This window comes from Aptenodytes patagonicus, chromosome 22 (assembly GCF_965638725.1).
Source record: "Aptenodytes patagonicus chromosome 22, bAptPat1.pri.cur, whole genome shotgun sequence".
In the NCBI taxonomy this organism is placed as follows: Eukaryota; Metazoa; Chordata; class Aves; order Sphenisciformes; family Spheniscidae; genus Aptenodytes; species Aptenodytes patagonicus.
In genome coordinates, this window is record NC_134970.1 from 3,394,626 (window position 1) to 3,629,504 (window position 234,879).

General features: G+C 58.6%; 9 protein-coding genes, 1 long non-coding RNA gene and 2 other non-coding genes across 36 annotated transcripts; 8 read left to right on the forward strand and 4 right to left on the reverse strand.

Moving 5' to 3' along the window:
• Positions 1–2,885: 2,885 nt before the first annotated feature.
• On the forward strand, positions 2,886–36,852 carry LRRN2 (leucine rich repeat neuronal 2). The gene is made up of 2 exons (XM_076358173.1): positions 2,886–3,184; positions 33,436–36,852. Exon 2 carries the CDS (start codon positions 33,680–33,682, stop codon positions 35,822–35,824), a length of 2,145 nt encoding a protein of 714 aa, XP_076214288.1. The 5' UTR covers positions 2,886–3,184; positions 33,436–33,679; the 3' UTR covers positions 35,825–36,852.
• A 6,440-nt stretch (positions 36,853–43,292) lies between these two features.
• On the reverse strand, positions 43,293–44,156 carry LOC143170046 (uncharacterized). The gene is made up of 2 exons (XR_012996998.1): positions 43,863–44,156; positions 43,293–43,574 (listed from the first exon to the last, which is right to left on the reverse strand). It is a non-coding gene; the product is annotated as an uncharacterized LOC143170046 (long non-coding RNA).
• A 6,404-nt stretch (positions 44,157–50,560) lies between these two features.
• Positions 50,561–72,725, reverse strand: MDM4 (MDM4 regulator of p53). 3 transcript variants are annotated; one of them, XR_012997008.1, is made up of 13 exons: positions 72,588–72,725; positions 66,067–66,173; positions 63,294–63,368; positions 61,718–61,851; positions 61,203–61,252; positions 58,280–58,341; positions 57,418–57,514; positions 55,878–56,038; positions 55,726–55,773; positions 55,179–55,313; positions 54,356–54,436; positions 50,726–52,586; positions 50,561–50,643 (listed from the first exon to the last, which is right to left on the reverse strand). XR_012997008.1 is itself a non-coding variant. In XM_076358174.1 (12 exons), exons 2-12 carry the CDS (start codon positions 66,139–66,141, stop codon positions 52,032–52,034), a joined length of 1,473 nt encoding a protein of 490 aa, XP_076214289.1. In that variant the 5' UTR covers positions 66,142–66,173; positions 72,588–72,725; the 3' UTR covers positions 50,570–52,031. The 3 variants fall into 3 exon arrangements, 2 of the variants coding, with proteins under 2 accessions (XP_076214289.1, XP_076214290.1); XM_076358174.1 differs by having other exon boundaries at positions 50,570–52,586; XM_076358175.1 differs by lacking the exon at positions 55,726–55,773 and having other exon boundaries at positions 50,570–52,586.
• Positions 72,726–73,223: 498 nt separating this feature from the next.
• TRNAK-UUU (transfer RNA lysine (anticodon UUU)) lies at positions 73,224–73,296 on the forward strand. The gene has a single exon. It is a non-coding gene; the product is annotated as a tRNA-Lys (tRNA).
• Positions 73,297–73,466: 170 nt separating this feature from the next.
• On the reverse strand, positions 73,467–73,539 carry TRNAK-UUU (transfer RNA lysine (anticodon UUU)). Its single transcript has one exon. It is a non-coding gene; the product is annotated as a tRNA-Lys (tRNA).
• Positions 73,540–75,159: 1,620 nt separating this feature from the next.
• On the forward strand, positions 75,160–99,041 carry PIK3C2B (phosphatidylinositol-4-phosphate 3-kinase catalytic subunit type 2 beta). 2 transcript variants are annotated; one of them, XM_076358013.1, is made up of 33 exons: positions 75,160–75,188; positions 83,738–84,721; positions 86,478–86,578; positions 86,735–86,889; positions 87,057–87,177; positions 89,451–89,562; positions 89,670–89,749; positions 89,830–89,893; positions 90,134–90,280; positions 90,588–90,621; positions 90,942–91,137; positions 92,106–92,228; positions 93,094–93,261; positions 93,444–93,555; positions 93,634–93,776; positions 94,426–94,614; positions 94,745–94,838; positions 94,943–95,037; positions 95,114–95,294; positions 95,391–95,498; positions 95,585–95,677; positions 95,801–95,930; positions 96,202–96,338; positions 96,466–96,635; positions 96,811–96,967; positions 97,063–97,172; positions 97,297–97,498; positions 97,631–97,755; positions 97,833–97,950; positions 98,153–98,234; positions 98,332–98,438; positions 98,523–98,651; positions 98,727–99,041. In XM_076358013.1, the coding sequence occupies exons 2-33, from the start codon at positions 83,810–83,812 to the stop codon at positions 98,913–98,915; spliced, it is 4,884 nt and encodes a 1,627-aa protein (XP_076214128.1). In that variant the 5' UTR covers positions 75,160–75,188; positions 83,738–83,809; the 3' UTR covers positions 98,916–99,041. The 2 variants fall into 2 exon arrangements, with proteins under 2 accessions (XP_076214128.1, XP_076214129.1); XM_076358014.1 differs by lacking the exon at positions 98,727–99,041 and having other exon boundaries at positions 98,332–98,442; positions 98,523–98,625.
• A 1,792-nt stretch (positions 99,042–100,833) lies between these two features.
• Positions 100,834–108,561, forward strand: PPP1R15B (protein phosphatase 1 regulatory subunit 15B). 6 transcript variants are annotated; one of them, XR_012996961.1, is made up of 3 exons: positions 100,961–102,555; positions 105,569–107,369; positions 107,722–108,561. XR_012996961.1 is itself a non-coding variant. In XM_076357700.1 (2 exons), the coding sequence occupies exons 1-2, from the start codon at positions 100,966–100,968 to the stop codon at positions 105,779–105,781; spliced, it is 1,803 nt and encodes a 600-aa protein (XP_076213815.1). In that variant the 5' UTR covers positions 100,834–100,965; the 3' UTR covers positions 105,782–108,561. The 6 variants fall into 6 exon arrangements, 1 of the variants encoding a protein (XP_076213815.1); XR_012996963.1 differs by having other exon boundaries at positions 105,569–107,036; positions 107,167–108,561; XR_012996964.1 differs by having other exon boundaries at positions 105,569–107,036.
• A 12,368-nt stretch (positions 108,562–120,929) lies between these two features.
• On the forward strand, positions 120,930–169,335 carry PLEKHA6 (pleckstrin homology domain containing A6). Of its 13 annotated transcripts, XM_076357919.1 has the most exons (27): positions 132,585–132,740; positions 148,264–148,344; positions 148,517–148,631; positions 148,728–148,832; positions 148,951–149,023; positions 149,549–149,649; positions 151,951–152,126; positions 152,359–152,847; positions 153,289–153,799; positions 154,271–154,357; positions 155,181–155,234; positions 157,455–157,535; positions 159,069–159,137; positions 159,581–159,661; positions 159,928–160,077; positions 160,573–160,668; positions 161,157–161,268; positions 161,427–161,566; positions 162,324–162,473; positions 163,840–163,966; positions 164,098–164,207; positions 164,498–164,680; positions 164,849–165,013; positions 165,264–165,397; positions 165,538–165,680; positions 166,342–166,465; positions 166,981–167,047. In XM_076357919.1, the coding sequence occupies exons 3-26, from the start codon at positions 148,530–148,532 to the stop codon at positions 166,455–166,457; spliced, it is 3,555 nt and encodes a 1,184-aa protein (XP_076214034.1). In that variant the 5' UTR covers positions 132,585–132,740; positions 148,264–148,344; positions 148,517–148,529; the 3' UTR covers positions 166,458–166,465; positions 166,981–167,047. The 13 variants fall into 13 exon arrangements, with proteins under 13 accessions (XP_076214033.1, XP_076214037.1, XP_076214034.1 ...); XM_076357918.1 differs by lacking the exon at positions 132,585–132,740 and adding an exon at positions 120,930–120,992 and having other exon boundaries at positions 148,517–148,832; XM_076357922.1 differs by lacking the exon at positions 132,585–132,740 and adding an exon at positions 125,973–125,997 and having other exon boundaries at positions 148,517–148,832.
• A 944-nt stretch (positions 169,336–170,279) lies between these two features.
• Positions 170,280–172,093, forward strand: GOLT1A (golgi transport 1A). Its single transcript, XM_076357984.1, has 5 exons — positions 170,280–170,332; positions 170,973–171,064; positions 171,174–171,352; positions 171,518–171,581; positions 171,768–172,093. The coding sequence occupies exons 1-5, from the start codon at positions 170,308–170,310 to the stop codon at positions 171,804–171,806; spliced, it is 399 nt and encodes a 132-aa protein (XP_076214099.1). The 5' UTR covers positions 170,280–170,307; the 3' UTR covers positions 171,807–172,093.
• A 5,798-nt stretch (positions 172,094–177,891) lies between these two features.
• REN (renin) lies at positions 177,892–182,667 on the forward strand. Its single transcript, XM_076357982.1, has 10 exons — positions 177,892–177,992; positions 178,625–178,781; positions 178,955–179,078; positions 179,296–179,414; positions 179,585–179,781; positions 180,588–180,596; positions 181,021–181,143; positions 181,741–181,885; positions 181,995–182,093; positions 182,506–182,667. The coding sequence occupies exons 1-10, from the start codon at positions 177,892–177,894 to the stop codon at positions 182,665–182,667; spliced, it is 1,236 nt and encodes a 411-aa protein (XP_076214097.1).
• A 3,311-nt stretch (positions 182,668–185,978) lies between these two features.
• On the forward strand, positions 185,979–196,324 carry ETNK2 (ethanolamine kinase 2). Of its 5 annotated transcripts, none has more exons than XR_012997001.1 (9): positions 185,979–186,251; positions 190,168–190,427; positions 190,892–191,029; positions 192,237–192,379; positions 192,495–192,578; positions 193,030–193,199; positions 193,897–193,970; positions 194,144–194,507; positions 195,672–196,324. XR_012997001.1 is itself a non-coding variant. In XM_076357994.1 (9 exons), exons 2-9 carry the CDS (start codon positions 189,594–189,596, stop codon positions 194,214–194,216), a joined length of 1,203 nt encoding a protein of 400 aa, XP_076214109.1. In that variant the 5' UTR covers positions 186,208–186,251; positions 187,944–189,593; the 3' UTR covers positions 194,217–195,468. The 5 variants fall into 5 exon arrangements, 3 of the variants coding, with proteins under 3 accessions (XP_076214108.1, XP_076214109.1, XP_076214110.1); XR_012997000.1 differs by having other exon boundaries at positions 195,709–196,324; XM_076357994.1 differs by lacking the exon at positions 195,672–196,324 and adding an exon at positions 187,944–189,854 and having other exon boundaries at positions 186,208–186,251; positions 194,144–195,468.
• Positions 196,325–197,906: 1,582 nt separating this feature from the next.
• SOX13 (SRY-box transcription factor 13) lies at positions 197,907–209,107 on the reverse strand. Its single transcript, XM_076357894.1, is given in 15 exon segments — positions 197,907–198,106; positions 198,109–198,179; positions 198,310–198,526; positions 200,172–200,315; positions 200,401–200,497; positions 200,625–200,734; positions 200,976–201,135; positions 201,217–201,299; positions 201,379–201,493; positions 201,662–201,730; positions 202,374–202,546; positions 202,926–203,012; positions 203,199–203,304; positions 203,932–204,133; positions 209,075–209,107. Coding segments are annotated over 14 exon segments (1,833 nt in total). The 5' UTR covers position 204,133; positions 209,075–209,107.
• Between the last annotated feature and the right edge of the window lie 25,772 nt (positions 209,108–234,879).

A 234,879-nucleotide genomic window follows, 5' to 3' on the forward strand; every position in this document is an offset into this window, starting at 1 on the left:
ATTTGCCTGAAGATAGCATCTTGAGAGTGACATGCATTAGTCACCATCTGCAGCAAGCTGGCTTAGTGCACTGGAGGAGCCTGTTTATGAGCAAGGTGTTAGACAGAGAGGGCTCCAGGCCACCCTGGGCCAGCTTCTCCCTCCCCGGCAGCGTGCCGCCTCTGTCTGGAGCAGGGGGAAATGCCTGTCTCCATCTCCTTCCCTCGCTTGCAGTGGAGGCTACTCAGGCTGACTGTAAATGTGTTTACAGAAACACTTCTTCTCGTGCACCTAAAGCATGTGAGGGAATGCTGCCAACATGGGCCAGCATCTCTCCCCCCTGCGAGGCAGTAAATGTCCCATGTCACCAGGAGTGAGGTGACACTAGTGTCCCCATCCTGCAAGTGGGAAGGGCATCATTGAGCAAGGGGCCTGCCTGAGGCCACGCAGGGAGTCTGCAGCAGAGGAGGAGAAACTCAATTAGTCTTAAGACCAAACAAGCACCTTTGAGCCCCCTGGAGTTGGAATGAGAAGTGATTAAATGACCTGGGCTTAACAGTGCTGTACAAGCTTCCACCAAGCCTTGGATGAAAGCCCTGTGCAGTTCATCTGGGTTCAGCTGTTTCTATGGAGTTTGCTTGTCGGTCCAGCCCCGAGCGAGGTCTCTGCAGAGCTGGCTGCTCTGTTCGATGGTGCTCTGGCAGCTGGGGAGGGAGCTGCTGCCACCACCTCACCTCCCCCAGGCCCATGTCTTGGGGCAGTAGGTGCCCTGAAAACAGTCCCCGGGAGCTGCACGGTGTTGCAGAGGGACCCAGTCAAGCGCAGGAGCATCCACCCCCGGCCATGTAGCTAGGGCAGGCAAAGCTTTACCTGTTCCTCCCTGAGCTGAAGCCAGCCTCCCCGGCAGCACTGTGTGGCTAAGCCATGAGATTGAGCCCTGGGGCAGACAGGTCGAGAGCCACCATCAAGTACTGAGTGATCACCTGTGCCCTTGGGAGCCATGGACTGCTCCGTCCAGCAGCCTGGGGTGGGCTTGAGACATCTCCTGCACCACGGAAAGCACAAGGCAGCTCTTCCCCCTTGCCCACAGCTATCTGTGCATGCGATGTTGCAGACACGCAAGGATGCAGCACTGGGGATGGGCACTGCACAGTTTGCAGTGGCTTGGTGTTGCCGGCTGCCTGCTCAGCCCCTGTGCGTTGAGTTCAGTGGGAGGGGAGGGTGCGAGGTGCTTGCCCTGCCAGTCCCACAGCGCGGAGGGGGTGCAAACCAGAAGCAATCCCAGCCCCTGTTCCCTCTAAGTACCCATGGTCCTAGCAGCAGTGGGATGTGGGCACCGACACAAATACCATCTGGAAGGGCTTCTCCGGCTGACTGGGAGCTCCGTAGTCCCACAAGAGAAGTGGCTTTCATCAGATGCTTATGGGGTTTCTGCAAAATGAAGAGGCATGGCCCTGCATGCCCCGGTATTTGGATAAAGCCTCACATTTCACCCCTTGCTGTTTGAAAAGCCATGCGGGGATTTTTCCAGCTGAGACCCCTCTTTGAATCTCAGTTTATGCTGCAAAGCATTTAAGTGAGGCTAACATTAAGCATGTGTTCCCATTAAGTATCTGCATAAATGCTTTGCTGAATGGGGGCCAACATGCCAGAACATCACCCATTTGGTTTGGGCACATGGGCAGGGGTTTTATGTTATTGAAGTCCTGCCAATTAAATCTGGTCACTCCAACCTCTCCTCTTCTGCCTCTCTGGCGCTCTCACATGTGTGCATGTCTGTTCTCCATCCCTGTGGTCCAGCCCACTGCCCCAGGCAAATGCTTTGGGAATGAGCCAGACCCCCAGCTCGGCTCACACTCCCGAGCATGAAATGGGGATTCAATGGCCACTGTCACTCCCCGGGGCATGTGGCATCTGCGGGGCTCTGACAGTTGCTGGATGGGGCTGGGAAAAGCATTTCTGGGGAGCGACTGCTGGAAAGCAAACAAAAGCTGGGGTTGCTCTGCTACACCCACCCTGAATCCTGCCTTTGTCAGAGCCCCACGACTGTGCCTGACTGAGACACTTCTCCCTGCGCTGCATTGGGTGCAAAGGTGGATGGGGTCTCCATCCCTCTTAAGATGGGTGACAGGCAGCTGGGACCCCAGATCTCTCCATTTGAGACATAGCAAAGCAGAAAGCAGCTCTTCCCCAGTGTTTTTCAAGGTTAAGAGTCTCTAAGCGTCCCTTTCCAGGGGATGTGAGCTACTGGCAGCGTGTCCTGCTTGGGGACTCGGCCACAGTCTAGCCAGAGGGGCAGGGGAAGGTGCTGCAAAAGCCCATGGGGCATCTGCAGTGTCACCCTGGGCACACTGGGATGGGGTAGGTGTGTGGGGCTCCCAGGGCCACGTGCAGCCAGATCCTTCCAAAGGCAAATAAAGCCCTTTGGGTGCTGGTGGGCAGGAAGCAATTTGGGCCACAGGTCCACCCCGTCAAGTCTCCTGCTTCCTTCCTAATGTGGGGCCATGCAGTGCCGTGGGAGAAATGTCATGTGTGGTGCCCCCCCCCCCCCGCCCCGGGTTCAGTGACCCCAGCCTGTGGGAGGGGACCCCGATGCTGCAGCGGGCTCAGCTGTGGCGGGAGCAGGATGCATTGCGAATGCCAAGGGGTGCGAGCAGCCGGCTCAGCCTTTGCAGGACCTTTTTGTATCTGGTCCTCGGGAGCATCGCCCCAAGGGGCTGGGGGTGCCAGGGCTGCCCCTCGGGTGCTCGCCAGAGCCGCAGGAGTTAAGTGTGCAGCCGGCAGGAGCTGATTCAGGTGGGTGGCACGTCGTGGCGACAAGACTCAAGTGAGGAGGAGGATGGGGAAAGGGAGGGGAGAAGAGAGGAGGAGGAGGAGAAGGGGGGAGCGTTTGCAGGCAGCAGGGAGCGGCGGGTGTGCGGCTGCAAAGGAGCCGTGCGAGGGAAGGATGAAGGTCTCTCCCCTTTGCCTCCAGATTGGGCGCTGAGGGCCAGCGTGGGGGCAGCCTGGCAGGGGGTGGCCTGCTGTCCCCGTCCCCCCACCCCCGAAGGGACAAGGACGGACCCCGCAGCTTTGGCAGGTCCAACGCAACCTGGCCCTTTGTCTGCCGACGGGGGCTCTGCCCGAGCCAGATGTGCGGGCAGCTGTGGCAGGGAGCAGGCAGGCGGATGACAGCGACACTGGGAGACGGGAGGAGAGTCCAAGGGTAAGTTGGGCTCCAGCCCCGTTAACCGTATTGTCGGTCGGTTGTGACTTTGGGGGGGCTCCTGTGCCTGGGGGCTCTGCAACACAGAGCTGGCTGCTTGGCAGTTTGTTTGGGTTTTTTTTTTTCCTTTCCTGCCAGAGCTTTGCTTTTGCTGATCTCTGGCATGGGGGATAAATGGTGTATTTGAAAATGAAAGAAAGAAAAGCAGGTGAAAATAGGAAATGCACACAGCATCGGTGCCTCGCCGGTGCGTGGTCCAGGAGGGGGCAAGGGGTGCCTGAGGCAGCCGAGGGAAAGGAGGCTTCTCCCGGCACTGATGGCAGGAGCTGGATTCCTGGTCCTGGAAACTCCTCTGGGATCGAGTCGATCCACACCTTGGCACTGATGGGAACGTGGGGTAACTGTGGCGAAACCCTGTGGCGATGCACTGGGGTTGGTGTTGCTGAGACTGAAATCCAGCCTTGCACAGGGATGCTGGCAGGATGCGATCCAGCCCGGAGCAGCGCTTTCAATGCATTAACCCCTCTGTGCCTGAGCTCCGTGGAAAATGTTAAAGGAGTGAAGCTAAGTGTAGAAAAGAGGCTGTGTTAAATAAACCGGCCTGGTCCTTTGGTCTCCCTCCCTCCTTTGCAACTCACCTTTGTCTGCCGGCGCCAGGCTCAGCCCACCCAAGGGAGAGGACAGACTGCCCAGGGGGTGGCAGGCAAAAGGTGATGGCAAAGCAAACCCCGGGAGCAGCCGCCCTGGGCCCGTGGTGTCATTTTAATGATTTCTGTGCTGGTTCTGTTTTTACTTCAACCCTTCCTAACCCTGCTCCTCTATGCACGCGCCTCCCCAACGCAGCCACACAGGAGACACGCACCCACCCACAATCTCCATGCTCGTACCTCTGTGCAAAGCAGCCGTCCCCTCCCGCAGCTGTGGTGTGCGTGGCTGTGCCCTGCCAGCCTGGGGAGCGATGGGGACCAGGGCTCCCGGGGGTCTGTGTGCAGGGAGGGACCCGCTGTAGGGACCCTTGCACCCACTTGTGCTGACCCAGTCTGGGAAGGGTGCTCGGGACCGGGAGGGACCCCGTGGTTCCGTGTGTGGTTGAGGTATTGGCTGTCCTTGCCTCTCCCCAGTGCTCAGGCAGGCGCTGGGCCCTCCTCATCTCCTCTTCCTCTTTTTTCCTGCCAGAGCCTGAAAAAAGGGATTTGAGAGATCTCAGCAATGCCCCTCTCTCCCATGAGTGAGGAGGGGGTGAAGCCCTTTGCTCCCCAGGGCTTGTCTCAGCCCAGCAGTGGGACCCCAGAGGGTAGGAGAGGGTGCTCAGGGCTGGGCACTGTGGGGTGGGAGAAGGACCCTTGGAGCAGTGTTCCCAGGGAGGCTTTTGCTGGAGGCTGCAGGTAGGTGCTGCCATCACCTCTGGGCAGGAGGATCTGGTTCCTCAAGCCGTGATCTAACAAGGCTGGGAGGTCAGAAGCTACGCACGGATGCTGCCTGCCTCACCCTCCTCAGGTTGCTGTGCCAGCGCTGAGCCAGGACCCAGCCCCTGCCGTTGCTTTGAGGATGAGCAGCCCTGATCCTGCAGCCTGGGTGCAGGCAGAACTCGTAGCAAGGCTGGGAAGCAAATGTCTCATTTCTGTCTCTAAAAGCCCGAGCGCGGTGCAGCCGTGGGGTGATGGGATGTGGCTCGGTGCAAGTTTCCTAGAGCGTTGACGGCTCCCTGCCATGGGGCTTCTCTTGTGGGTGTCCATCGTTCCCTGGTGCTCACACCTGGGACATGGGAGCCGGCTGACGGTGCCCTATCCTGGCTCCCTGTGGCAGAGGACCCTGGTCCTGCTGGCCCAGCCTCTTTGCTAGGGACACGGCTCTTCCTGGTGCTCCTGGCTGTCCTTTCCCCTGTGCAGAGCCACTGCTGAGTGCTGCTACCCCAGCACCCTGGGTCCTCTCTGTGGGCAGTGGGGGCTGGTTTGGCACCCAGTTGGTGCTGGCACAAGTGGCTGTGCAGAGCAGGGCTGAGGGCCAAGTCTGGGGGCGAGTCTCTGCTCCTCAGCCATTTTAAACCCCTTCCTTTGGGTGGGACCTTTTTTATCTTCTGCAATGTAAAACAAGGAGCTCAGCATCAGCTGCTGGGGCTGAGCTGCGCCAACACCCATCGCAGAGCCTGCAAAATCCCTCTGGTACAGGGGAAGGGGGTGGATAGTTAGGCAGAACCCCAACCGAAACCCATCTCAACTCGCTAGGGGTGTCGGAGCATCAGGAAATCACTTTCCCCACAGAACTGTATATTAAGCTGCAAAATTGTCTCCCCAGGGAGCCGGGGCAGCCCCTCTGCTCAGTGCTTCAAAGGCAGTGCCGTGGAGGCTCCGATTCCCAATGCGGAGCAGAGCTTCGGCTGCTCTAACCAGACACGGCTCCCTCTGCTTCAAAGAGCCGTGCTGGCTCACGACAGTGGAGGGTTCGTCCCCGCTCCTTGCTGTAGCTGATCACTGACGTTTAGGGATGTGATCCTAAATTTCCTGGCTAGGACAGGGATGGAGGATGTTGGGAAGGTTCAGACCTCGGTCCAGGTGGGCACCTGAAAGGCTGGGAACTTCTCCATGCTACTGGCACCTCTCCAAATGCAGGGAAGTCCAAACACAGGGCCCTCTACCTTTCTTTATTCCCAGCAGTGTATCTCCTAAATCACCTTCAGGCTAGGCCCTGGTCACTAATGCCTCTTCCCTTCTGTCCTAAAAGCTACCCGTGGGATAGTGTTCCTGTTGGCACATGGCTGATTTCCTAAAGAGCAGAGGTGCCAGCCCAGGGTCTGTGTGATCCCCTCCTTGCACACAGAAACTCGCCACCACCCTCCCTTCTTGCTCTCACACCCTTTTTGCCCGGAAACATGCCGAGGGGCTTGTTTCGCTGTCCTCTGCCGAAGACGAGGTGCGAGGACTCCGGCACTGACTGATGGTTGCTCTTCCTCCACTCAACATGCGTGGGAGGTACCTGTGACTTTGGTTCTCCTCCTGGAAATGAAATTGTTGTTCTTGGGGAGAAATGCCCTTTCCTGTGCTCTGCATCGAAAGCTGCAGCTCTGCCCAGCCCCGGCCGGGGAAAGCCAAGAGAAGGAGAATTTACAGCTGCTGCTGAGCGCAGAGTGCTGTCTGCTGCTTGCTGGGGGTGCATCAGGAAAAACATTAAAATTAGATGAGTTTAAAACTTCTCCTTAAGAGGGGAGATGGTCTCTGTCAATAAGGCTTTGCACTGGGACTTTGGGTTTGAGTTTAGGGTTTGGTCGTTGATGCTCTTGAGTCGTGAGCTCCTCGTGGAGCCCAGGGCATCTCCCCTTGCCCTCCTGCTGTGCCAGCCCACGGCCGTGCCCTGGCCACCCTGGACTTTTGCACACCGGTCCCCACGCGTGTCCTTTCCAGCATCCCTTCCGTGCTGGACCGGAGCAGCTGCTGAAATGCCTGACACCGTTCCAGGACATCAGCCAGCTTATAGGTGGTGAAACATATGTGCAGGTTAAGCGGTTGTTGACGGCAGAGAGTATTTTGTGATAAATATATTTATAGCGGGTTTTGTAAAAGGCTGTTCTAGTGGGTGGGGTTTAGGAGGGCAATAAATGGCTGAGAAAATTGGTCTGGTTGCGCCTCGGGGCAGGGGGATGGCAGCCCCAGCACCCCTTGCCTTCCCCCGCTCCATACCCCCCGGTAGTGGTGAGCGCCTGGGGCTCCTTGATGTGGGAAATGGGGTCCCACAAATTACACCATCCCAGGGAGGGATGGGGGCCTGAGTAACCCCTGTGCCCCCTCGAAACGGCTGGAGTCCTCTCAGCGTGTGCTGCCTGGGAACTGTTTGCAAACACGCCGCAGAGCAGGAATTATCTGTCGGCTCTGTTTGGCGTGTAATTCTGAATAACAAATAAATATGGAAAAATTGGGATCCGTTCCCAGACAATTCACAAAGGGCTTAATTGGGACTTAAGTGGTGCCTAAGTCTTGCGCTGGCTCTCTGCACTGGGGTGCTTTTCACCCAGACACGGAAAAGAGACCAACTTCGTCAATAAATTACTTGTGATAAATTATTCACCAACTCTACTCGGAATTAATGCCAGCTTCCCCCTCCAGCAGCTTATAAATGCTCTGATATCTCCTGACCCTATCCAGGCTCCAGAGCTACCCATCGGCTTTAAAAACCTATCCCAGGTGCTATTATAAAACCATATTTTGTGGCATTTATAACCAGTCATAAAAAAATCACTCCGAGATTAAATTCAGCGTGTGAGGTCGGAGCGTGACCGTCTTTGTCCTTCCTGTTGACCAAAGCTGAGTTGAGTCTGTTTTCAGGTTCAAGCTGAGAAAATTGTTTTGCATGAAGACAGGCTACTGTGCTTCTGTGAGACTTAATAATGCTTGCTTTGAATTTAAAAGCCTTCATCAGTGAGGAATTTGTAATCGGCATAAAAGGGGGTTTTGCATTTTAACCAGCCTTTCCCAAAGGCAGGGATAACTAACTCCAGCTCTCTCATTTGGGAGAAGAAAGCATGTTTGCCCCAAAGCCCAGGGACGCGCCTCTCTCTGCTCTGTCCTGTGTCCCATCAGGACCATAGGGATAGAGATCAACAGCCTGGAAAAACAGAGGGAAAAAAAAAAATAATACTAGCGTCTGGTCACCTGAAAAGGAAAAAATGGGTTTTTTCCTATTTGTGAAACATTAAAAGATGAACCAATTCAGTTTGTGCTGGAATAAGCATTTCAATTGGGTGTCTGTCACTCGTTCATAGTATGATTATTAAATTTAATTCAGTGGTTTCATTGTTCAAACCACTGTTTGGCAACGCATGATCAAAGCCTCTCGCTTGACTTGAAAAGCCCATTTGGACTTTAGACATGTTGGCCCAAAAAGGGTCCGCAGCGTTTGATCCGAATTTGCAAATTGCTGCGGTTGATCAGAAGCCGCGTTTTTCAGCGAAGGCTTTTATTCCCATGGAAAATTCTGTCGAGTCCTGTTTCTGAGTCACTTTTCCTAACTCCTACGTGCTGCCGCTGCTGCTCGAAGCCAGCGATGGAGCCGGGCGGGCTGTCCCAAAGCCTGGGCTGGCGGAGGGCTGGCTGGCTGCAGTGCTGTGCAGCTCCAACCCTCCAGCAGCAAGATGCAGCTCGTGCAGCCGATGAGTCCTCTAGTTCCCGATGTGCAATCAGGATTCGTCCCTGCGTCGAGCCTTTGAAAGGATGGAGGAGCAGGGCCAGGGTCGGCTCCGTCGTGGTGCTGCTGGGTTCGAGGGCTGCCCCGACACCCGTCCATCGCCTGCGCCCGAGTCCTGTACTGTGCTTGAAATCGCCCGCTGTTCTTTCCTTTTCATGAAGTTATTGTTAAATAAGATAAAAGGGATTTCAGTGACACTCTCCAGCTAGCTTTATGGTTTTTTAATATTTTGTTGACTCCCTCTTTGCTGGTTAAACCCTCCTGGGAAGCCGCAGACATACCCCCTTGTCCCCGCTTCCTTGGCTACGGTTGTCCTCCCTGGCTTGGCGCACACATGCATTTTCCCGGTTTTGCTCAGGTTTTAAGGCCAGTTAAACGAACAGGGCTGTTTACATCTGAAAGCCATCCCTTATCATGCCGAAATCTCTGCTCGCAGGCTGGCAGCGGCAGGACTGCTGCAGCTCTGCAGCGCGGGGGCCGCAGGGAGCCGGGGGCTTCACCAAGAAGCTGAGCAGCCTGATGTTGCATTTTGCTTTGGTTTATATTTTTAAGGGTCGGGGGAAAGAGAGCAGCATGCTGCCAAAGTCGTTTCCTCCTGGGAAATTGCGGGTATGCTCGGAAGGGGAAGGGGCGATGCGCTACGGCCTTGTGGAGCAGCCGCTCCCGGCGGCACGGCATCCCTCTCCTGCTCAGCCGGTGCGGCCGGACCCCAGCCCCACTCCGGCAGGGGCTGCTGCTGGGCAGAGCTGGGTGCAGCTCCATCTGCCCTGTGTAGGGCTTGGTGCCATCTTATTTTTCCTGGTGTCCTTGGTGCAGATGGTCTCCTTGGGCAGCGCTTGTAAATAATAGAGTTGCAGAGCTGAGTGGGTTTAAAAACCACCGCATGGGTGGGGGGGACGTTTGCAGCCAGAGGCAATGGAGAGGGTTGATGTGGCTCCTGCCTCCCCGGGGCTGAATCCTCCCTTTGCACCGGCTGTAGAGGGGGTGAAGGCAGGGGGTCACCCCCCTGCGCTGGGGGCCAGGCAGCCCCTCGCCCCCCCCCCCCCCGCCCTCGGGGTTGCCTGCAGCCAGGCATCACCCTCCCCGTGCTGCTGCAGGATTGCCTCGCGGTGCAGCTCCCCGATCTCCGCAGCAGCCCGGGATGACTAAGAGGTGATGAGCCACTCCTGGAAACTCAGAAGAGATCTAATTCTGTGAATAAACCAAAAAAAAAAAAAAAAAAAAGGAAAAAGAAAAAAGATCCCCGGGGGGAGACGATGTTTGTGAATTAAAGACAAAGTGGGTGACATTTCCGCCAGCCATGTGCAGCTGCAGCACGGGGAGGGGGGACGCACGTGGGGCCACCGAGGGCTGTAATTCCTGGAGACGATGGGAGAGCGGCAACTTCTCACGCTCTGCCCACGCTCGGCGGACTGGCACCAGGTGATGCAGTGGCTCAGCGACTGCAGGGAGCCTTGTTCCATCGGGTGACAGCCAGCTCTCGGTGTGATGAGGACAGGAACGAGGTTTTCCTGTTGCGGATGCTGGGGAAGGCAGGTCTCCAGGGAAGGGTGGAACCGGTGGGGGCAGAAACCCCGGCACCCGGCAGGATGCTGTGGGTGGAGGGAGGGAGCAGGAAAGGAAGGGGGGGAGAAGGGGAATGGGGGGAGGTTGCATCTTTCTAAAGCATCTGTCAAAATGAGCTGTGGAAAACAAGCCGCACGGAAGGCCGGGCACTGCCAGGCACTGGGTTCCTCCGGGCTGGGCGGAGAAATGGTCCATCAGCTCCATGTGGGTGGGAGAGCATCACCACCCCAGCGTGGCTTTTCCCTGGGGTCTCCCCAGCTCCAGCCCGAGTGCTCCGGGGCTAGGGGGGGCACAGCAGCCCTGGAAACCAGGGGCTTTGCAATTAGCACGAGGGGGACGAGTGAAGGAGCAGCTGGGATGCACCTTGGATCCTTAATGCTCTTCCTTCCTGCAGCCCCTCCAGGACACACGGGACTTCAGGGTCACTTCTTGGCTCAAAGCCTCCGGCTCCAGCCCAGCATCCTCCAAACTCAGTAATGCCAGCAGCTGGGTCACCCCGGCTCATCACAGTCTTGCTCCTACGGGCTAATTCCCTCTCCGCTAGCAATTCCCTTCTCCCTTCCTTTGCCCTCAGGCTCCCAGCGGTCAGTTAGATGATTGTATTTAAAATAAACTGGAAGTGGATTTTGCCAAGAATAAGCACAATTCCTCAGCCGTGAAAGATTATTCCATCCCCTTCAGTTTGGGGAGGGACCTTTATCAGTCACCGAGTGCCCCGAGGTTCGGCCACGGGCAGGGCAGTGCCTGCCGGCGTGAGGGGCACGGACCCCGGTGCAGAAAACGTGGAGATTTGAGGGCTGGGTGTTGGTTCCTCCCCAGCGGGTGGGTGCAGGTGGGTATGTGCAACCCCCCTGGCTCGTGATGGCAGTCAGCCCAAGGGTTCGTGGAGGACCAAGCGGTCCCCATCCCATTGGAAAGCATCTCTGGGGTCTCTGCTGATGGCAAAGCCCCGCTGCTCCCCGGAGAGGGGCTCAGCACCCCCAAACCCCATAAGGGTGATGCTGGTACAGCCACCCCCAACTCGCTGAGCCCCTCCTGGCTGCGGTGGCTTTTCGGGGCATGGCACAGGGCTTTGCCTCCATCCCCACCGAGCCGCTCCGCATCTGAGGAAGGGGGTGAAGCAGCCCCAAAGCCGTGCCTGGCAGTTGCTATGGCAACCGTACATTTTTCTTATGATTCCTAATGACTTATTGGCATTTGCACTAATCTACGGCTTTTTTGGCTGCCGGAGGTTGACTCGTCTCCCCTCAGGCCCTAAGAGCAGGCGCATGCTGTGCGGTGCCGGAGCCCAGGTCGGGCTGGGGGGGCTGCCCTGGTGCTGCCCCCTGCTCTGGGCACAGCATCCCCGGTGCTTCCCGGGGAGCAGCAGAGACAGGAGCCACCGGCCGGCCCTTTGCAGGAGGCAGGTGCTAAATCACGGCTTGTTTTTTCCCCGGCGAGGCTGAGAGGAGGCTAAGAAGGCCACGGGGTTTGGAGAGGAATGGCTCCTACTGGGCGGGAGCCAGCCGGAGTGGAGCAGAACAGCCCCGCAAGAAGCAAGAGGGGTGCTGGGCTGTGCAAACCCCCAAATTGGTGCAGGGTTTGATGGGGTCCGAGATGCGACTTCAGTGTCATATTTCCAGCCATGCTGGTAGGACATCCGAGCTTTTCCTCGGTGAAATTCAGCACAGAGAGAAAATCAATGCACTCTTTTTAAAATCCATGTTTAATAGCAAAAGTAATACCTCGCCCAGATTTATTCGGGTGGATTAGATACTTCTCAGCTGCTCATGAACATCACTGAGCAGTTTGCAAGGCTGGAGCGACACCCTGGGCAGGGCTGCCCAGCTCCCTGTGGCTGAAAGCAGGGCTTGGACCCGGGCATGGCCAGGGCCAGCTTTGCAAATGTTTGGAGGCTTTTTCATAGATTCGGAGAGTCTTTTCGCCCTCACCCGGGGGCCAGTTTCTGGCTGCTGAACCTGTGCTTGGGCCCTGAGAGCAGTGCAGGCTTCTCAGCAGGTGAGCGTGTGGCTCTGAGCTCTTCTCCCTAATTCCTTCAGAGGCACAAGCCATGCAAGCCACCCACCTTTGTTCTTTTCCTGCAGAGAGGCTGCCGTGTGTGTTGCACATGGGAAACAGCATGGAGGGCAAGCAGAGACCAGGGGGACAAAGTTACCGGCATGGCCAGGAACAGCTTCACGTCCAACCCTTTAACGTCACCGATGTGCTCTTTCTGGCTGTCATGTCCTAATAAGCTGCTGAAACATTGGGTTTGCAATTACCGGCTGAAATGTTTAACCCTGAGCAGTGCACTGAAGCTCAGATAAAATCATGGGAAGACTTGGGGGCTTTTAGGGTCAGTAACAAGCTGCTGCAGTGCAGGGGCAGGGGGTTGCTTCCCTTGTTTGATGGGTCATCACCAGCCTGGATCTGCTCTTGTCCTTGCATTTTTATTGCTGGAGCTTCCCTCCTCCTCGCCCTGTCCCGCGGCCACCGAGCCCGGCTGTTGAACGCAGCGAGGCTACTGCCGGCTGGCAGCACGGGGAAGGGAGAACCGAGCTACCTCTTGCTGTCCCTGGGCATCTGCCAGCCCAGAGGGGTTTGGTAGGACCTCATGTCCTTATGGCATCTCCAGGGGCATCGTGGCAATAGACCAGCAGCTCATCAGGATGTGGTCTATGGTAGGAAGCAGCAGGGGAGTCCCGGCCCCCGCAGGGCAGGCTCAGCCCCCCCCAGGAGCATCTCGCGTCTCTGCAGACACTGCTGAGATGCTCTTTTGTGTCACCCCGTGGGGTCATCAAGCCCTCAGGAGGTGTTTTGTAACTCCATCCTTTATCGCAGCCACATGGCACAAGGAGGCCAGAATGTGCCAGCAAGATAGCAGGGACAGACTTCCCCGTAATTAGAAATTACCCTGATTTCACAGCACTTACAAGCAGCCGCATTGCCATCCTGACCTGTCTTCTGCTGAAGATCAAAGGGAGCAGGGCTGGGCTCCAGCTGCGGCTGCTCTCGCCCCGCTTTGCATGCGTGATGCGACCCCGTTCCTCTGCCCGTCCACTGATGCTGGAGTCACCTGCCCATCGGTTTGCTGGCACCCTGCCTGTGCCCCTGCCCAGCCCCTGCCCGGGTCAGCCACCACGGCATGGGTGGCCAGCTGTTCCTAGCGAGCTCCTGGCTCCCTTCGCTCCTGGAAGAGCAGTTCAATCCGTGAATGAAGAGAGAAGTAAGATGGAGACGGCAAGGGACCAGCTGAGCCCCCAGTACAACAATGGCTGAGCGAGGTCCCCAGTCCCCTGGCCCTCGCCTCTTCTCTTGGCACCGTCTGTGCAACATTCCCTGCCTGCAGCAATACTGCTTATCTGAAGAAATGCTGTTTCCAACAACAGACGCCTCTAGAGAAATAACAGGAGACATCCCATCATGGTTTAGATTTTAATTACACTCAGGAATTCTTTCCTTTTTTTAAGGTTTGTTTAATAACCTGTTCCTCCCCACCCACCTCTCCCCTTACGTAGAAAGTTTAAAGAGCCTCAATTTATCCCTCTGAAGGGACTGACATCAAAACACTGCAGCAGCAGAACTTTTCTTCCTAAAACATCCCAGGGGGACATGTTGGAGCAGCTCCTGGCCGTTCCCAGGCTCTGGGTGGGGACGGGACCACCGTGGCTGGGGGCTGCACGAGCGCTGGGCAACCCCTCGGTCTGCACCCGACCCAGCACCCCGCGCTGCCGTGAGCCACCTTCACTGGTGTTTTCACTGTCTCACTGGGAGTTGATACCTTATTCCAGGGACCTGGGTTTTTTTGGTCCAACAGACGGACATGGACGTGCTCTCCCCGAGTGACACCCCTGGTCTCTGTCCCCTTTGGAGCCCGTAGCTCAGATTGGTTTCACGGCCGGTTTGTGGAGCGTCACGTGGATAGCAGAGCTCAAAAGCCTTTGACATTGCCCAGAGCATCCCCTCTCCAAAGGATGCTGCACTTGGCCTTGGTGTGGGTAGAGGAAAGTAGTGGGGGGGGGAGGTTTGAGGGGGCTTCTCTGCAAATGAGCCAGCCTTAATGGCCACCCCGCCCTCCAGCCCCCAGGCTGTGCCGAGGGGTATCGATCATTCCTCTTTGCAAGTCGATCTGCTAGGGAAGGTCACTCGGGCTGATGCAGCACAGGCAGCATCTGCGGTCGTGCCGCCAGGACAGCGGTTACCCTGGCCATCGGTCTGCCGGTTTTAGGGCCCGAGATGCCCGCGGGCTGGGACGGGGACCAAGCCTGTGTGTTAGGTGGGATGGGGACCCTGGGGTGTCCGAGCAGCCAGGAGCAACGCAGAGAGGTGGACACTTTCCTCTGGGCTTTAACATCTCTGGAGAGGAAGGTTCAGCCAGCTTCTGCCTGCCCGCTGCAGCTCTAGGCATGCTGCTTGTTTGTTTGATTAGAGAGATGAAGAAATAAATGGGAGAGATATGAGCATCCCTCTTCACTCCCAGCTCCTATGCAGTGCTGGCTTGATTTTTCAAAAGGACTCAGTGTCCAGAGCCTCAGAGCTGTCTGCATCATTTAGATGGGCGCATGGGAGACGATGAGCCCTTTGAAAATCTTGTTGCAAATGGTTAACGAGGAGCCGTTCTTCCCCGCAGGCTGGCGGCGTTTCCTCCCACCGTAACGATCTGTGGGGTCTTTTCCCTGTATCTGCAATGTACAACAGAGGGAAATGGTATGTCACGGAAATATATATCATAATTTCCTGGAGTGCACCTGTCTCTCCAGCACACACACTGCTGCAAGGCACAAACACACACTTGTGCGGATTATGAGCTACTATTGCTGTCATGTTGTCGCAGCTCAACAGGCATGTACAGCCACAGGAGTTATCACATCCCAGTGCCCGGCTGCTGTCAGCCCCTGGCAGCCGCCACGCTCCTCGCTTCGTGCCGACAGCCTCCCCCAGGCTGCGGGAGCTGCAGGAGCCGTTTCTGTCTCAAAGCTGCGTGGGGGAAAGGACGCCCCACGGCTCGCAGGGACCCAGCGCAGAGCCTCTTTGCAGGGAGAGGAGCTGCAGTCTGTGGGAGATGCTTTAGACTTGCATTGCCGGTCGTGATGGGGTGGCACCGGGCTTGCAGAGACGCCAGGCTGCCTGCTGCTCTCCCTGCCTGGCCCTTCAGCCTGCCTGCTGCTGAGAGAGTGCAGGCAGCAGCAGGGCTGTGACGGTGGTAACACGGGAGGGAAATCAGGCTGAGCTGTCCCCTTCTACCAGAGAGACACGGGTGAACCTCGCAGCTAATTAGCAGCCGGGGGAGATGGAGAGGGAAAAGGTCCCTCTGCCGGGGCACTGCCTGATGGAGAGGGGATTGCAAAGGGCCCAGCTGCACATTGCAACGGATGTCTCCCGTGGGAGAGGCCACGCCGCGCTCCAGCCTGCAGCCCCCAGGACACGGGGCTGATGTGAGTCCAGGCTCTGCACCCACCAGAGAGCTGGCTCCCATGCAGCAAGCGTCGTGGCCAGGGAGCCTGCCAGAAACCAAGGAGGTGGGAGAGCTGGAGTGAAGGCAGAAGCTGGAGGTCTCCATTTCCGCTGAAATCTGGCACCTTCCCCCTCTCTGGCAGCCCCATTAGACGCTACAATTATATCTGAGTGTTCACAACACCCTTTCCCGAGCGCTGGGGGGATAAAAATCAAGAAGGATGCTCTGAAGGGGTAGGCTTGATTGGTGGGAGCTGGGCTTGACACACCACGCTCAGCGCCAGATGGATGATGGAGCAGCGGTGGCTGCAGCGCTCACAAGCCCCAGCGGGAAGGGAGCTCTCTCCCTGGCTGGGTGGGCAGGGAGGGAGGTTGGCAGGCAGGTCCGCTGTGCCGCCGTGCAGGGCGAGGACGGTGGGTGCTCCCGTTGCGGAGGCAGCAGTTCCCAGCGCTGCCATCCCATATGGCGCTCGGGTCCTTAACGCAGGGGTGCTCCGCTCCAGGCTCTAAAGTAGTGAGGGGCTTTGGGGGTCTGCCAGCCCCCTGGGGCTCCGCAGCCTGGCTGGAGACCCGGCAATGCAGCCTGCAGGACGTCATCCTCAGGGCTGGCTGGAGAGCAGGCAGCATCACCCGCAGGAGCTCCACTTCTTTGGCAGGGTTCAAAGCCAACCCACCTGGGACTGCGAACAATTAATTTTCCCAATCTGCACAATGATCAGCTTCTGAGGCGAACAATTAACCAGTCACAAATTGTAATTGTCATCTCACTTCTGATTTTAATTTGGCCTAATGAAGGCTAAGTGATTCCGTCTCGCTCCTCCTCCCCCAGCCCCACGGCCCTCTGGCATCCCCGGCTACAGCGTGGCCACCCGGGGAGGCAGCACCTGGCCCCTGCAGCCGTGGCCCTCCCTGGGATGGAGAGTGCTGGGGCAGGCCAGGGAAAACCATTAATCCCTGTTGCGGGCTGCTTGTTTTCAGATATCATGGCCAATAAAAGTTTTATTTAAGGGAATTGGCTGCCTGTGTCCATGCGTTCTGGTTTGTCACAGCCTGTTAGCCTCTCGCGCTTGCCCTTTGAAGCAGGGGCTGTCATTTAATCTTCATCTAAAATAATGCACTGATTTTTTTCCCATTTCTGATTTTAATTCACTGCTGCTTGTACGTCTCTGTCTGCACCCTGCTCCCCCCACCCCATCCCCACCTCCCCGATGCGTTATCATCTGCAGCACCTTTTGGATCTAGCTATGTTTTCTAATGAATTCATGGTCTCACTGAATTGCCTTTCACTTTAATACTTAATTTAGATTGAAGAAGGTGGTTGCTGGGTCTCGAATACCAAGTGAGTCTTTGGTGTAGCTTTGGCTGGAAGTTGCGTGATGCCCAGTGGGGTCGGGATGAGCAAAGCCGTCCGAGTTTGCCGAACTTTGCATAACCACCCTGCTACTTTCTGAACCTTGCAGCCTCCCTTCTCCTCCGTCCTCAGCACGAAGCAGACGAGTTGTCATCGGGATACGGCAGCCCTAGGCGCTGGATCTGTTCGCACATCACACCATCCATTACCAAGAAGCCCGGCCCCGGCCCCCTCCCGCTCTGCAGCTTCTGTGCATCATTTAATTGCAGGGCAAAGTGACAGCAAAACCCTCCCGAGCCAGGGAGCAGGCGCTTTGCCACACGCCGAGTCTGCACAGCTTTCCCTCCTCCCCAGCCCCAAGTGTCTGATAATTTTAACACAAGCACTAAGGAGAGGGCTCCTTCATCCTGATAGAGAGACTGAGCCTCTTCTGGGGTGAAGCATTGCAGCTCTTTAATAGCACCAATTAAAACTGCAGAGGGAATGAGGCATTGGCAGGCAGTAATCACCCAGACTGGAATAGGGCCTGAGCATGAGTTTTAATAGCTTTGCTTTAAAGGGAAAACGTATTTTCTGTGACCCTTGGATGAACAGAAACCCGGTTTCAGAGCTTATCCAAAACCTGCGAGGTTCAGTATCAGCATGCCCTCGAGCCCCATGCTGGGACACTGCTGCTCTGCTGCGTCCAACAGTTCTGCTGCCTTGTCCTATTAAAAGCAGCAGGCAGCAAGCTGTGAGAAGGAGCAGGGCGAAGGGAAGAGGAGAAATAAGTACGTTAGCGAGACGAAGATTAAATGACAGCTACATAAGCCGACCTCTCAGGGAAAAGTGTCATCTCCAGTTTTGGGCAGGGGGGGTTCGCAACGAACTTGCGATGAAGGTGAAATGTCTTTCAGGGCCAGTTAAAGTAAGTGAAATCGTTCCCTGCTCATCCCCTTTCTGCAGCCCAGCATGCCGCCAGCAGCAGCATCCTGCGACCTAACCCGCACGCACCCTGGCCAACTTGCGAGCTCGCACGGCAGCCTGGCCAGCCCTGCCTGGCACTGCCACCAGCTCAGTTTGCTTCCCCATTTTTTCGTGCTGTCTGGGGGAGGATCCAGAGGCGATCCTGCCCCAGCCGTGCCCCCGACTCGCTCTGCAGCCCTTACCCGGAGTTATGATTGATGTGCCCTGCAGACATCTTGGGCCCAGTTAGGGCTGATTCAGTTACCTGTTTGCACAACTGAGGTCAAAGCCCATCTTGTCTGAAGCTAACAATTAAAATCACTCCCGCAAGGCCCTAAGCACGGACCCGGCTGCCTGCAAGGCAGCATCCCTTCGGCTACAGCCGGCAGCTCCCTCCTCCTTCCTTGCCCTGCACAACGCATCCCGCTGCACCTTGTCAGGGTTGCAATTTGCAGGATGCCCACTCGCCTGCTCAGCCCCGAGCATCTGACCCCCTTGCTCCAGCGAGCTCCACTACAGCTGCCCACGCCGGCAGCGTGCGCAGGATTCGGCCCTCCTTGCATGCCCAGCCGGACCAGCCCGACTTCAGGGATCACAAAGTTTCCCCTGAGCTAACCAAACCAGCGTTACAGCGATGCCCACCCAGCTCCGGTGCAGCCGTCTCACTGTCACCTTTGCCAGCCCCCCGCTGTCACCGGGATGGTGACTGACAGCTCGCGGAGCCATCACTCACCGCCGCTCCAGGCGCGGGAGCCTCCAGCTGGGATTGGCAGCTATCACGTAATGATGGGGCCTCGTCAGGGCCAGGAGGACCCCGTGAGAGCCATCCTGGAGCTGCCTATTTAATTGGGCAGGTGCTGGGTGGTGTGGGTGCAGGGGGGTGCTCAGTGGTGCTGCTTTGCTGGGGAGGTTGGAGATGCAGAAGTTGGACTCCGTGCTCATTAACTCCCGGTCTTAAGGGGCTCATCACAGATATTTCACAGCCAGCGGGAGGATCTCGGTGGCTGTGGATGAGCGGTGTGTCTTTTCTGTGTGGTTTCTAGAGCGCTTCCCTGCGGTGGTTTGATTTCTGAGCACCTCAGGGCTATAAATCTGCACCCTGTGCACCTTTGGAGAAGCCTGGTCCAAAATTTGGCCCCTCTATGGTGTGTTTGAGCTTTTCCCTCCTCTCCCTGCTGTGTTTGGTGTAAATACCCTGGAGGTGGCTGCAGAGGAGGCACTGGAAAGGTAAAGTGCTTTATTTTGTTCTGCATTTCGAGGAAGAACAAATTAGCATGTTGCTTTTGTGCACGTTGCAAACACTGTAGGTTTTTGCTTCAAGATGGCTCTTGAATTTCTCTTTGCTTTTGCTACACACACATAAGCACACACATGCCTACATCCCACGTCAGGTTTATCTTTTTTTAAAGTCCTTTTAAACCCACAATGACACATCTGAAAGTTCCTCCAAAAACAGCCCCTCTCCCTCCTTCTGCGACGTGAATGAATAAAGATCTCCTCAGAGCTCAGTCATGCGGAGAGTAGCTTTGGTGGTTTTTTGAAAACAGTATTTTGTCGGTTCCTCCTAAGACGAGTCGGTGGTGGGCTGTCTCTCCCCCCACGCAGCTCCCGGGTGTTCTGGCTGCAGCAGCACCCACCCTGGGGATGCACCTGCCGGCTGAAGATGTGCTGCCGGGGACCCTGTGGCCCTGCTCCTGCAGGCTGCAAGGGGAAGGGGCTGGCTGGGAGTGGGCTCACAACCCTGCCGCACCCTCAGCTAGCTCTGGCATGGGGGATGCTGCATATCCAGGCCCTCCGTGCCGGGGCTGCGAGCTGCCCCGTTGCCTGTGGGAAGGCTCTCCCCATGGCAAGGCAGCGCATCCAGCCCTTGGCAGCTCTTACCTTCACCCCCGCAGAGCTCCGAGGAACCGTGGGTGCAGGATTGCCCCCACAGGCTCCCAGGTGTGCAGAGCCCGTCCTGCGGGCAGGGCTCCATCGGCTCCCAGCCACGAGGGCCAGGGCGATATTGCTGCCTGCAGTTTTGACACAGCCCCAGGTTTTCAAGAGGGACTCTGTATCCCTTGCAAATTTTCCTCTCCAGAAGAGCAATAATACACTGCAATATTATTTTATTTAAGTAATTCAAGTGTATGCACAGTGCCTAGAGGAAAAGGCAAGGAGACACAGCAGCACACTCCCCAAAGACAACTCCACGAAGTGCCAACGGCTCTGCCTGTTCAGTGCCCCTGTGCTGCAGGCTCTGCCCCGGGAGCTGCTCGAGCGTGCACAGACTGCAGTGGTCTGATGTGCAGCATCTGCATGGAGATCTCCAGTGTTCAGGTGGACAACGCTGTGCCGTGAGCATCGCAGAAGTTGTAGCTGGGCGTCCCACCAACAGGCGTTTGGATGCTGAGGAGCTCTGGCACCCCGAAGGTGCCAGCTGCGGTCAGGCAGGGCTGCTCTCCTCGATGCCTCCAGTGCCTGGTGGGGTTAAACACCCGCCGAAGCCTTCCACAGCTGCCTATTTTCACAAAACTTGTAGCTGCCTCATTACGTTTGAAATCGGAGAGTTTAAAAGCCATTTGAGGGAAAGGACACGGGTGCACGTGCCCCCATGCGCTGGCTGCATGACCCCCCTCCATTAGCAAGGCGGCCGGCAGCCGGGGTGGCCGCACCCTGCCCTGCTGCGTGGACGAGGGTGCCGGGGCTGCCTGTCCCTGGCTATGGGTTGGATCTGGAAGGGAAATTTGGGCTGTAGCTGTGCCTTAGCAAAGTCTTTGTGCACGCCCCTCCTGACCCACCGATGCAGTACGCCAAATTGTCCTTCTGCCAAGCTGGGAACGCTTAAATGGGTGGGACAGAGGTGGCAAATGTTTTCCATTTCTCTTCCTGTTCCTATCTGGGTTTTTTACTTTTTTTATTAGTATTATTATTATTGTTGTTGTTGTTATTATTACTATTATTTTATTTTAGATCCCCTTTGAATGACAACTCTATCAAAACAGCTCGTTTGGAAATGTCAGGTCCATTCTTGATAAGTCATCAGTCATCGTGATTGGTGCTGACAGACGCCCTGCAACAGTGCTGTGGTATCTAATAAACTGTGCTGCAGTCTTTTGTAATATCACATTATTTTATTTATTCAGCATGGCATGAAATGTCTCCTTCAGGAAAGGGGAAGGGGGGGGGGATTAACCCTTCTAGCAATGCTTCCCTTTCTGGGTAGTCCACACGGGAAGTAGCAGAAATCAGGCTTTAACGTGGCGTTCGCCTAGTTTAAAGCTCCTAATGTCCCTGGAGTTGAAGCAACTGTAGGATCCTGAATCGTAGTCTACTTCTGGTAGTACTGGCTCGATGAGAGCCGACACTGGATTTCACAGTGCTGAGACACGTGCCCTGAGCGGGTGCAGCCCCTCAGGGCGCACAGCACCCTTCTCCCCACCTCGCCCACGGGGAGGGCCGGGACACATCAGTTCGAGTGCCGCCGTTTGCTCCGTCAAGGCGATGACGGGAGCTGCTGCATCCCACCTGGCTTGTGGCCGTACCTGCCGCCTGCGAGTGGGACAGCCATGTGCTTTATCCCCTTGGCCGGCAGCGAGCATCCTGGGCGGCTCTGCTGCCCGCCGGCCCTCCCTCCACACTTGAAATATATGGCAGGAGCAGGGGCGGTGATTTAGGCTCCCCCTTCACCCCTTCGCCTTCCCTTGTATTTATGTGGTGCTCGGCTGCATGAAAAATACAGCTCCTTGGCGTCCTGCCTCTTGCTCTCGGGGGAGCAGCCGCAGCACCACGCTGATCCCTTCCCCAGCCCCTGGGATGATTTTGGGAGCTCCAGCCTGCCTGACTCCCTCCCCAGCACCCAGTCAGAGCTGCCGGTGGGGATCGGGGAGGGCTGAGCCCCATGGTGCTACCCTCCAAAGCAGCGTTTCAGCCTCGTGGAGCTGCCGGAGGGCAGAGTCCGGCCGTGGTCCCCGGGATGCTCCCGGGGGTGTCCCCCAGGAGCAGGATGGCAAAGCCCACCAGGTGGGCTGGCTGCAACCAGCAGTTCCCGACCTGGGAGCTGCTTTCCTGCATCCCCTAATCTGCATCGTGGAGCCTTTGTTTGCTCTCATTAACGTGTCTGCGAAGTGCCTGATGTATGAAATATCCTTTTTATTAGCTGGAATTGGTGGGGCCGTCTGGGACTCGTGTCTGCTCTGCTTTCGAGGCCAGGAGTCTCCAGACGAGCCCGTGTTGGTCTTGCTCAGTTTCTGGCTTGCAGTGGGCGAAGGGTTCAGGCTCAGCTTGCAGGCATGCTCCTCCACCCAGAAACCGCGACTGGGACAAGCCGTAGTGTCACCCGTGGGTGCACCCACCCCTGAGGTCCTGCTGAAAACAGGACAAGAGCAAAGCAGGCAGAATGGTCTGCTAGAGCAGAGCTGGGGCTGGTGCCTCCAGAGTTGGGGATCCCCTGGATTTTCCCGCCTTCAGGGATTAATCCGGTTTTCCTAGAGCCCCTTTGGACTATTGGGGCTTTCCCCAGAGTGCAGAGGAGCTCAGCAGCTGTGGAAATTCCCCCTGAGATGAAAGCTGGGTGGGAATTTGGGCAGTGAGAGCAGCCCAGCCCAGTGCCGTAGCCCACGGGGGATCTCTCCGTCTCCCTCTTTTTCCCACCACTTCCTTCCCACGTGCATTTTCACCCTCTGTCCCTCCCGTAGCCCCAAAGCAGCAGCACAAAATGCCCTTGACAGGCAGCAGGCTTTGTTATCGCAGGCTTAACCCCCTTGCAGGAGGTTGCCAAGCAAACATTAAACCTTGGATTTGTAGCCAGCCTAGGTGAGACTAAATCCTCCCTCCTGGACGTGCTCCCTCTCAGAAAGACGCATGTGTTGGCACGTGTCCCCACCATCCACCCTGCTCCCCCTTCCTCCTCCTCCTGTCCCCGGTGCTCCCAAGACCCCCAGGGAGTCGCGTCGCAGCAGCCGTGTCTGTCATCAAAGCCTGCCACCGAGAACCAGAAAATGACAGGCAATAGGAGGACAAGGGCCCTGCTAATGCCGTGAGTGACATTACTGCGCGATCCCTCAGCGAGCGATGGGGCTGCGTCCGCAGTGCCCCGCTCCTGCCCCCCCCCGCCGGGCTGGGGGACGCGGCTGGACTCTGCCCAGGGCACCGCGGGGCTTGGGACAAGGGAAAGGGGACACTGGAGGGGGAAAACAAGGGGACGCACTGAAATGCCAGCGGTGCAGGGCTTGATCTGAGGCTTTCTGGCACTGCTCTGGAGCAGCTCTCCGGAGCCGTTGCTGCTTGCGGAGTCCGGTGTGGTTCCCCCCGGCCACCCGTGCCGCCGTGCTATGGAGCGAGGCTTTGAGAGTGGAAGGGATGCTAGAGGGAGGCTGTGCCCTGCTCCACCCGCGAGCTCCACGCAGTGGCCCAGCACCCAGCCCAGTACCCCGGCTTGGGCCATGCTGAAAGGATTTGGCTTTGAAAGCACCATCAAGCAGAGTCCATCTCCCTGTGGGGGAGTTTGCTCCAGGTTTTGTTCTCTGTTGCATTGACGATTTCTGCCTCATTTGAATCTGCCTGGCTTTGGCACTGCCGCTTGTGCTTCGTGGCCTTGCTTGCCTGCACCAATGCAGCTCCTGGTCTGCTTTGCACCAGCCGGGACGTGGCCCAGCCACCTCCCTCCTGCTGCGAGGTGCTTGTGGTGCTGCGTGCATGGCCCAGGAATTTGGGGACCCGTCAGCCAGCCATGCCACCACGTTCGGGGGCACAGTGGTGGCCCGTGCTTGCTTGGTGTCGGCATGTTGGTGGAGGGACTGGCTCTCCCCGGTCCTCTAGCCTTGGATGGTGGGTCCGTAGCGAGCTCATTAGGAAAGACCTGGAGGTGTTTTCCAGCCAGTTCAGGAGCTCGCCTGAATTATTTCACACACTGCTTCACAGCACGTCGGGGAGGAAGAACTGGGGGAGCTCATTACCGGGCTGGGGCTGTTTGTCTCTCGGCCACGGCACAGCGGTGCCAGGGACAGGCTGCGCCTGCGGCACGGCTCCCTGCTGCCGGGCAGTGCTCACCGCTGCCACGCACACCAGTTCTGGGAAGGGAGCCTCCGACCCGGGCAGGCTGAAGCTGTGCCTTGCCAGGAAGGTCCTGGAGCAAGGACGTGGTGCCTGCGAGCTGGGGATCACTGCGGAGCTGGAAGGTGGTAATCGAGCACAGCAGAAGGGAAGGGTGAGGGTTTCGAATGAGCTCGGGATGCTCGGGGCATCCTGGCACGCTGGGTGCTGTCTGTGGGTGCTGGGGTTGGGGCACGCAGCTCCCCTCATGCCGGGAACTCAAAGCTTTGCTGATCACAGATAGCATTTTCTAAAGCCTCTGGGTGATTAAGGAGGCAAATGCCATTGAAACCCTGTGCTAGGCTCTCAGAGGCTCAGCGATGGCTTTTACAGGCTGGAGGGCTCTAAATTAGCTATTGCCACTCAGGAAGAAGGTCCTAGAGATAGCTCTGGAAACAGTGACACAGTGCAGCAACAGTCAGAAAGGGCAAATGGCAGGCAGGGGATTATTAGGGAATAAATAAAGCAGCAGACCAAAGCCAGTGATACGCCTGCGATCTGAGCAGCGCCTGCAGGCTCTCCTGTCCAGACGGGAAGGGTCTGGGCAGGGAAACGGCGATGGCTGGAGCTGTGAAACAGGCCCCATATGAAAAGCAAAATGAGCCAGGGCTCTTCAGACTGCAAAAGAGACGGTGGCAGGGGGACGAGATAGGTGCCTACCAAACCAAGCATGGCAGCCCTCCTGCTTCCACCAAGCTCACCGGCACCAGCCCTGCCTGACCCCTGTCCCCCGCTTCTCCATCCCCTTTCTGCCCGGGATGTTCTTGACTTTGACATTTGAAAGGGGACTGCAAGGGTGCTGGGGAGGGGGATCTGCAGGCACAGAGTCCGGCCGCACACAGCTGAAGTTCAGCTCCTGCTGCAGCCCGAAGACGGTGCCAGTCATTAGAGATGCTTCCAGAAATGCAGCGAGCTGCAGTCCAATGCAGCACGGGTTTTGTTGAACCACGCAAATTTTACAGAGTAAAGGACAATTCAGCTATGAGCCAAGACCAAGACTCCATCTTCCCAGCCTCTTATTTCTTCAGGCAATCCGGCGCGGAGATCAGCCAGCTTTTCCAGTTGGCTTTTGCAAGACATTTACAAATGCACCAGTTAACCCCACAGCCCGGAGACCAGCCCTGCGAGTCTCAGTTCTCGGGGATAAAATGAGATGGCCCCAGCGCTGTCCAGCCAAAAACTAATGGATTTGAGGCTTCCCACAGACATGAGCATGCCACATGCAGGACACGGGAGAAAACCTGCTGCCTTTAGAGCTCATGCCACCAGCTCGGCTCCTCCAAAGCCGCCTTCCCAAGCAGGCAGGGTAGCACAGATGGATTTAACTCCTGGTCCCACTAAGGAGCCCGGCCGTGGCTCTGGGTGTCGCAGGGAGGGCCAGGTGCCATCTCAGCATCCGTCCCCGCTGCTGTGTGCGGCCACCCGGCCCCAGCGCTGCTCCCCAACAAGGTCTCCTGGTCTCAACTTTTGCAATCAAAGAGGACAAGGGAGATGAGGGGTGGGGAAGGGCCCTGGTGATTATCCCCAAGAGGAATAAACCTTCAGAAAGCCTGAATGCCGATGAGCCATGTTTTGGAGAAGCTGCTCTGCAGGGACCCCCAGCCCAGGGATCCCGGCTCCTCCCTGAGCATCTTCCCGGCCACCGAGGCCCCCAGTCTCTCGGCATCCCGGCGGGATGGGACCGTGCTTATCCCCAGGTAATGAGTGTGGGACCAAAAGCAGCTCTGGGATGTGCTCAGCGCTGCGTGGGCAGTTTGTGGCTGAGCAGGGCCAAATCCTGCATGCTCCAGGCTGGAGGCTGTGCCTGAAGCTGCCAGCAGCATCTCCGGGAAACCACAGGGACCTGTGGGAGAATTTTGGAGGCAGGCAGAGCCACTGCAACCCTTCCAGAGCCCAAAAGCAAAAGATGAACAACAACAGGCTTATTTCCCAGCCCTCATTAAAAAACATCCGAAGTGGAGGGAGAGAGAAGCATCCAGATAAGAAGCAGGCACCACTCCTGCCCGCCGGCTCCTGGCAGATCGGCGCGATAGTGAGGTGCAGGCAGCCGAGTGGTTTGCTTTGCTTGCTCCTGGCAGTTTTTTATCTCCTGACTTCCTCCTAGACAAGCAGAAATAACACTATCACCCTCCCTGCCAGGAGAGATGCAGGAGAAGGCCCGCAAACAACATCCCTGGGTCTTTCTGCACAAAACAAGGCTTAACCGAGGAAAGAAACCACCAGAAAAGCCAACAGAGCAGCAGCCTGGTGCTGCTGGTTTTGGAGGGGTCTGTTCCCTGTCTCACGTAAATGCTTTTCAGGGGATAACGACCCAAAATTGCAGCTCAGGTCCGGAGCATGGCTTTGCTGCCGTGGCCCTGTGCGTGGGTGCAGAGAACACACGAGGTGGGATACAGGGACCCGTGCGGGGGTTCTCCGTTGCTCCACGCCATGCCACCCCGCACGCCTTGGGTTTGCTTCTTTGCTTTAGCCAGGGGTGAAGCTGCAGAAAGGCTGGGGCGGGAGCATCCTCCCATCCCTCAAACCAGGCAGCAAAGACGCAGAGCTGCATAATATGCCGGAATTTAATAAAACGCCTCAAACAGACAAAGTTTTTCCTTTTGCCAGCTGCTTAATTAAATTGCCTAATGCTGTTTGCGATCGCAGCACAAACTCCTGTGTTTAAAGACCACGGTGTTGCCATGGTGCTCACCCGGCGGATGGTGCGGGGCTGTGACGGAGCATACAGATGAGGGAGGCTGCTGTGGATGCGGGGGGAGCGGTTGCCACGCTACGGGGGGAGATTCGGTGTCTTTTCTTTATTTATTTATTTGTTTGTTTTCTGACGTGGCGGTAAACTCCCTGCCAAGGTTTGTGTCAGGATCTTTGCTCTGAACAGAGCAGCTGCTTTTCCACCCCAGGGCTTTGGAGCCGCTTGCTCGGAGATATGAGCTCCCCGGCAGCGTTGCTGAAACATCCCAGCCCCCTTTTACCAGTGGGAGGGAGGGGATGTATTTGGCTTCCAAAGATACGAGCATTCGCTTTGCCATTGCCTTGCACGCCGGGCAGAGCAAGCCTGAACTGTTTTGCCACAGTCCCAGCGCGGGTCTGAGATGGGGACTGAGCCCAGAAATCCTGACCCATGGCGCCGGGGGGGTCACCCTGTACATGTCTTTGCATGAAGGAATTTCCCATCAGCAACAGGAGCAAATTAAAGCCCAGGACATGAGAGACCCGAGCTCAGCCGAGGTTCCACCAAGGTCTCCAGCTGCATTGAACCCCCTGGTGCTTCGTTCCCTGTGTGTGAAGTTTTCCTTCTCACGTTGTGCATCTCGCCAGTGCCGGCTGGTGCAACCGCCATGACATGTTGGAGGTCCAAGGAAAGAAAGTCAAACCTGGCCGGGGGCTTTGGGCTTTGTGGCCATGGGTGAGGCGAGGAGACCTGCCAGCCAAGGACGGCTGACTTGGAGAAACTGTTGCTTCCCACGACAAAGTGAAGCTTTGGGTGGACGCTGGGCCATGGTGCTTGAACAGGTTTCCTCGCTCAAGCATCAGGTATCTCACACAGCGATTTCTGCCATTTTCTATCCCTGTATCAGCTGCAGCGAACTCAGGATGCCTGCAGAGGCATCCCTCCGGCGGCCCGGCTAGTTCTCACCTACCGTTTCCTCCCCTTGATGGTGCAAGCGGAGAAAATCCCTAGAAACCCATGAGCCACAGGGCTGAGACTCCGCGGGGATAGGGAGTGCGCCCAGGCACGTGGGGATGCTCAGCCCACATCCTGGAGCCGCCTCATCGCTGCTCCATCCACCGTAGTGCCCAGGGGCACCGGCTGGTCCCTACACCAGAAAATCCTTTTGAGAGCCTATATAAGACTTGAAGGATATATTTCCTTTTCCTGATAGGCAGAGTTACGGCTCTGCATCATCCCTGCCGCCATTAGCCCCAGATAATGACTTGACCTCTGCAGCTTAACTGAAATTTAATACGTCAGTTATTGTATGTTAAACAGTGGATCATTAAAAACATTTATTCAAGATTAACAGCTATCTAATAGATACCATTAGTATCACAGTTGTATAAGTGGCTAATCCAGAATGCATGCAATTTAATGGTCCCTTGGGATGTATTTGCCATACTGTAACTGTACTTTTAGATCTAGATCAGGCTGGCCTCATCCTGCGCTCCACGGTGAGGGCAGGCAGCGATGGGGACCCAGGGCAGCGTACAAGTTCCACGGGCAGAGCTGCCCCGACGCGAGCGGCTGGCCCAGGGTGGACGCATCCGCAAAGTGCCTGCGCTGGCATCGTTTGTGCTCACTTCCCAGAAGGCACGAGTTACCCAGGGGGAGGAAAGGGCTTGTTCTGCATTTGCTCTAAGGCTTTTACCACTATAAAAATGTCATAAGTCACGCTCCAGCTGGCATCGCAATGGCAGCAGGGGTAGGGCTGGTCTGTCGGGATCCCGGAGTCCATGCGGTCCCTCTCCTCTCTCCCCCCAGCCTGGATTTCGACATGTGAACCACAGCTGCCTCCAGCTGCCAGGCACACTGTGGGTGCTCAGCACCGCCGAAAATAGGAGGTCGCTGAAAATAGGACGTCCTGAGGAGTTTTTATCCAGCGAGGGCGGTGGTTCGGAGGAGATGTGCCGGCTGCTCCGGGGCAGGGAATGGTGACAGCCCTGGAGACAGCAAGACCCCAGAGCCAACCTCATAAAACTGGCCATTACAGCAAAGCCCTGCAGGATTTAGTACAGCACCTCCTTCCAGATAAAAAAAGTGAGATAGGAGTGTTTCAGATAACAGCAGAGTACCCTATTTCTAAGTTTTACAAGTAATTGATACAGAATCCTATTTAATTCTTGTTGGCTTTATCACAAATAAAAGCAAAGCTTTTATGCAGAGGTTTAAACGGGGGAGATGTGACCTCAGCCTGAGGGGACAAACTTTGCTGGGTGCCACCACGGAAAGTCCTGAGCCCAGAGCAGCCGGGGCTGGGAGCTGGGCAAGGTGATGTGCCAAACAAATCCCTTTCCTGGGGATACGGTGGGGCTTTGCAGCTTGATCTAGTGTTGTCTCAGTGTGCAGAGAGGCTGGAGCAGGCTGGACCGGCAGCATGTGCATGTCTCTGGCTGCAAACCCAGCAAAGCCGGAGGGCGCACTGCCCGGGTCATTCCCACCCTCCCTGCCGCTGCGTCTTCTCCCGAGGGCTGGCTGCAGATTTGAATCACGCCATCGAAAAGAGCAAAAGGCGGCGGGGACGGGGGGGTGGGGGGAGGATTTTCCCACAGCATCTGACTGCCACTTCTCATCTGCCTCCGCTTGGAGCTGGCAGGGCCGGTGACAGGGACATGAAGGCTTAGCGACCGCCAAAGTGCGGCAGCGCTTGGAAAGCTTCGAGAGCGGTGGCCATGTCGCAGGCTGCTGTGTGCACTGCTTGCTTAAAGCCGTCATCCAGAAAAGACAGGGGCTTGGCAGGAGCTCAAGGCCCCCGGGGAGATGCGGAGCGGGCTGGGGTGTCTGCTACCCCTTGGGGACATCGCTGCGGGAGAGCTGCTGCCTGCAGAGAGGAGCAGCGGGCTGAGCACGGCCCCACTCCCAGTTTTCCCCAGCCAAGGGACCCCGGGAGCGGTCGGGGTCCTCCCCGTCCCCTGCGGGGTGTAGGGGCTGTCTATCGCCTCCCACCCGGCAGCACGCTGGGGGACGGCAGACGCTTCTCCCCATCTTCTGGCTGTGGTAAGGGAGAGGGAAGGGCAGGAGAGCCCGGGGCTCAGCTGCAGCCATTTATCTCCCGAAGCCGGGCTATTAGACAGATGACAGAGGGAGAGAGGCAGCCGGTGCAAGCACTGAGACCAAGGCTCCTTCCATGGGGTGATTTATCTCCTGGCTTCATCCAGCAAGCTTGCTGATGAAAAGACTCTTCCCTTCTCTGTGCCTCATCAATTCTCATTCTCATTGCTTTTCTATTTTTTTGTTTTTCCTCCCTGGGTTTCTGCCGCCTGTTCATGCAGCCGCGCTCCCCTCTCCCCGGCACTGCGCACCCCGTCTCTCCTGCGCTCCCCGTCTCGTCTCCCTCTCCCGACCTCATTCTCTGATGGTCTATTTGTCCCTTTCTTTCTCCTTTTCACCTCTGGTCCTCCTTCTTTCTCTCCTTGTGGCGCTTTCATTCCCCCTTATTCCTTTTCCTTCCGTATTTCTCTGCTGTATCCCCCTCTCCATCCCTGAGCACGTCTGGCTGAGATGGAAAGAGATTCCTTGAGCCCCCCATCAGCACGTGGCACCGCAGATGATGTCGTGGGCTTGTGGCAAATTCAGGACGGTACCATTTGGGGCAGTGTCACGGACCCCCTGCCTGGCCCTGGCACTTTGTGTCTCGTGTCCTTGGGGACCACCTCTGGATAAAATCCTTACCAAAGGCATACCCAGGCTCCAGCTTCTTTGCAATAGCACTTTGCAGTGAGCTGTGTGGAAGGGGAGGTGGACATTTGTACCTGGGAGAAATCCAGCCTTGAAGGCAGAAGTCACAGAAATGCCTTAGGGAGACCAAGGAATTGGGTAAATGCTGGGAAACTATGGAAGAGGCAAGCAGCATCCCCAGCGCGGGGACTGGGCTTGGGTCCTGCTGGGGCAAAAAGGGAAACTGGGGGTATTTTCCATTTCCTGGTGTTCAGGGCACTGCAGCAAATCTTTCAGCCCCCTGGATCTACATTTCTGGAAAAAAATTAACTCCGAGCAGAAATGTCACCCAGCTCCCTGCTGTCACTCTTGCCGTGCCACAGCCCACGCCGAGGAAGAGCCCGAAATAGCAGCCGGGGGCTGCCGGCGCTGGAGGGGAATGTGGGACCCGTGGCCCCACCAGAGCCCAGCCTGGCCGCAGAGGGGGTCCCGGTCTCCAGCAGACCCTCCAGCAACCCAGGTCCCAGCTCCTCCTTGCTGTCCCCCTTCCTCTCTCTGGTTTTACCAAGGCTCCCATTAGCTGGGGCAGCATCTTCCCACCACCTGCAAAGGCAGCAAATCAGTCTGTCTTGGAGAGGAGATGAAATCCAGGCTCCCTGGGAGACACACCACTTAGCCTCCCAACCTCAGCCACGTCTCGAGCCTGATCTTGCTATTTGTTAGCCTCAAATCCCAGGTCCCTCTGCTTTTCTGTCTTGTTCTGCACCCTGAGTCTGTTTGGGGGGAAAACAAGGGCTTTCGGGGCACGGTCAGTGCTTTGGTGCTGCTGGGGAATTGCGGATGGATGGGGCGGCTGGGAGTTCAGGGTACGTGTGTGCGTGTGCGCACATGAATCACTGCAAAGTTGCACACGGGGAATTGACCCCGCCGTTCCCCGGTGTGAGCCCCTTGAGGTCTGGGTCTCCCCTGGGCCAGCTTTATCCTGGGACCCCCGTCCCTCACCCTCGCCAGCCCCAGCTCCCGCACCGACTCCCCAGGCTGGCGGGGATGCAGCTCCGCGGGGGGAAGCTTTTGAACCCAAATGGTAAACCGATAGAAGTAAAACCGTGGCCGTGGGAGCTGCGGGACTGCCCGGTCCCTCCCACCATCCATCTTTGGTGCAGCACAATAAAAGGCTAAATCAGTTTGCATGCAACCTGCAGGCTTCTTCGGTGCCTAATTAAGAAATAATGAGCCTGACTTCACTGGGTAATGGATAAAAGACAACCAGCGGGCTCCTGCCCCCTCCTTCCCCATCTCCCCACCAGCCCATGGCTGAACTGCAGGAATTCATGGTGCAGGTCCCCAGGGTGTCACTCCTGTCACCAGGGAGCAGGGCTGTCACGGCAGAGGGGAGTCAGCTCCATCTCTCGCAAGGACTGTCCTCCCTGGCGTTTGTACCCCGCAGCGGGACCACACGCTGCCGATGCCCTCCCTGTTCGGTTTGCTCCATGCCATTTGAAACCATGAAGTCCGAAGTTTAGTACCCAGAGTTTCCAAAAAATGACATTTTTCTGCAAACTCTGATCCTGTTACTTATACAAACACCTGCATCATCTTGTACGCAAGGCTTTCCACAGCCATCAGTCCTGCAACCCCAACCCGTGCTGGGCAAAAGTGGTAAAACCCGGTTACAGACACAAACCCTGTAGAGGTATCGCCCAGCAGCAGAGCTGGGGACTCTTCCCTGTAAAACGGAGTTTGAAACAAAGTGCTTTGTCTGGGCTCTTCTTCACAGCCTTAAGGAAATAAAAAACCCATTCCTCCATATTATTTTTTTAAGGAGAAAAGATTCTATAATATTTTAATGGCCGGAGAGATTTATAGTCACAGAAATGCCTGTGCACTTAAAAAGAAAGACGAGGGTCCATCAGAAGGATGCAGAAATCAATACAGCCTTCCTCTTCTTTAATGCTGTTTCTCCGGGAGATGGTTTAAAAGCCAATGCCCTCGCAGCAGGCAAGAAGGGGAGTGCACGGGATCAATTCTGGAGCAAGGCTTGGATCAGTCAGTGCTGAATAAACTTTGGTTGGAAGCCCTTTACAGGGAGAACAAGAGGGTGATAAAATAGAGCTGCTTGGAGAGAAACTTTCTTTTCCCACTCCAGCTGCTTTTTAATGCTTTTCCTGCTGCGTGAGAGTCTTTTAAGACAGGGAGAAGCTTTGGGGCTTGGTTTGATTTCTGTCAGTGCGGGTCAGGAGAGCTGTAGCAAATCAAAAAATGAAAGGTGGGGTGGCGGCCGGCTCCGGCTCCTCCGAACCCCATGGCCAGATGGGGAGAGGGGCAGGGAGGTGCTGGGGGGCTCACGCCCACCCCAGCCCCTTGCCGAATGCCCCACCGAGGAACCCCCAACCCCTCTTCCCCAGAAAGGGTGCGAGGCAAGGGGCTGAGGCCAGGGTCACACCCAGCATGGAGAGGGTTAAGGGGCTTCTGAATTCCCCAGGAGCTTCTAATGAGCCCAATCAGGGTTTCCTGCTCCCAGAAAATTGCCCCCACCCCGGGCCAGTGCTTTAAAAGGAGCTGGGGGGGGCTTTGCTCTGGAGGGGAGGTTTGTGTGGGGGAAATATGTCTATGTAGCTGCTCTGGATACTGCAGCCCCATCACGCAGGGGGCTGTGCTTGCTCGTGTCCTGCTCTTTCCCTAAAAGCTTGGCTTTCTGCTCAGCATCAGCCCTCTGGGACACCAGCCCCATCCAGTACTGGCTACTTCAAGCCTTGAGGTCTGAGTTTGTGTGGAGGTAGGTGCGCTTACTGCTTTGCTAGCGTAGAAATAAAAGGGGTGAGATGGGTCTGGGATAACCTGTTCCAGTGCAAATCAAACTGAGCTCTGAGCCTGTGGTCCCTGTGTTGCTGCAGGTCTTCTGCAAGAGATGTCAAGAAATGGGTCTGTGCTCAAGGGCATGTTTCTTCCGTAAGCCCAACTGAGGACAAACATGTTAGGGGTCTGCAAATAGGGCTGGGAGCTCCTGGGTGGGGGCACTCGGTGCTGGGGAGGATAATGGGCGGAAAGCAGAATCTTGAGAGCCTGCAGGAAAGTTACCCCCATGGAGACTTTCTCTTCCCAGCATCTGCAGCTCCAGCTCTGCTCGTGGGAAAGCCTTTGAGCCAGGCTGGCCCAAGGTCCATGGGCTGCTGGTGGCCCTGGGCAGAGCATGTGTGGGCTGATTGCACTCAAAACTTCTTGGGCTGGGAGGGAACTGTTAATGCTATAGATATAAAACAGATTAAACTCTGACACACTTGTTTGCCATGTGTGTGAGGTCTGCTCTAATGCAACTTGTTGTCTGGCCTCTTTCAGGAATGAACTTGAGGAGGAACCCGAAAGGTGCAGCCAAGTGCAAAAATGAATCATTTGGGGAGGAAGAAAAGGCAAAGCTCTGACTGAAGGCACCAGCCGTGGTTGTGGGTGTTATGTGCTCTTGGCGGGGGGGGCCACGCAGGGCAGCCGGCAGCAGAGGCTGATCGGTGCCAGGGGCTCGCATGGAGCATCTTCTCCCGTGGATGCTGTCCCCACCTGGCTTTCGCCCCATGCCCTGCTCCAGATGCGTCCCGTGAGCCTTTCCCGCCTGGGAGGAAGCCGGTCCCACCAGCCGAAAATGAGACGCTTCCAAACCAGCTTGCTTCTGCTCTGCGTGGTGGCCGCCACCGCCATCCCCATCGTGCCCTGGAAGGTCAAATGCCCGCTGCAGTGTGTCTGCCAGATCAGGCCATGGTACACCCCCCGCTCGGTGTACCGGGAGGCTGCCACGGTGGACTGCAATGACTTGTTCATCTCTGCCGTGCCAGAAGACCTGCCGGAGGGGACCCAGACCCTGCTCTTGCAAAGCAACAATATCGCCAGGCTTGAGCAGAGTGAGCTGGACTATCTCAGAAACCTCTCGGAGCTGGACCTGTCGCAGAACAGCTTCTCCGATGTCTGGGACTTTGGCCTGAAGAGCATGCCTCAGCTGCTCAGCCTGCACCTGGAGGAGAACCAGCTGGCCGAGCTGCCCGATGGCAGCTTTCCCGGGCTGGGCAACCTGCAGGAGCTCTACCTGAACCACAACCAGCTCCGCAGGATCGCTCCCCGCGCCTTCTCCGGCCTCGGCAGCCTGCTGCGCCTCCATCTCAACTCCAACCTGCTGAGGACGGTCGACAGCCGCTGGTTCCAGATGCTCCCCAGCCTGGAGATCCTCATGATTGGAGGCAACAGGGTGGATGCAATCTTGGATATGAATTTCAGGCCCCTGTCGAACCTGCGAAGTTTGGTTTTGGCTGGGATGAATTTGAGGGAGATCTCGGACTATGCGCTGGAAGGGCTGCGGAGCCTGGAGAGCCTCTCTTTCTATGACAACAAGCTCATGAACGTCCCCAAGCGGGCGCTGCAGCAAGTTCCTGGCCTCAAGTTCCTGGATCTGAACAAAAACCCATTGCAGAGGGTCAAGCAAAGCGACTTCACGAACATGCTGCACCTCAAAGAGCTGGGGCTCAACAACATGGAGGAGCTGGTGTCCATAGACCAGTTTGCCTTGATCAACCTCCCCGAGCTGACCAAGCTAGACGTGACCAACAACCCCAAGCTGTCCTTTATCCACCCCAACGCGTTCCACCACCTTCCCCAACTGGAAACCCTCATGCTCAACAACAACGCCCTAAGTGCCTTGCATAAGCAGACGGTTGAGTCCCTGCCCAACCTGCAGGAGATCAGCATCCACAGCAACCCCATCCGCTGTGACTGCGTCATCCGCTGGGTCAACAGCACGGAAAACCGCATCCGCTTCATTGAACCCCAGTCCACGCTGTGTGCCGAGCCCCCCGACCTCAAGAGGAGGCACATTCGGGACGTCCCCTTCCGGGAGATGACGGACCGGTGCCTGCCTCTCATCTCCACCAAGAGCTTCCCCTCCCACTTAGAGCTGTCAGATGGTGACAGTGTCTCCTTGCATTGCCGAGCTCTGGCAGAGCCAGACCCGGAGATCTACTGGGTCACCCCTTCGGGGAGGAAGCTGATCCCCTATGTGGAAGACGGGCGGTACAAGGTGCACCCTGAAGGGACGCTGGAGATTCATGGGATCTCAGCTCGGGAGGCCGGGCTGTACACCTGCGTGGCTCACAACCTCCTCGGGGCAGACACCAAGAGCGTCAGCATGATGGTCAACCACTCCTTCCCGCTTAGCGAGGACAGCCTGGAGCTGGTGGTGGCGGAGGTCCAGGCCTACCACATCCTGGTTGCCTGGAAGCCGCATCTCAACACCATCTCCTCCAACCTCACCTGGTCCAGCTTCTTGCTTAGCTCCAACTTGGACATGACTAACGTGGCCCGGATCCCCATGGGGACCCACACATACAACATCACCCGGCTCCACCAGGACACGGAGTACTGGGCTTGCCTCCACGTGGCCTTTGTAGACTTGCAGGCCAAGGTGGCTTGCGTGAACGCCAGGACTAAAGAGGCTGCCCACCGCTACTGGTTCCTGGAGGGCAGGCAGAGCCTCCTGACAGTGCTGGTCCTCTGTCTCCTGCTCCTTGCTGCAAGCCTTGTAGCTCGCTACGGTGTCAGGGCAGAGCCCAGGAGGGCTGGGGAGTTGCTCCAAGGTGCCACGGCCGTGCGTGTGGTCTATCCCCCCCTCGCCCAGCCCTGGGCTCGGGGGCAGCGTGGGGGGCAGCTCCTGGCTGTGGAGGTGCAAGCAGCCCCCCTGGACTGCTGAAGGCTGACGCACTGGTGGGGCTGACGGTGGGGTGGGGAGGGAGAAACTATTTTTTACCAAAAAAATAACTAAACTACAAAACTGAACAAAAACAACAACAAAAAAGGAATTTCGTGGACTTGACCAAGAGTCAAAGCGGCGTGGCAGATGGAGAGGAGCAGAGCTGGCCATGGGGCTTGCAGAGCCTCTTCGTGGTCCTGGCAGGGTCTGGATCCATGCGTAGGGTCTGGATCTGTGCATGGCTCCCGAAAGCACCCGCTGGGCAGCCGGGAGGGCTCAGAGGGGCCCGAGCCCGAGAGGGACGATGCCCTGAGCGGATGAAGAGCCATACAGATGATCAGCAGATCACCCCTTCCCCATGTCCCCCTGGCACCATGGGATGCCCCAGCAGTGTCAGCCCCTTCGCTGGACAGTCCCTGTTTTAGAAATACAAAAAAAGGCCTTTCCCTTTGGGATACATGTTCTTCTTTTGTTTCTTTTTTTTGGTTTTTTGGGTTTTTTTTTTTTGAGCACTCAGATAATCAGCCACAAACCCACCCCTGGCGCCTTCCCCCTGCCCTGTCATTTGCTTGCTGCTGTCAGCCGGAGGGAAGAAGAGGGGAAAGGAGGGGACTTTTGGCAAAAGAAACAGAAATGACGATGGTGACACATCTCTTAATTGGCATCCCTGCGGGGCTGGCCAGCTTCTGCTGGAGTTGATTGGATCCTGTATCCCGCAAGCCTAATCTCAAGGCTATTTTGTAAACTTTTGTGGATAATGTTAAAAAAAGAAGAAAAATGGGAAGAAAAGGGGGGGGAGGAAGTTCTTGCTCTTCTGTTTTTGTATAAAAAAAAAAGAAAAAAAAAAGAAATCCTTTGTATGCTGGTGTGCAGCTGGAGGGCTTGATGGTAGGAACCCCTTGCTCCAGATGCAGGAGGGGCTGGGGGGGCTCTGCAGGACAGTCCCTGTGTGACAGCAGCCCCTGCACGTACGCTGTGCATGTGGCGGGAGGTGAAGGGGGGGATGCAAAACCTGCTCTCCTGGGCTGTTGCTGCTTCTTTCTCTGATAAGCAACTAAAACTGCAAATGAAAGGGAGTGGTGCCCCCCCGCCCCCCCCCCCCCCGGGTTGTGCCAAACGAAGGGACGTGGCAAACCCAAATCAGCGAGGCTTGAAGGAGCCCTTCCCCTCTCGCGCGACGGGCACTGATGCTGCCGGTGATGTTCCCCTCTCTGGTTAACGTGAACAAGCCATCCCTTTGCTTGGGCCTAAACCTAATCCCTGCTTGTTAGAGGTGAGGACTTTGGGGTCGCTTTAACTGCAACCCTAAACAAAACGTGCCTTTACCAACACACACGCGGCCCCAAGAGACCCTGGTGCAGCCCGTGGTGCGGGCACGGGTGCATCCAGAGCCTGGCCGGCACCTCGCTTGGGGGTCTTTCCATGGGAAAGACCAAGAAAAAACATCCCAGCCAGACCTGGGGGGGTGATGGGGTGCAGGTACCCCAGGAGACAGTGTCTCCATGCAGATGTGGTGCCCCCTTGGGCAAAGCCGGTTGTGCCAGCGCAATTGCTACGTGCACGGGGCTTTGAAGGGACCAGAATACCCTGACACAGTAAAAAGCTGTTTGAACTTCTCATTCATCTTCCAGCCAAGGCGAGATGGTTCCCCGCTGGATAAGCTCCACGCTCAGCCAGGCACACAAAACGGCTTCTGTGCCTTCGCTGGGTAATTATTTCGGAGGGTAATGGCTCTCCCCGGTCCCTGTTCAGCACACCATCGCCGCTCGCCAAAGCACTTCAGCATGTGTTCAGGACCCAGCGAGATCTCCAGGGGCCCTAAGCACAAGCTGAAAGTTAAGTGCAGGCTTAAATACTTTGCTGAATTAGAGTCATGATCCGCTTTGAATATTCAGCTGCAGAGCCCCAGCCCCCGTCGGCTCCACTCAGGTGTGCAACCGTCGGTATTTGCAGACTCAGGGCCTGAAACAGCCTTTCTCCTCTGCCTTTTGCACAGCAGGGAAACTTAAATGCAAAATATATTCCCTGTGGTTCAGCTAAATTGGTGCTGGAACATGTGGAAATAGTTGCTCAGAAATTTCCCTGGTGTAAACGCATCCCTGATCTAAACCTGCTCGTCCCTGCGACGCATGGGCTGAGCCCCAGGCAGCCGGGCAGCGCCTGCATCTCCCGTCCCCTCCGCCATCCCACTCCCTGCAAAAAACATCATCAGTTCCCAGACAAAGCAAGGACCGAGCCCCTTAAAGGCTGTAATTTTGTGGGTGTAGAGAAAAAGCCTCTTTGATCACAGTTATCGTGGCTGCTGCCGCCACGCTGGGATGGGAGGTGAAGGTTCAGTCGCTGCCTGAATTGTCTGCTCTCATCTAAAAGCGACGCCTGCAAATCAGAGATTAAAATGCAAGATACACACAATTAATTTGATTTCCTTTGAAACCGGAGCGACCCGAGGAGCTCTATGCAGTGCATTCAGAGAGGGGCACCCACCACCGCAGGACACATTTCCCAGTGGGTCCCCTGCACCAAGTGTCCCCGGGTGGGTGCTCCAGCCCAGGCTCCCCACGGGAGGGGGGTGGCCAAATCATCCCCCCCAATGCCCCAAAACAGGAGCTTTGCTGTGAACCACTCCTATCCCCTCCCTTCCTCCGAGGACATAAGCTGAGAGCACCGTGGGTGCCTCATACACTATTTATTGTTGTTGTTATTTATTATTAAAGCACCAACCAGCTTTTCCTGGGCACTGTGCTGGAGGAAATGTTCCATAAACTGTTCCCTGTCCCCCTGGATGGGGCACGTGGAGCTGGAGCAGCTGCAGGCAGAGTCTCACCAGCACCGTCCCCTGTCATCCAGGGGGACAAGGTCCCGTCTGCTCGGAGACCCTGCTTCCTACAGAGGCCACAACCGACTGCATCCAAGGCAGGCGGCTGAATTAAAGCCAGCCCTCGCTGGAGGAAGCAAGGGAGAGCCAAGCATCTCGCACCAGCCCCGCAGCATGTTTCACCCTCCGCATCTTGCAGCTTCCAGCGCGGTTTGCTGGGGGAGCAGCTCCAGCTGCCGCCCTCCCCGCAGCACCGAGCCCTCCGCACCGGGGAGCAGACGCTCAGGCTCCTCACCAGGAGGTATCGGCCAAAAATGAACCTCGCCGGGTGAATTATACAAAGTTTTCCAGGGCTCGTGATCGGGACTTGCAGCTTGTCCTCCACCTGGAGGCCGGATTCTGCACCTGGGGAGGCTTTGCTAGTGCACACGAGGGTTATTTTGGGGTGCCAGGCAGGGATAATGGGGGGTTTTAGGCACAGCAAAATCTAATTGCGTCTTAAGTTCCCTTTGAGGGGGAGCAGCCCCCCAGGCGCCGAGGAGGGCTCACTCTGCGGGGTCTCATCTCCCAGCCCAGAGAGCAAAGATGTGGCAGGAACCAGAGATGCTTCGGAAAGGGGGGAAAGCAGTGTCTGACCCAGGATGCTCTCGACCAGAGGGCTCTTTAATCTGCCCCCCAAAGGCATGGCAAGAGCCAGGGCAACTCAAATTAGAAACAAGAGGTTGGGGTTTTTTTAAGCAGCAGAATTAATTAACCACTGAAGCAGCTTTACTGGTAGCGGGGGACAGCACTCTCCATTTCCAAGCACCACGCAGGGATGCAGCTCTCAAAGAGATGCTCTAGTGAAGAGGCTCCCAAATTTCTCAAGCCCAAGAGACTGTCACCAACCCCTGACATCCCTCCTGGCTACTGCCAGCCGAGCCCAGGGGTGCTGGGGGGCCCAACGGGGAGGGGGAGGAGAGCAGGGGTGGTGTCCATCACCTCCCGGTCCTCCCCATCCATCCGCCTGGAATGTCAAAGGCTTGTTTGGGAAATGCTTCTCCTCCAGCCTGTCCCATCAGGTCTCACCCCCTGCCACTGGTTTCTCTCCCATAAACCATTCTTAGCTGTTCGTCAGGTTTAATTTCTCCCCCCCCTTTTTTTTTTAATTACCTTCACTTTGAGGATAGCAGTAAAAGTCCTCATTTCTGCTTCTTCTGCGCTCTACCCCTCCTCCTCCTCCTCTTTTTCAGTGCAAACAGCATCGTGGATCTCATATGCAACTGAGCTTCTCTCGACAAAGCCAACCGAGAACATTGCGTGCCAGGCTCTATTTTAAGCACCTAATAAAACTGGGTTTTGGAGTGGCTCCATCATTGTGTCCTTCTTTCACAGAGCCCTTGCACCTGCCGAGGGCCCCGTGGTGGAGATGTCCCGTTCTCAGCGCCCATCACTGGGCGGCAGGGCTACCTGTCTCCCTGCCTGTCTCCCTGCCTGCACCAAAGGCTTTCCGGCTCTGGGAGGAGCGCGACAGGCACGTATTTATTAGATCGTTAGAGAATCAAAGCAGGCCTCTCCTCCTCTCTCCAGCACTTCCTCAAAAACTATTTAAATTAAAACACCCGACCTCCCTGGGAAATGTCAGTGGTGTTATCCATATGCATGATGCCATTATGATGAAGCAGGTGCAGCTTTCAAAACCTTTAGGAAAATCTACCTGTCAATCTCCACGGCAAGCAGCTCTCCTTCCAAATGCTTCATCGCTTCTCCCCCTCCCTCCTTTACCACTGATCTACAGGTGGGGAAACTGAGGCAGGGATCTGCTTAGTGACTTATGGTTCTTGGTCCCTTTTCCCCTTCCAAGCACAGCCTGGGGTCAGGAGACAAGCGCTTCTTTGGCCTTTCCATCCCAAAGCCACCAAAGAAAGGAAGAAGAAGCGAAGGCAGGAGTCACGGAGGAGAAATGATTGCAGCTCATTTATTTCCCGTTGCCTTTTCCAGCCTTTCAGAGCTGAAGCAGCTCCTGCCCCCTCCTAGAGCAGCCCAGCCAGCCCGAGTAAATGGATTCAGCTGCGTTCAAGTGGGCAATTGAGGCTAAAATCAGGCTGATGGAAAGCAGCGGGGCAGGAGAGGTGGCACGAGGTCAGTTTGGAGCTGTTAGAGGCTAGAAAAGCGCTGACCGCTCCAGGGGTTGGTTTGCAATTAGCTGCTCTGCCTGCTTTCACAGCCCCGGCTGGCTGCTCGCAGCTCTCGCCTTCCCTCTCCACCAGGCAGTATTTTGGGAAGCCCGGTTCCCTTCCCAGCATCGGCTCCTCTCCTGATGGCCGAGCCATCTGCAGGGGATGCTGTCATGGATGAGCCTGCGGCTTGAATTTGTCCCACGGCGCAGGGGGGCTCTAGAGGAGCGAGGACTTGGGGACGCGCAGCAGAAGCATCGCAGGAGGCATCAGTGGTGCCGACGGACCACGGATGCTGCGGGTCCTGGTGAGAGATGGGTGCTCGCTGCTGGCCACCGGGTCTGCTCGTGCTGCCTGTGCCAGACAGGCTTAAGAAACCGGTGTGCACCTGGGTGGCGCTTTGGGGTGTTTGGGGTCCGACTCCACAGCGAGCGAGGGTGTGGGACCCCAGGGCAAGCGGCAGCAAGGGGCAGAGCACCCTGCTCCCATCCCGGGGTCTGCTCCCAGCGGGATGCGTGGGGCACCCTCGGTACCCTCGCTGCTACCGAGTCATCCTGGAACCGTAATAAATCTTAATTAGGTGGGGGAAGGGGAAGAATTGATTTTGGATTTGCATGTGGCTAAATGGGAAGAGAGCCGGGAGGGGGGAAAGGCAGGCAGGGCTCGTGCTGATGGGGAATGAATGTTAATAGGGAATAACAAGCCAGAGCCCAGCTCGGTGGCAGCAGGAGCAGGCAGCAAGTGCAGGAACCGGTGGGGCCGTTGCGGGGCAAGCAGGGCCCTTCTCAAAGCGGCTCGTGGCAGGGGGCTCTGCCCGGGGCTGGATGAGGCCCTGAGGAATATAAGGCTTTGAGAGGGACTCAGCTGTGTCAGCAAGATATGGGGAGACATGGAGGGGGGCAAAAGCTCCCCCTTCTGCGAAGTGTGGCTTTGCGATGAGAGCCAGCAAAAACGGTTAAAAGCAACAGCAAAAATAACCAAAGATAAAGGGGGAGTCGGCACTGTCACCCGTGTACAGGGGTCCTGCAGAAAACCTTCGGGGAGCTGGTGATTTCTAGTGTGAATACCAAACAGCTTTGATCTTTGTCAATCCTTTCTAAATCTTGAGCGGTGTCTTGTAAATCTTTAATTACAAGAAAATTGCAACCTTAACAGTGAATACACAAACTGCGTTGATAAATATTTAAAATTGCCACAGCGACAGATCTGAGGGGATTAAGAAAAGATATATTGGAGTGACAGTTATTAAACACTAGATCCCAGTAAATGTTACCAAGCAGATAAATAATGCAGGTCCCTGACAGCCGCTCGGCTGCTGACAAGGGGAGGGGGGGGGAAGGCTGGGTGATGCTGAGCCCTGGGGTCTTCCCAAAAAGCCCAGGGTGGTGGTGGCGGAAAAAGTAGGGGGTAAAAGAGCTTTCTCTCCTGCTTGGATATAAAATGCAGCGTGCATTGCAGTGGTGCCCAGCAGCTGAGGAAGGGCCAGGAGCTGATGGTGTCTCTCGACCCCCTCGGCTCAACAGCTCGCCTGGAAATCCTGCTGTTTTCTCGCTCTCCGCCAAACAGTTGCGTGACCGTGGCGGTGCTGAGCACGGTGCGTGCGTGGGGTTGCAGATCCTCCAGCTCCTTCCCCTGCCTCGCCGCATCCCTCCGGCATCCCTGCTGCCAAAGGCGCCTGGCTTGGGCTTTGTTGGCCTGCTGTGCCACCGAGCTCCTGCCTGCCGCTTTGTTCCTACTGCTTGGCCCCGTCCGCTTCCCTCACCTTTTTCTGTAAGTTTTGAGGTCACCGACTAAATTTCCATTATTAAATTTCCAGCCAGCATTAAAAATTTATTAGTTCACTAAAGGTAACTAGCAAAAAGCTCATTATTCCTAATAGCCCAGGCTTCACTCACACAGAGGGAAGATGCTCAAAGCGTGAATTACCCTAGCAATCTTCCCAATAAAATATTGATCTAAAAAGTCAGTTAATTATAAATAATACAGCAGAGTGATGAGAAAGCCCCCCGTTTCTGCCTCTTGAAGCTGCCCTCTCTTAACGTGGCCTGAGGATGAGCAGACCGCTGTCCTCCGTCTCTCAAACAGACCAGAGCTGCGGTGGGAGCGGTGCCCGACCCAGCCCTGCCCGGCGCAGCCCAGCGTCACCGTGTCCCTGCCGCAGGGCTCTCCCCAGTGTCGTCGTGTGTCCTTCCCCCCATGCCATCCAGCATCCTGGGGGAAGCCAGAGACCCCTCCGGAGACACGCGTTCGCCCGTCCTGCTCCTCACACCCTGCTGCTTTCGGGCTCAGCCTTGCACGGATGAAGCCGGGTGCTGCGGGGCGAGTGCGTGCGTGCTGGCGTGTTTTAGATCTCATTTATGGTGTGCTCTGCTGAACTATGATAACGAAGCACTTAAAAATCTAACGAGGGGGGCTGGTTTGTTGGCCTTGCAGAAGTGCTGATGCCCACCTAGTAAATCTTTAATTGAAAGTGGAAGGGAACTGGGAGGCTCATCAGTACAGAGAAAACAGTAAATATTTAATTCGGGCACAGTGATTACACAAACAAGGTTAAGGGAAAGCAGGGAGAAGACAGATAAAAGTGGCACCTATAGAACATTAAATCCAGATAAAGTCACCAAGGAGATAAATAAAATATCCCCTTCCAGCAAAGGCAGGAATAAACTGCTTCCTCCAGGCAGCTGAGCACAGCTTGCGGGGAGCGCTGGGAGAGCAGCTGGGGCAGGCGCCAGCTTTCTGCCCTGGAACCCACGGATCGCCCAGGGCTGCACTTGGACTCCTGCAAAGTGGGACGGTGAGCAAAAAAAAAAAATGGGAAACCCAAAAATGAGAGTTTGCAGCCAGGGGTTCAGCTCAGCACCATGGGGGGGGGGGGGGGAAGCCCCTCACAGAGCCTGGTGAAGCTCAGTGGGGCTGGAGGCAGGAGAAGGGTGAGCAAGGCTGCGCCCACCCCTCCACCAAGGACAGTGGGCACCCAGCGGGAGCCCCCCACGCTTCCCAGCAGCCCCCCACCCTTCCCAGCTTGCCAGAAAAAGCCCCTCTTTGGGATAAAACCCGAAGCACCTACCCAAGCACTTGGGGAGCAAGCGTGACTTGAAAGCACGTGCAGAATCGGGGCCGGGGAGGATCTCCGAACGTTTCCACCATTAAACCCACTTCGGGTCGCCAAGTGTCAGCAAACCCCGGCTCCTTCCGCAGAGCGCAGCAGCACAGGGTTAACGGCGAGGGACCGAGAGCCTGCTCTGCCCACACAACGAGCAGCCCACGCTGGCTGTCCTCGCTGGCTGTCCTCTTCCGCAGCATGGCTGATTGATTGCAAAGTGTTTCTGGACTTGTGTTTTCAACCAGAGCGATGTACTCTCTGAGCATTCAGCTGGTTTGGGGTTGTTGTTTGTTTTTTTTTTTTTTACAGTTTAAAGGCCTGACTGCAACACGGTGAATTTCTAGGTATTGAGCAGAAAACAGTTTTGCAAGCAAGGGTCAGAGGTAGGGGTGCGCTCTCACGATGAAGTAAGCGACGCTTTATACCAAATGAGAGTAACGCCCAGCGCCCGAAGGGCTGTGTCAGCATGGGTTACGATCCTCTCTGCTAACGGCAATAGTAAGAGTATTGTAGCAAGCTAACTAGCTTGCTCACACATTCTTCTTAGTGATATTGATTTTAAGGAGAACATGGTTTCCAAAGCAAAATAACAATAGCTAGCACTTGTAAAGCTGTTCTCATGCTCAGAGCAATATGCAAACATTTACATGCCATTTAAAGCACCTCACTAAATCACTCCGGCAAATAATCCTTCACGATTTACCGCTGGCTAAACTAGAGGATGCTGCGGTATGGGGATGTCTCTGGTGCTGTGCAGGGGAACTGCGAGTCCTCGGCGGGCATCAGGGCTCTGCTCTCCTCTGAGGTAGAGCACCGCCGTCTCATTCAACAGAGCCGCAAAGGCAAAGCGCAGAGAGGCTGGTCTGGCTTTCCAGAAACGAAAGGTATGTGCGGACCTAAGAGCCCCCCCATCCTTTGTGCAGGAGACGGCTCGGCCCCCGCAGCGCTTCCCTCTGCTTCCCCAGACCCCATCGCCTCGGGGTCTCACGCCGGTTCCTTTTAACCCCCGTTCAGACCCGTCGCTGGGACTGTGGTGCCCGTTTCCCATTGTGTGGCCATTTCAATCTTCAAATTAATGAGGCTTCAGCTGCTAAAAGAAAAAGCTGCACTTTTTTCTTAAAACCACCGTTTTTTGCGCGCTGGCAGCTCACACCCGCGGTGCCCAGCCTGCTTTGCTGGTGAGGTTTCGTACCGCCTGCCTCCTCGCCCCAGTAAGCTCCAGCTGGAGACCCCAAACAGACCTTCAGGGGGTCTCCCAGCCTGTGCTGGTGGCTGCGACAGCAGCGGTGTGGCTCACCTCAGAAAGCCTGGGTTTCAGAGAGCTTTTATTTTTCCCGTGACGTTTGGGTCACTGATAATTCTGGGGAAGGTGTTTGGATGAAGCGAGACTGTTTATTTTCAGTGGGCTGGATTCTGCTGTCTGTTACCCCAAGGCAGAGGAGGAAGAAGTGCTGCTGGCTCCCAGCAACAGCCTGAGCACGGGTTTTAGAGGGTGATCCTGCACAGACCTGCAACTGCTTTAGGGAGTTTGGGAGCGCCGCAAACGCTGCCCCAAAATAATCACTTTCTTACAAAAGATGAGAGAAAAAAGAAGCACGGTGAGGTGGAGGGACTTCTGAGGGCAGAAGCCGAGGAGGGTTGGAATACCAAGCTCTGGCTACTTGACAAGGTTACAGCAAAAAAAGGATCCTTTATTTTCCAAGATACAGAATAGGATTTCTTCCCCACAGAAACACATCGTGGTTGCACCTGCGAGGAAGATGAAATACTGTTGTTTCCCGCATGAGATGAACAGCCATTTCCTTTCAGCGTGCATCTGGCCAGCCTCCCCTGTTAAGAAGTCAAATTTAAGAGGTGAGCAACTCCACCTTGCTCCGATACCTTTTCCGTTAAAGCCGGGAGGATTTGTTTTGCCTGCCACTGGCAGAGCTGCTGTTCGCCCAGCGCGGGCAGAGCGAGGGTGGGGGATCTCGCCAGCACAACACGGCGCCTGGCGAACAGGACAGACGCAGATGCTCTACTTCATGCAGCTCCTGTGCTTTGGAGCACGTTGGGACAGGTTGGTTTTGTTGGCAGGGTGCAAGGAAAGGTTACACAGACAGAGGACTGTGGGGGCAGAGCCAGAAACTTCCCTGCGGGCTTAAGACTGGCAGAGGTTACCAGCAAGTCTAATTGCTGCTCTTAGAGCTGCTGCAGGACAGAATGGAAACGGCTGCTGGGTGCAACCCAACTGTCTGCCGACAGGTGATCCTGGACACCAGCCCTACCTAAAGCTGCTCGCAGGAACACAGGCAGGGAACAAGCAGGGGCAGCTGGGCAGGACCATAAATACAACCAACTCGGCCCTCTGCCAGCCGGTATCCTCACGTCAGGGATGGGGGAACCAGCTCTAGTTCTCCTGTTCTGACACCACAGGTGGAGTTTTATTGTTTCCCTACAAAGCAATCGAGATGCTCTTCACTATGGAGCAGCATCTCCTCCTTGGCAAGCAGCTAGTGATAAATCGCTGCTGGGCGTGTGTGGGGCTAGTTTACAATGCAAGAGAGCAGAGCATGCTCATCTGTCTTCCTCCCGATTACCTGCAGCCTTGCTGGTCTCCAACCAGCACCGTAAACCAAGAGGCAAATAAGGAAAGCCAAGCCCCCAACCATGGATCTCGCGTCCCTCAGGGCAACCTATTTATGCCAGCCTTAAAGGTTCAGTATGTACAGGCTGGAGGCAAGGACACGAGAGCTGCGGGGGAACTGCCAGCATCCCGCTCCACGCCATGCACGGCCGGCGGGTGCCCTCTAGTGAGCCGCCTGCCCGGGGAGCCCTGCACGCCAGGGTGCAGCGGGTGCAAGCTGCCTTCACCAGGGCTGCTTCCAGCCCACGCGCAAAGCAAACAGCGTCAAAAACAGCTGGAGAAGGGCTAAGTAACCTCCTGGCGCTACCACCAGCCAAATGATGCCCTGGTTGCCCCTCCTGGGAACCTGGAGTGGCTACAGCCGTCGGCGGCAGTGGGACTGGGGAACCAGCTTAAGAACAACACAGCAAGTACTTTTTCAAGCTGGCTCAGGAGATGAAGCCTAAGCCGTTCCCCTGCTGCCATTCCTGCTGGCTTTTGCAAACACATACATTCGTGCTACAGCCTCCCCTCCCAGCTGCAAGGCAGACGCATCGTGGGAGGGATGGGAGCTCGCTCCCTCCCTGGAAAGAGACACGGGAAGATCACAGGCTGCTTAACTGGTAACAGGCCTTTACTTAAAGGTTTTCACCAAAACACGGTACAAGTGAAAAAATAAACCTACGTTATCTTAGAATGCTCTCAATTTAATTAAATTCATTACACGCAGGACACAAATGGGACATCAATTTTGTGATACAGGTCTCTTTTTAAGAAGTAGTGCAAACACACAGATGTTGTTTAGCAAGCGCTGCTGCTTGTTACCGCAGTGTCTGTGTGGGCGTATGTTGAGATGTGGAGTTTTTCTAGACAAGAAAAATATATCTGGGAACAACGGGCTGTAGGGAAAGGTGCTGGGGAGATCCAAGCAGGAAATCACTCTTTCCACAACAGCAAGTCTTTATCTTTGCCAGAGGTACAACACGTTCCTGCCACCTTCATGTATCTTCTCAGACTGATCCTCAGATGTGGTTATGTCTTCTAGAAGACGTCGGAGACTCTGAAGATAACTGCCGAGTTCAGTGGGCTGTAGCTTCTTGAAGCACCTGCTCAGCGTGGCAGGCGTGGGGTGTCCCCACAGATGTGTGGGCAGCAAGTGCACATTACCAGGGTAAAACAGCACAGAAAAGCAGGACTGCAATCACAACAGCTGCCTTAATTAATCATGATAAGGTGCAGAGAGCAAGTTGATGGGATGCGTAACCCAGCTTGTGGCAGCCGACCCTTCTGCTGGCCAGATACTACCATGTAGTCACAAGCAGGGTCTCGCTCATTTTCAAAGGAGCAAGGAAAATTCCAGCCATTGTGGACAGATAACCGAAGAAGGATTTCCAGAGCAGCAAAGCTGCTGTCCGAAGGTCATCTGTGCTTCCGGAGCTGTTCCAAACACACAGTTTATCACCCTCATAATTTGTGGGTCTCATTCTTGCTCTTGATAGAACAGCCTCACAGTACCTCCTTTTCAAGGATCCTGATGCTGCTTGCCGACGTCCAGATGGCCAAAGAGCATGCACAGGACTCGAGGAGTTCCTTGCTCAGCTTATGGACGAAGACAGAATGGAGAGCGGTGCCCTGGCTCTTTCTTCAATTGCTTAATCGTGGCATCTTCCAAAATCGTCAGCCTTCACTGAAGGCCTCTAGTGAGAGCATTTTGCTTTTTCTTCCAGGACTGGAAGATGAGGCTCAGAACAGGCAGCATGTGAGCAGGCAAAAGCAAGCTACCCCAAGGGGTTTTGAGACACTCGGTTTCCACTCCATTTCCACTTCCATTTGTCCAACAGCCACTTTTTCTCTGCAAGGACAGCTTCTCAGTAGCAGATACAATCCATGTTGGACACAGAAGGATGGAGCAGACACTGGCAAGCTACATTATGGTTTCCATCAGTCGTGCACCGTAATAAATATGTAACACAGGCAGAAAGTTCATAGCTGTCTTTGTGGAAACACCCACCGTTCAGAAGAAACAAGCACTCTGGGGGGCTGCTCCAAATGATCTCCGTAATTCGTGTAGCGGCTTTGTTTAGGCTAACTCGGCTCGATAATACCTCTCAGCAGAGAAGGGACGCTGAGATTTTTGGAGAGAGAGACGAAGAAAAGGCTGATGTGCCGTGCGTGTCAGTAAACAAGAGTTACTGAGAGTAAATGAGAAGAGGCACTTAAACTGGAAAGACTTTCAGGAGTAAATACAGAGGGTGTACCCCTGGCTGCCAATACAATATGTATGGTTTCACACTGCAGAGCACTACACTGTGCTGAACAGCACTATACAGTTGCGAGCCTCATGGTTCCCGTGCTGTATTTAAATACCCACCAAAGTAAGAAATCTGCTCGTTCTAGGGATAACTCGTGCCAAAACTTCTGGCTGAAAAGCTGAGGGATCTACTAGATGAAACCTGACCTACAGGTACACTTGTGCTAGTGAGACGTCAGCAGGTTCCTGAGGAACAGCAACCAATGTCACCGAAGAAAAAAGCAGTGAAACAGGGAAACCTTTCTAGTCCGGGCATCGAAAGACAGCTGCGCTCAACACTCTCCTATCAGGTGTGCAGCAATGACTGCTAAAGATTACCAAGGACCTCTTCTCTCATATTGCACTTCATAGTAAAACCACTGTAAGAGAGGAGAATTGTCATCTGCTGCAGGACACCAATGACATTCAGAGAACCCAAGTTCACACCCATGGCAGGTAAATGCTCAGCTCCTCCAAAAAACGGGTTTCTGAATTAGGACTCCACATTAACTGCCGCATCTGTAGAAAAGGAAAGTAATGGCACCGCCTGGCCGGTATCTCATCTGCGCTGCAATGTAAGTACTGTAGCTGAGTGCTTTGAGCTAGTTCTTCAACCCATACCTCAAATCTGCACTTCCTAAAAAGTGTCAGAAGAGCAGTTCTTGGTAAATTGCTATTTAGACTTAGACTTAAGTTAAAGCAATAAAACATTCTTCTCCCCTTCTCCTGCACCAAAACTCCCCCCACACTCAAAGCCCCAGCCACAACCTGTGCAGTTACAGCTACACACAGTGTGCTTGCACTGCAATAGCTTATTCTTCTATAGGAAGGAAAATAAATTGTAATATTGTCGTATCTTATGTCCACTAACTATTTCAGTTAAAAAGAATTAAAAACTTGACGTGACACCATGGCTATACTGAGCAAGAAGTCACAGATACAAAGATCATTACACTGAAAGTTATCTTACAGATTTGCTTTTTATCACAAACTGCCACACTGACAACAATTTTCATTTAATAATGGAAGCTGCATACAGATCTCAGTAGGATTTTGGTAGGGATATTCAACCCCATTACCGGAACTTAAACTCTCCTGACTCTTTTTTTTGTTGTCAACGCAAATTACATGCTTTTCAGTGCGGCCAGATCTGAACAATTCAGTAAAACTGCTTTTAGCAAAACATTTAGTTCTTAGAAGCAATTGAGCGAGGGGGAATTCACAGTATTCAGAAACGCCACAAAGTGCCACACCGCACCCTGCTGAGCCCAAGACCCTTAAAAGGAATGAAACTACCTGAAAAGGAAAGAAACTACCCGACAGGAACTCCCTTCTGTGATTCCAGGCGGTAACGGTAACGCTGCTCATTTTAGCATGAGTAAAGTGCATCACCAGCAATTTAACAGCCCTCTAGTTAAGGGAGCAATAAGTCAGCTTTTCCGCGTGGATTGATTCCCGTGGACTTACAGACAGTGCGCCAAAACACCAGACGGTTACCCTCTGATTTTTAAAACACAACTGTAAATAACAGCCAATAATAACAGTCTAAATTATAGCCAACATAGAAATAATCACAATACTATGCAAAATATATAGTTCTGACTTTTGGCAGTGATAGGCAGCAATTGCATATAGCACCTACGCTGGTACCTTTGCAGAGAAACAACAACTTTGACATCGCAGTTTGCTGGGACCTTCTGCTGGGGAGGTTCTGGGCCCTTCCACTGCGTGCCTGACCTGCTAGGGCTGGACCAGCACAAGGAGTGTGGAAAACAAAGGGGAAACAGCCTAGAGAAGCACCGAGGTATGAGCACTATCTTCTCTTCTTTTTCTGTCTTCAGGTGTACTTCCTAGATCAGAGAGGGAATTATAGCGAGGATGCCAAAACAGGGTTTATTCTACACACCGTACTAAATTCAAATGCCTGTATACCTGAAAGGTGAAGGCACTACTGCTGCACGATGCAGGCACTCCAAAGCCCTGGAGAACAGGAAGGCTGAGGAAGACCTGAGCACACTTTAGGATATGATCTCAGAAAAGGGTTAGACGTTTTGAAACTGCAAGTTCTAACTGAATTTTAACAGCCAGCAGAGCAACGTGCATAGCTCTGAAGGACAACGTAAATGCTGCAAACAGACTGCAGTGTTAAATCACAGGGAAAGAAAATCAGCGGAGAAAATTAAAAAAACTAACATCAAGCACAGCCCACAGACTAACCAGCTGCAGTCGGTGCTTTACAGGAATTATTTTTTTTTCCCTCAAAGGCCCATATCCTGTCTTGAAGGCCACATCACACTCTAAAATGAGCATCTTCTATCTAGACTGGCCTGATGAGATGAGGCAGGTAGAAGCTGCAATGGTGCTGTAAGCACAGAGCTATGAGAACATCCCAAAACATGCACAGAGCTGTTACAATTTAATCCAGCTGGCAGACCAGATTCTGAGCTAACGTTGGACAGGCTTCATCAAAGCTATGCAGGATGACATAGAACTGTATTTAAATGAAAAAAAGAATCAATAGAAATTAAAAGATCCAATAACAAAGCAAAGTGTAACACCCTATCCTTTTGCCATCTGATATGTGACCTGAGATAGCGATGGATTAAAAGTTTGGGAGGACGTATTTCAAGTCTGGGAGCAAGAGGATCTTCACCTTATCTAACAAACATACATTAAACAAAGAAAAATAATTCTGCAACCAGGTTATTTACTTCTCACTGCCCTCAGGAGAACTGATACTTGGAGAAATGGCTTCTCTAAATTGCAAACACCTTGGTCTACCCTTCCCTCCCACCCTCTTTCCCACCCCTGCATATATATATAGTTCAGATATAGACTTGTCCCTTAGAAGGCATTGCACAGGGTCTGACTTACTGGAGAACACTCCAACAGCCAAAGTTAATACTCTTTCCAAAATTTGTTTTCCGTGGACCGGTTGTCAGAATAGAGAATCCTAGTGACACCACTGAGCTGCAATTAGAAGATTTAGACAATTACAAAGCTAGGGCATAGATACCAACGTGTCGGTCACACCCTGCTCCATACAGGCGTTAATTTAAATGGACATCGAAAAGCGGATGCTGCTTCATTTAATGCAGAGGATTCCTCAGTGTTCTTGGTCAGATTTGAATCTTAATTCTCTTTGGTATTCACCGGCTGAGCTGTGAAGTTAGGGTTTGTGTGAGTGCAAGAAAACCTGTGTGCTATCTTTTGGTGGAGAAGGCCTGAACTGGCACAACTACCCCATAAAGATCCTTATCACCATCTCAATCTCTTTCCTGCACACTGGGCAAGGTGATCTCTTTCTCTTCAGCATCTTTGCACACTTGAAACAGGCCACAAGGTGAGCAGTCCTTCCATGGACAATATTCCCATCCCGTGGTCTGTGATGGCATAAGAAGCAAGGATTCAGCAACTTTTTTATACTCTCTAATGACTGTATTTCTTCCTCCTTTTTATGCTCAGTGAAATGCAACAGAGACTCCTTGCTTTCACATTCTCGTGCCAAATCCAAAGACTCAATAGAGCTGCAGGGATCTACACGTGATTTGTTTTCTACCATGTACAGGTCTTTGGGTTGGCCAACTGGAGCAGAAATAGTCCTTCGGCAGTCCGGGACATCTATCCCTTCATCATCATTTTTGTTTTGCATAGCGTCAATGTCGGACAGAGAAAGAGAATGAGCCAGTTTGGGACAATCTGAGTACCAGTCTTTCCGTAAGGCCCAGCAGCGGTAACAGTACCGTTTGCCTGGAGAGTTAAATTTCTTGCATTTGGTACATTGCCAGCAGTCCTGAGGAATGATTGAGGCAGACAAAAACAGCAGCAAGTTAGTGTATTCTTGCGTACGACTTGTTTCCTCTACATAGGAAAAGCAGCAAAGAAGCTTCATCAAAAAAGGACATTTATTACCGAGTATAAGCTTGCGAATGCATGATTGCTAGTTTGATTATCAGCACCTCAGAAAGCCTAAGGAGAATTTGACTACCCCTGTGCATTCTACAGATGCAGATCTCTTCTTAAGCATTAAAATCTGTCCTTCCTTCCTCCCAGCCTCTGGAAGAATACAATGTTCTCAAGCTGTGCAGTTTATTGAATTTTCAGTATCTCACTCTAAATTCAAGGGTAGAGCTCCTGGAATGAGTCAGGAATATATTTCCCAGACTCACTAATCATTTAGCATCTGTTGAATATGCACAACTAATACCAGCTTACTTGATTACCCCACATAGCAAGAGCAAGAGCTGCCCAAGTTCAGAGCTATGATTCAGCTGTCCAAGGCCAGGGACATCCTAATTTGTCAAGCATGCACAGTCTGGAAAATTATGCTAAAAAAAATTGGTGCCATCAGCTGCAAAGAGTATCATGATACACTTTTGCTGACTTACAACAAAACCTCAAAAGGCAGCCTGAAGGACTGGGAGAAAAAAAGGACAGATGAAAGAACACAAATTTGATGTCCCTCAGTATCTGTCATGAGGGAATTCAGAAGAGGAAAGGGGTAGTGAGGAGGGGTGACAACCCAGTAATTACTGCTTATTCTCTCTTTCCACCTTGTTTTTTCATTTAAACAGGGAAAAGAGCTGTAGTCTGTCCTTAGAGAGGCACTGCAAGGGCAAAGACATTACACCAGCAGGTACGCAGGCTCTCCTCCTGACAAAGGCCATGTAAGTATCTCAGAAAAATGGGGTGACATGGGAAGTGGATTGTCTTCTTATCCCAGAGACTACCACAAAACAACTGACAGCTTCAGAGCTGGCCTGGACACCCAGGGCTCAGTGGAACCCTGATCCTGACACAGAAATTTCCACTAACAAGTTTTTTTTTGAGTATGAGCACTTCACTGATTACAAAGTGCCAACTTTAGATTTCCGAATCTCTGCCAAGGACTATACTCCAGATTTCCTTTCAGAGGACAATACAGAATTAACCTTATTAAAACATGCATGGATATTGTTAATGCTAACTTCATACAGCATTAGACCGACCATGCTGGAAACCAAGGGCCTAATCTTCATTCACTTCCTGGGTGTGTGAAGGGACAAGTTAAATCATGAGTAAAAAGCCAGTGGCTGCCCATGCTGACGCTACATTACCCTGCACAAAAGGGAAGAACAACGTAGAAACAAGGACCCTAATCTCCTAGTCAAAATACCCTCCCAGCTAGAGCACGTGTAAGTTCTCTCACGTTGCCACAGAAAGTGGCCGAAATCACGTAAGTTCCAGGACTGCTCTGTGGCCAGGAGAGACACTGGGTGTCTTTGGACTGGGTGGGTCAGAGCATTCATGGGCTGCCAGTGCTCAGTGCCCATCCAGTTAGAATTTAACAGAGCCCTATCCAAAACAAACCAGAGCTGGTCAAGCCAACTTCTTTACGTACCTTCATGTAGGTTACAAAAAAGCTTTTTTGGCTCGATTTTTTGCTTTATTTGGCCTTTGAAACCCATACAAGAATCTGCTTCTCCTACCACAACCAGTAGTAGCTGTAGGATGAGTTTTTCCAACTACAGCTAGGACTGCAGCACACTCCAAGCAAGGAACACTGACCTAAAGGATGCCTACCTCAGAAGTGGCTTCTGTATCTGTGTCATCACTTAAGCACTGAGAATCCTCAAAGTCATGCAAACATGCATCCTCGGTCACCTGGAAAGAGTGGATGTGTTGTTATAAGGGCACAATAATCTGTATTTATGATGTGCCTGGCACTGTACACCAAAACTAAAATGACTACATCATCGCCATGAGAATGAAGCCATTTCTAGAAGTGAATGAAAAGCCATTTTATGTACTGTATCTACTCCAGAATGTTGATAACTGTTGCTGGGCTGGTTTACAGTCGTATTTGCCTGTGGTCAACTCATCTCTCTCTCTGACGCACACAAGAATCATACAAATACAAACACATACACACCTGAGCGGTCCTACTCATTTCCATGGAAGAAATCATGAACTCAATCCTTTTAACACACATTTGATTAATTACTCTTGTGACCAATCTTACTAACACCTCAGCTAGCAGACTCAGGCCAGCCTATCTTACACTGCATGCTAACACAACATAAACTGAGATTTTCCTCTTCAAGTCTTTTCATTTGTTAGTCTTGCAGATATTGGCTAGAAATATAGTAAAGTTGCTGCTAGAGTTTTAATTAATTTTAAATTAATTTTGTGCCTTGAAAATACACGCATTTAAACAAAAACCCAAGCAGATTGACTACACAGGAAAGCTATCACCCCATGTATGGAATGGTGACAGCCTTTTCTAGACAGTTTAAACTCTGGATGGTTATAGATCCAGCTCCTCCAAAATCAGCACAGCACCATGAGATCAATTAAACAAGGCCAACCTGTGGAACACATGCATTGTGGCTGTTTGAAGAGGTACCTTTTTGTCACCTTCTTTCACTTCCTCGCAGTCAACCGTTTCCACCTTGACTGCAGCACTGCTATGATCTGACGGGCATTCGTTGAGGAACCACAAGTCATCAGTAGTATCCGAAACAACGGCAGTGTCTATGTCCTGTTGGAAAAGAAACAGGAGAGACCACTTAGAGCTCAGGTTATCAGCAGCAGGAGTACCAGCACCGCAGCCATCGCCACAGCGAATGCCTCTCCCCTTTTCCTCCCTAACAGCCTTCTCAGCCCTGGGCAGCTTCTCCAGTCACCCCTGGGAGAGAAAGGGGCAGCTCACTACTCTCACAAAGACACCCCTTTTTGCAAGCAGCACCATGCTCACTCCCCTTGCTAGCTGGCCGTACAGCAGCTGGCCACCACGCTACAGCCATCTGCACCGCGTAACAACTTTCAGCCCAGAAGAGGGGCAACTCCTGAAATACAACCAATGCTCTGGAGTGCAGAAGGACCTCCAACGGCTGAACACAGCCTTCAGAGAGCGCCTAGTTTATTTAAAAACACTAAAGGTAACCAACCACCTGATGTGAAAGGCTGGGACAGGAACACACAGGGAGAGGCTGAAAATCCTGGAGTGGGAAGGGGAAAGAAAGAACAAGAATATTTTATTTACTTGGAACCCAAAAGAGGAGAGGAAGAGAATACAGCACACCTATTTAAAATGTCTACACACCTGGTTAGTCTGAATATCTGTTGATCCATTACTTCTGGACTTGTAATTGCTTCTGAGGTTGCCTAAAAACCACCATGGAAGACCAGCTACATCCCATTCCTCAAACACTAGGTCCAGTTTAGGCTTCTTGCTTTTAGAGAGGTTTTCTATTAAGTCTTTGTCTGTAAGAGCCAAGTAGAATCTAAGTCACACCACACCTACATTATTTAAGAGACTAGCAGAGAGAAATTTGGCCCCATCCGATTTTAGAAATCTTTCTTGCTCCTTCTTACAGCCAGTTACTGCTAAGAGCTTTGGGGTTTGTATGAGTGTACTGGGATGTTAGATCTGCCACACATCTGTACTCGTGTATCTACCCACGTGAACCTGGCAAAATAGTTGCTGCACAACCGAGGTCAGAGAAGCATCCCAGTGTTCCCAATGTCTCTATAATGGTACAGCTTCTCTTTAGCTTTACCTTACTTTTAAGACTCAATACAGAAACACGAACACTTCTTTCAGAGCTCTAACCAAGTCAACACTGAGTAAATTTCTTGAGTGACTTAAGATGCAGAAAGAACTGGTTTGGATTTAGTTCAAATTTCCAGTGATGGGAGCTCCTAAATCCCAAACCAGGCTCAAAATAGGAAGCAGGAAGGTAAGAATCCATCCTACGTAATCCCATGCTTCAGCCCCCTTTTAGCCCGTGCAGTTTAGTCTATGATCCTAAACTCAGCGGTCTGAATTTCAAGATGACCTTGAATCTCTCTCTCTTCCATGCCAAGAGTTTCAAAGGCACAGACAAGGACTGTTTACACCTCTTTTGTACATGCAGCCAGGAAAATATCTACCACTCTCATTTGATCTGGAAATACCCACACTTGCAAAGAAGATTTGGTTTTACAAATTAGGTTCCTTGATATGAGAACAACGTGAGAATAGAAAGTAGAAAAACAGGAAAATTGCCTCTGTAACATCAGAAATCCATATGAGTGAACCAGCAAGAAATCCCCAGACATTAAAACAAAGGCAATGTCTAAATATGAAGGAGCTGTATTACACTTAAGCTGGATAGAAAAAAAATTCCATTGTTATTCAGTTCCCTGATTGGTTTGCAGGTAATGACTGCAGACAGCTCAGGCTGTGTTCTATGTAATCAGAGGAGAGAGTCCCTTGGGAAGATAAATAGATACAAGTATAATTTCAGCATTTAAAATACCCTTTAGCAAGGTCTGTAAGATTTTTCATGGCATTGTTTAGTGATAGATGTGCTTTTGGGGCTTAACCTCCCATTTTATTCAAAGTGTTTGTTTATTTATGAGACCAAATATCCAAGCTAGAAAACACGTCTATCATAAAATACCTTTGGCGAACATTTGCAGTTCTCTCAATCTTTAGCATAAAACAATGATTTTTAAAGATTGTATTCCACAACAGGTTTTTATTAGTCTCCCAACACCCTCCTCCAGCATTTTGCTGATGCAGAGCTCAACGTGTCACACTGGAGAAGGAGCAGAAGAGCTTGTACACATTGTGCTACTGCAGAAAAGCTGGCACTCACCTTCAGAATTCTCACATTTTTGCTCTGAGGTAGACAAAGCAGAAGCATTGCTTTCACCCTCCATGATGCCAGTGTCAGAACCTTCTTGCCGGCTAAACTGCATGAAGGAAGGAAAAAACAGATGTTAGTCCATCAGAGCTTATAGAGACCAGGGGATGTAGCACTTCCATCCAAGTCACCAGCTGCAGTACAAGACCAAGAAGTTATGAAGAGAAATAAAAGTTTCTGAACAAAAACTACACACTATTAACCCTTTAAGAAGGCTAATGCATCTGTAATCAGCACAAACAATATACTTCCAACCTAGGAAAAATCTTAAGATTGGCAAAAGTCCAAAAGTTGCCATCTTTAATGCAGTAATACTGTGATCTTTGTAACTCTCTGGCCCCCAATGTGAACAGACACCTCCCGGATCAGACTACCTTAATCCCAAAATATACCTGGAAACAAGTTTGAACGTGCAAAGATTTTTCCTAGGTTTCAGATTCTGCCTGAAAGCTTCTGAAAACAATCCTACTAAACACAAAACTTGTTCACACATTTTAGAAAGCTTAATTATTTGGCAATTCCTACTCAGAGAGGGGATGGGAGAGAGGGGGGAAAGACATGAAAATACAAAGCACGCTGGAGGAACTGAGGACTAGAAGTGCTACACCCCAGAGAAACGCGCTCAGAGACTGGTACTCTGTTATGAAGAGAACAGAGAAGGGTCACTCTGTCCCTGCTCTGTGGACTCCAAGAACTTTTCAGGAAGGTGAGGACCTGGCAGCCAAGCAGCACAAAGTTCTGGCAGTCCACCATGCACAGGTACAGAGAAGGGGCACTCTGTACAACAAAAGAAACCACCAGGCAGTGGGTTTACCTTCAGCTGGTCTTGGCTTGGCTTATCGACGCTCTGTTCCTTTGCGAGATTCTGTGCAGCATCTAGATGGCAGGTAAAACAAAAGAAAAAACCTTCCCTGGTAATAACCATTCTCACAACACAGAGAGTCTTCAGCAAGCAACCAACGAGCCAGGCTTGGCAGACCTCTAAGTAACCCTTTAAGAGAAACAGAGCCCTTTCTTCCTTATAAAGCTGGCCATTTCCTAGAGGCATTACTCCAGTATTCCCTAGGCTTCCCAAGGTACATATGGAGGCATTAGCCTATGGAATACAGAGTCTGTGCCTCCTCGGAGATGAAGCTTGATGAAACCTCACAGCAGGTAAGAACCTTCTTCCCAATGTGAAAAACTATTCTTTTTCCTACAGGCTGTCCTGCCATCGCAAGTTTTAGGTCCTTTACACAAGAGGTCTGCATGGAGGCAGAAACCCAGAGCAATAGCAGAGGGTGGGGACTCTCACTTGAAGGCTGGATCAGATCCATGCTGAAGAAGGTGAACAGAGAAGAGTAAGATTTTTATAAATACCTGAGGACACCATCTCTTTCAGCTTAGGCTGAGACAGGAAAAACACCTTTCTTAAAGGGTGTGGGCATGAAGAACAATGACTAGACTAAAGAAGAGAAAATTCCATGCACAGCAAGCTTTTTCCTGGGTAACTGGGTGCACATCCGTAACACAATTTAATCCAGACGATTATGCTGGCCCCAAGAGTTAATTAAAAGGCCAACCTAAATAGCAAGAACAACCAAATTAACAGAAATCTTTCTACATAATAGGAGAGTTGCACTTAGGAAGTCTACCCTTTAAACAGAATGACTTGCTAGAGAACAAAAGATGCAAGGATGGCTCCTGCTTGCTCCCCTTTCAATTTAGCAGAGAACAGTCCGATTCACATCATGAATCACAGCACTGATACGAAGATACTGAAAACTGCTGCAGTAGGCAGAAAAGTGGACCACAAAGCAGTCCATAAAATGGACCAAAACACAGGACCACAAAATGACATGCCTCTATCCCATATTCTTTGCCCTCCATGCACTAGTTCAGCTTTCTTTTCTTCCCTTTTATCACCCTACAACTTCTGCAGTCACTGACTATTTAATACCTGAAGGAAAACAGAAGCCAATTGGCTCATCCATAATTATTTTGGCTCTGCAGGGGCATTAGAAGAGGTAAAGACTTACCCTTCTAACACTTCATAAATAATGCAAACTAGCCTTACTGTGTGAAAAGACGCTCCACTTATTGGAAGGCTTCCTTTTTCCAAGCCAACATATACTAGGAACTGAACACAAAATGTCCTTAAAGTGAGGTATTCCTAAATACACCTCATGTGAGTCACACTTAAGAGTAAAAGCTAGCCAAGTAAGGACACCATCTGATAAAGAGCATTATGTAAGAGCTTAGTCTTTATTACCAAGATGTACTGCAGTCACTTTTTACTTTAAAGTGGCTGAGATAATCTGCAAAATGATGTGCTGATAAGCACTGATTTGGCTAATGAATACAAGCGGCTATTACAAAACACGAAACACGAAGACCTCTTCAAGCCCTATGGCACTTCTAGTTATTCCTATGGTGCGATGAAGGAAAAACAGAGTCATCCTAGACTATGTATTCGTCAAAGGTCTGGTCTGCCAAGCTTGTTTCGTTTTATAGTCACGCACACACATGCAGACACGGTGGTATAACTCAGTGATCATCTCCCTAAAGGAGCAGTATTTCCTTTGGCAGGTTTAAAAATAGTTACACCATGACTGGACCATACATGCACACGCAGGCACACACACACACAGCCACATGCACACACAAAGTAGAAGGGGCGACAGGGCAGCAGAGGAGAGAGTTTCTCTGGGATCCTTTGCTCTCCACATACACTGCCTATAGGGAAGAGGCCAGGCCATCACCAGCGAGGGAAACAGCACTCACACCGTTATTCTGTAGGTAATGTGTTTAGACGAGAGTCCGCTTAGGAAGATTCTTCTATATAAATAGAGAAATGAGGGGGACCTCACAGGCACCAATATATGGCTCAAAGCAGAGGACTAAGCAGTTTGGGGCCATGTTTTCTGAAACAGTTTCTAAATTTGCACAAGCTTTTATGTACATGTGCAAAAATAGACTAAGCCCTTATGAAGAGCAAAGTCCATATTATCTGCTTAGAGACACCAGAAGTACGGCACAAGACTCCACAACTCTCCTGGTGCAGCACCCTCATGATTTGCACACTTGCAGTTTTATCAGAAGTTTTTTTTCAAATGAAGATTACCAGCCATACAATGGAAACTGGCTGCAAAGAAGCCATCAGCTGAGGTTAATTTAAGAATAAATTTTAATTTATGATTGGAGGACTTTTGATGTAGATAGATTTGATTTCTCTTACAAGCCGGGAAAGTAACAATGACCTTTAAAGGTTCAAATGTTTGATTAAAGTCCAGACCTCTTTGGCTTGCAGAACTAGGCTGGCTTTCCAGCACTCTTACATTCAGTCTCAAGACTATGAAAGCTTAAAGCAAGGTGAGAGCGAGAAGTCGCAGCATGCTATGAAACCGAGAAAAGACTGAGAAATCAATAATGATTTGGATGGGATACTTCAGCCACATTGATTTGTACATCCACAGTATTTAGCTCTGTCAGTGTGCTTCCAGAGTGTGTCTGCTGCCCCGAGGTTTGGCCGTCCATTATAGGCAGCCATGTTACTCAAACAGCTAACTGATTTCATATCACAGTTACTGATGGTGGACACACAGAAAAGACACATACTCAAAGAGATTGTCTTGTCAAAGCCTTCATTAGCAGTTTGTTCCAACTTCAGAAACATTTCTCTTTTCTGAGTATCATTACTTACCCAAGTTACATCAACACTACATTGAATATACTTGCCCATACTGTGACAAACCTACCTGCCATTGCAGCAGAAGTCAGGTTCCGTTTCAACATGTCATAGACTGGGCTGTGGGAAAGAAGGCGACAGTTGAGTATACTCACAAAACCAAACAGCATTACCCTTTTATACCAGGGACAGAAATTCTCTTTTACTATCCAGAGAGACACTGGAAACTGCAGGGGGGGGGGGGTTGCCACTCCTAAATGCTTGCTACGGAGAAGTCTAGCTCAGAATTTAACTGAAGGATGCAGATTTTCACTTAAGTGTGACATCAAGGGCCTGAGAAGATGCAGAAATGAAAGGGGGAAAAGATGTCACCTCAAGCAGCTCACTGCCTGGACTATTCAGAACTGGCTCTTCAGAACAAAGGCGCAAAACTCAAACTTGTCAAATGCATTACCAATAAGCCACTGAGCAGGGCACTTGGTATTCACGGAGGTTTATGCGACAGTGGACAGAAACAGTGACAGCAAGTCTCCCGTCTCGGCAACCTCTATAATACAACGATCGTTAAAGGTCACTTTTTCCTACCTTGGGTCTTTTACAGAGAAGCTCTCCAGTCCCAGCAGTTCTCCTAGCTGATCTCCTCCACAATAGACAATGTGCTGCTGTCTTTTGTCATATAGCTGCCTCACCATTATATACTGTCCTAGGTAATGCATAACCTGTGGATACATAACATACCATTAGCCATATCTGCAGTTGAAACCAAACCACCGAAGACCGTGAAAATTTGCTTTAGTTTATGATACTTGCCTCCAGCTACCCTATACAGTGCGAGTCACATAGTACCTGCTTATTATGCACATCTGCAATTTGTCAGTGCCTCCCAACCAAGGGAGAGTTATGCTTTACCATATTGCTGTAAGGTTTGTAACTATTAACCTTTGACAAGAAGGAAAACTGAGTCAAAGACGGATAAACAGAAGTCACTCTGCTACCTCACATTAAAACGAAACACGACGTGGGCGATAACACTTTTATCTGGGCAGTCTCCCTCGGTGAGAGATGGGAGACTGCTGCTGTTCAACTCAGAGTAGAGAAGAGAAGGAAATGGGTGGGGAGGAGGCAGAAGGTATCCCCAGTTAAAAGAATAAGCTATTACTAAAGAATGACCACAAGTTACAGCGCTGTCCCTCAGGAGACAGTTTGCAAGACGCAAAAATAAGTGCATTAGTATCACAAAGAAGGATGGAGAGGAAACATCCTCTGAGAGCTAGCGGACACTGCCAGCTACAGTGAGGAATCCAGAGTACAAGAGGAGAAAGCCAAGTGCGTTAAGCATAATATAGGCAGGTTCCATCCCCCATTACCCACCAAAGTGACCCCCCTGAATGAAAGTGTCACCAAAAAGTTGCTAACAGTAGTCCATTCACTGCAGAAAAAAATTACTTAACTGAGTTAAAATGTTAATCTATACAAGTAACCTGCATTTAATACTCAACTCCCCCCATTTAAACCATTTAATTTGTTTTTGCAAAAATTTTTAGAAGCTAAATAAGTTATTTAAATGCATAAGCATTTAAAATAAGTCACAGGGCTCTGCAGGAATATTTGACACATTCATAATGAAAAACCACTGCATTTAATTCTTTGCAGACAGGATACTCTTGTAAATCACAGTCAGTGTCATTTTTTTTAATCTTGTACACATATTGCATTTTAATCTTATCAATGAATTCACAGGGTCTCTTAGGTTTAGCTGACAAGCCATTTCAAAGGAAAGTTAAAGAAAAATATCAACTAGGATTCAATTTTTAAGGCTTTCAAGCACTGAGCAGAGAGCGAGACAATTGAACAGAATCTCCTACAAGCTCTGAGGAATGTGGCTATCCCATCCCTCCTTTCTCTAAAGAGGTTTCTGCTTTTCCAGGATAAATAATTTTCTTTAATATTTCACACTCCTATTCCAATTCCTCCGGGGGCTCTCAAGGCAATTCATGATCAACCAAATCACAACAGCCCTGCGGGTAAGGTATCCCTATTCTGCAGACAGGGCTTCAAAGTACAAGAAAATTAATAGCCAGTCCCATCCCTTCCCCACAAAGAGCCATCTCCCAAACAACCAGGGACAGGCACAGTTTCAGTGCCTAGAACCTGAGCCCACCTCCTTCAGTGTGAAGGTTTCACCTTGGGCACCTGCAGCCTGCAGAATCTTCAGAAGCGGCAGTTTGGGTCGCACCTAAAACACAAAGCACAGAGTTTTGTTTGAATGACACGAAGCGGTGCCCTGCTGAGAGAAAGCACCTCACCCTGGCACGCGTGCCTGCATATCACAGCTAACAAACCCAAGTTGCCCAAGTCAACCCGTGTAAGACTGTCACACCAAGCACAGAGCTGACAACCGTGGCATGACCTGGAGGTGGAGGGGAAACACCGCTTGCCTCGGGTTAACCTGCTGAAGGCTGGTATTCTTTTTTACAAGTAATCTGCATGGACAAACGCTTAAAAAGAAGTTAGAAGGACTGGAAATCAGCACAATCATTCTGACTCAAGTGCAAGACAAAAAAAGCCAAGGAATTTGGGCAGCCAGCTCTAAAGGCTTTAATCACTCACATTGTCCCATTAACTTTGATGTCATTCATCCTGTGAGGGAAGATTGGAAACTCAGACCCTTGGTATGGAGTCCTAGGCAGTGACTAACCAAATGTACTGAGTCATATATTTAGGAGCAATGATGGTGCACTCAGATTGCCACTTCAAGAGCAGCATGCCTGAATTTTCTCAATTAGTGCAGTGAACAAATCAGGTCTGCTCTGTACAGACCTTAGGGAGTATGTATTTATTAGGATCCATGAATAGGCACATGATAACAAGACTGCATTAAACACAAGGTGTGGTTAATTAACACCAAGGATCAGAACCTGTATTTTCTGTGGATCTCACTCATCAACCAAAATCTTTATTATATAAAATATAAAGCTCTCTGGGAATGATGCAACTGCTCCACAACCCCTTGGGGTTTCACCCACACACCCAAGCAGCTTTGAGTAGCACATGAAACAGATGATGCTATATAAAACAGCAGCAAGTTTTAAATAGCTATTTCCCCCCTACGTTGCTACTTCATCTACTCCACAAGAATTTTAACAATTCCTAGGAGAGTGCCACCACATGATCTGATGCCTTGTGTTCCCTAAAAATGTCAGAAAGCCCTCACTGTTCTCTGAATGCTACACAATTGTGTACAATAATACTAATTCCCACACTGAATCTCTTCCTCTGTTCTCCTTGTCTATCAGATGCTAATACAGCAAGATATTTCAATCCATCACAGGACAGAAACCTCAGCGCATGATGTTCATTGCTGTTTCCCCTTTGACAAGGCTAATGCTTTCTCAAGGCATGTAATCCATGCTGGGTAGTAAAGGCCCTCACCTATCAACGTTAGGTGGGTTCACCTGTGTCTCACACCCACCCCTCCTTTCTGCCTATATAAATGCAGTTGCAACCCCTACTTCCCCTTCCAAGGAGTAGAGCCTGTTTGCAGCCCTGCAACATCTCCTCAAGAGACAGCTTGAGCTGCAGCACCGTTTTCCTGCACAAGGTAAGAGCAGGTTTTGGTTGCTTGTCACGAACGTAATTTGTCACTCAGCTATCTGATGGTTTCTTGGCAAGGTATTTGTTCCACTGTTTTCTAATATTGTAAAAAAGTCATCCCTTCTGTGAATGTGTCTGGTCTGCCTGTTTTCTCATTATTGCGTTTGCTAAATGCATTTTCAAGCTCAAACAGAACAGCTCGCGTCCAGCCCCAAGTCTCTTTCTCAAGAACAGCTTTTTCACTAGGAAAAAGCTCAGCACAACTAAAATGAGTGCTTGTATCAGCACATCGTTTTTAATAAGATGAAATTATGTGTTTGCATTCATTCATTTCTCTAATGACCACTCTCAAATGGATTTTGAAGTAACTTCTTACGCATTTCTTTCTGATTAAAGAAGTAACCTAGTTAGCTTGATCGTTTTAAAATGGGCCCTTTGCTACCACTGTACAGCCAAAATGGAAGTGTTTATTCTGCACTGCCTGGGACACTGAGTGTTGACAATCAATATTTTGCTACTAATATCAGAGCCTATTTACTTATTTTTTCATGCAGAGTGAGTTGAATAAACAAGCATATACATCAATTCTACATAGGACTTGGCTACGTTTCAAAGCTTCTAAAGTAAGCCTCAAATGGGAGGATCTCTCAACTTCCCATCAGCTTATTTCCACTCCTACCACATCCCCTCATATTGTGGAGACACTTTTTCCAATTAATAGACTCAGGAAGGTTGGATGCCTGTCTTGGAGAAACCTTCCTGATTTTTAGACCAGATTTCTACTGTTATCGTTTGCAAATTTCTCTTCTCTGACTGGCTGTCAATGTGGTGTTGAGCCACACTCAAACCACACACCTGCCACGCTGGCCTTGGCTTGCAGCTACAACTACCTTTTGTTCCAGGAACACTCGAGGAATAGTCAATAATGAGAGCACTACATGTTCAATACTTACCTACGCTGACTCCAAAAAAGGCACGGGGATGCATTACTGGCTAGACAAAGTTCAGCTTACAAGGTTACAAAGCTCCAATACAATTGTCACAAATAGTCCAGCATTAGGAGGAATGCTGTACTTCAAGTACAGGTCCAGCACAAAAATATGCATCATACAATTTCTTGTATGGCCAGTTTTAACTGCTTTTTCCCCTCCTCCCCCCTTTAAAATGTTCATAAATCATCAATCTGATAGCGAAAGCTAATATAACTCCTCAGGATAAAAGCCCTACTCTGTTAGGCTCAATTCTTCTTACTTAGGTGTACTCGAGTGCTTTGATTTGATGGAAGAAATCACTGCTTTACTGAGGAGAAAGCAGTGAAGATCAGTGGGAGAAATAATTACCTGGTTAACTTGTCCGAGTGTGATTCTGTGGGCATTCTCAGCTGCTGGATGTTGGGCAGAGCTTGAAGATGTCATTGTGGCAGTGATTAGCTGTTTAGAGCACAAACCTATAAATGAGAAGGTTCATGTACCAGTTAAGCTGAGAAACCTGGTCTTGAGTTTAACCACTTCCACTTCTTAGCAGCTTCAGGAAACCAGTGTTTAAAATTAGCCCTGCATGTGTTACCTTAAATGACTGCTGTATAATGCTAATGTTACTGTGCCCCTCACCTGCTCAGTCCAAACTGATCTGCTTTGTCCTACCCAAGTGGCATCCAGCTGCCCGGTGCCTGACAAACCACCATGTGAGAACAACTGGGACAGATTTGCTGTGGCACTGAGGATGCTTTGACTCTGCCCGTCTCTAGGAGTGACACAACATGGTGGGGAACTTGGGGACCTGCCAGCTCAAGGGAACTGCCAGTCTCCATCAGGCCGTTAGCAAACTCTTAACATGGTGAAATCCTTGAGTCAGAGGCAGGGAAATAGAAGCTGAGTCACAACCAACCACAATGGAAATCTTCACAAGACAGCAACCCTGTGATTGCCCAAAAGGAGGAGTAGTCAGTGCTGATGGCAATGATTAACACATTCCCCACCTGCTTTTCCAAGAGCTGAAAACCTGCTAAAGCTGCTGCAGCCTTTATACCAAATGACTAGATGCAGGCTATAAATTAACAGTTTTAACAGAATTACTGGGTGAGCAGGGGAGAAATGGTCCTTTCCTGGAAAGGAACAAAAGGGGAAGTCCTGCAGCTATTTGAATTTGTCAAGCCCTATCAGTTTCAGTATCTATCCAAAGAGCACAGCTTCATATGCAGAATGATCTGTAATGACTCATGTTCACAGCACAATCCAGTTTAATCTACCCCACACAACAAGTTTGAAAACTTTATGTTGAAAGAGAAAGGATGGTGTAAATTAACTAGCCACTGAAAAGAAGTAGCTTGAACCTGCTGGAGAAGGAACTTAGGTCTTAGTCCCAGCGCTAAAGCGCAGACCAATATACCTGTAAAATTGTTGTGTGTCCCTGGACCTAGTTACAATAAAATCTCCACTTCAGTGTGAATCTGGTTGCACTTCTGCAGGCAATACTGAAACAAGTCCTGCAACTGCCATTTTGGTAAACTTAAGGCTAGAGCATGAGATGAACTAAAAAGACTGGCTCCTGAATTTGCCTACATAGATGCAACTTTGGGAAAGTTTTTACTGTGTGGAATCTGGAAGAAGTGTCAACTTTTAACCCATGTGGTAGCTTAAATTAGATTTCAAAATGTGAAGCCAAAAACTTTCAAAGCAATACCTAAATTGTCTTTCACAGAATTTTCCAGATATAGTAAATCAATTTGTTATTACTGCATCAGTTATAAAGAATGTGAGCCAGTATGATTAGCTACATTAAAAAGTGAATACTAGCAAAATAACTAGACTTATGCCTGAGGAATGTAACCAAACATTTTAGATGCAGACAAAACAGGCTGAACATCTATCTAGCAGGCAGTGCAGCAACCTCAGTCATGACAAAAATCTGAGCTTTAGCACCAATTCAAGTCACTGACCACTGGTAACCATTCAACTCCTATCCCTCCCCTGCCCCATCTATTAAAAGAGACTTACAATGACTTTGTTAGAGGCTTCTGATAGTTCTTACAGCATTACATTTCTCTGAAGTAAGGCACTATCAGGAATAAAATCATTCCCAAAGATCAAACACATCTCTAAATATTTAGGAAAGCTTGATTAAAGTGTATCAAATATTCAAGTTTGGTAAGTAACATTGATAGTGAGAAGATCTAGGTAGTAACTCAAAATAAGTGACTTACAACAGCTAAAACCACTTCCATGTTATCAGCATCTCAAATTTTAACTAAGGCTTCTACTTGATAATGCCAAGCACGTTGCAACACAAACTGCCCACAGGAACCTTTACAAGCTGAGCTGTACTTTGTACGAGCTGCAGACTAACTTACCAACCTCGAACTTCTCTGCTATAAGGAGTATTGCTAGGATGGGCCAGCTGCTGCCTCAGTTTCCCAGGCAGTCCCTTCGCTCCTGCCAAGAAGAGTCTGCGGGTCCTTGTGCAGGAGAGCAACTCCAGCAGCCCTGGAGGGTGCTCAGTGAAGCCTCCCCAGGAGGTGTGCCGTGCCTGGCTGGGCTCCCGGTCCTGCTGATGCTCTGGGCTCTGAGTCGCTCTTTCAAAAACCGCTCCTGCCTCCAACTCATCTAGCCAGGAAAGGGAGTCACTAAATACATCAGCTTCTGATAAGAGCTTGAGTTGGTGTGAAAAACAGACAAAATGGGAGAAAGCAGTGGATTTCCTCTCTGCCCTGCATTCCTAGAAAGGTGCTTTGCTACCCCTGGGTTAAGACAGTCAACTAAAGATCACTTTAACCGTTTCAATACTGGTTTTATTAGACAAAGGCAGGCAAGATAGTGCCTTGCCTCCAGTCTTTACAGATAAATTCTATTTTTAGTAAGTTTGATTCTTAGTAATACTAACTTCCTTTAATTATAAATTAATCTTGGGATTACTGAATGCTATCTTCCCAAGCATGCAAGCTCTAAAACATGTCTAGGCTGCAGATACCCACAAGATTTATGGAGGCAGCCACCAGCCATTGTCCTGCCAAGACAGAAAAATCTCACTTATGTTACCACCCTCTGTACACAGGCTGGCCAGAAACACAAATGGTAGAAATTCCTAGAGAACTGAGAAGCTTCTTGCTCAGTGAGCCCTATTTAACTTTCCCCTGCAACTCTATTTTCCCACCTACTTTATGTCAACTATTTTACCTCACAACCCTGGCAGTGTCTAAACTAACTTGCAGCCAACTGAACAAAGCACCAGTGAACTTATTGCTGTTCCCCTCCATAGCTTTGGAGCTACATATATAGGAAAATGACACTGGACCAGAGTAATGACTCCGAGGAAACAATGAATCACAAAGGAGTCATGAACGAACCATTTTTTTTTTTCCACTTGAACACTTTATATGGTCATGCACACTACAGGAATGAGTTGTCTGCCTGTTTTGTGGGTAAAAGTTCCTTCTCTTAAGAGATCAAAACCCCACTAGACCACGGCTTTTGATGCTTGCAGAAGGAAAGGCTTGAGACAAAAGATCTTAACAGACCCAGAAGAGAGCGCGAGCATAGCGTGCACAGACTTTTTTTGATAGCAGTGTCTGAAAAGTTGAAGCTAAACTTCTAATTTAAGTTCAGTTTTTGTTTTAAAGCCTCCTCCTTTTAAGGAAAGAATATAGTTTCTAACTTCTGTGCAAAGTGAAAACACAGGAGGGAGTGTAAACTAGACATTATTGTTCGGCGTATCTGCGGATTCTGTAACAGCTCACTTCAACGGTGGGTTAAGGTCTGACATTTAAGTCTCGTCCTCAGTTAGCATCATCCTTTTTCATCATGCTTTCAGATAAAGCAAAATTTCTACTGAAAGCAAACTTGGGGTCTCATGTACAGTATCATGTAGAGAGCAGCCCTGGAGGGGAGGCTTTAAACAAGCAGTAATTGACTCAGAGCTAATTAGGTTTCTCCCTATCAGTGTGAGTCCCTGTGAGTTTTCATGCCTGTAAGTCCTTCTGCCTGCCTATCTCACCCGGCTTGTGACAGAAACACCATTACCGCTCCCTGTAAACCATGCCTTACTACATCCTTAGCTCCATCAGTGCTGTCACAGTGCTTCTACCTTTCTCTGGGCCATACATTTCACCGGATCACATCACCGTGTTCCCAACAAGTTCATGCATCCCCTTTGAGAGCTGCGCGATGCCAGCCAAGGAAACATCAAAGTTGCCCTTCCACTGCCACCTCCCAACAAGTGCTGCCTTGTCATGATTTTACTCCATGAGATCTTGCAAGAGTTGGCTGGTTATTTGGGGGCTTCTGGCTGGGAAGTGGTAGCCAGAGGAGAGAGAATTGGGCTGCGAATTATATGATTTAACAGATTTCACACTTTATAGACTGCTTGACTTCAATTTTTGCTGTCCTGTGCTCAGTGAAGTGCTCTGATTACTTGCTTTGATATTGATTTGGCATTCAATCATGAAAAATGTCCTCTGCTAGGAAAAGTATCCAGAGAAAAGCCCAATTTCACTATGGAGAAGTCCTTTAATGCATTACTTATGGCAACAAAAGGCAGGGCTACTACTTTTAATGTTTAGCTGAAACACTGATTATGAAAGAGTTTCTTTCTGGCAACTGCTCTGGTGTAAAATCCAGGTCTTCTAATACAAAAAACATTTTAATTCTGAATTTCACCTGACATGAGTTTTGTTGCTGATGTGATGCATCGGTCAGGAATTGTGTGCTGCTCCCCAAAGGCCTGCCAATAATGTACCAAAACTAGACAACCTTTGATAAATGTTAGTAGTTAACAAATATAATGTTATGCAACACTTTATTGCAAAACATGTTAAGTAGGAAGAAAAACAAAACTGACGGTTTCAATTAAAAAAAGGCACACTGGCAAACTGCTCTGCAAATCTCCCTAAATCAGCTGCTGCTGACAGTGTTTGTTGCTGGTGATGTCTGGAACAGGGCAGTGCTTCCACCCCACCGTGCACGCTCTTGTTTCCATCTACTTCTATTTTAGCAGACGAAATTGGGCTTTTCTCGGGGTCGCTTTTCCCCATAGCAGATATTTCCCTAAGGGAATGTCAAATCAATATCACTATTTTAATGCATTCAACCATGGAGCAAGAAGTAGTTAATCATGAAAACAAGCTGCTTCACCAGGTAAGGGCTACAGAATACCCTGAAGTGACTGTGCCGACTGTTCCTGTCGCAGAAATCCACAGCTTAGCTGTAGATTTCTTTCTCTCAGTGTTGAGCCAAGTACTTTAGAACTTATGAGTCAAACTGAAGCTAATAATCACCTATTTTTTTGCAGCAGTGAAAAATGAGAAAAGCTCTTATTTTAATCACATCTTCTAGCAGGACTAGCTGCGTGATGTTTCACTTGCGAGTCTGCGTATTGCTGAACATCTAGGTGCTTTTGCTCTACTCTTAACGGAGTTGTTAAGTATATGGGCATTCACTCAAAGTCCTATTACGTGTCTGTTTGCCACACAAAGTCCACAGTACACTTCTGAAGAAGCAGGCACTTGGGATATGAATTTTAACCCTTTTCGATCAGCGCGTTTCCCGTGCAGTCTCCTAGCAATAGGTGTAACGCAGGGCGGCGCTTGGCACCTGACCTACCCGGCAGAAACAGTCGACGCTGCCCTGCTTGGAGCAGGGCCACCTACGCTGGCAATGCAGTAACTCGGAGCCGCTGGAGAGCACTAAATGAACAAATACCAGAGCAGAAAGAAGTCCAAGTTCTTGCAACAGCCCTCCATTCTGCACCGCCGCAGACAGGATGTGTCAGAACTGATCAGCCTAGAAACTAGCGATCATATTTTAAAGTCCATCTGTTTAATGTGTGAAACATTACACATCTGATCTTCGAGTTGTTAATCCCTCCCTGAAAATACTTCCTTGTTGCGAATACTGCACTTAGCTGAGCTGCTACTTCCAACTGTTAAACTGCACAGCCTCTGGGAGTGTTTTACCCTGGAAAAGCATGGCGGTGTTTAAGGTTATAAAATCACGGTGGGAAAGGTGACACGTGGCAACAAACAGTCCCAGTCAGCTCTCTGCTGTAGTCTGGTCACATCACATTTCTCTGAAACTTTTACTCTAAATGCCGTGACAAAGTTTTCAGTGCTGCAGATAACCATTAGATATGCAAAAGATCAGAATTCTGTGGAAAAGATGCAATAATGCAGGAGCACTTTTATTACTGGAACAGACGGCATAAGCATCAGCTAACTGCAAACCGTAAGCTGTCAGACAACAGTAAGAGGTCCTTAAAAGCGTTCAGCAGAAAATATAACTAGAATAATACTTAAAAGTTTGCAAGCGTGTTTCTGAATGGCAGCGGCACAGCTCTCGGAGCACGACTTCATGCAGAGCCCTTGCTGTGTTTCCAGCACGCCTAAGCGAACGGCGTGTAGCACCGCTGTAGTCAGCGGGACGATGCTACTGAAACACGATTTCTTCGGTCAAACGGGAAGGTTTGGAACTCGGTTTTGACACTGGTTTTCGGTTGGGTTTGGTTTTTTTTTCTGCCCACGAAGATAATTTTCAAGCAGAAATGCTTTCAAGGTAAGACACAGCAACCGTTCCTCCGGCTGTAAATGCGCAGGCACAGCCCCCCGGTGTCAGAACCCAGCTGCGAGGCTCCCGCTCCCCCAGGCCCCTTCCCACCGGCACCGCGGGCCCAGGCGCCCACCGCTTCCGCGGGGGGGGGGGGGGGGGCAGCTTTCTGCCGACACCCCCCCAGCCCTGCGCCCCCGGGACCTCGCTCTAGGCTCCTCAGCCGCCTTCACCCCCGGCCCCCGCCGCCCTCCCCGCTTCCCCCGGCCCGGCCTGCTCGGTACCGGAGCGCTGCGCCCCCGAGCCCCGGCCTCCCGCGGCGGGCTCACCCTATAGCTGCTCCATGGGCCCCAGATCGCCCCGCAGCCCGGGGTCGGGGGGGGGGGGGGGCGGGGACGGGACCCCTACGCCCCCCGACGGCTCCTCTCCACCATCTTAGCGGGGCTCCGGGCCGCCACTTCCCCTCGCAGGCAACATGGCTGCGCGGGAGCTTCCGCGGCGGCTCCCGGCCCGGCGGCGCCGCGCCATAGAGCGCCCCGGAAGCTGCCCCTAGAGAGGACGGGATCCCCGCGCGGGGTGCGCGCCCGCCCCCTCCGCGGTGGAGGACCGAGCTGTAAGACGGGAGCGCGCGTCCCCTCGGCCCCACGCAAGCAGCCCCCGGCCCGGTGCAAACCCACCGCCCCCCACCCCCGGCCCGGTGCAAACCCACCGCCCCCCCACCCCCGGCCCGGTGCAAACCCCCCACGCCGGAACCGCTTCATAAGGTACAGAGCTGCGCCCCCCTCCTCCAGCCCAAGCAAGGCCTCCCTCCACCCAGCCGGCACGGGGTTGCGCCCCTTCCCTGGCCCTCTTCAACCGCCCCCGTCCTTTCCCCCAGCCCCGGGCCGGCCCCCCCCCCGCCTCCCCTCCGCGGTCCCCGTGCTGGCGCGCGGTGATAGCAGCGGCCCGGGAGCACGCCGTGCAGAGCCCGGATAGCTCAGTCGGTAGAGCATCAGACTTTTAATCTGAGGGTCCAGGGTTCAAGTCCCTGTTCGGGCGACTGACTTTTGGGGGTTTTTTTCTCTCCCGGTTTTTTTTTTATTTCCCTCCCAGGGTTGTCCGCGGGCGCAGCCGGGACCCTCCGGCGGGAAGAGCCGCTCCTGCCGTGGGTGTAAAAGGCTTCTGAGGGAAAAAAAAAAAGCCAGGAGAAAGGGGGGAAAAAACTCAATCGCCCGAACAGGGACTTGAACCCTGGACCCTCAGATTAAAAGTCTGATGCTCTACCGACTGAGCTATCCGGGCTCTGACAACGCTGCCTGCTCTGCCTGTACATCGCGCTACCCGCGGTCTGCATGGCTGCCTGCACCCCCCGCCTGCCCCCCGCCACAGCCCACGTCCCCACGGACACTCGGCAGCCCGCTGGTTAACGCCACGGTTATCGCACAGCTCGGGGTACAAACTAAACCAGCGCGGCCTGATCCTGCACCGTGGGCGCAGCGTGGGCTCTCGGGCTGGGGGTGCCCCGCGGAGGAACAGGGGGTTCCCCCACCGCCGGGCCCTGGGGGTCCACCCGCCTCTTCCCCCCTGCAGCAAAGCTCAGTCCGCGGGATGCGGCTGGGAGGGCAGCGCCGGAGGAACCTGGGGCGTTTCAAAGGGGGTTAGGCAAAGTGCGAAGGGAAGAAGCACAGGGAATAATCCGTCCCAGGACAGGGGATATGGGGCGTGTTTAACTAGAGGGCTTTCTCCAGCTGACCTGTAGCCCCGCTTGCAGCTTGTCCCCACACCGTGGGTGACGATTCCCGTCAGAAGGCGGGTGCAGCCCGTGGGGTTTTGCAGGCGGACGTGGTGCTGGTTGGGGCCATTTTTCCATCAAGGCCTGGTGGGAGACGGAGCCTGGGGGTGCCCAGCCGCACCGGGGGACCCTTGAGCCCTGGCTTCCACCCTCACGGCGTGGTGAATCCCGCAGCAACCTCCATCCTCCCGTCTCCTGGCGATCTTCAAGGAAGCAGGGAGGTTGGCATAATACTGTGTCACCACTAAACCCAAACCACAGATGCGGCAGTCGGCTGGGCTGTGACCCGCAGCCCTCCCAGCATGGCCCGCCGCTCTCCAGCACGGCGCTGGGTTTCGGAGGTGAATATTACCCCCGTCTGCGAGAGCCTGGCAGGGCCAGCTGCCTGCAAAAACAAATTACAGCTACCGCTGCGATGGCTCCAGCACATCTGTTGCCCACAATGTGCTCGTGCGGCCGCTTCTGCCCCTGCTCTCCCCCGAGCCTGGGGGCTGGCTGCTGCGGGTGGGAGCGTGTCCCCACCAACCTGGGGACTCTGGGGACCAGTAAGAGCACCCCGGCCCCAGGGGGGTGGGGTGGGGTGGGGTGGGGTGTCTCAGCACTGTCCTGCAGCTCCCCGGAGCGCTACAGAGGAGCCACCCGTACCCCTGGAGGTACTAGCCCAGCGGGAAGCAGCTGGAGGTGGGTGCTGATGGGGACCCCAGCGCCGCCCCCGAGGACGGGGCTGCAGCGTTTTGGGGAGGTGGAGGGGGCCGGTGCTGCGGCCGGGGCGGAGGAGCAGGAGCGCCTTATCGCCCACCGACCGTCCCGCCGGCAGCGGGGGATGCGGGGGGCAGCCCGGGGGCTCCCTGAGGGGAGCTGGGAGCGTCCCGGGGACACGTAGGGGGAAGCCGGGGCGGGAGGGGGAGCACCGGGGGCTCGGCGGGGGCCAGCCCCGCCTCGCCCCCGGCCCCCGGCGCCGTGCAATGCGGCGGGCCGCCGGGAGATGGCCCCGCGCCGCGCTGCGCCCCCTCCATTGTCCGCCGCCGCCGCCGCCGCCGCCGCCGCCGTGCTCCCTCCCTCCCCCTCCCGCCGCCGCCGCCGCGGCGCGGCCCCGCCGCCGCCCGGCCCCAGCCCGGCCCGGTCCGCCGCCGCCGCCGCCGCAGCCCGCTCGGAGCAGGTAGGGCTGAGCCCCGGGGGGAGCGGGGGAACCACGGCGGGTGCGGGGGGGGACGGGGACGGGTGGTGGGAGCAGGCCGGTTCCTCCAATGAGCGGCTCGTTCCGGGTTTTTCCCCTTAAAAAAAAAAAAAAAAATATTTTTTATATAGATAGATATAAAGAATTTCACCTCCTGGGAGGAGATGTGGGAGCTCCAGCCGGGTCGCGCACGGAGCTGCTGTGAGTCGCTTCCCCAGCGCTGCCCGAAAGCTCCAGCCCAACCTTGTGTTTTTCCAGCACTGAAAACCCCCAAAAGCCCCGGGGCGGCGGGGGGGGGGGGGGTGTCCCGGGCGCTGCACCCCCAGGGCACGGTGCGGGGTCTGGTCTCTTGAAATGCACCGTCGGGCGGGGGGGGGGGGGTGGGGGCGGAAAGTTGGGTTATTTTTATGAGCAGAACAATGAAACGGTCCCCATCAAATTGCAAAGTTGCCCGTCAGCAAAGTAGAGAAGCAGGGCTGGGGTTTCTGCTCTTTCCCATCATGTCAGAGTCCCCCCGTCGGGACAGGGATGGGGACAGGGACAAGCCAGCGCTCGTGTGCGGCCGGGAAGGGTCAGCTCGTCCCACCGAAGCCACGGTGCAGGCGTGGGCTCTAGGTACGGTGCGTGGAGGCGGAAAGCACTTCTGAGGATGCTGGGCATGCTGCAGCGAGCTGCGATGCTCCCTCTGCTCCTGCGGTACAGTGCTCTGGATCCTGAACTTGCAGAAATGCTCATGCATGTATTTAACAGTAAACTCCAGAGATATGCGCGCTATTACCCCTAAGCAAAGGAGATATATTGACTTAACCGCAGCTATTCATGTGTATAAGGCCAAGCACGAATGTAATTGTTCACAGGATCTGGGCCAGGGTGAACTAGCACCAGTGTGATCAAGAAAAATCAATCTTTTCCTCCCAAAGCGGGAGGGACGGGGTAGCAGGGAGCTGTGAGGTGAGGGAAACCTGCCTGGCAAATGGGGCACCCGGCTCTCCCGGGCTAACCGCCCCGGCGAGGCGCCTGCCCCACCTCGCCTCGGGAGCACCCTCCTAAATACCAAGGTGAAGCGAGGTTGGGGAGAGGATCCGCGTCGCTGCTGGGAGCCGAAAGGAGCTGCCTTTCCAGCCCAGCAGCCATGCAGCCAGGCGCCAGCCCTCCTTGCATGCTGCAGTGTAAGTAGGTGCTCCGTGTGCGTGTGCGAGCGTTGCCTGGATGCACACTAAGGATGTGCGTGCAGCCGGTGCACGCCGGCACCCCGGGCTGTGGGGCAGGGGAGGTGTGTGCGAGGCCGGGGTGCCGGTGAGGCTGGGGCTTCTGCGGTCCTGAGCCGTGGGGAGGGACCACCGGGGTTGTAGCAGCAGCAGCATCCACGGCCCCGTCCCAAGTGAGGTGTTTCCCTGCGTGTCGGGTGCTCTGGAGGAGCTGCGTGTGCCTGGCCCGTTTCTGTGGTGTGTCCTTGGGCTGCAGCTCTCTCCCACGGCATGGAAATCTTGCAGGCAGAGCAGGGCTGAGCAGCCTAAGGAGTTGGTTCCCATTGCAGACTGGGCTGGTTCTGGCATGCAGCGTGGGGCCACCCAGGCCCCCTGAACCCCAACAGGGTGCTGTGGGCAGGGGGGTGCACCCCAGCTGCCTCATGTCTTCAGTGCACCCCACCGGTTCAGTGGCGGGAGCATCTGGGTCAGGGAGAGCCCCATGGCAGCGGGGAACAGCCCTGTGGAGCATGTGGCATGGATACAGCTGCAATCACAGCAGCAGGATCTGTCCCCTGAGGCTCGCCCAGACCACTGGGCTGCTGGACAGAGGGCAGCGTGGGCAGGGAGGATGGCGCGCTGCCGCTTGCCAGCCCATCCCAGCTCTGCCGTGCAGGCAGGACTCTTCCCCTGGATGCTGGTGCGGCGGGATACACCGAGGCCGGGGAGGTGCCTTGCTTTACATTGCTCAGCTGTCCTGAGCGTATGTAGGGCTCCAGCCCCTCCTTGCCTAGCTGAGCCCCCGTGCAGGCTGTGCATGCAGGATCGCTGCCAGCAGGCTGGTGTGCAGCTGGGTGCACGTACACCCGCGCCATCGCGCAGCTAGCCACACCGCGCCGGGCGCTCGCCGCGGAGGAAGCCAAGATTTGCATAGGAGCCGAGTGCCAGAGCTGCCGCGCCGGGGAGAGCCTGACCGCCAGCATCCCCCAGGGATGCCGAGCACCGAGAAAGCCTGGCCCTGGGGGTGGGCGCTGGGCGCTGGAGCAGCGAGGGTTGACTAATTTGGAAAGTCTGACCGTGGGTGTGCCCCGGGGTCGGGGAGCGGAGGAGGCGCGGGGTGTCTTGGCCCAGTCGTCAGAGCTGCTGTGGGACCCGGAGCTGCCGTGTGGGAATGTCAGGGAGGACGCAGCGGTGGGTGGCTTTGCGGAAAGGTCCCACCCTCACTCCTCCCCGCGCCCCCATCGCTTCGCAGGTGCTGGGTGAGGTTCAGCATCTCCTGTGCAGCTGAGCATGTGGCTGTCACACCCTGCTGCAAAGGGGGGCTCTGGCATCCCCCCACCCACGCCGCCTCCTGCCCCACGCCTGGCTGAGACACTCCATTGTCCCCACTGTGGACTCAGCTCCCACCGCGCGGGGCTCTGGGTGGTTCCTCTGCAGAGGTCCCTCCTTCAGCTGCCTCGAGTCGCGGGCTTTCCCATCCCAAACCCGACCCATCTTCCCGGGGCAGGATTTCCTCCCAAGGGTGGAAATACGTAGAAAAATGATGGAAGAGCCTTTGGCATCAGCCAGCTTCACATCCTGCCTCCTCCGGAGAGCTTGGACCGGACTGGACTTTGCTCTGCTATTAATAGGAGACGTATTGGCTTGAAGAGGAAGAAACTCCTGCCGTAAGGGAACAGGTTGGAAGCGAGTGGCACTGGTTGTTTTCAAGGTGTTCGCTCAGCTTGGTGTGTGCGGGACGGCAGCTGCCTGGTTTTATTTTGCTGCACATAATGAACTGGCTGGATCCTGCAGGTCTTCACGTTGCAGTGGCAAGTGCTGCAGATCCGCCCCGGCGATGGGAAGCTTTGGGGTGCATGGAAGGAGTCGTGTCCTTCGTGCCCAGCCCGCGGTGAGGGCGGCTCCTGGGGAGTAAAGCAAGGCCGGAGCCTGGTGCAGGGACCCCAGCCACGGGGCCGGATCCTGGGGGACAGGGATGAGCTCCGGGCCCTTCCTACCGCCCTGCTGAGAAATGTTGGTGACAGCTCCTGGTGGGGGGAGCCAGCTCCAAACCCCCTCTGGAAACCAGCCGGTCAGCACCCGGGAGCGCAGCCCCTCGGCTTTTGGAGTTCGACTTTTTGTCTGCAAACTGGGGAAAACAAATAGAGTTGCTTGAAAATGTCTGTCAGGATCGGTCGGGGGGGGAATCATGCTGGTTTTACTGTGAGCACTTCTGGAGTGTTAGTTCCGCTGGGTTTTGGGTTGACACGGTGGTGTTTCAGCAGTGCTGAGTGTGGCTCCAGGAATGAAACGCTCTGGGTTTCAGTTTCGTTTTTCAATGACCTTTGAGACCAGGTTCCCCTTCTGGAGCTCCAGTTCCAAACTGGGATGAAAATTCTGCATTTTGCTGTGTCGAAACACCACCTGGAGACCCACCCAAAGGGCTTTCCTTGGTCGTGTCGTTGCCTGGGAGGTCCCAAAAGGCCCCCTTTCCCTCCCATTTCGGAGGGGAAGAGGAGAATTGAGACCAGAGAGTTTCTTCTGGAGCGGGGGGAGCTGGATCCTGCCTGCTCTGGAGGGTGCTGGAGCTCGTGGGGGGCCCTGGGAACCTGCCCCCCCATGCCATGAGCCTGGGGGCTGTATGAGACGAGGGGCTGGCTCTGCCTCGCAGATACAGGAGCAGCCCTGCTGCCGGAGGGCGGCCCCAGGGTCCAGTGTGTCAGAGGAGCTTTGTCACCCCGCGAGGTGCTGTGACTTGCAGCGGGAGCGACGGCACGCAGCCGGGCTGTGCCATACCGCCGGGAGCTGGGTCCATGTCCCCGAAGCGGGGAAGCCCCCGCCATCCTCCTGGCCGGGCAGGGGCCGCTCCGGTGGCTGGGAACACGGCGGCTCGCCCTGTTCAGCAGGAGCAGCAGGATGGATGGATGGACCCGCAGCCCCAGAGGTGAAGGCTGGTGCTTTATCCTTCTCATGGCCGCTCCTCCCTCCGCCGCATTATAAATGGGTGTGAATTGTCTCCTCTGATAGGCATAACCTCCATCCCCGGCTCCCACACCCCGGGGAGGTGCCCCTCCGGGGCTTGCTTTGCTTCCTCGTCCTCAGATGTTTGATGTCTTCCCAGATGCTTTGGACGTTTCGATCTGCTCCCAACGCAGCTGCCTGCGAGGGGGAAGGGAGGGGGGGAGGGATGGGGAGAGCCGGGGGTGTGCAGCGAGCCCCCGCCGGCCACGGTGGCTCTGCCCTGGGCTCCCGTCCCTGGGCATGGGGAGGAAGGGCTGGCTGCGGCGTTTGCTCCACCATGGGATCCCGTAGGACTATTTTCTGCTTGGCTTCCCTCGTCCCTCCCTGCGCCGAGCAGGTGCTGCTCAGCTGCCAGGAGCAGGGGCGGGCGCGGGGTGGCTGCAGGCGGTGCTGAGCTCCCCCCCCGGGTCCCCCCCAGCCTGCCCCAGTCCTCCTCGCCCTCCTCCCAACCTGATGCTCAGCTCTTTGCACAAGGGCTGGGATCATCCCTCCCTGTCTCACCGACGCTGGGTGTGGGGACAGGGAGAGCCCTACGGGGAGCCCATGCATCCTCTGCCCCAAAGCCCTGCAGAAAGTCTGTCCCCGAGAGCCACTGCAGAGCAGGACCGGCTGGTATGGAGGGATTTTAGGGGGCTAACGGAGCCCTGAGCCCTCGCGGCGGGGACCTGACCACTGCCGTCGGTCTGGGCTGCTCCTGGGTGGGTCCGACCATTTTGGTATTTGAAAAATAAACTCCGCGGGATCACGCAGGCGTGAAAGCCTCACCCCAAGCCTCCCTTTCCTTCCCATCCCGGGAGGGTGCCCCAGGGCGTGCGGAGCCTGGGGGGGGTGTTGGCTAGGCTGGCAGGCAGGGTGTTGATGCTGGGAGCTGGACGAGGGGCCATGCTGCGACCAGCAGATGCTCTGAAATCGTGTTTAAAAATGCGAGAGGTTCCCGAAAGAGGATTTGGAGCTGGTTTTGCTTCCCTTTGGTCTCAGCACTGATGTTCTCGAGGGCTGTCCCTGAGAGGAGGTTGGCTTCGTGCACCTGGGCAGTGCATCGATGGGGAAACGTCCCTCCGCTCTGCTGATGTGGCCATACAAAGCAGAGCAGCGGTTGCTGGTGGGTTACACGAGGGATATGGTGCCTGTGCGTGGCTCCCTGCAAGGCTGCAATCTCCCTTAGGGGGCCATGCTGGTGCAAATTATGAAACAAAATGTGTTAAACCATAATTCAGGGCTTAGGGCAAAGGGTTTCCAGTGGACAAGTGGTTTTCCCTCCTGTGTGCCTCCAGCTGAGCCGTGTGCTGCAGCCACAGTAACTCAGCACAGCGAAGCATTTCTCTGAAAGGTGGGATCCCAAACTGGATGGGTCTCCCGAGGCTGACGTGACTGTGGCAAATGCCAGGAAATTTAAAGTCAGAAAATTATCCCTATGTTATTATTAGTAGTATTTTAAAGAGGAAAAAAATCTGCTTGTCTCTGCTTCTCTGGAATTCGGCTCCTGCCTCGGGAGCTCCCATGCTGAGACCTAACCCATGGCTCGCGGTCCCGGGTAATTTTTGTAACAGGCTGCTGGGGGGAGAGAGGCGTTTGGTGGAAACGCAGGCGGCTGTGCACCAAACCCCCAAGAGCAGGAGCCGTCAGCGGCACTGAGGTGCTGGTTGAGGATCGGTCCTGCCCTTGGCCGAGGACTTGGAGGGCGACCGGGAGAATTTGGGGCACTTCCACGTGGGTTTGCATCACCTCGGTCTGGCTGCTGCGCCAGCTCCGGAGGGAAGGGGCCGAGCCGCCTGCTCAGGGATGCTCGTGGTGTCCCCAGCCGAGGTGACGTCCCCCGGGTTGCATGCAGCCCCCCCCCGCATGGCTTTCTTCTGGCTGATGTTGGCACCGCGGGGTTGCTGTGCCCGGCACAAGCTGAGCCTGCCTCCCCATCCCCATGTCCCGGCCTCTCCGACGGTGTCCGCCGGGCTCGCGGCGGAGGCAGGACCAGGTTTGCTGTTGCTGCCCCGGTGCGGGTCCGGCTGCATCCCCTCGGCACACACGGGAGCTTCGGCTCGACCAGGCGGGAGCATTTCTCTGCTCAAAACGTCAGCAAGTTGCAGATGCTTCTCTTGGAGACAGGAATGGGTTTGTGGCTTTGTCAGCCACAAAAATCGGTTTGATTTTATTGCTTTTGGGTTAAAAGCAGATTTTCTTTGTTCAGCTTCCAGAAGCCCAGCACTGCCAGCTTTTGGGATTTCTATTTTTCCGGGAAAAGCCCATGGCTGCCAGCAGAGTCCAACATGCCGGGGAAGAGAACGTTTACAGCCTGTCCTCTCCTGAAGCCATTTTTCCAGTTAGAAGGCACAAAGAAGCTGATTGAGTGAGGTGCCCGGCCAGCCTGGTGTTGGGGGGGCCGAGAGGGGACCCGTGCCGGTGCGGGGGTCAAACCCGCCTGGCTCACAGGGAATGCATTTGCAGCAGGCGAAGCCTGGGCCGGGCTAATTAGCAGCCATCTGGTCCTGCACGGCCCCAGGGTCAGGAGGGCCCGTTTGCCGGTGGGGAGGGGGTGATGTGTCTGGGGGGGCTGCCGCGGGTGATAATCAGCAACCGGGCTGGGAAGGTACGGCAAGGACCAGCCTGGTGATGATGGTGATGCTCCACTGGGTGCTGTGTGCCGCAGGAGGGTGGTCACTGGCATGGCCCAGGCTGGAGGTGATTGCCCCGTGCCACGGGGGGGGATGTGGGGGGCACGTGTCGTGCCAGATGGGCTCTTCCATCGCTGGGGGTCAGAGCAGGCAGCGGCGGGCTCTGCCAGTCCTCTCCCCGCTCCTGCACTTCGTGGTTAAGGGCTTTCCTGCTCCGCAAGCGCAGGCTCCCCCCACCATGGGCACTGAAGGAAGGTCCTCGGGTTCAGCGATGCCCGCAGCCCCCAGCAGCGCTTTCCAGCAAAAACGCTTGCAATCACCGGGAAGGGGCAGTTGCAGCCTTTCGCCCTAAATCAGAGCATCAACCAGAGCCCTGCGTGGTGCAGAGCAAGCGGTGTGGGGCAGAGGAGAGCCCTGAGTAGCAGAGGTCCCGTGTCCTCCCCGTGCTGAGGCTCGTGAGCCAGCCCTGGCCCGAGCCTGAAAACACTCAGCTGCCTCTCGGCTCTAGAGATTTCGAGTGCCGGCCGTCTCCAGGGGCTTCAGGCTCGCTCCACTCTTCTGTTTAATATCCACTTTGTTATTTATTTTGCTGGGAAGGGAAGAGGAGGTGAAACATCCTTCCCCAGGGAGCGTGGTGCTGGCCGGGCAGAGCAGAGCCCCCCCTGCGGTCACCGCCCTCCGCGGGTTTTGGTCGGGGGCCAGGGAGCGGTTTCCAGTCCGGCTGTTTTGCCTCTCTGCTCATGCAGCTGAACGCTGCAAAAAGCTGGGTTTGGAGGCTGTGAGCGCCGGGCGCTGTGGAGAGGCTCGGAGGGACCCGCAGGTCCGTTCGAGAGGGCTGGGGCTGCCAGTGGTTATTAGAGCAGAGCGTGATGCCTGGGTCCCCATCACCGTGCCCCGTTTCTTGCTCGCTGAAGCAGTCCGGGCTGGTCGGTGCTGGGGAATAGCAATGGGAGCCGGTGAGCAGCGGGCGCTCCTGGCTGTCCCGGGCCATGCGCAGTTCCCTCTGCTGAAACGGGGTTTGGGGACGGGACGCTGTGGCCCTCAGGCAGGGAGAGAGCAGCGTGCTGCCGGGTAAAACCCTCGGGACCAGCCACGGGAGGTTGGTACCTCGCTGCCCTGGCTGCTGCAAACTGAGTATCCTCTTCCCCGCGGGCACGGTGCCGGCGAGGGGGGCAGCAACCCTGTCTTGTCCCTTCCTTGCCCTTCTCTCTCAGCTTTTTCTTTGCTTCAAAAAGCCCTAGTTTTGCTGGCAGAGGCTGTCTTTTTCTGCGATGGCCCCGAGATGAGCAAGGCAGCTCAGAGCCATGTCCTAGGCACGCCGCTGGAGCATCGACACCACTGTGAAGCCCATGCCAAGGCAGGCTCCCTGCGGCAGCGGGGTTGCAGGTTGAGTCAGCCCCAGCTGCAGGCGCTGGCCCCACTGCCCTCCCCGCTCTGCATCTTATTTTTTCCTCGGGGAAATACGTTGGGCTCCAGCAATAGCCCCAGCAGCTGCTGTGGGGCCAACCAGCCCTGCCTGCGCTGCCTGACTGCTGGCCATGGGGTCCTGGGGGGGCGGGCAGCAGCAAAATCTTCATTTAACCCATCGCACTGCTGAGCCCCTAAACGTTTCCTTTTTTCCATCGCAGAGAGGAAGGGCTGTACCACGGGGCTGCTGCCAGCCCGAACCTCTCTAGCTAACCTTCCTTATCGTAGCCTGCCCAGCCGTTAACCCTTGCCTTTCCCCTCCGCCCAGGTGGCCGGCGGTGCAGCATGCCTTTCTCCTGACCCCTGAGCCCGGGAGGAAGAGGTCCTGGTCCCCAGAGAGATGTCCGCCACGCGCGGCAATGGGGAGCACTGGAAGTCCCTGGAGTCGGTGGGCATCAGCCGGAAGGAACTGGCGCTGGCGGAGGCGCTGCAGATGGAGTACGACGCGCTGTCCCGCCTGCGGCAGGACAAGGAGGAGAGCCGGGCCAAGCAGCGGGGAGACCGGCCCCTCATCTCCTGGGATGACCCCGCCGAGAGGAACGGCTGCGACGGCATCAAAGCAGCACGTGGCCTCTCCGGCTCCGACCCCACACTCAGCTACAACGTCCCGGTGGTGCCCGAGGGTCCCCCTGTGCCCGGACCTCCCCCTGGCCCTAGCCCGCCCCGGCCGGACCCCCAGCCCTGGCTGAAGGGACCCCTGGCTGGGGACTACCTGTACATCTTTGAGGGGTCGGGGGGGGACTTCCTGGGGGAGCCGCTCAATGGCACCTCGCCCCACGACGGCGGGGGCAGCTCCCCCAAAAAGCTCTCGCCGCCCCCGTTGCCCCCCCGGCACCCCCTCTGGAGCTCCCCCGAGGGGAGCCAGCGCTCGGGGAAGGGATCCCCCCCGTCCTCCAAAGGACCCCAGCCCAGGGACATCAACATGTTCTCAGCGGCCCACGAGCGGCCTCACGGCAAGCTGCTCGGCCGCCGCATCTCCGAGGAGGACCCCTACGGCATCGCCGACTACAGCGGTATCAACGACGCCATCACCTGCCTCAACCTGAAGTCCACATACGAGTCGGAGGTGCTGCGGGAAGCTGCCCGGGGCTGGAAGGAGGGCAGGAGCATCTTTGAGAAGGAATCGAGTGGCAAGCCGGTGGCACGGAGCAAGACCATGCCGCCCCAGGTCCCCCCGCGGACATACGTCTCCCGCTTCGGCAACCGGAAGAACTTGGCACCAAACAAGAACCGCAGGATCTCCATCGACCCGGTAAGAGGTTTTTCTCTCCCTGCCTTAGAAGTGGGGCTGGGATGGAGCCGAGGTGCTGGGGAGAGCTGGAAACGCAGCACCGAGGTGCGAACGGGGCTGTGGGCGCCTGCGGCTTTGCTGCGTTTCCTTTGCTCCGGGTTGGTTTTATTTGTCCCATCACTGGGGCTCCTCAGAGTCTTGTTTGTGCATCACGGTCAGAGGCATCTGCGCCCTGAGACACTGTCTCTGGGGGTTAATAAGACCTTTCCAGATTGCGCATCTCCCCGAGGGGTGCAGGATCACATAGTCATGGCTAAAACCCTCCAGGGCAGGTGAACCGGGCCTGGGAAGCCAAGCAGAAGGGCAAGTCCCACCTGGTCATCATCCCGCTGCCGCCGAGCAGGCGGGATGCTCTGTGTGCAGCCGTCCCGAGCGCTGCCTCCTCTCCGCGCCCTCCTGCCCAGACACCGCTGGGGCTGCCCGCAGCCTCGGAGGGCACCCTGGCCATCGCTGTCACCCCGCAGCCAAAGCCTGGTGCCCGCAGGAGGGCATGGGCAGTGCCTGGCCCTGCGGCTGGCTCGGCACACGAGCACCCTGCCGTGCCGGGGATGCAAGCGCGGCCGTCTCCGGAGGCCCCGCTGTAGGTGGTTTGCAGCGGGCTCGTGTCCTGCCAGCTCACGAAATGTCACAAGATCCTCCAGGAAGAGTCGGGAGTCTCCTCCCAAGAGCTGAGTGATCGCTTTCCTGTTCGGCTTGCAACGTCCTTTCCGATCCCAGCTCCCTTCTTCCCTCCGTCGAGCAGCGAGCGGGATATCTCCCCTCTGCGCACGGAGGCACTGGGGGCTCCTGGCGCTGCCGCTGTCTCTCCGCTGGGGCTGCCAGGTCCCTTGTCCCCGCCGGGGTGCCCATTGCAGGGGCAGAGCCCTGGCTCTGGTGTGGCTCATTCTGCCTCCAGCAAGCGGAGGAGATAAATAACCAGAAAAGTCGCCTTCCTCGTGGGGTCCCCCCTCCCCAGGGAGCGAGGGATGCAGCTGGGGACCGCTGGTGGGGGCTACGTAAGTCACTCTCAGCTTTCTTGGTGCCAGAAACTAATTATAAAAGAGCATTAAAATTGTCTTTAGCGGCTGCTGTGTTCTCTGCCTTTCTCTGCCTCCCGTTAGGGTTAATTGCTCTGACAGTGGGGCCATTGTTCCCTGCGAAAGAGCAATGGAGACCCCGGGATCCCCACGAGCGGGGCGGGGGGGAGCCTGGCACCGCGGTGCCGCCTGCCCTGGCACCGTGGCAGGAGAGCAGCGTGCGGGGCCGGGCACGGGCAGGGCTCTGCTGCAGCATCCCGGTGGCCTGGGGACGGTCCCTGCCTGTCCTGCAGCATCCTCGGGTCCGTCTCTGCCCATCCCTCGTCTCCGCTGGGGAATCTCCCCGCTGGGGCTTTTGGAAACCGCCTGGAAATGGCCGGTTTTGTGGGCAGGGGGCTGGGGGCAGCGAGACCTTGGGCGTCCCTTCTCCCAGCCGTGGGGAAGGTGCTGGTGCAGACGTGGGTGATGCGTCCTGCGGCTGGTGCCCGCCTGGCCCAAACCCCTCCTCTGCTGGACCACGTCCCCACCGCACTGCTGCAGAGCTGCTTTTCCTCCAGCTGCAGCAACGCCGGGGCGAGCAAAGGATCTCCGTGCCCGGTGCTCTAACGGGGGGATCCGGCAAACCCCGGCCCGGGCGGGCGGTGGGCTGGAGCCCCCGGGGATGCTGCAGCCAGCTGATGGGCTTGTGCTCTGCCCCGTAGGTTGCCCCCCGGCCACACTCCTTCGCCAACGGCTACGAGCTCTTCGAAGTCTCCGAGGAGCGGGATGAGGAGGTGGCTGCTTTCTGCCACATGCTGGATGTGTGAGTACCCGGCCGTGCCCGAGCCCTTCCCGGGGCTCTCGGTGCACCCCGAGGCTGGAGCATCCCACTGCAAAATGCCCCAAAACAGGCGGTTTTTGGGGGGTGGGGCAAAACCCAAAGCAGGGCAGCATCTCTGACCTGTCCCTGCCTCCGCAGGCTGCGGTCTGGCTACAGCACCAAGGACTATTCCCTCACTGGCTTGGTGTGGAGCGCTGTCAACCTCAGCCCCGAGCAGCTGGGCCACGGCGTCAGCCTGAAGGTGACGGTGGTGTGTGACAGCCTGCGGGAGCCCCTCACTTTCACCTGCGACTGTAAGTGTCCCGTGCCACGCAGCCGCTCGCCCGTCCCCACTTGCAGCAATCAGGGGGGACCCGGGGTGATGTGAAGCAGGGACAGACCCCAGCAACACCTGGGTGGAGGATCTGGGGGGGGGTCCCACCATCCCCGGGGCTCAGAACGCTGCTCCCTCTCCCCGCAGGCTCCTCCACCGTGGACCTGCTCATCTACCAGGCACTGTGCTACACGCACGACGAGCTGCACACCATCGACGTCGAGGACTTCGTGCTCAAGGTCTGCGGCTTGGAGGAGTTCCTGCAGAAGTGAGTGTCGGGGGGGGGGACACACACACACATGACACAACTCAGGCATCCCGGGGCTCACGCGCTCGGCCGTGCTCGCCCCGTGCGTGGCCTCAGCCGGGTGTGATGGATGGTCAGGGCTGATCCCAGCGTGCACAGCGGGAGCCTCTCCGCTCTGTTTCCTGCCTCCCGAGCTGCAGCAATGCTCTTGCCAAAAGCAGCACGTTGGGAGCATCTTTCCCAGTGGCAGGGTATCTGTCACGCTGACCCCCACGCGCCTGGAGAAAGGCCTGAAAACCAGGGAGCTGCCAAAAAAGCTCTTTGGAGGAGTATTAATAACAGCTGTGTCACTGAGCGGAGCGGCAGAGCCCGGCTTCTCCCAGCCTGCTGCTTAAATTGCGGGAGAAGGTGGAAAAGGGACATGCTGGGGGGAGTGGGTTTGGGGGTGACGGGAGCATCAGGGCTGCGGTAGGCTCCCTCGGCTTCAGAGCTGGGGATGGGTGATGGGGACTGAGACCTGCACAGATCCCTCCTTCCCTCCCTGCCTTGCTGCCTTTCCTGGGGGAAAGCTGCGCTTCCATAGGGGTTTTGGGGTCTGACGGCTCGGGAGAGCTCTCTGCAGAGGAAGATGCAGCAGCCACGCGTGCACAGGCACACACCGTCCTTCCCGGCGGCTCGGTGCAGCGAGCCAGCTCCCGCTGCTGGAGAGCTGCCCTGAGCCTGGCCCTGCCGCGGGAAATCTGCGGGAGCTTTGCCACGGCCTCCAGGAGCTGCCGGTTTAGGCCCTAAAGGGGCGGCTGGGAATTGCTCAGCCCGGGAGAGCCTGCGCGGCACCCGTGCGGAGGGCGAGCGGAGCCCAGCCTCCGCTCCTGGCTGCCTGGCACGGCTGCCTGGAGGGGTTATTCCCATCAGTGCTGAGCCCTCCTGCTGCCGAGCAGCCCAGTGCACGTGTGTGCATGTGTGCACGTGTGCACGTGTGCTTGCACGCAGCAGGGGTGCAAGCTGTTAACTAGCCATGGGTACAGCAGCATTCCCATATATCTGACCCCAGCAAACCTCTGCTGTGGGTGGCTCAGGGCTGCAGGGGAGCACCCAGCTGTAGGACGGATCGAGCCAGCTTGGAGGGCATTTCCCAAAGGGATGAACCTCCTGCTTTTTTGGCAGGGAATGGCATCCTGGGCATGGAGTGGGACAGCCCGGCCCCGGTGAGCGTTTCCCCGGGAGCCGGTGCGGGCAGGCACTGCCGTATCTCCTGGGGCCCTCAAAGGACCTTTGAGAAAGCCCTGGGACATAAAGCCTTTTTGTCACCGATCTTTTCTTTCCACATCTTCCCCCGGCAGAGGAGATGCTGGAAGTGTCAAAACCCTCTGTGTGGAGCCGGTTGGGCCCTTGAGCTCTGCAAACCAGCCTGAGCTGCTTGTCACTTGCTGCCCGTTGGCTTTTGCAAGGCGCAGGGGGAGGCAGGACCAGGCAGGGGTGCACAGGATGCCTGTGGCCCCGTGGGCGCGTTGCTGCCTGTGCAGCTGGCTGCGGGCAAGGTTTCCTGCAGCGCCTTCCTCACGCGCCTCCTCCCCGTCCTCCTGGCCACGGGGCAGGACGCGGCACTGGTGGCCACGTGCCGATCGGACTCTGTGTCCCTGTCCCCTGCAGCCCCGTGAGCCTCTGGGGGTGCCTCTCCCAACCCCCCCCCGCCGCATCCTGCCATTGCAGCTCCATCCTGCCTGGAGCCTTCCGCACCCTCTCAGCACCGTGCCCATGGCTCTGCCGTGCCAGCCAGGGCTGAATCAGCTCATTCTCCCTCGCAGCCTGCAAAGAAAGCGGGTCTGGACGGCGAGCTCTGCGGGTCCCGCTCCAGGGGGGCTGCCCGTGGCGGTGGGGCACGGTGAGATCAGGCTGTCACCCCCCTCTCCAGGGCTCACCCCAGTCCCGCTGTCAGCCACAGCATCCTCTGGCTCCTCGGGTCCACGCTCTGCTTCCCACGCATCATCGGGCAGGTCCAGGCATGACGGGCTCCTCCACGCCCGCTCCCGGCTCCGTCGCGCCGGCTGGGCCAGGCACGGCTTTTTGGAGGGTGCAGGGGAAGGAGGGAAAACAATAGCTTATTCTTTAGGTTTCCTAGCGCAAGCTACCCGGTGCCATGAATGTCCATTTGCAGGCGAGGCGGCTGTGGCCAAGCCCCAGCCAACGCTGCCTGGCCGTGGGGCGTTGGGATGGGGCATCCCGGGTTGAATTTCGGGGTATCGCATGGGATGGAGAGGGGCCGCGGGCTCAGCATGCCGTTTCTGTCCCTGCAGCAAGCACGCGCTGGGCAGCCACGAGTACATCCAGCACTGCAGGAAGTTCGACATCGACATCCGCCTGCAGCTGGTGAAGAGGAAGGGGGTGCGCAGCGACCTGGCCCGGACGGTGGGTGCCCGGGTGCGGTGGGCAGCACGGGGATGCCCATGCCACCTCCCTGCTGCGGAAGCACCCGTGCGCGGCCGAGCTACGGCACAGCATCTCTCCATCTCCAGGCAAATGATGACCAGAGCCCCTCCACCCTCAACCACTACATCCACCTGCAGGAGAGACCCATCAAGCAGACCATCAGCAGGTAGGGGGGACACAGCGGGACCGGTCCCCCACGCCGGGTACCCGCCTGGCCAGGGCTGAGCTCTGCTCTCCGTCCCCTAGGCAGGCCCTGAGTCTCCTCTTCGACACCTTCCACAATGAGGTGGATGCTTTCCTGGCAGCTGAGGTGAGCACCAGGGATGGAGGGGGCGTTTTTGGGGCCACCCTGTCTATTTGCTGCAGACTTTTTCCCCTTTTCATTATGGGGCTCTAAGGATGCATCAGAGAAGGGGAAAGGCCGTGAAAGTAGGGGAAACTGAGGCACGGGCTGGTGCACCTCCCCATGCATGGTGTGTGGGCTGCAGGGAGCAGCCCCTGCCCTCTCGGCTGCCTGGGGGTCCCACATCAGCCCCCCTCTGCCCTCCAGGGAGACTTCCCGCTGAAGGCGGAGCGGGTGATCCAGTCGGTCATGGCCATCTGCAACGCCCTGGCTGCCGTGGAGTCCCAGGAGATCACGGCAGCCCTCAACCAGATGCCCCCCTGCCCCTCCCGCATGCAGCCCAAAATCCAGAAGGTAAGTGATGGGTGCCGGGGGGCTGGTCCTTGGGGGGTGCGGGACCGAGGGGCTCGGCTGGGAGGCGCAGAGGGGAAGCACATTTTCACATCTGACTTCTTTCCCTCCTTCCTCCCGCTGTACCACGTGGAAAATTCCTCAATAGCTGGGAGCAGGCAGCTGCCTGGCCGCGCTGCCTGCTCCGGCAGCCGAGGAGCCCGGGCTGGTTACGTAAAGCGGCTGGCTTGGCGAGCTGCTCCCTGCCGACAGCGCGGGGCTGATTCTGATGGTGCTCTTGTGGTTTCTTTTTTTTTTTTTCCCTCAACAGGATCCAAATGTTCTGGCCAAGAGGGAAAATCGAGGTATTTCTGTTCTCTTCCTCCCCTTTTGGGCTCAAGTTCTTGGTGCTTTTAATCCTCAAACCCCTCCCCCTCAATTATTAAGGCCAAAAATGTGTTTGAAACCATTCTGGTTAAGAAAAGAGGGTTTCTGGAGGCAATGGCTGTTGTTTCTCCCCGTGAACTCAGCAAAATGGGAAGCCTGAAATTCTCCCTCTCACCCGCTTTGTCCCGGGGGAGCCCTGGGGTCCCTCCAGCATCCCGACCCCAGCCCAGAGGGATGCCGTGGGGGGCAGCGGGGCCGGCAGCCACCCTGTCTCACCCCTCTCCCACCTCCCCTTCAGAGAGGATCGTGGAGAGCCTGACGGCCGCCATCCTCAACCTGGTTGAGCTCTACTGCAGCACCTTCAATGCCGACTTCCAGACGGCCGTGCACGGGAGCCGGGAGCACGGCGTGGCGCAGGAGGCTCGCCTGCTCTCCTGCCCACTCTCCTTCACCGTCTACGCCACCCACCGCATCCCCATCACCTGGGCTGCCAGGTAAGGGCAGCTGTCTGGACCTTGCTCAGCCTCTGCCTGCCCGTCCTGGGGCTCGCACCCATGTTAAATACACCGTAGCAGGGGTGTCCCTCTCCTGGGTGGCTGAGGAATGTGTCCCTGTCCCAGATATTCAGCAGGCATGGAGGGAATAAGAGCTAACCCACCCCAAGCCTCCTGAAGGGCAGGAATATGGGGATGCTGGTGCTCGACGGGCGGTGAGGGATGCTCAGAGCCAGCTGATGCTGGAGCCTCTGGGTGTGAGCGGGTGGGATGGTCTCTGCCATGCTCTCCCATCCCAACCCCACGAATCCCCAGGGCTGCAGCATCACTCCCGGGCTCGCTGTCGCCCTGGGGATGTGACAGATGGCCCCGGTGCAGCGGGGCTGGGCTGCCCTCGCCCCACATCGGCAGCGTGCTCCTTTGTTAGGTGCCTCGGTGCCCGTACCCGCTTTTGGCCCCGCGCGGGGGGACAGTGGGGGTCCGGGCGGGCGGCAGGAGCCTGCCGTGGGGAGGGCATGCGAGGCAGCGGCGCCAGCAGCAGCCGCCCCGCCGGGGACCCCTCGCCTTTGTCCTGTCCTTAATGTATTCCCCCTGGTGACTGGCTCCGAACAAAGGGGGTAGCCTGGGAAATGCCGGCATCCCCTGACCTCCGGCGCCCCGCAGCCCTCCCCGGATTGTCACTCGGCACCTGCCACATGGCAGGGCCCCCCCGGCAGCCCCCCGTGTGATGGTATGCATGGTGGCATATGGTGATGGGGACGGGGGCTCCTGGCTCTGCGCTCCCTCCCCAGCGCAGCCCCCTTCCCAAGCCCAGCCTGGGGAAGGCACAGAGGGGCAGCACATCCATCCACCCACCCCGCTGGCGTGGGGTTTGCCCCACGGCAGGGTGAACCCACCGGGTACCGGCTCCCCTGCCTCAGGCAAAGTCCCCCCAACCCGGCTCACGGCTCCCTCTGCTCCCCTTGCAGCTACGAAGATTTCTACCTCTCCTGCTCCCTCAGCCATGGCGGCAAGGAGCTGTGCAGCCCCCTGCTCACCAGGAAGGCCCACGTCTACAAATACCTCTTCCACCTCATCATATGGGACCAGCAGTAAGGCAGCACCCCGGCCATGGGGCGGGTAGGGGGTGCCCGGTGCCATCCCCTGCCTCCTCCTCCCCTGCTCCGGCGGCTCGTCTCTGCACCTCTCCACAGTTTTTGGGTGTTGGAAGCCCTTGTGTCATCCCCAGGAATAGCACCGGCCCCGGCGCCAGCCCTGCCCTCCCCAGACCTGTGTGTTTGCACCCGGGAAAGGGGATCTGCTCCAAAAATAGACCTGGGAGCAGGCAGGGAGGCTGTGCCGAGCCCTCGCCATGCCTGGCATTCACAGCACCCAAGGAGGTGGGGATGGGAAGAGGATAATTTTAGAAGGTGCCAGTGCCCCCCAAGGACAGGCACTGAGCGGCCGGCGGGACGGCGGGGAGCAGAGTCGTGCCGGTCCCCTCCGCGGGGCAGTCCCCTGCCCGTGCCCACCTGTGGGTGGGATGTAGCTGCCACCCTGGGCTCCCCGGGAGCATCGGAGAGGAGCCTCAGCCCTGGGGTCCCGTGCAGCCCCCCCTGGCTGCGGGACGAGGTCAGTGTGCAGTGGGGGCCTCCCATGGCGGCCCCCCTGCCCCGCGGTCACCTTCCCGGGACAGAGAGCAGCAGGGCTCCCCGGTGCCGGGAGAGGATGGGGGTACACAAGCAGCCGGCTCTCCCCAGACCCGGCTGCCTCCCACGGGGTGTCTACCCATGACGTGGGACCTCCGTCCCATGCCGGGGGGCACGTGGCACCCCCAGTGCCAGCAGCAAAGGTGTTTGTTGGGCTGGGCTGTCCCAGGGCACGCTTGGCATCCCAACGCAAGGGGCTGGCTGGTGCCGCAGGGCGCTGGCAGCGCCCGTCCCCAGCATGGCTGAGCCACCGGCTGCTCTCTTGCAGGATCTGCTTCCCTGTCCAGGTGAACCATCTGCCACGGGAGACGCTGCTCAGCGTCACGCTCTTCGCCGTGCCCGTCCCGCCCCCGGGGAGCTCCTCTGACGCCAACAAGCAGCGGCGGGTCCCCGAGGCCCTGGGCTGGGTGACCACCCCCCTCTTCAACTTCAGGCAGTACGTGGGGTGTCCTACCGCGATGGGCACGGCGAGGGACCATGCCAGCATCCCCAGAGTGGGGCAGGAGGGTCCCCAGCACCTTGGCTCAGCATGGGGACACCATCACTGCAGCGGTGCCACCCTCCTGCCCCATCAGAGCAGCCCCCAGTGCCGGGCTCTCACCCTGCCTTCTCCTCCAGGGTCCTGACCTGCGGGCGAAAGCTCCTGGGCTTGTGGCCGGCAACCCAGGACAATTCCAGAGCCAGGTCGAGTGCCCCCAACTTCAACCAGCCTGACAGCGTCATCCTGCAGGTGCGTCCCAGCGGCGGGGGGTCCCGGGGCGGGACACACACACACGTGGCCCCCGCTTACCCTCTGCTTCTGCCCCAGATCGATTTCCCCACCTCTGCCTTCGAGGTGAAGTTCACCAGCCCGCCGGCGGCCGAATTCAGCCCCAAGTACGAGTTCGGCAGCCTGGGAGAGGAGGACCAGCGCAAGCTGCGGGAGGTGATGCAAAAGAAATCGCTCTACTGGTAAGCAGCCCGGGGGGGGAGACAGCATCACCCTGCCACGGGGACTCTGCTAAGCTCCCCCCAGCCCTGCCCCGGCATGCACGGGGGGGATCTAGGGGCCTGACCCTGCCTCTGGCTGCCAGCGGCTGGGGATGAGGCTGGAGTATGGCGTTTGGCAGAGCTGCCTGCCCGCAGCTGCCTGTCATCGGTCCTCCTGTGCTCTGCCCTCCCCGGCCGCCCCACTCTGGGGAGGGTCTCTCCAGCCACGTCCCCCCCAGCGGGGACAGCTGCCCAGCCCCTCATCCAGCCCCGCACGGCCGAGCCGGCCAGAGTCCTCTGGCGCTGGCTATAAACGGGAGGATCAGGTGTCGGCAGCTGCGCCGGGATCTGCTGTGCAGGACGGTGCTGACGCTCCTTGCAAAATGCCCGGGGTGCACGGCCAGCCCGGCCGGCTTGGGGGTCCCCGGGCAGGGGGACAGCCAGGGCCGTCCCTGCAGCAGCTCAGTCACCCCTGTGCACGGGTGCTCGGGTCCTGGCTGTCCCTTGGGGCACGGGGTGCAGTGTAGGGACGGGGTGCCCCGTCCCCAACCTGCCAGCCCCATCCCATCCACGCCGTCCCCTCCCTTGCCCCGAGCCTGAGCCGTGCCCCCCGTCCCCCCCGCTGCCGTAGGCTGATGGACGCCGACCGCAAGCGGCTGTGGGAGAAGCGCTACTACTGCCACGCGGCGCCCGGCGCGCTGCCCATGCTGCTGGCTAGCGCGCCCAGCTGGGAGTGGGCCTGCCTGCCCGACATCTACGCCCTGCTCAGCCAGTGGACCTACATGAGCCACCAGGATGCCCTGGGGCTCCTGCACGCCACGTAAGCCACCGGTGGGCTGCGGGTGCCACGGGGATGCATGCTCAGGCACCGCTGCCCTCTCCCTGCCTGCACAGGGAATGGGGGGAGGATGCTGAGGATGCTGTCCTCATGACGCCTGTCCCGACTGCAGGTTCCCGGACCAGGAGGTGAGGAGGACAGCCGTGCAGTGGATCGACTCCATCTCCGACACCGAGCTGCTGGACTACCTGCCCCAGCTGGTCCAGGTGCGTGGTGGGACCAGGATGTGGCATGGGGTGCATGCCAGGACCAGGACTTGGCATGGGGTGCATGCGGATCCCGCTGTGCCCCAAAACTGTCCTCCCTCCAGGCCCTGAAATACGAGTGCTACCTGGACAGCCCGCTGGTGCGCTTCCTCATGAAGCGAGCGATCTGCGACCTGAAGGTCACCCACTACTTCTTCTGGTGGGTTTGGGGGGGCCGGGAGCGGCGGGGGGGACCCTGGGGCTCGCCTGACCCCGTGTGCCCCTGCTCCGAGCAGGCTGCTGAAGGACGGCCTCAAGGACTCCCAGTTCAGCATCCGCTACCAGTACCTGCTGGCAGCTCTGCTCTGCTGCTGCGGGAAGGGGCTGCGAGAGGAGTTTGACCGGCAGTGCCTGCTCGTCAGCACGCTGGCCAGGCTGGCCCAGCAAGTGCGGGACGCCGCCCCGTCCGCACGCCAGGTGGGTGCCGGGGTGCTGGGAGGGGGTGCAGGGGGTTGCCGGGCTGTGTCTCAGCCCCCCGTCCCATGCCCACCCCGTCCCACGCCCACCCCACAGGGCATCCTCCGCGAGGGGCTGGAGGACGTGAAGCAGTTCTTCAAGGCGAACGGGTCGTGCCGGCTGCCGCTCAGCCCCAGCCTGCTGGTGAAGGGGATCGTGCCCCGGGTGAGTGCTGGAGCTGGGGGCGTCAGGGGGCTCCTCTGCCCGCACCCGGCTCGCCCTGACGGGCTGCGCCTTCCTCCCCGCGGCAGGACTGCTCCTATTTCAACTCCAACGCCGTCCCCCTGAAGCTCTCCTTCCAGAACGTTGATCCCCTTGGGGAAAACATCCGAGTCATCTTCAAGGTGAGCCCGTCCTCCCAGCGATGCCCAAACCCCCGGCACAGCTGCCCCAGCCCGCGTGAGGCTGGCTCGGCTTCGCCCCCGCCGCCCCCCCGGCTCTGATGGCTCTCTCGCTGCGGCTCGCAGTGCGGCGACGACCTGCGGCAGGACATGCTGACGCTGCAGATGATCCGGATCATGAACAAGATCTGGGTGCAAGAGGGGCTGGACATGCGCATGGTCATCTTCCGCTGCTTCTCCACTGGCCGTGGACGAGGTAACCCGGCATCGGCGTGTCCCCGGCGGCATCAGGCCCCAGGTTGCGATGCTCTCGGGCTGTCGACGGCACGGGAGGTCCTGGGGCTCTGCTAGAGAGGAGCTGCTGCGAGTAGCTGTGATCCACCTTCGGATCTGATCCCACCAGTCCATCTGTAGGAACATCAACAGTGATGGCTGGGGAGCGGCTGGGCTGGTGGCGAAGGGGGGCTGGGGCCTCGGTGCCCCCCGGGCGGGATGGATGTGTCTCACCCTGCTGTCTCGGCTGCCAGGCATGGTGGAGATGATCCCCAACGCCGAGACCCTACGCAAAATCCAGGTGGAGCACGGCGTGACGGGCTCCTTCAAAGACCGGCCGCTGGCAGACTGGCTGCAGAAACACAACCCCGAGGAGGACGAGTACGAGAAGGTGAGGAGGAACCTGGCAGGGTCCCCACTCCTCATGCCCCCCTCTCCAGGGACGAGACCTGTCCCCTCCCAACGTGTCCAGCCTTTCTCCATGCCTGGTGGCTCCATCTCTCCCTCCCTCCTCCCAGGCCGTGGAGAACTTCATCTACTCCTGCGCCGGCTGCTGCGTGGCCACCTACGTGCTGGGGATCTGTGACCGGCACAATGACAACATCATGCTGAAGACCACTGGTCACATGTTTCACATCGACTTCGGCAGGTTCCTGGGCCACGCACAGATGTTCGGCAACATCAAGAGGTGAGAAATGCCTCCGGCATCCCCTTCCCCCTCGCCTGGGCTCATCCCTGCAGGACTGCGGCTCTTTAGCATCGGGGTTCACCCCGATTTCGCCGGGTGAAATCTCACGCTGTGGTCCCAGTGGTGGGTGACCCCCCAGCCCTGCTCACTTTCTGTCCCTGCTTCCCCGGTGCAGGGACCGGGCGCCGTTCGTTTTCACTTCGGACATGGCGTACGTCATCAACGGGGGGGACAAGCCCTCCAGCCGCTTCCACGACTTCGTCGACCTGTGCTGCCAGGCCTACAACCTGATCCGCAAGCACACCCACCTCTTCCTCAACCTGCTGGGGCTGGTGAGAGCCGGGGGGGCCACACACCCTTCCCCCCCAGGCACAGCAGAGGGGTCCTCCTGCCGCCACCTGCCCTCACCCCCTGCCTTGCCTCCCAGATGCTGTCCTGTGGCATCCCCGAGCTCTCCGACCTGGAGGACCTCAAGTACGTCTACGATGCCCTGAGGCCGCAGGACTCTGATGCCGATGCCACCACCTACTTCACCAGGTAGAGGACATGGGTGGGTGATGGGGCAGGAGAGGATGGAGGGAGCCCATGGAGGGAGACACAGGCACCAGTTCGGCACGCTGACGGGCTCCTCCGTGCTGAACACGTGGTGCCCTCATTGCAGGTTGATCGAGTCCAGCCTGGGCAGCGTGGCCACCAAGCTCAACTTCTTCATCCACAACCTGGCGCAGATGAAGTTCACGGGCTCTGACGCCCGCCCGACCCTCTCCTTCGCCCCCCGCACGCACACCATCAAGACGTCCGGCCGGATCCGCGATGTCTTCCTTTGCCGCCACGAGAGGGTCTTCAACCCCAACAAGGGCTACGTGAGTGGGGACAGTTGGGGACATGCAAAGGGACAACTCAGGCGGTTCTGTCCCAGTGCTCCTTCCTGGCCCCATATGGGCTCGGGGCACCCCGCGGTCCCCATCCCACATCGCAGCCCCATCTCCTCGCAGACCTACGTGGTGAAGGTGCAGCGGGAGAGTCCGGGCGAGGTGGCCTTCGTGCAGCGCACCTTCGAGGAGTTCCAGGAGCTGCACAACAAGCTGCGCCTCCTCTTCCCCTCCTCACTGCTGCCCAGGTACCCCCGCAGACCCCCAGCAGACCCCCGGGGCTCCCCGCCGCCCCCCGGGCTTTGCTGAGTGTCCGTCCCCGCAGCTTCCCCAGCAGGTTCATCATCGGGCGGTCGCGGGGTGAAGCTGTGGCCGAGCGGCGGAAGGAGGAGTTGAACGGCTACATCTGGCACCTCATCCACGCGGCCCCCGAGGTGGCGGAGGTGCGGAGCTGGGGGGGTCCCGGCGGGGCGGATGGGGGCCTGCTGTTTCCCAAGAGGTGGGGATGGTGCCGGGGATGCCGACGAGGTGGGAAAGTGCTTGGGGGCCAATGCACCACGTAAAGCATCGGCGCGTGCACCGGTCCCGAATGGCAGGGGACATGGTCACCACTGTCACTGCTAACGTCGCCTCCTCGCCCTGCAGTGCGACCTTATCTACACCTTCTTCCACCCCCTGCCACGGGACGAGAAGGCAGCTGGCACCAACCCGACCCCGAAGCCGGCAGGTAGGGGGGCTGGCAGCAGTGCCGGCAGCCGGCTGGCACCGCACGGGGCGATGGCGGGGGGCTCCCGTCCCACCCGCGCCCCTCTTCTCCTCTCCAGATGCCACGTGGGCTCGGCCCCTGGGGAAGGTCGGCGGGGAGGTGAAGCTCTCCATCTCCTACAAGAACAACAAGCTCTTCATCATGGTGATGCACATCCGGGGGCTGGTAGGTGCGCGGCGCCCGGCGGTGGCGGGGTGGGGGTCTGCCCCACTGCCGGGCTCACAGGGTGCCCCCCGCTCTGACCCACAGCCGCCGCTGCAGGATGGCAATGACCCTGACCCCTACGTCAAGACCTACCTGCTGCCCGACCCCCAAAAAACCACCAAGAGGAAAACCAAAGTGGCCCGAAAAACCTGCAACCCCACCTACAATGAGATGGTACGTGGGATGGGGATGGGGATGGGGGGGTCTGGGGGGGCCATGGCTGAGGGTCTGCCCCATTCTGCCCCGCAGCTGGTCTACGATGGGATCCCCAGGGGGGACCTGCAGCAGCGGGAGCTGCGCCTGAGCGTGCTGAGCGAGGAAGGCTTCTGGGAGAACATCCTCCTCGGGGAGGTCGGCATCCGCCTGCGGGACCTGGACCTGGCCCAGGAGAAGATGGGCTGGTTCGCCCTGGGATCCCGCGGCCATGGCACCCTCTGAGGTCCCACTGCCGGGGCTGGGGACCCACGGCACCGCTGCGGCGCCTCTGCCCGCCCTGGGATGTGCCTGTAGGGACCGGGTGCTGACGGGCGCTGCCGCAGGCGTCTTCTTTTTTTAAGTTTACCTTGTGTCAAGGGAGCAACGCGGGGAGGGAGGGGTAGGGAGGAGTGGTGGGGCACTTCGGGGGGGTATTTCTTCCTTTGGGATATCTGTATTTTAATTTTTTTTAATAACGAGTAGCGTGCGGCCGGGCACTGGGGCAGAGAGGAGAGGGGAGGCGTCGCGGAGGTTCGCTTTGGGCTGGGGGTGCGTGTACCCGCAGAGCCCCGGGTACATCTCCAGCCAGGGGCTGCCTGCCTGGATCCGGGCAATTCCCATCCCGGGGAATCCGCTCCCAAAGGAGAGCGGTGCGGCGGGGCTGTGCATGGAGCCGGTCCTATGTGGCTGACCCCCCGCAACGCCACGGGAAGGGGACCGCCAGCCACCCTTCCCATCCCCGTGCCGGCGGGGACATCCGTCTCCTCATCTGCCATCCGGCCCCGGAGCCGGGGACGCCTGCGCAGGGGTGCGGGCTTGGTGCCTGTGGTGCTTTGTTTACAGCGAGAGCTCCGTAAACGGACGAAATGTTTCTCAGGATCGAGAATAATGAACTTAACCTTTATATTAAAAGTTTTAAATATTGTATCTAGTGGGAGGTGGAGGGGGGGGGAGCAGCCCGGCCCCGCCGGCGGCTGGGGCTGCGGTCGGGACCCTCCTGCCTGTAACACGGCGGCGTGAAAATAAAGGAGATGAAACGCACGGGGTGGCGCGTGGGCCCTGCCCGCACCTCTGCCCGCACCTCTGCCCGCACCTCTGCCCGCACCTCTGCCCCCACCTCTGCCCGCACCTCTGCCCCCACCTCTGCCCCCACCTCTGCCCGCACCTCTGCCCGCACCTCTGCCCCCACCTCTGCCCGCACATCTGCCCGCACCTCTGCCCCCACCTCTGCCCCCACCTCTGCCCCCACCTCTGCCCGCACCTCTGCCCGCACCTCTGCCCCCACCTCTGCCCGCACCTCTGCCCGCACCTCTGCCCCCACCTCTGCCTGCACATCTGCCTGCACATCTGCCCGCACCTCTGCCACCTCTGCCCGCACATCTGCCCCACCTCTGCCCGCACATCTGCCCGCACCTCTGCCTGCACATCTGCCCCCACCTCTGCCTGCACATCTGCCCCCACCTCTGCCCGCACCTCTGCCCGCACCTCTGCCCGCCACAGGGCCCAGGAGGCTGAGTCCTGGGGGGACGGGGACGCGGCTCCCTCCGTCCCCAGGCCCCATCCCCTTGGCACAGGCGGGGACCCCCGCCCCCGCCAGCTCGTCTCCCCAGTAATTATCCCCCGGCCACCGTTAACCCCGTGGACTGACGCAACGCACCCGCAAATGGCTGATTAACGCTAACGGGGGGAGGGAGGGGAGGGGGTGCGGGCAGCCGGGTGGAGCAGCCCCGCGGCCCCAAGAAGCCGCTCTCCGGCGGGCCCCGGGCGGCTGCCCCCGCCCGCCCTGTCCCGGCTCATGGCGGCCTCGCCCGCCGCCGGCGCCGGGCCCCCCCCGCCCCGCCCCGCCGAGGACCCCCGCGCCGCCAGAGGGGGCGCTGCCGCGCGGCGCCCGCCGCCCTCCGGCTGATGCAATCCCCACGCGGAGGGAGGGGCGGGGCCTCCGCCCCGGCGCCGGCCCCCCGGGGGGCGGGGACCTTGCGACGCCGCGGCGGTGCCCAATGGGCGACGGCGGCGCGCCGTGACGGCGAGGAGGCGGGCGGGCGCCTGCGCGTCGGGCGCGCCCCGCCCCTCGGGGCTCGCGCCGGCCGCGGGCGGGTCGAGGCGCTGCGCTCGCCCCCGCGCCGCCATTTTGCGCCGCCGCCCGCAGCAGGATGGAGTCGAGTGCCCGGGGGAAGCCGCCCGCCGCCTGCCGCGCCCGCCGCCGCCCCGCAGCCCCTCGACGGAGCGCCGCTCCGCAGGCCCGACCGCACCGCTGGGAACGCTGAAGAGCCTCCTCTGCCCGCCGTCGCCGCTCATGGAGCCGAGCGGCCGGGAGCGCGCCGGCCCCGGCCTGGGGCGGGCCCGGCTGGGCTTCGTCGCGGCCTGGCCTAAGCTGGCCGGGCCCAGCGCGGCCCCCGCCGGCGCCTCGCCTCAGGCGAGCCCGCCCTTCTCTTGGCTGCGGCTGATGTCGCAGCTCCTCTCCCCGCTGCCCGCTTTGCTGCAGCGGCTGCTGCCCGGCCCCGCGCTGAGCAGTGCCCTCTGCCCCGCCGCCGGGCAGCCGCCCGCCAAGGGCCCCCAGCCGCCGCCGCTGCTGCTGCTGTCGGAGCCGGCCGCCTCGCTGGACTGGGCCGAAGAGACGCTGCCGTGGCCGGAGGAGCCCCTGGAGAAGGGGCGAGAGGGCGGCGCGGAGTCCCCGCGGGGCCTCTGGGGAGCCGGGCTGGTGCGGAGCAGCCTGGTGTCCTTCGCCGTACCGCGTGTGGACTTGTACGCGGCGGGCCCGGAGCGGGGCCAGGCCTGCTGCTCCGGCGAGAGCCATCTGCCCCAGCCCCTGCGAGCCGAGGTCCCCGCGGAGGCCTGGCGAGGCTGCCCCGCGCGGGGCGGCTTGCCGGAGGTCGAGTTCCTCCGCAGCAAGCGCTTGGCGTTTCTCCAGCAGTGGCATTTGGCGAGCGGTGGCCTGGCCGCGCCAGACTCGGACCACGGCTATCACAGCCTGGAGGAGGAGCAGCAGCAGCAGCAGCACAAGGGCGTTTGTCAAGAAGAGATAGGGGGACGGCGGGAGCAGCGGTGCGATGCCGGGGAGTTGAAGCGGCCCGAGGAGCAGAGCGACGCGGGGAGACAACCTGGAGGCGGTCCCTTGGAGCAGGAGTGTTTAAGGGGTTCGGCTGAGAAGGGGGCACTTGAGGGGGAAGCCTTGTCTGAAGAGGATGACGAGGACTCCGAAATAGAGCAAAACCTCCCAGCTTCAGCCAGACCTGCCTGTGCGAATAAATTAATAGACTATATCATAGGGGGGGTTTCCAGTGGGGACGAGAGTGCGGATGATGAGGAAGACTGGGATGATGATGATGATGATGATGACGATGACGGGTTTGATAGCGAAGGGCTCCCCTCGGATTCAGACGCTGGTAGCCAGGACGGGGAAAGGCTTCATCTCTGGAATTCCTTCTACAGTTTGGATCCGTACAACCCTCAGAACTTCACAGCCACCATTCAGACATCCTCCAGCAGTCCGGGAAAGGATATGTTGGATGTGGAGGAGGAGGAGGAAGAGGAAGATTCCTCATGGGCGGAGGAGTCTTCAGGCTCTCCTCACGCTAGTTCTGAAGAGGAGGACGAGTGGGACTGTAGCAGTGTGGATGAGGCAGAAAACTTGAAACTTTGGAACTCGTTCTGTACCTCAGATGACCCATATAATCCTTTGAATTTCAAGGCAGCCTTTCAAACAGCAGAGAAAAAAGGGACGCCTGGTTTAAAAGGAGCAGAGAGGCCGAGTTTGGTCGCTTCTGAGCGTAGTCACTTAACTGTCTGTCGGGTGCAGCTGGAAAAACATAACTGTGGGGTTAGTGACTTTGTGCAGCATGACATTCTTTCTGGTGAGAAATGTAGAAGTACCAAGCGGAAAAAGGTATATACTTCGTTTATGGTTTTGTGTTTTGGGGATGCTTAAAAAAAAAACACCCAACAAACCCACGTTGCACAAAGTGGTACGTGAGTGGGTGAGGTCACTTGTGCCAGGATTCCAGCCACGGCGGTAGGCAGATCATGCCCCCGTGAGCTTATGGTCTAATTATTTGACTGAAATGAGTGTGCCTCATGCTTTACACGTGATGGTAGATTTCATAATTCAGTGGCACCGGGCAGATAATTACTTTAAATTTCTTTTCTAGACTCGAAGTTAAATTTTCCTTTTAAGACGTAGTTTTCATTCTGTATTTGTGTTCTAACGTAGTTTTCGTCATCAGAGAAATGGATGAGAACTGTGATGTAGGTTTTTCCTCTGGAAAGTACCAGTTTCTGTTATGAATAATATTGTTAAAGCATTTTAGGTCCTTTGTGTGTGTGTAGTGTAAGCGAGAGAAAGCACTGTAAACGTTTTAGGACTTGTGACAAGCCTGCTTGAGTTACAAATGTCTTTTGGAGTAGGAAGAACTCTTCTGTTGTGGGTTAACACATGCTACAGTAAGCCACTGAAGTTTCAACAGAGAGTGTAGTAATACTCCTGTTTCCATTTAAGAGAATATTGTAATTCAGCAGTCTTTTATTAAAAGGATGTAATCTGGAACTGGGCTTTTGAGCACAAACTGGAAGTGTGATGTGTTTATGAGGAGTTAAGTGCATTAAAAAACTTCTTAATACATGTGCTAGGATTCAGGTAAATAGTAATAAATTTGTCTTCTCATGAGTTTTGTGATGCTACAGATATACAAGATGGCTTTTCAGGCGTAATGGCTGAGTCTTGCCTGATACTTCAGACGCTTGTATGAGTTGTGATCCCAAGTCTCAGGGCAATACACTAGTGTAACAAGTTACCAAAATAGAAAAGTTGTACAGTGCTTGCTTTAGCGTTCTTACAGGCGAGAGATTTGTTTGCTCCTTTAATGGAGAGCCTGACTGGGAGGTAACTTTATACCTGTTTTTGCTAGGGCAAGTGGCATTTAGTGGTTCACACAGGATGAACTATTATATTTTAATCTAAATGGAAAATACTCAGTTTCTGCAAGAGGTCCTTTGTAACTGGCAGCATCTGTCTGAAATGCTGCAAGGTAGCACTGATGAGCCCTGCTATAAGTTCATACCGCTGTGATCTAAACTCTTGTTGCGTGTCAGGGATGTAGACTTAACAGTAGTAATTTTTTGACTAATCTGTTGTTTGACTCTGTGTGATCTGTTACATGGTGAAAGACTGATGATCTAGATGCAATATTTCGCGTGATGTTACAAAATCCAGTAATTGTGCCCAAGGGTGCCTTGGACTGATGTAAAAAGCATGTAAGGTAGGAACTCGCAAAGGGATAAGCTGATGTAACAACTCCGTGTGCTTGAAAGCAGATACTTAATTAGGCCCGTCTGCAAAACAGAGCAGAGATTGCCGGGCAGTGACCGAGGTGTTCCCAGGAAATCTTCAAGCCATTCATCCTGCTCAAGGCCATTTGCTATCTGGCATCCTGCAAGCAAACAGCAGCAGTATTCATGTTTGTAAAGTCATAAAACCTGGGAGCGTTTTGTTTCACTTACGAGTTAGCAATGCATTGACACTATGCGAGGACATGTGGGGTCTGATGCCCCTGCTTTCACAGACTGCTCGGCAGTAATTTGGGATCACTGCACTAGAATTAGGTGACTTCTGGAGGTTGCTTTCACACAGTCTCTTGTGGCTCTGTATCCTCAACTGCTGATTATTCCTGTAGGTCATTTCTTCCGTAACTGTTGTCTTCATGTTTTCTGTGAAGGTTGGAAGATGGCTCTACCACAAAAAGCAATCTCACTCTATGCTCCTCACTGTGTTAGCGTGAACTGGGTGTGAAACCAGGGTTCTGTGTTAATAAAAGGTTGGAATGGAGCAGCAAGTTTTTTGTACCCCCCCCACGTTTTTTCCTGACCTTCCAGAAGTAGCTGTCCTGCAGCAAATTCAGTGGAGTCTGTAACGACAGTGTTTGGCTCGTCTTCAAGAATCGGTCCTAGTCTGAGAGTTGATGGATGCTGACAGCTAGTTAGTTTGCCCTTTAGTTTTGTGCTTTTTGTACAGCTAAATGAAAAGCAATACATAATTCAGTAGGCGCTTGAGATAGTCTGGCTTTTGCTTATTGCTCAATAACAGAAAGACTTAAATCCTTAGTATAGTAATAGTCTAAATACTGTGAAGTTTAGATCCTGAGCCTATAAGTTTCTTTGTTTTCTTAAAATAGCTTAATAGTTCTTAAAAATAGCGAGGAGTGAATGTTTTCATACGTATTTTAAAGTGCCATGACTGACTTCATTTTGTTGCATGAACTTAAATACACTGGAATTTGATACCACCTCTAAATAGACAGGTTTGTTCCAGTCACGTAGTGATGAGTGTTGCTTCCTTATATGTAGCATAGTGTGATTTCTTTTCCTGGTGCTGAAGTACAAGCTGACTCACATGATTACTTACTCTACAGAACAATGATTTTTCCTCTTTTTTATTATGTAAGCTTCAGTAGTCAGAGATGTTGGCTGGTAGCATATTTCTAGCCTTGAGTGAGTGTCCTGGCATATCCTGCTGAGTAACCTCCTTGAACTGTATCTGTGTAAGGTTATAACCCAGTACTGGTGTTGGGGGTGTTGTTATTTCACAGGGAACATTGTGTGATCTGCCGTCAGCGTAAAGAGGCCTCTTAGGCTGCAGTTTAGAAACTCCGTAGTAGTTTGAGCGCTACTTTTGGTAGAGGGAGAAGTCAGCAACTGGTTGCTTTTAAAGCTGAGAGGTGAAATACACTCCGGCCTAGGTGGTGCAGAGACCTAGCGTGAACTGGTAGCATATCTGAGGCTTTTTGCTATTTTAGGCATTTAATAACTTCTGTTAAAAAAAAAAAATTCGTATGTGCAAATAAATATTAAGCTCCTTTTGCGTGAGTGTCTGGCTAATGCTTTTCTAAATGACTTGTCTTTTCCAGGTAACCTTCCTTGAAAAAGTTACTGAGTATTACATAAGCAGTGAGGAGGATCGTAAAGGACCCTGGGAAGAGCTTGCACGAGATGGATGCAGGTTCCAGAAACGTATCCAAGAAACAGAAGAAGCCATAGGATACTGCTTCACAACAGAGCATAGACAAAAAGTATTCAATAGACTCCAAGAAACCTACTACAAGAGGGTTGATCTCTTCTAGCACCTTAAAAGATCTGGTAGTTGTGTGACCTTAAGCACTCGTGAACATCTTCAAAACAAGAAGTGGCAGCTGCATGTGCTATTTTGAAATGGGGAGAGAAGTGGGATTTTAACACTTTCTTCCCAGTTCGATATTCAGCCAACGAATATACCTGTGTGTCTCATTTTGATATCCAGACAAAACCTTTTGAGTATCATCAAGGGTAAGGGTGGTATAATTGCATTCCTTTTAAGTAACACTTGAGAAACAGACTGCTTTAGGTTAAATCCATTCCAAAAATGCCTTGTCTGCCGTATGTTGAGAAGTGGTGACTATTAAGTTGGATTTTTGCACTTTGAAAAAGCAAAACCTATTTTGAAGGAAATATTTATGGGGCTCAGAACCTAGTTATCGCAGTTTTGATTTAAAGTTTCTAGAGGTATGTGCTACTTTCTTGTGGTTCTCCATTTTCTCTAACTTGTACAAAAGTCTCAAATTTTGTTAGCTAATAACGTTAACTTTACTGGGCAAAGCAGATAGTTTATTCCTTCCTTTTAAGATCCCAGTTTTGCATGTAATCTAGTGTTTGGGTGTTTATGTAACGCTTTGATGTCGTAATATTTGAGTCTAGCACACTGGGGGATTCAGGGGAACTCTGGTGCACTACAAGCCCTTTGGTTTGTCTTTATTTAAATAATACCTTTACCCAGTACTGTTCCAAAGGGTGTCGGCTGCTTGTGCACCAAACCTCTTTGCTTTCAGGGCAATGAAAGGCCTCATCCTGATCAATAATTAAAGCTTCAAGGTATGTGTCGAGGCTATGGCTGATAGCTTGGATTTAGGTAGCCACGCAAAGGGAACTAGACACTAGTTCTTTAGTTAATCTTAGAGTAACTTTGCCGTAATTGATTCTGCTTTCTGAAGGTGGATTGAAGTGGAGGATTCTTCATATTTTGTGTATCCAATATGCTTGTTCTGGTACTTGTAAGGAGAACTATCTTTGACTTACGGAAATCTAAGGCTACAAATCGCTGTGTTCTTTACCAAAAGCCAGTATTAATAATACCTCTATGCGTCTGCACTTTGTTCATCTGGTACCAAAATAACATTTCACACTTGGGGTCTGAAAGTTGAGGTCCTCAGTGGAAGGAAAACACTCCGTATTTATGTTCCTAACTTAAAATGTTTAATTGTTGTTTCAGTCAAAATAAAAAAGCAGCACCATTTGGATATGCGTTTGGACCTCAAGGATGTTGTGTGGCTGTTATCCAAGCAGGTATGAGGTCATGCAACGGAATAAATACCAAACATCAAAGAATTCGTATCTGTTTGCACAAAGTTGCGTGAATAAATTATTTGGTACTTGGTTCATTCAGCTGACTAGAATTGTTTCCCTTTTTTTTAAGGGAGAAACCTAAAAACACTTCAGATTTGTCATCTCATTAATGACTTCAGTTTTTAATTCGGAAGAAAATTACAGATACAGAAGAGCTTCACAGAGCTTTACTGAATTTTCTGCTTTATCGTGCCATCTTTTTGACCATTACTTTTAATTCTGTCTCAAAAACTTCAGAGTTTTTGGGTTTATACTTTGGGCTTACTGCAGGAGGTATGTTGTTTGAATTTAAAAATTACCTTTCTCTGCTACAAGTTAGAAGTGTTACAATTACGAAATTCAGAGGGTTAACTGTGAACTACAGTAGAGTTGTCATGTAAACTTAAAATACAGCCGAAACTCAAGCAGCCTTACAGACTGGCTGCTTGAAAGCAAGGCAGGAATGTTCTTTTTCATGCCCACGGCATAAAAAAAAAATTGGATTCTCCTTTCCTACAAAAGATAATTTTACTTGTGAAATCGTAATTCTAATCATGCCCTCAAATCCTGTGAAATAACTTTTAATTTTTAGGAGTTTGTTTTCCTGTATCATATTTGATAACGGGTGTTCTGCTTTTTTGTTTAGGAAAAAGCCCGCAGGATGATAAATGTAGAAGTTCAATAGAAAATTTGTTGACTTACGGTCCAAGTGTGACCAAGCAAAAATTGCTCTTGGTAAAATATACTATAGTCATTTTTCCATGACTCTCCTAGTTTCTTCGATCCTGGAGAACTTTTTGGTGCTTCTGTTACTCTGGACAACGCGCTTGGTTTACTGGTGCTTGTAAGAAGCTTTAGAGTGGTGTGAGTTAACACCCGCAAATACCGATCCACTGTTGGCAGAGGCTTGGAAAAGGCTACAGCTGGAAACGAACAGAACTGACAGATTGGATGTAAACTAGATTAAAAACCGCTGCTTCCAAAGTGCTTCTAACATTTGAGAAATTACTTTTTTCCAGCCTGCAGTGTATCAAGCATTCTGTTCAAACACTGCTGATTCTCCCTGAAACATACCTGCTTGGGTAAGCTTTTTCTCTCTCGCACCTCATGTTTTCAAAGTATCCAATGTAAGGTGACAGGAAATGAACACTAAATTCATCACCATAAACATCATCTTAAAAGCAAGCTAAGCTTGGTTGTCACTGTTTTCCCTATAACGTATCTTAAAATGGTCATACAGGATGTGTACATGTGTAAGTGCTTTGGGTGAGACAGTAAAAATAACTGAACTTTAAATCAAAACTGTAATTATCAGATTTTATTTTTGTATAATTTAGAGAAAGTTAGAAAACCTTCAACATTGGCTTTATACAGATTTTAATTGATTTGTGTCGAGTTTGTTGGGTTTTTATATCTAAAGTTATATTTCTGTACATAATAAAACTATTCAGAACTAATCTGTGAATTGTAATAAAGATATTTGCAAGATAATGCCAAATTGTTTTTCTTTGAACGGACTTACGGGAGACGTCAGGTAACTGCGAAAGCACGATTCGTGCACGTTTGTTTAGCTTTGAGAATATTAAATTATTTTTAATCGCTTCTGGTGTTTCAGAGGAGGTTATGGTAATTTAGGAGCAGGCACTCTCCCCTGTGAATTTCCTTCCGAACCAGTAACTCTGTGTGATCGTAAGGGCTCCTTGTGCTGATGCAACTTTTAAACCAAAATGCAAAGTGTGCAAGTGCAATTACTTGTATTCAAATTAGGTGTTGGCTTGCTGTAAGCAGGGATGTTAATGTTTTGTTGCCCTAATTGAAGCTGAGTATTGAGATTTGGTTTTACTTTGCTCACTGGTTAGCATAACTTTAAATGCAAATACTGCATGGTTTCGAAGGTATTTCAGGGGTTTTTTTGAAGTATTTTCAGGCTTTGCACTGAAACAAATTTGAGGTGTCACCTTGTTGAGTGGAAGTGACTTGAAGGCGCCAAACATCTGATCTTTCTTCAATTAGAGAAGAGCCAGAACGCTTCCCTGTGTTTTGCCATGTAGCCTTGGCCTGTGATGCAGTGGATGATTGGTTCCCTTGTTTATGTTTTAATGAATTGGAGTAAAATGTTTGGTAAGGAGCTCAGAATACGCAAGAGCATAGGAAGGTGGCAATGCCCAGTGACAATTAATCCTGCACAGCATTATCCAGCATAATTATCTTTAATGAATGATTTTTTTGTTGTTGTTGTGTAAAGCTGCGTCTGTCACTCCGTGTTTTTTAGACTAGGGGATACCATAATTTTGGCACAGTATTCCGCGAGCGTGAAGCTGGAATGCCTCGCAGGAGCTGGGCGCTCTCCGGGGCGTTGCGCCCCTCGGCTGGGGCTGGTCGGGTGCGGTGGCTCTTTGCTGGGTGGGAAGGAGGAGGCTGGAAGTGCTGCGCTGCTGCGGGCGCAGGCCGGGGTGGCAACAAGACGTGGGCTTCCTATCTCAGAGGGGTGAAGGTGCCTGGAGTGGTTTGCAGACACCGATCAGCTTTTCCAGGGGTTCCCAGGAGCTCACTGGGAAATGAGGCTGGCCTGGCTGGGCGTGAGGATTTCGGCCTCAGCCAAAACCCCGCTGATGAATTTCCTCCGGAGCGGCGATACCGGTGACGCGTGTCACCGGTAGCTCTGCTCCGTGTGTGACACGGTCATGGCGTAGGAATCTCTGGAATGGGTTCAAGGGCCGCGGGTTGGTCACACCTTTTCTAGAGCGACGTTTTGGGGGGAGAGCTTTCAAGTTATTCGTCGTTTAGCTTACACCTTAAAGAAAAGTGCTGCATAGAGCTCCGTACTGGCACGGTACTATATACTGTTTGCTCCTGTCTTGCAGCACAAGCCATGTTTCACCCTGTGCTTGCATCTTGTCTGGGCATCTCTAAGACACCATTGTGCAGTATTTGTTTCTGTAAGAGTATCGTGGGTAGAAAACTGCTGGACTAGACAAGGAAAAACATCGTCTGAACTTCCTGCAATACTCTGTTTTTAAAATAGTGAACAAAGCTGAACATGGTGAACATAATAATTATGAACCACAGTGGGTTTTAAAAGTCATATTCACCTGTTCCGCTGGCTCTGAAATCTGCCTTAAAAATGAACATTGTAATTTCTCTTCGCACAGTGAGATAGCTTAAAGAAATACAGTTAGCGTGCTAAATGAAAGCTTCTATGTATCTGGCAGTGCATCCAGATGCCATCTGGAATGTAGAAGTCCTGCTGGGATTTCTTTATTCTGTCAGCACCGAGGTCTGCAGTTGGAGTTTAGCTGACAATTTATCTGTGTTAGAGCAGAATCGTTCTTGCTCTGGTAGCTGTGTCTGTTTGTCAGCAAAGCACACGGGGAGTAAATAAGCTGCTATTTTTGTAGTCACTACTGACTGCGTCCACTAAAATGCCATTTGCAAATTAATGTTGCTGCAGAGCTGGTTTGGTCCCACAAAAGCAAGTTTCTTCTGAAACTGGCAGGCAGGAGAAGGCAATGGCACTGTGAATCACGACGTGATTGCAATTCCAGGGAGAGTCCGCTGCTTTCCAGCCGCACGGCCTCGACCTGATGGGCTGTAACTCGGATATAATCCAAGGTTTATTTCAGCGTGTGCGGTGCTGGTGGGGAAATGGAAGTCTTGTAAAAGCTGTCCATTAGTCCTGAGGTTATAAAGTATTAGAGCCCATTAGCAGGAGGCATCCATCTGCCCCTCCTGCTAATGCTCACGATAAGACTGTTAGCGATAAAAACACTGGCTGCTTTGTAGACGCCCCAGCTGTAGGGGCACATCGGATATTCATTGCTTTCCCTGCCTGTCTTGTTTTCAGGATGGCACGCAGCGTTTTGCTAGACACGTGAACTGCCTTCTCCGTTCTTCCTCTTGCAATCACTAGGTGTGTTGCTTCCCGCAAAAAAAAAAAATAATAATAATAATCCAACAAAACCCCTGCCTGTAGAAATGTACTGGTTGGGGTATCCAGCTCTGGCAGGCTGGACTCAAAGCTTTGCAGCGGCTGAGGGGAAGGAGGTCTTCCTCAGCACAGTTTACTGGTTCAAGGGACAAACCTGGTTTGCACTAGCCCGCCAGCTGTAAAACGAAGCTGTTGAAGATAAATTTCTGCTCTCTTTGTCACAGATACAGCCTGGACAGCTCTGGATGGTGCTATCTTAAGCTAAATCTAAAAGCCTGTCTTTAGAGAAGGTAGCTGCCACAAAGAATAACTGATACGTACAGAGCAGAGCAAAGAAGGTCCTGCTTGGAAAACAGGGCTTTGATGCTCGATGGGTCTGTGGAGGTTTGTGTAATGGAAGCAGCATGTTTAACGTTGCTGTGGAGCAGCTCTTCCTACCTCACTGCTGCGTGACAGCCCGGCGTGAGCTGCTCCTTGCCCCGTGGGAAATGCCGGCTAGCTTCCTTTCCCGTCACCGAGAGACGAGGCACCTCATCAGAAGCAGAAAATAGCTACCGGCTGCAGCCCTTTTGCATGCAAAGAGCAGCCTTTGGCTGTGAGCATTTGGGATACGGTCCCAGGTTTCTCGCTGGGGCTTTATGCCGAGAAGAAACAAAGACCCAGTTGGGGGCATTTGGGTTCAGCACCTTCTCCCTTTTCCTTCTCGTGCACCAGGCTTCTTGTTTTAGGCTTGCTGTTTCAGGTTGCTGAGCTAATTTAGGCCAGATCTGAGGTTAAGCAAGGCTTCTGGCGAAGGGGAAGCAGGAGCATGTTAAAAAGACTTCGCTTCTAGAGCTGGGGGGATGTTACGCTGGCACCTCTCCATGCCTCCTCCCGTGCCGGCTGGTGGGAGCTATGGTAACGAGCCATACAGGGGTTTGGAGTTCTCGGGATGGATGTGGGAGCGGTGGGTTACTGTGCCTGGTAGTAAAATCACTGATTGGTGATAAAAGGCTGTTAAACATCTGCTTGCAATCTGGGTGTCTGGGCTCCAGCGTACCAGCCCGGTAGAATCCACTGAGCAGCACCCACTGGCGCTCCCGGCAGCGGCGTTCCCTGGCAGCATCTATCAAATTACAAGCAGTTTACAACCAGACGTAAAGAATATGAAGCAATTAGGCTTTTTGCTTAGCAACTCCCTCTCGCTTGAGGTGGTTACTGGTGCCTGTGCTCGAGCTGGGAAAGCCAAGAGGGAGCAGTGTGCTCCTGCTTGCCCCGGTATTGAAAAGCACAGTGGTGTGACGGCCATCGTGGCCCCAGCCTGGCTCCCAGGTGGGGCCTTGGAGCGGTTGGATGGGCAGCGTGTGGAGTAAAGGGGAGGGAGGAGATAACAGCTTGAAGTTACGGGGGGCAGACTGCAGACTCTTGTATATTAACAGTCGGGGAGAGGGCACAACGTGCATCTCGGGGTGCATCAGGTTGGGTCCGGTGGAAGCGCCTGGCCGACTCGCTCTGCAGCTGCGTTTCTGGTCTTGTTTCTGGGGAAGCTTTTGTCCAGGAGATGGTGCCAGAACCGTACGGCAGCGCGGGACTCGCAGCCGGCAACGCTGCCGGGGCCACCGCCACCCCAAGGCGCTTCTGGCTGAGTGGGTCCCCCGGCTGTCCCCCCCTGCAGAGCCCTCTCCCACCCATCCCTCCGCGGTGGCCCGAAGGCGCTCTGCCGCCTTGCTCTGGAGTGAGCATCGGGGTGGGACGGGCGAATGTGGGGCAAGTGCAATAACCATCCCTTTCTGTGCAGAAACGCCCAGTTTTGTGGCATTCCTAACATCTGACCCACGAGGGCTCCATGCACGAAACTTCCTCAGCCTTCGTTTGCCTTCCTCGGCAGGGCCGGTCACCCACGATGGGCTGGGAGCTGGGTGTCGGGCAGCAGCCAGGGCCAGACGTCCTCTCTGACCACAACTAAGCCACAGCGGTGCCTGTGTCACACCATTGCTCACCCAGCGCAGCCCTTTTCCGCGTGCTTTGCTCCCTTTGCCCTTTGTTCTCCGTGTGGTCCCACCGTGGCTCGAAGCGAAGGCTCGGGGCTGCGTGGATGTAGGAGGAGGTGGCTGCCGGTGGCTGCTCCGTGGGGATCGTGGTGCCGGGCTGCTCCTGGCATGTTGGCAAGCGAAATCCTTCTGCCCAAACCAGTGTCTCAGGCACAAAGGTGACCTGGTGCCCCTGGAATTGCCAGCGGCCACGTGTCTCCAGAAGATGGCTGATGTGCTGGGACTGTTTTTTGCTATAGCAAATATATCTGCTGAGCTTCTCCATCTCCTCCCTCCATTTCCCCACTGGTGGGCTTCTGCTCTCATGATGGTCCCATGGGAGACCGGTGGCTTCCCCATCCCTCCATGTCCCCACTAAAGGAAGGACACGGTGCATGGGGCAGAGGTGGCGGTGCCCGATGCTATAGGAGCCTCCGTGGGACCATCAGTAGAAACACTCAATACGGGTGGTTTTGCGAAGACAACCTCGGTGTGTGCCTGCTTGCTGTCCCCTTCCTTCCTAACCTGGGTGGTTGTGAACAAGGAGCTTTTAAAAGGATTTTAAACCAAATGAAAACAAAAAGCCCCGCTGGTATTTCCCCTTTGAATTTCCATTGGATTAACATATAAAGAAATAGGGAAAAAATTCTCTTGTGGAAAGCAATAAAAGCTGATTCATTTACCTGGCAGGAGAGAGCCTGGAGCTGCTCGGGATTCTTGGCTGAAGGTCCTACAAAGCTCTCCAACAACCTCAGCGTTATTTACCCGGGGGGCTGCACCAGCTCCCTCTCCTTTCTGATGTTAGTGTCTGATTAGCCAGTCCCCTGTAATCGCCATGGACAAGTGAAGGGGACCCTGAGAATATGTATGGCCAGGGAAATGCATCCCTCCCTGGGGGTTACTAGAGAAGGAAGGAAATCTTTCAGGATCAGATGAGCTCATCTGGCACGGACCCTGATCCTGCATACCCTCGGGGTACGTGTGAGAATAACTCTGCAGTAATTGGAGAGGTTTTGCCCTGGGCTGGAAGGTGAGGGCCGTGCAGAGTGAGCTCCTAACCCTGGGACTGCAGGGCGGGCTCGGTCGGTTCTGGTTCTCTCAAGGTTTCTGTTTCATGTCTATATAAATACACTGGCATCGGTTTTGAAAGCTCAGTCCTGAAATGTATGATGGGGAGATCTCAGAAGAGTCTCGGGAGTGGTGCCTGGAGCCGCTCACAGACCCGGGTCCCCGAAATGTTTGTGCTGAGGACTAATGCCATGTGTGAGCTGTGACTCAGGTTAGAGGCTGCTTCCAGTAAAGAAACCCCCCTCTGCGAGCGGCTGCAGAGGCAGGGTGGTCAGGAGGACCCGTTCTTTCCAGGAGCACCGTGGTTATCCCCGCAGTGCCTCCCCCAGTGCTGAAATAGGATTAGGGCAGCTTAGGAACAGACCTCTCGCTGCGTTTGACTTCATAAAATTATTTCTGCCTTGAGCCAGCACGTGCCACAAGCCATCTCTCGGCCAGGGCTGGCTATGGGGATCCCCCCCCCCCAAATACACGATGGAAACAGTTTAACATGGCAGCTTTGTCCACAGATGCCTATTCTAGGTGAGGAGTCGTGTGTCCTGGCTCCCCGCTTGAGTTTCCCTGGGTGGAAGCACCATCACACCGAGCTGCTCGTGTGCTCCAAGAGGTTTGGCGACGAGCATTAAGCTCCAGGATTATTTTCACTGTGGTTTGGCTCCCACGTGCATACCCTGCGTGGCTGTGGAGGCAGGGTGCAGGCAGAGCGGAGGCAGGGGAAGCGGAGCTGCCTCCCTCGGGGTCATGCCGTGACCTCCCCAATCTCGGGGCGCATCGCAGCATCAAAGTCCTGGGAGTTCCCGTGGTCGTTAATCGGGCGGTGATTGACATTTAGCTCTGCAGCCGGGTTCACAGATGGTAACGTGATAAGGGTGGCAACTCCCCGGCCGCCCCAGCGGGACCATCGCCTGACTGGGGCTGGCAGGCTTGGCGTCACGCTACCCCCGGTCAGCCCAAACCCAGGCAAAAAGCCCAATCTTGCAAAAAGCCAACGCATAAGGTAATCCTGGCGAGCCGTGCTCTGAGCCCCCCTGGGGCTGCAAGCGTGGGGGCCTGAGCACATGCTCGCCTGTGCAGTCCTCAAGTCACGTTTACGGCACAGGCAGGGGACAAGCTTGGCCCACAGTTTGCAGCCAAGATTTCTCCCGTGAAATGGAGCTTCTCCAGGTAAACTGATGCCCAGGACTGTGATGTCGCTCCCTGCTGTGCTGGGGTCCCATCGGATGCTCTCCCGACGGGCTCGCTGGGACTAGCCAGACATGTTTTTCCTACCCAGTTGTTCAACGAACTATAGGAAGAGCCTTCCTGAGGCTTCGGGTGAACTGGTTTCCCCAAATCCTGGCAGGGAACTGCTCTGATGTGGGGACTGCGCTTCAGCTCAGCAGGGCAAGCCCCTTCCTCCCTGCTTCGGGGACCAGCTCCTTCCTTTCCACCTCTCGGGCCTCTCCTGAACCAGCGCCTTTCTCCTTGTGCCATGAGAAGCTTTGCAAAGGCGCCACTGAGTCACGAGGGCAATTGCCTCCTTCACTGTCGCCCAGCCCAGGTGCCTCCCAGACCCCACCTTTCCCCTTAAAAGACATTTAATTGACGGCTAAGAACAAGCAGAGAGAAAATACCCATTGGGCAGCTCCGAAAGCGCTGCAGATAATCATCAGGGTGCCCTACATACTGCCTCGGCTTGGCTGCGAGATCAGACGGGGAGAGGAATTTGACATTGTTTAAAATGAACAGGAGAGGGAAGTAACAACTCCATAATTACTCACCCCGAGTTAATTGACGGTAATTACACTGAGTAGGCAGTGGAGGAAGCTGTGACGGGCTAGCCCCGAAAAGTCATTTGGAGAGCCGTGCCGCGGTGCTGGGAGGATGCCCTCTGAACCCTGTCTCGCGGGCAGGGTGGCAGCCCGGCTCCGAGAGGGTTAAGTTGACGGGTTTGGTTGGAATTTTTTTTTTCCCTCCCTCCTCGGTTATTTGCAGCAAACAGAGTCTGGGTGGAAGGTCTGAGCTGAGCAAGTGTTTGCTCCTGGGGGGACCGGGACTTGTTTGGCACTTCCCGAGCCGGGTGCTGTCCCTCCTCGCAGCACAGGGCTGCTCTGCGCCCGAGCCCCCCCACCGCCGCCCCCATGGGGGATGACATCGACTGGCTGGACCTGCCGGGCAGGTGGACCTACGGTGTCTGCGGGGACGGGCGCGTCTTCTTCATCAAGTACGGTCCTGCCTGGCCGCTCAGGCGGAGTGGGGGCTGCCGCGGGGATGGGGTTTAAGCTGGGGTGCGGGGGGAGCCGGGTGCATGGCTGGGGGCACTGCAGGGGGGGGGGGACTTAGTCTGGGCTGGGAATGAGGGGTATCCCCTGCCGCAAGCCTCTGCATCTGGCTGCTTTCCTATCACACACGGTCGTCTCTCCTTTCCCCCCACTTCTCTCTCCTGGGGGCTCACTGCTGTCCCAGCCTGATGGATGCTATTCCTCTCTTTCCCTAAAATCCCGCCCTTCCATTCCTTTGGCTGGAAAAGTCACCCGTGTTGCAAAGACCCTTCCCCGGCGATGGGAAGGGGCTCCCTGGGCCCCCGCGGCTGCTGACAGCCCCACTCCTTGTCTTTTGCAGCGATGAGACCAAGTCCACGAGCTGGGTGCACCCTGGCACAGGCTACTCCATCCAGAGCGGGCACTTCTCCTGCGCCGGTAAGGGACAGCTCCCAAGTCTCTGTGTTTGCTCTCTGCCATCCCCGGACACTAACCAGAATCTGGAGGTGTGGAGTGAAACCCTCCAGAAATGCAATGGAGACCCCCAAAAAGCTGAGCGAGCAGTAGCTGCCTTGCAGCTGGGGAGGGTTGGGGGACTTTGAATGATGCGCGAGGCGATGCTGCATCTCTTGGGCAGAGGGTTTCTAGCTGGGGAGATGTTCTCGGGGGGGCTTTTAAGAGTCCCCTTCTGCAGAGAGACTCCCTGTGGTGTCTGAGACCTGTCACTGATGGGGAGGGGACCCGAGCTGCTTTAAAAACGCACTTTGAGTGTATGAGAGCTGACCACGGCAGGACGTGGCACCCCACGAGTGTCACGATCGTCCCACGGCTCCCTGCCCATGTGCTCCTGCCCTTCTCTAGTGCTGCCTCCTGTAAGGGGGGTTTCCTCTGCAGTTGCCTCCTGGTGAAGTGGGGCCTTGGTGTGACACCAAGCATTGCTAACCGTCCGGCAGCAGATCCTTTGGACAAGCACTCTGCTCCGGTGCAACACCCCAGCCCGCAGCAGGGTGCCGGTGGGGAGGGCAGGGGCTGCACGGAGCGAGGGAGGGTGACCGCTGTTTCTGCCCTGTCTTTCCAGGGCTGCCCCGAGGCTGGGAGGTGGACACCACACTGCACGGGGGCTTCTACTTCATCAAGTAAGTGAGAAGGGACTGGAGGGTGAAGCTTCTGCCGCCTGCTCGCAAGCGCCATTGCGCCCTCGGAGGATGCTGCTCCCTGGGCTTGTCTCTGCCCAGAGGCAGCTGCTACCAAAATGCTTGCGAGTGCAGCACGGGCTGCTGTAATCCAGCCTCGTAGAGGACCAGGGCAGTAAAGATGGGGTTTGGGAGGCTTTGGAGTGTAGCAGTTGATAGAGGATGGGGCCAGGGTCCGTGCTGCTAGTGCATGCTGGGCTTGGGCGGGCGGGCAGGTGGGTGGGTGGTTGCCCATGGCCCTGCCGTGGCTTGTCCCACGCTGCTGCGGACATGGCTGTGATGGTCCTGCGGTCCCAGCAGCTGAACAAACCTGGAGCTCCTGCTGGCAAGACAGCAGGGTGTCGGGTTTGGTAGACATGTGCAGGGCCATGTCTCAGAGGCTGCTTGGATGCTGTGGTAAGCGAGCCCTGCGTACTTAGGCACGGCGAGCTTTAGCAGAGGACTAAAGCTCGTGCCAGCATATCACCGCGAGGCCAGGCTGGAGTTACCTGTGCCTGCGTGGCCGCAGTGGTCCCTGTTAGCAGGGACCAGACCCTGCTCTGGGCTATGTCCTGCACCTGGATCCTGCAACCGGCGCTGCTGGGACAGGCGAATCTTTCCCCATCCCTGCGCACAAGGGAGCTCCTGTGCCATGTTACCATTTCAGAGGCAAATGTCTCTTCCGAGGGCTCTGGGAGCTCCAGGGTGGCATGGGCAAGCCAGCCAGCCCCCCGCCCTGCATCATTCCTTGGGGAAAGGTCCCCCGGAGCCCAGTGGGGACTTTCTCCAGGGCCCTGCAGCACCCTGCCCTTGTGGGAGAGAGCTCAGTGGTGCAAAGGGTCCCCGGGGCATGCACTGCCTGGGGCATGCAGTGCAGAGCTGGCTGGGCTCGCTGAGATGAATGCAACAGGAGCAGAACTTGGTGGGGATCTGGCTCGAGGCGTTGCTCCGAGAGCCCCGGTTCATCCTGGCGGGTTGTTTCCCATTGCCTCTTGCCCCCTCCCTGCCTCCAGTCCAGGAACCGGGACCCTGGCGGGGTGATGTTGGTGTCTAGACAGGCTGAGCTGCAGGCTGCTGCCGCCGCCTCGCCTCACGCAGGCTCCAGGTCCTGCTGGGTGAGGGTGTTTCAGACGGGATCTTTGAGCCCGTCCCTATCTAGCATGCACAGAGGTTTCTCTGTGTGCTCAGACGACAGTAAACCCGGCGAGAGCAAAGATCCCAAGGTGGGCTGAGGGCTGGAGCAAAGCACCAGGATTATCTGGTCTAATCTGCCGAGCAGAGCCAAGGTGTCCTTGAAGCAGCCCCATGTTTGAGTCGCACAGCCACAAACGTCGCCAGGAGTGGGGCTTGCTGGGCGAGGGCTGAGGTGGCGAACCTCCCGGTCAGGTTCGAGCTGCGTGCCTGCAGCACTTCTGCGATGCTTCTCCATGACAGGGACCGTCTTTCCCCGCAGTCAGCCGTCGCTGTGTGCTCAACGTATTATCCATGCTCGTGGTTCCCTGTGCACCATGCCAGCTGGGAACGCCACAGCTGAGCAGGGAGAGGGTCAGGGCTGGAGGTCGGGGGCTCTGACCGGGAGCTGCTCCCCCCCAGCCCTGGCTGTCGCCGGCTGTGCTGGCTCCTGCCTTTGCGACAGCACCCACAAGGTGGCATTGAGGCTGGCGCAGCTGTGCATGCCCTGCACGTTGCTGCACACGTGTGCAAGGCCCGGCTGTGGGGAAGGGACCCGCTGGCTCCGTGCGATGCTGGGCACCCTCCCTCCTGTGCCAGCCGGGGGTGTGGGAGGGCAGCACCCAGCCCTGTGCTCCTGCAGGGAAGCACTGCTAGTACAAGGGCTCTTTTCCATCCCACTCCTGCCTCCAGCTCTCTGCCTGCAGAAGAAAAGGCCCCGCTGTGTCTGCGCCTTTGGGCTGAGATGCGGCTGGGAGCCGATGGGGCAGCACCATGCACCTCTTGTCTGTGCAAGGGAGTGGGGAACAACCTGCCCCCGGCCTGGCTGGGGTGCACGTGCGGCTGGTGCTTAGGGCTGCCTGGCTAGGCTGGGGGGGCTCCCCTGAAAGCAGCACAGCTCCCCAGTTGCTCATGGGCTTCCTGGGCTGTTTGGCAGCTCTCGGGTCCTGGGTGGCAGGAGGGCAGTGGGGTGTAAAGCCGCCCCAGCGGGTCCCCACTGCCTGCGGAGCAGGGAAATGGCTGGGGACGGTGACCTTGGAGAGGGAACAACTCGCGGGCACAGTGTGTAACTTTGGGGACGCAGGGGTCCCTCTGCTGTGGGCTGGCAGGGAGGGAGGGGAGGGAGGATCTCACCCATCGCTGGGGGGGGAAGGAGGGAGAGAGATGCAGGATGCAGAGCATCCAGTGAAAGCCAACCCCCTCCCCAGCCCCTAATGCCGTGTGGCTAATGGGGGGATTATAGGATCAAGGGCAGCTGCCAGTTTTTCCTTCCTGGAGAGCCCATGTCCCTCCCCACGCCAGCTCGGCTGCGGAGGATGAAGGGTCCCTGTGTGCTGTGGGGTCTGAGCCTCCAGCTGCGTGGGCTGGGTGCAGGCAGGGTCCCTGCCGTGGGGGCTGGCAGCTCTGGCAGGCGGAAGTAGGGCAGTGCCATAGATCAGGGCATGGTGCCATTGCTGTAGGACTGGAGTTTGCAGCTCCCCCACGCCTCTGCGAGTGCCTGGCTCTGCAGACCGGGAGTCACCCTGCCACTGGGCCAGGGCTGGGGGCCTGAGCAGGGCTGGGGAAGGGCCCGGCCAGCCCTGCCTGAGCCATCGCTGGCCCTTGGCACGGCCCGAGGGACCGAGTGGTGGCCTTTGTGCTCCAGAGAACAAGCTGTGGTTGTTGAGCTGTTTTGCTGCCCGTCCTCTGGGTACTGTGTCCTCTCCCTGCAGGCAGCTCTCCCTGGGGTGCAGAGCCTGGGGGTGCTGCCTGACCCGCTGCAGTGGGTCCCACGAGCCTGGCTGGGAATAAATGGGCTCCCCTGCCCCGAGAGATGCGGGATGCAGGGGGGAGCATGGTCCGGGCTGTCCCCCTGATGCTGGGATGCAGGGGGGAGTGCGAGTCCCGGCTGCAACCCCCAAGGGATGCAGGCCGGCAGCACGGTCCAGGCTGCTACCCCAGGGACGCAGGGGAGGTGCGTGTGGGGGCAATGAGGTCCAGCCCCCCCCCCCCCCAGGGTGCTGCAGGGGGGCAGCACGGTCGCGGCTCCCCCCAAGCGATGCCGGGGAGGGCGGCGCGGTCCCCCCCGGGTGATGCCGGGGGGGACAGCGCGGGCGGGGCGGGGGCGGCAGGCGCGGCCCCCCCGCCGTGCTCGGTGCCAGCCCGGCATCACGTGCCGCTCGGCGGCCCCCGAGCATGCCCAGCTCCGGCTCCGGCTCCGGCTCCGGCTCCGGCTCCGGCTCCGGCTCGGGCTCGGGCTGCGGCTCCGGCTCGGGCTGGGGCTAGCCGGGAGGATGCTGCGCCCGTAGGCAGAGGCGGGGGGGGGGCCCGGCCGCTGCCCGCCCCGCACGGTGAGTGTCCAAAGCGCGGCTCCCTTCCTCCTCCTTCTCCTCTTCCTCCTCCTCCTCCTCCTCCCGGGCGCTGCGGGGCGGCCGCGGCGCGGCAGAGCATCCCCCCATCGGGGACGTGTGCCATGGGGTAGGCGGGAGGGGAACGAGCTGTGCAAGGGGGGGCTTTCTTAGGGGAGGGTGGGGGGAACCAGTGTTCCAGCCGGGGGGGGAGTCACAGCCCCCCCGGGGTGCCCTGAGCGCGCCCCGTGGCCAGAGCAGGGTGCGCTGCGGGGGCCAGCGCCTCCCGGCTGCCCGAGGGGCCGGGGGCCAGGCTCCCCCCGCACCCCCCACCCCCCCCGCCCCTCCTGCCACACTTTGGGTGGGAAGTGGGGACCCCCTGAGCTGTCCCCGCGGCTTGTTTGTGTGCTATGTGCTGGCTCATGTCCCCGGACCCCGCAGCTGCGGGCCGAGGTCCCCCGGGCTTGGACCCGACTCTACACAGGTGGGCAGCACTGAGGCTCCGGGAGAGACCCGGCTTTTGGAGCCCTGGCTCAGCACCCCCAAACCCCCATGATCGTGACCAAGGGTTCGGATGGGCCAGACCCCCCAATGCTGCAATGCCGGGGCTGGTCCCCGTGGCTGGGCACTTTGCTGAGATCGCAGCCAGGACAGGCTGTGATGGATGGAGCCCGAGATGTCGTCTGGCGCTTCCCTGGGCTTCGCGGCTCCTGTCTCGCTGCCTGCTTGTTAAGGGAGAGCCAGCCTCCCCCTCCTCGGCAGAGAGCAAGAGCGAACCGCCTCGGGGATGCGTGTCGCCTGCGAGATGCTGTGCTTGCTTGGCCCCCCCTGCATCGAGGTGTCTGGCGGTGCCGGAGATGGCGCGTGAGCCGCAGCCGCTACCCTGAGCAGTCAATCGCAGCTTTGTTGCGCTGCTGTTAGATCTGAGGGAACAGGGTCTGATTCATCACATGATGGGGCATGTTAAATACGCCACGAGTCTATTAAACCCCAGCGGAAGGGGCTGGACTGGCCGCCCTGGGCCATCCTCCCTCGGGACTTGGTGGGGACCCCAGCTCCAGCCGTGGTGCCCCTCTGCGGAGGGATGTCCAGCCCCTCCATAAGCTCTTTGCAGGGTCTTTGCTATCCTCCGAGGGCTCTGCTGTGGCGTGGGAGGGCCGAGCCCTGTGTGCACGGTTCGATCCGTACCGCTTGACCCGTACCTGCCATCCCACCCGTGACGTGCGCTGTGGTCCCTTGGGTGCCGGGGGCCAGCTCCCCCCTCCAGATGGCTGCTGGAGCGGCTGTGTAATCCCTCCATGCGGGGAGGCAGGAGGGAAGCTGCAGCGGGGAGGGGGTGTGTGGCCATCCCGGGGTGTGGAGGGGTGCAGGCAGACCTGCCAGGGAACAGGCACGGCGGGGACCAGGGTGGCATTTGCTGGGGGAGACGTCCTTCCAGGCAGGCGAGGCTGCAGCGCTGCGTGCTGCTCTGCAGCCGGGAATCGGCAGCACTCGTTGGTTTCTCTCCTCCACGTCAAGAGCATCTGCAACCCGCTGTGCATCCCGCTGTGCATCCCCGAGGCTGAGCGCAGGGCAGGAGCTGGGATCGCTGCTCCCCGCACCATTGCTCCCAGTATGGCTCGTCCTGTGGTGCACAGCCATGCACATGTGTGTGCACACACGCGTGCACACACAGGGCTGTGTCTGTGCACACAGCCACTCTGATTCCTTCCCCTGAACCCTGCTGGCATTTCCTCACAGGGAAGGAGAGCTCCTGTCCCGCTCCGATCTGCACCAGTCCCTCTTGTCCGCTTCACTCTGCTGGGAGAGGACGAGGCTTTCCCGCATGGCCCCGAGGGAGCCTCCTTCCCTCTTCCACCTGGCAGGAGCCATGGCTGAGGGACACCCAGCCCCGTCGCCCACTCCGAGCCAGCCCCTCGGGGAGCCAGAGCTGGGATTAGGACTCCCGGAGAGGGGGTGGCGGAGGCATTAAAATTCTTGAGCGTCTGCTAAAAATCACATGGCGAGCACAAAGCCTGTCCCCTCTGGCCAGTCTCTGGCTGTCTCAGCTGGAGCATGCCTCGGGGGGAGCAGCCCCAGCACCCCCAGCCCACGCTGGGGAGCCTGGCGGGCCATGGCACCCATGCCGCTGCACTGGGCCACCAGCGCCATCCTGGCTCCGAGCACCCCATCACCCTGCCCGCGTCCCTGGCTGTCCCCTCGGGGAGAGGGGCTGTGGCGAGGCGTCCCTGCCCTCCTGGGCAAGGCCAGGCACAGGGGTCCCCCAGGCAAACCCCGTGATGGGGCAGCTCGCCACCTGGGTTTGGGCTGCTGGGGCTGGCGCTGGCCTCGCTGGAAACCATGTTTTCCTGCCGAGTTCCCATAGAAACCAGTGGGAGCAGCCGCTGGGCTGGCAGGGACGAGGGAGAGGAGGGACGGGCAAGAGCAGGCAGGAGGGTGAGCTCCACGCCTGGCACTGCCGGGGTGAAGCGGCTGTACCCGGTGCCGGCTGCTGCGCGGGTGCCGGCAGCCATGCCCACCCCAGGCTGCTCCCCACCATGGGGAAGATGCACCAGCATCATCCTCTCTGCCGGCCGTGGCTCGCCGTGCCATGGGGTGTGTGTGCATGGGGGGTGTGTGTGTGTGTGAGTGCACACCCGTGCATGCCGCTGCGCTGCTGCTCTGTGGCCAGGCCTGGCGTCGGGTGCAAACACCAACCTAGATGGGCAGCATGGGGCTTAATCCCCCTCGAGGCTGCCAGGGCCACCTGAACCCGTAGCAGCCAGGCAGGGTCTTGGGCTGTTTTCTGCTCCATCTGTGTCCCTGGGAATCAGCTGAGCTGGGGATTTCTCCTGCCTGTCTGCTCGCTGGAGGGGAAAGCGCAGCTCCTTAGCTGCTCTTCTCTCTCAGGCATTTGTAGTAGCATCCCCCTCTTCTGTTTTTCTTAGCTTGAAACACGATAATCCGCAGCAGGCAGAAATAGTGCATTGAGGAATGTGCCGTCTCCTATTTAGCCTCAATTTTCCCTGGGATCTGGCAGCTCTGCACCCGCCCAGGAAAGCCCTGCTCCACCGGCGGCCGCGCAGCCCCTTCCCACCGCCCCACGGGCAGCACCACAGCACGGGGAGGTGGGTGCCTTGTGCCCTGCCAGCCCTCCTCCCCAAAAACACCCCTGATTTCATGGCACTGCTGGAGAGCATCCCCCGGCACGGGACAACGTGTGGACGGGAAGGCAGAGGTGACCTGCAGGGAGAGGGAGAGAAGGGGCACATGCAGTCTGACCCCCTCACAGTCCTGCCCGCTCCTTCCAGCATCCGAAGCTGGAAAAAAATCCTAGAAGTGGGTTGTTTCTGTGCAGGCAGGTTGGGGACCTCCTGGTTTCCAACACGGTTCTGGTTTTATTTCAGCTTTCCCTCCCCAGCAGCGCAAAGAGCCTGGCAAGAGCCCGGCGAGGGCTCCCCGGGGAGCAGCGGCTGCGGGGCGAGGTTGCTCCGGCCGTGGTATGCAGGGAATCAGGTTGGATGATCGCAGTGGCCAGTTGTGCCCATCTGTGAATTCACCAAAGCTCTTTAATAAAGATTCAAAGTCACCAACTTCTCAATTAAGGGATGAGACAGCTCTTGATCCGTGTTTCTGGGTCAGCTGGAGAAAGGCCATTTAAGACCTGGCCGATTGCTTTCCTTTGATGTTTCTAAAGGAGACGACTTTTGAATAAACACCTTGCCGGTGTGTGCTATGCAGGAGGGCGTGTGGCTCGGCCACCTCCGAGGCAGGACCCGGAGCCTGGAGTCCAACCCCGGCTGCTCCCGAGTCACGGGCTGAGCTCGGGAGAAAGCCTCTCCTCCTCTCCCTGCGGAGCACGGGTGCTCCCTGCCGCGCGGTGCTGGGTGATGTCCTGCTCCCCTGGGATGCTCCGGGCAGTGCCACCGGCCTCGCAAGGTCCTGCCGCTGCCGTGCTGCTCTCTGCAAGGTGCAGGGCAGCCTTGCGGCGAGGGCGATAGCGCCCTGCCCAGCCCTGGCAGGCCCCCCCGGAGCAGCCGAGGGGCTCGGGGAAGGTGGGTCGGACCCTCCCGGGCTCAGTAGCGGGGCCAGCTGCTCCTCGGTGCGTGCCCATGGGTGGTCTGCACCCTGCCAGGGCCCCCGGCTCTCTAGGGTGCTTCTAACCCTCTGTTTACCTCAACAACAGCCGCTTGCATGGGTGTTAATTGCAGGAGCTGGCAAGGCACTAATTAGGGGATAATGAGACGGCTTTTGTGTGTGCCTGGCATCCTGTCGACAAACGCCCTGCTCCAAACACCCTGCGCTGTGTCCCGCCGGCCCATCTCCCTGGCTGCTGCGGGTACTGCCCCGCCGCTCCAGCCTGGCAGACCGGAGCAGCTCGGGGTTTTCTTCCACCGCCCCGTGTCCTCACCACGCCGGGTCTCAAAACAGCCGCTTGATGGTCCTCTGATCATTTAAAGCAGAGGAGTTCCCGTCCCTGCTCGGCGGGACCCGGGTGGCAGCTCGGCTGCCCTGAGCCGCCGAGTCCCGCTGGTAATTAAGCGGCCGCCGGAGCCTTTGCAGCCCAGCCCTTTGTTCTCGGGGCAGGGAGGCAGGATCCGGCCGATGCGGGGCTCGGGCTGCCCCCTCCGCTGCCACTGTCTCCCCTGGCCAGGTACCATCCCTCCCCGTTCTCGCAGTGTCCCTAACCCCTGGGGGACTGGGGTTGGGGACTGGGGCTGGGGACTGGGGCTTGTCGCCATGGCTCGCTCGGTCACCAAGCAGAGAGCATCCTCCCGCGTCCTTCCATCGCGCACCAGCTCTGGCACCCATCTTCCTCCCCCTCCTGCCGCTGGCAGGGCCGCATGTGCCTGCCGAGCAGCGAGAGGCTGTTGTTCCTCTCCGCCTGCCTGCAGTCGACGGGGACTTGGAGCCGGCGCTCGCCTCCGAGGCTTCCTTACGTAACCGCCGGCGGCAGCAGCAGCGCAGGCAGAGCAGGCAGCTCGGTGCCGACGGGGCCTGGAGCCTCGCACCGGCTGCTGGCAGCCAGGTAAGGGCCACCCCAGCACCACGTTGGAAATAGGCATGTGGTTGCCGACTGCCTCTACCGTGCGATGGGGGCACCGGCATTGCCGGGCTCAGGTGGGGCTGGGCTGAGCAGGTGCAGCCAGGGTGGGAGTGCCGCTCCTGCCCCAGAGACCCCGGGGGATGATGATGTGCCGTGGGTCAGGTTCCCGTCCGTGGCTGGCGCCTGGCAGAACAACCAAGACCAGTCTGGCAGTGCCGGCAGCACCGGCCGCCTCCCAGCCCTGCTCGGCCGGTTCTGCACCAGCTGGCGCGGCGAGCCCCGCGCTCGCCACTTCCCGGGGCACCGGCCTGGCGCCCGAGTGGCGGAGCTGCTGCACACCTGGGCGATGCAGTGGGTACCAGGCTCAGCACCCTTCTTGGGGTGCTGGGCCCCCCGGGGGACCATGCTCAGTGCCGGGTGAGGGTGGGGCGTGTGTGTCCGCGGCAGAGCCAGCACTGGGCTCAGCATCCCAGGCTGGGGGGGAGCGGTGGAACTTAAAAACTCCATCCCACTGGCATTGCCCCCAGCAGCCTCACACCCCCTGCTCTGGGCCGGGTGCCCGGGAGGGTATGGAGGGACCCAGCTGGAGTGGGAGGTCCCGGCCCCTCCGTGGCAGGTGCTGAGCTGCAGTCGGCGGGCGGGTGGGTGGTGCGGTGCCTGTGATCCGGCGGGTGAGGGCTAATTACAGCCCAGAGCCGGCTGGGTTCAAAGGGCTCTGCCGGCGCAGGTGGGGCTGGCAAGGGCGAGCCTGGCTGCAGCTCGGCCTGGGCTCGGCGCGGTCGTTCGCTCGCGCCGGCGGCTCAGCCCAGCCTCCCCTCCATCACTGCCATCTCTGCCCCTCGCTGTGGTTACGGGAGGTGAATCCCCCCTGGCTCTGCAGGGATTCACTTCCAGCCGTGGAAAACCCTTGGGTGATTTGGCGGCGTGGGGGTTGTGTGCTCCTCGGGGCCCGGCGGACGGGTGCAAGGATGAGGCCAGGGTGCGTGGGGCAGGGAGACAGCGCTGCCTGTTTCCAGCCGTGCTGGAGGGAGCAGCTCATGCAGCCTTAGCATCCCCGACCTGCCGCGAGCACGGCTGGAGGTGGCTCCCGCTCCAGGCTCCTGGCTCTCCCTTTTCACCCCCATCCTCGCGGTCCCTGGAGTCACCATCACTTGTCCCCGTGTCCCCTGCGCAGCCGTCCTCAGGGCCAGGCTGGCTGCAGGGATCCCACGGCCGGGACCCGCACCCAGGGCCCTGCAACCCTGGCAGGGGGGCTCAGCTCTGCCCCCCATTGCAGGGGGATGCTTGGGGGGCGGGAGGTCCCCCAAAGCCCCGGCCCCCGGCCATCTGCTTGATGCACTGAAACGAATTTTCTAGCCTTTATTCTTCCAGAGAATTTGAAAATGCGATTGCACCCTCAGGGCCCAGAAAGCGAAAGCAAATCGGGAGATACAAATCTGCTGGGTTTGCCTGTATCTGATTATTTTAAAGCCAATTGCATGGTGCCAGCCTGCCAAGTCTGGGGTGCTGGGGGCTGGGGGGACCCCGGGCTGGGGCAGGGTGGGCTGGTGTTCGCCGGCTCCTCCGCCGTGCCGATCTTCCCGCAGCGTGTTCGCTGGATCTGCCGTGCGAGCACGGGATTTTTTTCCCCCTCCTTTTTTTTTCCTTTTTTTTTTTTTTTTTTTTAATGCATGTTTTGTGAATGTGCAAATACAGTGACCTTTCGCAGGGGCCGCCCGGAGCTCCGGCTCTGACTGCCGGCTGCTCTCCCGCTTGTCGGGGAGATGAGGGTTTCGAGAGCTACGTGCAAACTCCAGGGCCTCTGGGCTCCAACACTCAGTTGCAATCGTGGTGATGAGTTCCCGGAGGGGAGGAAAGAGCTCATTTCCCGTCTCTCCCTGTGTGCCCGAGATGCCAGGCCCTTCACCAGCCATCAGCGCTGCTTCTTTGCATCCTGTCCCCGTCCTCACCACATCTCCTCCCTGCTAGCTGCGATCTGTTATTGGCGTGACCTTGTCCCCTGCTGCCGTCACAAGAGGCTCCAGTGGCAAAACGTCCCCCCCTGTCCCCGAGGGTCCCTGGCAGCGGGCAGCCTGGGATGGGCTCACGGTGTCGCGGGGGGACGGGACAGAGCACTGGGGTGCCAGTGGGGAGGGGTACGGCTCCTGCTCGTGACCGCCGGCCCCGCACGCTCCCAGCAAGTTGTCCCCTTCCTCGGTGTCCTTGGGCATGGCGATAGGGCCGGTGGCCTCTCCGGGCTGCGGACAGGCCTGCACTAGCCCTCCGCAGATAAGGGCTGTGCTGTCAGGGAGCCAACAGGAATGTTATTTATGCGGGTTCACCTGCTGTTAGGAGCCGTCCTGGACACATGCTCACGGCGGGTTTGGGGTGGCCAAGAGCAGGGCTGCCCTCTCCCTGGGGTGGCAGGGTGGCCCCAGTCCGGGTGCCACCATAGCCCTGGCCCCGCTGGGAGCGGGCTTTCAGGGCTGCTCCGGCTCCCAGGAGGATGCTCGTGATCAGTGGGGCGGCAGAGACCCCAGCTCCCAGCCCAGTGGGACCGGGGCTTGGCGGCAGCATCCCGCTGCCGGCTTGAGGCCAGGGGAGGGCGGCGGGATGGGCCTGGTGGGATGGGGATACTCATCGCCGAAGCAGATCCACGGTCAGTGCTTTTGGGGCAGGGAAGCAGCTGGGAGCGGGATGCCCAGCCAAAAGTGGGGAAACTGAGGCACAGAGCCAGCACAGTGGGGATTTGAGCCGGGGACCTTTCTCAGGCCAGAATGCCTCCCTCTGACGCGTCCTGTCTCTGCTCCAGAGAGCTCCTGAGGTTCCGTGGGGTGAGTGTGTGTGCGCTTGTGCACGCGTACACCCAGCAGTCCCATTTCCTGATCGGGGTTTGGGTGTTGCCATCATATAATTGGTCTGTAATTGCTCTGTAATGAGGTAGTAATCCTGTGGCGGGGCTGTACTTAAAAGGGCTTCCCCTGCCCCGGGCCACTCCCCGCAGCCCCCCTCCCAGCATTGCACCCCGAGCCCTGTCCTCCTCTGCAGGGTGCTGGGGTGGGTGGGTGCCTGCCCGTGGGGTCAACACTGGCTCCACTCCTCCTGGGAGTGGGATGGAGAGATCTGGGGCAGGATTTCCTAAAAGAGGGGTCTCCTCTGCGCTGGCCCTCCTCTCACTGCGCTCCTTCCAGTGGGTCGCACTGGGGGTACTGGCTATTTATAGCCTGCTGGGTGCTGGGAGGCAAATGTGTGTGGAGGGGAGGGTTGTTTTGGTCTTTTTTTTCCTCAGTCCTCCTATTTTAAAGGCCAGGCTGGCTCTGCCAGAGGTGGGGGTGCCCACGCACTGGCAGATCCGCTTTGTAGATCCTGGGATTGGGACCAAGCGTGCCAATCCACCCCATCTCCTCCCTTCGCCATGCCCAGGCGCTGCGTGGCACTGAGTTCGGGTGGGAGGGAGAAGGGGCTGGGTACGGATGGGCACCAGAGGAGAGCCCATCTTTTGGGGTGGCCCCAAGAGCCGCTTTCCCCCCTCCCGGGGTGGGTTTGCATCCTCCCGCCCTGGGATGCGGCATTGCCCCGTGAGGGATGCTTAGCCCCGGTTCCGGGCAGCGCAGGCAGGGGTGATGCGGTGAGAGGCAGTGAGGAGGAGGAGAAGTCGTCCGAGGAAGGCTCAGGTGTGTGTGCCAGCCCCGGGTGAAGTCCACACACCCCATGCTCGCGTCCTGTGGGTTTGTTTTCCTTGGCAGCATCTCTTCTTTCAGGTCGGCTGAGCAGCAATCATTAGCAATTCCAGTTTTTATTGTGAGCCTAATGCCATTGGGTTGTGTGCACCTCTCCCCTCCCCATCACTCCCCCCCCCTGCCTTTGCTGCCAGGTTTCCCCAGACAAGTTGTTTGATTTGGTGGGTGGTTTTTGTCCCGTCCCGTCCCCCCCCCCCCCCCCCCCCCCCCCCCCCCGGGCCTCCCCGAATCAGGTGGATTGTCTGGTTTGGAAACAACAAGCAACTGTTGTGTGTGAAGGTAATGAATCTTTTAAAGCTCATCAAAGTGAGAAGGTTCTGTGTGTGCCGGCGGGGGGGGGGGGGGGGCGGGCCTGCTGGGAGGGGTGTTTAGGTGGTGCAGCACCCCTCAGCCTTGGGGCGCAGCGCCGGAGGAAGGGCTTGTGATAGCAGCGAGGCTGTGCAGGGCCTTATCTTATCCCTTGTGCGCTGGGCTTATCACCAGACATGCTTGTGCTGCAGATAAGCAGGACCTTGGGTTCAGGCACGGGTTGGCGGGAAGGGGGGGGAGTGATGCTCCGTGTCCCGGTGCGGGTGGGCAGCAGGGATGCACGGTGGGGGCCAAGTCCCCCCACTCGGGGTGGGGGCACCGGTGCGGGGCCCCTCTTGTGGCTCAGCTCCCCAACACCTCGGTGTGCAGGAGTGGGAGCACGAAGCAGCTCCCCCCCCCCCCCCCGGCTGCTGTGCTCCCGCCGGCGGGTGGAGGATGCGCCTTTCGTTGCACGGATGGTGCAGAAACTGGGGCTGGGAACTGCGTGTCAGGTTTGACCCCATCCCTTCTTCTCTTTAAGCAAAAGAAAGTGCAAAAAAAAATTTTTTTAAGGCCAAGAAGATGACTGTGGGCTCATCTAGCTGCTGAAGTAGAAGTGGTATATTCAAAATACCCGAGGAGAAGCCCCCAGCTTCTCTCCCCAACCCCTAAAACGTCAGTCTGTGCCAGCAGGAGCCCCGGACCTTGCTGGTGGTCTCTCTCTGTTCCCAGTGGATTTATGGTTTGCTAGAAGACAATTTTGGGTGCTGCTGGGCCATGTCAGCGTGCGCTGGAGGAGCCAGAGAGGGGAGATGTTCATGCAGAAGTGCTGCCTGGTGCCAGGGGTGCTTGCAGGGCACGGTGGGTGCTGCCCCGGCGGGGCAGGAGGACCCATCGTGGGGCCAAAGTCTCTCAGGGTGGCCCTGGCGAGGAAGTCCCTGCCCGAGGCCGTCTCATCCCCCTCGCGCCTGGTCAATCTGTGCTCTCCAAAGGCAAATTTGCTCTTCCAAAGTAGCTTTGCAAGATGCTGGGGGTCAGGGTGCTGCACGGGGCAGACCTGCTGTGCTGGTGCCTGTGCTGGAAAGGGTCCTCGTGCCGCGGTGGCGTTTTGGTGGGGGCTCCGGTGGCAGCCCCGGGGGGAATGAATAGCAGAGGGTGCCCGGGGAGCTGCGGGCAGCAGGGCTGGGGATCGGCGCGTCTCCCGCTCTTCCTCCCCGTGATCAGGCGGGGCGATAAGAGCTCTGGAAGCAGATGGCTGGGGCGATGCCCTGCCTGCAGCCGGGGCCTCATGCTGCCTGCTCCTAAACAGGCTGTTATTGTTTGTGCACCACCCGGCAGCGCCCTGGGGCCGCTTGTGCAACCGGGGCGGGGAGCTGGCTCAGAGCACTGTGGGGCTCATTGCACCCCAGATGGAGACTCCTCGGCCGGATCCAGCTCCAGGAGCCCAGGGAAACCCCGGGCTGCGCTCATGCAGAGCCGGCAGCCCCCAGATACGAGCTGCCCCTTCTCAGCACCGAGCTCTCCAGCACGGGGATGCCACGTGCAGCCGCGCAATGGAGAGGTCCTCATGGATGTGCCCGCTGAGACCCTCTCTGTGCCACAGAGCGGCTTCACCCCCAGCAGGCAAAGCAGTTTTGGGACTCCCCTTTCCCACAGGCAATGCCTAGGACTTGCCCCGCGTCTCCAAGCAGGGTGCACTGCACGGCCCCGCTCGCCCCATGGGCTGGAGCTGGGGTGAAGCAAGCAGCCGTGGTGTGCAGCCCAGCCTCGCCGATGGTATGTGGCTGCCCCAGTTCTGGGCTGTAGGTGAGCCTGGAGAACTGGGAAAAACAGGGCAGGGTTTTGTCTTCTTGAGTGTTTCCTCCCGCTGGAGGAAGCACGGCCGCCGCGGTGCGGGCACGAGGAAGTCCCACGGTGGCCCAGCACGGCTGCGCTCTGGCTATCGGCCCTGGCGCGGAGGGGCTCAGCTGCCTGCACTGCTCAGCAGGGATGGTGACGGGCACCCACCACCCTGGGTCGTGCACATGGCATCACTGCCTATCACTGGGGACCTAAATTTTCTGTGATTGCAGACACCCCGTCAGATGATCCAGCATGGTGCTGAGTCCCTCTGACCCATTTTATGAGGTTAAAAAATGCACTGTTTGCTTTTCCCATATTGCTGTTTTTAGCACCCAGGCAGGTGGTGCCCGGCCAGTGCCCACCGGTGGGTCACTGCTCCTTTCCCAAAGCACAGAGCCCGCTCCCGCTGCCCGGAGGCAGAGCTGTCCGGGGAATGGAAATGCATCTGAAGCACGACATAGCGTCAGGCTTCGCTTTGAGCCGGTGCCAGCGCGTTTGGGGCCAGGACTGGCAGCAAGGGGCTCGGGCAGTGGTGGCCGTTGGCTGGGCATGGCTGTCCCCGGCAGAGGGCTGGCGGGTGCCTGGTGTGACCGGGAGCAGCGGGAGTGGCATGAGAGCTGGTGCGCACGGGGGGTGTGTGTATGCGAGCGCCTGTTTATATAGGAAGGAGCCAACCTGCAGTTTCAGATTTCAGACCTCGCTTATCAGCCGGGCCGTCCCTGCCGCGCCGTCCCTGCCGCGCTCGGACGTGGCGGCTCTCGGAGGCAGCCGACGCTTCTCCCCCTCCCCGCCAGCCCAGGGATCCCCGCCTTGGCACCGAGCCCACCACCCTCCCTACGGCCAGCTGCCGTGGCCCCGGCAGCACCCGGCGAGAAGGTAGGCTGTGCCGGCTGTGGCTGCTCTGCCCTCGCAGTCTGGCCCATGACGGGGGTCAGGGAGGGACCAGGGGGATGGAGGAAGAGCCCCCAGGGCTGGAGCGAAGGGGATGGAGATGCTGGAGGGGTTTACACTGCGCTGGGGAAGCCAGTGAGTCGGGCTTTGCTGGAGGACAGCTGCAGAGCTGCTCAGGGGGCAAGGGCTCACGAGGAGAGGGGCTTGTGGATGCAGCCCTGGACATCAGCATGGTGGAGGCATTTGCACCGTGCCCACAGGCGAGCAGCGCATCCCACCGGGCACGGCCGTGGGCATGGCGCGCGGGAAAGCCCGGCTGCGCTCTCCCAAGGGGTTAAACTCTTTGCAGGGAGCTAAATGGAAGGTGTGGCAGCACGATAAGGCTGGCAGGGCTGGGAGTGGGGCAGAGGCACCCAAGCGCATACACACAGCTCTGCTTCCAGCCAGGATGCAGAGTGGGATCCTGCCCACCCGGCGGTTCATGGCTGGGAAGGGTTGTGCCTGTGCCCTGTGTCACGGGCTGGCTCCGAAGCCTGGGGCAGCCGCCGTCCCTGCCCTTAGCTGAGCTGGCTGGGGAATCATGCTGCTATCTCCTGGAAGCGCTGCTTAAAATCACTTCTCTCCCCCAGCTGCATCGCCTGCTTTGTTCTGTTTAAAGGGATGTTTTAAGAATGGCTTTTTTAAAGCAACCCTCTTCTGTACTTTGCTATACCCTCTGCTGTACCCTGCCATGCCTCCCTCTGCTTTCATGGAGCCTGGAAAAGCCCCTTCCTCCCCAGACCCTCCAGCCGAGCTGCTGCCATCTTGCAAAGCAGCGAGAGGGACAGCGACGCCAGCACCCTGCAAGCACCGGAGGATGCTCCAGCACCGGGCAGCGGCTGGTGCTGTGGCCTCTGTTCGGCAGCTGGCAGCAGTGTGTGGCTGTTGTAGGTCTTCTCTGGTCTGTAGCATGGGATGGCTGTGGTTTCCATCCTGTTGCTCCCAGCCATCCGCAGGGATGCCCAGGAGTTGGTAGCGATCTCCCCACTACTCTCCGGTGCTGACAGGGCGGTGGGTTCGTAGCTGAGTCTGATCCTGGCACCATCCTGCTCTTTCCTCCCTATTGCTCCAGCGATGGTGGGTGAAGAACCGGGCTCCGGTCTGGAGCAAAGTGCTCCCTCCTCCCGGCAGCATGTCCTTCGCTCCATCCCAGTGCCTCTGGGCCACTAATTAATTTTGTGACAAGGAAGGACCTGTAGGAGCTTCTGGCGATGCCCAGCGTAGCATAGAGCTGGCATGTCACCTCTGTGGTCCCTGCGTGGTGCCTGCTCTGTCCTGCTGGGGCAGGGAGATGTATGGGGAGGGAGAACACATCGGGGCAAGTCAAGTGCGTGGCTGGCTTTTTTCCACTTACTGGTTTCCTAAGGAGTTGAGGTTTGTGATCATGCTCCTTTGTCCATTCCTTTGATTCCCAATGACTTCTGGGCCAGACTGGGCTGGGGACACTGGTCTCCATGCACGTGGAGAATTCTCCCCTGACTCAAACCCACAGGAAAGCAGGAGCCACCGTGCCGCAGGCACCTGGCAAAGGGATCTCCCATCTCTCCGGCGCCTGACTGCTCTTCCCATGGGTATCCAGCCCATCTCTGCCCTCTGGAAACTTGGCACAAGCCTCCAGCTCTTCCCAGCACCGAGCAAACCAGTTCCTTGTAGAGGGCAGCCACCACGCTTGCTCCCCTCAACTAACCCTGATGCGGCTCCCTGGCCCCGGCTGCCTGCGAGCATCCTCGGCAGGACGCTGCGGGCAGGTGCGTCGACGAAGGGTTCATCCGGGCTGCGCTGCCGCCGGCAAAGTCATCGCCCAGGGGCCTCACCGGGCTGGGACTGGCCCAGCTCCAGCGCCAGCCCGGCTCAGCGACTCCCGTCCCACCGGCTTCCCTCCCCAGGCATGGCAGCGGCCGCGGGGCTGGGGCCGGAGGCTGCGTGGCCGGGCTGGGCTGTGCTGTAGCTGAAGCTCAAAGGCTGCATCTCCCCGCCGGGGCGGAGGGAGGGCTGGGGCGGTGTTTATTTACGTGATGCTGGGGGAGAAGGGGGAACCGGCAACAGGCTCGCTTGCAAATGGGATTTCTGGGAAGTGGAAAGCTGGCGTGCGTTCAGCCTGGAACTGTCCTGATTTCCAATTGGAAACATCCCACGGTGACTAAACTTCATTCAGGGGAAGATCTCGTTCTGCAGAACCGATGCCGTGCTACTAAACTCGCCCACAGCGTTTGCACCATTGCGGAGGTGGCTGCGGGGAGGGGGACGAGGAACAAGACAAGGGCTGTTTGGTGGCGCAGAGGCATGCCCTGTCCCTGTGCTGGTTTTGCATCACCCTGGGAGACTCTGAGGGTCCGATCTGGAGGGGTGCGGAAGGTTTGCAGCTCCCTCTGCTTTTCCCCCCAGCAAATTCCTTGCTTTTCCCCTGCAGCTGCCCCCCGGGGCTGCTGTTGGCTTCGTGCACTAATTAGGACGTGGTTGGGAAGCTGGGAACGACCGGTGATTCACTGGGAAGCTGTGCCTGTCTGCCCCGGCCACGGCCCTGCCACACCAGGGTGTGGTGGGCTGGAGACAGCAATAAAATCGGGGCCATCCCATCCGAGGGCAGCGAGGGAATTGCTGCGCCCGTCCTGGCACTGGTGCTATTGGCCGGGCTGAGGTTTTAATGGCTGGTGGAGGAGGCTAATGGCTCAATATGGCAAGCACCTGCAGATAGCCGAGCCCTTGGCGGGTATTAATAGGAACCGGACAGCGTCCAGACTGACCTGCCCACCGGAGGCTGTGCCCCAGGACGGCTGTGCTGGAGACGGGAGCTGGCAGATCCCCCAGGGCCACGGGGAGCGCCTGGCTCCCCAGCGCCCATGTCCTGATGCAGAGCCGCGCCGAGCTTGGCAGCGGGGCCCGGTGCCTTGGTCAGCTGCGATTTACGGGACCACTGGGATTTGGTGCAGAGAGCCCTGACACGCTGATTTCTCTCCGCCTCCGGAGACCCGTTCTGGCTGTGTCAGCTCGGCACGGGGCTCGGGCGGTCGGCTGTGGTTCCCCGCCCCGGGGACACCCCACGCTGGGATGGCACCGCTGCCAGAGGCAGAGGCAAGCTTGAGAAAGGCAGCGGATCACAAGCCTGTGCCCGGGGTCTGGAGGGGGGCCTGTGCGTGTTTGGTTTGGTCTGTTTGCTTAAGAACAAACCTCCCGGTTTGGGGGACCTTTGGTTCCCGCTCTGTTTGTACACGGAGGCTGGCGGTATGGGCGTGCGCCCAGGTGGCTCTGGGGCGGGGGGGCTGTCGGTGCTGGGGCCAGGAGGAATCGGAGGCATCCGTGGGTGCCAGGCTCAGCTCCTGCCCATGGTTGATCCCTGCCGTGATCGCTTTTCCCGGGCACTCGGGAGCGCTTTTGGCTGCTCCGCACGTTGCACCCGCTGGCACCCACACTGTGATCACAGGCTGCTCTACGGGGCTGCTCTACACGCTGCAGACAGCTGCGGGATCAGAGAGCCTTGGCCAGCCCCGAGTTGCCCGGAGCCGGTGCTCATCCCGTCCTTGGGAGCTATTTGGTGCAATGCACTTGCACAACCGCGACGCGTGCACTGTTGCCTCACAGGTCGGTTACAAGCTGTTCCGAGGCCTGTGAAGGTACAGGATCAGATCTAAAAATGGAGACTTTCCCCATATACCACCATCACACCCATGCCGACGTAAGGGAACCGTGGCATTGCACGAGGAAGGCAACCGGGACAGCAGTCGCGCTGCTGGGGAGGATGACAGGCTGCCCGCGATGACAGCCCTGGCTGAGCCAGCTTCGCTGCGGCATGGGAGGCAGAGCTGAGCTGCTCCTGCCCAGGGGTAAATCCCCACGTGGCCACGTGGCCACGCTGGGCCATCTTGGCCAGCAGACCATGACGAAGCCCGGAGATGCATGAAACTCTTCGCAGAGACCTGAGCGTGCCGCTGGCCTCCACCCAGCCTCACCGCTCTGGCAGGTGTGGGGCTCCACGCCGGCACGGCACGGCACAGCCGGCTATGCCAGGAATGTGCCGAATGCGTCGGGACTTGACTGCGGGAGGTCGGGGCACAGAGCAGCTGATGAATCACTTGGAGGGCTGGCAGCGGCGCGGCGAAGCTCGTGAGCTGGGGCAGAGCCAGAGCTGCCGCAACCCCCTAACCCAGAGCCTCCCCGAACCCAAACGCCCACGGGAAGTGTGCCGGCAGCGCTCTGCTAGGGTCCTGCGGTGGCAGAGGTGCCGTGCAGGCTGGCAACAGTAGTGTTAGCAGAGCAACGCGCTGTGTTGTGCCCCTTGCACCCCGGGGGCGCTGCATTTATGACTTTATTTTTCGTCCGTATGAGCGCACCCGTTTGCTAAAGCACTGGAGTGAGAGCAGCCCGTGGGAGATCCGACAGCGGAAAATTGGTAATTTAGACAAAAACAATCAAGAGCCTCTACAGGGAGCGGTACAACCTGCTGTGGCTGATCGAGCCCAGGCTGGGGCTCACCCCCACTCCCTGTCCCGGTGGGCTCGGAGGCAAGTGGGAGTAGCAGCACCTGGCTCTGCAGAGCCCCAAGACCCACTGCTGGGAGCAGAGGCACCCTGCACCAGAGCATCGCTGCACCCTGCTCTGGGCCCTGCGCCCTCCAAGTGCTCCCAACTCGGGGTGTTTGCAAGGAGCTTGTGGCTTTGTGTCCTGCGTGGGTGTGGGGAATGGGAAATTCAAAAGCTGTGCGGGCGTGGGGAGCCGAGCCCCACTGCCGGCGGGTCTTATCAGCCGCTGTGTCTGTGCTTATTTACAGCTCACTCCCGTCTGTGGTTTTTTTAGCCATTTGATGGTCTTATATCATGATTAAAACCATCCCCACAGCAGCCCTCTGCTTTCCAGCCTGCGCGGGGTGGTGCCGTGCAGATGTTTGTTCAAGGCTATTTATGAGCACTCGCAGCCTGGACGCCCCCAGGGCCGCAGCCAGGGCTGGAGAAGGCAAAATTCGCTGCATGTCGGTGTCGGAAAGCTGGAGCTGGGCTGTGGTGTCGGTGGGGCGTCACGGGCTGTGAGTACCTCCAGACCCACGGGAGCGGGGTCGCGGACAGGAGCCGGGCCCCTTCTGTGCCCCTCTGCATTTGCAGGGGGATGCCGCAGCTGCCCCGGGCTGGCCAAGCCGGACGCGTCCCTGATCCGGGGCCTGGCACGGGATGCTCCTGGGGCAGCGGGGGCCGGTGACAACGGCTGGGCTTGGGGCCAGGGGGGGATAGGGGTTTGCTCCCCAGGTGCCATCGTGCCCTGGGGCTGTGGCCGTGGGCAGAGCGGGGCGCTCCTGGCGACGGCGTGGCTGGAGGTTAATCATTCAACCCCTTCGCAGGTTGGGTAACGTACCGGCGCTGCAGCCAGTGGCGGGGGGGGATGGGGACATCTGTCCGTCCGCTTCCCAGACCTCAGACATAGGAACAGCCCCTGCACTCCTCCTCCAGCTCCGGGTGCCTGTGTCCCCTCTCCATGGGGATGCACATGGCGGTGATCCAGACAGCCCCGTGGGTAACGCGGCGTGCAGGAGACCCTGGCATCAGGGCGCTGGCAGCACCGCGTGCCGGCTGAGCGGCAGCCTCAGGAGCCGAGCTGGCCCCCAGTGCAGCTAAGGGAGCCAAGAGCCACGGCTGGATTGTAAACACGCTTGGATAAAGTTACAGCCATTGATGTTCCTTGGAAAAGCTGCGCGGAGGGAGAGCTCTGCGACCCCTGAGCTGAGAGATCCTGTCCTGCCCCAGCTCCCACAGCAAGGAGGGGATGGACGTGCCTCCTGCCTCTGCAGGCAGCCGGGGGGGAGCAGCCCCCTGCCCTGCCACGCTGCCCTGCTCCTCGGGGGACAGAGGGCTGTGGGGCTCGGCCCCCCGGGGATGGCCACTGCCGGCTGCCCCCAAGGATGGGGGAGGTTGGGGCTTCCCCGTGGCTGAGCTGTTTATGGCTCGGCTGGATGCAGAGGCAGGATGCGGCCCTTGGGGCTGCATGGGAACATGCAGGGCTGCTCCCGGGGCCCACGCTGCCGAGGGAGCGGTTTGGGGTGCATAGAGACATGACACTGTGGGGATGGCTGCAGGTCCCCGGTGGGTGCGGAGCCCCTTGGAAACCCCTTTGCAACCCCAGCGGGTTGGGCTGCAGTGGCCTGCCATGCTGCGGTGCTGTTAAAGGGGCTTTCAAGACAGCGCAAGCCGAGGATGCTTTCCCGTGCTCGTCCCGCAGCAGTGTGGTGCCGAGGGGGTTAAGACTGCCGGCAGCTGTGGTGACTGTTAATGATTGATACCAATGACGGTCTCAGTGGGCTTGGAAGGAAATCATCTACCCTGGCTGCAGGAGAGCCACCTGCTTGGCAAGCGACGTGGACAGAGGGGACGCGCGGTGGCACCGGTGAGTGTGTGCGTGTGTGCGTGCGCGCAGCGTCGGCACGGAGCCCGGCCATGGCACACGTGGGCCATTGTCTACAGCCGGTGGCCGGCTATGGCCGAGAGCAGCCAGGGACCCGAGGGCGGCCGGTGCGGTGACGGGCGCAGCTGGAAATCTGGCAGGGAAGGCACGGCGGCGTCCGTTGCCATCGGGATGCTGGTGTGATTATCGTGTGCGATGGGTTAAGCAGGTGCTGAGGATTTGTCCCAGCAGGGTTTCCCCAGCGCCGCTGCCGTAATCCCCGCTCCTGACCTGACCTGGCTGGAGAGGGGTTGTGGCTGGGTTTGTTTTGATACCTCGTACCGGCAATTGCTTAGGACAGGTATTTCTGCCCACTGGAAGTGGTTTCTTAAAGAGCTTAGCGAGAGGTTTAAACCCTCCAGGTCTGGGTCCGGCTTGCAGCTTGGAGGCTGCATTAGTGGATCACCTTTAGCGGAGGCGTCGCAGCTGCCCGGGCACCTCCGTACCCCCCATCTGGTTTTCGGCCACAGTGCCGAGCCTGGCCACAAGCCGTGGCCCTGCCGCCCCATCCCCCTGTGGCCCCAGCCCTGGGCCGAGGGAGGGGGAAGATCTGCAGCCCCACAGCGGTTCCAGATTTGTAGGAGGCTGTGGAGTGTGGGGGGAGAGGCTGAAGGATTGCATCCTGATCCGATAAATGCTCTTGATGTCTCGTGTCCGCTCACCCGTGCTGGTGCCCCGTGCCTCTCAGTGTCTGCTGCGGTCTGGCTCGGTGTGCCGGCAGCCTCCCCCCGCCCGCCCCTCGCCTCCAAGCCCTGCAGTGTGCATTTGCCTCTGTCCACGACTGATTTCATCCCCGCTGGTCCCCTGAGGGGTCCGCTCCCGGCTCCCAGGTCACCCCGTGGCTGGGGAAGGATGCTTGGCTGGTGATGCCGCAGGAGAGCTGCCAGCTGCCATGGGGCTGCCCTGTCCTGCGTGGGCACGGTGGCTCAGGGAGCCTGGCGATCCCATGCACACAGGGTTTGGGGTTTGTCCCCAAGAAGGGGCGATGGAAGGACGTGATTAAAGCAGGGACATGCACTCAGCACTGCCAGGGCATGGACCGTGACCTGCTCTGCCATGGGTCCTGGGCTACCCCATCACACCGCTGTGACACTCCCCAAATATCACCCCATGCATACGGGATGCTGCTGCGCCTGCCCCGAATTCTCTGTCTCCTGCAGCAGCATGTTTTGGCCGGGCCGCCCTTGTGGGCCATGCCTGTGATGGAGCTGGGGTTGCCAGGGAGATAAAACACAAACTCCCGGTGCTTTTTGTGCTTTTCCCCAACCCCAGCTGGAGCGGGAGCGGGGGACTCGCCCTCCCCATCGCCAGCGACACTGGCTGCCAGCAGCCGCTTTGTTCTCTGGAAATCCCCTGACTTCCCCCTGCTCCCAGCCGTCCCACTCTGCGGTGCCGAGGACAGCGGGGGCTTCTCCCGCTCTCCATCCCTGTGGACTCTGGCCAGCCGGGATGTCCCTGCTCGGGGCCACTGCCACTCCTGTGCCAGCCCGGCTGTGTGGTGGCAGTGACGTTGCATGCGGGTTGTGGGTGCACGGGAGCCGCTGTCTGCCCTTGCCGATGACTTTGCCCTGGCTCGTCAAGCCTGGCACAGCAGCCCTGCTGCTTCCCAGATGGATCCAGCTCAGGCTTTTCTGCCTTCCCTCCCGGCAAGGCTCCCACGGGGACTCGCAGGGTTGATGGCGAGCGTGTGCTTGCAGAAGCGGGTGGTAAAGCCTGGCCTGGCCGCAGTGCTCGCTGGCTGCATCCTCTCACACCAAAACCCTCCCGAGGTGCACGGCACAAAGCTCTCCGGGAGGAGGCTGCTTGCTCCGGGGAGTCTCACGCCAAAACCCTCCTGAGGTGCACGGCACAAAGCTCTCTGGGAGGAGGCTGCTTGCTCTGGGGAGTCTCTCGCCGGCATCGGTAGTGGGCGGTGAGCCGCGGTGCTCCCTGCCTGGGCACCGCGGTGGCAGCTGACGTGCAGTTTGTCACTGGGGTGAAGTGGCAAAGTGGATGGGCGCTCGGACCGGTACCCTCCCTCCTGGGGCTGCATTGTAGCAGCACCCAGTACAGACAAGGGCAAGAGGCAAAATGAACCCCAGAAGCAGCTGCACTGGAGGGGGAGCACAGCGGGACCGTGCCTGCGGGCACCGTGGTTAGGGGCGCGGGCGCTGCTCGGCTGTGCCCCCGTGCTGGCACCGAGCTAGGCGCAGGAGGAGGCTGTGCGTGCGCGGGAGCCTGGTTTTGTTAGCACGGAGGGCTGTGCTGCCTCCTGGCCCCCGGCCCTGATGGACGCGGTGCCGGAAACGCTTGCTCAGCTGCATGGCGGGGCCGGGATTAGGACAGGGATGAGGTTATGGAGGAGAACCGGCTGCCGGTCCCTGCCGTGCCGGGAGCCGGCCAGCCGGCAGCATCGCAGGGATGGGCTGGAGGGAAACCTCAGCGTGCGGCTCCGCACTGAGGTCTGGTTTTCGATTGCCCACAAGCTGCTTTCTTCCCAAAGGCTGATCTCGCTGCAGATCTGGCAGGCGCTGGGATTTCCAGGGCTGCCAGTCAGCTCTGATGAGCCCGTAGCGGTGCCTGGCCAGGCACGGGGGAGTTTCTTACAGCTCTCCATCCTGCCTTTGCCTCCGTCTCCTCTTCCCCTGCAACCTTTTCTCCTTTCACTGCCCTCTCCCAGGCCTGGCATGTAACTCTCATAAGGCCAGGGCAATTCGGAAACGCCGAGCAGTGTTTCCCACCGGGTTGTGGTCCAGGCTTTTGGCCAGGGCCGGGGCTGGCACAGGACGTCCCGCAGCTGGCTCAGCCCTGCTGGCCCTAGGGCGTGGGGAGTGCGCAGGGCTAGCTTTTATTTTTTCCTGCTTGAGTCATCCAACGGAGGTTGAAGTAGCTGCAGCGACGGAGCAGCCCAGGGCCTCGCTCAGCCTCTCTCCAGGCTGACAGAGCTGGGGACGGCCCCGTGCAGAGACGCTGGAGCAGCCGAGCTGCTGGCACTCGTCCCCTGGCTGCAGGGACTCCGCCAGACCCGCTTGCGCGGCGCCTGCAGATTTTAATTTAATTTTTTTTCCCCTCCCCTATTGCATCTCAAGCACGTACTGCACCGGCCCCGTGAGGCAGAGCCGAGCCCTGTGCACCCCCTGCACCGAGCGGGACGGCCCCAGGGGTGTGGAGGGTCCGGTTTATTAGTGCATTATAATGCATTTGCTCCTGCCCTGGGCTCCCCTTGCAAGATGGGACTCAGCAGTTTGCACTTGCTCATCTGAGGGTGGATTTTCTCTGCCAGCCCCCTTGCAGGGGCTGTGGGTGATGGGGTGACCCCGCGTCCCTTCCCATGGGTGCTGAGCGCTGCAGTTAACTGGGAGAAAAGGGTTTTCAAGGGCTCCGGTCGGAGGAGAGGGCTGTGGCTCAGAAGGAGGGGGAGAGGTGAAGAAAGGGCTAGAAAAACAGAGGAAGGAGGCCAACGCACAGGGTGTGTTTGGCCGATGGCCACGCAAGCCCCTTGCTTGGGAGCTGCCTGGATGCTCGCCCCGAGAACACGGGTAAAACCTCCAGACGAAGGGTTTTCATTATCGCTTCAGAGCAGGGTTGCAGGCAGCCTTGGCCGCCTGCCTCTTCCTCCTCCTGCTGCTGCCTGCCGCGGTCCCAGGGTGGCAGAGCCCAGCAGCCGCGACGGTGACCCCTCCCTCCCAGCTGAGCCCCCCGAGGGGTGGGGGCGATGGGGCCGGCGAGGCGCCTGCCGGAGCTGAAATTCAGGTTGGAGTGTGGACAAGGCAGTTGGATCCCCGTGGCGCACAGCCAGCCTGGGAGCTGGAGGGCCGACGTCAGCCTGCGGCGAGCGCTCGGAGGGGAGCCCCGCGGCTCCGGCATCGCGCCCCAGCTGGCACAGCCCGGGCAGGGCCGGTGGGGAGGGGGTGGTCGGGCTCCCCTAGGCCCCCTGCCCGGCTGCTCTGTTCTGGATTTAGGGCTTGGCAGGCTCTGGCGCCTGGGCGGTGAGCCTGCACCTCCCCTCCTCCCGCCTGCTCACCGCCCTCGCAGCCGCCAGGTAAGAGCCAGGAGCCCTGACGCCCCGGGGAGGGCCGCGGCATGGGAATGGTTCCCATTAGCTGACGTCTGCCGAACGCCGGGGGGGTTTGGGGGCTGCTTGGCTGCATCCAGCCAGCCGAGCTGGGCTTGCTGTCTGCTCCTGGAGAGGACTCCCCCAGCACCCCACACCAGCCCTCAGCGGGCTTTTTCCAACCCCTCCAGTGCATCCCACCTGCCCCACATCTGACGAGGAGCTCTCCCCATGAGGAGGGGTCCTGACGCAGCCGGCTGGGAATCCTGCCCAGCGGGAGCATGGCTGGCATCACCCGCCGGTGCTTTGCCCCACGGCAGGCTGTGCTGGGGGCTTACTGCTCCCCGCACCCACTCCCCCGGAGCTGGCTGCCAGCACCCTGGATGCACCGAGCCCCGGCGTGGGCTGGTGCTGGGAAATCGCTCCCTCCTGTCACCGTTTCACCTTCTCCTTCCCAACTGGGGCGGTGTTAACTCTCTCGCACCCTCAGCTGCAGCTGAGAGTGGCTATAAAGCAGCTCTCCACCCGCCTGCCTGCTGCTGCTCTGGCACGGCTGAGTTGCTCCCGGTGCCGCTCCTGCACACGCCGCAGGGCGATGTGGGTGGGGGGTGGCACCCACGCACTGTGCCGGTGACTGTGGGGGTCCTCGGGCTTGGCTCGGGGACATGCCCCAGCCATGGTTTGTAGTTTGCAAGAGCTGGAAAGCTGTGACCTTCATGGGAAGTGGAAGGGCAGGGGGGAGCCAGGAGAGTTGTCCTTCCGCTCTCAACAAACTTCAACTTTGGGGAAGGGGAAGAACAGCAGCATTGAGTGAAAGTTTTGTTCTTCAGTTATTGCATTTATTCCCTTCTCTTGCTCCTTACCTCTATGAAAAAGCAAGAGGAGGTTCAGAGGGTTTTTCTTTGATGCTTACCCTGAGGAAAAGCACCAGCTCTTCTCCCCCGCAGCTCTCCTGGGAGGTCTGAGGGAGCCCCCCACCCCTCAGCTGCTGTTCGGAGCCCTGAAGCATGTCCGCTCGATCGGCTGCGGAGGATGCCGTGTCCCTGCCCACCCCCAGATACTAATGACTGTGAAATAGCCCAGCTGGTGCAGGGAGAACAGCGCCTGCTCTGGGCTGGCGAAGCAGGGGTTGAACCCGGGTTAAAGGCTCCCAAGGTGGCCCCCGAGCCTGGCGCAGCCCCCCGTGCCACTGAACTGGGGGGGTGTGGTGAAATCCCCACACTGTGGGGGACGGTGCCTCCGGCGCCGCTGTGGGCGGACTCTGTGGCTCCTACCTGTAGCGTCCAGCACACCCAGGAGCCGCCTTTCCTCCACGGCGGCCCCGCCACTGGGTGAGCATCGGCTTTGTTGCACGGCGGAGGGCTGGCATGCACCCGCAGGCCGTTGGGGGACCTTGACCCCCGGCTGCTTCGCTGCGGAGGGCGGCGGTGATTGAGGAGCGGGTGAGTCGCTGCTGTGGGGACACGGGGACAGCCAGCGCCGGTGGGTTTGCCAGCGGTGCGGACGCAGGCATGAGGCTGGTGCTGCCCGCGGGGTCTGTGGTGGGCAGGTTTCTCCGTGCACGCGTTGTCTCGCCCTGTGGCTGGTGGCCGGCAGCGTGCCAGCAGGGAGAGCAGCGGCGGCACCGCTCAGTTCCTCCATGCCCAGCGAGCAGCTCCGGCCCAGGGTGCCCTAAAGGGGTGGATTTAGGTGTTTGGGAGCGGTAATGCCACTGTGTTGGCACATCCTCTGCCCGTGCTGAGGACGTGATTCCCGTTCCTGGCTGCTCCCCACCACCCTCCTGGCAGGGACCACTTGTGCCAGCCGAGGAGCAGCGGGAGCATCCCTGAGCCGGGCGCTGGTGCTGACCCAGCTTGCCCCAGGCTGACCGACTGGCATAGCTGTAACTTCAGGGCACCGGTTTTTGGGAGGAGCAGGTGAATGATGCAATGGCCGGGAGAGGCCGGGCTGAGCAGCACCGCGGGCTGGCCGGGCGGCTGGTGTCCTGAGGTGGTCCTGGGGTGCTGGTGGAGTGGGGACGTGGCGTGATGGAGGCCAGCTGGCTTTCTGTGCTCCGCTTCCTTCTTTGGAGGTTTCTTTGAAATGTCAGCGCTGCCTTCCCTCCCTCCCATTATCATAACAGTCCCGATGTATTTGCATTCGCTTTCCAAAGTGCCGTGCCCAGACAGAGGGTGGGTCACCCCGAATCCTGCTCCCAGGATTCCCTCTTAACCTGCTGGGGTGCAAAGGGCTCCCTGGACTTTCGGGGGTGCTGAAGCCCCATTGCTGGATGCCCTGCAGGGTCCCGTTCCCCCCCCCCCCCCGCAGCTGCTGGGTTGTTAGGTGCCATCCTGCTCCCCAGGATTTCCTCCTGGTGTGACCTGGGGAAGGGATGGCAGTGCAGGGCGGGGGAGCGGGGACGGTTTGGGGACAGAAGCAGGGGGAAGGGATGCAGCCAGTGAATCCAGGGCAGCGACAGAGCTCATCTCAGCGCAGCTGCCTCCCTCGCCGCGACACCCCTCCTTCCGGGGCAGCAGCCCCCCGCGCACGGCTGCCCTGCCGGGGTGGGGGGGCCCGGCAGCCCCCCGTCTTGCCCCTCTCGCCCTTTGCCTGCCGCCAGCTGCTCCCCGGCACTGCACCTGGGCTGGGGGAGGCGGCGTGTGCAGCGCTGCCCTTCGCCTCTCCTCTGCGCGGGGACGCGAGCGGGAGCTGTTTGTCCCCGTCGCCTGCCGGCTGGCTGCCGCACACCGGGGCTCGCCAGCCCCGGCTGCACCGGAGCCGCCAGCGCCCGCGAGAGCTCCGCCACCACTGCCACCGGGAACACCAATGCCACCGGCACAGGGCTCGGGGGACTGGGACACCTGGGAGAGGACAGCAAGAGCCTTTGCCCGCCGCCGGCATCCCCCTGCCCGTGCGGGGCTGCTGCCCCCATGGCACGTGCCATTGCCTTGTAGCGTGGCGGCAGGCGGCACAGGGCTTGCTGTGCCCACCGCTGCCATGGTGGGAGCCGGGAGCCGGTGCTGAGCTGGGAGGGCCCCTGGCATCATGCTGAAGTTTCGGGCAGACCGGCGGGTGAGGTAGGACCCTGGCGTGGGCTGTCGGGGGCCAAGGGGGGCCGCGGGCAGGCGGTGGTGGGGGACCCTCAGCCCGGGCAGTGGCTGCTGCATTGCAGTGCTTGGGAGGCGATGTGAACTCGGGAGTTTCTGGAGCGGGGTCAGCCGAGGGAGCCGCTGCCGGGGGGTGGTTTAAGGAGGTTCCCCAGCTGTTCCCAGGGTCTCGCCACGTCTGGGGTGGGGGCAGACTTGAGGGGGGGAGACAGCGGGGTGGGTGCCAGGAGGAACCGCGGAGGCTGCAAAGCAGGGTGGATGTCCTGGGCTTGGCGGCGGGGCGGGGGGAGAATCCAGCCTGCGTGAACAGAAACCTGCTGCGGTGTGGGGTCATGAGCAGGGCTGGGGGGACGTTCCCGGCTGGGGTTAGGGCACGCTGGCAGGTCCCAGCAGCCCCCACTTTTCAGGGCTGGGGCGGTCGGGGTGCTGCTCGCTCGGCATTTGCGCCCTCCCCATGTGTCAGCATCACGGCGGGCCTGGGACCTGCCCTGGTACCGCCACGTTATGCCCCTCCAAAGTCACCTGCCAGGGGCAAACGGTCCGGGAGCAGCTCCAGCCCCGGGTGACAGAAACCCCCTTTGCTGCTGTTGGAGCGTGGGCTGGGCAGGCTGTCTCTGCGGATAACTCGTGTCGGTCGTGGCACAGGAAAGCCTGACACTGGGGGGGGGTTTGGGGAGCGAGTGCTGCCCCTCATTGCGGGGTGCATATACATTGCGCAGGTTTTTAAGGTGACCCCACGCGAGGGGGAGGGCTGGCGGAGGAGAGCAGATCTGTGGCAGGGGGAGCAGCTCTCAGCAAGGCTTTTTTTGGGCAGAAAGCAGTTAATATCTTCAGAGCCTGGCTGGAGCCCAGGTTCAGGGTGAAGCGTGTGTGGATGGGATGGTCTTGGCAGCTGCATTTTCTTGCTCAAACTTCCCCTGTTTTGCTGACACGCAGAAGTTCAGCAGCGTTCCGGGCTGTTGGCGTGTTGGCTTCGCGGGTGGCTGGGGCCACCCGTGTCCTGGTGCCCGGCAGCTTTGGGAAGGAGGGGTGTCACGGGGACGGGGTCCAATGCAAACTTCCCAGGATGGAGCCCTGAACCTGTGGGTGCCCCTTGTCCTTTCCTCCTGACACAGCTCCAGCGGCGAAGGCCCCCGGGAAGCAGCGTGTGAGCGGGTTCCCCAGCCGGAGCAGCGAGGTGCCGGGGTGCCTGGCAATACCGGCTCTGCGGGGTGGGGCAGGGACACGGCAAACGCTGCCAGCCGAGCCCGGCGGCAGCCCTGCCTCGTTCCTCCCGGCGCTGCCAGGGAGCCCTGCACCTCCGGTGGCGGCCGCCTTTGGCTGCACCCCAGTGTCGCCGAAGCAGCACCAGGGTTGGGGCCGAGCTGGGCCTGACCCAGCTGCAACAGCTTGTGCTGGTGGGTCCTGGGCCGATGGTCGGGGTCTGTGTGGTGCACAGCCCCGCGTGACCCTTCTCTTAGCCTGACTCGAGGTGTTTGGCAAACGGCTCTAAAAGCAGCAAGCCGAAGGGGAGGACGTGACGTTGGGGACGTTGCTGCAGGCACAGCCCAGGGTGGGCCATTGCTGCTGCTGCTTCTGCAGCGACTTCTTCTGAGGGTGGGAGTGGGGTTTATGGTAACGTCTGGGATGTGTCCAGCAGAAGTAACGAGGGCTCGGCCACCAGAGACCTCATTTCAGCTCCCAGCGAGGCAAGCACTTTCTGGGAACCGCCGATGAAATGTGCTGAGCAGATCTGAAGCGTGGGGTTAGCGGGGGTGCAGGGGAAGGTGATCCTTGGGTCAGGGCGCAGGGAGCCAGCGCCGGTGCAGGTGTGGGACAGTGAAACGCTGGTGTTGGAGCAGCAAATGTGGTGGTAAAGGCAAAGGGTTTCTGAGGGGAGGACGGGGATGGGAGACACTAACCGCCACCCCGCTGCTGTCTCTCACAGCCACAATGAAAGGCGGAACACGTTCCTGCACCCAGTGACGGGACAGATCCCCGAGGACAACTCAAGACTTGACTTGCAAAAGTAGGTTGGCTCCCGACTCCCCTGGTTTCAGGGCCTGGGAGTGGGTTTTGATGGGGCACCAAGGTGGGCTGGGGCGTGGGGGGTCGGTGCCCGGGGCAAGGATGCCAGGGGCCAGCTTCTGCGGGGTGGAAAAACGCAGCTCTGCTGACTCAGCTCTCCTCCTGTGCCGCAGACTGACCTTGGACATGTCAAGCAAAGCGGGCGGCAAGCGACCAGCGACCATCACCAGTGAGCCCTCCAACCACGCCATGGTGTCGGAGGTGCCTCCGGAGCGCCCCGGAGGCCGGGTGGGTGCCCGGAGCCATGCGGCACGGCAGGCGGCAGCGGAGATGGGGTGCCGGGGGCCCCCCCGGGGACTGAGCGGCTCCTCTCCCCCTCTGCAGGCTTCGCGCTCCTCCCGCAAGGGCATCGCCTTCGGGAAGCGCTCCAATTCCATGAAGAGGAATCCCAACGCCACCGTGACCAAAAGCGGCTGGCTCTACAAACAGGTACCTGAGCCCCCGCCATGCCGGGTGCCCCCCCGGGGCCGTGCCATCCCCTTCCCTGCCACCTGCGGCAGCACCCCTTCCCCAGGTGGGTGCTGCTCTCACTGCCCTTCTCTCGCAGGCCAGCTCGGGGGTGAAGCAGTGGAACAAGCGCTGGTTCGTGCTGGTGGATCGCTGCCTCTTCTACTACAAAGGTACGGCAGTGAGTACCTGCCCCGGGTGCCCGCTGTGGCTCCTGCCCCCCCGGCAGGACCCAGTGGCCACCAGCCGGGCACCTGCAAGCAAACCCCGGGCTGTTACCAGGCTCGGAGCAGGTTTTGCCAGCGTGGGCAAAGGGGTCTGGAGGTGACAGCCCGCTAGGGAGCGGTGGCCATCACAGCACCCCTTTGTGCGGGCGTTTGCCACACCAGGGACCCGAGGGGTTAATGCAGGCGCCTTCCCCGGCCTCCCTGGCAGCTCGATGGGCTCTTAGCCCTGGCAGCGCAGCCCAGGGCGGGCATGAATAATTGAGCAGGCTGTTGTGCGAGCCCAGCCGAGCTGCACAGAGCTGCAGAGGAGCAACAGGCAGGCAGCGGTTTCCCACAGGTGGGCTGCCTGCCTGCCCACCCACGGGAAGGAGCGATGGGCCCGTGTCCCCGCAGCAGCTCGTGGGTCTTTGCTGAGAGGCAGCTGGGGCTCCCAGCCCCTCCATGCGTGTAACCCCTGCATTTGCCCACCAGACGAGAAGGAGGAGAGTATCCTGGGCAGCATCCCCCTCCTCAGCTTCCGCGTGGCAGCCGTGCAGCCCTCCGACAACATCAGCAGGAAGCACACGTTCAAGGTCAGTGCTTGGAGGGGACGGAGCACTGGGACAGTGCTGGGGTGGCGGTGATGCTCGCAGGGTCCCCGCTGCTCCCTCTTCTTGCTTTCTTGGTGACGGGGCGTGGAGCAAGCTGGGGAGAGGGGTGGCTGCAGTAAACCCCCGGGGATACCCTGCGCGCTGTGCGGATGTGCCTTCTGCCTGGGAAACTGAGGCACGCATGGAGCAAAGCAGCATCTCCAAGGTCGTCACCCATCCCAGGCCTGAGCTGCTCCTGGGCTCTGCCCCTTGGGGTGCGCTGCTGCCCCCCAACCCGGGGAGGTGCTGGGTGCGCGAGCAGCAGCGCTGCCCTCGCCGATGGTGCTCTCGACCCTCTCCCTGCCCCGCTTTCCCCTCCACATCGCTGCTCCCGGCCAGCCTGTCCCCGCCGGCTGCTGCGGCACTTCTCGGCAGAGCTCCTGGAGCCAGACCTAGAGAGGTGTCCCCAACTCCTCTTTGTTTTTTAGCCTGCTTTGACTGGCGTGCAAAGGAAAGGGAAATGTAATTGCAAGGGGGTAGCCTACTCGTCAGCCTGCGCTGCCGTGGGTGGTGGAGAGGAGAGCAGTGAGAGGCAGAGGGCGGCTGCTGCAGCCGGGGCTCTCCCGCACCCGCCTCCGGCAGCAGACCTTGGCTACCCCTCGCTCAGAGCAGGGGCTGAGCTTCCCCGACACCGCACGGCACTTGTCGGCGTCACCATGCACCTTCACCGGCACAACTCCTCGTGCTGCCCACGGTTAGAGGGTCGTGTTAGCACTTGCTTGTTGACGGACCGATGCACAGGCTGGCTTGCACTCATGTACACTTGTGCAAAAACCCAGCGTACACCTTCAAGCTCGTGAGCATGGCAGGAGCCAGCGCCTGGGGTCCCTGCAGGGCACTGTGGAGGAGTTTTTCCAATCTAAGGGATGGATTTTTGTAGCTGCCTCCTTTAAACCTGCGTTTAAGCTGCAGCTGAGCACTCTTTAGGGGCAAGCGCTGGCAAGAGGCAGCACGGGCTCTCCCGTGTACCTGTGCTGACGCTGGCAGCCGGCAAGGTGTCTCTCTGCCTGCGGCTTCTGCAGGTGAGAGCAGAGAAGTGACCTGGGGGTGTCGAAATGTCTCTCGGCTTCTGACACTGGTGGGGAAAGAGCCTTGCAAAGCTGCTGCCCACGAACTGAGCTCTGCAGGCGCGTGCCTGCCTCTCCATCTGCACGCGAGGGTTTTGGGGGATGGTTTTGTTCAGAGAAGGGTAGAGAGGGTCCCGACGGCCAGGAGAGGTCTGTGCTGCAGCGCCCGTGCTCCTGCCACGCTGCAGCTTGACCCTTGTCTGTGTTTCCTCCTCTCTCCGCGGGCGAGGATCCCCGGACAGGAGGTCTCTCTTCGCGCCCGTCCACCACGCCAGCACCCAGCCACCACCTAGGTAGTACCTTCTTGTGTTTCTGATGCATGCAGAAGGGTGAGGGACCCGCAGGCTTGCCAGCATGCTCCGCTCACCCCGCTCGCACTAATCCAGGGGATGAATTGGTTTGGTTTAATCTTTTGCTCTGGCTGCGGAGCTTTTAGAGGCAGGAGTGCATGGGGGTTGCAGGAGGTGACCCCGCAGCTGGGCACAATGGCTGCGTGCGCTGGGGAAGGGGAAGATGGAAACCCAAGGGAGGGTTTTAATCAGAACCCCATTTCCCATCTTTCAGGGGGAAAAACCTCCTGCTTCCTCCCTTTTCTTCCTCCTCGCTGCCTCCCATCCCTTTCCAGAGAGGGGGAAGGTGGAAGCTTCGAAAACGCCCTGAATAGCCAGACCTGCCTTCCAGCACGGGGTGGAGAGTGGGCACCAACACCTTGGACCAAAAGCAAACCTTTTTCCCCCAAAATGTTGTCTGGGCCCAGAAGCCACCTTCCCCCTAACCCTGCATGAATGATAATGCTCCGTCTGGCGCTGCCACTCTTGCTGGGACGTGGACCCTTTGCTGGCCCCGTGCACCCCGCGGGGACCCGCTCGATGCTGGGGTGCAGCTCCTCCGGCGTGGGGCCCTGAGGAGGCTGGTCCCGAGCATCGCTGGGAGCCACCGCAGGGGACTCGTGGCCCCGGGGGATTCCCTGAGACGGGACGAGGGCTGGTGTTGGCTCTGCCAGCAGAGCCTTCCTCCCACTCGGTGCCGCCGAGGATGCACGTGGCCGCAAGGCTCTGGCAGGGGGGGGAAGGACCGTGCCTGGCTTCTCCTGCGGTGGCAGGACCTCGTGCTGGAGTGGAAATGGAGCTCTCACCCTCCTGTCTGTCTCTCTCCCCACTTCTCTGCCTCCCTGCAGGTGACGGTGTGCTGGGTGGAGGAGATGCCAGCGAGTAACAAGCAGTCCCTGTCTCCCCAGGCCGAGCATGCTGGCATACGGACCTACTTCTTCAGCGCCGAGAACACGGAGGAGCAGGAGTCCTGGATCCAAGCCATGGGCGAAGCCGCCCGGGTGCAGATCCCCCCGACCCAGAGGTCAGTGCCCACCGTCTCCCCGTGCCACCCCTCTTCCCTGGTCTCTTGGAGATGGGGTGGAGGGGCCATGCATGGTGACCAGGGACCTCCTGGGAGCGTGAGCATCCCTCTGGAGAACGGAGCTGGGGGAGCATTGGCCCCCCAAGGCTGAGGGAGGGACAGGATTTTACCAGCCATCCCAGGGGCATTGCAAAGGGAAGGTAACCCTCTCTCCTGTCTTGGCACCCTCCAGGCACGAGAAGCCAGACTCTGAAAACATCCCCCCCAGCAAACACCACCACCACCACCGCAATGCCACCCACCGTGAGCACCCCAAAGCCGACCCCGACGCCAAGACCCGGGGGGAAGGTGATGGCCGTGGCTCGGAGAAGATTGAGAGGAAGTCGGAGAGGATGGAGAGCAAGAAGGAGCCCTTGGCCAAAGCCAACGGCATTGCCGGGCAGGAGATGCCCTCAGAGCCCGGCAGTCCTTACCCCGAGGCGCCCCAGGTGCCAGGGAGCGGGGAGCGGCCGCCCCAGCCCAACGGCTGGCCGTACTCGTCACCCAGCCGCCCCGGCAGCACCGCATACCCCCCGCCCGATGGGGAGAGCGTGGCCCACCGCCGGGGCTTTGTCCCCCGCACCAACCCCGAGAAGATCGCCCAACGCAAGAGCTCGATGACGCAGCTGCAGCAGTGGGTGAACTCGCGCCGGGGGGCCGTGCCCCCCGAGGAGCTGCGGAGGTGAGGGCTGCGGGGGGCTGGCCAGGGGCAGAGGGGGCTCCTGCTCCTTTTCTCCAGGGCTGCCCCTCAGGTGATGCTCTGGGAATGTTTTTCTCCTTCCCATCTGCTTTCTCCCCTCCCAGGGTCAGAAAATCTCCTTGCTGGGCTGTCCCCATGTGCCAGCTCTGAGCTGTGCGTGGGACACCCCGAAAAGCTGATCAGGGTGAATTTTGGAGGGGAGGCCACCGCGGGGTCCCTGGGAGGAGGGCTGCCAGGAGGGGAGGCCACCGTGAGGTCCCTGGGAGGAGAGATGCCAGCCAGCCAGCCAGCTTTCTGGATGCTGGTGTTGGAGCTGCCTGCTCTAAGACTGTCCTTGCCCACCGGGACCCCCAGCCGTGGAGCGACGGGCCGGGCACCGCCTGGCTGCCAGCCCGGCTCTCACGGCTCTCTTCCCGCCTCCAGCCCCACCAGGTTTTACCCCGTGTCTCGCCGGGTGCCCGACTACTATTCCCCCTACTCACCCCAGTACCCCGAGGACTACCAGTACTACCCGCCTGGGGTGCGCCCCGACAGCATCTGCTCCATGCCCTCCTACGAGCGGGTGAGCCCGCCCTGGGTGCTGGAGGACAAGCGGCACTCCTTCCGCAACGGGGGCACCTACCAGCTCCGCGACTGGAAGGAGCACCCTGGTTTCGGCCGGCAAGACGTCCCGCTCTGGCTGCCCGGTCCTGGGAGGCAGCCGACCTACTTGGAGGAGGTGGATGCAGCCTCAGGCTCTCTGCGACGGATGTCACTGCAGCCCCGCTCCCGCTCCGTGCCCCGCTCGCCCAGCCAGGGTTCCTACAGCCGGGCACGGGTGTACTCCCCGGTCCGCTCGCCCAGCGCCCGCTTTGAGCGGCTGCCACCCCGGGGAGAGGAGATTTATGCCGACCCCACCACCTTCATGATGAGGCGATCCATCAGTTCTCCAAAGGTAAGTGCTCATCGGCAGTTTGGGGCACACAGGGTTGGAGGGGGACTCTCACTGGGGACGTCAGGGCAGGGGTGCTGCGGCACGGCTTGTCACCTCTGCATGCACAGCCTGGCCTCAAAATGCCACCAAGGCTGTGGCTTGCAGCAGCTGATGGCTTTAGGTCCCTCCTTGCCATCCTGCAAAGCTGCCCAGGTTGCGGTTGTTCCCTCCTGGCTGCTCCTGCGCTGCTGCAAGCCTGGAGAGATGGGGCAGGAGGGGATGGGATGGGAGCCTGGGGGTGCTCAGGGCCACCACAAGTGATGTGCTCCGGAGCAGGGAGCACTGGTGTCCCTGTCTCGCTGCTGCGTGCCCCGAAGCCAGGCCTGACCCTGCTGCAGGGCCGGGGTCTGCCCTTGCACGTGCTTTCTGGCCTCTCACACACCTCTCACGTGTCTCTGGTTTTGGGGTGGGGGGGGTCTCCTCTCTTCTCAGTATGACTATCTGGGTGACAGACGGCCCGTCCCTGCGGGAATGTATCCGTACCACTACCCGGCATCCCCCACCGTCCATGATAAAATGGTACGTACGCTGCTGGCGGACCGGGGTGTGCAGAGCCTCCGGGGAGGTGGGCCAGCTCGGGGGCTCCTTGCTCAGACAGCCGAGGAGGAACCACTCCGCTCCAGCTTTTTGGGTCAGAGCTGGGCTGCTCTGGGGCAGGTCGGGACCACAGGTCCTTTTATTGGTGTCTCTGGTCCCTCCTGGCTGTGCCCGAAGGAAATCCTTGTGGAAAGGACCCCAGTCCCTGCCCTGCAGGCCCCAGGTCGCGGGGGCAGTGGGACACCCTTGGACCCCCGCACGCCCTGCGATTCTGGGGTGGGCTCGTCACCCCCAGGGCGGTCCCCGGCAAGGACGGGGCTGAGGCTGGCAAACACCCTGCACCTCTCCCCCTCTTGCTTCCTCACCTCTGGCTACAGCTGCTGCTTTTTCCTGCGTTGTGTTTCCCCTCGGAGCGCTGAGGGGTTGGAGCTGGCGGGGTGAGACCGGGAAGTCCCCCCGCAGAGTGCGGTCCCAAAACCACAGGGCAGGACCGGTCATTGGAGGAGGGAGAAGCACGAGTTACCATAAGCTACCCATGCTGCCATCCATCCTCGCTAGCCGGAGACGCAGGGAAAGGGCCGTGCCTCTTCCGAGGCACCATTAGCCGGGAGGGAGAGCCGGGAGGAGAGCGGGTCTCCCACAGGGCACAGCCACGGCAGGTCTCCCAGTTGTGTGCCAGGGAAGTGCCTCGCTTCCCCGGCCGAGAGGTCTTCGCATTTCCGTAGCCTTCACCTAACCGCTTTGCTTCTTCTTTTATATGTTTTGTGTGTTCGTTTCTTGCCGCATGCCTGCTGGCTCCTGGTAGGATGAACTTTTAGACCTTCAGTTGCAAAGAAACCTAGAGTATTTGGACCAGCAGGTAGGCAGAGCTGGCTGCAAGCCTCACGCTGCTTACATCCTCATGTGCCCTGTCCCCAGCGGTGTCCGCTTCCCTCCCAGCGCAGCATCTCTTCCCCTAACATCCATCCTCGCCCTTCTTGGCATTAAAGCAGCACGAGTTGTCTTTGGTTTGCTTCTTCCATCCTTCCCGTCTGTAGGGTCGCTCATTGCTTGGCAGAAAAATCCCCCCTGACAGTGCCTTCTGTGTGGTGTGCTGGAGCTGGTGGGGGGTCTTGGGGGGAGCCGGGGCAGCTTCCCACGTGCCCAGGGCCTCGGGGAGCTGCTCCCGGGGTGCAGGGGAGGCAGCCAGCTCTGAAACCCTGCCCAGGTCGGTCTGCACCGCGCTGGCTCGGGGCAGTGCGGGTCACTGGTGCACGGTACCAGCGTGGCCATGCGGGACGGCGTGTCCCTACACCCAGCAGTGCCTCTGGCATCGGTGCGAGCCGGGCTGCTGCAGGAGTCCTGGGGCTGGTGCCCCCCATGCGGGGGAGCGGCCGGGCGAGCTGTTGGGAGCTGGACGGGTACAAGGTAGTTTCGGTGACGTGCTGGCCCTGTTCCTCCTTGAAGGTGAGAGGCTTGATGCAGGGCTGGGGTGAGGCATCCGCTGGGACCGATACCAAAGCAGCAGCTCCCAGGTTTTTGCGTGGCAGGGCGTGTTTGGAGGAAAGCTGTGAACTGACTTCATCCCAGGAGCGGGGTGGGCGCAATCCGGCTGGGAGAGACCCCTGGGACTGATGGGGTGGAAACCGCAGGCACCGGCTGAAGTCAAAGCCAGGGAGAGGAGGTGTCAGCCAGTGCTGCAGCCCAGGCGCTTGCCTGCAAAAGCCAGGCTTGCACTAAGGGAGCTGCTCCAGAGACGATCTCATTAGTCTGCAAATCTCCATCGGTGCAGTAATCGCCAAGATCTGTGTCTGCCTTGGAGCAAAGCCAAGGACAGGCAGGAGCACTCGCTGCAATAAAAGCTCTCTGGATTATTTCACAGCCATTGGCAGCAATGCTCACTCTCCAAGGCTCTTTAAAACACTCCCAAAAAAGGCTTTGCATCTCCTCCTCCTCTCCTGCTGACCTCTGGAGAGACTAATTCGGAGCGATGCTGTCAAGTATCTCTTTTCAAACAGCTTGCTGCTTTATTTTCTCTCTCCTTGTTTGTCCAGTCGTGGGGACGGCTCCCTCTGCTGCACCTCACCTTACTGACCTGCCCCCAGTCAGTGTTTGGTCCCTGGTTTGTGCTTAAACTGCCGTCACCCCTTGGACCTCGAGGGTCGTGGCCACAGGGCACGAGGGGCTTCCCTTGTATCGTCCGCTCTGGGCTGCGGGCTCCTGCAGCGCTTCTGCAGGCAAAGGCAGCCGTGAAGCTCCGGTGCTGCTGGTTTGAGCAGCTCCGCCGCACAGTACCGAGGGACCCTGCGGCTGTTGCTGGCTGCGCGCCCCGGCAGCAGTGCAGTGAGAGCAGCAAAACCCTTCGGGTGTGAATGGCCCCTGGGGTTGGGGTCTTCCCCGCTCCCCTGGAGGGCTCGGCACAGCCCGGGGCAGCACTGCCAGCCGGCTGCAGCTCTGGGGAGGTATAGGTATGCCGAACACCGTCGCATCCTTGCCCTGCCTGGTAGCACGGCCATTATGTGCCATCTCCACAGGAGCACCCTGTTCCCACCCGGTTCTGCTGCTTGAGGCTGCTGGACTGGAGAGGGGGACGCTGCTGTCCCCAACGCCAGACTTCAGTCACCTTCCCCTATGCCTGGAGCTCGTCTGCGCCTTGAGCGGGGCCGGCTCTGCCGCGAGGGCAGGCCACCGTGCCGTTTGTCAGCACGAGGAGTGGGGCCTGTCTGTCTGTCTGCTGGGACCACACTGTGTGTTGCAGCCATGGGTGTCTCTGTGCGAGCTTGTGTCTGTGTGTGCAGTTTGCTGCCACCCAGCTCGGAGCTGGCTCGGTTTTATCTGTGTTTTCCCCACAACAAAGTTTTCAGGGCATGCAACCAGCCCAGGACGCTCTTGACTGCACAAAATGGAGCAGCAGCAGCCTGGGGCAGCCGTCCCCTTGTGGCTTGAGCCCCTGGGACATCTCTTGGAGGTGGCATCTTGCAGCCCGATGCCCCGAGGGCTCCTGGACTGAGCCATCCCGCTGCTCCGATGGCACCTGAGCACCACAGCACACGAGCACATCTCTGCTGACCTCTGAACTTTCCTTCCCTGTCTGCCGCAGATGAGCGAGAGCGAAACCCTGATCAGTATGGTGAACAGGATGGTGGAGACCTCCTCCCCTAGGGCTCAGCTCTACATGCAAGTAAGCCTCCGGCCGCCGGGCCGTGCATGGCTCGTGCATGGCAGCCACGCCAGCCGCCCCACGCTCCATCCCCGAGGTCACCTTCTGCCATTTCCACTCATGCAGACTCCAGCATCCATGCGGCTCTGGCACATCACGCTCTCGGGGACCTGCTAGTCCATCACAGGCTTTGCTAGTCCATCCATGAGCCATTAAAACTCAGTAAATCCTTGTGCTGAGGGCACAAGGTGGGGGACACAGCGGTCTTGAAGTCATCCTCGTTTGGGCTGGACTCAGGTGCTTTGCTCACTGTCTGTTTGCTGTCATGTGTTGATGAGGCAAGGAGAAGGTGTGGGATGACTTAAAGACAGGAATCCAGCCCAAGGCTCTTAAACCAAAGCAATAACTCCCCTAACAGGGAGACGAAACAGCCTTTTACCTCCCAAGGCTCTGCACTTTTCAGTTCCCCTGCCCAGAGAGGCTGCAAAAGCATCGGGATGTCCCTGCTGATGTTGGGCTGCAGCTCCAAGCGCAGGCAGGTCCCGTCACCTGGGAACGTGTCTCCGGGTCACTGCGATCCGCAGCCCATCGTGCTGCCAGCCCTGGGCAGAGGGGTCGTGGGGCCCCGCCATGCTGCCCAGGGCATCTCCTGGCTGTGCGAGCGTGCAGCGACCGGGCGATCGCTGGGGTTTTCCGATGAAGGGAAGGTGCCTGTTCCTATCTGCTGTGCGCAGGGAGCAGGGACATGCTGGAGGGCGAAGCTGGAGCTGCTGAGATGCTCCCTCTGGCCAGGCTCCCTGCCTGGAGGCAGCAGCATCCCCATCCGCCAGGCTCTGCCTCCAGCCGCGCTGGGCATTTCCCAGGTTCAGGTCTATTTGCATTCTCCTATGGTTTTAAATGGCTCTAAAGTAGCGTCCTGCTTTCTAGCAATAATGATCCCCTTCTTCCTATCTTATGCCTTTCATCTTGAGATCTTGGAGGCATTTAATTGTTGAGGTCCCATTAGTAATTTAGATTTCCAGGAAAGGAAAATGACTCACAGAGAAGCCGGATGGTAAACAGGCCCTGGTGCAGCTGCTGATTTATAGGTGTTTCCACTCTGCTAAGTGGGATTACGGCTTAATCTTTCTGCCTTTGTTTCCCTGCCTGTAAGATGGTGGCTGTTATATGCCAGGCAGTTAATGATTCACGAGGCATCTCTTTAACTCAGCTCTTGGCGTCCTGCGGAGAGGTTGTCTCCGGCTAATTCCCATGACTCCAATGGGCACCGGGGCTGGGAATGGGGAGGGAGGTTGTGCCTTCATCCGAGCCACTGGGCAGGGCCAGGGCGAGAGCTCCAGCACCAACATCCCACTCTACCTGCAGCACCTGCTGCCTCCCGACCGATGCTGGTGCCTGCCCAGCCGTGCCGGCTGCGGGGAGCACCCGCTGCCTCCAGAGACTCGGCTCTCGCCTCTCTTTCCCTGCTCACGGGGCTGGGGGAGAGGGGCTGGGAGCTGCCTCACCTTCCCCAGGGGCTCCCGGAGTCGGGCTTACCCCACACTCTGCTTGCAGGTGACGCCCTTCCCGGACGCCTACAGGGAGACACTGCACGCCTACAAGATAAGCGAGCAAGACACCGACGTAAGAGCAAACGTCCATCCTGCGTGTCCCCCCTCTGCCCCGTGCTGTTGTCCCTGTCCCCCACAGCAGGTCTGCTATCTCCATAGAGAGAGTTGTGCCAAGTGCTCCTGCACAGCCGGGGTGGGACCTGGTGCTGCCCCAAGTGTGGTGTGTGCTGCTCAGGGACTAAATCCTCCACTGAGCTTAGCTGATTGGTCTTGCCCCATGTCCAGATTTGGCCCGTGTCACCCTGGCCGGGGCTGAGGTCCCTGCAATGAGAGCAGCGGGCTGGAAACCCTCCCCAGGACCACGTGTTGTCCCATCAAACCAACCCTGTGGGCCATGTCCCGGCTGCATCCCATCTCTCCTGGCTGAGCACAGAGCCGTTTGCACGGGTGCACCCTGCGCACCCCATCGCTGGGCTCTCATCCTCTCCTCCCTTTCTCTTTCCCTCCCGGGGACAGAAGCTGCTGGGGAAGCTCTGTGAGCAGAACAAGGTGCTGCGGGAGCAGGAGAGGCTGGTGCAGCAGCTCCGAGCAGAGAAGGTACGTGGTGGGGCAGCTCAAGCGGCCGTCCGGGGACGAACCTGGCTGCATGGCCATGGCTGTGCCCAGGCAGCACCTTCGTGGCGAGGAAGCGACATGTCCTGCTGTCTTGGGCACAGCTCAGCAGGGGTGTTTCTGAGCTGGAGATGCCCTGGCCATGCCGTGGTCCCAGGACTCGCCGTGTTAATGGCCTGTTAAGGAGAGGGACTGCAGCTCCTGCACCAGCCGGGCTCTCACGGCTGCATCTCCCTCCTGTCCCCCCCCAGGAGAGCCTGGAGAGTGCCCTGATGGGGACACACCAGGAGCTGGAGATGTTTGGGAGCCAGCCCGCCTACCCAGAGAAGCTGCTGCACAAGAAGGAATCGCTCCAGAACCAGCTTATCAACATCCGCGTGGAGCTGTCGCAGGCCAGCACGGTAACCGGCTCCCCCTCCGCTGCGGTCCCTGTCCCACCAGCCCCGAGCAGCCGCCGGGACTGTCTCCCCCACCCGCCACGATCCCTTTTCTTCCTTCTTGTGTAAAAAATCCAGAAGGGAAATCCCCTCGGCTGGCTGGCTGGGGTCCCAGATGAGCCAAAGTCCCTCACTGGGGACAAAGCAAATTAACCCTCGTGGTGCCAAGCTGGCACATGTACCCGGAGCCATCTCAGCTCCTGCTTCCGTCTCTGGCTCCCCCGCACTGCTGTGCCCGGCGTGCCGTCGGCACCAGGCACTCCCACGGGCACAGCCTGGCTGGGGCACGGCAGAGCTGGTACCCGCCCCACTGCCACTCCATGGCTCGGGGTGGGTTGTGTTGGGTGCAGCGTCCTCATGCTTTCCCAGGTGCTCCCACGCTGCGCTGGCCACGGCTGCTGCCAGCCGGGGGGGAAACCTGCCAAAGACCCCCTAACACACCCACCTTTTCCCCACCAGGCCTTGGCAAATAGCACTGCCGAGTACGAGAGCCTGGAGAGCGAGGTGTCTGCCCTGCACGACGACCTCTGGGAGCAGCTGAACCTGGACATCCAGGTGAGTGGGACCCTGCCGGCCCCAGGGTCCCCCTGCCATCCCTGGGGGTCTCCCCACCATCCCCGTGGAGGTGGGAACCCCCTGGTTCCTTCAGCCATCCGCTCCCCGCAAAGAACCGGTTTGCAAGTGGCTGCTCCATGCTCAGCCCTCGGTGTCCGGCTTTGGCCACAGGCAAAGGCAGAGGGGCTGAGGAACCGTGGGCACCTGGGTGCCATCGAGCGGCTGCAGCCCAGCGCTCCCCGTGCTGCTGGGGCTCCGTCAGCTCCCTGCAGCCTGCAGCAGGTGCCTGGGGGAGCCGAGAAATGGCTCCTGGCAGGACACGAGTCGTGGGTGTGATGGCTCAGACCCACCGCCCAGGCTGTGTCTGCCTCAGCTGAACGCCCACGGGTCCCACGGCTCGGCTCGGGGCTGGGGTGCAGCGGGGCTGGGGTGCAGCGGGGCTGGCAGCAGTGGGAGCCACTCTGACTGCTGCCTTTTCTCCCCTCCAGAACGAAATGCTCAACCGGCAGATCCAGAAGGAGATCTGGCGGATCCAGGACGTGATGGAGGGGCTGAGGAAGAACAACCCGTCCCGTGGCACGGACACTGCCAAGCACAGAGGTGAGCAGGGTCCGTCCCAGCCCTTGCACAGCACAAACCCCAGCGTGCCCACAGCTTGGGGCATCCCTGGTGCCTGTGCTGCCACGAGGCAGGCGGCAGCACCCGCTTGGGGAGATGGAGGCCCTGGTGCATGCACTTATTTCTGCTTTTCTCCACAGTGGCCATTGGCCCCTCGGGGACATACAGCTCCAACAGCCCCGCCAGCCCCCTGAGCTCGGCCAGCCTCACAAGCCCCCTCAGCCCCTTCTCCCTCGTCTCCGGCTCCCAGGGCTCGCCCACCAAGCCAGGACCTGGCGAGGTGAGTGAGCCGGGGCGTCCCTAGGGAGCCATTTGCCACCATCACGTCCCCAGCCTGACTTGCAGGCTGGCCCGAGCCCTCGCTCTCGGTGGACGGGTGGGCACCAGGCACAGAGTGCGGTTGGGTTTCCTTGTGGCTCTGCCTGGGGACACCATTTTGGCCACGTGCATGGGCTGTGGTGTCCCCCGGTGACATCTGGGTCCACGGTCCTTGCGGGGGCTGCGGCTGGGCTTTGCAGTCTTTGGGCTCCTGCATCAAGCGGCCCTGAAGGCTGAGAGTTGCTCAGCCCCAGCCTTTGGCTTCAGGACCAGCTCCTGCTGCCACCACAGTCCCCTCTTGCTGCCCTTGCTCGGGGTCCAGCAGTGGTGGTCTCACCTTCGTCAACGTGAAGTTTAGGGTGGCATTTGGGGACTCCCAACCCCACCTGGCTGCGCAGAGGCGATGCCAATGTCTCCTGGGGGCTGCCAGCCCCAAGCTTGGGAGCCCCTCGCTTGGGCAGCCCCCGAGCCCTGCCTGGCCCCGCTGCCCTGGGGGGACGTGCAGCAGTAAGGGCAGCGCAGGAGGTGGGAAGCGCTGCCCCCTCTGCATGTGGACATGGAGACCGTGGGGCCCCCGGAGCAGCGGCCGGCTGCTCTCCCTCCTCCTTTCCTTGGCTCAACGCTTCCACTGTGTGTTGTCTCGATCTTTCTCTAACTCTCTCTTCCTTCCCGGCTCTCAGTGTCTCTGCTTTCATGCCTCACGCTCCTCTCCACCCCAGGAACCAGGCCCGCCTCGACCTCCCCTCCCCAAATCCTACGTACCCCTGGAGTCTCCTCCGACCGTTCCTCCGCTCCCCGGTGAGAGCCGCCTCTGGCCGTACCCCACCTCCCCTTCCTGGCAGCAAGGCGGCGAGGCGAAGAGGGGACAGGTACCGAAACCTCTCCAGAGCAGCCCGGCAGCAGCGGCCCCGTCCTCTTCCTCCCTGAGACATCAGCTGGCAGGGGCTGGGATGAGATGGGCGATGGGGCTGCCCACCCTCTGCCCTCACAGGGGGAACAGGGACAGCATGGAGGTGGCACTTGGCTAGGGGACAGCAGGACGTGGTTGGTACCTGCCTTCTCTAAGGGGAGCAACGGGCAGTATTCCCCCGGCAGCCTCGCTGTGGCCCTCCTGTCCCCACCAGGTTCCCTGCACCCACGCGCAGCACCCACTGCGCTCACTCAGGGCAGGGACTGGCTCCTCCTGGGCAGCCCCCGAAACTGCTGCAGCCCCCGGTGTCAGCCCCTCTGCTTTCTTCTGCCCTCACCTCTCTTGCTGTCCTTCCATGGTGCCGCTCCCCGCCGTGTAGTACTGGCAAGCTCTGCCGATGGGGGTGACCCCCCCAACTCCTGCCCACCCAGGGCAAACCCGGATTTGGGAATTCCTGGTAATGCCTCGACCGTGCTTCCACCAGGGGAAGGGGCCAGGTTTGGACACCAGGAGACACAAGCATCCTTGCAGCCGGGGGGGTCAGGATGCGTGCATGTGGGGGCTGGCACCGCAAAGCAGCAGCCGTGCTGAGTTGGGAAGGGTAATGGACACCACTGCAAGTGGCACCTCCAGCAGCTGTGCAGCTGCAGGGTAGCACAGTCGTGGCTGCATGCTGATCCACGGGGTGTAAAGGGTGTCGGGATGCATGACCTCCATGAAGAGCACAGGGCAGTTGAGGGGGGCACGTTGGGCTTCTCAGCTTGTTGCCGTACCCCTCCATTGTACCAGCACCATTGCACCAGTGCCCAGGCCCTGGGCAGGCTGTGCCCAGGGGATGCAGGAAGGGAAGGACCCCAAAAATGGCCCTTTGCTCGCTCTCCGCTGCTGCACAGTGTCTGCCCTGACTTCTGCCCCCATGGGAACCTGTCCCCTCCCGCAGGCACGGGCATCTTGCTGGAGCTCGGCACAGAGCCAGGGTGTCCCTGTCCTGGAGTGCCACCTCCGAGTTGTGGCAGGATCGTCATCCCTGCAGGAAGTTTTTTCCATGCAGGAGCCTGTCCTACAGGGACAGTGATCGGTGCCCAGCCTCGATGGGCTGGGGCATAGCGGGAGCGAGAGTTGCAGAGCCCTGCCAGCCCCTCTCCCTGCACTTTCGGGGTGCACTGGTACCGCCTGGCTGGTGTCTGTGTTTCCGTCCCCTCCCAGGAGTGTGTCTGCGGGCTGTATGTCACCCCGTGGCTGCGGAGAGCAGCGGGTCTGTCCCCAGGCAGAGCATGGCCCCCAGGCAGGACAGGGTCTCACCAGGGACCTGCTTTCCCCCGCAGCCCAAGCTGAGCTTCGAGCAGAGCAAGAAAGAGGCGCAGCGACCAGCCGCCCCTGGGCCCCCTGCCGAGGGGCTCCCGCAGAGCCGGCAGGAGCAGGAGGCAGAGAAGCAAGCGGCTCTCAACAAGGGTACGGCACCAGGGTCGGCGGGTCCTGCTCCAGCGGGCTCCCCGTGCTTGCCAGGAGCACCCGGCGTCTTGCTGGGACCCTGCCCTTGCTCCCTGGGGGGGTTCAGCCTGGCGTTTCGGTTTACTCCGCAGTGGGCATCGTCCCCCCCAGGACCAAGTCTCCGGCAGAGGAGGAGGTGGTGCCTGTGGCTGGTGTGCCAAGGAGGAGCACCGGCGGCATGGCCAACGGGCTCAGCTCTCGGGTAGGGCTTGCATCGAGGGGCTGGGGGCCGGGGTGGTGGGGCTGGGGGCTGGGCTAGCAAGGTGGGGGCTGTATCACAGCCTGCAGGGCTGGGGCAGCGCATAGGGGAGCCCGTCCCTGCATGGCTCCACATCTCAGCATCCAGCTCCTCGGGACCCCCCGGGCTATTTCAGTGCCTTCCCCCCCACCCTGGGAATGGGCTGAGCAGCCCCATTCCAGAGGGTTGTGGCACTGGGTGGATGGGGCCAGATGCGGCAGGGGTGCGTGACCGTGGGGCTGGGCTCTCCCCAGGAGAGACCGAAGAGCGCTGTGTTCGCCAACGAGACGAAGGTGAAGATGAGCGTGGAGGAGCAGATCGACCGCATGAAGCGCCACCAGAGCGGCTCAATGAAGGAGAAGCGGCGCAGCCTGCAGCTCCCTGGCAGCCAGCAGCCCGACACCCCTGGCACAAAGGCACCCGCCTCCTACAAGGTGGTGAGTCCCTGCACCGGCTGTGGGGCTGGGGCAAACCGGCCTTTGCAGAGCGCCTGAAGTCTCTGACAGAGCAGAGGGGACGCTGGGGGCTGGGGAAGGGGGTGGGTGCTGGGGCAGGAGACTGTGTATCATCCCGGGTGGGCTCAGCAGGGCTGGGGTCCCTCGCAGGTGCGCCGGCACCGCAGCATCCATGAGGTGGACATCTCCGACCTGGAGGCAGCGCTGCGCTCCGACGACCCCGGCAAGGTCTACGAGACGCCCCAGGAGGAGATCGCCCGGCTGCGCAAGATGGAGCTGGAGCCGCAGCACTATGACGTGGACATCAACAAGGAGGTGAGGACAGGCTGTCCTGGGGGAGCTGGCAGCCTGGGCACGGGGCATCCCTCCCTCCACACCCTGCTCCGGGGGGTCGATCCATCCTCCTGCGTCGGTCAGGATCCTGGAGCCACTGGCTGTGCCCGGCCAGGGGCTGCCCTTGCCCAGGCGGGTGCTGGGAGCTGGGGGCAAGTGGGGCAGGTGGGTGCTGGAGCGGGGACGGGTTCCCAGCACTGGCACTAGGCTCAGCCCTTGCCACTGTGCCCAGCTCTCCACGCCGGACAAAGTCATCATCCCTGAGCGGTACGTCGAACTGGAGCCCGACACACCACTCAGCCCTGAGGAGATGAAGGAGAAGCAGAAGAAGGTGGAAAGGATCAAGACCCTCATTGCCAAATCCAGGTGAGGCTGCTGTGCCTGTGCCCACACCGGCCGTCCTGGAGTGCACCCTGCCACCCACCTGCACCCCTTCCCTGGCCATCCCCGCAGGGTCTGTCCCGCTGGGGCCAGGCATGGGTGCTGATGCCGGGTGTTCTGTGCAGCCTGCAGAATGTCATCCCCCTGGGTGAGGGGGAGGTGGATGCCCCCCAGGACCCTGAGACCCAGCTGCAGGAGCAGGAGAAGAGGATAGAGATCTCGTGCACGCTGGCTACCGAGGCCTCCCGCCGGGGCCGCATGCTCTCAGGTAAGGCACGGGGGGACACGGAGGGTCGGAGCCTGCCAGCCCCGCGGGAGAGCGGACCACAGGTAGCGTTACATGCCGAGCGGGCAGGAGCGGTGAGGGCAGGGCAGATGGGGCAGGTTGGATGCAGGACCAGCTGATGGGCTGGACAGGCAGCAAGAGCGAGGGGCCGATACGGGCAGGAAAGCGGGCCGCGTCGGTCCTGGCGCAGGGCATCCCTGTGCGGTGGGACGGCTAGCCCAGTGATGCCGGCAGCTGCCGGGGCCCTGCCTGCGGTGCCTGGGGCTGCCTTCCCCTGTGGCAGCGCAGAGAGCATCATGGGATGGAGCAGCTGCTTCGGCCGGGCTCAGGTTTCGGCACCTTGTCAGAAGCGTTTGCAAGGCTGCAGGATGGGAGCGCCTGGCCACGCAGCGCAACGGTGGCACGCCGTGCCTGAGCGAGCGTGGTGGCACGCCGTGCCTTGTCCATGAGGAGCCCTGCGGGGAGCTCACGTGTGCGTGCCGCGGCCGGGCGCCGCTGTGGCTGTTTGTCCTGACCATGCTTGCTTCCCCCCTTCCTTCCTCTCAGTTTCCTCCCCTCCGCTAACCTCTTGCTGGGTCACCTTCCCCTCGCCGCTGCCGGCAGCTTGTGTTCTTCACGCCCTTCTCCCATTTCTTGTTTCCAGCTCAATGCGCTACCCCAAGCCCTCCCACCTCCCCAGCCTCCCCGACTCCACCGACCAACCCCCTCTCGTCTGAAACATCCCGGGTCGCCGACAACAGCCATTTTATGCGTGTCTGAGCCATGAAGTAAGCACCTCTTCTCTCGTACTTCATCCCATCCTCTCTCCATCCCGGGGGGCCGGGTGGGGGGTGCCTCTTCTGCACCCGGCGTCTGTCCATCGCTGCTTGCTCCAGCTAACGTCTCCCGAGCCACGTCAGTCCCGTCTCCTCTCATGGACCAAGCGCAAGTGTCCTCCAAGGCGAAGCCGCTGGGCAGGGTCAGCCAGGGACCCCAGTGTGGGCAGGGGGGCTCAGCAGGCTGCTGTGGGCAGGGGGACCCACGCACGGAGCAAAAGGGGGGGGTGGTCTCGAGGCCAGGCTCTGGGGGACGCCTGCCCTGGCATGTCCGCATTCGTGGCTGCAAACTGGGGGGGACGCAGCGTCCCCCTGCTCGGTTGGAGGTCCCCCCCAGGCAGCTGGGGGCATAGAGCTGAATCTGCGCTAGGTTTTCCTCCGAGGAGGGGTCTGTGGGGTGCGCACAGGGGCTGCCCCACCACTGGCCGCCCCACACGTAGCGCAGCCCCACTCTCCTCTCCCTCCAGCTCAAGCCCTGGCTGCTGCCGGCGCCATCAAGTTCCACGGGGCCACATTTTAACACCCCGACATGACACCGAACCTCTCGCCATCGTTTTCGGTTCTCCCGGACCCCCTTCCCTCCCACCGACGGCGAGACCACCCGGCACAGCCGAGCGGGGAGATACGTCACCAACAGCACCAGCTGCTCTGCCCCGTCCCGGAGGAGATGTGCGGGTGCCAGGAGGTTGTCCACTGGAGCATGGTCCCCGAGGAGCCCCCGGGCTGCCAGCTGGCACAGGGACAGATCGGCGGTGTCCTGGAAGTCAGGCTTGCGTGGATGGCCGGGCAGGGGCATCTGCAGCAGCAGCCCTCGGCACAGCGGCCGTCTCCTTGCCGGGGCAGCCCTAGGGGAGCGTAGGACTCCCTGTGCTGATGCGTTGCTCTCCAAAAGGTCTGCGAAGGGGCTCTTCTGGGTGGAGACCGGCCAGTCCCCACCATGGATGGCGCTTCCACCTTACGCTGGACCTGGATGCTCCATCTCTGCTCCTCGGGCGCCTGTTCCCCTCCCTGTGCCCTGAACCTGCTTTCAGTATCCATCTGGCTGGGAGTAGTGGCAGGCAGAGCCTGGCCTGTCCCATCACTCCTCGCACTGGTGGCTCAGCAGGAGGGAAGAAGGAGCTGTGTTGGGGACAGGGCGGATGGAGATGGGACTGGGGGGAGGACACAGAGGTACCCAGGGGAGCAGTGTGCTCAGGATCGGGGTGGTATGAGGGCTGCCCGGGGCACTGGTGCACCACTGGCACGGAGCAGGAGGTCTGGGCAGGGATGGGGACGTTGCACAGGAGCAGCGGAGCGGTGCGGGGAGCTGGGGTGCGAGGTGGGACGGCGAAGCCGCGGGCTCGGCAGGGATCCCTCTGTGGTGGATGGGAACGGTGACAAGAAGGGGAAGGGGCTTGGGGCCAGGTGGTAGCAGCAGGGCTCATCCTCGGCGTGGGGAGCAGTGCCCCAGCTGGCCCCCCTGGTCCCGCTGTCACCTCTGTCTCAGCCCCTCTGAAAATCTGGCACCGCGTCTCGCCCCAAGACCTTGCCGTTGCACTCCAGACCCTTCCATTTGTTTGGTTTTCCTGTAGCCAGTTTACCCTTTTCTTTAGCTTTCTGGAGGGAGGAAAAAAAGCTGGTTCTGCCTGGAAGAGTGAAATCCCACGCGAGGTTGTGTGGTTGGCAGGGCTGCCGCGATGGGGCTGGGGCGGGCAAGGCGGATGGAGCGAGGAGCTAGATACCGTTCATCCTGCAGCTATTTCCCTACTGGCCTGATCCTGACACCCACCAGGACCCCTGCCCCGCGCTCCCCCCTCTGCATCCCCATCACCCCCCCTGCGCACCCCATCTTAGCAATACTGGTAGGATCCCAGGAGCCCCGAGTCCCGCTCCGCCTCCGAGCCTCCCGCAGCCCTCTTAGCTCATAAAGCTGGCCCTTTATTTTGCTATTACATGCCTTAATATATGTTTTATGGAAATTATACATTTATAATATATATCTATATTTGTTTTTCTCTTCTTTTCTGGGAGGTACTGTTTTGTGCTAATCTCTCTCTCCGCAGGGTTGTTGGCACCAGCCCTGCCAATGAGTTACAAAAGCAGATTCTTTACCAATTTATCAGAGAAAAAAAAAAAAAAGAAAAAAAAACCTATTTAAAGTACATATATTTTTTCTGCTTTTATTAAAATCAAATTTATTTAAAATAAAATATAAAGAGACTGTAAGTTTTAAGAGATGACGCGTTTATTTCCCTGTCCCTGAGCGCAGCGGCGTGGCGGCCGGGGCAGGCTCCCCAGCTCGTGTAACCGGGGCAGACCCCACTTACACCGGCTGCGGGGACACCACCGGGGACATGCTGGGGACTGCGGTGCACGGCTGTGGCCCACGCAGAGGCTGTGCTGCCCGTTGGGGAGCTGAGGGGGCACGCAGGCCCACAGGCAGCAATTCCTCCTGTCTCTGGGGGCCGGAGGGGACAAGGAGCATCCCGGTGCTCCTGGCCCTGGCGTGCCCGGAGCTGCCGGCGAGCTCCGGCTCAGCCGTGCAGCAGTGGCCAGGTCTGAGCCTCCCCCAAGGCGTGAGCGCAGCCCAGTGCACCGGGACTCCATGGCTGTCCTATTGTGGAACCCGGTGGTCGTTTGGGTTTGTTTTTTTTTTAAAAAAAAAAACTTAATTTTATTTTGGTTATTATTTTTCATAACACTTCATATACCAGTGACTTGTAACCGAGAAAGGATTTGCATCGGGAGGAAATCTATTTATGCACTGGGGAGGGTGGGAAGGGAGGCATTTGTTTTCTGGGTTTTTTTGCTAGTGTTAGAGAAATAAAAGTATCTAAGAAACACCAAGGTGTCAGTGTCTTTTGTCTAGAGGTGACCTCAGATAACACTTTAATATTAGACCAAAGAGGCGGTGGACGACTGGCTACAGCATTTCAACCGTTCAGGAAGGGTCTGACCTTGCCCATAGCTCACTCCAGGGCTGGTGGCACCTTCTCCTCCCTCTCCCTGTTTTGGGGGGTCACTTTCCCAGTGGAGTTCATTTTAGCTGTAGCTGCTCAACAGCCAGCCCTCTTGGAGGAATAAAAAACGCATTTGTACCTGGCGAGTTTGTATAAAGCCAAAGAATAAAAGCAGCTCGTTTGTAAATGTGTGGAGCTGGTCCCTGCGGGCTTTCCCGAGGGACATGGGTGTAGAGGTCCCTCTGGGGTGGCTCGGGGGTGGCACGTGCCACACGGGGACCCTGCATCGGCCGCAGGCAGCAGGTCTGGCCAAGCCATCGGTCCTGCACCGGGCAGCAAACCCCAGGGGCCGGGGCTTGCGCGGGGCTGGGGCACAGCGGGTGAGCTGGGACCGTCCCTGCCCTGTGCGATGCACCGGCGACGATGCTGTGGGGAGCTGTGCATGCAGCACCCAGTGCCGCGTGGGGCTCCCTCCCAGCCGGGGGCTCACGGTGCCCCGGGTACCACTCAGACACCCCAAGGGACACCACAGCCGCGTGCATCGCCCTATTTTTGGGGGTTGCTCCAAGCCATCCCTTCCCAGGGAGGACGTGCAGGCTGGGGCAGGGAGGGCAGGACCAGGCAGGGACCCGCGGCCACCAGCCCCTCTATATGTCACCCTGCAGCGATGCCTGGCCTCCGCATCCCCCCCCCCCCTCGAATGAGATGCTGCCGGCGCAGGGCAGGCGCTGCCCGGTCGTTAATGATTTGCAGGATGACGTGGGGACTAAAGGCCTTTCCAAGGGTCACTGCCAGGGAGGCACGTGGAAGGGCGACCGCCCTCGCCCGGCCTCGCCCAGCCCTGCCGCCGGCAAGATGGTGTCTCTGACCGACTTCCAGCGTAAGCGGGCGGGCGGGCTGGGGTGGCCGTGTCCCGGCGGCGATGCCCATCCCCGTGGGAGCAGGACGCACCGTGGGGATGCTCCGCAGCACCGAGTCAGGGCTGGAGGCTGCTGACCGGCGTCATCGGGGCAGGGAGAGGGTGCAATGGCAAGCCCTGTCCTGGGGCAGGGGGCTGCGGTAGGAGCCCTGCTGGGACGCAGGGACCAGGCAGGGCTGTGTGTGGGGACCAGCACCGTGGGCGCTGCAGAGCCAGGCTTGCCCTCACCCTCTGCCCCAGGTCTGCGTCGGGAACAGCAACGGGAGGCAACTGGGAGCATCGCCAGCCTCTCCCACCGGCTGCCTGCACCGACACCCTTCGTGCCACTGTTCAGAAAAATGCTGGAGATGACCTTCCCGTTTATTTTTTCTTTGTGGTTCATTCTTTATCTGGCAGCCCAGAGGAGTTTCTGGGGTACACGACAGTCTCCCCAAGGCTTGGGCAGGTGGACAGGCTGTTTCTAAGCTTTGGAGATAAATCCAAAGCACATTTCTGGGAGGGAACGGGCCAGGGAGGTGCTGAGGAGAGCAACTGCAGCCCAAGGTGGGACCTGAGCTGTGTGCCCGAGCCCCCGCCTCAGTCCTCCTCCCGTCCTCCGCAGGGATTGGCGTGGGACTGGTCGGCTTTGGCCTCTTCTTCATCCTTTTTGGGATGCTCTTGTACTTCGACTCGGTGCTCCTGGCCTTCGGGAACGTGAGTACGGTGGGGCCGGGGCTCCCCACAGCAGGCGCTGATGCCCAGGATGGAGCAAAGGGTCCATCTGGGCAGGGCTTCTCTCACCTGCTCCCCTTCATCCTCCCAGATCCTCTTCCTCTCTGGCTTGGTCTTCATCATCGGCTTCAGGAGGACCTTCACCTTCTTCTTCCAGCGGCCAAAGCTGAAGGGCACCAGCTTCTTCCTCGGGGGGGTCCTTATCGTCCTCATGCGGTGGCCCCTTCTGGGTATGCTGCTGGAGGCATATGGCTTCATCACCCTCTTCAGGTCTGTCCCGCAGCACCCAGCTCTGCAGCATGGCACGGGTGCCCCGGGCTGGAGAGCAGGAGCTGGGCGAGCCTTGTGCCCTGCAGCCCTGGGTAGAGCCCCCACTGCTCCCATCCCGGTAAAATTCTGGCACGGGGCTTAACAGAGACTTTTGTTTTGGTACAGGAGTTTTTTCCCTGTGGCTTTTGGGTTTTTGGGCTCGCTGGCAAACATCCCCGTGCTGAGCAAGGTGAGCAGGGTGCTGGGCATAGTTCTCCCGGGCAGATGTGACCCTGGGGGTTTGCAGTGCTTGGGTGGTATCAATCCCGATCGCCGTAGTTGGGACCGGACAGGGAAGGTCACCATGGTTTCTCCGCAGCCCCCCGAGGATGCACTGGAGGATTTTAGGGCTAATCAGGATCTGTCCCTGTTGCAGCTTTTGCAGAGGGTGGGAGACAGCAGCTCCATGGTGTGACCTGCGAGACGGGCCGAATCGCTGGAGATGGGACGGCGCGAGCGAGCCCTGGGTCCAGCTCTTCCATGGTGAGCTGTTGCCTCTCTTGGCTCTGGGACCCTCGGCACCGGCCGGAGCCACCCCTGCTGCGGGGATAGTGCCTTGCTGCCTCACAGGGCTCCTGTGAGCAGCTCCTGAGCAAGGCTCCAGGGACCAAACATTGTGCCAGACAGGCTTCTGGAATTATTAGTGTTATTTTATTCTTTTTGTCTTCCCCTGTTGAAAGATTTAATTAAAAAGTGTGTCTGAGACCAAAGTCAGACTGTGCTCCTTTCCTGTGGCTCAGGGCTTGCTCCAGCTCTGGCTCCTCTCAGCATCACCAAGAGGCATCATGGCCATGGCTGGAGATGGCACAGGGACCTTCTCGTGGCTGAAGGTGGCAGGGGAACCTTCCCATGACCGTGGCTGGAGGTGGCACGAGGACCTTCCCATGGCCATGGCTGGAGATGGCACAGGGACTTTCCCATGACTGTGGCTGGAGGTGGCACGGGGACCTTCCGGTGGCCACGGCCCCGGCTGCCCTGGCCACGAGCCCCGGCCAGTGCGGGCAGCCCTGGCTCGCAGGCAGTGGCTGTGGCACTGCCTTCCCACGCGTCCCGCGGGGATGTGGGCTGCGGAGAGCAGAGCCCGGGGAGCTGCAGGAGAGGGCAGGGGAGGTTAGGAAAACACCCATTAAACCACATTAACATTTCATGACCTGATCGGAGGAGAGTAAATTACCCCGTTCAAATTCAACGACCATGAAAAAGCAAATGACATCTGGGGTTATTAATTAATTGAGAGATGCTGGGGTGGGAGCGGGGGCTGGAGCAAATCCACAGAGTTACAGTGCTGATATCTCTGAGCATTATGGGCCAGGACTGGCATTTCCCATACACCTATTTCCTGCGGGATGTGGCCAGGAGGGAGCAGAGCTGGACCCGCCGGCTGCTGCCTGGCAGGATGGAGCTGGTGGTAACCACGGTGGTGGTGGGCACCAGGATAGCTCTGCCAGGATTTGAGCCAGGGGAACATCTACAGCACCCCGTGCCCACCCCAACGCCAGCATGGGTGCTGGGGGGGGCTGGCTGCCTACCCATGACCTCCGGGGTAGACTGCCGAGATCTGCGGCTTACTCCCCAGAGGGGGATCCGGCCTCATCCACTGGCATTCAAAGCGCCTTTTCATCTGCTGTGCGCCTGCACGGCCCCAGCACACCTTCTGGGAGGGCGAGGGGAAGCTGCTGCTTTCCAGCCTGTTTCTGTAGGGACAGAAAGCGGCTGTTTTGGCTGGCTGCTGGGGGCCCCATCACGTCGCATCACCCACCATGTCCCCTCTGCGTCCTCTCTGCAGCTGATTTGGCCTCAAGAACCGTTCAGGCCCAGGTACATCAGGTGCTTTTAAACCCTGCTCGAGGCAGGACCTGCGCTGCTGGATGCTCTGGAGGACAAGCATCCCCCGGTGCGAGGGACTGGCTGCTCACAGGGAGACCTTCATGGCAGGCGGGAATCCGAGAACAGTGCGGAGCTCTCCTAGCTTAACATCAGATGATTTTAAAGGAGCTATTTTGTTTGGGCTGCAGAAACTCTTCTCCCCAGGAGCACAGCCAGCACTGCCAGAGAACTGGTTAGATAACTCAGTGGGTCTGTGTGATCAGAGACACAAGCTAAATGGATGCGAGCCAGGTTTCTATGAGCACTTGGGAAGCTGGGTGCAAGCAGGGGTTTAATTAAACCAAGGCAATCACATCAAAGCTGGTCCCTGTGCAGATACCCTTCTTAACTTGCAAGAATAATTAATGAGTTTGAGTTAAACTTGTTCCCTCTTGATTGAAGTGCAGCCTGATTGAGCTGGTGGCAGTGCCTGTTGGCACTTAGCAGGTACTGCACCAGTGCCCAGGTTTGCAGTGGGTTTGCACCAGGTGAAAGCAGAGCTGGGAGCTGCTCTGACAGCTCAGCTGATGTGGGGTAACACATTTGGGCACCCAAACCCCAGCCCCAGCAGCCAGGTTGAGCCCTGGGTTACGGAGGATGAGCTCCCCAGCAGGTATAAATCAGGGCAGCCCCCTCCTTGAGGCTGGGTATGGTTTCTTTGCATCCCTGGGGGGTCTGGCTCAGGGGAAGCTGCTGGGGAAGCTGCTCCCTTGCTGCTGGTTTTGAGGGGGTGCCTTTACTTTGAATGCAGATTGCAGCGGGAGGCTTTTGAGCAGGGGGAAAAAAGAGCTAGCGACTTCCTAGCATGAGCTTGGCTGTAGGCAGGAGGAAGGTAGAGGTGGGTTCAGTCCTGCTGGTATCAGGGCCAGCTTTGATGATAAAGCAGAGGGGTTTGGAGCAGAGCGAGAGCTGGGCAGCTGCTTGTGGAGGAGGGATGGGCGAGGAAGCATGGGCTTGGACATCACGCAGGTAAGCGAGGGCTGCAGCCTCCCTAGTGCCTAGCTGCAATCCCTGCCTTTGCCTCACCCCAGCTGAAAACTTGGGCTGTAGAGCAACTCTTCCTGCTTAAGCTTCACCTTCAGGGCTTCGCTAGAAGAAACAGGAGTGGTCGTAGAGACACCACGCGCAGGATAATGTGATTCCCCCTGTTTAACACCCCCATCCCCAAGGCAGCAAGCATGGATGAGCAGGGTGTGTGCCCCCGTCACTTCACCCTGCTGGGGAAAATCAAGCCAGGATGGAGCGTCATCCCTGGGTGGCAGCGGGGGATGCTTCCCATCAGGCTCCAGAGTGACCCGGGGAACCGCTGTGAGCTGCCTCTGGGGATGGAGCAGGCAGCAGCGAGCCAGAGCCGGCGGTGCTCTCCCCAGCCTCTGTTTCTGCAGCTTACTGCAGGGGAATGTTTTCCCTCTGGTTCAGTAAATTGCAATTTTAATGTGCCCTGCCAGAGCAGTTTTGGTTTTAAGCAAACACTTTGGGTGAAGCCCCGGCTCTGCTGACGTCAATGGCCAAATTCCCCCGGTGTGTGTGCCATCCAGAGCCTCCTCTAAGTCCTTCCCAAAAGTTGCTTTTGTGCTTGAGCTTTTTGGTCATCCGGAACAAGAATCCTCACAAGCCTCGTGTGTTTTTACTAGCAACAAACTCATGAACTAGAAAAGTGTGTAAAATGTGTGGGAAGGACAGAAATACATCTACTTTTTTTTTTTTTTACTGTTTTAAAAGATCCCTTAAGAAATAAGGCTATTCAGTAATACTTCCTAATAATTCTATTTAAAGAGGGAAGTACTTAGTATTTCAAGTTTTATTTTAAGAAATGCGCTTGTTCAGCCCAACACTAGAGAAGAACACATTTATCTTGCAGGAAAGCATTTGTTTCTCTCTGGAAAGCATTTTCCTTGAATTCACTTTTAGCTCAATCGTTTGACTCCTGGAAAGCAGGCGGGGAAATAGCAGGGGAATGCTCTTAAGTTATTTCCGGATGAGCTGCTCTTTATAGGATACATACTTGTGTGAAACCCCAGCCCTTTGCAGCAAACTGCAGCAGGTTTCCCACAGCAGTGCATGAATCAAGTGGGGAGATCGCAGCCTCGCCTGACAGCCTGTTACCCTCAGTTGTTGCAAATTCAGGTTAAGTGATGCTTTGGTTAGAACTGCCTGATGCTTCAAGGCTGTGTGGGAAGAGTTAAGCATCTTCCCTGCAGGTCTGGGTTTCCTGAAGGGCCGGGGATAAAATCAGTGCAGTCTCAGAACTGGCTGATGTCCCTGTGGATGTCCTTCCCGTGCTGCCCTGCAGAGCCTGGCCCTCGCCATGGCTCCTGCTCCAGCCCTTCGAGCTGGAGGAGTGATGTTCCTTCCCCCTGCCCTGGTTCCTATAACCCTGTGCACAAATGCACCCTTTGCAGGTTATTTAAAGCCCAGCGTCAGGGCTTTCCATCGCTGCTCCCATGCACCAGCTGCTCATCCCTGCTTGCTGCTGGTGGAGGTGACTGGAAAATGCCTTGCGGGGATTTTCCTTGCATGGGGGAAGGTGCCCTGTGCTGAGGGGCGTCCTCGAGCCCTCGTGCTGCCAGCGAGGCAGGTCAGCCTCAGGGCTAGCACTGGCCACTGCAAGGCAACAGCCCTCAGTTCTCTGATGGGCTTGGGTAAGTTGTTTTTGCCTGTTTATGCCTTGTTTTCCCTTCCAAAGGGGTTGTGGTGCCATACCCTTGGCAGGGAATGGCTGTTTTCCTCCAGGACTGGAGCGGGCTGGTGCTCCCTTTTCCCTGGTACCCGCAGCCCTCCACCATTCCCAGCTGCATCCTGCTCTGGCTGCCCCCCAAGAAAGGAACCCATCTGTTCCTCCCAGGGGAAAGCCATGCCCAGAGCATCTAACGCTCCTCGGGGCTCCTGCAGACGTGCCTCCCCTTGGCCATGGGTCAAAGGGGAGATGGAAATGCCGGAGCCCCACGGCCCCACATCCTGGGACCATCTTCCCCTGGCTGACGTGGCCCCTTTCCTTTGAGGTCACGCTGCAGCTCCAGCCTCTCCTTTGGGAAACGGGGCTCGGCAAAGCGGGCAGAGCCTGCGGGATGCCCGGGAAGGGGATTTATGTCCCATGGCTCCCCGCCAGGCTCTCTCTCACATCGCTGCGGCTCCTGGGCTGGGCCGCTGCCTCCTGACCTCTGCGCCTCGCTGCAACCTGCGCGGGGCACGAGGCTCCCCTGAGTGACGCAGCGCCAGGGCTCAGCGTGGGAAAAGACGTCAGGGCCGGGGGGAGCGGGGCTGCGACCCACAGGACAGAGCCTCGGTGCCCGCCAAGGTCAGCCTTCCCCTGGCTCCAAGCACCGCAGCCAAAATCCCACAGGGGAAGGAAGCGTTAAAGCCCCAGTTTTGGAGGGGAGCTTGTGGGGTGTCCTCCTCGCCCCCCCCAGCACCGGTGTCCCCTGGACAAGGGTGACAGCAGTTCACTAAACAAATCCCATGCGCAACAGGAGCGCACTGGCGTGATTGCGTAGCTGGGGGTTTCGAGGCAGGGACAAGTGTGTCATCAGGTTTCTTCCAAGAACATTTTTATTGCCTTTGCAGTCATTTCCCACCGAGGTTCCCTGAGGTCAAGCGCTGGGCTGGGAGCCACGGGGCCTGATCCAGCACCCACCACCCTGGGCTGGGCACTGCTTGGGGAAACACAGCCACGTGTGAGCTGGGGGCCAGCGATGCACCTTGTACAAAGGAGTTCCCTGCAGCCCACGCTGAGGTTTTTGAGCAGCATCTCCCTTCCAAAACACAGGGCAGGGCTGGGCACAGCAGCTTGGGCACCCAGAGCCACGCTGGGCTCCTCTGCACCCTGCTTGTACAAGACGGAGAACAGACCGCTCCTCCCGACCGTGGTGTGCCTGGCTGGCCTGTGGACACTTGTACCTTGATCTAATATCATATGCAACAACTGCAATGAGTTTAGCTGTTCTCTGTCCCGGGCTCTGCATCAAGGCTCTGCTCCCTCACTGGTTTAATAGACCTGGGGGGGCTTTTCCCCCTCTCTGTGCTCAGAGCAGCCCCCATAAGGGCAGTGGGGCCTGGTAGGTTTGCAGCTGGTGTCTGCGTGGCCGAGGGGGCTGTGGCTGAGTGCCCTTTGCTGTTCCCACCCCCAGACCTTTGGGGAAAACCCCGTTCCTCTGCAGCATGGAGCTCAGGGGCATCTCCTTGGCCAGACTGCCGTCTAGACCTGAGCCGCCACTACCTGCGTCAGCATCACCCACCAGCTCTCCTGACTGACACCAGCAGGCATTTGGCCCGTGCCCTGCAGGCGCCGTGTTAGTGATGGCCAGGTGCTGACACATAGCAATGCTATTAACTGTAGGGAGCATGGGTTCATGGCTCCCAGCTATTCGGAGCTCCCCTTGCCAGCCACATTTGTCAGCTGTGCCCACCTGCCACCGGGCACAGGGCTCTCCCAGCTGTGCCACCCTCCGCAGGGGTCGTCACGGTCAGCATTTAGCTACCTGCCCACAGTGCTGCCTGCAGGATCCCCAGCCCTGCCCCGGCCGGCGGGGAGGAGAAACCCACACTGATGCAGAAACCCAGGCTATAAAAGCATCCTCCCCTTTGGGACGCAACGAAGCTGCTGGCAAAGGAGGCAGCTGCCCCGGGAGAGCGCGATGCCGGCAGGACGCAGCAGGAGGGTGCAGCAGTATCTGGTGGTCTTGGCCGTGACCTGGGGCGCCAGCTTCTTCCCCTCGCCAGCCCAGGCTTTGCAGAGGTAGCAGGCGTGCGTGTTGCAGGTGGCCCACAATGTTGTGGGTCTTGCTGTCTCCCCTTGGTTTTGGGTGCTTGGACTGGTGCTGAGGACCGACGGACTCTCCTCCCGCGGTGCCTGCTTTAGCCATGCTGGGAAACCCCCTTCCACCTCCTTTTCTGTTCTGCGCTAGCACACCTGCTCTTCCTTGCTCCTCTTCCTCTCTCCCCTCGAGCACCGCATGGCTCAGCAGCACCCCTGTCTCCCAAATAACCAAGGAGGCCAAGACGAAGCGTTTCACCTGCAAAGCAAATGAGTCGAGCGCGGGGCTGGGCTGAGCCCGTGGGTGGCTGCCTGGTGTCGGTGGATGCCTCCTGCGGCAGCCAGCCCCCGTGGGCTCCCTGCCCTGGGTGGGCTGTGGTGCATCCCCCCCCCCCCCCGGGGCCGGTGCGGGGCTGGCGGTGCCGTGGGAGCGGGACCCACCGGGGCCCGGCTGGCAGCCCCACGGTGCGGGGTGCTGCGGGGAGCTGCTGCCATCTAGAGCCACCCAGCTGGATTTCCTAAGGCAGGAGTGCTGGGGGGGGGGGGGGGAGGGGGGTGACAGGGAGCTGAGGGGTGCTCCCCGGCCCCCCAGCCCTGCCCTCGCCCCCCGGCAGGATCGCGCTGCAGAGGATGCCCTCCATCCGCCAGACGCTGCAGGAGATGGGCGTGAAGGTGTCGGACGTCTTCCCCGAGCTGAGGCAGAGCAGACGCAGCGGCGTGGCCGGCCCCAGAAACGGGACGGCTCCCACCCTCCTCACTAACTACCTGGACGTGAGTCTCTCCCTACGTGGGGGCTTGTCACCCCAACACGGCCCCGCACCCCGCAAGTCCCACCCGCTGCACCCCACGGTGCATTTGCTGCCAAGGGCTCGGGTCTGCGTAAACCCCCTCTCCTGTCTGAGCCGTGACCCCAGTGATGCTGCCCAGTGCCGTGCCTCTTCCAGACCCAGTATTTCGGCGAGATCAGCATCGGTACCCCCACGCAGACCTTCAAGGTGGTCTTCGACACGGGCTCGGCCAACCTGTGGGTGCCATCCTACAAGTGCTCCCCCCTCTACAGCGCCTGCAGTGAGTACGGGGACATGTCCCTCCACCTGGAGGGCTCCTCAAAGTGGGCTGGGGGGGGGTTACCTTTGCACAGCGGGCTCTGCTGCTGTCCGGTCCCCTGGCACTGGGGCAGGGTGGGTTCATCATCCCACGGAGGCTGGGGGAGCAGAGACCCGTAGCCGGTCCTGCCGTCGCCGCCTCCCTCGCTTTCTTTGATGCACCTTCTCCCTCTCCCCAGTTTCCCACAGCCGCTACGACTCCTCCAAGTCGCGGACGTACATAGCCAACGGCACGGGCTTCGCTATCCGCTATGGAACGGGAAGCGTCAAAGGCTTCCTCAGCCAGGACATCGTCATGGTGAGTGCGTGCCCTGAATTCGCAGACCTGGAGCCGCTGGCTCAGCAAGGAGACGCCCACGAGTGGTTCTGCTCCCCCATAAGAGCATCCCCAGTTACCCAAGAGTAAGGGGGCTCTTTGGGGGATTTAGCCCCCCAGCTCCCTGCAAGGACACTTGTGCCCTTCCCCAGGTATCAGACATCCCCATCATCCAGGTCTTTGCCGAGGCGACGGCGCTGCCTGCCTTCCCCTTCATCTTTGCCAGGTTTGACGGGGTGCTGGGGATGGGCTACCCCAGCCAGGCCATCGACGGCATCACCCCCGTCTTCGACCGGATCCTCTCCCAGCAGATCCTCAAGGAGGATGTGTTTTCTGTCTACTACAGCCGGTGAGTCTTGGGGGGAGCAGGCGCCGGGGCTGGGGAGGTGTTTGTTTTGCAGGGCATGGGCATTGCAACCACGGCGGTGCTGGGTTTGCGTCTCAGGACTGGGAAAGAGCCATGGCTGGGGCTGCAGGACCTTGGGTGGGGTGGAGGGCACGGGCATGTGGAGGATGCCTGGAGGAGCTGGGGTGGAATGAGGCAGCACAAGAGGCAGAGCCAGGTGGATGCTTATCTGGATCTGCTGGGCAGGGAGTGCCTAGGCTGGGAGCGGCTGCTCCCCGCTCGTTTGTCACTGTCAGATTGCACAGTCACCAGCTCTGCTAGTGGGGCTGGAGCAATCACAGCCAGGAGTGGATTTAGTGTTTCATCTACTGGCAAAATTAAAAAAAAAAAAAAACAAAACAAACTATTGAAGAAAAACCTACACCAGCAGGCAAACCTCCTTTCATTTCTTGCCCCAAAACTGTTGTGCCCCAGCATCCCTCCTCCCAGCAGCACCAAAACCCACAGGAGCAGCGGGAGGGCCCATCCTGGCAGAGCAGGAACGCTGCCCCCCGGCCCCACCACTCCCCACTGGCCCCAGGTGCAGCAGCCTGGCAATGTGCGGTGACAAACAGCCCCACAAATGCATGCTTAAAGCAGGCATGGTAGCTCTTTACCTCCACTGAAGGTGGATCCATCAATAACGAACAAAGCCTAACGATGCTGGTTGCAACTGCAGCCTCGTCCAAGTGCCACTTGGGTCCCCTCGACACCCCGGGGACACAGCCGCCCTCGGACCACAGGCTTATGGAGCATCTCTCTCTTTGCAGAGCTTCGAAGTAAGAAGACGAAAAGCACGAGTGCTCTCGAGGCAGCACCCACTAACAGTCACCCGCGCACCCCGGGGCCGGGCAGCAGACCCTGCTCCCACTGCCAGCCCCAGGCGAGCCCTGCCCTGCGCTGGCAGCTGGGCACTGGTCCATAGGAGCTCACACACTGCATCAGCCCCGCACTGGGCTCTGCCAGCACGCCTGCCCCGTGCAGGAGCCAGCACCGACCTGCTCGGAGACCTCAGCATGTGGCACCCCTCTCCTGCGGGCTCTTGCACCCTGTGCACTAACTCGGGGTTTCTTCTGCTCCGTCTTGCTCTCTGCCACTGCTAACCGGGTCAGCAGAGCCTCACGGCCGGGGCTGGTCCCTTCTCCCCATTTTTTCAGGGACAGCAGCCGAGGGGGAATCACTCCACTGTGTTTTACACCCTAGGAACGCTCCTCTGAAACCTGGGGGGGAAATAATCCTTGGAGGCAGTGACCCAGCCTACTACACCGGGGACTTCCACTATCTGAACATCAGCAAGAGCGGCTACTGGCAGATCAGCATGAAGGGGTGAGGCCAGGGACTGCCTCTGCACAGCACCGGCCGCATCCTGCAGACTTCCCTGGGTGTGCGAGGGTGGGCCTGGGAAAAGCTTGCTGGGTGCTGGGGAAGGTGGTCCACGGAGGCATGTGTTCACTCGGTCTTGCTGGCGGATGCCTTCCCCTCTGGAGGGGAGCGGGGTCGGTTCCTCCAGCACAGAGTTGCATCTCCATGCTCAGCAAGGAGCCAGGATCAGAGCTGGGGAATGCAGAGGGGGTGGCACTGTGGGCTGATTCAACTTGGAAGCCGCAGTGGAAGAATTTAACCCCCTTTAGTCCTGCAGAAGGAGTGTCAGGCACTGAAACAATTCTGCTTTGTTTAATGTAAAAAAATAAAAACCACACATGATGAAGCTTAGCTTTCACATTCAAGAAGCTTGAAGGGAGGCTTCCTGGTGCGCCTGGAGGGTCTGTACTCCAGAGGCACTAGGAGCAGCACATGCTCTGCTTGGCCAGTGTTCCCTGGACAAAGATGTGGCACACTCCCCCATGGGCACACGCAGCCCTGGGAGCTGAGCTGCAGCTAATGTGGGAGACTCGGGGTCACCCCTCTCCCCTCCCGCTCCAGGGTGTCTGTAGGGGCTGAAATCCTGTTCTGCAAGGAAGGCTGTTCAGTGGCTGTCGACACGGGAGCATCCTACATCACCGGCCCAGCCGGCCCTGTCTCTGTGCTGATGAAAGCCATCGGGGCAGCCGAAATGGCCGAAGGAGAGGTGAGCAAACCCCCTCTGCCCCACTCTGTGTCCCTGCCCCTTCGCTGCCTGTACCCCAGCCCATCTCTACCCCAGCAAACAGGCTCAGCGCTGTCTCCTCCTCCTGCAGTACGTGGTGGACTGTGACCGAGTCCCTCAGCTGCCCAACATCTCTTTCCACCTGGGTGGGAAGGCCTATGCGCTCAGCGGCTCAGCCTACATCCTTCGGGTAAGCTGCATCCCTCCGTGTGGGGTGGGAGGGTGGCTCTCCCCAGGCTGGGTCCTTCTGCTGGGGAGAGCGGTGCATCTCGGGGTGCAGCTCTCCTGGAGCATCCTGCGCCCTCCTGGCTCCCCTAAAGCGGCAGAATGACGCTTCTTGTTTTTTCCCGAACCCTCCTGTTTGGCAGCAGTGTCCAGATGAGCCAGAGCAACCCGTCGCTGCTTCCTTAGGTGGTTTTGGGGAGATTTGGGGTGAGCAGCCAAAAGCAGAGACAGGCAGGGATCCTCCTTCCTGGAGGAAGGAATGTCAAGGCCAAGCAGAGGGTGTTGAGCTGGGGATCACAGCCCTTCCTCGGGCACGCTGCAGTAGAGATCTCCCTCCTGGCACCTCCATCACCACGTGGGTCTCCTCCTCTTTGCAGCAATCCCAGTATGGGGAGGACGTCTGCGTGGTGGCTTTCTCGGGGCTGGACATCCCACCCCCAGCTGGTCCCCTCTGGATCCTGGGCGCCAGCTTCATTGGGCACTACTACACCAAATTCGACCGGCGCAACAACCGCATCGGCTTTGCCACGGCCCGCTGACATCCGGGGGGGGCTGGGGAGAGGGACAGGGGAACCAGCCTGGAGGCAAAAGTACCACCAGGAAGAAACGATTTGAAGTGCAAGAGAGAACAGCGTTTCCTTACAGCTCAGCCACCTCCTCTCTTTACTGAAGCAACTGCAAAACCTCGCCTTCTCCCACTCCAAAACCCCCGCTCTGCTTCCCGAGAATCTCTGCTGCAGGGGAGAACTGAGCCTTAAATGTATCTTCTAGTAAGCGTGTTCAGTCTGGAAATCAAAGCGGGATCCTGTGTCCGGAGTTGCACCTCCAGGGACTTTTAGGGTGATGTGCAATAGAGCACCTGGCATGCAGTGGATCGCTGCTGGCATGGAGGTGCTCGCAGGTTGCAGACGTACAGAGGAGGGGTGATCTGTTACAGTTTGTGTTATTCTTTGAATGGGAGAAAAATAATCTGGCTGTGTTTAATGATAGCTTTAGCTGGTGTTAACCCTACCCCTCTCCATGACTTCAATATTAAACAATCTCAGAGCAACAGGACACTGAGTGGATACTTATTCTTGCAGAGGGGAGAGATCAGACACTTTTATTAAGAGAACTGGACAACAAGTGTTCCCCTGCTAGGATTCACCACAGCAGACACTGCATTTATGTCCTTCCCTGTTTCAGAAGAGTGAAATACCCTCCCAGCTAGCGCCACAGCATCTACATGCAGGCATATCAGGGTCTTTTCAAACAGCAAACAAGCCCTTTCTGCAGGATTCGAGCTGCTGTGTGGGCTACCCGTGCCTCGACCTGTCTTCCCATGGGGGGCTCAGGACCACCAGTCGCACCCCTGGGGACAGAGGGACAGGGCTGTACATCTGCTTTGCTGCTCTTTAGGGAGGGGAAGGTGCCTGCAGGTCTGACTAAGGGTCACTGACTTTGTCCCACCAGAAAGGCAGCTCTTGCTGCCCCAGTGCCTGGATCTGTTTTCATTGCCACGCTGGCTCGAGCTAACAACTAGAGGCTTGTCTCTGTCCTGGCCACGTGTGGAGATGCTCAGCAGGAGCGTGCTGGAGCTGCGAGCCCTGTGCCGGCTGGCCCGGCAGGAGGGGCAGACCAGTACTCCCAGCTGGAGGCCGACATTTCCAGTTCTGCGGGAGAGCTGCAGTGCTTCAAGTTACAGCCCAGCAGCTGCGAATCCAAGCTCTCCCCAATGCCAAGCAGTTTGCAACACGCTCTCATCTCCAGTTCCACCAGCTCAGGTGCTGTGAGTGCCGTGATCCACAGCCGAGCCCTGGGAAACGTGCCTGTACAGCAGAGCACAACGCTTGGGCTTCTGGAGCAGAGCCTGGAGCAAGCCACCATCTGAGTGCAATCACTCGCAGAAGCTTCTCATCCTCATTTCTGCCACCGGTGATGACTGCCGACGAATTCCCAGTGCTGCCCGAAGCACAGGCTGACACGAGCTGCCTGGCTGGCACGGCTGCAGGGATGTTCGGGAGAGCGATGCTCCTGCCAGCACCAACATGGCTGCTGCTGCGTGACCTTTCCAGACAGGTAGGCAGCAGCCTCCGCTCTGCTGGCCAGCCCTCCCTCCCAGCGCGGCACCTCGTCCCCTGCCCTGCCCCATGGAGCGGCAGCGCAGCCTTACAGCAGAAAGGATGTGGCTAAGCGGATGTTTGTCCCTCCTGGGAGGGTCTGTGCAGCTGCGTAGCATTTAAACCTCTTAAAGTTGGGATGCACAACCCTGGGTCTCCGGGGACGGGAAATTCAAGGCACCCAACGATGTTACTTGTTTCTTGCCATCGCCTTCTGCAGCACTGATCCATCACCTCCAACACGGGGGCGAGGAGAGCAGTAGCAACGGCTCTTCGGGGCCTGGGGGTGGAGGGAAGGGGCCCCAGCGGTCAGCATATCTCGCTTTCATCCAGCGTTTCCTGAGCACACCCGGGCGCTCCAGGCAGCTGCTCATCAGCACAGGAAACCCCAGGGGCTGGGAAGCAGCGGCAGCACAGGCAGGGAGGGCACGGGAGGGAGGGCAGGCAGAGCCGCCCAGAGACCCTCGGCCAAGGGGGCATCTGCACAGGTCAGCGCCGGAGCTACAGCCCGGCCTCTCCGCAACCTTCTGGCTGTACAGAGATGCTGGCAAGCTTCTCCCCTTCCTTTCCTACCTCAGGGAAACTCTCCAGCTGGAAATAACTAAGCCTCCTCTGCCCTATTCTACACCGCAAAGGCTCTGGCCTGGAGAAGACTCAAGTGGATCTGAGCTTGAAAAAGCACCAGGTGACTTAAGCCCCTATGATGGCTTTTGCCTATAGCCCCCAAGCTGGAAAATGGTCAGGCTGGCCTAAAATAGGATGTTTTTGTGGATCCAGTCCTGTTCCTATTCAGCACAGCGGTTTCAAGCAACGGGAGGGAAAAATGCCTGGGCTGCTTGCGGTGCTGCTCCTGGGCCCCTTAAGCCAGCCTATTAACACCTCTAATCGCCTGTGCCAGGGCAATTTCCTGGTGGCTGCTGCGCAGTCCTGGCTGGGAGGCACCGCTAACCCACAACTGCCCCGTATTAACGCTTGTGATTGTTATGGGCGAGCAATTAGGCCACACTCAGCCCAGCGAAGCGGTGGGAGCAATTATGACCATCCTATTAAAACGGACAGAGCTCGCTCTATATTTAGAAACACGGGGAACTGGCTGGTTTGTTTTTTTCCCTTTCCTTAAATGATTTTCCCCAGGTCTCTGTGGTCCATTTAGCTGGTTTCAGCCACAGCCAGCTGTAAACTTTGGAGGGGGCATTCTCCGCTCCGAGCCACGTGCAGTTGTTATTTCCTCTGATAATGAAGCCGGGCTGGAGCGGTGTCAGCGGTGGGGCTGTGCCAACGGGCGAGTCGTGCTCTATCTTTAACGATCAAACCTCTCTCCAGCCCACCCGTAAATCCCCTACGGGGGTCGGCGCTTGGTGGGTGAGATGATAGCGGGGCCGGAGAGGCCGGTTCAGAGGGGCCACGTCCCTCCTAGAGCCCAGGAATGCTGCCACCGCATCCTGGGGCACATCTCATGCGCGGCATCCCCATCCTTTTTATCCCAGACCCCAAAGGGGTTGGGGATGGGGGGGGGGGGGGTGCGGAGCCCCCCGGGATGGCTGAGGGGCTCCGGGGAGAGGGGGGGGGGAGGGAGGGAGAGGAGGGATGGGGGCGGAGGGCACCGGCAGCAGGTGCGGGCGGGGGGGTCCCCCGGTGCGGGTCCCCCGGTGCGGGTCCCCCGGTGCGGGTCCGGTGCGGGTCCCGCTGACCTCACAATGCGGGCGGGCGCTGCCGCGGGAGGCGGGCGGCGGGAGGCGGGCCGGTGACTCATGGCTTCCCAACGGCGGGCGGCTCCTCCCCGCGGCCGCCGGCCCCGCGGCAGCCCCCGGCACATGGGCCGCGGCTCCGGGAGCGCGGAGCTGGGTATGGCCGTACCGCCCGGCCGCTGCCCCGACTGCCCGGGGCCGGAGCGGGGCGGCGGTGGGACCCCCGCCGTGCCCCACCTCGGCATTGCGGTGGACGAGGGCGACGTGCTGCCCGGGGCGCTGCGGCTCATGCGGGAGCTGAGACCCGGCTGGGAGCCGGCGAGGGTGAAGACCAAGGTACGCCCCGCCGGGGGGGGGGGGAGCGGGGGGCAGCCTGCGCGGAGCCCCCCCCCGGGGACCGGCCGCCGCAGCCCGCGCACCCCCCGCGGGGTTCGTTCGAGGGGGCTGCAGAGCCCAGCCTGGGGGGCTATAGGGTCCGCTCGAGGCGGGCTGTGGGGCTCACCCCGGGGTGCTATAGGGCCTGCCCTGGGGCAGCTATAGGGCTCACTCTGGGGGGGCTGTAAGGCCCACATGAGGGTGACTGTAGGTCCCACCATGGGGGGCTATAGGACATGCCAAGGAGGGTACGACGTCCTGTCCCCCCACCCCCGGTTCTCCCCTCCACTCTCAGAGCGTAACCGGGGCCAATCAGGTGTGTGAAGGTATGACACCGCAGGCTTTGGGGACCCCTCGGGCAGTCACTGAGCGGTGACTGTGAATGCAAGTGTGTCCCCAGGGTCCCTCGAGGTTGCCAAGGTGGGTGAAGGCTGCGGGGATGTCAGGGCAGCAGCCTGTACCGCTGGTCCCCCCAGAGTCTCTCCTGCAGGTGCTGCACCCCTGCCTGCACCCAGTGGGCCCCTGCCCACAGGAGTAGCTGCTCCCAGGAGCAGGTCTCACTTGGGTTACTTGTGGGCTTGCACCTCTGCCAGGTCGCGTGGGCTGAGCGCAGGTTCGGATGGGAGCTGGGATTCAGCGCTGGGCTCCTTGCACGGGACAGGGCTTGGCTGTCTAGAGCTGGCAGGGCTTTGCTGCGGTGGCTGGGAGAGCAGGGCTGGCAGTTGCCTGCCGTGGGAGTCCCTTTCCCCCTCCTCACCTCTGCCCAGGGGTGCCAGGTCTCGGGCGGAAAAGCGAGGCTGGTGGTGTCTGTGCCCTCACCGGGCTCCTGGCGATGGGCACGAGAGTGTGGAGGTGGCGGAGCTGGGTGGTGCACTTGAATGTATATACGTGTGTACGCACACCCTCTGAAGGCACATGCTTCCCGTGCGCCTGGAGTATCATTAAAAATGTATTAATAGCCAAGTGTAATTAATTACAAGAAGCTGCAGGAAAATACATATGAAAGGGCAGATGGCAATAGGCAGGAAGCTCGGAGTTCGAGTTCCTCAGAGCACAGAGTCGTAGGGGCAGGAAATGTCTCGGGCTCTGTGCAGCACCGAGCACAAACCTCGGTGGCAATGGTTGTTTGAGAAGGACCCCAGCTCTCTGGTATCCAGGCTCTCTCCAAGCATTGGAGGGGGTCAGTGTTCAACAGCAGCTTGTGTGTGTGCGCGCGTGTGTTTTTAATTTAAAAAAAAAAAAAAAAAGGGCAAAAAATCCCTTAGGAGTTGGGGGGGAAAAACCTCCAGTTGCATTTCTCTTAGCTGCTATCGCAAGAGCTGTTCGGGAGGGGATTGGAGCAGTGCACTGGTCCTCAGCTGGTTCCTATTAGCGTTCCTGTTCGCTTTCCTCCGTGCACTGGAGCGGTGCCCGGTTCACACCACCTCGTTGCACGGTGTCAGTGCACAGCTGCTTGCAGGGGCTGTACCAGGCTGTGCCGGTGACACGGAAAAAATCTCCCAGCGCTTGGGGCAGGGTGTGGAAGATGGGGAGGAAGGGTCTGGGTGCTTCGCCTGCCCTCTGCCTGATGGGGTCTTCAGCCCCCTGTGCTCCAGGTTGTGCCCGCTTTCCAGGGCTCCCGTTCCTCATTCTTTAAGCTCTGTCCCTGGGCAGAAGCATCTCTGTACCAAGAAGGCACAGGCAGTATCGGTGAGTCAGCCAGCCACGCTATCAGGGAAGCACGCACTCCTCCATCCCTCATCTGGTGATAAGAAGAGCAGCAGCGATGTGGAGCCAAACCCCTGTGAGGACTCCGGCATGGCTGGACTTTTTTAGCCTGACTTTGGCAACAAGGTGCCCTGCTGCAGTCCGGCCCCAGGCTGCCGGCCGCCTCTCGGGCTGGGGAGCGGTGCTGGGTGTGCCTGTGCGGGGAGGCAGCCAACGCGGTGGCGCTTCGGGGGTGCCGAGGGGTCTCATGGCAGGCGCAGCACCGGGGTGTCGGGTGGAGCTGCTTCGCTTCAGCATCTTTGCACAGGGCTTGGGTCTTGCTTCGCATTTAATTGCCGCAAAGCTCCTGGTGTGGAATCACACTCGCTTTCTCCCCCACCCTGCTCACGCCACCGCAGCAGGGAAGGATTTGGGCTGGTCGCAGCGCTGCGGCCCTGCTGATAGCTGACTTCACTTTGGATCCACAAGGAATAGCACCGGGCATCTCCCAAGCAGCTGCGCTCGGGAGCTGGAGGAGCTGCCGCCTCCAAACCAGGCGAGCCCCTGCATGTGTGTGTGCAGGTTGCTGACGAACCACGTGTGAGTCTCCAAAGTTAGCTGCCTGGAATTCAGGGGGGATAAGGTTCAGTAATCCCATTAAACCTGCTGGAAAGGGCTGATTGGGCTGTCGAGCAGCAAAACAAAGCAGCGCAAGGACTTCGCAGGCGAGGCGACGCTGAGCACCTCAACAGGGAGCCGTTCACCTGCAGCCAATGTGCGTGTGGCTGATGGAGGGCACTGGCCCCAGGGTCCAAGGTCTTCTGCGTGGATGGGCCATGACAGCTTTTGCTTGCTGAATTTCTGGCCTCTGGGGCCTGGCAGGACAAGGAGAGGAGAGACCTGAGCGTGGCACCGTGGTGGAAACACAGATTATCTGGCCTGGGAAAAGCAGCTCGGTTGCTTGAGAAGGTTCAGCCCGCCCCAGCGCAGCCGAGGGGCAGCAGCCCGAGGGGACGTGGCGCCCGGCTCGCCACCCGCCCTGCTCACCCCGAATCCAACACCAGCCAGCTGTATAACGAGGGTTGTTAGCGCCGTCTAACTTCGGGTGTCTCATTCCAGTGCTTTGAGTTTCCCTCGGGAGGCTGCATGGGGAGCCCTATATATAGGCACCCTATATAGGAGTGAGAGTTGCTGAGTGGGATGTCTAAAATTAGCTGTCCCACCCCCGAGCACCGCTGCTGCCGTAGCATGCGCCCTCGCCCCCCTCCTGCTCCACCAGCGTCACACCTGCTCCGGCTCCCCGAACCCAAAGGGGATAAAGAAATCATTCTCGTGGGGAGCAGCGGCACCCCGGCACGCTCGGCCTCGGTGCTGAGCAGGAGCTGCGTGGGGCTGAGCATCCCGCCTGCGTGGGGGACGATGGGGCAGGGGTCTCCCGTGGGGCGACGGAGACCCAAACCCCTCGGTGCACCGGAGGCGACTGGAATCACCGCGGTGTGGAGAGAGGAGCCCAGCGCGGGCGGCAGCGGCAGCCCCTGCATGTGCGCGGGCAGGCGGCCAAGCCGGGGCGACGGGAGAACAAAACTCTCTTTCCATCTGTGAGGAGCCATCAGAGCAATGACACGAGACGTCCCCAGCAGAGACGTCCCTGCCTATCAGCGACCCAGCCCTGCGGGGAGGGTCGGGAGGAGGAGATGGGGTGGTGGTGGTGTTTGCTCCGTGTTGTTTGCCGTTTGGGGTTTGGTGTGGTTTTGTTTTTTTTTTTCCTCCTTTTGCGACAAAAGATTTGCGCAGATTTTTTGGGAGCGATTCCCGGGGCCGCTCAGGTGCCAAGCGTGCTGGCAGCACATCTGGCCTGAGCTCTTCCTGAGCTCCCAGGTGAAAAACGGCAGGATTTCCACCCAAATCACCAGCTTTGTGCAGCTGAAGCCTCGTGCCTGTGGCCCCGTGCAGAGCCCCAGTTCACGCCTGAGCCTCAAGGCCTTGCAAACTCGTGCCACCTGCCACAGGAGCTTTCCTGGCTGCTGTGGGCACTGCTGCTTCGTGCTTTCTTTTGCCCGTTGCCTGTTAACTGCCTTTGCCACGTTGCTTTCTCCCTGGGGTCTGCTGGTGGGAAGGGGGTTTCCCCCACGCCTGGCTGGCATGGCAGGGATGTACAGGCATCGGCTCTGCTGCCCTTCTCCCCCTCCAGCTCTTCACCGATGGCATCACCAACAAGCTTGTGGCCTGCTACACGGACGAGGGCATGGCAGACGCCGTACTGGTCCGTGTCTACGGCAGGAAGACGGAGCTGTTCGTGGATCGGGAGACGGAGCTGAGGAGCTTCCAGGTGCTGCGTGCCCATGGCTGCGCCCCCGACCTCTACTGCGCTTTCCAGAACGGGCTCTGCTACCAGTTTCTGCCGGGCATCGCGCTGGGGCCCGACCACGTGCGGGACCCCCACATCTTCAGGTGTGCAGGTCTGGGGAGGAAATGCAGGATGGGGAAACCGGCGGGGGGTTTGCTCCGTGTTTCCAGCTCTCCCCCTCGCTGCCTTTGCTCCAGACTGGTGCTTGAGCATCGCTGATGTGCACAAACCTGGGCGGTGCTGGGGGATAAATGGGCCACGCTGCAGCCGGGTTTATCACCATGTTTTTAAAGCATCAGCTTTTGGTGAATAGAGGTTGCACAAGAACCGTGGCTTTTATCTGAACTTGCCCTGGAAAGGTGAATGCTGCTTTTGACCCAGACAGGGTCTTGAAATGCTTCAGAGGCTCACAGCTGAAATGGAGGGGAGTTTCAGCTGTGCTGACTCTGCGTTTTTAAACGTGGCTTTCGGGGAACCCCTCTCGAGATGTCTCAAGGCTGGTTTTGAGGAGCGCTCCTCTCGGGGATGCTGCTGCACCTCTCACCCGTGCATCCGTGTTTCCTTCCAGGCTGGTGGCCCAGGAGATGGCCCGGGTACACGCCATCCACGCCAACGGGAGCCTCCCCAAACCCATCCTCTGGCAGAAGCTGCACAAATACCTCACCCTCGTGAAGACGGATCTCAGCCCAAAGGTATCCAACCCCAGGTAAAGGCAGAGGGATCCCAAAGAGCCAGGCTCTGGCTTGGGCATCCGCTGCCCACCCATCTCTAAGTCTTCCCCGTACGGGACCGGGGGGAAGAGCCCCAGTTCCCAGGTAAAGCCTCTGCAGGAGTCTAGGGTTGGTGAGCGGGGCTGGGGATGGTGTTGAGGCTGGATCCGGCCACGCAGCCGGTTCTGGATCCCTCTGCAAGCAAACTCGTGGCCAAGCCCCCAAGAGCAGGTGGGATGGAGGCATCTCCGTGCACCCTTCAGCGCCTTTCCTCCTGCCAGTCCGGGAGCAGTGTTAGAGCAGAGACAGCTCTGGGCTGTGTTTGTACAGCACCCAGGCAGGATCCGTCCTGAGCCAGAGACTCCCACCTGCTGTAATAATCCTCCTCCTCCTCCCTGCAAATCTAGCCTGAATTTTAAGCCCACCCTAGAATAAGCTGAAGCTCAAGCCCTTCTTAGGGCAGGGATCTGAGCAGCAAGGTGAGCTGACGTTGGAGGGGATGCTAGAAACCCAGTACAGATTAAAACAGCCAGTTCCCACTTCAAACCAATTCATCCCATTTCTGGGAGCCTGGGTTCACACCAGGTGAGTGCCGGGGTGTCTGGGAAGGATGCGGGCAGCCCCAAGAGGTGGCGGAGGTGAACAAACCTGAAGGCAAGCGAATAATTAACCTGTTCCCTGAGCAGCAGTGGCAGGACGCAGGGCTTTTCTCAGCACTCGCCCCGCTGCAGGCAGACTTTACCCAAGCCTGCACCTTCAGTGCAGCCAATTAGGTAATCATTAACTGCCTCTCCTCTTGGAATTGAAACTTCTGAGGTTACTGAGAGGGTACGTGCCCTGGCAGAGCCCAAAAAAATCCCATTGCCTGGGGGTTAGTCGGGTGCTTTGGGAGTGAGCACTGGGGGGCTCGGTGGCTGGTTGGGTGAATTTGGGGGATGGATGCGGGTGTTAGTGGGGAGAAGGGAAGGGCTGAGGCTGTACCGTGGCATCTGCCAGGCGCCCTGGGTACCACACAGCACACCGGAGGATATCCAAGCCAAACCTGACCTTGCCACCAAAAATGGCCTCGTTAGCCCTCGCTTTGTGTCACTGATGAGTTCGCTTATAAAATGCACAGAGGGAAGCAAGGGGCAACGCTGTCCCTCTGCCCCCAAGGGAGGTTCCCCATGAGCAGAAGTGATTCCACCCTGTCCCCTTCCCCAGCCTCCAGCAGGACGTGCCCAGCCTGGAGATGCTTGAACACGAGCTGGCCTGGATGAAGGAAACGCTCTCCCAGCTGGGGTCCCCCATTGTGCTTTGCCACAACGACCTGCTCTGCAAGAACATCATCTACGACAGGACACAAGGTTCGTGGCAGCAGCTTCGCATGCCCGGTGGAGGGGTCTGTCCCTCGCCCACTTTCCCAGGGGCCGGCGGCTCCATCTCCAGCCCCTCTCACAGCCCCTGCCTTTGCCTCCGCAGAGCACATTCGCTTCATAGACTACGAGTACACTGGCTACAACTACCAGGCTTTCGACATTGGAAACCACTTTAATGAGTTTGCGGGTGAGTTGGGCTCCTCTCCACGGCACCAAAGGTCCCCCCAGTTCCAGTGGCTGGCCCGGGGTCTCCCTGTCCCTGGGGATGGAGAAGGCAAGTTGCATCCCCAGTTCCATGGTGGGAAATGGAGTGGCTCCTCCTCGGGCTGCCCAGGGTTAGAGGGGTGTGCGAGGGAGGGTCTCTGCTGGCGTCGGGCGCCGTGCTGCCGGCAGTGAGCAGCCTGGCTGCTGCTGGGATGCAGTGCCCGCATGAGCCCAGCTCTTAACCATGCAAGGGCTGGGTGCGTGCCTCGGATCAGCGGGTTGATCCCCAGCTTGTGCAAGCCTGGAGCTTCAGGGGTTTCGCTCAGCCAGTCACGTACGCGGAGAGCCCTGTGGTCACGCCGCTTTGCCCTGGAGAAACCCTCCCTTTCGCCCTTCTGCCCCTTGGGCATCACTGACCCCGGCTCCCCTCGCAGGCGTGAAGGAGGTGGATTACCGCCTCTACCCCAGCAAGGAGACCCAGCTGCAGTGGCTGCGCTCCTACCTGCAGGCCTACAAGCAACTCACCCAGGGGGACCAAGGAGGCACGGGGGTGTCCGAGGAGGAGCTGGAGGCTCTCTACGTGCAAGTGAACAAGTTTTCTTTGGTGAGTGGAGATGGGAAGGAGCCTCTCTTGATGGCTTCCCATGGGATGGGTTTTCCTCTGCTCTCAGGTGAGCTGGGGCTTCGTGCAGCAGCTCAGCTGGTGAGAACAGGGGTGCAGGTACGCAGCCTGGGGGTTTGGGGGCACCTGGGGCAGGAGGCTGCTGCAAAGAGCCCGGCTGCACCTCAGAGGCACTGAACCCCTGGGCAAGGTCAAAGATAGTGCTGACTGCCTGCCATCCCACCGACACGTGCCAAGGGACAGCATGTCTCTGATAGCTGTGGCCTTGGGCATCCCTTCAGAGAGGCCAGGCAGACCCTGAGCGCAGCTGAGCACAGAGAAATCCTCTGTGGTAAATGCCATGGGCAGGCAGAGCCAATTTTCTGGAACCTTAGGGCAAAATCTCGGCTGGTTTCCTGGCTGGACCTGCCAGGAGGGATGTCCCAGCTGCAAACACAGAGGTTGGTACCCTGAGCACGTTGTTCGGCATCCTTCCTGCTAGCATCCCTTGCCCAGGCTGGGACCAGCCTCTGGAGCATATAAAAACACACGTGTGGGCCAGCCCCAGCTGGCTGCCACCCCGTGTCCTGTCGTCACAGCTGCAGGACTTCTGGGACCCAGCCAGGAGAGGCGCGAGCGACTCGTTCTGCGGGCAGGGATGCTCCGTGCCCATTTCTGATCCTTGTTTTGTCCGTTGCAGGCATCCCATTTCCTCTGGGCATGCTGGGGCCTGATCCAGGATAAATACTCTACCATAGACTTTAACTTCTTAAGGTGAGTCTGCCAGGGCTGGGGGGGGCATTTGCTCCCAGTGCAGTTCAGTGTTAAATGACGGGAGCAAGAGGATCCCAATGGTCCCTCCATGCTGGAGGGATCCTCTGTGGCCAGGGGACATGGGGCTGCGGGGATGAGTGTCTCATGTCTGTCCCTCTCTCTTCTCTCGGCAGATATGCAAAGCTAAGGTTTAAACAGTACTTCAAGATGAAACCAGTGGTCACAGCCCTGCAGATCTCCAAATAGCATCTCCGGCCTGTGAGACCCTGAGCTATTTTGTCCTTGCTGCGTCCAAAGCCCTCGCATCCCCCTCGCCCCTTCCCCACCCCAGCTGGGGGCGAGGGCAGGTCCTGATGGTGGGAAGGGGGACGAGAGGAGCTCTGACCCAGCCACCGATTAAAGGAGACCTTGGACATACCTGAGACTGGACCATGAGATGCTAGAGAGGACCACAGCCTCGGAGAGGCCCCTGCCTACACAAGGAAGCCTTACCATCGCCTTAACGCCGAGCCCTGGCTCAGCCCCGGTGCCCGGCAGGTCCGTGCTTTGCTGGCACTACTGCTGCTTGGCCTGGCACCCGGTTTGCTCCCTCTGTGCTGTCCCCGAGGGGGGGAAACGGGTACCCCCGTCTGCTCAGGAGCCCCCAGAGCTGCCCAATGCACACGCTGTGCCCATCGCCTTCGCTGCTCCCTCTGTCCCCTCTTGCCCTGCCTGCTCAGTGCCAATTGGGCTCCCACCCTCATACCAGCACCTTTCTTGGGTCAGTATTGATTCTGGGCTTGGGGCTGTCTCTGAGCATGGGACCCTTTTCCACAAGAGGTGGGTGCTGCTGCGCTCCGGCTCGGATGGTGCAAAGCAGCAAGGGGCAGCCACAGCCCTGAGCCACGTGGGCTTGGGACCGGCGAGCTTTTGCTGGCGGGTGCTGGGTGCCTGCACCCCCTGCGCTGTGCTCAGCTCGTGGCTGGCTCTGCTTTTCCCCACGGCCGTGGTCTCCCAGACTCCCATTAGCTCCCTGCTCCCATCATGGCTCCCTCGTAGTGTCCTGTGCGGCCAGAGCAAGGGGCTCCCAGCTCTGCCTTCCCCATCTCCCCCGGGGCCAGGGGGGTCGGTGCTGCCCCTCACATGGGCGCCATCCCTGTGCTCCTCTCTTGGCTCTGTCCCTACATGGGACCCCCCGGCAGCAGGTTGAACGGAGCAGACCTGCTCCATGAGCCGCGCACAACATCCCCTGTCAGCACTCGGCTGCTCCCCCAACACAGGCTCTGCAAGGGTGATCCTGGCCTGCTGAGCACTGTCCAGCTCATGACAGTGGTTGTGCATTAGCTGGGGGGTGAAATCAGACACCTCTGCCCCTGCCTTGGCTGCTCGGCAAGTGGTATGGGGACAAGGTGGCCGTCCCCTCCACACGGGCACAGGAACCTGCCCCAGCAAGAACCGGGACTGTTGTTGCATCTGGTGTTCATTTTGGTGCAAAATAAAAGCTGCTGGTAGCTGGAAATGGGGGACGGTGGATCTGTGGGGACTGGTGCAGGACTTGTGCCGGAGCAGGGACAGCATCCCTAGGGCCTGGGGGTGCACTCGGCTGTTCTCTTGCAGCTGGAGGTGCTGGGGGAGGCCAGAGCAGGAGCAGAGATGCTGGTGGTGGTATCTGCTCGCAGGGTGGGCTGCTGATGTGCCTCCATGCTCCTGATCTTCCTTCAGGTGTTTGCATGCAGCGCTCACTGCCCCTTCCCTGCAGGCAGCAACGGCCAAGGATTGTCCTTGTCCCAGAGCGATGCCCTGTGGTTTAAAAGAGCCTTCTGCAGAGCTGATCCCACACCTTCATCGTGGTCCCCCCGAGGCCCTGCTGGGCTGTGGCTCTGGCAAGGGCAGGTTGGAGCACTTGGCTGCAGCGGGCACTGGGCGGAAGAGGCTGAACCCCAAGCCCGCTGCCACGTGGGGCAAGACCTCGAGAAAACACAGGTGAGAGGTGGGAAGGAGAGGGGAGCAGCTTGGGACCCACCACGGACGGACAGGGCAGGAGAAAGAGCTGAGAAACAGCACAAGTGAAAACATTGCAGGGAGCAAGAGCCTTAGGAGGGGACTGTGCTGGAAGAGGGGCAGGGAAGGGGGGAAACAAGCAACCCCCATCTATGCCCTGACTGCCTGGGGCGAGAGCTCCTGGTCCAGCCCTTGGCTCTCCCAGACCCCAGGCTGGCAAAGTCCAGACCCAGATCTCTGCTCCAAAAAGTCATCTTTATTGTGCCAAGGGGTGGGGGGGGGACAATTGTAAACAAGTATGTGAAATATACAGGTTAAGTTACTCATTGTCTTATTAACAAAATAAAGCTCTATCTATATTTACAGTCTTTAAAAAAAAAAAAAAAAGAGAGAGAGGAAGAGCTGCATCTTTATCGGGCACATCTGCTTCCAGCCCCCTCTGCAGCACAGCCCATCCCACCCTGGGAGCCGGCACCCCTTCCCCAGGGACCCCGGCCCCAGCCAGAGCAGCACAGGGAGAGGGAATAAATAAAGCACTGACGAAGGGAAAGAGAGGAGAGAGGCGTTTGCTGGGTGGGTGAGGAGGCAGGACCCTCCCTTGGATAAACAATGTCCTGTCGGCAGTCCCGCGGGGTACAGGGGAGCAGCACCGGAGCCCCGATGCTGCAGAGCTGCTGCTCCTGACCCCGATGCTGGGGCTGAGTGCCTGGGTCCACTGCAAAGCCCCTGTTGCAGGGCTCGTCCCCCCCGCTGCAGCCTGGAGCCCGGGCAGCCACGGCTCCTTCTGCACCCCCAGCAAAGGTCCCCGCGGTGCCAGGCTGGAGGCCAGGCTGTGGCTGCAGCCGGAGCCGCGGTGCCTGTTTCTGGCTGTTGCCACAGGGCGGTGCACGGACTCTGCGCACAACCGGACACCGTGCATGCAACAGCCGGCCATACAGCCACGCTGCACCCCAAACACCCCTGGGCCGGGCTCTGACCGGAGCAAAGTATTTTCTTTTAATTATTTCCTTTTTTTTTTTTTTTTTTTAATTGCTGTTATTTTTCTCTCCCTCTGTGGTTTTCACGATGCAGATCGCAGGTGGAGCCTGCGGCTTGCAGAGCCGGGGCGAAGGAGGGAGAGGTGCCCAGGGACAGACGGGGCACATATCCACCGCAGCCGGGGCTTGTGCCCGGCCATGCCCGGGGCAGGGACTGGCGGAGGGCTGGGGTAACGGCTCAGCCACTGAACAGGCACCCACTTTATTTACAAAGTGGGCCAGAGCTGTGAGGGGCATAAAGGGCTGCTCGGAGCCCTTGGCTGGTACTAGAGCCAGGCGAGAGCTAAATATGGCTCCATGGGAATGTGCTGGCAGGCTCTAAAGACCGAGTGGGAAACGCGGTGGGGAGGTCAGGCGGGGCTGAGCAAGGGACAAGCGTGTCCCCATCCCGTGTCCCCAGCAGTGGGGGCTGGCGGTTGCAGGTGAGGCTCTCTGCAAGGGACCCGCGGGTGCTGGAGGGCTGGGAGATGCTCTGGGGGTTTTCCCGCACCCCGATACCCTCAGGTACCTCCTGGGGAGCTGCAGGTGGGTGACAGCTCAGCAGCCGTGGCACCCACATCCCTGGGCCAGGTGGCCTCAGCTCCCCGTGCCCCCACCACCGGAGCAAGGCTGAGCCAGCCCTCGCCAGCTTGCCCAGTGGGGTCAGCATGTCCCGTCCACGGCCCCATGCAGCACACATCACCGCTCATCACTCCCCTAGGAAGCACCCCACCCAAAATCCTGGGATGCCTGCCTTCGTGGGACCCATTTGCAGGCAGGCAGCAGCGAATCCTGCCTGCCAGGATAGCAGCTCTCCTCTGCTCCCAGCACAGCCCTTCGGCCAAGTCCCGTCCCGTTGGGGGATGCTCTGACCTCTTTCTTGGTGGCAGCCAGCCCTGCCACCCCACCACCACCCCCTCCGCCACCCCCCTGGCCCCGCTCAGTCCGTCAGCACCACCAGCTCGCCGTCGCTCTTGTCCTCGCCCTCCGAGTCCTCCTCCTCACTGTAGCGGTACATCTCACCGTCGGCCACCGAGTGCCCATCATCTCCGCCATCACCCTCCTTGAGGCTGCGCGTGTTGACAATGACGGGCATGCTGGGGTCCATGCTGCGGGGCAGGTAGTGCTCCATCAGGGGGGCGTCAGCTGCATGCCCACCGGCCGCTGGTACAGCACGTCCGAGGAGGCGGGGGGCATCTGGCTGCCCTGGGGCCTGCGGGACAGGGGAATGCAGTCACCGGCCGGGGTGTCAAGGTGCTCCCCTGCCTCCCCCTGCCTTCTGGGGCACCCACCCCACGGGCACCTCGGTGAGCTGCCTCAGACAGGAGGAAGGGGCACGTTACCCTATCAAGTAGCCCTGCCTGGCGTCCTGCCGCCGGTTCCTCATCAGTGCCTTGTACTCGCCCACGCGCAGCCGCTTCCCCTCCACGATGCAGGTGCGTTTGGGTCGGGGCTTGTACTTATAGTCGGGGTATTTCTCCAGGTGCTGCCGGCTCAGCCGTGCTTGCTCCTCGTAGTAGGGCTGCTTCTCCTGGTTTGTCATGGATTTCCACCTGGAGCCTGTGCAGAGAGGAGCCACGGGGCGTGCTTACTCCCTGCCAGCTCCTGGCTGGGATAGCCATTGCAAGAGTCAATTAATGCTCATACCATCCCCTGTGCAAACGGCACCTGAATTTGCACACAGACGGTGAGAGCGGCTGCACCGGTGGGAGCCCCATGCCGCAGAGGGCAGCCAGCCCTCCTGGCACACCGGGAACAGGTCCCTAGCCCTTGACCTTCCCCGGGCACCTCTTAGGCCACGGCTTTTGATCCTCTCCAAGGTATGGCGAGCAGGTGCTGCAGCTAAAATAGGCTGTGCCGGCGTGTGACTCACATTCCCCCCCTGGCTGACCTTTATTGTCATCACCGCCAGCACCCCGGGCAGGAGGGCAAAGTAGGGCACAGCACAAAGGCTGCTGGGCTGGGAGAGGGGCTCAGGACCAGGCTGGTGGCGAGAAGGGATTAATCCCCTCAGCTCAGCACCTGGGAGGCTGCAGCTGGACCAGCGTCCAGTTTGAGAGAGAGAAGGACAAGCTGGGGATGCTTGGAGAACCTGAACATCCTTGGAGATGCTCAACAGTCAACAGGACACAGCCCTGAGCATCCTGATGGGATTATGGAGTTAGCCGGGCTTTGAGCAGGGCTTTGGGCTGGGGAGCTCCAGAGATACCCCCCCATCACCTAAATCCTCCTGTGAGTCCCCGTGTGCTCCTTTCCTAGGTGTCTTTCACCTGCTAGCACCGCCCAGCTCCCCCAGGAAGCTCCACCTCCCACGCCTGCACCACGAGCCAGGTGGCCCAGGTAAACCGAGGCACGGAGGCATGCCAGCCCCTTGCCCATGGTGCCCAGGTGCCCTCCACCGACTCCTTCCCCACGTGCTCAGCCCCTCGCACCGGCTCAGACCCACATTTCCAGGAGCAGGAGAGCACACAGGAACCGAACCCCCCCACACACTTGGGTGCATACCGGCTCTGGACCACTCATCCATCTGCAGGTATCCACCTGCTAAATTTGCACCCCTCGAGCAGCGAGCAGCTCCGGCTCCCCAGGCAGAACCACACCAGCTATTTAAAGCCACAGACATCTAACCATGACAGCAAGCAGCTACTGCAGAGTGCCCACTCCTGGACACCCCCCCAGCCCCCGCGGTCACGAGAGGTTAAACAGCAGATCCTGCGCACGCGCTCCTTCAAAGAGAAAAGCTGGGCAATTGTTTCGGTTTTTTTTCTTTAACGAGCAGAGTTGCTAAAATGAGTCCGTGGCAGAGCGAGGTGCGGGTGTCGGAGGTAACCCACGGCATGGCTGCATTGCACCGCTGCACGCTCGCTCCCGGCCCTTCAGACAGACTCGCTGGTGACCGCACTGCTTGCTTTTAATAGCGACACGGCTGTGGGGTAGGTCTGGTGACCTCGGTCTCTGACCGAGAGGCGCAGCAGGACCGCTGCTGTCAGGGGGGTGTGAGATGTCGGCTGGATGAGGCCCGTGCTGCTACAGCCACCTCCAAGAGTGATGCTACAGCAGGGTTAGCATCATCCTGGCGGGCATCACCCGTAATTGGGTGGCTGAGGACGAGTGGAGCGAGCAGCTGGACGGAGCTTGTGTCCCCCTGCGGGGATGCAGAGGGGGGGTCCTGCCCCAGCCCCCTGCCGCCATCCCCGGCACTCACCCAGGATCTTGCTGATGCTGGAGTTGTGCATGTCCGGGAAGGCCTGCAAAATCTTCCTCCTCTCGTCCTTCGCCCACACCATGAAGGCGTTCATGGGCCGCTTGATGTGGTTGTTGTTCCTGGACTCGGGGAAGTGCCGTGAGCCTGCGAGGGAGACCCGGGCCGAGGTCAGGAGCCAGAGGAAGGAGCAAGCAGGGGGTCACGCTGCAGTGCTCTCGGCCGTCCTTACCGTCCATCTCACAGGTCAACAGAGCCTCGTCCAGCCGGTGGGCAGGGGTCTCCTCCATCCGCTCCTTCACTGGGGAAGAATCAATCCCGACGTGGTCCTGCAGGAGAGCGGAGTCAGGAACCAGCTCCAAGCCAGGGAACCCACCCGTGGATGGAGACCCAGCTCTGGCTGCCAATGGTGGGGTTGGAGACGGGGACGGTGACCACCCGGCGGGCATCCCTCACCTTGCGGTAGGAGTTGCTCAGCGATCCCTCCATGGCCCCACTGTGGCCGTGCAGCAGCTGCCGCGCATCCTGGATGGCTTTGGTGATGGCATCGCCTTCGCCCAGGAACCCTGGCAGGACACCAGCATGGGCACCCATCAGTGCCAGCGCCCACTCCTCCGATACCCCGCAGCACCCCATCCCACTCCAGCAATCACAACTGCGCGCCCCAGGCGGGTGGCACAGAGGAGCGGGTGCCCACCCAGGCCACCCGAGGGAGGAGGGACGCCAGGGAGCGATGTCCCCTGTCTTTGGGAGGTGGCCAGGGGAAGGCATGGGACCATCCATCAGTGAAGGCACTTGGGAACCCACCCAGAGGCAGGTTGGACGGGCTGGTCTGCAGGTCCCTGGTGGCCCCGTGACTCGGCGTGAGGGACTGGCAGCCGCTCATCTTCAAACTGGGCGAGCTGGAGGCACTGGGGAGGTCGGAACCTTTGGGTTTGGCCGTCAGGTTCAGTGGCTGCGAGGTCTCCTGCGGCGGAGGGGGCGGGCGGTGAAGTGCAGCCCCCGCAGCACCTCAGCCCCAGGGGGTGGAGGTGCTTTGGGGCTGTACCTGCATTTGGAGGTGGCCCGAGCCGGTGGGTCTCTTCAGCGTGGGAGGAGGGGGGCTGTGCAGCAGCTGCACCGGGTAATCCACTGCGGGGAGCAGAGGGAGAGGGGTTGGGGGAGAAGGCCACCCCGCAGGGCTGGGGCAGCCCCGGGGGACCCCGCTCACCTGGTTTGCAGGGGATGGGCTGGATGGGCAGCGCTAACTGGGAGTCGGGAGTGACGGGGAGAGGCTGGTGGCTGGGGGTGAAGGCGGGAATCATGACGTAGGGCATGTTGACCTGCTGGAGGGAAGAGGGGGAGAGAAGCAGAGAGACCAGATAACCGCCGCGGGACACTGCAGGCAGGTGCCATCCCCTTGCCCTGGGGGGGGAACACAAGCCCGGCACACGAGGGGGCTGCAATCACCCAGCACGGGAAGGGGGACACGGGGAGGTGTCCCCCGCCTTTACCTGGATCTGTTGCTGCAGCAGGTTGATTTTGTGCTGCTGCTGGATGAGCTGCTGCTGCTGCTTGGCGATCTGGCAGAGGTGAGACAGTGGGGCTCAGCGGCATCAACGGCAGCGCCAAGCTGGCCCCGGCAGGGCTATGGCCCGGCATGAGCTGCCCAACACCAGCAAAACGGAGACGAGGGGTCTGCAGAGGGTCCCGAGGGCCGTGGGGGGGGGGGAGGGCAGGCAGGGGGTGGCTGAGCTGCCCCTGAGCCACCTCCCGGGGCATGGGGAGAGAAACGGGCTGGGAGGGATGGTGTCACCCCCACGCTGGGGTGTGCCGGGACTGTGACCCCTGCCCTTAGCACTGTATGGGCCACCAGAGAGGGAAAAATAGGTGTCCAAAGAGCAAAGAGAGCACAGCCAGGAAGGACCCAGTGTGGTTTAATTATTTTAAGGAGTGCAATTCCCATTTCCTTTGACCCTCCTCCTCCTGGCACCAGGGAGCAAGACAGGGAGTCTTTGGGATGGGGACAGAAAACGGGACGGTTTCTGGGCAGACAGAGAAGTCCTGCTGCCCCCGACGCCAAAGCCACCTCGCTACCACTCCTAGGGGGACCCTGTCCTGGTCCTGCCCCTGCGGCCAGCAGGTCCCAAAGGGATCCCCAAAGGGAGGGATGGTCCCTGGCAAACACTTCCCCCAAGCAGGCTGCCCACGGGGACCCGAACCCACCTGCTCTTGCTGCTGCCGCGCCAGCTCCATCTGCTGCTGCTGCTTCTCGAAGAGCATTGCGGCCATGTTCTTCTGCTCTGAGTGGGCCGTCAGGAGCTGGTCCCGCAGCGTGGACAGCTGGTTGATCATGACTAGTAACTGGAGCTCCTTCTCCGCCAGGCTCTCCTGGGTTCCTGGAAGAAACCAAGCAGCTGTGGGTCAGGGGCTTGGGGAGGGTGAACAGCATCACCACCACCGTTGGGTGCTGGTGGGCGACGCATGGCCAGGGGATGGCTAACACGCGGGGGGCATAAGAACCCCCCGTGCGCTGAACCACCCCCTCTGTGCAGTCAGAGGCAAGCTTTCATCAAGGATGCTCACCCCCCCCCCCCCCCCCCCAAATAAAATTAATGTTTTGGTTAAAAAAGTACAAATCCCTATTAAATACACACACTTGCAGGCACATCTCCCTTCCTGCTAAGGTGGGAAATTCGGTGTTTCCAGCCCAGGCTGCCTGGACACAGGGCACAGGAGGGAGGACGGCGGAGGTGGGTGGCCGGGGGGAGACCTCACCTTTCACTTCCTTGGACTCGGCGGTGTTTCGGCCCAGCAGCCGCTCCTTCCAGTCGCTGGACAGTAACTTCTCAATGGTTGGCATCACTGCCCACGCCGGCAGGCACCGGGGTCAGCAGGACAATGGGAGGGAGAGGACAGCCAGGTGAGCACAGCCCTAGGCTGCGCGCCACGGCACGGGGTGGCTCTTCCCATCCCGCAGCTTTGCAAAAACAATGAGGAGCCCGAAGGGAGTGGGGTGGGTCCCAGAGGCCACTCAGAAACTTTTCTTACCCTCCTTCAAGTTCCTGTTGAAGTCCAGCTTCTCCTGGCCGCTGACGGCCAGCTCGAAGGCAGAGCGCCTGGGCTCCAGCGCATCGCCGGCGGGCGAGCGGGACTCCTGCGACACACACAGCATTACTCAGCACCCACTGCCGCGGAGGGGGACGTCCCCAGGCCTCCAAGCAGGAGATGCTGGGCCGGTGGGATGCTCGGAGCCGGCCCTGCCCAGCTGACTGCTGGACCACACTCTGCCAGGCACATTCCCCCTAGCCCAGCTTGAGAGCATCTCTGCTCTTCATGCCGCAAAGACTTGTTTGCTGGAGGTTTCTACTATTTATTTAGACTTCCCGGCTCCTCTGAGCCCCGTCCCCCGCCCCAGGAGGCAGTGCAGGGAGCAGGAGGACTGAGGCTGCTGGTCAGGGGGAGAGAAAACCCAAGAGCAATTAAAAAGGGAGGCTGAAGGGATGGAGCACATCTGGAGGTGCCCGCAGGGGGGCTCCACGCCGAAGGCAAAGCACTCAAATCCCAGGGCTGACCTGAGAGCATCAACAACAGCCAGAAAGACTTGGGGGACACTCAGGTTTCAGCTTCGTTTCCTTGGGATGAGGAACAACCACCCATGGAAACAACCACCCCCCCTCTGCTGGGGGATGAGGCCAGGTCCAGAGCGGGGATGGCCGCAAAGCTCTGCCAGCCCGGCGGGACCCCAGCCAGGACCAGTGTTTCTCACAGCCGTGGGACCCACCTGCGGCAGGGCCTGGGGATCGGTGCCCTCCCTCGGCGGTGGCCCCGGCGGGTCGTTGGGACGCGACTCGGTGCTGGGGGCAGCCCCCGGCGGGGACTCGTAGCCGCCCTCCTTCTTCTCCTCTGTCTTGATGGTGCAGTTCACCATGCTGCCCGCTCCATCGAGCTCCAGGTGGGGAGAAACGGGGCTCCTCATGGACATCCTACGGGGTGGCAGGGCCGTCAGCAGAGCCATCGGGCACCCCCTGGCCACGGGCACCCCTTTTCCCAGCCGTGCCCCATACTGGGGTGCCCCATGCTGCTGGTTTTCCAGGGGCAACGGTCTCGCCTTTCACCATGGCTTGGTGAAGCTGAGCCCTGGTTCCTGGCTTCTTGAGCTTGGGTTTTTGCAGATTTGGGGCTCAATGGCCAGGAGCTCCGAGGGAAACAAGCCCAACACACCTTTTTTGCTCCTGGCCCCAAAGAAAGCCCACCTAGAAGTGTGGGATTTAGGGCCAATATGAGCACGTGCAATATGATCTGCAGCCTGGCAGAGAGCAACCCAAGGCTCACTGCAACAGAAACCCGTGCCGGACCCGAGCCAGCACCCCAGGGGTCCCCGGCTCTTGGCTCACAAGCTGCCCCCCCCCCTGCACCGCCCCAGAAGCCGTGCCTAGAAAGCCGGCAGGGCAGCAGGCAGGTTTCCCGCTCCGACGGGAAATGGAAATCCTGGCCCCGCCGAACAATGGCTGGGAAGGCCACCAGAATCGCTCCTCCGGGAGTCCCCGGCACAGCACAGAGCGGGGACCGGCCGAGCCCCAGCCAGGGCAAGGGGCCGGCCCCGGGGAACGGCTCTCCCCGACTTCACCAGCATGGCAGCGGGTGCCGGTCCAACTCCCGGTGCTGCCAGCCGCTCAGCCAGGCACCGCAGAAGTGACCACGAGCTATTACGGGGGATGAGCTGTATAACCCCAGGGGACCCCAAGCATGACCAGAGCCGGTATTTTCAATGGCATCTGCCCCAAACAACATGTCACAGACACGTCCCTCGCAAAGTCCCAGCTCTGCTGCAGCCTCCAGCAGTGCCAGGGCTGCATCCCCGAGCCGAGTGCCGGGCACGCCGGGAGCTCACCGCGCCTTCGCCGCAAAGGGATCAGCCGTGCGCAAGGGGCAGTGCCCGCCTGCAGCCGTGCTCGCAGGGATCTGCCTTCTTGGGGCCACCAACCCTCATGCTGCACAGCAAGAATGGGAGCAAATATTACCCTCCCGAAGCTCGACTTTCAGGGATTAATAATGGGAAAAGGAGGCCATTAAGGAAGGGATTTACACCGGCCGCTGCCAGGAGCCAGGTTGCGGGACCACAGGGGCTGGTGAGGTGGGAAGGGGCCGTGGTGGGATCCCACCCGGGCTCTGGCACCCCACAACTGGGACCCCCAAGCTCTGCTCCCTCTCACCTCCCCACATCCCGATGGTTCATCGGGACACACACCCCCCCCGAAATCAGGGCTGGGGGTGCGGGCTGGGGGTGCGGGCCAGGGTGGGGGGGGGCTGAGCCGGGCTGCCCGACTCGGGGCAGCAATTACGTAACAAACAAAGCCCAGCTCAAGCTGCGAATTAATCAAACCACTGAAAATAAAACCTTCCTCTCAGGAACTTCAAACAAAAGAAACGAAAACAACAAGGCCGGCTGGGTAATGAAAAGCCAGGGCTGTGAATAGGGGACAAAAGGAAGTGGAACAATAGGGTGTTGGACAAAAGCAATAAAGTAAAGGGAAGTGTGACAGCTCCACAATAGGGCACTGTGCGCGCCAGCCTTTCTGATCTTAGCGGGGCTTTTTTTAATCTCAGTTCCCTTGCCCTCCACTGAACAAACCATCGCACTCGCCGGGCCGGCGGGCTTCCTCCCGGCGTCGGCATCGCCCGGTATTTGCCGCATCCTGCGGCACCGCCCGTGTCGGCCCTTCCTGCCCCCAGCTCACCTTGGCCAGCCCGGCGGCAGGGAGGGTGACCCAGGCACGGCCAGCGCCTGCCCGAAAACCCATCGCCTGCCTTCGACACGCCTCGGCCGGGGAGGAACCGGACACGCTTGGCAGCGGCGTGGTGGTGGCAGGCAGCCAGCGAGAAGCCGTGCCCAGGGCTCTGCCGGCTCCGACGACCCGCAGAGGTAGGATTTGCCCTGCGAGGCTGCCCCAGAGCCCATGCTCCCGATGTGCTACAGGTGGAGAAACTGAGGCATGAATGCACCACAGCTGCAGCACCTTGCCCTGGGTGCTTTCTTAACTCGGGACCTGCAGGTGTGGGTGCACAGCCACTCCCTCATTGCAGGCTTTTTGGGTTTTTTAAAGGAAAAAAAAAAAAAAACCCAACCCTGCTCGGTGCATCCCTGCCACAGGTCTGCCCTCCCTCCCTGCGGCTGGGATGCTGCCCAGGTGCCCAGGCAATGGGGCGGCAGCAGCAACGCTGCAGCACAGAGCGATGCCTTCGATGCCTTTGGTTTGCGATGTGCACAAAAGCAATGTCCCACTCCTCCGGCAGGTCACATTTCTATTGCACTTAACTTCCTAGTGCCACTGGAAGTTTACTCTTAAAATGGGGCCGGTACTTTACTAGGGGTCTGTTTGAAAGGGGCCTCATTGTGGGTTTATTATATGGTTTGCCGAACAAAAAAAAATAAAGAGAAGAAAAGGGAGAAAATGGAGCCATTATCTTGTTACAGGGCTGGTTCCCGCGGCAGCCCTGTGCTGCGGGCTCAGGTGCTGGGCTCCGGGGCTGCCTGTGGCAGACAATAGGGACGGGAACAATTGCCTTGGCACAGGGAGTGTAACAGATCTTCGCCTTTAATGTTTCCCATTTAATGCAGGGTGGAGGGGAAGGGAGGGAATGGCGTTGGGTTGCGAAGTGCCAGCCTGGAGGGCCAAAATGGACCTTATGGGGTCCTCGGTGGGGGACCAGGGACCCATGGGGCTGCTTCCTCCCGGCACGGCATTTTGGGGAGCACGAGGGGGGGCTCATCTCACAAGCACTGAAGCCCTAAAATGCCCGTACTGCGCAGGCATCAATGTGCTCACCTTGCCTCCAAGCTCCAGCCCAGCAAGTCCAAGGGCTGAGATTTTCGGGATGGCGACAGCTTTTCTTTCTCCATTCGTACCCCCGAACGGCACGTCCTGCAATTCTCCCCGTGACCGTGCCACCCTTCCTGCCTGCCAGCCGATCCTATCTGCCCCATTTGTGTTGCAAAAGGCCGGGAGGGCCGAGGCGCCAGCAAGCCCCCACCCTGCACGGCACCACGGCAGCTTGGGGAGCGGTGACAAAATGCCGAGACACCCCCCCCCCCCCGGCACCCAGAGCCTCTTCCCGGTCGCTTGTGCAGGCTCTGGCTTTGCAGAGAAGGGGGCCGCCAGCATCGCCCCACCGGCACAAAGCAGCAAGGAGAAGAAAAGCCGAAAAGCTGCCCGGCAAAGGCGTGGTGCCGGCTGGACCAGGCTTTCTCCCCGCAGCAGATCCTGCCTGTAGTTGTAAGAAAAGGGTTTCTGCTCACAGGGTGGCTGGAGCGGGAGGCCGGCAGGCGAGAATGCCTGAAGGCAGGGGGGCGTCTGCCCGTAGCTCGGGCAGGGATGAAGCAGGCGCCGAGGTTCCGTGAAACCCAAGCTCTTTGCAAAAACACCGGCGAGCGCAGGAGGCCAGAAAGCCACAAACACGCAAAGACAAACACGCAGTGTCTCCCGCGCTGCCAGGGCACGAGGAAGAGCCGCAGCGCTGCTCCGCTCGGGGCAGCGGCACTGCGGCACGCCACCTTCGCCAGTCCTGGGAGAGGATGCGAGTGCGGGGATGGTCCCGCACCCCTGCCCTGTGCCGCAGCACGCCTGCCTCGGGGCTGATCCTGCCCATTGACTCGGGGCTAATCCTGCCCCTCGACTCGGGGCTGATCCCACCCTGGGGGTCTGCGGTGCAGAGGGTTCCCGCATAAGGGGGACTGAGGGAGAGTGCCCAGCGGTTGTCGAGAGAGCCCAGGTTTATGGGCTGGCCTTGCCCCCGCCTGCCCATCAGGTTGACCGGGGCAGCAGGGGAGGCTACAGGGGCTTTTGTTTTCCCCTCTCTCCCCAGTTACAGCAGAAAGCTATCAGTTCACGGGTTACGGCGGATTCTTCCCTTCAGGAGCACAGCGTGGTACCCAGCCACCCCGAAACAAATCCACCCATCCCGAGCAGCACGCAGCCACTCACCCCGCGGCCGCATCCTGCCGCCACGGCCCACGTAACCAACCCAGCCGGGGGAGAATCACACAGGGCAAAAACCCGAGGGGGAAGACACAGCAACGCCACCGAGAGCCGTGGCGGTGCAACGCCACCGCCGTGCACACACCAGCCACGTGCAGCATTCGCAGCCCCCGGCACACCCTCGAGAGAGGGCAGAGGAAAAAATAAGACACACACAAATGTTTTCTTCTTCCAAGCAGGGCCAGAGGAATCCCGGCTGGCCACTGGGACAGACAATAGCCCATCTCCTGCCAGACGAGCGCGCCGCTTTCCTGCCAGACTTGGAATGTCCTTTCGGGGCCGTTTCCAAGCGTTTCCGCCCGGCGTGCCTTCGCACATAAAAGAATGGATGGCTTCCTCCGCCATGCCCGGGCAGGGATGGCCAGGGACGGTCGAGGCGAATGGCCCTGGCTGGCGGAAGTTCACGGGGTTGCCATCATCCCCCAGGGATGCGGAGCATCCCGTGATGGCAGGTTATTCCCCGGGAAGGCGAAAGCAGGCGGCCGCAGGGGATGCGGGCTCTGCCACCCCCAAGCCATGGATGGAGGAGAATGCCAGCACGTTGGCTACGTGCTGTAGGTTGAAACGGGGCAGAAAGTGTAAGACCTCAGGGTTTTACTGCTTCTGAAAAAGCAGGTTTTAAACCCAGAAGACATTTGGATGCTGAACGTACTCAGCCCCAGAAACGCTGTCACCACGTGAGAGCCACGGCTCCACGTGTCCCTGACGGACAGCAGCCGCTCGGAGCAGCGCTGCTCGCTCGTGTTTCCCCGCGGGGCTGCATCACAGGCGCGCACCCACCCGTGCTGCCCCACAAACCAGGGTGCTGCAGCAACGGAAACACTGCATTTGGGGGAACGCCAGCCAACGCTTTACGTATCCTCAAATGCCGCATTTTTAACATCTTACCTGTCAGCGGCGCTCCCACGGAAAGCCACAACCTCCATCTGCCCAGAAGGCTGCCGAGAGCTCAGGTTGCCGGAAAAGCTGCAAAATCAATGCCGAGAAGGGAGATCTTTGGCAGACGGGGTGGGCGTTTTGGGAGGGTAATGCCCCAGGGGGCAGAGGCGCAGCAGTAAGTGCCCAGCAAGCGCAGAACTGGGCAGCAGGCTGTCACCTGCGTGCTAAGCCCTACCACGGGCAGGATGATGCCCACGTGAGCTGCCAGGCACATCCTGCCCAGTAGTAGCCCGTGGCTGCTTCACCATCCCAGAGAGACCCCCAGACCCCAACTGCCCCTCTCCATCCTGGCAAGACTTGGGGTCCCATGGGAAAAGCTCTGGCTTCAGCAGGAGATGGGATTTCCCACTGTCCTCACAAAACAGACCGGTCTTTGTCCAACCTCCATCCACCATCAGTTCCCTGAAGGCAATTTCTCTCCCCCCCCCCGAAGGATAACGGCCTCCGGAAACGTCTCTACGGGGTCAGAGCAAAGCGGTGACCCTACGGTGAGAGCATCGGCATCACGGAAACTCCCGGGAACGGACGGCACAGGAAAGAGCAGGGGGTCACCCTTCTGCATGTGCCGCCCCGGGCACCCCACCTTCCACCCAGGTCCCCTCTGTCCCCTCTCCAACCAGGCGGGGGACCCCCGTCCTGGTGCCCCACACGGAGGGATATCTCCCCCTTCGCCCTTGGAAGAGTTCCTATTGCCGCAGCCTCGGCACTGCCACATTACGGCTCTTTGGCGGGGGGGGGGAGCATCAATTCTCCATCTACTAAGATGAAAAGCAGCAATGCAGGTCTCCTATTACCTCACGGCACTTGGAAGATTTAACCCTAAAGCAATTACAACCAGCTAGCACAGCATTTACCAATTCTATCCAAAAAAACCCAACCTGCCTTCTTCAAAGGCCTCCGGGCCATATCCAGGACTGCTAATGAAATGCATATCTCTCTGATGCATGCCAGCAGAGAAGCCCTTCAGAGGTTGAGGGGGAAATCGAATCAATCCTGCTATTCAAAACTTGAGGAGAGAGAGAAAATAACCCATATTAATCACTAAATTCACTTAAGTGAACACTTGCAAGACGGAGAAAAACGTGAATTCTCAGGCTGTGGCAGGGGGAAGAAGAGGATCTGGTTTGCTTAACGGGATGGCTGTATGTCCTCCATCGCCTGCGTACAGCAGGAGATCCCAGCTCTGCGTAGGCTGTCTCAGGGCACCGGCCGATGGCTCGTGCGAGCACTAAGCTACAGCAGATTGAGTCCTTAGAGGGCAGCCCTGTCCTCAGAGACTCAGCTCCTGCTTTCCTAAGTCTCGTGGAATAATCCCACTTGCCGAAATCCACCTTACCCCCTCGGGGCTTGCGCCCTGCCCCGTCCCTGCAGCGTAGGGCTGTCCTCTCCCTCGGGACCGGCCGGACCCGAGGAGGCGGTGATGGAGCCTGGACACGCGGGATGCTCCGGGTGGGAACGGGAAAACGAAGCCTCCCGTGGTAACGATGAGACAAGCACAACATATTCCCTATGGGTCCGTCTGATCCAGCTCGGCGCACGTTTTAACTGGGCCACGTCCCAGCCTCCCGATGCCTGCTCTTACTGACAATTTCCAGCTTACTGCCAACTCTGGTTTCACAGTGCTTCTGAGGGGGGGTTAATCACCTTGCTCTGGTTTCTTAGGAGATGGCAGAGGGGCACATCACTGCAAAATGCTTTCCTGTCTTGGCGTAAAGGCTTACTCAGCCGCTCCCTGCCCGCGCTGCCACCCAGCACGAGGGCTTTGCTGGAATCCCCCCCTCCACCGCCCGGCCATGCCCCCACAACCCGAAATCCAGGGATTGCCGCCTCTCGTGAGCCCGGCTGCGTTAGGATGCAGACAAAAACCAGCCAGTAGTTTTATAACTATCCGAATAATGAAATCAAATACAAAGAGGCGGTCGGATCCTTCCCTGGGTGTAAACTGGCACAGGTCCACCGCCTTCACAGCCACGACCCAAACACATTTTTCCTTTACTGCGATGAGCGACAGGAGGGTTTTAAGTAGGGGAAAAATTAAACTGAACCTCAGGTGGAACTTCCTGGCCGTGAGATTTATTAGACAGGGAATGATCTCATCAGGGAAGCGGAGGAAACTCCGTCGCGCTGGAATTATTTAAAACCGTGCAAAGCCCGGAGGAAGAAGGCACGGGAACAATCCCAGCGACAGCCCACGTGATGGCCGGGGACGTGCTGGTCATTCCCACTTCCTGACCTCAAGACTCGACAGTCTGCAGGATGGTTTGGTTTTTTTCTTCCACTCAATAAGACATATCAATAAGGAAAAAAATCTCCTTGAATCTCCTTGCACCATCTCTGGCTTTGCAGTCAGATGGGTTTTTTTGTCCAGGGAAGGTTATGCGGTTGAGAGCATCTTTAAGAAAAGGCCTGGCAGCCCCGGAGGGTGCAGGCGTGCGCAGCGGGAGAAGGGGGTGCTCAGCGGAGGCGAGCGCTTTGCTCGGGTCCGAGCGGCGGCGCGGGCAGGGACGGCCGGGGAGAAGTGCTGGAAGAAGAAACTCCCCTTCCCTGCAGGTCTAAACGCTTCAGGGAAAAGCACAAACCCCACAATCTCAGTATTTTCAGAGACCCCCTTCTTATTGCATCCCTTTCCCCTGCCCTTCCTTTCTTCCCCGGCATTACAAGCCAATGAAACATAGAAATATCACAGCATGTTAACTAGGGAAGATGCAGGGGAAGCAAGAGGAGGGAGGAACTCCAAAGAACGGGTATTCACTCTTTCTTTCCTTTTTTCTGCATCAGAAATAATTTTTAAAATAAGTTTCCTCTTTCACGCAAGGCTTCAGCTGGATGCAAAAAAAAATGGCAGCAAAACCTGCCCGGCTCATGGGTGCTGAGCATTTACACCCAGCACCCGGGGTGGCTGGATCAGGCCGACGGTCCCACTGATGCCAGCAGCGGCCGACAGTCCCCGGGGTGGCGGGTGGTCGGGGGAGCTGCCAGGTCCCTGGGACCCAGTGGAGGTCCTTGGGGCTGCTCCCCAACCCCCTCCCACCACCCCAGCACAGGCATCGGCTTGTTCCGTCACCCCGCTCCCCAATTTAACCAATATGCATCAATGAATCAATTATGGGAAAGAAATTTAAAAAATCAGCAAACTCAGAGCAAATAAAGAATCCCCCCCCCTCTGTAGCGGGAGGCCAGCAGAGCCAGGAGGCGAAGGACGGGGACAACTCACCCAGCCCCGGCAGGATGGCGCGGCGACGGCCAGCGCAGCACGGCACGGTGCAGTGAGAGAGCGCGGTTAGTGCATCTCCCTCCTTTTCTTCGCGGTTTCTGTCCTCCCCTCACCCAAAAGCAGCCCTCGGGCTTATCGGGGAGGCCAATCTTGGTGTCGTTTTTGTGCAATTTCACTCACTCAGCGTTTCCAGGCAGAGCGGAGGGCACGTTTGACTCGGCTGCTTCGTAAACAATACTTTCCTATCGCATGACGGAGGGGCGAAGACATCTGACCCTTTTCCTCTCCTGCTTAGAAAGAAAAAAAGACACGGGGCTCACTCGCCTCGACCGTGATCTGCCCTGCACCTCCCGGGCTGGGGCTGCGGGGAGGGCAGGGCTTTCCAAACCCTTTTTCCACGCACCGTGCCACGAGGGACCCACGGGTGAGGTTTGTGGCACGCAGGACCTGGTGCTATTTCGGCACAGCCCCGTGGTCCATCCCAATGGCATCCCATGGCATCAGCTGGTGTCCGTCACCCCCTACTCTCATTGAGCTTCTCGTGGCATTTTACACCTTCCACTAATGTCATTATTTTTCCAGCCACCCCCAGGCTTTCAGGGGGCCTCCTCTTTGGGTGGGTGGGTGGGTGGGTGGGGGGCCATCCCATCTTGTTTGCACTTGTGTTTCCCTGGGTGAGCCAGGCACACACACACGTGAGCACCGAAAGGGTGCTCGGAGCCAGCCCTGGCACCTCTCACACACGGCACCCAAGCCCACGGTGGCAGACGAAAATCATGGGGCCGTGTTTCTGCCTGCAGTGCCCCACACCCCACAGCTGGCAGCACCCCGGAAACCTTCGAGGTCCCTTTGCACGGGATCCTGAGCAAACAGGTCCCTATGCCCGAGCTGTCGCGTGCTTGGACACGGAGGTACAAAGCCTCCGCGGAGCCACTTCCCAGCTGCTGCCCAAATTTGGGGCAGGGGGGGAGCTCCAGCTGCTGGGGCCGCTTGACATTTCAGCAACAGATTTTTTTTTTGCTGGCATGACAGGAGCTGCCCCACGAGCCGCCGGGGCCATCGTCAACCTCCCTCTGAAAGAAAAGGCAGCCTGAAGGACGGGTGCTCGGTGCCAGTAGCTGTCCATCATCTGCCCCGAATCATCACACCCTTACTAATGGCAACCCTGACTCTGCTCCTGCTGTGCTTCGGCTCAGAAGAGTCATGGCTGGCTGAGTCTGGATGAAGAACCCCCAAGGAAAACGCTTTCGGCCTGACTTCTCCCCCTTATTAGTGTAAGCTGCGGTCACTTTGACGGTGTTGCCCCTGATTTAGGGTGCAGATTCAGACTCCTGTGTTCACGGCTCGGGAGGTAGCTAATCCCCTCGTTGCCCTGCACCCTGCGGGCGAGCCAGAGCATCCTGCAGCAGCAGCAACGGCGCTTGCAACCAGCGTCGCCTCCCGGGGCTGGTGGTCATGTTAACTGGGCAGGTCTCGCATCAGCAAGAGAGAAATTGCAGGAAGGAGCAGGGGTCTGGTTCATGCCATTTTTATTGCTACCATTATTTCAGCTCAGGGAGAGAACTCGGGCTCTGGGGGGTGGGGGACACCCCACCGTCTGTCCTGCTGCAGGACCCAAGGGATCCAGCAGCAGCGACCCTCCAAACCACGACCATCCTGCAAGGCTGGGTTCGCACCTCACCCTTCCTCTCCCCTCTCGCTTTGGAGGAACTAAAGCCCGTGAAATCCTAGTCATGCAGCGGCTCCTGGCTGAGCTCCTCTCCTCTGGGGGAGCAGAGAGATTTGGGAACAAGCTTTTTACAGGCCCGCCGGGATGGTTTTCATTGCACAACAAAAACACAGCACAGACGAGGGCCGAGGCGCTCCAGCAAGAAGCTGTCAGCCCTCCCCATTTGCAAGGGGGTGTCCAGTTGCCCCCAGCCAGCCCGGGGACCCCTGCGTCCCAGAGCACATGCCAGTGCACAAGGGGCTCTTTGTGCCCAGTGGCACCTGTCCCGTCCCCCCCCAGCCCCATATCCCGATTTCCCCTGGGGTCCCCGAGCCTGCTCCCTCCAGCGAGGGGCTTTGGCAGCTTCTGCCTCCACGTGCCGCGTCCCCACGCGCTTCCCTGCACGGCTTAGCGGAGCTGTGGGCAGGCAGAGCTGCTCTGCCTGCACAGGCGCGCCGGCAGGCACACGCAGGCAGGCCCACGCGCCCCGCTGCGCTGCGCACCCCTCGTGTGCCGTGGGGTGGGTCTCAGGCAGCACGGGGAGGATGAGAGGGACCGGAGGCGTTTCACACCGCCCTGGGCGAAGTCACACGCGGCTGCCGGAGCAGCGCAGCTGCTGGGCTGACGGCGCTGGGAGCCCTGCGGGGACGGGTCAGCCTTGCTTTGCCCCCCCTAAATGAAGGAAGGAGGAGGGCTGTAAGGGACCGCGGGGCTGTGGTTTGCAGCCCGAGGTGCTCACGGGCAGCGTTGGCTTCAATGCCACTCGCACGGCTCCTGCTGCATGTTCCCCTGGGCTGGTGCCACTTACACCAAGAGCCACATCCCGTACCCAGCCCCCCAGTACCCAGCCTTGCTTGAAAACACACACATGCGCAAAGCCCCCCCCCCCCCCCCCCCCCCCCCCCCAAATGTGCGTTCCCCAAGCCAGTTCCCAGGATGGACCCACAGACCGGAGGCAACGCAGCAGGAAGGACTGGGCACGGGAAGCCCAAAGGCCAGCGTCGCACCTGGAGACCCAAATCACAGCCCGAGAGCCTCCAAGAAAGGCAGATACTGCCTCTGCCTGTGCCACAGCCCACGCAGGTACAGATGGGTCCTCCAGCCCGCCCAGGGGTAGCCGTGCCCCGGGGATCTCCCTCAAATCAACCCTCCAGCTCCTGAAATCCCTGTGTCACGGCAAGAAAAATGAGCAGGGAAAGTCCCAAGCAGCCACCTCTCCCGCTCGGGAATTCACCTGCAGAGCTGCCCACGGGTGGCAGCGCCCAAACGGGGCCACGCAGCACAGATTGGTGAGGATGGCCCTGCCCGTCCCTGCCCATAAATCCCCTCCCGCAGCCCCTGCCCCAGGGGACTCGCTTTCCGGCTGGGCGTGCAAGGTAGAACAATAGGGCCAAGCCCTCTATTGTTCCAGACAAAAGATAAGCCGGGCTCTGGCATTCCCCTACGCCCTCGTGGGCAGGCAGGCAGCAGGCAGCAGGCAGGGCTGCCACCCTGGGCCAGGGCAGAGGGTTTTCTAAACCCTTCTCACATCAGCTCACTTTTAGACAGTGAACCAGAGGGGCTGCTGGGGGGGGGGGGGGGTGAGACCCTCCTGCCCAGCTTGGCACTTGCACACCCATGCACACACACCTCATCCCCGCGGCCACGCTCGCCCTGCTCTTGCAGGCTTTGTCGCAGCTCTGTGTGGTCCCCAGTTTCTGCTGCAGTGGCCTCAGGCACCCACGTGTCCCCAGTGTCAGGACACCGGGGGATGAGCTGTGCGCTCAGCGCCTGCCCAGCCTCTTTACACAGACCTGGGTCCTGTCCTCTCCCCACCCCGAGCTGCTTCTCCTCTCCACATCCCGCAGGGACACGGTGGGGACAACGCACCCTGCCAGCCGCGGGGCAGTGGCAGGAGGGTTGTGTGTTGCCCAGCACTGGGGACTGGCTCCCCGGTGGCCTCGCCAGCCGGCGTGGGGAGCAGAGCAGACGTGCAAGCCCAGGACTGCCAGCTCTGCGCACCCCGGCACGTCCACTGCAATCCAACCCGCCGCCATCACCTAGCTCAGCTTTTTCAAACAAGTGGTTTTCCAGGCTCTGAACAAGGCTGCAAACCGGAGCCGCGCTGTGCTATCAACACCCAGCCAGGACAAGGGAGGAAGACTACAGGGGATGAGGGCTGCTCACTGCAAACCCACACCCATCCAGGCACCCAGGCAAGAGCCGCCCTAGGTGACAACACCGGAGGTGACTATTGCTGCAATGGGTGCTGAGTACAGCAGCATGAAAAGCCTCATCCGTGCTGGGAAATGCCCCCACTCCCTCCCCGCAGCGCTGCCGGACGGGGTCTGCCGGCACCGCCTGGCCCTGGCGTCCCACCACCACGTCACCTGGCCGCGCTCGGCCAGGCCACGTGGTGAATCAAACAGGTTGACTTTTATGTCCAAAGGAAGAGTTTCGATTTTTGGCTCTCACCCGGTAGCGGCGTGGGCCCCGGCGGCAAGGGAAGGCGGCAGCCCCAGCACCATGGCGGCAGCAGAAGCTGCTGTGTGGTGCTGGCAATGCCGTCGGGTATTTCTATCCACCTGCTTCTACATCTTCTCTTCCTTCTCCTGTTAGACTCTGGCTCAGCCCAGCTCGCGATAACCCCATTTTGCATGGGCAAAGAGGATCAAATACCCCCACTGGACTCACTGCTACCCCCCGTTCTTTTAATTCTCTTTGTGATATTTAATTTATAATCTCATCCTCTTTCCTCCCAACAGACAATGAACTGCCACGAGCTGCCTTCACCAGGCAGAATTAAAAAATAATAACTCAGGCCAGCAGATTTTGGCCCAGGCTAGTGGGTGCTCGCAGGGGTCTTCCAGGCGGCTTTAATGATGAGCCACATTATCTTGTTCCTCTCTGATGAGACACGCGGGGGTACGTGGGGGAGGCTGCCCGGCCTCTGCAGCCACCAGACTGCATCTTTTATAACGGTCACATGCCTCGAGCAGGCCTGGGTGGTAATGGAGCATTAAATTATGGAGAGGCAGAATTTCAAATATTTCAGATCCATCTCCCAATTTGCATTCTTCAGCTGAAGGGCTGCAAGCAGGAGCGGGACAAGAAGGCAGGGAAGGGAGCTTCCCTCCAGTACAATGTTCCCAGAAGCAGCTTTCCCCTTGAAAAACAATGCGTTTGAGGTAAAAGAAGCTGCAGAGCCATTCGGGGTCCAAGGTGCTGGCGGGTGCTTGGAGGCGAAGGGGACGAGGCTGTTTCAGCCGTGCCCCTAATGCTATCCTCCACTTCAACCATGTGCTCCAGCGCACTTGTAGAAATGCTTTGTTGAGGCAGATTCAGCCGCTGCATCCCCTACTCGTATTTTTTACTGACCCATCCAAGCGGCCGGGGCATTCCCGATGCGAGCCAGGGCCCCGCACAGCCAGCCGTGTCCCCCCCGACCTCCCCAGCCTCCCTCCCCGCCAGCCCCGAGCTGGTGGGATTGGGCAGACCAAGGGCCCTTGTTCGGGGCTGGAGCGGTTCCAGCTTGGGACATGTGGTCCTGGAGCAGGTGGACACAGAGTGGGAGGGAGGGAGGGCTTCCAAGCAGCAGAAAATTTTCCAAAAGTCGATGCCTTGGACCCTGCCAACTTTCCTCGTGCTGGAGGAGCCCACGCACTTCTCAGCCGCACGCAAGCAGCACCCAGCCATGAGGAGCTCCCCGAGGGGGGCACGGCCGAGCCAGCGGCAGCTCTACCCGAGGGAGTGGATTTCACTCCTGAAGTTATTCCCCAAAAGGTGCAGGACGGGGTAAAGGCACCGAGATATTTTCCAGCAGAACTGTCACAAGCTACACTAATTTATTGCCCTTTTGCATGTTCTTTACTGGGTTAAAATGGGGTGGAAATTAGTGATGCATCATGCAAAACTTTTGAGTGGCCCAGATCTTCCTCCCCGCAGTGCAATGAAACCAAAAGCCTCCAGGAAGTTTGTGAAAAATAGAGCAGCAGAGCGGAGGATAGCCCAGCCCCGGCTGGTCAGGGGTGGCCACGATGCTGCAAGGGACCCCCAGCCGGGGAACGCCTGACCCCAGGGCTGCCCGTCTTTCTGGGCTCTCCCTCCCACCGAGCACAACTCCTCCATCAGCCCCGCTGCCAGACCAGGCTGCTGTCCGATGCACAAAAAGAGGCAGCTTTGACCCATCAGTATTTTCTAGCCGAGGGAAAATGAAAATATTTCATCACTAGTCCCCAGTTTGTAGCGATGCTACGTTCAGCGGCGCGGCCGCAGGAGAGAACAAAAGAGGCCAGCGGGCTTTCTCCACAGCATCGCAGACCGTAGGTAGCAACTGCCCTGCCTGTGAGCGGATTTTTTTTTTTTTTAAATAAATGCTTTTTTTTTTTAGGAAAATAAGCAGTATGCATTTTCTTAGCACGGCTGGGAACGTCCAGGGTGTAAAAGCAGAGCAGAGCTGCACTGAGAGTGCGTCCCTACAGTCGGTGGCGGCCGTCTGCTAAAGGTTGTCGCTTTGGTAATAAAAGCTTTTCTGATTTCTGCAATTATATGTGCACGCACAAAGCTGGCCCGACACAAAACCGTGGTAAGTGTTTACAATGGGATAAAGCTGGAGCAAGCAGGAACGCGGCTTCGCAGTGGGCAGACAAAGCGGGGCTCACCGCGCTCCGCGCCGGCTCGTGTGGGACAGCAAGCAGCCACGGGCCGTGGGCTCACAGGCTGCCCTGCTGCTCTGCCAGCCCCGAGGGTCCCTGACCCCCCCCGCCCCGGTCCGCTGGGTCTGCAGCGAGGGACCCCCAAAAGCAGAGCCACCAGCACTGCTGTGACGCCAGCCCGCCAGCACCACACCAAAATTCTTCAAAGTTTGTTTGGTTTCATCATCTGCCGGAGCACGGGCAGGATCCCCGAGCAGCCACAGCTGCGCCAAGCACATGGCAGGGCTGGGGACAGCAGAGGTGACCCGGCTCCCCCAGCAGCGAGCCGAATGTCCCATGCTGTTCACTGCACAGCCCACCGTATCCCACAGGGATTCGCTCTGCCACCCCGCCTACTTGCCAGCGAACTTCCAACACCTGCAGCACCAGCCCCCTGCGGCCCCAAGGATGCTCCGTCCGGAGGACACAGCTCGGACCCGCGCCCCAGCCCGCCTGCGGCACTCTGCAACCCCGGGAGCAGCAGGCACGCAGCTCCCCCGCCATCTCCCCCCAAACCAGCCCTGAACACTCACCTGGGGAGTGCAAAGCACGCTGCTACCAGGTCCCGCAGCCACCCTTCACCCCCATCCCCTGACCCGCTCACAGGGTGCGTAATGGCTGCTCGACCCCAGCGAGTCTCAGTTCCGGGAAGGCGATGGGCAGCGAGAGCGGCAGGCTCAGGTAAGCGCCCGGGGAGCCCACCAGCAAGTAACGAATGTAAAAATAAACCCACTGAAAGACTAGATTTACTGTGCTTCTCTGTTCCCTGCAAGGAGAGAAAAAAACCTTCCTCTGCATCCCGTGAACGAAATCAAAACCCCTCTAGCACGTAACAAGTTTACGATCTGCTCCGTCTTCCCGATGGCCTCGCGTGCCAGGGCACAGCTCCCCCGGCACCCCCACGGAAAATGGACGTTTCGGCAGGGAGACAAAAAGTCCAGCTATTCCCCCCGGGACATCTTGCACCCTGGCTGGAATAAACTTTGCTTGTCAGAAGGACTTTGGGGGGGGGGGGGGGGGAGTGGTGCGGTTTGGGTGCTCCCATTTGGTAGAGGTAAAAAAAGCAACGCGGGCACGCCGGACGAGGGGAGCTGCCCGACGGCACGAAGAGCTGCGCATCGGAGAGGAAAATGTTTTTTTAAAAATTTGGGATCTCTGCTCCTACCTATTACTGTGCTCCAAAGGGATTTTGCCTCCTGCACGAGGTGGCAGATCAGAGGCCAAGGGCAAGGCCCCAGCCCCGCGGGCGGGCAGCCCCGGCAGCAGCTCTGCCAGTCGTGAGTGAAACAAACAGCACGAAGGGAGATGCTGGTAAAAATGTGTCACTCGCAAATGATTTAGAAAAATTGTCTTTAGCCTGCCCACGTTTGTCAAAGGACAGCAGCTATTTTTAACACAAAGCCTCTGAAATCGCAGGCTTTCAAAAAAAAAAAAAAAAAAAAAAAAAGTACTGTATCAGTGTCAACAGAATGGATTCTGTACAAAATTAAATTGAACTAAAAGGAAATTGCATGAATTACAAACACGAGTTATTGGCTCAATAGGAGAGTAACTGAGTGATATTATCTGGTCTGTGCTATGGAGAAAATCACATTAGCTGAGCTAATGGTCCTTTTTCACTCCTAAAATCTATTACTCCAGATTTGCTTTGGAAGTCAAGTGTTTTCCATGCTGAAGGTACCTCACAAGATGTAACTGAGACTCGAACAATATGTGGCCACGGTCTGTAATTTTTCCTGGGCAGCATCCCTCACTGGCACCAAAACCCCTGCATAAAACACTGGAAATCATTAGGTGGAGGTGGAAAGAAGCAAAGCTTTGTATTTATTTGCGCATTTCACACAAAAACCTCTCCTTTATGGCTCCCTGGGCGATGCATCTCCCAGTTTTTCTCTTCCACCACTAACTTTGTCGGTGTCTAGCTGTGGAGGTCCCCAGGGGCGAGTGCCCAGCTCTGTGCAGAGGCTGCGCTCCATCACCCGCCTTGCTGCTCCCTGAGCCAAGGTTTACCAGCGCCCGGGGGGCAAAATCCCCCAAATCCCCCCGCGGCTGCACCCACAGCCCTGCCAGCCGCCCCGGCGCAGCACCGCGGGGCTGCCAGACGGCTGCGGGGCTGCCAGACGGCCGCGGGACCCCACGGCACAAGCCCCGCTGCCGGGAGGGCTCCGCTGTGCAGCAGCTTCAGCCCGCAGAGACCCAAATCTGCCCAGGACGGGTCGGACACGCGACTCCCAAGGCGTGGGCAGGACCCACCATGGCTGCCGGGGAAGACGTAATCTCAGTGACAAAGTTCATCAGCTCTTAGGTCCCAGCAGGCGACAGAGCTTAGCGCTGACCCGGGTCCCAAACCCCCTCTCTGGCCGTGCGTTACGGCGATGCTGTCACTGCGGTTTGTTAGAACAACCCCAGCCCCTCTTGGACAGACAAACATCCGCGTGTGGCACCGCCGGCAAGTTTTCCTGCCCGGACCCTGCGTCTGCTTCCCGACGGAGATGGTGGTGCGGGGACGCGGCTCTCCGGGGCAAGCTGGAGCAATGAACTCGCCTCTCCCCGCTGAGCGCACCTCGAAAAGGCGGTGGGAGATGCACGACAGGGCAGGAGTGTCCCGTCCGTCCCATGGTGCAGCGGGGGACAAGGGATGGGGACCCCAACCCCTGAGCGCCGCAGAGTCATGAACACCCACAAACAGCCCCAAGCCCTACGGACACACGCGTGTGCCGGGGGCCGGGAACGGCGGCCAGGCCCTGTGCCCGCCTGTGCTGGCCCGCGGTGTCTGCCTGTGCTGGCACAGCGTGTCCGTCTGTCCGTGCACAGCGTCCATCTGTGCTGTGACCGCCAGTGCCGTGTCTGGGGGGGGGGGGGGGCTGCCAGCTTATACCCCGCTGCCCCTGTACCCCCGACCCAGAGCACCCAGTGGGGGCCGGAGCTGTGTGCCCGGGACAGGGGGACAGGTCCCACCGGGAGCCACGGTGACCAGCGGGAAGGGGCGAGAAACCTTCCCGGGGTGGGTGGGAGGGGGGTCCCGGGCAGCGGGCTCCGGCGGGGCAACCTTTGGTAGGCAGGTCGAGGGTCGGGGGGGGGGAAGGATGTCGTCCATGGATTAACCCCTCGCCTGTGGGCCCTGTGCCCCCGGGGTGTGCCCGTGGCTTAACCCCTTGCCTGCCGGGCTCTCCCTCGCCCCGGCACGGCTGCCGGCGCGGGGGGGCTCTCGGAGGAGAGTTTGCAGCCCCTGAACTTTGCAGAGGGGACGGGGCTGTGCGGGAGACGGGCCCTGCACCCCCCTTCCCCTTTTTCCTTCTGCTGTTTAAGCCAAGGGGCTTTGGGGGGGGGGGGGGGGTGTCCTGCCAGGCGGCCCCCCCAGCCCCGCTCAGCCCAGCCGGAGTGGGGGACCGCGACCCGAGAGGATGCTCGCCGCCCCGGGAGGATGCCAGCCGCCCCGGGGCCGTGTCGGTGCCCCCCCGGTCAATGGCCGTGCCCCCCGCGGGCCGTGCCCCCGCCCGTGCCCCCGGCCGCACTCACGGCTTCGCCGCGCTGCAGCGCTGCGCCCCGCTCCCCGCCGCCGCTTTCGGTGCTGCCGCCGGTGCTGCCGCCGGTGCCGGTGCGGGCTCCGCCGCCGCCGCGCCCGGCTCAGGTCCGCTCCATGTCCCCAGCGCCTCCGGTGGGAGCTGCCCCGGCGCCGGGCGGAGAGAGGGAGCGAGGAGGAGGAGGAGGAGGAGGAGGAGAAGGGGAGGAGGAGGAGGAGGGACACCGGTCCAGCCAGCCAGCAGCCGGCTCCGGGGCGGCCCCTCTGCCCCGTCCCCTCCCCTCGGGACCCCCTGCCCCGCCGAGGGACCCACGCGTGACACCGCCGGGAGCCCCCGGACTGCTCCCACCCTCTGCCCTGGAGTCCTGTGGCGGGGCCGAGACACCCCCAAAGACTGAGGCACGATTCGGAGGAGTCCTGGGATGCACCCCGGCACCCCCCCGGGACCCCCGTCCGTGCAGGGACCCGTCCCACCCGGGCTGGAACAATGCCTGGCTTGCAGACAGCACAGCCCGCAGCTCTGGAGGGGGGTCCCAAAACCATGGCACGCCAAGTGACAGACCCCAGAGCCTGGCTTCCAGCCTCTCCTCCCCACAACACCCCCCCAATTTTTGCTCCTTTGCCCAGACCACCACAACCAGGCCAGAAACAGGGAAACGGGGCCCTGGCAGGGCCTTTGCTGCCCTCGGCCGCTGAGGAGCTCGCCCCGTGCCCCGCATCCCGCACCCCACGCTCTGCATCCCAACAACGGCTCCGCCGGGAATGCCCTCCCGAAGGCAAAAAACGCTTCATTCCGAGCAAAACGGTGCTCCAGCTGGGGAGCGAGGGGGTTGGTTTGGACAAACAAATGTTGACAAACAGTCTTTTTTGTATAATGAAATCTTTAAAATGTTATGTCAACATTGAAGGAGAACTGTTTACTTTTTACCAATGGGGAAAATTCCCATTGACTCGAAGCCGTTTCCTCCCCCACACTGTCATTTTCTTCCACGGGAATTTCTTTTTTCCAAACATTGTTTTCCCTCAGTCCCAGGAGCAGAAGGCAAGAGCTCGGCCTCCCGGGACTCCCTGGGAACATGGGGTTTCTGGAGGGGTTCGGGCACCCACCCCCCATATCCACCCCAACACGCAGCCCCCCCTTGCTCTGTGCCCATCACGCAGGAATGCGCGGAGCTGGGCGGAGCCAGGCAAGAAGTTATCTGAGAGAGTTTCCCATCTGGCATCTTCACCCAGAGGATTAAACACGAAGCACAACAGCGTTTAGAAGCCAGCGGCGGTCAGTGGGCTGCACCCACAGACCCCAAAATGTAAAGGAGCTCAGTGATACATGTTCCCATTTCACAGATGGGGAAACTGAGGCCCTGAGAGGACACGGTGTTCCCGGGGCCGTGCAGCAAGTACCGAATCTGCAGCAGGGCAGGATGCAAAGGCAGCTCCCCCTGCGCTAGCCAGCCTCCCCCAGCCAGCCTCCCGCAGCCCCTCTGAAGCCCCCTCCCCAGCGGGGGGGGGACCGGCTGTCCCCAGTGCCATCCCATGCACAGGCAGTGCAGGCAACCTCATGCGCCCACCAAAGCCGCCGGCCCCTCTCTGCCGGCGCTGCTGGCTGCCAACGCTCCCAGCCCCCGGCTTGGGAGAAGACCCCAAGAGGTCACGTGAGGGAGATGGTTATCGGCGGCCAAGCGAGCGCCGAGCGTGCAGGCGAGCCCATGGCAACCTCCGCGCGCTCCTGGGGCTGCGGCCGCCCCAGCGAGGCCCCCCGAGCCGCTCCGAGGGCAGGAGGAGGCGGGAGGCGCATCCCCCCAAACTGGACAGGGAAACAATTAACAAAGGGTCTGAGGACCCGCACAACTGAGCCAAAAAAAAAGGAGCGGGAGCTTTGTTCAGGTCGTCATAGCAACAGCCAGGCCAGAGCAGCAGCCACGGACTTTCACTTTCCTTTCCTTCCTCCCCATCCCCGGTGGCCGTGGTGGCCGTGGTGGCCGTGGTGGCCTTCCCTGCCCCGTGCCTGGCAGGTCCCCCCAGGTGCTAGCCACACTGCAGTCCCCTGGGCCCAGCACCACCTCGCAGATGGGTGCCAGGAGGTGGTGGCCCAACTGCCCATCCCCAGGTGTCACCACCCATGCATCCACGGGTCCTGTCCCCATCCTGGCTCTACTCTTCCCCATGTCCTCCTTTGAGCCGCACTAGCTCCACCTGCATCTCCTTCTCTCCACCTCGCTGAGAGGCATCCCCAGGACCCACGGGGCAGCCCCAGGACCTGCTGGGCATCCCCAGGACCATGGGCACGAGGTGTCAGGATGGACATGATGGTACAGAGACAGTCCCCGTCCTTTCAGAGGGGCTCACACAGAGCCCGCTCAGCTCCTGCTCCGTCTCTCCCTACCTGGCTGCACCCGGGTGAGCAACCAGGGCTGCTCCCACCCTGCAATCCCTCCCCTGGCTGTCTGCTTCCCTCAGCAGAAGGAAGCCAGGACAATGGGTGGAGGGACCAGGAAAGCTGGTGGGGGCAAAGATCCCGCTGCCGCCAGCGCAGGGGGCACGAAGGGGAAAGGCACAGCCAGCGCTCGCCTTCCTTTTCCCAAGCCCCCCACCCTGCTGTGGAGCCTGCGGTGCTGCTGGCCGCAGGAGCCGTGCCTCCTGCTTTGTGCTGGCTGCAAGTCCCGGCCTCTCGATCGCAGGATACTGGTGACTGAGTCATGGAAATGGTTCAGACAATGGCTTGGCCCCTTTATAACTGGCCGGAGGGGGCAAAGCAGGGAGAACAAATCCGACCTTGCTTCCTGCGCGGAAGCAGGCCCATTGTTTGGAAATGGGCATGTGCTTTGCTCCTCACCAGCCTGGGAAAGCTACAGAGCGATTGCTAACAGGGAGCAAGCTGCGAGGGTCCTGCCAGCTGCCCCCGTGGCTCCCCGCCTCGTGCACTGCCTGTGAAAATCTAAGGAAGATGCAGACGAAGGCGCTGCCATTGCACGCAAGGTTGCTGCCACGCACTCCCCCCGGGAGGCTGTTCAGCCAGTGAGTTGCTCAGCTGGCCCAGGCTGGTGTGGTGGCAATGCCCGGGCTGGCGTGGTGGCAGCGCCCCGGCGAGCCATGCTCAGCTCCTCGCTGTATTGGAGGGGTTGGGCTCATCGAGGCCCTCTCCTACCTCCCTTCCCGGCTCCCGTCAGAGCCCTCCTTCGCAGCACATGGTAGAAGAGAGGGTACTGCTGGGCATCTCAGAAACACCACTGACCTCACCAAAAAACCCGAGCATGGTGTTACCCTTGCACTGGTCCTGGGGATGCAGAGCAACCCCGAGAAGCAGCCTCAAGGCTTCAGGCGAGCAGCAGCAAGCGGGGCCAGGGGAAGGAGAGGAGCCAGGGAGCAGCTCGGGAGCCTTGGCCACCCGTGGACTGGAGAGATGATGGGGTCCAAACCTTCCCCAGCTCCCGCTTCCAGACCTGCCTCGTGCATCCCACGATAACCCATGAGTGCGGGATGAGGGCGTCCCCACAGTGTCCCCGTCTGCAAGCCGAGTCCCTGCGCTGCCATGGGGTGGCGGGTGGCCACGCTGCACTTCTCAGAAAGGAGGAGCTGTGCCGGACTGGTGGAGTGAGGAGAGGGACCCAAAAGGGTCCCTTGCAACCCAGAAGATCCAATGACAAGCTGCAAGCCAAGAGGCTCCAAGGCTGGACGCGTCCCGGCAAGGCCAGCACCGCGTCCCCAGCCGTGCCACGCGGTGAGAACCAGCTCGCAGGGAGCCATACCAGGCACACGCACTGTGGTCTTGCACTGTGTGGGTGCACACGCGCACACACGCAGACAGACAGACAGACATCTGCGGCCCATTAAACCCAAGCTGATATGACAATGCTAACGGGGAAGCTCAAACCCTCTGGAACTGCGGCGGCTCTGGGGCTGTCCTCAGTTCACCCCATTGTATCTGGCTCTCGTGGTCCGTAGGGCTGAGGGACGCGGCACGCCAAGGGTCAGCGGCAGGGCTCCGCCAGCGACCTGTCTCACCCAGCCCTCTGCACCCCCCAGGCGATGGGCAGCTTGTCGTGATGGTCTTGCACCCCCTTTGTGCCTCCCAGGTGCTGCCTTTCCCTGCATCTGCCTCCCCGGCAGAGCTCCTACGGTCCCTGCCTGCCCGGCCCCCCTGGTTTTGGGGCTCAGGGTGGGAACACAGCTGGGCCATGTGGGACGCTCGCTGTGAAAGCAGCACATCCCAAACCCTCCCCGAGCCGGCAGCTTCTCCCCCTGCTCCCCGCCTGGTGCCTGCCCTCCTGGGCTCCTAGCAGGGTGGTGGGTGAGCTCCAGGAATTAACCTACCAATTATTTCCACCCAAACACCACAATTTATCCTGGCCACTTCAGAGGCGTTTCCAGCGTCTGGGAGCTCCGTGCTGCCTTCCTCCCCAGCACTGGCAGTGCCCGGCTACTGCAGGGAGTCGGGGCTGTGTGAACGAGTCCACCCGCAGCATAACAGGCTCTAATCTGGGCATAATAAAACCAAGATGTTCCAGGATCGCTCTATGGGGAGCGCACTTGGAGCAGCTCAGTTCTTAGCCAATGCTCAGAGAGAGCGCGACAGAAAAGCAAAGTAAAATTGAGCAAATAATGATTCTGCAGGAAAGCAGAGCTGGGAAGGCAAGGGCTGAAATCACAGGTGAACTCTGGCTGGTGCCTGAGCAGAAATACCTGGGCAGAACATTTAGAAACAACCAAAACGGCCCCTGTGGCAGGCACAGCACGTGATGCTGCGGCTGCAAGTATTCGGACACCGGCTAAAACCCCACATCCCACTGCCCCGGCCCCCTCCCGGCCAGCCGCCAGCCTCTGCCGAGGGCGATGTCCCGGTGGAGGAGGGTGGCTTTGGCCAGCACTGCCTGCAGGCAGGACACAGAGGAGCTGCTGCCACCCAGCTCGTGGGGAAGGTGTGTGGCCAGGGCAGGTGATGGAGAACAGACGTGGGACCGGGGCCACGTTTTGGGTCTGGAACGGGGATTTTCAGAAAGCCCCTGGCTCTCGCTGCATAGTTCTCCGGCTGCCTGCCAGACTGGCACCTCCAAAAGACACTGAAATCACCCGCCGCTTCCAAAACCATCGCAGCTACAAGCAGCCAAAGGACCCCGGGCAGAGCGAAGCGCCTGCTGCAGCTGCGGCTGTGAGCGCCCCGGCTCCGGCAGGGCTCCCGTCCACCGTCACCATCCTCACGCCGCGCCGGCTGCCCGACCCTGGGGGTACCCGCTGCATCGCCCCCTCCAAGGCAGCACGTGTAACACAGCCGGACCCGTGCGTGCCAACAACAACCCTGCCAGGGACTTTCAGCTCCAAACAGGGATTCGACGGGGAGAGGAAACAAAGCGGCATCGCATCTCTGTAACTCTCTATTCCCAACCTGAACGCCGCTGTTGTTTTTAATCCAGACAATGCGAATCGTCCTCCCCGGAGCGCAGCCCAGCAGGCTGGACTGGGCTAGCCACACACAGAGCACCGGCCCACGGCTCCTCTCCTAAGAGAAAGCCACCGGGTGGGGAGGCCGCAGCGAGCCTGGCAGCCTCCCCAGAGCATCCCCCACCGTCCCCCAGGCCGCAGGGGCTGGGGCGGCAGACGGGGCAGGGGGCTGCGGCGGGGGGAAGCACGGGGAAGGGGAGCGATGCTGAGCAGGCTGCGCCGGAGAGACGCGTGGGGAGGGAGGGGATGGCCGGACCACACAGCGGGACGGGGACGGGGGACGAGGGGGGCCACGGCCGGAGGGCAGCGCGGGAGCAAAGCCGCGGCCCCAGGCTGCCGCCGACCTCCGCGCAGCGCCCGAGCCGGCACGGCGCTGGGAGGCCGAGGCCGTCGCCTCCCGTTCAAAGGCGAAACCGGGCTCCCGGGGCCTCCGCTCTCAGGCTCCGGCGCCCTCCGCCAGCCCGGCTCCAGCGGGGACCCGCAGCACCGCCCGTGCCACCCACCTCCCGCCGGGCCGGGACCCTCCAGCTCAGCCCCGACAGAGGGGCTTTTCTTGTCCCCTGCCTTTGTTTTCTATTTAGTGCTTTTGTTCTCCCCTCTTTGGTCCTTTGTTCCAGCTTGTCCTTTGTTCCGACGCCTTTGGTTTCTCTTCCCTTTGATGCTTTGTCGCTCCCTTCATCTTGGTGCTTTTCTTTCCCCGGGTTTTTAAGCTGGCGGTTGTTTTCTCTCGCTGCTCTGTGCTTGGCATTTTTATCCTTTCTCCTGCCTGGTCCACTCCTCGGGTCACATGGGCCCGGCCCGGATTGTCTTCAAATCCCCATTTGTCTTGTTTTGGTGCCTGGATTTCCCTCCCTTTATGTCCTTTCTTAAGAGACTCTTAGCAATTTCTTCTCCTCAGTGAGGAAAGAAGTGGGGGGGGGGGGGGTTGGGGGCTTAATTAATTAGCGAGTGTAATCTTTAGATGCGTGGCACTGCAGGATGTGTGGAGCATCATTATTATTGTCATTAGGATGTTAAGGGTTAGCGAGGGTTTAAATACCAGCTAATTGCAGCAAAGAGCTCCAACTTTGCAGAATTATATCGGAAAGAGCCAGACTTGTTTTCGCCCACCAGGCTTGGGAGAAGAGAGAAATTCCTAACACAGACAGGCAGGCAAGAGGATGAGCGGAGGCAACTCTTCCCGGCCCCAGCCCCGAGGGCTGGGTGATGGTCGAAAAGGGCTGCCCGGAGCAAGGAGGAGCGGACCGCTGCGCTCGCCTCTCCCAAGAAGACCAAAGAGCATCATCCTGCCTCCGGAGATTTTAAATGCAGAGATTGGTGACTCCCCAGCGTGGCAGAGCCCGGGGGAACCGGCAACCCAGTGCCAGAGCAAGGGGTGCGGGTGCGAGGGCAGAGCTGCTGCCCCGGCGAGGGCAGAGGGGGTTAAAGCCTCCGGGGTTGGCGATTTTTGCTGGTGCCCATCACACAGCGGGGCCAATGCACCCTTTGGAAACAGGGACTTGCAAAGGGTTTGGCCTTGCCGAGCTTCTGCCACGGGCAGGGCAGGACGCAGACCACGGGCCTGCTTCTCCAGCAAGGCACAGAGGGTACAAGGGCTTTAACCCGGGGAGAACAACTGTTCCTGTGCTCGCTTTGCACCTCAAGACACAGCTCAGAGCACGTGTACAAACACAACCGCAAGATCAGATACCGGGCGGTCAGGATTAGGGAACCGTTTTCCTGAGAACAACTTCAATGTAAGACGCTGCTGCTTTGCTTTGATTTAGTGCCCCAAATATTCCCCCCCCCCCAGCGCCCTGTCCTCAGAGCCTGGTCGTGCCATGATTCACTGGCCGGGCAGGAAACGGCAGGATGCCACCCCGCTCACCGCGGCACCTCCGAGGCGTTGCATCGCTCTTGCTCACCACGGTCAAACGAAAAAAACCCGGGATCCATTTTTACAAGCACCAAACACCCCCCCCCCCCACCCCCCCGTGACACACGCCATCCCCGCCGCACAGGTTTAAAGCAGCTGTAGCTGCACAACAGCTGTTGAACGGAGGAAGCAGCCAAACTTAGCAACAGGATGTACCCTCAGATAACGTGATCAATATCAGAAATGCAGCTTTTCAAGTGAGAGCTAAACCCATCTGCTAAAACTGGGTGTCTCAGGAGATCGGCACCGATACGGGGCATCTTCGACTCTGTCTTCGCAACACCCTGATTTCTCCTCTCCCAAGTCACTTATGGTAACTGGTGACGTCCCCACGGTTTGTGGCAGCTCGTGGTGGGGCAGCGTAGGAGGGATGGCTTTCTGAGTGCTGGACCAGAGGGGAAAAGGGCACGAGCATGCCAGGAGCTCCAGGAAGGGACGGGTGCCTTGTGGGAACATCACTCCCTGCCCAAACAGATGGGTCCAGCTGGATCAGAAAGCGTCTGGGTGCTGCAGACGGGATGCTTTGATAACATGCCTTGCAATAACAACCCCACGCTGTTGTTAAATGCGCTGGCATGTAGCCACATTAGCGTGACCCCGGGCTCGCAACGCAGCCAGCCCATTACCAGGCAGGACCAGATACCGGGAGACAACTGGGAAGACCCCGGAGGAGGGTTTTCCAGGCAAGAGCTGGACAAAACCTGCACCAGCTGCACTAAAGCCCACGAACCATCACAGGCACGGCAAGCGAGCTCTCCATCGCGGGCTGGGAAAGCCCGTCTGATGGGAGCAGCCACGCACCGGCTCCCATGGCACATCCCAAGGGGCCGCCGGTGATTTACGCCAGCTGAGGATGCGGGATGCTGGGGACAGCAATGGACCAGCAACCTGCACAAGCAGCAGGCAAGACAAAGAGGGCGCAGAGCAGCACCCTGTCCTGCCCCAGCCCCGTGAGCCATGGCAGCGCCCGCACAGCTCCCGTCAGCCCCAGTATTGCAAGAGAAAAGGGGAGCCGCCTGCCCACCCTTTCCTGTGGCTCCAGGTTGTGCAAAAAACCTGAGCTTGGTGGTTGGCAGGAAGAGGCTGGATCGGTCGGGGACATTCTCACCCAGGGCGGACAGACTCTGCTCCGGCAGACTGCGGTGTCCGAGCATGGCAGAGCCGTGACCTGCAGATTAACCCCTCCAAACTGTGCCGCCGCCTCTACTCACCGGGGCTGGGTGACTCGCCCGTGGCTGTGGAGCAGGGGACGGGTGTGGAGGGATGCCAGGGAGCCATGCCTGGCAGCAGCCCGGCAGCTCTGCCAGCACTCGGGGCAGGGAGGGGGGGGTCTCAGCCCAGCGGGCACCTCTGTCCCAGCCCACACACTTCAGAGGTTAAAAACTTCAGTGCTTGAAACAAAAGCAGCTGAGAAAAGCCATCTTTCTGGTCTGCCGGGTTCTGGTTTCAGGCCTGCAAGTGCAGCTGGCCAAATGCAAAGCTTGGGGCTGAGGTGCCGGCTCTGCCACAGCCGCGCAGGGTCCCAGCCTGGCCCTTGCAGGAGGTGGCATCGGCCCCGATGCTCGTCCACCAGCGAAGCTGCACCGTCCTTGGCACCGGTGGGTCAGCTCGGCTGGCTCTGCCCACCCACCCCCTCGCTCTGCCCCGCTCTCCGAAGGGCTGAACCTGTTTTTATTACAGAGCTGGCACCGGGAAGGCAAAAAAAAGAACCAAACCCCCCTCATCTCTATCTGCAGCCATGCAAGGAATATTGTTCAGTGCAGCACAAAAGCATCCCTGAAAATAGAAGCGCCAGGGCCAGGCCTGCCAGTGGCTGTGTGAGATAACGTCTACTTGCAAACAGTGTGCCTTTGTGCCGCTGTCACTGTCCCCATTGTTCAGGAGCCTATTGCCTCGGGGATATTGTTCCCTTCTTTTGTCTCAGCCCGGCTCCTTTTTGTTTGACTTTACTTACCATTTCATTCCTCTCCTTTGTGCTGGGGTTCTTTCTTTTGTCTCTCTCTCTCTCCCTTTTCTCTGTGTGATTTGTATTTAGCAATTGTTCCCGGCCTGTTGGAAACACAGTGTACTCCGGGCTCTTTTCTCTCCCCCATTCATTACCTATTCAGGTGGGTTTGCCAGCCTATAGGTAACCGGGAGGAGCGGGGCCTCTGGGAGCTCCCACGGGGTGCAGGAGGAGGCTGGCGGTGGCCTTTGGGAAGACCGCAAAGTGTCCCCGTGTCCCCAAGCCTGGCACTGGGTTCCCTTCTCCCTCTGTGACAAACGAGCACCGGGAAAAGGACAAACTGGACCCCAACTCGCTGCTGCCCCGCTCTCGGCAGATGAGCCGAGGATGCTGACGCAGACACGATGGTGACCATGTGCTACAGCCACACGCACAGCTGGGGAAGCAGAGGCACGGAGAGGTGCCCAGGTCCAGCACAGCTGGGGAAGCAGAGGCACGGAGAGGTGCCCAGGTCCGGCACAGCTGGGGAAGCAGAGGCACGGAGAGGTGCCCAGGTCCAGCACGCCACCCGCTCTGACTCCCAGAGCCGGGATGGGGATCTGAGCCCTGATCCACACCAGATCCAAGCCCGGCCGGACAGCCTTGGCCCTGGCGGTCCCCAGTTAACGACAACCTTGGCTCTTCCCCGTCCCTGTCTTTTAGGAGCCAGTGAAGGGACGAGGAGAGTGTTCAATGGCAGGAAACACCAAGGCTGCTTTGCAGCAGCGTTCCCGCTGCCCAGTGCCCCCCCAGCATCTCCCCCATGCTGCACGGTGACCGGGCACCCTCTGAAAGGGACCCTCGGGGCTGCAGGGTGGGCACCCTCCCCCTCCTCCCCGCCAGACACCAGTGCCTAGGGCTGCTGCAGCCCATCTGGCAAAGCAGGGAGGGGATTCACCCCTCTGCTCCGAGGCAGCCCCTGGCAGCTTCTGGGGACCACAGGGAAGCAAAGAGCATCTAAGGGTTTGATCCTTGGGGATGGCTGGATGCAGCCAGGAGGCAGAGGGAAGAGAGCAGAGGCGTCTGGAAAGCAGCTCAAAGGTCCCCGAGGTGCCCCAGCTCCTGCAGGATGGTGGGGTCCCCTCGCACCCCATCCCCTCCTCCTGCCTCCATCCCCTCCTGCCTCCTCCCCAGGCCCACCCTCCCACAGAGCATTTGGGGGTGTCTGCAGTGACCAGGGTGGACACAGCCACTGGGTTTGTTTCTAACCTCACAAGGAGGAGGATACGCCAGGAAACCTTCAGGGAGTGCCGTGACAGCAAGAGCTGACAAGTGGCCATCCTCAGAGACAACAAAGCCCCGCTGTTCTCCAGGGCACGGACCGCATGACCTAACAGGACTTTTCCATCCCTCCTGCTGATGAAACCCCAAGGATCAAAGCCCACTAGAAGCCACCTCCTTCTCCTCTCAGGCACAACCCGCGCGGACAGAGAGGCCACGGGGACCCCCAAGACTCACCCCGCAAACGAGGGATGGGACCGTGCGGAACGGGATGGGGGGGCAGCGAGCAGCGGCGGCGGGTCCTTGGGGATGGCGTGAGCCCCGGAACGCAGACGGCCCTGGGGCCACGGGACGGGGCTGCGGGGGGGCGTGCCTGGGAATAAAGGGAGCAGACTGTGGTCTATTGTTTCATTGTTATGGCTTCAAAGGACAATGGGGCATTGTTGTCTCTGGGGATCCCATTGTTTGCTTTCGCTGCAGATCCCAGCCGCGCAGCGGATGGAGGTTTCCCGAGGGCCAGGCAGGCTCTGTGTGTGGGACACTAAATAACGAGGCAGGCATGTTTCCTTCCCCACCCCCTCCCCACCACCCTTCCTAAAAAGGCACGGCACACTACAGCCTGCCTGTGCCCGCACAGGCCAGGGCACGGCACGGCACAGGCGGAGGCGCCAGGACCACCCATCCGAGCAGGGAGCACACAGAGAAACCCCCACACCCCACAGAGACGGGGCAAGAGCAGGGAGGGTTCACCCCGGAGGGGCTGAGGTCGCTGTCTCCATCCCTGCCGACTCCAGCAAACCTGTGCCAGGGCGAGGGGAAAAAAAATACCCACGCAGCATTTACAGTGGGAGCCGAAGCCCCAGCTGCTGCCAGGAGCCATCCACCTCTGCAGCAGAGCAGGGTAGAGCCGCCGCGCCGCCGCTGGCTGGCAGCCCAGGGAGGTGCCCAGGCTCCAGCCGTGCTGGACGGGGCTGTGGCCCCGCTGCCCTCCCAGCGGCATTTGCTGGTGCTCCCCTCTCTGTGCCTGCAGGAGATGCACCGTGGCCACCTTGCAACGTCCCTATGTTTTTGCTGCCTCCTCTCATCACGCAGCATCCCCTAAAGACTGACATCCCCCAGGCACGTAGAGCAAGGGGCGTTTGCTGTTGTCCACCGCAAGGCCCGACTTCTCCATCAGTACCAAGGAAAAGGTACTTGGCACCATCAAAGGGACTTGGGAAAGGACGACGCAGCCCTGGGTCCTCCCTTCACTGTTTGTGCAGCACCCCAGGCCCAGGACTTATTTGCATAGCTCCTTCCTATGTAAAAATAAATCCCGGTGCGATGCAAAAGCTGGGGGTGGGGGAAGGAGCAGGGAGCCATCTCCAGCCCACAGCTGAGCCCTCCGGAGCCTGCCGCTGCCCCGGCACACCAGGCGGTGCTGGAGGTGGGCTGGGAGATTGATGGAGCAGGAAAGAGCTACGCTCTCCCCAGAGACACCCTTTCAGCATGAGGCTGCTCACAACAGCTGGGGAAGGGAGTAACTCATCCAGGGAGCCCAAGCTGAGCCTGAGGAGGGGTTCAGGGCCGGGGCCGGGCCGGGCAAAGTAGCGCTGGCAAGCTCAGCCGGAGGAAGGGGACGCCCACCCTGCAGAAACTCAATCAGCCTGGGACAGCTTCGCTGCTGTGCCCCGCCACCATGCAGGGAGCGGGGTTCGGACCCAGCGGAGCCCCCCTCCCCAGGGGTCCAACCACCCTCCCGGATAACCCGCAGAGAGGTCCCAGACAAGCTGGAAGAGCTGGCTTGCACAGCCCGGCCCCCCACCGCTCACCCGGCTCCCTGGACCGCAGCCCTCTCGCCGGAGGGCTGAGAAGCTGCACAAGGTCTGGGCTCAGATCAGCTGCCGCCGAGCATCTTTCCCCACTGCCCAAATGCAGCTTGGCGCTGCCTGGGCACCAGCCGACCCTCCGGTCTTGTCACCCTCGGAGGGGGAAAAGCCCAGCCCAGGCCGTCGGTAGCCAAGCTCAGCGTCACAAGAACAAATAATAGGGTTCGGGTTTTTCAAAGAGAGGGAAGCAATAAAGGTACAAATTCAACCTG

What these genes read in the sequence shown, in the direction of transcription:
- LRRN2 (XM_076358173.1), top strand. Translation starts at nt 33,680, where the DNA reads ATGCGTCCCGTGAGCCTTTCCCGCCTGGGAGGAAGCCGGTCCCACCAG.
- MDM4 (XM_076358174.1), bottom strand. Translation starts at nt 66,141, where the DNA reads ATGACATCTTCAAGCTCTGCCCAACATCCAGCAGCTGAGAATGCCCAC. An exon ending in CAAGCCAAGACCAGCTGAAG is followed by an intron (nt 57,515 to 58,279) that starts GTAAACCCACTG and finishes TCCTTCATGCAG; the next exon opens with TTTAGCCGGCAAGAAGGTTC. An exon ending in TGAAAGAAGGTGACAAAAAG is followed by an intron (nt 54,437 to 55,178) that starts GTACCTCTTCAA and finishes CACTCTTTCCAG; the next exon opens with GTGACCGAGGATGCATGTTT.
- PIK3C2B (XM_076358013.1), top strand. Translation starts at nt 83,810, where the DNA reads ATGTCCGCCACGCGCGGCAATGGGGAGCACTGGAAGTCCCTGGAGTCG. An exon ending in AGGAGGACGAGTACGAGAAG is followed by an intron (nt 96,339 to 96,465) that starts GTGAGGAGGAAC and finishes CCCTCCTCCCAG; the next exon opens with GCCGTGGAGAACTTCATCTA. An exon ending in ATGTTCGGCAACATCAAGAG is followed by an intron (nt 96,636 to 96,810) that starts GTGAGAAATGCC and finishes TCCCCGGTGCAG; the next exon opens with GGACCGGGCGCCGTTCGTTT.
- PPP1R15B (XM_076357700.1), top strand. Translation starts at nt 100,966, where the DNA reads ATGGAGCCGAGCGGCCGGGAGCGCGCCGGCCCCGGCCTGGGGCGGGCC. An exon ending in GAAGTACCAAGCGGAAAAAG is followed by an intron (nt 102,556 to 105,568) that starts GTATATACTTCG and finishes TGTCTTTTCCAG; the next exon opens with GTAACCTTCCTTGAAAAAGT.
- PLEKHA6 (XM_076357918.1), top strand. Translation starts at nt 148,530, where the DNA reads ATGTCAAGCAAAGCGGGCGGCAAGCGACCAGCGACCATCACCAGTGAG. An exon ending in GCGGCTGGCTCTACAAACAG is followed by an intron (nt 148,833 to 148,950) that starts GTACCTGAGCCC and finishes CTTCTCTCGCAG; the next exon opens with GCCAGCTCGGGGGTGAAGCA. An exon ending in CCCCCCGAGGAGCTGCGGAG is followed by an intron (nt 152,848 to 153,288) that starts GTGAGGGCTGCG and finishes TCCCGCCTCCAG; the next exon opens with CCCCACCAGGTTTTACCCCG.
- GOLT1A (XM_076357984.1), top strand. Translation starts at nt 170,308, where the DNA reads ATGGTGTCTCTGACCGACTTCCAGC. An exon ending in GTCTCTGACCGACTTCCAGC is followed by an intron (nt 170,333 to 170,972) that starts GTAAGCGGGCGG and finishes CGTCCTCCGCAG; the next exon opens with GGATTGGCGTGGGACTGGTC. An exon ending in TGCTCCTGGCCTTCGGGAAC is followed by an intron (nt 171,065 to 171,173) that starts GTGAGTACGGTG and finishes TCATCCTCCCAG; the next exon opens with ATCCTCTTCCTCTCTGGCTT.
- REN (XM_076357982.1), top strand. Translation starts at nt 177,892, where the DNA reads ATGCCGGCAGGACGCAGCAGGAGGGTGCAGCAGTATCTGGTGGTCTTG. An exon ending in TCAGCCAGGACATCGTCATG is followed by an intron (nt 179,415 to 179,584) that starts GTGAGTGCGTGC and finishes GCCCTTCCCCAG; the next exon opens with GTATCAGACATCCCCATCAT. An exon ending in GCTCAGCCTACATCCTTCGG is followed by an intron (nt 182,094 to 182,505) that starts GTAAGCTGCATC and finishes TCCTCTTTGCAG; the next exon opens with CAATCCCAGTATGGGGAGGA.
- ETNK2 (XM_076357993.1), top strand. Translation starts at nt 185,979, where the DNA reads ATGGCTTCCCAACGGCGGGCGGCTCCTCCCCGCGGCCGCCGGCCCCGC. An exon ending in CATCTACGACAGGACACAAG is followed by an intron (nt 192,380 to 192,494) that starts GTTCGTGGCAGC and finishes TTGCCTCCGCAG; the next exon opens with AGCACATTCGCTTCATAGAC. An exon ending in CCACTTTAATGAGTTTGCGG is followed by an intron (nt 192,579 to 193,029) that starts GTGAGTTGGGCT and finishes CTCCCCTCGCAG; the next exon opens with GCGTGAAGGAGGTGGATTAC.